The sequence below is a fragment of the Microtus pennsylvanicus genome, chromosome 2 (genome assembly GCF_037038515.1).
Source record: "Microtus pennsylvanicus isolate mMicPen1 chromosome 2, mMicPen1.hap1, whole genome shotgun sequence".
NCBI lineage: Eukaryota > Metazoa > Chordata > Mammalia > Rodentia > Cricetidae > Microtus > Microtus pennsylvanicus.
In genome coordinates, this window is record NC_134580.1 from 18,831,512 (window position 1) to 19,119,869 (window position 288,358).

General features: G+C 39.5%; 1 protein-coding gene and 1 non-coding gene across 2 annotated transcripts; both read right to left on the reverse strand.

Annotated features, from left to right (window-relative positions):
* Positions 1-49,240: 49,240 nt before the first annotated feature.
* Positions 49,241-232,962, reverse strand: Cpne8 (copine 8). Its single transcript, XM_075960372.1, has 20 exons — positions 232,591-232,962; positions 202,025-202,065; positions 201,316-201,362; positions 182,700-182,803; positions 176,403-176,442; positions 158,247-158,323; positions 140,291-140,354; positions 125,451-125,554; positions 122,991-123,095; positions 121,544-121,585; positions 105,661-105,736; positions 97,337-97,390; positions 96,269-96,330; positions 83,334-83,380; positions 77,928-78,109; positions 71,165-71,292; positions 63,900-64,002; positions 62,623-62,680; positions 58,732-58,805; positions 49,241-50,957 (listed from the first exon to the last, which is right to left on the reverse strand). Exons 1-20 carry the CDS (start codon positions 232,686-232,688, stop codon positions 50,769-50,771), a joined length of 1,695 nt encoding a protein of 564 aa, XP_075816487.1. The 5' UTR covers positions 232,689-232,962; the 3' UTR covers positions 49,241-50,768.
* Positions 73,432-73,593, reverse strand: LOC142845337 (U1 spliceosomal RNA). Its single transcript, XR_012909896.1, has one exon. It is a non-coding gene; the product is annotated as a U1 spliceosomal RNA (small nuclear RNA).
* Positions 232,963-288,358: the final 55,396 nt, after the last annotated feature.

Below are 288,358 nucleotides of genomic sequence, written 5' to 3' on the forward strand. Positions count from 1 at the left end.
ACCAGGTATGTTTTTAAATACAGAAGGCCTAGCCTGCTAGAGAGTAGTATATATCTGGATCTATAGAAGGGATATATGCACCCAAGTACTCTAGTTTTCTCTTACAATTCAGGAAACTTGCCTTCCTGTCTTAAATAGGAATTGCCCCCATGATTATCATTTAAAACCCTGGAACATACACATAAAAGGAGAATCACACAGTGTGCATGCAGGCAATGTGTGTAAGGGGGTTTGTCTAACCATATGGCCATGTCTAACATGCACAAATACATGTTTACCTGCCTTCATATAAAATTATCAAACTCAAGTCTCGCAAATGGGTGCGCGATATGATTCGATAGCTTCATTTTATTTTGTTCTCAGTATTTTTTCTAGTCATCTACTCCACCGGGATGGTTGGAGAGGGGCTATCTGTAATGAGTAAGCTAATCAAAGAGAATCAGATTCTTCCCTTTCAGTATAGGTTGTGGAAGCATTCTCACATTATTGGCTGAAGACTGATGCTCAGACCACTTGAGGTGGCTGCTGAGACTCACATTACCAGAGCTGAGGATTAAGTACATCCTGTTTGCCACTTTGTTCATGAGTCCTAACCAATGACTGCCGTCTTGTGAAGAGAGGCAGGGTGGCACAGCATGGAAACAGTCCATTGGGAGCTTTAAATAAAGTGAAACAAACCTGGTTTTCATCTTAATATTCTCTCTGACAGCATTGACAGGCATGAGAAAGCCATTTGAAATGTAGGATCTCCGCCTCCTTGGTAGAGCAGAACGCCTCCTGCAGGATAGATAGATAGATAGATAGATAGATAGATAGATAGATAGATGATAGATAGGTAGATAGATAGATAGGTAGGTAGGTAGATAATAGATAGATAGATAGGTAGATAATAGATAGATAGATAGATAGATGATAGATAGATAGATAGATAGATAGATGATAGATAGGTAGATAGATAGGTAGGTAGGTAGATAATAGATAGATAGATAGATAGATAGGTAGATAATAGATAGATAGATAGATAGATAGATAGATAGATATATAGATAGATGATAGATAGGTAGATAGATAGGTAGGTAGGTAGATAATAGATAGATAGATAGGTAGATAATAGATAGATAGATAGATAGATGATAGATAGATAGATGATAGATAGGTAGATAGATAGGTAGGTAGGTAGATAATAGATAGATAGATAGATAGATAGATAGGTAGATAATAGATAGATAGATAGATAGGTAGATAATAGATAGATAGATAGATAGATAGATAGATAGCCTGTAGTAGAAGGAAAGTTAGCCTGACTTGTTTCTCTACAGAGTCATGATGTCAATATCTTTAAATGTTCTGTCTTATACAGATCATATTACTTAAACAATACTTTCTATGTTCTGTCTGGCCAATAAAATCATAGCTTCCATTATTGTGGTACAGGAGAAATTTGTAGTTATCAGAATCTTGTCTCCTAATTCTCTGTAAACTAAATAACCAAAATATGCCTGATGTCAATAGATCCAAATATAAGCAACAAGAAGCTGCCACTTTCTGTTAGGAAGGATCTTCAGTGTCCTAGGCTGTGGAGAATCTATCTATCTTGGAATCTGACTCCCATGACTCCTTACTCCCATCCTGACTTCTCTGGCTATTTCAAATGAAATGTGCCTACAAGAAGACATAAAGCTCACATCTATAGATGAATGAAAACATGGGATCTTTGACTTTCTGGGTCTGGAGTACCTTACTCACAATGATTGTTTCCAATTCTATCCATTCACCTGTCAATTTCATTTTCTTAACAACTGAATTTAAACACTCATAAAATGAGGAAAAAAAATAGAGTTTAAATTTACTTATTTTGGCTGTGGAAGAAGAAGAAGCCTGTTTCTTGAAAAATCATCTAGCGAGGAGACAGAATCCAACACTCAGGTTGAAAATGTTTGAATTGGCTGTAAAAGCGACTGATGCAGCATAGAAGAGAGGTGTGGAGGTCTTCTTAATTGAGGATGTTAGTGTTGCAAACAGGAAAGAAGGTGAGACACTGGGCATCCTCAGGAAGCTGGTAGGAAAAGAAAAGAAAACGTCTATTGAACAGCGGCAGTTAAGTGGAAACAGCATGGGGTATGTTAGCATGATTCCTGAATTAAGAGAAAATAAAGAAATGGGTGTTCATAATGAATATGGACCAGGTTTGGGTCCTGGCCAGGAAACAGAAGTAAAGAAGTGAGGATAATAAGATACAGTCGGGCTTTACTGGGAGGATCAGAGGAGTGACTGCCAGTAATGCCCACACACCTCACTCAAGCCCCGAAGATGGCACCAGCAAAGTCAGTTTGACTCCAGACCCTGCTGGCCGCTGCCTGAATTCTTTTCAAAGGCCCTCTTGTTGGTTAAGCAAGGTATCTTTTGGAAACACGCTGTCTCAATGGGCTATTAGGTTCTTTTCAGTGGACTCTGAAGTTTCTTGCCTTAGAGCCAAGCTTCCTTCTTCTCTCAGTCTTTTCTCCCATGCCACTGTAATTCCTGTCTTTTTGTGCTATCCCAGTCCTTGATGCTATCCAAAAAGATTACAATTGATAAGCTGCCTAGAATGGAGTAAGGTGTAGTGTAACGTGAAGGAAACAACGTTAACAGTCTTGTTTGGGAGAGGCATAGAGTGCCTTGGGAAAGAAAAGAGGTCTTTTCTGTGGTCACATATATTCAGGCCTTAAGCCTGGGACATTGGTTTCTCAATATAAAATACACACAAAATAAATGTCAACCTTATGTTGACAGGCATTGTAGCACACATTAATTGTACTGGGATTCTTATCTTGTCAAGAGATTTCATTCGGGTCCCACCTGAGGGACTCATTTTCTTTTCCCTGTCCTTTTCAATATGGTCTCATTATGACTTGATGAGCGCGCGCGCGCACACACACACACACACACACACACACACACACTGATCACATTAAAAACAAATAGGTGAAGAAGTTGTTATTTTGGATTCGAATACGAATGACCACCACCCAGGAACATAGATCTGAGTTACTCCAAATTCCACATTCCAATCTGGTTAATAGTTTTACAAAATTTTTATAGCAACAGGACAAAGACAGTTATAAATCAGCATGACTTTCAATTATGGTGATGCTATAACATCAAGTTACAGCAGGACAGGGAAATCTCTGCTTTTGGGCCTTGCATGCAATGCATATAATGGCATTCTTAGCTTTGGGTTGACCAGAGCCAGGAGTCAGTTTATAGATTCTTCAAAGACTCAGCTAACAGTTGTACACCTGGTGGTCCTTAAATAAATATTCAAAGGTACATGAAGACAGCACAAGACGAGCTGTACTCAGGATTTGAACCTACAATAATCCAGCCACCACAGAATCTGAAATTTTGGTAAATTGTGAATTGAGTCCAGCCTTTATAGAAGGTCCAGTGTAAGACCCAGGGTCCTGAGAACTTGAGCTCACAGACACCTCTGTTGGCCAAGCATCGCATTTTGTGTATTAGGAAATGGAATATACTTATAAGCATTATTTCAATTCTGATCTTTCCAGGAAGGCACGTTCCAGGAATCTGATATACATGAAGGCATTTCCTATATCTGATATAGATGTAGGAAAGTGGTATTGATCATGTAATTGCTGCTCAAGTCTATAAGAAGAAACTCCTAGGTCATAGCGCCAACATCTACTAGCTGTCAGGATCTGGGTCTGAGTTATTTTTTAATTCCTTGTATTTGACATGCTATTTACATGTGGTATTTAATGTGAATGTAGTATCTAATATTAAAATAGTCAACATTGTCTAGGCTTTTAAAACAAAATGTGAATATTGTCTAATTTTTCTGTCTAACTGTACCATAGGGCACTATTTTAACTAAGAAACCTCAGTTCTTAAATAAAAAATATGGATTCTGCTATTATTAGAGATTGGTATCTTCTGTGTTATTGAATTAAATTAAATCTAAGTCATTGATATCACTAACAAGAGAAAATGGAGTGAAAATGTTTTCTTAAGATTAAGTTTTATTATTTTTAATTATATGCGCGTGTATGTCTGTGCGGGGAGTTATGTCTGTGTTGAGTGGAGATGCCCTTGAATGCCAGAGCCATGGTCCCCCTAGAGCTAGAGTTTCAGGTAATGAAGATCCACCCAATGAGGTGCTGGGAACTGAAGCCAGGTCCACTGCAAGGGCAGTATGTGGTCTTCAACACTCAGCAATCTTGCCCAACCTCAGTTAAAGTTACGTTAGAGTAGTCAGATATCCACATATGTATTTAGACATTGTAAGTATCTTGATATTCTTACTATTAAGAGGAGCAGTGATCCAACTGGCTGGATAGTTGGCATCCTTTCCTTTCTCTAAGCAGGAAAGTTTGTTTTAGGATGTCAGAATTTGGAGTTAATCTAGAGTAAACTAGAGGTGCCCTGCTTTTGAAGAATTACAAATACGTTTTCATCAGTTTAAAACCTAGATTTTGTAAAATCCAAATAATAATAAAAGATGAGATCTTTTTTAAGGTAGTGAAAGTGCTTGAATCTTTTTAAACAAGAAATTTGGTCCAAATGAGGCAGGGGTTTGGATAAGCAGTAATTAATTAAATAATTGAAGTAAATTAAAGTACATAATTAAAGTAAATAATATCATTCTCATTTCTAATTTCCCTGAAACAAGATTAGAATTACTTAACTATATACCAAAATATTAAATACATCAAGCAATTTAGAAAATATCTAATTATAAGTGGATTCTAGAAACAAAACTCTTGAAATGCTGAAAAGGAATATTGTCCAGAATTTCTGAAATCCATGTGGATTTGTTCTTAAAAATGGTACAAGTTTGATATGAGGACTGTGAATCTAAAAGATCACGTCCTGAAGTTTGTAGCAAGAGCTGGGTTAGAAGTACGTGGTGGAGCCCTTTCACTCTGGGCAGAAGCATGTCTTCATTGTTGTAAGTCTTTCTCCAAGTGATCAAACCACCTGCTTTTCTGGAGAGACAATAACCAACCATGGTATGGTACTTAAAAGTCTCTTGTGATTGGATATCTCTTTTTTTAACAAATATGACTCAAGGTGTTTAATTTCTAGAGGATGTCCAATATTTATTTTATAAGGATATAATGGTTAATTTTCAAAAAGAGTAAATCTTAGATTTAAAGGAGATAATAAAAGTGTATTAGAATAAAATCGTAAAAAAAATCTTTAATTTTGTAAATGATTTTTTTTATATTGCCATCCATTCCCTCAACAAATGCAGGTGATTTATTTAGGATGGGAAACACAGTGAGAAGGATAATGGGTCAAAGTTCACCCGTAGCCTTATACATTTATCCAGTAAAATGAGCTCTGTGCTCGCCATGGACTCCACCAGGAGGGTTCCAAGCAGGAATAATTCTTTCTAACAGAAATCTCCCTCCTGCTGAGGGGGCTTCCACTACCCAGCAGTGGAGGCTTTATCTCTGGGAAAACAAACTTAGCTGGATATAATCTGGTCATGCCTTTTACGTGTCCTATTTTATAAAGGGATAAAGCAAATCACTTTTCTAAGCCAACTTTTCTTTTTGGTAAACACTATTAAAAGCAGATCACCATATAAGAAAACAGTGTTATCTCAGGATATTGAATTGTGACTTTTGAATTTTTAATAACCGCTAACTTTATCCAATTTAATTTTAACTATGTCATCTTTCCTCAAGTCTTAACTGTTAACCATTTTTAAACAATATTCTTTAACCTGATTTGTTCTCAACTATCTTTCTACTTTGGAACAGTATTTTCTTACCATATGAATTTATTTTCCTCATCCCAAAGCATTTCCATTTTCTTCAACCTCATTATTAAAAATACAGGGACTGATCAAGGTGACATGAAGATAAAATAAAAGGGAGGCCTCAGCAGGAGCTGATCATTTTTTAATAGGATCCGAAAAGGGCAAAGGCGTCTGCAGGAGAGACTGTGCACTGAGGTTCGGGGCAAAAGTGAGCTGGGGGTTTTATAGGACAGAAAGGGGAACTTGTGGGTTGGAAGGGTCCGTCTGTACTCCGTTCTCCAGCAATTTCAAAGTCATTGTCAGTAGCAACAAGGGAGGTTTGGACTCTGACCTTGGCAGGAATGACCCCTGCCCCTAGAACCACTGCAGATGTTCATAGCTCATCTACTTTCCTACTGGGAGTTTTTCAGCCCTCCTGAGACTTTTTGGTCTTTAACTCTTCAATGTCTATAACCCTTTCATCCTTTCCCCCTATTTGATGATTCATGCCTATTTCCAGTGTTATCTCTATTAAAGCATTTTTTTCTTAATATAAAAATTATATTTGAAATGAAAATCCAGGAGTCTGTGCCTAGAACATAGAACATGTATCTATAAAAACAAAACAAAACAAAAAAATCTGTCATTAATACAGATGAAATATATCAATAGAGCTATGCTTTCTTAAGAAATGAAAAATGTCTTTTAAAGATTTAAGTAATCATAATAGGCACTTTAAAACTTTCTTGTTGAAAATCACAGGGAGAGAACATTCCCAGCCATTGGGATAGCAAGTCCAGCAAATGTATTCCCTGCATAACAATAAGTATCCATTAAGGAAAAAAACATACCGCAGGAGAAATCAAACCTTGAAACACAATCTATTTCTTCAATCAATAGACATCTCTGATTATCATATATAACAGGAAATGAGGCAGGAATCAGGAGTTGGCTCCAGACAGTCAGATGGTGCCTAGCATAGAAATCTGTACTCTTATCTACTTTTCCTTTCCTTTCTTCTTTTCCAGACGATCACAGGCAATACTGTTTAACTTCATTATGAATGACTAAGTACAAAGCTTTGCCCTAAAGTGCTGTTGAGGACTGGACCTCCATCAGTAAAGGCATCGTTTCCTCCTCTGGCTAGCTCTTGAAACAAAAGATAATGGTTTAGGTAAGCAGGGGTAGCTTGACATCAGGGTTTGACACTGTTTGAATTTGTCAATAATCAGATTGAATCTGTTCAACTGTCTGTCAACTTGGTTTCGATCTTCAATACCTCTCAAACACTACGTATATCTCTAGTTAGAAAATAGAAGCAAAGAAATCCAGACAACTTACAAACCATACTACTTGGAAAAGTGGCTCAGTCAAGCAAACTCCGGAAAAGTGCTTCCTATGGATCGCAGCATGAGCCCATAGATATCAGGTGTGAGAGGCCGTACAGCTTTATATTACCAATACCAGCAGCCTGATGAGTTCCCCTAATCACTGATCGGTCGTGACTCAGGCCAAATTGAGGTTTGGCTTCGACACAGAAATGAATAGTAGGCTTAGCCAGTTTGAAGCAGAGTGAGAGATTCCATTACAGATATTTTAATATAAGCTTAAGCCCAAGGTGAAGGAGACAGAGTGGGGTGGGGTGAGCATTCAAAAGTCAGGCATATACATCTGCGAGGGTGGGAGCTGCTTCAGGAGAGTTTCCTTTGGTAATAGAAATGCTTAATATAGCTTGAATTACCTTTTTTCTCTAAATTTTATGCTAAAACAGGTCATTAATAATGTTTTCCTTTGATATAGAACTTGTTCAGTAAGGATAAAAATGAAAAAAAAATACAAAGTTAGAGGATAGGTAAGGGTAAAGCAGAAAGAATGGCTTAGATTGCTCAGAATTGGTCTTCAATTACAACATAATAGCTAAAATTTTCTCTCCAATTTTCTATTTATTTTTAACAACCTATTTTCACTTAGATGTGGCTTCTGTAGCTTCTTATAGTCATTTTTAGATATTTTTATTCAGTTAAGGCAGGCTGTCTATTTATGGTTAAATTTTATTGTTTAAGTCTTCTAGTTAAGTGTGCAAAATAAACCAATTGAGAGATATGAAATGGAGGTAACTGTAAAGCAAAGTTATTTTTAGTTAGACTTTCCCATTTTCCCTAAATTTTGCAAGTTGAATTAACACATCCAAGAGAAAAGGTCCTGTAGTGTTAAATACTTGTGTATGCTTTTCCCGATATTTTCTCCTTCCTTGAACTAGACATTGAAGAGTGTCCAGGGGAAGAAAAAATGGAATGCTAGCAAGCAAATAAACTGAATATTCAGAAACCTAAGGCTTTAAGGGTCCAGCGAGCAAAGAAGACAGAAACTGAAGTAGGAGACAGGAGCGCTTTCAGAACAAATGAGCAAAGTGGACTAGCGAATCCGAATGGAAAGCACCTGTCTGTGGAGAAGTTTGGAATGTTGAAGGTCCAGAGGCCAATCATCAATCTTGTGGGTAATAGACAAAAACCCTTTCAAATCCACTAAGTCAGAAGATCATTAGCTTCTACCTACACAAAAGCTAAGACTCTTGTAACCGTCTTTCTGATCTTCCCATGGCAGGATTTTTAAACTTCCCTTGATGTATGCCTTTCTTTGTTCTTTAAAGTACATAAAAAATGTCATTAAACTGCTTTCATGTGGGGGTGACCTAAATCTGTGCTCCTGGACCACCACTCACTCAAAATGGCTCAGAATAGATTATCTCTTTTTCCCTTTAATGAGAGTTATAATTTTGTGTCAACAGAAGCAAACAAATGAATGAAACTATATCACGAATACAATTCTAAATAACCAGAATAAATCACCAACCACAAGGGAGCTTTGAGCCCCAGAAAGCACCATCACCCCCTGAAGAGGCAGTGATGGACGGGTGGGACAAGGGTCTGTGCTAACCTGGTTCCCGAATCCAATCACGGCAATTCCTCTGCTAAAATGAGGATTGTTCATGGGGTCTCATATAGACACTAAATGAGTTGATGTAAAACAACAGTAAAACTCAATCCTCACCTCAATGGATGAGTCAGTTATGAGTAACTACACCTAGAACGCAGATTTAAGCTTATCCTGAATTCCCATATTCCAATGTGGTAATAGTATTATAGATATTTTTATAGTAGTGGAATAAAGAATGTCTTAAATGAACACAATTGAAAGGCACATTGTTTGAGCAAAGCATGGTGTCCTGGTTAGTTTTGTTGTTGACTTGATACATCTGGGAAGAAGGAACGTTAATTGGAGAAATGCCCTCATCAGATTGATCTATGGGCATGTCTATGGGGGTAAGATCATTGTGGAGAGTGTCATAATGGGCAGGTAGGTTTGTCTCAGAAAGGCAGCTGACCCTGAGTGGTGGTGGCACACACTTTTAAACCAAGCACTCGAAAGCAGAGTCAGGCAGATCTCTCTGTGTTCCAGGCTAGCCTGGTCTACATAGTAAGTTCCAGGACATCCTGGGCAACACAAGAAAAATCTGTCTCAAATTTCTGTCTTAACATTAAAAAACCAAAAAGGACAACTGACAGTCAGCTGACCCTAAGCCTGGGAGCAAGCTAGAAAGCACTATTTCTCCATGGTTTCTGCTTCAGTTCCTGCCTCCAGGCTCCTGTCCCGGCTTTTCTTAGTAGTAGACTCTAATCTAAAAGATGCAATGAACCCTTTCCTCCTTAACTTGTCTCTATTATGGCTATCCTTAGCAACAGAGAAGCCAACTAATATACACAGATCTCCTTGCTATAGTCTCAGATGCTATCTGATGACTTTCCTAGAGGCTTTGTGGAAGCTAGGAGTGTCTTCAAATTCCCCCAGAGACTCACCTAATAGTCACAAGGACACTGGGTCCTACAGAGTAGTGAGCAATAAATAGCTCTTTAAATGGGGCCAAGAAATTCCCAAATAGCTCTGGACCTGAAACATTCCAACTCTGCAGAATCCCCAAAGTTCCAGTCAGTGGGTCAGCTGAATGTTTAGTATACGCCGCGGTTTCTTTTCAGGATTTTTTGTGCACAATCCTGCCCTGTTCAGCCATAGCCACCATTTGTATCTACATGTAAACATAGCTTAAAGTCTCGTGAGAGAGTGTTCAAGCAAACACGAAAGCATGTTGGTCTATAATGGCCAGGCTGTACATTACATTGGCAGAACTTAATGGCTTTATTGAATTTGTCACCACTTCCCCTTTCCCTGTCATCCAGAATTCTCTCTGTATCGAACTGAACATTCTAGATTCTGCAGTTTAAGAGGGAGTCTGCAGAATGCCTTTCTTTTCTTCTCCTTTTGTAAATAAAATTTTTAAAAAATACAATCTGTTCTCATTTTGCATAGCTATCCCCGTTTCCACTCCCTCCCCTCTTCCTGCTTCCTCCACTCTCTGCCCCATCTCCCCATCACTTCTCAGAAAGGGTAAGGCTTCTATGGGGAGTCAACAAAGTCTGACACTTCACTTTTAGGCAAGACCAAGCCCCACCCCCACCCCCACCCCCATATCTGGGCTGAGCAAGGTATACCTCCAAAAAGAATGTGCTAGATACTAGTTTAGCAGTAGGGATATATGTTGGTCCCACTTCTAGTGGCCTCACAGACTGTCCAAGCCTCACAACTGTCCCCCATATTCAGTGGGCCTAATTTGATCTTATGCAAGTTCACCTGCTATCAGTCCAGAGTCAGTGAGCTCTCACTAACTCAGGCCATATGTTTCTGTACGTATCACCATCAGGATCCTGACGACTTTGCTCCTCCCTCTCTCTTGGGCTGGTCTCAGGTAGCCCAGAGCTTCACTGTAGATCTCTGTATCTGCTTCCATCAGTTGCTTGTTGAAGGTTCTATGATGACAATTAAGGTAGTCGTCAATCTGATTACAGGGGAAGGCCAGTTTAGGCGTCCTCTCCACTGTTGCTTAGAGTCTTAGCTGGGGTCATCCTTGAGTGTTCCTGGCGATTTCCCTAGTGCTATATTTTAATTGCTTTAAAAAATTATTTTTCACTTTACATACCAAACCCAGTTCCCCCTCACTATCATTCTTGTTCCCCTTCTTCCCCACCCAAACCTGCCTACCGCTTTCCCACACCCATCCAGTCCTCCCATGGGAAGTCAACAAAGTTTGGCATACCAAGTTGAGGCAGAACCAAGACCTTCTCCCTGAGTCAAAGCTGAGCAAGGTATCCCACCCTAAGGAATGGGCTCCAAGAAGCCAGTTCATGAACCCGGGATAGGTTCTGGTGATACTGCCAGCTCCCACGCCCCAGCAGATCAAGTCACATAACTGTCACCCATATTCATAGGGCCTGGTTTGGTCCCATGCAAGTTCCCAGCTATCAGTCCATAGTCCATGAGCTCCCTCTAGCTTGGGTCATCTGTCTAGCTGGGTGGTAGTGCCAAATGCTTTTTATTCCAGCACTGAGGACAGAGAAAAGTAGATCTCCGAGTTCAAGGCTAGTCTGGTCTACAAAATGAATCCCAGAACAACCAGGACTGTTATACAAAAAAAACCCCGTCTCAAAACAAAACAACCCAAACAAAGATAATGTAATGCCCCTAGGTCCTTCCTGTAGCTATGTCATATATGTGCATATGCACACATGTGCATCGATAGCCTTTGTTCTGTGTGTAGTACACTCCCTTCTCACTCTGACACTCAACTGCATTTAGCTATCATCACTGTGTCTGAGCAATTTGATCAGAATTTACCTTAAAAGAAGGACAACATGACCCAAACAAAAGGACAAACGACAACAAAACAAAGCCATCCACTCTCTCACAGTTGAGCTCCGATTGCTTAGTTCCGACCCAGTGACTTGCCATGCCTTGTACAAACCACTTTAGCCCAACTCCCGTTGGCCTCTTGGGTCTCACCCAAATTGCTGGTGTGGGAGACAAGTGACGGTTATAAAATTCACCGCGTCAAGACAGTGAACTGCCTTCTAAAATGCTATGACCCCCAAATACATGGTGCAGCAAGCAAGGGCAGCTAATGTCCCTACAGTGCTATAAAAGAACCCCCCCCCATTTCTCTCATTTGAATAGTGTGGCTATTCAAACTCTGAGAATTTCCTTGCTGCATCAGTCCACAGTACTATTCTTTACTACGACAGCCTGGTTAATCCTTCCCCGGCTAATATTCTCTCACCTGCCCCCATGCACACACATCCTGTAGGCATGGCATTCAAGGATCTGGCTGGGAACTTTATCTGTCCCTTCCTTAGCCTGTCTATATTTCCGTGTTAATCGTACTACCCAAGGGAGAGTGGGCAGCTGAAGACCTATGACTGGGCGGCTACGGTAGCTCTCCAGGGAGTCTGAAGGCCTCTGGGCTGTGATGGACCTATTTCCTGTCAGAGTACGAGCTAATAGGTTCCTTTCATCCTCTCTATAGAAGTAAGACACTATGTTTTTTCCTTTGGGGAGCCCTATTCATTGTCAATCTGTAGTACCTAGACAGTATCTGTGAGCATGCACTCCTCTCTCCTGCTTCACTCATCCTTGAAAGGTCCTTGCTATTACTCTTCAGAAGCGAAGGGACTGGAGCACGTAGTTGATGGTGGTTATTATTGTAGTTTTCATCCTCAGCCGGACTTCCTGGGCTGAGAGAACTGTAGATAAGCAGGTTTTCACTTTCTCCAGGGCAGAGAGCTCCCTGTTATCTCACGGCTGGTCTATATTCAATTTCAATTGGTAAGCATCCTTTCCAGGTTAGTCTGGCTCAACAGATGGAGCTGCTTTGACTCCGGAGTGAAGGTAGGTTTGGTCTCCATAAGTTGGGAAGTCTATATTACTAAGAGATACCCCATTCCCAGCACACCTATGCCAAGTTGTCCCTGACACAGCAGGAACCGGTCCATAGAAAGGAAACTTTTGGGGTAACTGTGAACTCCTTCTATGTTTTATGAAGGATCCCATGTCCTCTATCTCATCCAGTTCTGCCTAGGATGCATTTTTTAAAAAAGAAAAAGACTTCATTTAAGTCTGAGTCTTAGACTCTCAAAAATAAAAAAAAGTGTATTTCTTTTTATAATAAAATGAAACTTCATGCCAGCTCTCAGACTGTTAGCTACCTAATAGCACATTGAAACTATTACTGTGTCCCATAATAAGGCCTTTTTGGCTGTAATTCAGGAAAGAATGTCAAGAATGTCTAACACTTCATGTCCCTGTCGTGGGACCCTCAGCTGTGGGAGAAATGTGACACTAGTTACATACTCTATGCTCGGAATCAGGAGTCTTCCTTGCACAAACAAGTCCCTGTCCCATCAACTACTGCAACAGCCACCACCAGCCACATCACTAACCGTGCCTTAGCATAATAATACTGCTCCTGTTCTCTCTCAGACCTTTCTTTTCTTTCAACTCTTCTCCTTCCACTCTGCCCACAGAGCTTTCTTGAGCCTCTCAAGCTCTACAGAGAAGCAGCTTCCTCTTCACCTCACACCTTGTTTGAGAATTTTGTATAAGGAAATCATGCAAGGAGCTCTATGCCACTAAAAGCTATTTCACCCATGCAAAACAGTCCTCTCCTTCACCAGATGGAATGTACTCTGCACACACCAACTACGTACCCATTCTTTTTCTTTATTTCTTTTTCCATGTCTTGCCTGTCCAAATACAATCTAGATAGTGTTGTTTAGCCAGAATCCCTCTATATTTATTAGAAAATCCTAAGGGCTCATTGTGACCTTTGACCTATCCCAGCAGAGTATCTGTGCCATCCTCACATCTGCCATACCCATGAGGAAAGGCACCGGGTCAGATGAGAGTGACAGCCACAATATGGCAGCCACATCAGGCCGTAATGTAGATAACGACATGATTTCTTGTCTATTAGAGGGAACGAGAAATGGCATTATCAAACTGGGAAATATGCAGGGACTCCCCCAAAAGCCTGACCTCTTTCCATCTAAGCTAGCTGAAACCGTAGGCAGTTATACTTGTCTACACTCCCAGAGTCCAGAGGACCAAAACTCTGCATGTACACGCCTTTGCAGATGTTAGATGGAAGCTCAAAAAACATGACCTTCAAGGTCCTTGGTAACTGGGATGAGACCTTCGGAGTCAAAGGACCACAGTGCAGGAAGAATGAAGCTAGAGATGGATGAGGATAAGAAAAAGTAGTGTCTTTCCAGCCTTTCTCAGGACATCTTGTGGCTCCTCTGGTAGCCACCCCATTCAGTCTAAGGGAACCAACCAAGCCTCGGCGAATAAGACTCTTTCTTATTGTGATGTTTCATGGAGAAATTCCCACTACTACGTGTTATATGTCTCTTCCAAGAGCCACATCCAATCTGCAAGTGGGGTTGACTGGGAGTGAAAAAAAGCCCTCTTTACATGATAAGACATCATCTACCCAAGGACATCAAATTTAGGTCAAACCCGAAAAAGGCAAATGCACCTGATTTTATTTCTGGATTTTTGCAGATTAAGAGGGCCTTGTGAGTATACAAGCTTCTGTGTTATCTACCTTAGCAGACAAGTCTTGGACAGCTCTACATGTGACAGGAAACAAAATTCTTTTTCTTTTAGACAGTGGGGATAATTTTTCAGCATTTACCATTTTCTCCAGTTTGAACTTTCAGTCCCTGATCCTCCTCCCTGGTACTGAAAGCAAACCGAATTACACTCACTTACATCCTACATCCTTTTCACCGTGTACGGTAGACTACAGTCATTTCACTTGTTCTTTTCTCATTCTATCTACTTTCCCCATTCTGCTTCCAGGGAGAGATGTCATATTTACATTACAGCCCCATGCACTTAATTTTATTTGAGACCCTAGAAACTATAATGGCACTTTTAACACCAAGTTCTTGGTCACATTATGGTTCAGAGATATCTGGAACCTCACAGACCCCAAATTACCCTACAAGTGTCTCCTGAGGTATAGGTACTGCTATCCCTGGGTAGTCACTAGTCATCTGTCACAATTCCCTCTACGGACTCCAAAAATGTTCCCATATCCTTTAAAACTCAAGGTATTGAACATTTTCAATCTTTCATTGTTAAATTTCGGGTTACTGGACTACTATACCATTGTATAGCTCTTCTATCTTTTCGGAAGATAGCACATAGATCCCAGAGAGGTCCTAGACTTGAGGCTATGGTCACCGTCCATCTCACCTTAGTTACGTTTCTCGTGCTTTGATGAAGTGCTCGGACAAAAACCAACTTAGGAATGAAGCGTTGGTTTTGGTTCACAGTACCAGGGCTCAATGCAGCATGTTAGTCAAATCACTGTCTCACGGGCTCAGGGTAGCTGGGCATGTCACATCCCTTGTCGAAATCGCAGAGAGCAATGGATGCCTATGCTTAGCTCTCTTTCCCTTTTCACACAGTCTAGGATTCCAGCCTAGAGCGTGCTGATACCCATCATTGGCCAATAGCTTAGACGTCTTTCTATCTAGCTCTTATATCTTAAATTGACCCACAATGTTGTGGCCTCCGGGTAAGGTTCTGGCTTGTAGCACAGCTACATGGCTTCTCTTTGACTCCTCCTACTTTTATATCTCTGTTAAAATTTCCCACATGGCTTTGCTGTGCTAAATCATTGGCTGAAACAGCTTTATTCATCAACCAATGGTAATAAAACATATTCATAGTATACAGAGGGGAATCCCACATCATCAAACTCAATTGGAAAAATGTCCACACCAGACTGGCTTCTGGGACTTTCTTAACTGGTTATTGATGTGGGAAGGCACTGCCCATTGTGGGTGATACCGCTGCTGGTATGGTTGTCCTGGGTGCTATTCGAAAAGCAGAATGAGCAAGACATAAAGGAGCAAGCCAGGGAGCATTCCATAGCCCCTGCATCAACCACTTCCTCCAGGGTCCTGGCCTCATTGAGGTCCTGTTCTGACCTCCCTCAGTGATGGTTCATGCCCTGTGCAGGCTTGCAAACCAAAATAAACCCTTTCCTCCCCAACATGCTTTTGGTCATATTGTTTTATTACACCAATAGAAACCCTAACTAAGAAAATAGCTGTGTACCACCACATCTGGTATTCTCAGTGCTGAAGACTGAACTGTGGGCCTTAGTCCTGTTAAGCAAGTGCTCTGCCAACTGAGGCACATCACTGGTACTTGACTCTGTTGGAAAAAAATTGCATTAATATCTGTATTTGAACAGGGATTATGTGTGTCTTCCTCAGACTTTATAATCTCCTAAAATGATGCCAGGGGAGATCTCCTACATACCCTGTATTTTTATAATCTCCTAAATGATGCCAGGGGAGATCTCCTACATACCCTGTATCTTTATAATCTCCTAAATGATGCCAGGGGAGATCTCCTACATACCCTGTATCTTTATAATCTCCTAAAATGGTGCCAGGGGAGATCTCCTACATAGCCTGTATCTTTATAATCTCCTAAATGATGCCAGGGGAGATCTCCTACATACCCTGTATCTTTATAATCTCCTAAAATGGTGCCAGGGGAGATCTCCTACATAGCCTGTATCTTTATAATCTCCTACATGATGCCGGGGAGATCTCCTACATAGCCTGTATCTTTATAATCTCCTAAATGATGCCAGGGGAGATCTCCTACATAGCCTGTATCTTTATAATCTCCTAAATGATGCCAGGGGAGATCTCCTACATACCCTATATCTTTATAATCTCCTAAATGATGCCAGGGGAGATCTCCTACATACCCTGTATCTTTATAATCTCCTAAATGATGCCAGGGGAGATCTCCTACATACCCTGTATCTTTATAATCTCCTAAATGGTGCCAGGGGAGATCTCCTACATACCCTGTATCTTTATAATCTCCTAAATGATGCCAGGGGAGATCTCCTACATACCCTGTATCTTTATAATCTCCTAAATGATGCCAGGGGAGATCTCCTACATACCCTGTATCTTTATAATCTCCTAAATGGTGCCAGGGGAGATCTCCTACATAGCCTGTATCTTTATAATCTCCTAAATGATGCCATGGGAGATCTCCTACATAGCCTGTATCTTTCCAGTCTGTTTCTCCATCTCACTTACTTTAGCCTCCTTTATTTTCCACGCTCATGGGACTTACCTGCTTCAATTGGGTTTTCTTGTCTTGTAATTTATCAGGAAATACTTTCCCAAATCTGACCGTTTGCTAAATTTGCCCTTGAGACTTTTAGATAAACAAATTCTTCAGAACCTATGCAAAGTTGCTGACCAAGGCTTTGCAAAATAACTATTTTCGGATTTTAAAATTATGTGTTACTTCTATATATAATAATAAAAATGTTTAAGAAATTCCTTTTAAAATATTTTACTTCCTGCATGCATTTATTTGAGTGGCTGTGGGGTGGGGTGTGTTTGTCTGTGTACCATAGTGTGCATGTAGAGTTCAGAGGATGACTTGGGTTTGTTGGTTCTCCCCTTCCACCTTGTGGGTTGTAGGCATTGAACTTGGGTCCCTGAACTTACCTGCAGAGCCCTTCTGCCTCCTGGTTAAGAAACCCCAAGGTTGCTGCAGTATAGAATCCAAATCTTCCAAAATACTTTCGGTTGAACACTACTGGTTCTCACACTTTTTAATAGAACTTCATATCATATATCACAAAGACTTCAATTATACTAGTTTATCTAACTTAGTCACACAATGGTAGATGTTTACAAAGCATTTACCAAGACTAAACTTGAAGGTAAGTAAGCAACTATGGGTATGGCATATGTTATCTCCTTTTAGCCACTCTTTCTGGTGTCAAAATCTCAATCAATGTTATAAGTGCAAAGATCAACTTTAGAACCAAACCGAAGCTTCACTGATACTAAGTAGTGCTCTTGGTTCTGGAAGGTACATTGCATGTGACTGGAGGAAAACACTGATGTCCAGTATCACCCATCTATAAACTCTGACCTACAACAGTGACTGGCTTGCAAGATATGCTGGTACAATAGTGGCACAAAGGTTATGGGAGTAACCAAGCACATTTTTACTAGAGTTAGGTCCCATTCCATGATATAGAACCTGTTAGCCATCAGGCACACCCTGGCATAGCTTGTCATGCCCTGCACCTGCCTGCACAGAAGATGGTACCTTGTCCCTTTAAGAAAGAAGCTCTGCCCACTCCTAGTCTCTCTTCCTGCAGAGGTAAGCTCCTCTCTGATCCTTTTATTCTCTCTCTCTCTCTCTCTCTCTCTCTCTCTCTCTCTCTCAAACACACACACACACACACACACACACACACACACACACACATCTCTGGGTCTCTCCCTTACCTTTCCCCTACTCTCCCAATACGGTCTTCCTAAATAAAACGCCATACTCAAGTTCTCTTTGCCTAGAATATTCTGTTACCTGCCATGGTCCCTCACCTGCAGTGGGACCTGCTGGGGTCACTCTTACTGAATCTTGCAGAACCAATATCTGGCCAAGAACCTGAGATTATATAGGTCATGGGTACTAAGGGTAAACCTATAACTATTATTCTGCTAAAGGAACATAGCAACAAAATGACACCTAATGGCATATGCCATACTCATACTTAAGAACACTGATGAACCATCAGAGAAGCTTCTTCTTGCAGTAGATGATAATTAGCATAGAGACCCTCAAATGGATAAGGTGAAGAGAGTGAGAGCCCTGAGTCCTAAATGGAAAGTTTTCATCAAATCTTCAACTCAGAAGTCAGGGATCTATGAAAAAAAAGGAGGCAGAAAGATTGTAGGAACCAGGCTTTTTAAATGACAACAAAGGCTGATAAATTAAGGAACTCTCAGAAACTGATCCAGCATGCATACGACCTGCACTGGTTCAAACTAGCACTGAGAAGAGGAAGAGGACATAAAGTTCTACCCGTAATCAAAGGCTATTTGCAATTGGTACCTACTAGGAAATTGACAACAATGAGTTTTCTTCAATGGAATGACCCTGGATATATAAGCCATACTCCGGGGCAGACTCCATGCTTAGAAGTAGTTGGCCAACACAAACAAACTGTATGGCTTTGGCTAGAAAGTTGTGTGCATGTGCATGTTCGTGTGTGTGTGGGTGTACATGGTTGTTGTTTTGCTTTAAAATATGTTTTCATTTTTATTTGGGGGAATCAGTGTTTTTGGAGAGAGAGAAAACATGATATTGGGTTGAAAGGGAGGTAGGGAGGAGCTGGAGTCAGGAAACTAATTTGATCAAATATATTGTATAAAATTTAATAAATAAATAAATAAAGAATATAACTTTCAAAATCATATATGTGATGATCCTCATATTTATAGGAAGAAGTCAATCTATAATAGATTCTAAAAATTCAGTTAGTGGCTTCAATGACTGAAGGTTGAGTTTTATTTTGACTAAATTTCTTATTCTTTTCATCTTGTGGAGTTCCTTACCAGTTTTCATAAGGAAATTGATATAGTAATAATAGTTTTGTTTTTGTGGAGATGATCCTATTTCACACCACCAGCTGCTTTTGCTTCCCAGGTGGTGTGACGGGAAGCCTGCCAATCTCTAAACAGAAGACTAACAGCCTTTGATAGAAAACTAAGTAACTTTCCACTGGGTATTTTGGAGAAAATAGAATATAACTGGGAACTTCTATTCCCAAAAGCAGCTTTAGAATATAAATGACTGCTACTTCTATTGCAGAAAATTTCACTTACATTTCTTTCTTCGAGTTTAAGTGATAATTTACCCTTCTAACAAAAAGCCCCCAGGCATCTCATTCCTTAAGTCACAGGATGCTAGAGATGCCCCAGGATTCTGATGTCCAGTCCTGATTTCTTCACCATTTCATGGGTTCTTTCTGAGAAATAAGAGTGCCTGGGCCCGCTGCTCATGTTCCTCTACCTACTTCTGGATAATAGATCAACTTATATGTATCTGTTACTTGAACGGAGATTCCCACTAGAACTGTTTTAAAAGCCTCATTCCTCACTAAATGGGAAGTGGGGGAAAGTTCATGGTGGGGAAATGCTCATCTACTCAATACAGAGCTGCATCCACAACCTACAAGGCATGCCCAGTCTTGACATCATGGAGATGATCTCATCTACAAAGCTCATGTTGAAGAACCATGTGATCCAGGTGCAAAAACAAATGCAGAGAGAGAGAGAAGAAGAAGAAGAAGAAGAAGAAGAAGAAGAAGAAGAAGAAGAAGAAGAAGAAGAAGAAGAAGAAGAAGAATGAAAAATGATGATGTAAGTAATTTTTTAATGTTGAGTTGGGTGGCATTCCCAGTTGTGTAGGGGGACTGGCGGGTCACAGGCTGCAAACTAGACATGCCTGGCATTTCTTCCTTCCTCTTACAGAACTACCCACCACCACACACTGTCTAAATGCCTATATTGTCACATATTGGGGCCACCTTTGCTTTTTCTACAGTTTGTCTCAGAGGGATGAAAAGAAACTGTCAGAAAACTTGCAATTCTATGCACATTGAATTAGATTAATAAAAAGTTGATTAATATCACCATGTAATTATTTTTTATTGTTTAGCCTTTGTTATTGTCTTCTAAAACAAGAACCTTGATCTTCACAAAGGTTTGAAGAAGACACTCACTCAAATTTGAAATTTGCGGTTGAGCAATTATATTCAACTTCACACTAGATTTGCATGTGAAGTTGAGTATACCTCACACTGGGTTTTGTGTGAACATGATCAAGTCAGAGCATATTATTGTTTTTCAAATTAAATGAATATTTAGTTAGCGAAGTAACATGCTTTCTTAAGACATGTTTTGCACACCTAGTTTTTGTTTACTCTACTCGTGGCTACGCACTCCTCTCTCCGATATTTGCCCCCTGCCTGCATTTGTACAATTCCACCTCCCCAATATTTCCCACATCAGCATTCCGATCACATATGTTGTAGTACCTTCCTGCCTTTCTCCCTTAAAGCCTCTTTATCCTTATTTATAATCAAATGTATAGTTTCCTATCTCTAAACTGAGATTCATATAAATAAACATATATATTTACTGGAAACAGTGCTCCAAGCTGCCTTCAGAGACTCCTCTTATTCCAGCAAGGAGAAGTTAATGCTGATCAAAATGTTAAGACAGATAAAAAATGATGGATTGTTCAGCAATGTGTCATCCTGTGGAAGACGCAGGAAACATCATGGAAGAGAGAGCAGAGAAAACGGAAGAGCCTAGAGAAGGGAAGTGTGTCACTAAAGGCATCTTCCAGGCATGACATGGACATTTGCACACATGAATTCACAGTAGCTGTGATTACCTGAACAAGATCTGCAGTGCCCATCAGCATTTCGTCATGGAAGGGGGAAGGGTTCACAAGGTTCCCACTCTTTGCTGGCTGCTGCATTTGGATTTGGCTCCTTTTTGATTTTGTACATCCTTGAGGGGCATCTGATGATTTGTTTGAGCTCTCCATTTTTTGGTGTTGGCACTGATAACTAATTTTTCAGTGCAACTGCTGCCCCAGCTAACTTTTATTGCTGTGATAAAAAAAAAAGCATGACCAAAAGAAAATTGGGGAAGAAATGATTCATTTGGCTGATAGGTTACCTTCCCCTGGTGTGTATGATAGTGATGAGACTGTGTCATGGAGACCTTCTGCACTGCAGAGTCTGTCTGAATTTACTAACCTATCCATATGAAGAACATCCTGATCACAGTCCACCCAATGGGAAGAGGAAGCCTATTGCTAACCGAAATTGCTCAAAAATGTTCCCTGTTTCTGACCACTTTCTTAGAGCTCTGCTGAAGTGTGATTTACTTTCTTCCTTTCCTTTCCTTCCCCTTTTGACCAGTAAAATTCACCTTTCAGTATAAAGCCTATTCCTCTGAATAAAGTTTTTGCAAGCCAATTCCTCTTGTCACCTGCTTCTCTGAGAACCCGACTTACACAGTTTTTTGTATAACTTACTATTTACTAGGAGTGGTCCAAAATACCAGAGTCAGATGGTATTTGGGCTCTCTTTTTCTCCCACTTGGCGATCAGAGGGAGACATCCTGTTTCATGAGTTGAAGGTGGCAAATGTTTGGCTTAGGGCTGCAATTTTATTGCTGTAGACTCCTGTGGATAGTAATGTAAAAAGAAATTACAGAGAAAGGGAAAAGAAAATTTATTTGGGAAGCGCAATAGGGGCTTTATACCAGTACAGATTACCAACCTTTTTAGCCAAGACAGAGATATCAAGTGTGACATCACAGGAGTCAGGCATGGACACATCCATGCATTCCAAGCTGCCCATTGTCAATTGGTTTCTGTTGGACCCACTGAACCAGAAGTTCAGGTCATTCTAGTAGCAGTCTGGTATAATATAAAAAATCATTGTTTTTTAGGAATCAAGCCAAAGTAGACTAGAAGGGACAAATAAAATGCCCTAGCAGGTATTTGAGAGTCCTCAATAGTAATCAACATGTTTTCATCAGCACTTGACTCTTCATTAACACTGTGGTATTTGAAGGATGACAAAATGAAAGAAAAGCAGGTAGGTCTTGGTATATGTTTACAATTTAATCACAGTACATTTTTGTCACATTTAGAAGAGCCATTAAAAACAGTGAAGAGAGAATCTACCCAAGGAGTTGGGTTTTGAGCTATATTCTTGGACATCCTATTTGCATAAACAGTAAATCTTTGTCTTTAGGAGAAACAGCCACTGCTATAACTCAATGATCTGTACACCTCACCCATATGTACATAGGAAACACTAAATGGACTTAACTTATTTTTTTATTAAAAAATAAATAACAAGAAGGAAGTTGGGAAAAGGTTGGGGGAAAGGGTTGGGAAAGTGGGAGGAAAGGGATCATATGTGGCAGATCTAATTAAGGTACATTTTGTGTGTGTGTGTGTGTGTGGTTTTCAAAGAATAAAAAGTATTAGTTAGAAAATGGCAAGTTAAGACTCCAAGTGACAAATTAGAGAGTCCTGTACAACAGATAAATCTTCTGCCACTTGGATCAAAGGCCTGGTAGGAAGAGGACTAGAAAGAGGAGGCATGGAGGACAGAGACATCTGGTTGGAGAGACATGGATGGCTGTGGACTTACAACTGGGATGTGATGATGCTCCACTTAACCGCCTCTGCAATAATGTTCTTGTGCGTGACTTAAGGACAAGTTCTATTCATGCTGTTTAGGCTGCCTGAACTATTGATCTCAAGTTACAATTTTGGTCTCAGATTCCCAGATTTTTTGTCCTCAGGTATGTGACATCATACCCAGCTAGCCATGATATTCTCAGTCTAACGTTTCTTTTTCTTGTACCACATAGATCCTGCTTTTTGAAACATTGTGGTTCATGCAGAGAAGTTTGTTTCGCTTTTTCCAGATAATCTATCTCGATAAATGTAATTTAATTTAATCCAATGGCCACAATTTACCTGGTTTTTTTTTTATCTTTTGCCATTACTTTTCCATAGCAACAAGAAGTTTCCATACCTCTTCCTCCCCAATAGTGGCACTCCACAGTGTCGTCTTGTTCTTGATGTGAGCATACTTCACTCTTACCCTCCAGTGTCTGCTCTTCAGCTTCAAGACAGATTTGTTTCCCTGATTGTTGCCAGATTATATAGCTGATGCTTCCCTGCCAACCGAATCTTCTTCCCTTCTTCCCTTTCATATGCTCACCTGCTCTATCTCTGTCTGTGGAACATCACCACAGTTATTTGAGAATGATAGTTTTACTTCACATCTTCTTGTTAGTTATGAGTGATTTCCAAAAAGAGAAGGAGAGAAATCAACTCCAGTTACAGTGTTGAAGCAGGAAGGCCAAGGACCACTATCATCTGTCTATAGCTTTTTGCTCATGGCTTGGCCAATGAACCTTTCCCTTTATCTAGTTGTCTACTGTATTTCCAACTCATAACTCTAAACTATCAACTTTGCTGATTTACTAAGTATCCTACATTATCTATTGAAATTTTTGCAGTTGAACTCATTAAGAACAGGCGTCTCAAACTTGGAGCTAACTTGGCTTCAATTTCTGTTTTATAGTATTTGTTCTTTTAAATTGTTAAATTGTATTCTACTTTTCCTGTTTTATTCTCATGTCATTGTCAGGGGAAAAATGGCAAAAGTAAACCAAGAAGGGAGGAATTTATCTTTCTTTGTCTTCTACTAACACTGTTATCTCCCCTCACCATCTCCTACTCCCCAGAGAAAGGAGAACAACAATGAACAACAGATGAGAAGGCTTAAAAAGCCTTCATTGATTTTAGGAAATTCAGAGTTGAGTTTCATGCTTGTACCCAGCTACTCTTGCTATGCAGAAATTTATTTTTAACATCTGCCTGGTTAAATATGCTGATCAAATCACAGAAATTCTTTCTTTTCCCTGGAATTCTTCTCCTGAACTTTTATCCCATGGTCAATATTTTTATCCTTCTCACTGTCCTCCAGGCTCTGATCTACTGGGAAGTTTGTCCCAACTGCCAAGGCCTTCAGAGCCTATCTGAAACTATTTGTTGTTGACTATGTTTATGTTTCTCTCTTTTTATTTTTAATCTGTGATTTGTTTTATATTCATTTCATTGCTATGCATTCATTGCACACTATGAGAGCCTTCACGAAAACACTATTTCAAGTGTGTGGCATTTGCCTCTGATTTTGAATTGGACTTCCACAACTGCCAAAGTCTGATTCATTCATTTGCAGCTGAACTTTTTTCTAAATTTATTTAACCTTCTCCACAAAAATTTTAAATAAAAAAAAAATCAAAACTCATTTCCTCATGCTTATCCAGCAAGTGTTCTTACCCATTGACCATTGCCCCAGTCTGGAAAGTTTCCTGATTTTTGGAGGTGGGGACTGTGTGGGAGGATAATAGCAGTACTAGTGAATGACCACAGTTCTCATTCATGCTAAGCAGTTGCTCTACTATTGGGCTGTTTTGTGCTTTTAAGTCTTATTTCTATGCCTCAGCAACAGCCATACTTTTCTGCAAACCTCCATTGTGAAAGAATGTCACCTATTTTATTGAGGTAAAAGTCCATATTTACTGTGAAATTTTTATTTATCTGAGAACTAAGGTGTGATGTGGGATTTCCCTCTGTATGCTGTGAATATCACTGATTAATCAAGAAGCTGTTTTGGACCTGTTATAGGGTAGAGCAGAGCTAGGTTGGGAAAACTAAATGGAATGCTGGGAGAAAGAAGGTAGAATCAGAGAGAAGCCATGGAGCCGCTACCAGAGATAGACATGCCAAAACTGCCGGTAAGCCACAACCACATGACAATACACAGAGTAATAAAGATGGGTTAAATAAAGATGTAAGAGTTAGCCAGAAACATGCTTAAGCTAATGACCAAACAGTACTTCAAATAATATGGTTTCTGTGTGGTTATTATGGGGCTGAACAGCCAGGAACAAACAAGTGGTCTCCTACAACAAATTGGGGCTCTAACGTGTGCTAGCTAAATCCACATAAAACCTGAGAGGGCTTGGGAAGGAATTCTAGACACTAAAATACAAAGTTTAGCCACATTATTTTTTTCTGGATGACCTCTGCTTACTGATGGCATGTTGAAGCTCCTTTAAGAGAGGTCTTCCTGATTCAGTGGTAGTATCAAAAGAAATAAAATACGTGTTTTCAAGGTGGCAGCACAAACCACTCTGGCTCTTTCAGGAGGCTGAGCACTTGAATGGTGTTTGTGGGCCCAGGTACTTGTGTACCCACTCGGGGTCAGGAGCAAACTTGCTGAGACCATGGCCATGGCTCAGTACACCCTGCCTGAACAGGCAGCATAATCAGGCCTACTAGACATGTACAGCAGGACAGCATGGTAGTAGATTCCTGCCACCATACACAGAGATATTTACAGGCCACGCATTGTGCTGCATGGCAAATTTACTATGTTAAAGACAAAGCCTTTCTTTTTACTTAAACAAAAAAGGGGAGGTGATATGGGTTTCCCCTCTGTATGCTGTAAATATCATTGGTTAATAAAAAACTGTCTTAGGACTATGATAGGGTAGAGTAGAGCTAGGTGGGGAAAACTAAACTGAATGCTAGAAAAAAGAAGGCTGGAGTCTGAAGAAGCCATGGAGCTTCTTCACCAGAGATAGACACACTGAAACCTTGTCGGTAGGCCATGAGCATCGTGGTAAAATATAAAATAATGGAGATGGGTTAATTCTAGATGTAAGAGCTAGCTAGCAGAATACATAAGTAATTGGTCAAGCAGTGATTTAAATAATATAGCTTCTGTGTGATTATTTCAGGAGTATGGGAAACGAACAAGGAGCTCCTATAATAGGGCAGAGCTTTCACAGAGGCTTATTCAACAGTCTCTGCTGTTGACCTTGAAGTCTATTCCAATCCTTTTGTACATTCTTCTTTTAGTTTCCTTCAAACTTTTCTAAATATACAATTCAAGTCCTCTTGTCATCTGCTTCAAAGCTAGATAGGTATTACTGTGTACATTTTTAATGTATGTGAAAATTACCAGAGTTCTCTACTCTTAGAGGATGAATCAACAATTAGGTGAACTCTATAATTATGTTTCCCATGATTGACACTTTAAACTCCCTGGAGGATGCACGGGATCTTGATCCTCTTCTAGGTACCTAGACAGATTTCATTTAAGAAATGATAGATACACTGAGGAAATTTTCACGTGGTATGCTTTCTGTGAGTGAAGTCATTGAACTATTTAAAATATTTTAGTGGATTAGTTATTTTTAATCCTGAGTAAGCAAAATTTTAAACAAGAGCCAAAAATCCATACTTTCTTTCATAAGTGAAATTTCTTATTTCACAGACTGGTGTAGTCTGGTAGTGATAGTAAAGAAAATATCTTCATGCTCACAGAAGGCATCTGATCCAGTCAGCAGCAGGGAAAAGTACCAAAGCATAACAAGGTCTCCCATTCTCTCACACAACACATGAAGAGATACATAAAACATGTATAGATATGCAGGGCACATATAGAGATAAGCGGGACATATGTAAGATGCAGGACACACGTAGAGAGGTAGGACACATATGGAGATGTAGGGCATATATACAGATGCAGCACACATGTAGATCTATGTAGGACACATGTACAGATGCAGGAGACATGTAGAGGTGCAGGACACAAATGGAGATGCAGGACACATGTACTGATGCAGGAGACATGTAGAGGTGCAAGACACAAATGGAGATGCAGGGCACATGCAGAGATGCAGGAGACATGTAGAGATGGAGGACATGTAGAGATATGTAGGACACATACAGAAAGGCAATACACATGTAGAGATGCAGGAGACATGTAGAGATATGCAGGACACATGTAGAGATATGTAGGACACATGTAGAGATATGCAGGACACATGTAGAGATATGTAGGACACATGTAGAGATATGCAGGACACATACAGAAAGGCAATACACATGTAGAGATACAGGAGACATGTAGAGATGCAGGAGACAGTGAGAGATAGACTCTTGCTTAACATCATTCAGTAAAAATTTTCATTTAACCACACAGTAGCTGAAACAAACAAACAATCAAAATCTTTAAAGTATTCTGGGAAATGATGAGTCCATATGAAACTTGAGAAATCTATTATTAAGAATCAGAGGGAGGAACAAGAAAGATGGCACAATATCAAACAGCTCTTGCTTCTCTTGCAAAGGGTCCAAGTTTGACTTCTGGTATCCATATAGCAGCACAAACCTGGCTGTAACTCTACTTACAGAGGATTCACCATCCTCTTGTGATATCCTCAAGCACTAGGTACATATGTGCCACACACACACACACACAAACACACACACACACACACGAACGCGCATATATATATATGAAGACAGAACACTCGTACACATAAATATTATTCACATGATTTGTGACTGTTTTTCTTAAGGTAATCTAATAGTTTATCCACAGAAATTATGCTAAGTTAAAATTTATAGTCTACTTATCAATATACTTCTTCATATATATATCTACTTATTCATATATATATATCCATCTAAAAATAATTTTAGTCAAATATGTATTCATTTTTAACCACATCATTGCATTTTGCTTTCACTGATCCAATCCATCTCTAAGACTTGAAACATTATCAATAACTGGTAAGGTTTCATCGCTTGAAGATAAGGGCAGTCAGTATAAGCAATGAAACTAGGAGAGATATTATGATGTGACATGTATGGTCAATCAATAGAGCTTTGAGTGGTGTCATGAAAGCCAATGTTTTTCTGCTCCTACATACTGCAATCAGCACTGTGCGCATAAAGGCTGTTAATAATGTCAAATCAGTGCAGTGATCTAAGAGGGAAGTGAAAGAATAGCTCATCAGTACCAGAATGTTTCCTTGATGAGAGTCATCATTCTATAATATTTCCCATTTTTGAGATGTGTGAAGAAATTGATTGATTGCCATTATTACTTGTAAAACTCACATCTCTCGATTTGCAACAAATTTGGAGTAATTGGAGCTAGGGATCATAGCTTCAGTTCTTGATTCCTTTTCCTGAAGTCAGCAAGCAAGAACTGAATGCTGTTTCCTACTACATATCTGTACATATATAGATTGTTTCTAATAAATAATGAGTATATTATTATGTCCAGATACTACAGGTGCCTACTCATAAAGCATCTGTCTGGGTATGAGAGAATGAAGACATGATATTACATGTCTCCAGTGCTAATGACAATCTCCTGCAGCCACTGAAATTGCTAACCAGAAGGCAAATTTGTCTGCTTTGGGAAGGGGGAATGATATAAGTAAATTATAATCTCAAAAATAGAAGAAATAATACAAATAAAATAAAATTATAATAAAAATACAGTATGCAACTGATTTCTCTTTGACCAGTTCCATGTGTGAGCAAACAAACCCAAACACATCAGACAGAGCTGGCTAACCTTGATCAAGCTGTCTACTTTCTGACTATGGACTCTGCCTGTTGCCTCCACACTCATTGAAACTGAGGCTATAGTAAAGCCATCTGAGACCATAGACTTATGTAGAAAGGCAGATTGGGACTTGCTTTTTGGCTTCTACTTTTTTCTTTTTCTTTTTAATTGATTTTTATTGAGCTCTACATTTTTCTCTCTTTCCCTCCCTGCCTCTCCCCTCCCCTTCAGCCCTCTCCCAAGGTCCCCATGCTTACAATTTTACTGAGGAGATCTTGTCTTTTTCTACTTCCCATATAGATCAAATCTATGTATATTTCTCTTAGGGTCCTCATTGTTGTCTAAATTCTCTGGGATTGTTATTTGTGAACTGGTTTTCTTTATTTTACGTTTAAAAACCACTTATGAGTAAGTACATGTGATAATTGTCTTTCTAGGTCTGGGTTACCTCACTCAAAATGATGTTTTCTAGCTCCATCTATTTGCCTGCAAAATTCAAGATGTTATTATTCTTTTCTGCTGTGTAGTACTCCATTGTGTAAATGTACCACATTTTCCTTATCCATTCTTCAGTCGAGAGGCATTTAGGTTGTTTCCGGGTTCTGGCTATGACAAACAATGCTTCTATGAACATAGTTGAGCACATGTCCTTGTAGCATGATTGAACATCCTTGGATATATACCCAAAAGTGGTATTACTGGGTCTTGAGGAAGGTGTTTCCTAATTTTCTAAGAAATTGCCACACTGACATCCAAAGGGGCTGTACCAGCTTACATTTCTGCCAGCAATACAAAAGTGTTCCCTTTACCCCACAACCTCTTCAGCATAAGTTGTCATCAGTATTTTGATCTTGGCAATTCTTACAGGTATAAGATGTAATCTCAGAGTTGTTTTGATTTGCATTTCTCTGATGACTAAGGATGTTGAACATTTCCTTAAGTGTCTTTCATTGACTTCTATTTTGAACTTTAGGTTTATCACCTGGTAAAGTGTTTGTAGCCATCAGAATGCCAGGTTGTATTTGTGTATTTAAATATTTGGCCTTCCAAAACTAATCTTTAAAGCTAATTGCTGTTGCAACAACATTGTAATATTGGACCTTTGAAATGTGCATAGACTCTTGCTGGGGTACAGCCCTGGCATGGTTCAGGTCCTGAGATAGGGAAGGAGCATAGGCATGAAGAAATTAATTGTCTGACTACCACATGGGTTTCTCACAAGTGGGCTGACCCCCAAAAGCTCTAGTCATCTTTGCTTATACATAAAAATCAAGCATGCTTTCCCTGACTAACAAACAGGTTTTCCCTATCTGCCAGCATTAATCTCCAGAAAAGGCAAATATGTCAGATAATGCTTTTTGTCCCCCTGATCTCACTATGCAGTCAACCCTGAATTGCAGAATTCTACCATCATCAAAGACTTCGCTGAAATGGTACAACTAAATCTTACTCATAAAGGTTGGCCATTGTTCAGGTGAAAAACAATGAAATGCAGCGTAGAGCATGGGTATTGCAGACCTGAACCAGAAGAGTATCTGTTATCACCCTCCATCATCAATGCTACATTTCTGTGTTTATCTTCCACCTTTCTTGACTTCTACTGAGACTCTTGATACAGAGACTGACCCTCTTAACAAGGATCTCTCAATGGAGCTGTCGCCTAGAATTCTACTTGACTTCTTCCCAAGCTTCTGCATCGACTGCTTGTGTGTTCATTATGTACCTACTGAACATTACCAACTGATACCCCTCTAAGTGTCCATGATGCTCAGTCACCATCACCGCTCCTCCCCTCATATCAAGGTAAACACAGTGGCACAGAAAAAGTCTCAGCAAAAGTAAGAATCAATCAACACACAAAGCATGACTCTCTTAGATTCATTTTTGTACATAAGATTTATAATCAAAATCCAATATGCTTCCAGTTTGTTTTCCTATTTGTCCTGAGTCATTTCTATTTATCATTGTCCTTATTATCAATTGCTATATGTCTTCTTCAAGAGTTGGCTTCAAATGTCAGCTAAGTAGTTCATTACATGTAGAACATACTTGAATATAGCTCAAGCTAACAGAGCAGCAGCATAGCCACATGCTTGAGGTCCCTATGTGTTTGAATACATAATTTGAATATATACCTTTACTTTGTAGTCTCTATGCTCAAAATGAACCCATTACAACATCTATTTTCTAGGAGCATTTGGAATTTAGTTAATACTTATTTCAAGTAGTTTGTTCTCAGAATTACCTTTCTTCTAAATTTAAGTTATTTTATGTTTATTCTTTCTGAAATATGTTCTGCATCAACTCTTAAATTTCTCCTCTAGAGCTTGGTCGTATAATTATGTTGATTGCATTCCTACTTCTTTCTTTCCAAGTGCACCAGGTAATTGCAGAGGTTCGGCTGAGTCTATGCTAGGCTCAGATTCATTTACTGTGCTAATAAAAGGTTTAACCCTTTGGTGTTGGCAGCTTAGCAGCTCCCTCTGCACATGGTCCTACGTTTACATTTTGTAACTTAAAGAAATTTTCTGTCATATCTACAGATTAAAGTTATAATACAAACAGAAGTATTGCTGGTATTTCTTAAAGATTAAAATATTTAGATGTATTGCTGTCAGAGATACTGTCCTCAATGTATATATAAACAGTTCACATAGGACTTAACACACATTCACATATACACACATCACATCAGTCAAACACAAAATCTCTACTCCACTGCCTCTTCTATCCTTGCTGATTATCCCATAGTTCTGCAATCTACAATATACTAGAATCTCCATTGGCTGCACCTTTACCAAGAGCACCCTGGCCTCCCTTTAGGGGTTCTGATTTTGTGACATGATGCCAAGTCTCAGCCCTTCTCTGTGATATCTTTATTCCTGGGGTTTCCACTGCAGCTGGGGCCTTACCTTCATCAATGGCCTCTCCTAGTTTCTCATGGTGCAAAGCCTCAATTGTTCCCTGTGATCCTTCCATTGTGGAGTCTCCCTGCAACTGTGGTTGTACCTTTACCAGTGGCCTCTCCTGTCCTCTCCTAGGAGCAACCCTCAAAGGCTCTCCATGATCCCTCCAGACCTTCAGAATGAGTACCACATGGGAAACTCTTAGGTATTATTAAGTTCAGCTACCAATATGAATTGTAGCCTTGGCCCCCTCTTGACCACAGCTTCTATGTGTTAACCCTGAGGAAATACTCTTGGATTTTACCTCCATAATTCTGGTCTTTTTTTAGATAATGCTGATTTCTCAAAATTAACCAGTGTCAATTGTCCACTTTTGTTGGACAGCTGATTCTTTGGCTAAGTAGACTCGAGAGATTCTTTTTTCTTGTTTGTGGTAACTCTTTTTTCCCCTGTTTTTATTTTATTAAGAAACAACAAAAAAATCTTTTTTTTCATTTTACATACCAATCCCAGTTCCCACTCTCTCCCTCCTCCCATTTCCTCCTCCTTCTTCCCTACTCCCATCCATTCCTCAGAGAGGGTAAAGCACATTACTTTGGGGAAGGATCAAGGCCCTACCTACTATATCTAGGCTGAGCAAGGCATGCCTCCAAAGATAATGGGTTCTAAAGAGCCAGTACAAGCAGTAGGGATAAATCCTGGTGGCCACTCCCAGTGGCCCCACAGTCTGCCCCAGTCATATAACTGTCACCTACATTCAGAGGGCCTAGTTTGGTCCTGTGCTGGTTCCTTCCCTATCCGGTCAGAGATCCCATTAGCTCAGGTAAGCTATTTCATTGGGTGTCCCCATCATGGTCTTGATGTCTTTGATCACATTCTCACTCCTCCTACTATTTGACTAGACTTTGGGAGCTCTGCCCAGTGCTCTGCTGTGGTTCTCTGCCTCTGCTTACATCAGTTGCTTGAGGAAGGTTCTATCGTGACATTTAAAATAGTCATTAATCTGACTACAGGGCAAGGCCAGTTCAGACACCTTCTCCACTATCGCTTAGGGTCTTAGCTGGGGTCATCCTTGTGGCTTCCTGGGAATTTCTCTAGTGCCAGTTTTCTTGTTAGCCCCATAATGGCTCCCTCAATCAAGATATTTCTTTCCTTGTTCTCTGTCTTGGTCCTTCCCCCATCTTGAATATCCTTACACCACAGACTCTTAATTCAAATTTACCCATGAATTACCCTGATAGAGTCTTTCAGGAGTCCTCCAGCTTCTCTATGAACTTCGTAAGCCAGGGTTTCATTATCTTCATTTCCAATAGCATTCTTATCTTCCAAGCTCTCACAGAACAGCCCATTAAACTCGGAACATTCAAGAGCCTTCCCAGCCCTATCTTCTTCCACAATCCTCCCCCATAACAGCATGTTTAAATCTGTCACAGCAGTATCCCGTGAACCCGATACCAATTTCTATTTTAGTTTGCTTTCCGTTGCTGTGAGAAAAACATCATAACAAAAGGCTACTTGGGGAAGAAAGTGTTTATTGCTAACATGTCTGGATCACAGTCTTTCACTGTGGGAAGCCAATGCAAGTGCACATGGTAGGAATCCAGAAGCAGGAAGTGGAGTAGAAGCCATAAGAGAAAATTGCTTTTAGCTTTGCCCCTCTTGATTTGCTCCTGTATCTTCCTTCCTATACAATCCAGAGCCACCTGCCATCTGGCTCTTATATTTTTTTACCTCCTCTTTTGTAATGTTCCTTGAGCCTCTGTTATGGTGAGGCTGATATAGACACCCAACTTATCGCTGAACACTCAGTCTCTTATTGTTATTTTGACAAATTATGCATCTCTTACCCACGGCCTTCCACTGTAAAAAAAAAAAAGACAAATAAAAAACAAGCTTCTCTGACCAAGATTGGGAACAGCAGAACAGCTCATGTCTATGGATACAAATAAATAGTTAGAACACAATTTGACAAAACTACTTAGCAAAACAACAATAACAGACTATCAGAAAACCTCCCAGGTATGGGCTTGTGATGAGATTACAGTACTAGGCATGGAATTTTCTCTTGTCATGCAAGCTCAAATCCAACCACCAAATAGTTAGTTACCCCATAACAGCCACGCCACTATTGCACCACTACTGATAGGCACATCTTGCCTGGGCACTTAGTATTATAGTATGTAGGGTCCAATGCTGAGTAAGAATACAAATATCTTTTCTCCACCAGCAGCTTATATCCACCTTCCAGTGTTAAAAAAATGTTCCAGCAGGGAGGAACTTTATAAGTTAATGTCTTTTATATTCTTTAGCCAAGAAATAAGACTAATCATCTAATTTTGGTGGGTAAGCATGAGGATGGCAATAGCTTGCGCTTTTTTTTAAAAAAAATTATGGATTTCTGGGGGCTTTCTAACCAGTGACACTTAGGAGGTATCTTGTACTGTAATTCTCATTTAATATCTTACATATTCTTGGAACAACATGATCCACTCATGCAGGGTAATTATGTTTAAACTCTTTTTAAAGATGTTGTATTAGTTACTTTACCCTTGTTGCAATAAAATGCCACAAAGAAAAGCGAGGTATGAAAGAAGTTTATTTTGGTTTATGGTTCTAGATGGAGAGGCCATAGTGAAGGATGACATGGTAGCAGGCTTATAGTGCAGCAGAAAGATGACTGACCGCATTTCCTCAGCACATCAGGAACGGGGAGGGGGGCAGAGAGAGAGGCACACAGAGAGCGACAGAGATCTGAAAGCAGGTTGAGGCTGTCAACTTTCAGAACTCCCTCGAGTGGCATACTTCTTCCAGTAAGACGGCCGCTCCTAAAGGTTTCACAGTCCTCCCAAATAGCTCCATCAGCTGGAGACAAAATGTTTGAATATCTAATTCTATGGGGGGCAGGCATTTTTCATTCAAGCCACTGTAGCTGTATAATAAGTGGGCTTCCATAAGTCTTCTTTTGGCTAACCCACTTACTACATTCTTTCTCTCTTCGGGTACCCCGTCCCAGTCCCTGCTTCACCCTTAACCTTTTGTTAACCTCCCTTTTTTCTTTTCTCGTGTGTTCTACCACCTTTACACTTACTTTCTTTTTTTAAAGTTGTGTTGTGAGTTAATGCTAGGTGAACCAAGAAGATCTAGGTTGGTCATGAATAGCCTTTACCTACTAGGGGCTGGAGCAGGAAAGAATGCACCATATAGTTTTCTTTGCATAACATCATGCCCTAAACAAATAGTGACAATTTTGAGTATTTCCTTTTTAGAAGCCTAGTATCTCTTTTGTTTAATCCGTTAAACACGTTTTTAGAGAAATTGAAATGGACTGGTGTTTGTGTTTTAATTATTTGATAGATATCATCAGGTCTAGGGACTTTATTTTAATGGGAAATGTGGGCCTTTTTTTATGGGAAATGTTTTATTACAGATGTAACCTTACTTGTTTTGGTTGTTCAGAAACCTATGTCTAGATACAATTTGTCTAGAATTGTATTTTATCTAGTATGAACAAAATGGATCATACTAGAAAAAATACAATTCTAGACAAATTCTATAAAGACAGAATAATGAAGACATAGAGCTCTGAGCAAACAAAGCAAAAAGAAGATTATGTCTGTAATAAAACATTTCCCATTAAAAGAAAGGACCACAATTCCCATAAGTATTTGTTGAGCAACTACTATCCCTAATCCAGAGACCTAAGACTCACAGGACGAAACACCTGCTTGTACCTCCTGTAACAAAGCTTTGTGCTCAGCTTTGTTACTTCCTTTTCTTCACTTCCATTGAAGAAGCAATCACCATTTTTTATTCAGCTATCGCATCAAGGTGACATGGGATAGTTTAAGTTAGCCTAAAGTTTTACAAATTTCAATCTCTATAATCAGGACATCATTTGGACAGGTCTTTCCTCCTTGGAACACTGTCAAACCCTGTACTACATTGATGTGGGAGTCCCCTCTGTGTGCTGTGATCACCATTAATAAATAAAGAATCTGCTTTGGACCTATAGCAAGGCAGCACTTAGGTAGATGGGAAAGATGGAACTGATTGCTGAGAGGAAGAAGGCAAAGGCAGAGATGCCATGGAGCCACTGCTGGAGATTGACGTGCTGAAATTTTACTGGTAGGCCATGACCTCGTGGTGATATACAGATTAATAAAAATGGGTTAAATTAATATGTAAGAATTAACCAATAAGACGCTAATGCTAATGGGACAAGCAGTGATTTAATTAATACAGCTTCTGTGTAATTATTTTGGGTCTAAGCTAGCTGGGTAGCTGGGAAGAAGAAGAGCCCTCTCCCAACACTGCATGACACATATAAAACAGAAAAAAAAATTAAACTTTAAATTAAAATGCTGGGAGCAGAAGTCTTTTCACATTGTTGGGTGAGAGCATTGTAATATTCTTTTGCTATCCCCCTCTCCTTCGTGTGTGTTGTCCCGTGCCTTCTGATGAAAAACCAACACCTTATCACTACAGAAGAAATAAAGTCAAACGAACAACTTAAAGGCCAGCTAGTACATAAAGCACAGCTTATTACAACAAGCCAGCCAATCAAGATAGATTCTGAATCCTGAGTGGATTATTAAGCTTTTAAAAACTGTATGAGTGCTTGAATTCCGAGTCAGAAGCAGGCCTTCCACAGCTTTGCGGGTCAACTCATTAAAGTAAAACCTCTTATTTTGCAATACAATGTAGAAATACATTGTTCTCTGGGTACATCTAGCATTGTGCTGCTAGAGACTCTGATGGTGTGTGAGTCAGAAAGATTTTTCCAAGACCAAACACTGTATGAATAGAAGAAGCCTGTCAAAGACAGGGGGACAAAAAGCAAGCCACATCTAAGGAACATAGAAAAGATCGGTTCATCGAAAGAGTAGCATGGCTATGGGAATTAAAAGGGTGACCATGCATCTATATCAAAACTGCATGTTATATGTGAAACCCATAGAAAAATGAAGGTTTCCTAAAATTGTTTGTGGTGGTGCACACCTTTAATCCTAGTACCCAGGAGACAGAGGTAGCTGGATCTCTGTGTGTTTGAGGCTAGCCTGGTCTATATAGATTTTCAGGCCAGATAAACCTATATAGTGAGGCCCTGTTTCAAAATCAAAACAAAAGTCCAGCAGAAGATGGTAACTGTACTATTTTACCAAACTGTTTTGGTTCTCTTTGATATTTTTATACAATGATCTTCAATATTGTTCTGACTTTGTTGAAATGGATGTCTCATCAATATACATAATACAGCATTAAAACTGTGTGTCTGTCTGTCTGTCTGTCTGTCTGTCTGTCTCTCTGTAATTGCATTTAGGAAAGATAGATTGGGAAATAACCTACAGCTATGTCATTACTCATAGGCCATAATAACAGACTTTTTCAGAAGGGCAATAGGGTACTCTTGACAGGTTTAGGGTAAGAGAACGGCATCTTCTGACTGATAAAGGTCACTCGCTGTGGTGGTGAAAGGGTTGTAACAGCCGTTTGAGTCAGGAATACTGGCGGACTCATGCAGGAGAAAAGGAGTTGGAAGATTCAGAAGACATTTAAGACAAAGAATAGTTAGGGTAGATAAGGTGACAGGATGTGGGAAAGAAATAGGTTTAAAAGTGAGTGGATATGGAGATCATATATATAAGTAATACAACAGCGTGTGTGTGTTTGCGTGTGTGTATGTTCTATGTGTTCTATATACAACTAACACTACAGTGTGTATGTGTGTGCACACACGCACATGCATACATGTATGTATTATATGTATGTGTGTGTCTGTGTGTGCCCTTGAGGGCCCCTATAAACACTCTTTGCTTTAAACCCCAGGGTACATGTCCTTAAGTAAATAGTATGAAGTTAGACCTTGAGGCCAAGCAGAGTTCCCCATAGTCTTGTTAATCTCAAGATATCTGGGAAAGAAAAACTGAAGGTATAGGGCAGTTTTCTTAGGTCATTCAAAGTTACTTGCCTATCTGATACATTTACATGTGCTACTTTCTCCAGTTTCTGTCTTGTAATACAAACACCTAAACAGCTACGCTTTATTTAGTAAGGCTTCAGGCAGGCTATAGCTGAGAGATGAGGAAATTCTTTAATATTCATGGAGACACTTACATTCCCCAGGCTGTATGCTTGTTCAGTCAAAGCTTTCTAGTAATTCAATCCATTTATTCAAGGAAGATATGAATCTAAGAATTCAAAACTTTGTCAAAATATTCCTAAAGAAATATATCAGGGAAGATTGACTTTAAGTGAATTACTTTGAGTCAAAAAATACATTGAAAATTTTGACAAAAATTGAAAATCTCACATTCTTTCTTTCCATCATGTTATGCTCACCCTGTAATACAGATTATGTGTGCTGGTCTTGAGGAAACACTTCTCAGAAGACTTCCTCTTCTTAATCAAGTTGATTCTTCAGCTTCAGCTGACCAGCATCCATTGTCTCAGCAAAGCAAAACCACCTTGGAGGTTCTGGTCTCTTGTTAATCCCAGCTAAATCTTCAGCTCCAGCTGACCAGACATTACAGATTTTTCATACAAAGGACATGGTAGAGTATTTGCTTCTCTCTGAAACCTCACAAGCCAGGTCTCCATTGTCGGCACTGCTTTCAATATTCTTATCTCCCAAGCTCCTTCAGACCAGTCCACGGAGCTCTCAACACTCAGTGACTTTTCTAGTCCAAAAGTTCCAAAGTCCTTCCACAGTTTACCCCCAAAACAGTACGGCCAGATCTACCTGTCATAGCAATAACTTGCAATCGTAGTACCAATTTCTGTCTTAGGGTTTCTATTGCTGTGATGAAACACCATGGCAAAAAAAAAAAAAAAAAAAAACCTTGTGGAGGAAAGTGTTTAGTTGGCTTACAATTCCATATCACTGTTCATCACTGAAAAAAGTCAGGGCAGGATCTCAAACTGGGCAGGAACCTGGAGGTAGAAGCTGATGCAGAGGCCATGGAGGAAAGCTGCTCATCGGCTTGCTCCTCATGGCTTGCTCAGTCTGCTTTCTTATAGAACCCAAGACCACTAGCTGAAGGGATGGAAGCATCCACAATTGGCCAAGTCCTCCCCCCATCAATTACTAATTAAGATAATGCCCTACAGCCAGATATTCTGGAAGCATTTTTTTTCAGCTGGGAGTCCATCCTTTCAGATGACTCTAGCTTGTTTCAAGTTGATGTAGAACTAGCCAGCACAGGGAGACAATCACATTTGCAGAGGGGAAAAAAAAAAAGAATGGTAGAACTCTAAATTAAAATCCTGTTTGAGAAGATTTCAAAATTAATGAAAATACTGAGCTGCGCCATCCAAATAAGCATAAATTAAAACAAATACAAGGGAACCCACAACCAGAGACAGCACAGTCCTTGGCCAAAAACCAAATCAAATAAGCATTTGTTTGAGGAGTCTATAGACTTTAGAAACACAGTGTCATGGCCTGAGCATTGCATGTATGACAGTGGGCATGGGAAGCAAAGGAAATGACATCCCTGCCTGGCTGCTCTCCTTGTTTCTGGGACAAAATATGCAACAAAAGCAATTTAGAGCAAGAAGGTTTGTTTCAGCTCACAGTCTGAGTTACCTAACAGCAGGGACGTCACAGCCATGGGAACATGACGCCCTCACAGTCTGAGTTACCTAACAGCAGGGACGTCACAGCCATGGGAACATGACGCCCTCACAGTCTGAGTTACCTAACAGCAGGGACGTCACAGCCATGGGAACATGACGCCCTCACAGTCTGAGTTACCTAACGACAGGGATGTCACAGCCATGGGAACATGACTCCCTCACAGTCTGAGTTACCTAACAGCAGGGACTTCACAGCCATGGGAACATGACTCCCTCACAGTATGAGTTACATAACAGCAGGGACGTCACAGCCATGGGAACATGACGCCCTCACAGTATGAGTTACCTAACAGCAGGGACGTCACAGCCATGGGAACATGACTCCCTCACAGTCTGAGTTACCTAACAGCAGGGACGTCACAGCCATGGGAACATGACTCCCTCACAGTCTGAGTTACCTAACAGCAGGGACGTCACAGCCATGGGAACATGACTCCCTCACAGTCTGAGTTACCTAACAGCAGGGACATCACAGCCATGGGAACATGACGCCCTCACAGTCTGAGTTACCTAACAGCAGGGACATCACAGCCATGGGAACATGACGCCCTCACAGTCTGAGTTACCTAACAGCAGGGACGTCACAGCCATGGGAACATGACTCCCTCACAGTCTGAGTTACCTAACAGCAGGGACATCACAGCCATGGGAACATGACTCCCTCACAGTCTGAGTTACCTAACAGCAGGGACGTCACAGCCATGGGAACATGACTCCCTCACAGTCTGAGTTACCTAACAGCAGGGACATCACAGCCATGGGAACATGACTCCCTCACAGTCTGAGTTACCTAACAGCAGGGACGTCACAGCCATGGGAACATGACTCCCTCACAGTCTGAGTTAAATAACAGCAGGGACGTCACAGCCATGGGAACATGACGCCCTCACAGTCTGAGTTACCTAACGACAGGGACATCACAGCCATGGGAACATGACTCCCTCACAGTCTGAGTTACCTAACAGCAGGGACGTCACAGCCATGGGAACATGATGCCCTCACAGTCTGAGTTACCTAACAGCAGGGACATCACAGCCATGGGAACATGACTCCCTCACAGTCTGAGTTACCTAACAGCAGGGACGTCACAGCCATGGGAACATGACTCCCTCACAGTCTGCGTTACATAACAGCAGGGACGTCACAGCCATGCGAACATGACGCCCTCACAGTCTGAGTTACCTAACGACAGGGACGTCACAGCCATGGGAGCATGAGGTGGCAGCATGGTGATTGCAACCAGGAAGCAGAGAGACATTTTTTTTCAGATTCTTTTCTTTTTTTAATTAATTAATTAATTTAAGATTTCTGCCTCCTCTCAGCCACCGCCTCCCATTTCGCTCCCCCTCCTCCGATCAAGTCCCCCTCCCTCATCAGCTCGAAGAGCAATCAGGGTTCCCTGACCTGTGGGAACTACTGAGAACTCAAGAACAATGGCAATGGGTTTTTGATCCTACTGCACGTACTGGCTTTGGGGGAGCCTAGGCAGTTTGGATGCTCACCTTACTAGACCTGGATGGAGGTGGGCGGTCCTTGGACTTCCCGCAGAGAGACATTAATACTGACGTTCAGATCTCATTCTCCTTTTTATTCCAGGCAGACCTTAGCTCCCGGGACAGTGCCACTCCATTCAGTTGGGTGCTACCTGATCTCTTTAGCTTTTCTAGAAACATCCTCACAAAGACCCTCAGAAGTTGTGTGATACTTAGAAATCTCACCAAGTTGGAACAGGGATAACTGTCAGGATAGAGAGCAAAAATAAAAGCAAATTTAAAACATTTGCACAGAGCAATTATCCTGCAGTATGGGCAGAGCAAAGAATGGTGAGCACATTTACACTCTCGGGACTTGGGAGGGGGAAGCAGGAGGATCATTAGCTATAGGCAGCCAGCCTGGAATACAACAGGCAAACCTGTCTCAAGGTGGGTGGGGAGGGCACAACACTGAAGTGCTTACCTGCAGATTCTTCACAGGAAAGGAGAAAGAGAGAGGAGGGAAGAGGGAAGGACGGAGGGAGGAAAAGAAAAGCCTAGGTAAGCTAAAAGAAAAATTATCCCACATGTAAACACAGAAATTCAGGAAGTAATAAAAAACAATAGAAAAAAATATATATGGGTGAATAATCATTACCATTAATTTCACAAAATGAGAATTGTATCATAAGAAGTTTGATGTATATATAGAATTGAAATCTATCCCAACATAAACACAAGGTCTGTCTGTGATCTTGGCATTTCCTGAGAAATAGTAAATATAGAAAAATATAATGAATCACATATACAATTATAATGTCTACTATGGTAAAGCAACAGACAATGAATAGGTTAATAGACTGACAATCATAGTAATTAAAATACTAATTAATAACGGTGCCAACTAAGAAAAAAAGACGAATGAGGTAATGAATTTCAAAACTGATTGATATTGTAGATAGTACCTTATATATTAGTAATTATGTCAACTTATTTGGACGAAAACATACATTTTATTGTACAAAGAGAAAGATATCTGACTTAGCAAAGAAAATAACACTCTTTGCTAAATTTGAATCTCAGATTTAAAAAAAACATAAGGTTCAATGTTCTTTATTATGCACTGTGTATTTGGAATGGAAACAATCAAATTTGTATTTTGTTTGGCAAACCTTGATGATTTAGGCATATTTTTACTGCTTATAAAGTTGTCAGAACTTCAAGAACATAATTTTGGCAGCAGGCTTTCTGAGTTGCTTCAAAATGGGCAGGTTGAACCGGAGCCCAGCACTAGCTGAGCTGTGTCTGGAGAAACAGAAGTACAAAGCCTCACAAGCTCTGCACCCACAAAGGATGAGGTTGCGCCCTTCCCCAGGTTAAAAATGGTTTTTCAATCTGTGCCTTACCCTGAGAGACTCCATTTTGCATTATGAAAACAGAGAAAGACTCTGCCCCTGGACTGACATATGAACATTGTGGCATCACCTACCCAACATGGACTAATAAATTACTTATTCCTAGGAGTAAAGGAATGTTACCCTATACATTTATTTCGGTTAATTGAAAGTCTAGGGGCTTATTAAGATCCTATCAGGGAAATCATGTCCAAGAACTTATAGGGCATACTAGTCTGATTAAAGGATATAACGCCCACATCTGGACCCTATGAAATACAAAGGTGATGACCCCACCAGGTTGTCTTCTGACCATTTAGTGTAGGTGTTCAGGGATCACCAGGCAGAGAAATTCTGACTATTCCAGGGACTTCAGCTTAACTTGAAATCACTGCTAATGAGGCCTCCTATAATTCACATCTGTCCATCCCTCCTTCTATCTAGATGTACAGTTCATCCATCCAGCCTTTAGTCCACCAGGACCTGCCTGCCATTCATACAGTTGCTTAGACCTAGTCCTGTCTTTCACTTGACCTTATTCCTTCATCTTAACTTTGACCTTACAGCCTGAATCGACAACCTGTAGCCCACAGCCTGAATAGGTTCTCCAGCCTGGCTTGATTTTACATCTCACCCCCACAGAGAACATATTTTATTACTGTAATTTTTCTAGCTCGGTTTCATATGCTTTTTTGAAACTCCTTGCAATCTTAACCCTTTCCATCATTCTATAGCCTACATATATAAATGATAAAGATGAATATAGATATAGAGATTGTCTTAGTTATGGTTTCTATTGATATAATAAACGACTCTGACCAAAAGCAACTTGATGAAGAAAGGTTTATCTCATATTTGTAGACAATAATCCATCATGAATGGAAGTCAGGGAAGGAAGTACCGAAGGAACCTGGAGGCAGAAGTTGATGCAGAAGCTATGTAGGGGAGTGGGTTACTGGTCTATATCTCACGGCCTGATCAGCCTGCTTTCTTATACTTCTCAGTACATGTCCAGGGTGGCAACTCTCACAATGGGCTGAGCCCTCCCAACTTAACCACTAATTAATAAAATGCCCAACAGACCTCCCTCAGGCCAATCTTATGGTGGCAAATTTCTCAATTAAAATTCCCTCTTCTTATACATGTTTATGTTTATGTCAAGTTGACAAAAACAAACCAGCACAGATATGTTTACTGTGTGGTATATAATGTGTGATGTGAGAATTATGTTAGTAACTAGGGTTGGAACAGAAGAGCCTGGGTTTGCCTGGCCATGTCTATTAAGGAAGATTGGAAGATCTGACAGATTGCTGCCAATGAAACACTTACTCAGGCAGATGGACTTTTTGTTAATGAATGCTAGTTGGATGTTGGCTCCCAGTATAAAAACCACCCAGTGAAAACCCAGAGGCTGCCCAGAAGAAACAGCTGAGAATATCTCTTCGGGATTAGGAAAAAGAAGAATTGAATCCTAGCAATTAAGGGCTGGCAGGAAAGAAGTTGCATTTAAAAGAAGTATTTGACCTGAGGGATTAAAAACGTGATAGTTTAGATGTTCCCTGTGTAGTAGCTTTTCCTAAGTTATTAAATACTAATAGTCATGATTATACTACTGCTTCGAGAAAATTGGTCACATGATGATGGATGTTGGTATGATTTAGAGTATTTATTCACCCCCTCTCAGAAGGTTTAATGGGATTCAGTCTTGATAATGGGTGGGTGGAACACTGAGCTAAAATGCCAGTGTAAAGCCTAGAGTCCTCTACCCTAGAGGCAAATCCATAGGCATTAAACACTTCACCATTGTTGCTAAGCAAAAGATGCAAAAATACATTAAAAAAGAATACATTTTGGCACAGTATGATTTGAGAATGACCATAGTTTGAAGAGGTCACAGATCCTTTCTTCTAGATAGAGAAATAAAGAATTTTAGGAAATAGTTGCAAAGAGCTTTTATTCCTGCAAGATCCATGTCTTGTTTACTGGGTCCATTTTTACTATTATCAGTACACACATTCTCTCTCTCTCTCTCTCTCTCTCTCTCTCTCTCTCTCTCTCTCTCCTCTCCTCTCCTCTCCCTCTCTTTTTGCCTCTCCCTCTCCCTCCTCCCTCTCTCTCTCACACACACAGCAGTGAGACATGTATCCACTAATACATCAGGAAGACAGAGATGAAACACAGAGGTGAGGATTTAATATATCTTTTCAATATAAAACATGAATTCATGTTACTTTTCAATTTTAAGAGCAATCTGGGTATTTGCTGAATATAGCCTCCCATTTCACTTATCACAGTTTGTGTGTGTGTGTATTGTTGTTGTTGTGTTCAACATTTTGGTCAAAGAATTTCAGAAGAGAGGTTTTAGAACGCCCAGCATTTTGTTATGGCCTCTGCCAAGTCTGTACTAACTTAGGTTCAAGTGGCCATCAGATTGTGTCAGTGTCCAGAATTCCTGCTCTCTTGCTCTCTACCTGGCTTTTGACCATTTCACTGCAAATTAGTCCCAAAGAATCAGGGCGAAGAGAAAAAACTTGAAAAGTGGGAAATGGGATGCTTTCACTTTCTTGTCATCTTGATCTTTAGTTCACGTTGATCCGTTTTAACAGGACAATTTTATCTACCATTGGCTTGAGCGTCAAGTTCACAAAGGAGAACAGTTGCTGTAAAGAGCACAATCAATACTCTGTCCTTCCCTTTCACCCACCATTAGTCTGCCGTGAAGCCTACAGGGGATGGTGGTTGCTGTTAAAAATAAGGCTGGCATTCTCTCCTTCACTTTTAGAAAATTTACTTACTTTGTAACTAGATATTGTTGTTTTATTTACATTTTTATTTGAGAATTTTATATGTGAGCTCTCTATTTACTTCATTTCCACCCCTCTCTTTCCATGCCTACCACTCCATTACAAATTGATGACCTTTTTTTTAATTATTGTTACATATGTGTACATACATGCATACAACACACCGAAACCATTTAGTTTTGCTCATACTTGAATTTACTACTTACCACTTGGCATTGGCTTTCCCTTTCCCAGTACCCAATGACTGAGTGTCCTTTCTTCATCTCCAGGTTGTGTCTTGTGAGATTTCCCCTATCCATGCTGGCTGCCAACTGGTCCTGCCATTAATCAGGTCTTGCTTGGGAAACTATACTGCTGTGACTTTGTGAGTTCAGTTTCTCTGTCCTGTCTAGAAGACACCGTGTCACAAGCAGGTGCCCTGGTTCACCAGCTCTTATGGTCTTTCCCCTCTCTTTTCTGAAATGTTCTCTTAATGTAGGGCTTGCATTGCAGATGTATTAATTGGGGCTGTGCACCCACTATCACTTACCCTTTATATTTGACTATCTGTAGATCTCTGCCACAGTCTTTCTGATTTAAAAAAGAGCCCTTTCAGTAAGGAATAAAATAATACTTATCTGTGGGTATAAAAATAAGTTTTTAGCATATAGTTAAATGATACTGGCTTAGAAAAATGGCAGTAGCCATTTCTCTTCTAGGGTCTATGATCCTTCCAGCCATGGATAGTTGGCTAGATTGATAGTACTAAATGTGAATTCCCTCACAGTTTGCAGGCCTTCCATCTGATCAGACTTTACGGCTCTTCACTCTCAGTCTGAAGATATTGAATTCTGACTCACTTTATGATAACAATTAGTAACCTAACAGTTCTAGTAACCAGTCTTTGTATTCAGCTTACTTTTAGAATTCGACCACCATCTACAGTGAGGCCACATGTTATGTATGAGAGATGGATAAGTGAATGAATCTCACTTGTTCCTTTCATGCAGTTTGTAAAGGAAACGGGGATATAGACAATAAAAGAAGGAGAAGAAGAGCAGGTGCTGGCAAAGTGATTATACCGTCTGTCTCCAGAGGAAGTTTAAGTGAGAGGATGAGGCTCAATGTGGTGGAACATTGCTTAACTATGTAAAGGTGTGTCACATTTGCTTTTGCTGCAGAATATTACTTTAACTATGTGAAGGTGTGTTACATTTGTTTATGCTGCATTACTTTAATGATGTAAAATGTTACTTTGCCTGCCTTAGGCACCTGATTGGTCTCATATAAAGTTGAATGGCCAATACCTAGGAAGTAGAAGGCTAGGCGGGGCTGGTGGACATAGAGAATAAATGGGAGAAGGAATCTAGGCTTCTCTGTCAGCCATGGAGGAAGCAGTAAAAGTAGGACATACGGAATGAAAAGGAAAGTGACAAGCCCTGAGGCAAAACATAGATGAAGAGAAACAGGTTAAAGCAAGTTATGAGAGCTAGTGATTCTTATAGCTAAGCTTTCTTAGTTAATAATACGTCTCTGTGTCTTTATATGGTAACTGGCTGGTGGGCCAAGAGAAAGCCTGCTACAGCTGGATGGAGGCAAGAAGTCAATGGAAAAATTACCTAATTACAAGGGTTAGATGAAGGGATTGCTAGACAAGTGTGTGGGAGCCTTGAATCTGCTCACAAGGGTTCTGGGTAAGAGTTAATGATCATTTGGGGAAGGGAAGATATATAACCCATCGATCTGACCTGTTTTTTCCCCAGAAGCCTGTTATTTTACAGTTCTTGAGTCTTGAGAAAGCACCTTGTAAATTATCCACAAGATCACTAGGAATGCATGTCCATTGGCCCTCTTTGTGGTGATCACAGTTATGAGGACACAAACACAGGAACTCAAAGACCTTTCCCCATCTGTGACATAGCCTCTGAGTTTAGGCATGAAAGAATGGTGATGATATATAGATGCTTTTGTAAATGAGAAGTCAAGACTTTCCACTTGTATAAATCCCCCAGAGGGTGCTTTTCATAGCTAAGTACTTAAGTTCATCCAGTAACCCCAGCTATCTAAAAAGAATCACTCTTCAGAGAATGCAAAAATCTGTGCTTGAGAGCCCAGCAGAAGAATACTCTGAGAATCTTTGAAATTATCACATCATTTCTAGATCATGGAGATGAAAATCCAGGTCCCTTGACTCTCAGTGCATGTATGGCGTGTTGGCATGCGACACTCTCTTACTGAGCCTTGTAGCAATTTTGTGATCAGCCTATGAACACACCAAACACAATAAGTAATTCTGTGAATTTGGATTTCAAATCATTGTTATAAAATACCAAATTGTCCTCATGAAATGAATGAAAAATTCAAATCACCTAGAGTTGATCATCTTTCAAACTTCCATCTGATGACCAATGTCAAGAGCCTGTGGTTAAAATAGATCCAAGAATGTATATGTTGGCTCTGGACGAAGCAAAAGAAGGTTCTTCTAGGATGGTTGCTGCCACACCCAGAACTCTAAGTGATCTAAAGTTAGCCAAACCCCAAACAAAGTACAGATTTATTTCTTTCCATCACTGACAGTAATAGGGAAGTGATTTTTATCAATTTTAAGTATACTAAAATGTGAATGGTTTTTGAAGATTGGAAAGATGTGCTCAGTGATTTCTACTATAGGTGTCCTGTGAGCGGAATCATCAGACAATGGAAGAGACAGAACCCCAACTAGACATTTCTCATCACCAAATGAAAAATTCAGTGCTAGAAATGGGTGAAAGAGGCCCCATGGAAACCCCAAACAAGCTATGCTATTTTTAAAGCTCTCCACAAAGTGATGGTAAGATCCTATTCCTAAAGACAATACACATCTTATTGAACATGGAGAAGTCAAGGAATCCCCACCCCTACAGACTAGGTTCATGGTATGGTAAGGTATTGTGCATGTTTCCAAAGTAGAAAGGTAAACAACTCAGCTACAAAACCTCCTGTTTATATTGATGACCTATCTATAATATACGCTGATTTAATAGTGGCATAAAAGTTGTGGGAGTAACCAGCCAATATCTGATTGGATTTCGGGCCCACTTCATGAGATGGAAACCATGCCTGACACTACTTGGGTGACCAAAACTCTGAAACTAGATAGTCCATGAATCTGTGGGACAACCAAATACTGCTGTTCTGCTGAAGGAATGAAGCAATAAGATGACTCCTAACGACATTCTGCTGGACTTGTAGATGGCTTTGCTCAGCCATCATCAGAGATACTTCCTCCTGCGATAGATGGGAACAAATACAGAGACACACAACTGGACAAAATGCAGAGAGGAAATGACCTCAGACATTCATTTCTAAATACAATGTGTCCATCAAATCCCTCCTTTCAGGGAAGAGGGAACTATGTGGAAGAGGAGGCAGAATGATTTAAGAGTCAATGGGGATGGTAGACACAAAAGAAACACCTTCTACGTGTAACAGATGGCTGCTCATATAAATCATAGAGACTGTAGAAGCACGCACAGGGCCTGCCCAGATCTAAGCCGGATGGGTGAAGTGGACACAAATCCCTACCTGGTATAACCATATCCACTGGAAATGGCGACATTCGTGAAGTCAGCACAGCTGTTTGGCACAGTTCCAACAAAGCTGTCAACTTGTCTCGCACTTTCAATTTGGTTTCTGCATGTTCGTGTTTGGGGGACTTTTCTACATTATAATTCATTTAATGTCTTTACCCAAGAAAAGTATGTCTAGTATCTTTGGGAAAGTCCCAAATGTAGCAGTTCTCCTGCTTTTAGAGAGATAATTTTATCTGGTCCTATTCAGAAATCTTTCTTATGCCCAAGAGATTGGCAACACCCAACTTTCAGAGGTTGAAAACCAGAAGAACCAGGATGGTTGTTCTGCAATCTCTGAAAGACTGTAGGCTCATGGCAAAACTATCATTTGTCACTGAAAAAGAAAAAAAAAACTTTCCATGATGAAAACAGGTTGAGGAAATTTATGACCACAAAGGAAAGAGGATAATGAAAGAAATACTTTAGTCTGAAGACATCATTAAACTCATGCAGGAGAACAAAAGAACAAATAATTCCAGAATAATTAATCAAAGAATGTCTCAGAACAGAGCACAACTATGAGAAAATAATAGCAGGTAATACACATTTTTCACAAACAGCTCTAGACATTAATGTTCTCAATTCCTCCGGTAAAGAGGCATGGGTTAGCAAATTGGATTAGAACATAAGATCTATCTTTTTGCAAAAAATCAAAGATAGATACTACATTAAGACAAGTGTGTTCACTCAGACAGGATTGTGTTGCCTGTCAGTACAAGGAAAATAACTGGTGTTAGGAACAAGGGGATTATTATTGGTCTTATTTACTTTTTTTTCTTTTGGACTGAAGAATGAAGTTAATTTTTTTAAAAATATGTAGGTTAATAAAAATAAAGTGGCATAAATGTTTAAGATCAGCAAAGAAAATTATGAGACTCCACCCCTGCCACAATATATACAGAACACAGTTATCCTTTTAAAGATTTTAATGTGTACTTAAAAATGGACAATTGATATCACAGTCATGTGACTGTGATTCTGTTATCTGTGAGGATTATGCATTTTTTCCAGTAAAACAGTTTCATGCTTATAAAAGTCACTATTCATCCAGTCGTGACAAGAGAACACATGGTAGGAATAATCCAAGTAGCAAAGAGGGGAAGGCAGAGAGGTTATAAAGCGGTCACACCATTGACACAAAAAGAACAATAAATAAATACACATTTCTGTATATTGAAGGCAATTCACGATCATTTCCAGGAATTCTGTGAGAATTTAAGGCCATTTGTTCTAAAGAAGTTTATACATAACTTCACAAAACTTGTAATTCGTATAAAAACTGTACACTGAAAACTATTTAGAATTGACTGTGAGCAGGCAGGCCAGGGCACAGGGATGGGCTTGTTGAGTTATTCTACAAACAGGCAGGTCAGGGGACAGGAACAAGTTTCTTTCACAAATGTGTCAAGTGCTAAGTCACAGGGTTGTGAATGTGGAACTGAGAACTCACAAGAGACTCCAGCCTGTGCAACCCGTATGGCGAAGTGGAATGGTGAGAACAAGAAACCCCAAGCAAGAGAGCGAGTATCCCTTTGAATTAAAATATCTAGACAGGATACACCTGAATACAAGGTTCAAAACCCCTGCTACATGGTTCCGAGTTACAGTCTTGGTTTTACTTGTTAAATAGCATTATAAATGATGGTAGTTTTTATATAAAGTATATTCTATGGATTTGCCGTTCACTGTGTTTGCCTTTTCGTGGTTTCTACTTTAGCATTGTAAAACACAAGTCTGTTGTAGTCCATGAAAAGTGCATATTCATACAGGGTCACATCTGTTTATAAGTTTAAACTTCCACTATTTGGCCAAAACTGAGGACAGATTTTACTCACTAAATAAATTTTTCTTCCTCTACTCTTCCCTATTCATACCAAGAATGTCCAGACAGTCATTCAAAGAGATATTGCTCTTGTGATTATAGCTATTGCAATTTAGAAGACAAAGGATTCAATATTCAAAACTTATTCTTAAGAACAGTTATAAAAGTATTGAAATTTAAAAAGTAGTAACATGTAAACATTGATACAGAGACTGCTGTCCCATATATCTATATAGCAGTCGAGGACAATATTTGTGTTAAAAATGTAGCTTGTGCTTTTTCCCAATAATACATTGGAAATTTGCTATTCTGTCGAGAACAAAACAAAAATATCTGAAAATTAGAGAAGACATCTCTACTTTGCTTCAAGCATCTTAAACAATTTTTTCCTGTTGCTCATGCAACCACCGTATTTACAGTTTTGGTTTAGGAAGAGAATTGGTTTTGGATCCAAGAAAGCACATTTTCGACTACTGCTGAAACCCAACTGAGAAAATGTCTCCTTCCCTGGTTCATAGCGGAGCACCAGGTGAAAAGCTCAGGCTCAGCAGTTGACCGACGTGTGGTGGACATCAGCATCTGGACACGCGTGATGGACATCGGCATCTGGACGTAGTCATATCTGCGTCTGCAGCACATGTGTAGGCGGGGTGTATGGCGGAGGTGCGGGCGATGGCTTGATTCCTCGGGCTCTCATGTAGGAGAGGAACTGCTCGGGGATCTCCGCTAAGACATCTTTGGCCAGTCTAGCCATGCTTAATATGTGGTTTCCACTTCTGTCCATGTAATCCCTGAATGGTACAAACTAGAACAGAGGAAGAAATTGCTTTACGGTGTCCAGCTGTCCACTTAACAGACACGAAATCGGAACACACAAGTAGGTTTTTAACCTTCCACTTTCATGGATGCTTTTGGATCCAGGACCTCACTATATAGGGTAAGATGGCCTCAAACTCACGATACTCCTGTCTCAAACAGCAAGGGATTCCAGGTGTGCGTTACTGTGCCTGGCTTATGTTCAAACAACTGATTTTAGGAGTGTCCTAGTTAACTTCTTCTGTCAGCTTGACTAACCGAGCATCATGAGGGAGCCTCAAATGAGGGATTGCCCGAATAAGACTGGCCCTTGGACCGTCTTTAAAGGAATGTCTTGACTGACGGTTGACGTGGGAGGACACATTCCACTATTGGCAGTACTGTTCATAGGCTGTATCAGGAAACTAGCTAGATGAATCAGACACTGAGCCAACAAGCAGTATCCTACTGTGTGTTCCATCAGTGACAGAAGTGATCTGAAAGTATAAGCCAAATAAATCCCCTCCTTTCCCAAACTTGCTTGTTGTCTGGGTAGTTTGTCATATCCATAAGGAGAATCATAAGTGCCCAGAGTGTCATGTATACAAATCCTATCTTTATAATGTACTTTTCACTACAGTTGACTCTGAAGTGGTCAGATTATAAAGTGTGTTTAACGAAAGAGATGGAACTCTCTTCCTTGTTGTTCTGTGTTGTCTTTTGTTGCACTACCTAGCTGATACCAAAAACCGGGGCATTTAAACTTTATGGGTCTTGTTTCCTTGTCAAACTGAGTCAGTACATGTTTAATTCAGCTTTGATATAAAAGTTAGCTAATACAGACCCAGGAACAAATCTTACCCCATTCAGCATAGAAAATAGCACACATGATTAGTGAGACCTAAACATATTATTTTTAACTGTTACGAGAGCCTCAAATCATGGCTACTGAATAGGAAAAACACACAGTTCCTCGGGTGGGAGCCTGAACTATAGTATGCAGAGGCAGTGCGCTCCTACGTAGATGTTATATATGAGTTATTTGTGAAAGCAAAAGATCTCAGCGGGAGATGTTAGAATAGTTCTTACTGAAATGTCATAATTATTTTGGCATCTAAACATAGTTGCTTTGCCTTTATCTAGCAATTACACAGCAGCCCTTATCACATCTATACCGTGCACTCTGCCAAGAGACTGTCTGGGTCCATTTTCATTTGGAACGGTTACTTAGGTTACTTAGTAGATAAACACTGTCCTGCTGGGTTTGCCAGTTCAGTTTCTCTGGAAGGGACGAGTCTTGAAATAACTTGGAAATGATTGAAATTATTAGTGCTGTAGATAGTTTGTAAGCACATTAACATTTCGTCTTGAGGGAAAAAAAGATGACAGAAGACATTAATTTAGGATGTAGAATAATTTCTGCACCAGGATTTGAAAGTTTTATTTAATGTTTTTCTTTCAGAGAGACCAAGAACATTTCCCTCTTCATATTCTGTCATAAAATTCTTCTGAAAAAAAATCTACTTTTGATGGAAGCAATTATTCAAAATGAACTTTTAGAAACCATCTGTTTTGGGGACATTTAAAACTACTCAGTTGCCACAGAAAAAATGAGTTAAAAAATATGAAAAACTAAATAGAAGGTGTAATTTTGATGCGATGAAGGTCATCTGTTTTGCTCCATTCTTCCAAACTCTCTTCCTCTATAATTCTAACCTGTATCTGTTTACCATAAAGAAGAGACTAGCTTTCAGAGGTGTGACAGGCAGGAAAAAGAACTGTTCACCCCTGAAGACAGTTAAGCCAGGGTAGGAGAAGGCTCACAGTGTGTCCAGTCTCCAGGTGGGGAGAGCATAGGGAGGGTGTGAACTTTGCAAAGTCACTAGAGGCAAGATGGAATTTGTAAACAAATACATAGAGGTATAAAGAAACAAGTTAAGTTCTGTTTTTCTCTCATTTAATCTAAATTACTAAATTAGTTCTAAGAATTTACTGTGTTTTTTTTTAAACTACTTAAACCTTTTTAGTGAGCACTGTATAGGCTTCTGATTTCTTTATTGCATTCTTTCTGTTTTTAAAATAAAAATACATTTTTGTTAGCATGGGCCTATTTATGAATGCTCTATTTGCTACATAAGCGAAGATCTACATGCAACATAATGTACGCCATGCTTTATTGGCATTGCTTTTCATTTTTACTTTATGGAAAATTAATTTTTTCTCATAGCATGTATCCTGATTCCTGTTTCCGTGTCCCTCTACTCCTCCAAGTTCTTCCCCACCTCTCCTCATATGAACTCACAGAGGCTGAGGCAGCATGCACAAGGGCTTGCAAGGGTCTGCACCAGGTGGTGTCCCAGAGCACAAAGGAGAAGAAAACAGATGCCTCCATCCCTAACCTAGAAGCAACCCTCAACTTATAACCACTTGCGAATGAGATTTTCATTTTCTCCAAGGGAGTCTCACTGGGGAAATAAACGAGTCTTCAGTGAAGGCTGCATGCCTGGCTGTAAATGGACCAATAGAAATCAAGTTCAAAGACATCTTTGGGGGTTCTTTGTCTCATTATGTCAGATCAGGGCATTTTTCTTTTAATTTTATCTTTTAATATTTATTTATTTATCTCATTTTTAGCCCTCCAAGCCCTTAGTCCTTCCCATATATATTATGGTTTCCAGTTTTGTATTTTTATGGGATTCCTGAGTGTGCGAACAAATGGGTCTCTGCATCTATATCTGTTTCTTGTGCATTTTTTGGACTATTTTCCTCTTGTTTGTTTTAGCCTATTCTGATGTGCTTTGTTTTGTTTTAACATAGTATAATCTAGTCTAGTTTTGTATATTTTATCATTATCTGCCAGAAGCCTGTTAACTTTTTAATGAGAGACAGAAAACAGATAGATCTGGCTTACACATTTTTTTTATATTTATTTATTATGTATACAATATTCTGTCTGTATGCCATTACAGATGGTTGTGAGCCACCATGTGGTTGCTGGGAATTGAACTCAGGACTTTTGGAAGAGCAGGCAATGCTCTTAACCTCTGAGCCATCTCTCCAGCCCTGGCTTACACTTTCTTAATTGAAATACATTATAATTAATTTTTGAGAATTTTGTTGTACTCTAGAAGTATCAAATACCCAGAGTCCTTCTCATCTCATGATCCTCTTTATAAATAACGGACAGAACTACCACAAAACAAACCCTATCTGAGAAAGTCATTGTTACCAACAGGGTTTTACTTATCACAGAGATAGGTTGGGAGTAGAAAAAGTTGAGAATTTTCTCTTTGCTAATCCTGAATTATCTAACATAATTTTCTTGAGGGGCATTTAGTCGTCAGTCCTGCCACTGGGTGTCAATGAGGGGGAAAGGCCAACGCCCCCTCGCTGCCATCCCCTCCTGTTGTAACAACTTGACAGTTTTCTGGACAAAATATCCTTTAATCGCTTTTCACAGATCCTCTGACTCTGACATTTGACCCCTCAGATCACCTCTACTTTCTCATTTAATCTTTCATTTTTGGATGCTGCAGCTAGGGATACTCAGCTTTAAAAAATCAACAAAACCAATCCCTACATATAGTGAGGGTATACTATAAATTCAAACTCTTAAATAGTTACATTAGGAAGAAAGTAATATCCACAGTGCACTAATTTAACATATCCACATAACGGACATATCAGATGAATTCAGTTCTGCAGAAAACATGGTATGTGTGGTGTTCCACATCTTCTCTCATCGCTTCCCCCAAACTCCTGTGCAATGGGACATTGTTCATGGTTGCTCTGATGGAAGGTTTGCCTTTTCATGAAAACAAATTTGAACGTGTGTGGGCAAATTGGCTTTTAGTTGCTGTTCATGCAATCGTGTTTGATTGTTCCGACTGTGCAGAACTCCATTAGTGAGTTTTCAAGTCTAAGACTTCAAGGCTATTATTCTCCTTTTAATGGAAAATATAATTTAAATGTAATTTTTAAGGAAATGATAGGCTGGCCTGCAGCCACATGCAGCCAGGGAGAAAGGCACTGCATTAAACACAATGGCCAATCCATAGTACAACAAGCACACACACATTGTAGGTACTGACCTAAGAAAATAAACAACAGAGGAATTCATCCTGCTTACTGCACATGGGCCACATCATACACGAGACAATCAAATCAAAGTACCGCTACTATAAAATAAAGGCATGCAAAATGCCTTCCATCAGATGGTTTCAGGATGGTAATTAACAGCTACCAACACTTAATTAATGGGCCGTTGCTGAACGAACAATGGGAGGTTTTTTGCTAAGGGATTAAATATAGCATCTTGTTTAATTTCATAGGCATCTTATCCGTTTTTGATCTGATCTAAGAAGAAACTGAAGCGTAGAAAGTTTAACTTAGCAAAAACGGATAGTGGCTAGTCATTATTGGGTTAGACTCTGACGTGTCAGATTTTATAGTAATTTGGCTAGATTTTGATAACCTTTAGAATTTTAGATTAAGTAGAGAGATTTACTGTAATGGAAGGCAACTTTTTGGAATCAGAACTTGATTTATAATCAAAATGCTTCTGTGCGACTTACTTAACTCTCCATCTTGGGCCACAGTTCTTTTCTATGTGGTGGCAAGGGAACAGAGTGAAAGAAAGGGGGAGGGACACAAGTCAAGGCTGAGGACTTCTACCTGCATGAGCAAAGTGTGACCTGGGTAAAGGCAACGTAAACTAGATGTAAGCATCATGAACACATATGTGGGAATGATAGATTGAATGTGTATTTGAGTGTATTTAGCAAAAGAGGAAAACTGGAGTCAGGCTGTAGAGATGTTTAAGGGACAAGGACGTCCTGTAAAGAGTTTTCTATGACATTTGAGGGTTGCATCTAGCTTCCGGCTTCTACTTTTCATTAGCTAGGGATTATGGGAAAGAGGAACCAAAATGAGAATTACTTTTAAAAATATTACAATCAAGTGTCTGTCCTAATGTTAGTCAAGGGGCCATAGCCTGCCTAGCACAGAGACCATATGACAGACTCGCATTTCATCCTGCGCACATGCAGAAGCTGCTTAATACTGAGAACCAAAGAAAAACTCAGCCTGCTGCTCCCAACTTCCGACTGAACCTCAGCCACATTCTACAAGCTACAGCTCTGATTTTTCCAACCTGAGAAATTTAGGGATTCTTTAGTAACATATTTAATAACTTGATTAGCTTCAAAATGAAATGGATTGCAAGAAAACCAGAGCCCACAAAGCTTCTATTCTATTATTTTCTAATGTGATTCTGCAGGCTTGCTCAGACCTATTTTCTGAATACTGGAAGATATACAATATTATCCTACTGTCTACAACACTTAAAGCTTCCATTCTTTAAAATGAGCAATCTAAGACTATGTCAGCAGAACGTGGGGAACTTTGATGGCAGGCCCCTACTGTGAGGTTCAAGGTGATAAGGGAGAGGTGGATGTAACTGGGGTGTCAACGGCCAAGTTGCTCACGTATTTCAAGGGTGAATTTAGGAACTTCTCTGTGAAATTAGAAAAATATGTCAGGTCCCCTCCTTGAATGCAGGGATTAAAGACAGGATGTTGTCATCCAGGGGCTATTCATTCTCAAGTACGTGTCAATTTCCTGTATAGTACTTATAAGATTCCTTCATACTTTCATTTGGGGTTTATGTGGCAGAAAACCCAAGTGTTTCCCTGTATCTCTAGGTGTGTTGGAATTCTCTGGGGATCCCAATGCCAAAGTCAAGATAGACTTGGCTCAGAGACTAACAGTTCAAGAAGAAGAAATGACCCTATGTATATTAACTTGTACCTGTATGAATTTAGGTTCATGGGTAACAGAGTTTTCTGCCATCTGTAACAACATCAGAGAAAAGCAGAGGTGAAAGAGATGGACTCTACAAACAATCCCAGAGGCTCAGACAACGTACTGACTTGTTCAAGACTGGAGTGAGAAGACTGTGCCCTCATGAGCATTCTGGGTCCCATCTCAGTATACTTCCCAATGCTGTCAACCCATCGAGAGACGAGATGGCTTTTATCTCCACAAATGTCAGTGTGCATGGCTTTGTGGTGACAGTATAGTGTCATGGTCCTCTCAAAAGAAGGCTTGGTTATTTGAGCAACCTCGATTCCTCAGGGATGGAACAAGCTATGAGATACTCCTGTTGTTTTTATAAAGAAGCATTGTCATAGCAACAGAGCACATTCAGAAAGTCCTTTGCATCTGAATTTCCTTTCAGTAATCTGATTTTCGCAAAGTGTGGGCTGGACATTATGTGGAGCTCTTAGATAAAGTGAAATTACTTGGACCCATAATTATGATGATGAGGTTAAGGCGAATAATTATGTGTCTAATTATGGAAATGAGCACCATGATACATGCAAATAGATGGCATCACCATGTTCTTTTTCTCAGCTACTTTAGCCAAATCATTTACTGTATGTGTTTGTGCTTTCTTCATCATGCTTTGGAGAGAAGCTTGAGTCATTTTATTTATATTTTCAAATAATTCTTATGAAATTGTTTCTCTGTTAAAAGATACTTACATTAATTTTGGAAGAGTAATATATGGTCCTTTTTAATATTATTTTTTTCCGTATTGTAGTGCTGGAGAGCTCACTCAACACTACCACAGAGCTACATTGTGATCCTTTTATGTATGAACTTAGGACATTTTGTCCCCTCCCCCAATGATTATTCTGATCATTTTGCTGGCCTCTACTTAGCTCTACTCTGGGACATATTTTATACAATGTAGGTAGCCTCACTTTACTTACAAGACTGTTTATCTCTCCCAACATAGAAAGTAAGAAAGTTTGTCTAAGTTGCCACATGTTAAAATTTGAATCCAATTCTATAGGATTCCAAATTATATTCTTACAGTACTTACATTAAAAGTAACTACACATGAGACAATTTGGAAATAATATTAATAATAATTTATCATAAATAATAATTTATGCCCCTAAAATGTGCATATCATATCCTTGAGAGGTACTGAGTCCTTTGACTATTCCTACTTGGAAAGGTATGAATCATAGACCTTTTCCTTCTTTTTTGCATCTTAAAAGGTACACATGCTAAGTAAAACATCCATAAATGTGGTTGAATTAACACCCTGCTTTCAGCGACAACTTTTAACTGATTGTTTTCTTCTTATTTCTCCTCAAATAGCAGGTAGCTCCACAAATTTAGTCAAGCTTTTTTTCTCAAACATTTTCTACATGCAAAATTTATGGGTAACATATAATTTATATGCTATGTATCATAATAAAATGTATATATAGATTACTTATTTGTATATTTTCAACACACATGTTTTCATTTTTTCTAACCACAGTCTGGGTAAATTCTAACAATAACAATAATCTTTTTATATAATCTTTTTTGTATTTTTATTAAACTGTATTGTTTTGTATTTATCAGCTGTTTTAGAAAATGCTTAGTTTCCACGAAGACTAAACACTGAACTGATTAAAAAGTCCATTATATTTCTAGCTTCCAGTTTTACTAAAAATCACAATAATAATTTCTCATGGGAGTAAATTAGAAAATGCCAGTTGTTGACACTTGCACTTTATATATCGTGAATCTGAGACAAAGGGAAAAGCAATTCCATGCAGATTCCAATCCCTGTTACTTAGGTTACCCCACATGGAGAAGGGGTCAACTAAATGAACAGAACCCAGCGCTGCTGGTTGCAGTTTAAGCGGCCCCTTTATACATCAGGAGGACATGGGGTCATCACAAAGAAGGAGACAGATAATGTTTATTTAAATCCTTACCTGTACAATGTCCCTTTCAGCATATTTCCCTCTGGAAGAAACTCGTACATCGTCTCCATCCAATTCAACCATTGCTTGAAAAGGAAATACAGTTATTAATTGAATACTATGTGCTGAAATAAAATGGTATGAACTAAAAATCACAATATATGCATGCAGCAATGCACCCGCTGGAGTTATAGGAAGGCAGCTGCAATCTTCCTTTCTTTAATCATTTTCTCCAATCAGCCATGGAGTACAGAATCTACAGCTAAAGGAAGCCAGGAGTATGAATGGTCCTCTTGAAGTCGGGCAGGGCCACGTACTGTGGCACATTCTCTGAGCCATCTTTCCAACCTATGTACCATTCCGTAGGATCTAAATCTTGGTTATATGCTTAGATGACTGGATGGGCATGTGATATTCACCCATCTGTTTTAATGGGCTTTTTTTCTAATTTAAGAAACAGTGGCAATTATCATCTTCAAGTTGAACCTTATTCTTACTGACATTACAAGGTCGATACTGTCCAAGTTTTCCTTTCCAGACCACTGCAAAACAAAGTATTTATCCAGTCCTTAATAAAGTATGATTTTTTGGTGAAGCATGGTAATTGTGTTTGTTGAGAAATAATTTCAGCACTGGCTGCAACAGCTGGTCCTCAGAAATGCTGTCCCGACAGAGCAGCTGGGGATGTGTGGTGCTGCAATTAGAAACATTTCCCAGAGTTTATTAAGTTTTCTGTGAGAATTCCCTAAATAATTAATTGTATGAGGGAACTGGCTTGTGCTAAAAGTGTAATTCGGTTACTGAAAATTCGTTTTGCATACACAGGACCATCAACAGACTCGGAAGAGGCCCCAGAAAGTGTGGCACAGCTCAGCGGGAACACGATCCTCACCTGGCACTGCTTTCTTCAGTCCCTGTAAAGTATTTACCTTAGAAAACATTGTTTCCAAATCTATCTTCCTACATATGTTCATGAGTCAGTGTTTCGACTGGAGCATTGCTGGCAAATACGATTAACAGATTTGCCTGCATATACAATATGTGCCGTAATTTTATGAAATGTAGGTTCTACCGATAATAAGGCCAGTGCTGTATTCCTGAGACGGTAAATGATATGTATGCTCACAAAGGTGAAGTAAATAGCTCCTGTTATCACCTGGGTTGGCTTTTACGACTTTCATATTATTTCAAGATATAACTGTGCATTGCTAGTGATGTGTTCCACTCCCTGCTACGCTCATAGATTGCGGCGGTTCCCCTGCACTCGCTCTAAATCGTGAACAAGGCTCCGGCAGCAACGGAGAAACTGTCATTATTATCCCCCACAACCTGTATTGCCGCATTATCATCAAGGAAGAAAATGAATAATCTTGAATACTAGAGAGGTTCTAGACATCACCTCCCACTCTTCAGCATGCTTAAAGTTTAAAGGTTGCAGACGGCAGGAAGTGGGAGGCAAGCTTTTGAGAGCAACAGAGACAGGTTCATAGTGATGGAGGGATCATCTCCACACTTCGGGTTTTCTCAGTGTCTGATCCCAGGAGCAGAGATTGTGGCCCAGAGGGATACTCCTGTGCTTCTCTGCAGCTATGGGAGACAGGGTGAAGGATCAGCTTACATCCCTTCTCCTCAGCTGCTGCATCAATTCAACTTTTTTTTTTTGAAAGTACTAAAGGAGGACTTTTGACAAAAGAACAGCAATTTGTATGCCAGAGATTTTTCTATCTTATCTCTTTTGCTTCTTAGTCATGGAATTAAGGGGAGAAACAGATTTGATAGGAAAGGAAAGGGGGGGGAACTGTGTTAGAGAAGCATGTATTCTATCCTAGCCAGATTCTCAGTTTTTTTAAAGTCAGGAAACATCTCTGTCTCGTTGAAACTTCTGCAGTGGTAAAAGAGAAACTCCATGTTGCAGGACACTAACTCCATACCAACAGCAGGACCCTAACTCCATATTGACATTTTTTTCATAGACTAATGTCACTCTGATATCTAGGAGTTGGGGAGTCCAGGGGAAAGCCAAGTCCCCTGTCTGTCTACACTCTTCCCTCACACTTCCTTACAGCATCATGGCTGCTCCAGAAAATGTGCTGGGCTGCAGGAGGGGTCTGCCTCTCAGAGCAGGAGGAGCTTGCCTCCAAGTGAATACCATGTCTTACGGCAGTTTATGCTCCAACAAAACCTATCAGGGAAGCCTAGGAAGATGGTGGGAGCCTTCAAGGAATGGTAAATCTGGCCCCATCCAGGGGTTCTCACTCTTCCTAAGGCTGCAACCTTTTAACATGTTGTGGTGACCCCAACCATAAAATTATTTTTTGTTGCTACTTCATAACTGTAATTGTACTTCTGTTATGAATCATAATGTAAACATCTAAATGCAGAAAATCTAATATGCAACCCCAGTGAAAGGGACATTCAACTCCCAAAGGGGCCATGATCTATAGGTGAGAACCACTGGGTTAAAATGCATTTTGGTTTTGTTTTTTTGTTGTTGGCTTGGTTTTTCAAGACAGGGTTTCTTTTTAGTTTTGGAGCCTATCCTGGAACTAGCTCTAATAGACCAAGTTGGCCCTGAACTCACAGAGATCCATCTGCACCTCTCCCCCGCCCCCCACCCCCCGCGCCCCACTGATTGCTGGGATTAAGGGTGGGGCTAAAATGTATCTTGAATGCACTCCTAGTATAAAAAAAAAACTAGTATTTTGGTCTGCTACAAAATCACTGGGGGAAGAAAGGAAATAGAGAAAATAAGTAGCCTTGGATTTGGAGTGAGGCTAGGATCCAACTAGCAGTTTGCTGATCTGCATAGAAGGACGCAGGCAGAAATTTACACCAACAAGAGTCAGGGGCTTTGCACTCCTGTGTTATGAATAGGCTCTTACAGACCAAAAACTGACCAGTGTGACTTCCAGGGGACCTGGCAGACTGTAATGTGTTCCTGAGGGATAAAGAGGAAAAAACAAGTACCAAAGGAGAATGTTTGAGAGCTATTTTAGCTCGCAGCTGGTGGCTTTGGAGAAGCACATTCTGTCATCACTAGCCAAAGCAGGTGATCATGAGTCAAAGCATGAAGATGTCTTAGTCTTTGCAGCTCTAAAGAAGTGGCCCACGGCCACAGCTGAACAGATGCGAGCAGCCAGAGAAAACAGCAGCAGAAGCTGTGGCAGTCTGTAGGAACAGGATGGCCAAGTCTCAGCCTAAATACATGGTCACTGTTAGTAAAAATAACTAACTACCCGTGTCGAAGTTAAAGTTGCCACAGTTCAGTGGCATTCGTGAAAAGAAATCAGCCAGGTGACCAGTAACAAACCATCTTTAAAGAACTTTACTCTGGTCACTAGTAACCTAAAAAGCTGTCCTGTAACTGGCATTTGAGAAGTCTGAGCCTCCGTCAGCTCAGTCCAGGATCATCTACGCAGCCAGCTCAGTCCCAGTTACTGGTCTTAGTTCTTTCACCTGATGGACCTCTTTGTTTCTAAAGCTAATTCTGTTAACTAGCCAGAAGCTGGAATCACATTAAATTAGCATATCGCGCTTCTGTTAATATTTCCGTTCACAACTTAATGATTCATTAATATAGCAGTGTTCTTTAAAGGCTGTCGACACTCTTCCCCCACACAGCGAGCTCCCCTGGAGTGTTCTTTGCCTTAGGAATCAAATCCCAATTTAGCACTCCGTCAGGCTCACATACTGTTTCAAGATACAAAGTCTAACAACAGGCAAAGGTGCATGTTCGATAAATGTAGGAGTAAATTAGAGGGAGGGCGTCTTAGCCAATGACTGTGAACTGTATTTATGCTTATGATGACATTATACATATACAAGCTCAATCCCATTCTTTTGCCCAGTTAGGCTGACAGAAATGTAACAGGACCATAAGACCACTGAACTCTTGCTACTTACCGTCAAATTCTGCAGGTCCAACACCTACTATAATTATTGACATTGGAAGCTTCGAGGCCTTTAGGAAGAATAACACAATGAGATCTCAATAAAGACATTTCATTCTTAAGAAAAATGAAAGCACATATAAACATTGTACAGACTTTCAATCTGGCTATTTTTTGCAGACAGTCCTAGAAATTTTGATAATTTAATAATTTTTTTAGAACTTAAAGACAAAAAGAAAATGATTTCTTGATGTTCTCTGACATTTTCACAGATGCTCACTAAGATAACTTTTAATAACATGTTCAAAATTGTCGTCATCACAGTGAATTATTATCAGGAATTATTCTCACAGCGAATTAGCAAGTACAAGCCAATGGCTATTCAGATAAGTTTAACCTTTCTCATTCGTGCACTAAATATCTGTGAACTGCTGAGATTGAATATTTAATGTTGCAACATGGCTTTCATCACATGAAGTACTGAAGTCATATTCTATAAGTTACCAAATGGGGCTAGGGAGATGACCCAAGCGGGTAAAGGCTCTTAGGATCAAGCTCTTTCTTAGTGCACTGTCTTCCTTTTAGTTAGTCGTGAATTATTAAGTCGGCATGTTAATTGCAAATAGCATAACTAGAAAGGGGACAGAAATTCAAGGGTCTAAGTAGAAACAAAATACATAAAGACATTGGGTTGTTCCAAAAAGAAGATTAATCTATGAATCACTTGACTATTCCCTACTTGCATTTGTTTTTTTTTCTCATACTAAATAACTAACAATATGTTTCTGTTACTAAAATTGTGAGGCTTGACAAACAACTCATCCATTCAACGCATTCTTAATTAAATATGCCAAACTTAGGCATAGAAAAGTTTGGTAAAACAAGTATAATTTAGCAAATCACCACCTGATAAACATAGATTTTAGAGTAAATTCTCAAAAGAAGATAATTAAATCATGAACAAAGAAGACATATACCTGGGACTGTGATGCCTAGTATGGCTTTAAGTCAACTGCAGAAGCAGAGACTGGCTAGATTGTTCTCATGGAACTGCAATGTCAGGGCATGATAGGTCCTAGTCATCAGAGTGTACAGGAATACAAATCAGTCGATTGTTTGAGAACCAAGCAAACCTTGTCTACATGAAAGGAATCCCCACCTCCCCAGTCCTTATGCAGCTAACGTGTGAAGACTGCCGGATAAACTAAGAATGAGATCAACTGTAATGGTATGGTTTTGTTCTCAACCAAAGAGGCACTGTGGTGTCACTGAGACCCTGGTCCTACTTACATTAACGATGGATTCTTTAGTTTGAGCCATATCTGAGATCACACCGTCTGTCACAATCAGGAGCACAAAATACTGGGAGCCATCTTTTACGGAAGATGCATACCTGGAAAACAACAGGAAGGAAAGGATAGCAGAAACAGGAGGAGCTTCAGATGAGGGCTGCAGAGTGTTAAGTTTCAAATCTGGGACAAATGCCTGAGGTGACTATTTAACACATTAAAGCAGACCTGGCTGCCACGTTCTCCCAGCATTCCAAAGTTCCTACCTGTTACAGGGTATGGCTGGGGTATCCCTGGTTCAGGATACCTTGAACCCTCTGGCCAGGGTCTGGGCTCCTCTTCCCCCAGAGACTCTTCCCTATATAATCCAGACATTTTGGTTGCCCTTCCCCTTTTGTACCGTTGACTTCCTGACTTCTGCCCCTGGTTCCACTCTCCATTCCCCTCCCTCTTTCCAACATGGCCCAGCTCAGTGTGGTCATGTCTACTGTGGACTCTCCCAGATGTCCTTGCCTCTGACTATGCTTTCAAACATATCTGCAACAGCCATATCCTTTCCTTTTTCTTCTTTCCTTCAGAGTAGCCATGAGGCATGGCCAACGAGCCTTCTAATATTGAGAAAATATTTACACATATGTCAGAAGCCTCCTTAAGTACATGTTCCAGGCAGATTAACTGCACTGCTAGTGCCTGCCAGGACACAGAAATGCTTAGCTTTCTTAGAAGTGTTTTCACTAACAAAATTTGCCAGGATGGAGATTTCTTTCATAAAGAGGAAAGACTGGATATAGATTTTGAAAAGACCTATTCTGGCTGTGATGTATTATGTACAAGCTATTCAAAAATTGTTGAAGTCAGGCTGGAGAGATGGCTCAGCGGTTAAGAGCATTGCCTGCTCTTCCAAAGGTCCTGAGTTCAATTCCCAGCAACCACATGGTGGCTCACAACCATCTGTAAAGAGGTCTGGCGCCCTCTTCTGGCCTTCAGGCATACAGACAGAATATTGTATACATAATAAATAAATAAATATTAAAAAAAATTGTTGAAGTCATCAGAACTCAGTTTTCTTATCTTGAAAATTGAGACAGGAATATTTATGCCTTTGAACATTAAATGAATAAATTATATGTATAATTATATGTGTGGGACTCAATATAAAATGGGGCTCTGTAAATTAAATAGTGACTAAATGATTCTTAATTTTGAACTGGACAAAATCAATGTTGCGTATCACTGGGAACATACTAAACACCACTGGCATGTATCCAAAGAAACAATCATTTTATTATAGTTCCTGAGATTTTACCTCAATAAAAAAAGTCAAATAGATGGTATACCCACAGTTCTAAGTGTGTGTAGGAGGGTGAATGAGCATTTGTGTATATGTGCATGTGCGTGTGTGTATGTAAATATGTGTGTGCACATGTTTATACATATGTGTGTAAGTGTGCATCCTGGCACAAATGTGCTGGGTGCTTCATAGGCCTAGAGCTGGCCACATAGGCGAGTTCATGTCCAGTGACAAGTGAGTCTCACACACCTCTTAGGACACAGGACAGGAAACAAGAAGGCCTTGTTATCTCGAAAACTATCAACCAGACCACATGGGGGAAAAATGATCTAAAAGTATTAAATTGGCAGGCTAAAGAAAGTGATCCAACTTGAAAGATCCTAACTGATCCTGCTTGAATATGTTGGGTAGACTTAGAAATCACATGAATAAAAATATTTGCAACTTTCTGGGGTACAAAATAAAGTATCATGTACTCGTGCTGTTGATAAGATGGCTGTTGACATGGCTTATTCACTGACACTTGCAGAGACACTTGGATTAGTCCCACAATGACCACAGAATAAGTGACCCTGAACATCCAGGAATCCATATGAATGTGACAGCAATACAATCATTGGGGAACAACCCCAAGCAGGGAAACCCATTATCCTTTTCATTTTCGAAAGAAGCAATCTTACAATTTCCAGCTGTTCAATTTTTAATATCTGAACAATCATTTTTCAAAAAAGAAAAAGCATGTATTACTGACTATAATTCAATGTGAAGTTTTATATTTTGCGTGATTAATGTAAGACTGGAAATAGCAAGAGGAACACATCTACAAGTGCACTGGTATCTCCTTTGTGCTAGTTTAAACTGGTCAAAGCTTCTAAAAATGGAAAATTCCTGGCACATTACAGAAGTCGGGTTTTATAATGCAAGCCTCCACCTTCAGTGCCTTAGCAGGCTCAATCCCACTCCTAAGAGGAGAGGCTGTGCTCACAGGATGTAGAGGTGGGAGGAAGCCGACAACAACAAATCTACATTCCTCTGTAGTTCTTATTCATCTTAAAATTCATGGAAACCTAGCTTATTCATCTTAAAATTCATAGAAACCTATTGGTTTATAATCTTAGACATTTTTAATAGTGCTTTATTGTTAACTCTATAAAAGTACGTTTGTAGGGTTTCATATACTTAAAATTATTATAAATTCCATTTTGTATAATAGCTGACCAAACTATTCTAGTGCTGAATTACTATCTGCACATAAAACTAGGGATCTGAAACTATTCCATTCCTGTAGCTGTCACTCTATAAACGATCATTTATTTGGAGAGGAAATCTAACTTCAGACAAAACCAATCTCATGCTACTATTTCTTTTAGTTTAGCTTCTTCGTAAAAGTAGAAATAATACTTATGATCAAAAGTATTAATACGTTACAGGAGGGATGAAGTAGGATGTACCGGGCAGGCCACACTCCAAGTTCCTTTCAGAAAGTGACAATGAGACACAGGCTTGTAGATTAAATTATATTACAGAAGTTTCTGTCTTAATGGAACCTTCACTGAAGTGCATAATTAAAACTTTTATTAAAAGCCTTATCACTACCTATTCTGGAATATAGCCAATCTATAATTTATATGTTACTATTACCATGATAAATGTGAGAGAAACGTTAGCTTTCTAAAGACCTCAGAATTCACATCTATTTGCCTGGAGTTTCTATAACGGTTCCAAACACATTTTTCATAAAAGTTCAGAAATGGTTTTCTCAGATTTGTGAAGTATTCTTCTAGCTATTCATTGGCTAACAGGAACACAGAAGGCATGAGCAGGAGCTAAGAAACCAATCCAGGCATGTGTCATTTAAATAGGTTATCATTTATACAAGTGGATTGTGCATATTAATATTGAGGAAAAGGACACACATATTTAAATACTTCATCACTAACAAAAAAAATTTATGTAACAAAGCTGCCACCTCAAACTGCTTTTAACTACATAATGCGGTGAACAAGAGCCCCTGCCGAGGTGTGGAGCAATGTTTTGCTGCCTTCAGTGTTTGCTTTTTTTGTTGTACTTTTTCAATTACTTATTTATTTTATGTGTATGGATGATTTGTCTACATGTGTATCTGTACACTGAGAAGGCTAGCACAGGACATCAGATACCCTGGGACTGGAGTTAGAGATGGTTGTGAGCTGCCATGTGCATTCTAGGAATCAAACCCATGTCCTCTGGAAGAGCAGCCAGTGCTCTAACCCCTGAGCAATCTCTCCAGCCTTCTGCATGTTTTAAGCTCTGTAGTAGAGCTTAAAGACAAAGGTTCAAGGTACAGCAACACAATGACCTTGAGTTTCGTTGTCGTGGTTTGACTTTTAGTCTATATAAATGATCACTTTATACGTGCATGCTGCATCCACCAGAAAAGTAGGAATAATGGCAGTGCTGGCACCCCATGAACTACTGTGAAGGACAAAAATCAATTCATGCTGCAGCACAGAGATTACTGCCAGAGATGCCACAGCCTCACAAATGATTGCTGTTATGATTTCGCTGACTGATCACACAGATGGAAGAGATCAAACAATGTGCTCTTCTTAGTATTTTGAAATTAATTATAGCAACTCCAAAATAAAAATGTCAGTTTCTAAGCAATTAAAACTAATCTTAACTGGCTATCTAGATCCTGGAATGTCCTCAGTGCTAAACAAACAAACAAACAAACAAACAAAAGGAGAAATGCCAGGTTGAAAATGGAGCAGGGTTAAACTAGTATTCACTATAAGTAAGTGCTGAGAAGGAAATGACAGGCAGACTCGAAGCAACACCAGCAGTTCTCTGTGATGGAAGCAGAGCTAGATTAGTGGGGTGGTAGCTAGACATTGGAGATCCTGAGGCCAGGCTATGTTGCTTGTATTTATTTATACATAAGGCACCAACTGATACTGAGAAGCGTTTTTTATAGTGTTTGAAATAGTCCTTGGATCATAATGAGCAAATACCACTGGGAATTCAAGAAATTGGAAACAAGGTGTGTGAAGTCTCCTAAATAAGTACAGAACCATATATGTTACAAGTCTGATACTTTGTGTTTTATCTATTTCATATTTTTGCCGTCCCATTATTATTATCTCACAGTCAAGTTAATACTGAGAAATCAGTGAAAAATGAGGGTGTGCACAAAATTGCTATTCCTAAAGAGATTCCAAAATGCCAGTAGGTATATACTAAACAGGCTATATTTCACTCATGTAGAAAACACCCTTGAAGAACAAAACAAGCAAACAGAAAAATACGGATATGTACTTGCTATGACTTAGGTACAAATGGGTTTCAATGGTAACATTTGATATAAGCATATCAGAATTCAGCTAGTAGACACTTTTACTTTGTTTTGTTTTTGAGATATGGGGTTATGTATCTCAGGTGACCTCAAACTTGCTATGCAGCTGAGGATGACCTTAACCTTTGAACCTATTGCTTCACCTCTTGGGTGCTAAGATTACATGCACGTACCCCATGTTGAGTTTATGGGGAGCTGGGGATGTACCCAGGACTGGTGTATACTAGACAAGCCCTCCAGCAGCTGAGTCCACCTTAGCCCAAGCTAGCTCTTGTCCACTTGTTGAGTGTTTATTTCCTATATGGGAGGCTGGTGCTGTCTACTACCGAAACACATTCATGAGAGATGACATAGCCAAGAAACTATATAAACAGAGTGTGTGCACATGTTAATTGTGCTGCTACTTTAGGTAAAGAAACAAATAGAATATTGTCTTCCAGCAGATGAAGTTTTCAGATGAAGATTTTAGATGAGCCAGAAATTGTCTATCTTAATAAAATATTAGCAGTAAAATTAAATATAATTTTAAGATAAAGAAAATGGCAAAGAGCATTAATTTCAGAGATTTTTGTTCAAAGGTCGTCAGATAGAACATTTTCATTTCCTGGGAAGAAAAGATAAGTAATACAAATCCAGCTTTGGCTGTTTTCTCCCATTTTAAGTATAATAAGAAATAGTTATTAGATCGTGGCTTTTTTCAAAGGATCTGAAAGCTTTAGTAAAGAGTGACTTCTATATCTGAGTTTCAGAGAGAGATGAGTGACACATAGGAATAGCTGTAGGGATGTAGCTTGTTGTTTAATCATCCTTGGCTTCCATTCATTGATTTCTTTTGGTTTTGTGTGTATGTGTCATGTGTGAAGGTGTGCTCACCTGTGGAAGTTAATTGGAGGCCAGAGATTGAGGTGAGGGGTCATCTTCAAGCCTTTTCCACATTTATTTTTAAGGCAGGATCTCTCACTGAGCCTAGAGTTCACTGGTTTGGTTAGGATAGTGGCCAATGAACTCCAGGCATATGCTTGTCCTTCCACCCCACCCCAGTGCTGGGGCTGCAGACATGAGTCACAAAGCCTGGCTTCTAGAGATGAGAACTCAAGCCTACATATGCGTATAGCAAGCGTTTTACATCTCCCCAGTCCAAAACTGTGGCTTAAACAGAAATAAAAAAGCATATAGAAGAATTCTATATAAATTTAACTTTTTTTTTTCCAAGACAACAAACACAGAACTGATTCATAAGTATTGATTAGCATATTTAAAACAATGGGCATGAATCCATATAAAATGGGTTTTGCCATTTTTTATGTTTCTTTTATTAAAAAGTGATGTGTATGGTAGTGTTAGGGAATCGATTAAAATTATTTTGCACTAATATGGTTTTGATACTATTTTTTAGGGAATTGATTAAAATTATTTTGCATTAATATGGTATTAATACTATTTTTCTTGACAGCCATCAATAACCTAGAATGGTTTAAAATGAAATATATTTCCTATAGGAAACGTATTAAGCCAATATGATTTTCAAGTTATGAATAATGACCAAATAGTTGATTGTGAAATGAATGACAGGGGAACAGAAAAGAATAGCCCACCATAGAGAAGAAGAGAGGACAGAAGGCAAAATTAAGTGTCATTTCATCAAAAAATCAATGTTTGCTGTTATGAACAAATAATGTTGAGATTCAGAATTCATACATTAGCATAAATTACAGAAGGAAGTATTTGAGAAATCCAGAACCAAGAGTCACTATTGAGGAGTGGCCTCTTAGATTTTTGTGACCCTGAGGTCAGCCCTGAATGCTGAGACACTGTCACATCCCAGGAAATGCAAAGTAGAACACATTGGACTTCTGGTCACATCCAGAGAGAAGATAGCAAACCCCGAGAATGTTCTGAGAACTGAGGTCTTACACTGATGTTTTATACTGGATGCAAACTAATTTCAATTTCTAGCCGTACATTCAAAAGGATTGGACCTTCTTAGCTAATTTCAAAATATGACAGAGTTTTATAGGATTTTCCACTGACATTAAGCCAGATTTTTCTTTCAGGGATTTGCAAAGTGATATCTAATCCACTTGTTATGTATAAATGAGTTTCTGTTTTAACATCTTCTCTGGAACATGTTGTCTGAACCATAAGCAAACTCTCCTCTCTGTACCGTGTACTATATACCAGCAGACTTCTGGGAATTAACAAAATTAGCTTTTATATTAACCTCAGAGAGGTTGAAAGAATGTGCCCTATATATCACAGAAAGAAAGCACTTGTCTTAATGGGATTGTCTCATTAGTCTTATGCCACCTCAGGACATGACATTGATATGAATGACTCAGACATTTTAAGATTGCCATCACTTTTGTTTGCTCTCACATATTCTTTTCACAGAAAAGGCTTTCTTTGGTTGGAAAAGACAGGCCTAACATCACCTGGCTTCTTCATTTGAATCTGATGCAAAGTCCCAGTGTTCATTAGTTGGTGGGGACCACCCTGTACCTACCTACTTCCTAACCTTCTCAGATGCAGTGAGAAGAAAACTCCTTGACCGTGGAATTATGGTGCAGTGATGGGCAGTTTTAAGCATGATCCAGTAGATTAGCCTGTAGCAGCACAAGCCTCTTGCCTGCTCCCTCCTTACCTTGCTACGTGGTTTATCACAGGAGCAAAGTTGGTTGGCCCATACAGCTGCACAGATTTCAGACTTCTATAATAAGCTTCCATGACCCCTTCGATGCCATCACAATAAGGATTCTGAGGGTTGCCGTTCTTGTAGAAAATTATGGGCAAAGAAAGTAAAAAGAAAAATTGGTCTCCATGAAAATCAGTGAAGGAGAAATTAATAACACACTGACATGCTTAAAGATAATTTAAACTTAAAGTTTTATAGTAGCACCCGCCCAATGCTGATGAATTAACTGGTCCACAAGAGATATTATACAGATCATAATATGAAGATAGTACATTTGAAAAATGTAAAATAATCTGAGAAGCACAGCAGGTATTTTCAAATCAGAGATAACTCCAAATAGATTTCTGCACACATAGAGATTTTATTTAAAATCCATAAAGGAGAAACCTGACTCTGAATGGTTAGATATTTAGTGGTTTTTAACTCCATATCCTTAACATATTCTACATTTTCCCAGTTTAGTATCAGTAGCAAGCATGTATTACGACCTGCAAAAAGTAAAAGTTTTCAATTCAGTTTTACTCGAAAACTGGAAAAAAGCAAAATGCCTCCTATGTTTAACACTTTTTAAGTCATGGATGTCTGACTCTGCCTGGAGAAAAGGTCATAGGGAATATAATTTGAAGTGAGAAACATTGAAACAAGAAAAGGGGAGAAAAAAATCAGAGGATATCCATGTAATCAAGTGAATGGAGCTGGCTAATAACAAACGCTTGTTTTGGGAACAGTGCCCACACGGACATCACACCCTTCCTTTCTCACACTGCCCATGTCCTGGTACTGTTGAGGTTAACCCTCCAGGTCTAGATTTTAAAAGTTATTCAAGTGAGACAATGCTAGCTGTTGGTTTCTTATCTGTCTGATTGTCCCTAATGCTTTACCACTTTCTATCTTCACATCAAACAGTAATCTCCATTGTCTCCTACATGTGGGGAAATCCAGGGTACCTAAGGCGGGCTGTTCTGGATGTAGCAGGCTAGCTCATCAGGTTGTGACAGGTTAAGGTGCTGATGTGAGTTGCAGTCACCGGGAAGCCTGACAGGAGCTAGAGTAAGAAGCCAACGGGTGTGCCACAGCTGTGTTTCTAACTTCCCGGAGTGAGGAGTCAGAGAGCAGGATAAAACTGCAGCAGCTTCATGTGAGACCTTCAGCCATTTCTCACCATTGTGTCTCCTGTACCCTATCTGTTAAGACTGGGCTACAAAGAGCCGCCTTCACCAACTAAGGACAATTAGGCTCTGTCTCTGGAAGTGGGGCATGCAAAGATTGTAGACATATTTAAAGAAATAATAACCACAACTATATTTAAGCAGCAATAATTCCAGCGAGCATATTTATCCCCCAAATAATCACAATAACTGATCATTTACGGCTGAGGTTTGGTGAAGTCTAGGTAGCAAGTTTTGTTCAGGCATGTAATTGTGAGTAGCTAAAATGCTCAGTAAAGTGTTGTTAGAGCTAACACATAAAGAAATGGAAACACTGAGTTGTTAGCTCATCCAAGGTCACACAACGCAGAGACAGGAACTGCGACTCTAGGAATTCTGACTTCAGAACTGGGTCCTTTCATCCTTCCCTGTCACCACTTAGGACACAGCTGATGCTTTGCAAAGCTGGGGATCTTAGGAACTAAGCAAGAGGGATCAACACCTTCAATCTTGTTCATAATAAACAAGGGATTTATACTGAACTCTTCCCTTTCAGTTTTATATTTTCTTCAGATATTTTCATTAACTAACACTCATACAATGCTTTTAAACTGTGATGGTTTGAATGAAAATCTCACCCATGTAGACTCAGATTTGAATTCTTGGTCCACAGTTAGTGCTGTCTGGGTAGGCTTAGGAGGTGTGGCCTTGCTGATGGAAGTATGTCACTGGAGTAGGGTTTGACATTTAAAAGCCTTGTTTTTCCCCAGTTTTCTATCTCACTGACTTCCTGCTTACAGTTTAAAATGTGAGCTGCCTACTGTCATGCTTCCTCATCATGACAGTGATGAGCCCCTATCTCTCCAGTACTGCAAGCCCCCAGAGAGCCTTTCATTCTCTCAGGTGCCTTGGTCCTGGTGCCTTAGCATAGAAACAGAAGAGTAACTAATACAAAACCAAAAACAAACAAAACAAACCAGCAGAAAATGCCACCTGGAAAACAAACGCTCTCTAATAGGGGGATTCTGGTGTTGACTCTTTAGATTTTTGTGTATGTCTCTTATAAGGGAGAGAACAAACACAGTTGGACACTACCACCAATTATGCAGTTGAGTTTCTCATGTTTGTAGAAACCACAGCGGTTAGCACACATCCAGAGTGCAATGGATAAGCCTCACCCTGGGAAAAAGTACCTTTGTGATCATGGTATTCCCCCTGCCAGGTAATTATAGGTATTTAGCTTGATGTGTCTATAGATACCAGAAGAGTTTAGAAAGAATAGGGTCATTGGTGGGGGCTAATCTTAAGGAAGTAAGGATGAAACACAAGAGGTTTCATTGGGGAAGGAGAATAATGGAAGGAAGATGAATACACGTGGAGGGACGGAGGAGAGTAGGACCAAAGAGACGGGAGGAAGAAAAACTTACATTAATGATGTTTGAAAAAGTCATATGAAAACCTACTATTTTATAAGGTTCCATATATATGCAGAGACAGGGTCTTGAGATGAACCTGGAGATCATCATTTTTGCTAGCCTGGCTTGCTGTAATGTCTCAGGAAACCTCCTGTCTCCACTCACAGAATGCTGGGGTTGTGGCAGTACCACCATGTCCAGATTTCTACTGATGTTTTTACGTGCAAGCTAGGGATTTGAACTTAGGTCTTCACATGGGACCTAGGGATGTGAACTCAGGCCTTCACGTGGGACCTAAGGATTTGAACTCAGGTCTTCATGTAGGACCTAGAGATTTGAACTCAGGTCTTCACATGGGACCTAGGGATTTGAACTCAGGTTTTCATGCTTTCACAGCAAACACCTTTCTAACTCTGCCATCATTCCAGTGCAGAGCTGACCTATTTCATCTTCTTTTAAATAAGATTTTATGATAGTCTTTTCCCTTAAAAGGTGCAAGCTAATTAAAACTCAAGTTCATTAATGATTTTAGACATAGAAAAAAATATAACAACCTTAGGGAACAGTCACAAAGTAGGATAGTCATAAACTACTTTTATGATGAGCATTTGAACATTTTCACTGGGGGCTGTATTTCTATGGAGCTCCTTCCCCGCCTCCTCTGGAAGTGAAATTATGAGGTCACTGTCTTCCCTCTTGGCAGTGGAAAGACAGGCACTGTCTGCTCTGCTTATCGCCATGGACTGCTGAAAGCCTGGTCTCTCAATTAGTCCTCCTGCCGTAAGAAGTGGCACTAAGATTTCCTCACAGCCAGGGATGATAAGAATGCTTTTTAATGTGAAGTCTTATCTCTTTAAGAATATCTTGTCTATATTAGATCAGATTATTTAAAATATTTTATATTACCAAAATTAGACGTTTCTTTTAATGACAAAGTTGTATTAGGTTATCAAAAAGGTTTTTAAAAGTAATTCCTTCAACTAATTATGCAGGAAAGCAAATTTTGTCTTTTAACACCAATTAGAATGTCACTGTATGTATGCCAGCATTATCTCAGAGTAGTATTTATATTAGTCAGGAAAACAAAGTACTCTGAAAACAGAATATAATCGCTAGGCAATACTAAATTTGGTTTATTACCATCAGAATCAATCTAATCCTGTTTCCTTAACAGCACAGGAATATTTTCCACAGATTTCACAGGCTCTGACAGCTTTCTTAGCAGTTCTGAATTGGGTTTCAAGAAGATCTTACAGGTTAAGTAATAAATAGTTCATTCTTATCAGTAGGCAGTTTTATGAATTTGACTACAAGAGTGAATGAGAATAGAGAAAAAGCAGAAAAGGAGATGGGCAAAATTTATGTATAGTGAGAACTATGCAGAAAGAAATTACTAACCTCATTGGTTAACCACAATAATTCCTTCTGGGGACTTGAAAATAGATCCAAACCCTCCTGAGGTTTGCACAAGTGGTTTTCATGGCTTTTTAAGTTTGGAAGGTTTTAATTCTCTGAGAGGCATGAAATTCCCAACAGATACTCTCTTTTATCTGACTTAGGAGTACAATGTGTGGGCTATTTTGTGGAAAGAAACAATAATCTCCTGCCCACAGCATCATTTCCTAAGATTGTGTGTATGATGGAATGGACAAACAAGAATAAATAAAGAAACAGCAATGCCCAAATTCTCATCAAAATATGTGAAAAAAGATTAAAACTGTTCATATAAAAGTTTCTCTGTGATATATATATGTGCATGTGCACATACATACATGGACTGTGCATTTAGGCATATGTGAGTTTACATGTGTGCATATATGTGCATGTACACACGTTTCTACACATGTACCCACGTATATGTGTACATGTATGTATACTCATGTGTATATATGTGTATTTAACATCCATGTATGTGTGTGCACACACAAGCTCATGTGAGTATGTATGTGTTTTGAGAAAGCACATACTTAGAGAGATTTATGGGCTGCTCTTATGAGCTATAGTTTAATAATGGTTAAGAGCAGAGGTATTGAGAAAATGGAAGATTGGGGTTTAGTTCTGTCTTTGGACTGAATTGTCACACAGCACCGGGAGATATTCTCATGACACCTAGTATACGCAGTACAGTGAATGTGTCTGTCGTGTTGTATCTACCATACATGGATTTTTTTTGGACATTATATAAGATGATGAGCATAAATGATCAGTTTTGATTCTAGTAATGCAAATGTTCTGTCTGACACTCAGACTTGGTCTGTCTTCCTACCCAAGGAAACTGGAGCTATGGAAAAGCAGCCCTAAGGATGAGACAGCACCACCGTCTTTGGCATAATGGCTTCCATCATCAGTTGGAAGATGATGCCTCATTGGTTGAGAAGACATGATCTTTTGGTTCAGTGCTGCACAATAGCATACTTGGGTGGTGTCATTTCTAGTCCATAGAAATGAATTTTCAAGGCTCTGGAGATTAGAAAGTCTATGATCAAAGGGCAGGATAGATGCTTGCTCCCGGTTGGAGGACTGCTGGCTTCTCATATGGGGGAAGGTGAAAGGACAAGAAAGTAAATTCTGCATGAATTCTCCTCTAAAAAGGTTTTATTCCCATGTCTTCTTCCTGACCCAATCACCTCGTGTGTGTGTGTGTGTGTGTGTGTGTGTGTGTGTGTGTGTGTGTGTGTGCATGTGTATGTGCTGGGTGCAAAGTCCAGAGGTTGGCAGCAGGGGTTTGTCAGTCACTTTCCACCTTAGTTTTTGAACAAGTTCCCTCCTCCCTCGAAGCTGGAGTGCACCAATCCAGCTAGACCTGGCAGCAGATCTTGGGAGGCCTCACCTCTTTGCTTTCCCAGCACTGAAGTCATGGACATACACCCTTATACCCAGCCTTTTATGTGGATGGTAGAGACCTGAAATCTGATCCTCATGCTTGTACAGAATACATGTGACCCACTGAGTCATGACATATGCATCTTAGTCACCTCTTAGTTTACTTTTTAGTTCTGTTATTGCTGGCGACACCAGAACTTTAGACGAGATACATCCAGATAACAGCTGTCTCTCTATGAAAAAACTACATTTTTAAAGATCTTATTTAGGTGCAATTTTTATATCCATCCCTAACATGTCATGAATGATTTGATAATCATGTAATGATTTGATTACATGAAATAAATGTAAAGATGGGAGAGCCAAGAAGTCATGAATGAGGGGGAAGAGAAATGAGTAACAACACACAAAAGGAGACGGGATGTTTTCATGGTAAATTACTAATTTCTTTTAGTTTAATAAATCATTCTTTTTATCAGGCGAAATGAAGGATGGTCAGTTAAAGATAGTCAAATATTCCTTGATAGTCTTTCCACCGAGAAGTCAAAATTCATTTTTCTACCTTGAAACCTGTGCTGGTCCTAGTAACTCACATAGTAAAAAATGATGTCACAGTTCAGAAGTTCTAAGCCTGCGATCTAATGGATCTGGAATTTCTGTCTCAGACTTCAGAACGTCTAAGAAAAGTGACTCCGGGTGGAGACTCTAAAGACCATGAGTCTACCAGACCAGGACAGAGTCAATTAGAACCTGTGTCTAAGAGGACACTTCAGCGACTCCAGCCATCTCGTCCTGGGCATTAGATAATGAACAGAGGCAGGGAAGCTACCATAGTGTGCATACTACGCAAAACACATGATACAGACCTGAGAAACTGAACCAGTGTCCAGAGGGAGGCTCTGAAATACTGCCTTAGTAAAATTATTCTCCAACCATTAAAAATGTCCTAGCTGAAGCCTGATATTTAAAACAAACAAATGCACTTATCCAGTTATATTTGTGGCCTCCTTTATGACCCATTAGGATTACGAGTATGACACATCTATCTGCATTATTTTACATCTCCTAACTTTAGGGATATATATTATACAAAGGCCGATACCCAGAATAGACCTACTGTGTATAAATGGGGGTTCTTTAGGCAGATTTACTGAAAGGCTGTCTTTTTGATATGAAGTTCATTCTCCTAAGTGAACTATTATGAAGCTGAGATGAGTGCCTGGTCACCAAGAACCTCTACCAAAACCAGTACAGTAGAAACAGAAACCCAACACTGAAATACCTGACATGTTACTTCTTTGTCAACAAATCAAATGGTATCATTACCAGAGCAAACTCATGAGATATCCTTCCATCTGGAGGCAGCTTCGCACCAAAACCAAGAGCTGGGAACATCTTATCACTGTCATAATCTTGAACAATTTCTCCCACAGCCTTCAGGGCCATGCCATAGGCATTCAGTTGGTAAGGGTTCATGTAGTGGAGAGAAGTAGGCTGGGCAGGATTTCCTGATGACAGAAAATGGGTCAAAACATAAACAGTCGGGCCACAGGTAGCAATACTGTAGGCTTTCTTTACTTCAGTTTCAAATACTTAAGATTATCATTCTCTGCCTATCCCTACCCAGGATCTTTGTTTAGACCTAGATCGCCAGTCTCCACCAATGGTTCTTTTCCTTCTGCACGTCTCAAGCTGTCACCGTGTCCTGAATTCACTCTCTCCCTTTAGTTATGTCTCACACACAGCAAACACCACTTCTTATTTCTTTAGACTCTTCTTGTCTTTCTTTTCCCTGCCCTTGTGTTTCTTTTGTTCTGTTTTATAAAACGGGCAACAAAAAAATCAACTCTCAACTTCTTGAGTCTGTGACCATGTCTTAATCTCCTTTGTGCCTTTGATAATGCCAACAGAGATTGAAGTGGTAGTTGGTGGGTGACATTGAACTTAATTAGTAGCAGTAATGGTTAAAATACCAAGGAATCTACCACAGATTGAACAGCGGACATCGTATCTCAAAAGCCTTAACAATGAGTTCATTCTGAAACATTTTGACTTTTGGCTACAATGCTTCTCAAAATATTCACATACAAGTTTTTTAAAAAAATATTTATTTATTTACTTATTATGTATACAACATTCTGTTTGTGTGTATGCCTGCAGGCCAGAAGAGGGCACCAGACCTCATTACAGATGGTTGTGAGCCACCATGTGGTTGCTGGGAATTGAACTCAGGACCTTTGGAATAGTTGTCTTCTGTTTTGATAGGTGTCATTTGAAACATGAAATGTAATTTTGCTAGCATTCACTTTATTTTCTTTACATTGCTAATGCCCTTGGTGTCACATTTAAGAATCAGATGCCACAACCACAGCCATCAAAGCCTTTTCTGATTTTTTGTTCTGAACTCTTTACAGCTTAACATTTTGAAGCATTTCTGTATTAGTGGAGTTTTGTACATGACCTGAGATAAAAGTCTTAATTTCATCCTTGTGCATGTGGCTAAGTACTTGATCCAGCACTCTTTCTAAAAAGGCTATTTTTTCCCCATAAAATAAAGTTTGGTATCTTTCTTTTTCATTTGTTTTGGCTTTTCTTGATCCTTTGCAACAACACATAAATTTTAAGTGAATTTCTCCTTTTCTAAAATAAATCTACCAGATTTTGACATTGTATCAACTCTGTCAATCACTTGGAGGGAGATGGTTATTTTAACAATGTTTGCTCTTATAATCCAAAACAAAACTTTTAAATTTTATTATGTAATTTTTTAAACATTCTTATAAGAACATAGTCTTTAGTTTGTAAAACACAGTCTTCAGCTTATATGTTTTGTATTAAACGCAATCCTAACTTTTTCATTTTTAAAAAATTACTGTAGGTACAATTGTTGTTAATTAATTTCTGGCTGCAAGGTAGAGGACAAGACGGTTACGCGAGGAAAAGACACAGACACGCGGCGGTCCCACGTGGGTGCACTTTAATGGGGGAGGGGCAACAGGCAGGTGAAGGTGTGCCGATACACTAGGAAAACGGAAGAGGGAAGAGAGCTAACTCGTAAAGACCTTCGCTTTTAACGGGGAATGCAAAGGCTTCTGGGAAATGTCCATATCCAGGAGAACGCTGGGAACTGTAGTTCGGCAAAAGAACAACAACAATAATCTTCTTTTTTCTTTGTGAATATTTTTCCTTGCAAAGGTAGAGAAAAGAATTGAGGCCTTGATCTTCTTTCCTGCAGCCTTGCTCAACTTGTGATTAGTTGTAAGGCATTTTAGTAGATTTCTCAGAATTTTGCATATTACAGGATGTATTCAAAAGTAGTTTTATTTCACTTTTATTTACAGTATCAATATTTAATTCTTTTATCTACCTTGCATGGCAACAACACCTGGTGCAATGTTGACTGGAAATAATCAGAGCATTCTTGTCTTGTTTTCCATCTCAGGAGAAACCAACCTGCTTCTCATTCCTAAACACGCTGTTGAGTAGGGCTTATAAGTTTCCCTCTACAAGGCCTTGAAAGCATCCACCACAAGCACATGCAGAACTTTGTGAAATGGTTTCTCAGCGTCATGTGGGATATTATTCATTTTCAAAATCTTAATATTCAAAAATCAAGTAATGTAATGTAGTCCTATGAATACCAGATGTTAGAAAATGAATGAGCAGATGATAAACCATTATATGCTGTTGGTCTGGGTTATTTTACCCAGTATTTTTATATACACATGTACATGAAAGCTGATTTTTAAGTTTCTCATTGTGATGTCTTGGCCTTACCTTTGAATCAAACTATTAACGGCCTCACAGAAAGAACCTTTACTCTTTGGTTTTTAGAACAGTTTGTCCTAAAGTCTGGCAATTAAAATATTTGGTAGATTTCTTGAATGAAGCCACCTAGAACTAAGAACTAAGGTAGTTTTCTCATTGCTAATTCAGTTTCTTGTTACACACTGTCCAGATTGTCAAAATCTTAGATGAGTTTCAGTCATTATGTCTTTCTATTGAATAGACAGTTGATTCTCTTAGTAAACCTAAAACTCATCAATAGAACAATGAAAAGTTATTTCAACCAGTTGGACTTAGGCTGAGTTACTTATTACGGGTCATATTTCATAGACATGAAACAAGAATTACCATCTCAAGACATAATACAAATGAAAACATTTTAACGCCCAGAAAAAAAGTGAACGGGTAGAATTTGGCCTCATTAAGCATAGTTCTAGCTCTTCAAGGCATAAGCCAATATGTCTCATTAGTAAAATGTTTTCTAGAACTAGGTTTGTGCAGCTGTGTAAGAAGCAGGTCAAATTTAACGGCTTTTTGGATGGTGATTTGGGAAATGTGGACCAGTGTAAGAAATGTAAAGAGAACACACAAGAGCTGTAGACACAATGGGTAATTGGGAAGGGAAGATCAGCAGGGGCTCCTCAACGTGCACTAGGGCATTGTGCTGGCTTGTTTTTATGTCATCTTGACCTAAGTTAGAGTCATCTGAAAACAGGGAATACAACTACATCTTGACCCAAGTTAGAGTCATCTGAAAAGAAGGAATACAACTGCAAAAATGCCTCCATGAGATCCGGCTGTAGGCAAGCCTGTAGGGCATTTTCTTAATTAGTGATTGATGTGGGGTCCTTAGGCCCTTGTGTGTGGTGCCATCCCTGGATTGGTTATTCTGGATTCTGTACGAATGTAGGCTGAGCAACCCACAAAGAGCAAACCTATATGTAAACAAACATTTCTCTCTCAGGCCTATTACTAACTAGCTCTTACGTTTAAATTAACCCATTTCTATTAATCAATGTAGGGCCACGTGGCCATGACTTTTACTGGTCTACTGGCATTTTGTTTCTTGGGCAGCTGGCTTGTGTCTCCCTCAACTCCTTCATGTCTTTCTTCCTATATTTAGTTTGGTTTTCCTGCCTAGCTATATTCTGCCTTGCTATTGGCCAAAGTAGCCTTTATTATTAACCAATGTGAGCAACACATATTCACAGCATCTAGAAGGGTTATCCCACAGCACAAGCCAGAAAGCAGCACTCCCCCATGGCCTCTGCACCAGTTCCTGTCTCTAGGTTCCTGCCTTGTTTGTGTGCTGGTCCTGACATCCTCCAAGTATGAACAGTGATGTGGAAGATTAAGTCAAATAAGCCCTTTACTCCCAAGTTTGCTTTGGTTATGGTGTTTCGTCACAGCAGCAGTAACCCTACAATAGGCATCATCCTCATAAATACAGTGGAGACTGACGAAACTGTCAATCAAAAGTGTACCCAACACTCCTAGGCTGGGAGGTCCTTCTGTCTATGTGTTGCTTTTATTGATTAATGAATAAAAAATTGTTTTGGCCTGTGATAGGGCAAAAGAACACAGCTAGGTAGAGAAAACTAAAGTGAACACTGGGAGAGAGGAGGCAGGGTCAGAGAGATGCCATGGAGCTGCCAGAGAAAGTCATGGCAAAACATTGTCGGTAAGCTACTGCCACGTGGTGATACACAGATTAATGGAGATGGGTTAAATTAAGATGTAAGAATTAGTCAATAAGAAGCTGGAGCTAAGAGTCCAGGTAGTGTTTTAATTAATATGGTTTCTGTGTGATTATTTCAGGCCTAAGCTAGCTGGGCGGCCAAGAACAAACAAGCAGCTCCTTGCAACACACTCCAAACCTTCCAACACATCTCAGCAACTCCAGATCCCACTCAGCAGCCTCAGTTTTGTTGTTATTGTACAACATGGGTGCTGTGGCTTGCTGCTGCTGCTGCTGCTGCTGCTGTTGCTGCTGCTGCTGCTGCTGCTGCTACTCCAACTGTTCGATATCAGCTGGGAATATCACACAGTACCAAAAGTTCAGGAGGAAGACGAAATGAAAAATTCCAAACATAGCTTCTAATGAAGCTGTACTGCCTTCTTGCCTCATAAAGTTGAATCTTTCTAAGGAAACTGTTGTCACTTGGGTATTACATGGGAAAAACTCATGGCAACTTTTGTCAAAAGCAAATAATAAAGGCTTGCAACATGACTTGGTGGTTAGCAGGGCTTGGTGCCTAAGCCCGGAAACCACAGAACGATAGAACTGGCCCCCGAAATTTGTCAACACAAGCTGTGACATATGCCCCCTCATACTCATGCATGCACACCAGAAACACACACAGACACACACACACACACACACACACACACACACACACACACACAGATAGTAACAAATGAAATAAAAACTGAAAGAGATACAGTGAGGTCATGTTCTTAGGATATAATGCAACCAGTTCAAACGGTCATTCCGTTCCAAATAAACTTGGCTCAAAATAAAATAAAATTTCCATTATTTTTCTTTCCTAAAATATTTTATACGAATCACTAATGTCTGTACCAAAATGTCACATAGCAATCCTACTTAATGAACTAGCTGCCAAGACGTTAGTAAGTGAGTAAAATTATGGCTGAACCCCACTTTCAAATTAAGTACACAAGGAGGTACTGGCGGAATGGGATCTCTAATTAGACATGCTTCAGAAATGGCTTAACTACATCTCAAATCAGTATTCCTTGGGAAGAAATCGTAAAATGGTTCAAAATATAGTTAGTCTGTTGTATATTTTTGTTATATTTCTTCTCCATTTTGCATCTCTAAACTGTCTCATAGTGTTAAAGACAAAATTTTGGGATTTTCGATGAAAATAAAAATTTGTCACTTACTCGGCAGCAGTTCTTACTGAGGACAGGAGTAGCACTCACCGTTTGATGCTGTAAAGTCAATAGCCACGGTGAAGTTGATCTGCGTTCTAGAACAAAAGCAAATAAAAATCGCCAAGTAAGCAGCAGCACCCAGGAGGTCATCGTCCATTCTTGTTACATTTTTAGTGTAAAGGATTTTCCTAAGTGTTGAATTTGAACAAATACAGCATATGCTAGACAGCATTAAATAGGCAGATTTACCAGGTATGTGTGTTAAAAAAATATCTTTGTTATCATAATACTGTAAAAGAAAAGTCATTTGAACAAGCTTGGGTTGCTTTTTGAGCGCAGTAAACATGCGCGTGGCCGAGCAAAGAGTCTAAACAAACAGCCATGAGGTTTACATCCAGCACTTATAGCTAATTGCTGCTTTTGAAACCATCAGTAAAACTGTCCCACACCTCTACAGCATCAGTCCTTAAACTAACTTTCAAAAGTCCTGAAGATAGGACCTTACTCTATGTTTCTGAAAACTGAAATAGCTCAAGAGACAGTCTATAAGTTGGCATGGTAACCTCCACCTACTTACCAGTTTTTGGTAAATATAGTGGTAAGAAATGTGTATAATTTTAATTTTCAACTCTTAGACAATACATTACTTGGTTAGTTTGTTTCTCTTTTAAATAAATTAGCTATTTTCTTTTCCTCCCTCCCTCTCTCTTTTTCTAGCTCTTCCTTCAGTTCTTTTGTTCTATTACAAACTAAATGAGTGGCATTTCACTTTTTGCTACATTCATGACTATTTATATTGATAATAACATTCCTTTCTTTCCAAAGACAAAAGTCATAGTAAGCGGCAGTGCCATTGTGTCAATGACAGTGCAGGCCTATCTGTGAATCTCTCTTTCTTGTGTTACCTAAATAGCACTTCATTGATGTGGGAAGTCCTTCTGTATATGTGTTGCTTTTATTGGTCAATGAATAAAGAAGCTGTTTTGACCTTTGATAGGGTAGAGTAGAGCTAGGTGGGGAAGTCTAAACTGAATGCTGGGAGGAAGAAGGCAGAGTCAGGGAGACATCTGAAGGAAAGACACAAACCACCAGCCGAAACCTTGCTGGTAGGGCACAAGCCTCATGATAAAATATAAAATAATAGAAATGGGTTAATTTAAAAGATAAACGAGAGCTAGAAATATGCATAAGGTAATAGGCCAAGCAGTGTTGTAATTAATATAGTTTCTGTGTGATTATTTCAGTTCTGGGCAGCTGGGAACAAACAAGCAGCCTTCCTACAACACTTCATTAAAGGAAAATGAGAATTTCCTTAAAGAGCACACTTAGCATATTTTAAACACTTAAATTATTTCTTGTAAAAAAAATACCCTCGACAAAGTGAACTATTCAAAGTCTGGATGATGATGATGATAATAATGATGTCTACCTTGTCCATCCGGGCCTGGATAGGACTTAGACATGAACGGTTTCTGACTCTAGAACTAAATCATCAAGCCCCATCATACTTCACTAACAAGCATTCCTTTCCCTTTTCAGATCCAGCCTCAAAAATCCTGCATGTGATTCTGAGACTGACTCAAATGCACACCCCTCCCCAGAGAATGATCAACTTCACGTATTTATATTTAACAAAGTCAATGGAGATCCCTTTTTATAGCCACTCAGTAACGTTTTACTTAGAGCAGAAATCAGGTTTAGAGGCTAAGAATCCAGGCTCACAGGGAGCTTCATTCTAATCAGCATGAATCGAAATGAGCACAGCTTTGAGAGAGGTAACACAGTGAGCCTTTGGGGAGAACATTCTAGATAACTAACTCCCTTTGAGGTGCTAAAAGGAACGACTGCCCACAGCCCACTGGTATGTCATGGTAACCGACAGTAATACAGGGTGACAAGTGACACAGAAAAAACAGGGCTGAGTCTGCAAGAGCTGGATTTGAGGCTCAGCAGCTCACTTGTGTCCTTGGCCAAATTTCAATATTCTTAGAGGGCGGTCTCACAGTAACAGCAAATAGCAGAGAGAAAGGGAAGTGCTCTATACATAAAACATACTCCATGTAAATAACTTACACATTAAATATACATATAAATATACGTACTATGATACATAGTTACATAGGTTATATCCATTCATCTAACAATATTTTGATAAGAACACAATCTTTTCTTAAAAATATATTTTACATTTAAGGAAACTGAGCTCAAAAAACTCAGTCGTTTTCTATACCACCAACAAATGCCAGCATTAGAATGTAAATTAACATCTTTCCCAAAACAGATGTCCTTAATAATAGATACTAAGACATTATTACCATAGGCTTGATATAAATTTGCCTTCCACTGAGTATGCTATCAGTACTAATCTCAGAAGCACCTGTATGTCTGTTATTCCAGTGGAACTGGTTAGGCATAAAAGTAACCCAAAGCCTTGAAAACACAGCATTTTAGGATATTTTTAATACTAAATTAGAATTCCACATTTTGGCACAATCTTCCTTAGATTGTAGGAACAGATCCCTCTCCCTTTCCCCCCTTCTCTCTCTGTGAGTGTGGTATAAGTGTGAGTGTGTGTGTATGTATCCACACACTCTTATTTGGTGTGGTTGACATTGGCTGGGTTCATTCATTGCCCTCCACTTTATTTTCTCAGATAAATTCTCTCAGTGACCTTCCAGCTTACCATTGTAGCTAAGTCAGAAGGCAGAAGCCCCCAGGCATCCACCTGCTTGTCTCATTCCCCCAGTGCTGGAGCCGCAGGAGTATGCTGCCATACCTTTATACCTGGCAGAGGATGTGAACTCAAGTTCTCATGCCTCTGCAGCAAACACTTTTCCTATGAGCCATCTCACCAGCCCTCCAGCTCTCTCTGTGCACTGGAACCTTGCTGTGCTTCTGCATTCATGAGTAACTTCATTCTATGGTTGTTTCTCATTCTTTCATCATGATAAAACCCAACACATCACAAAAAAAGTTTCTTAAATCATGATTCTCAGAACAAAACCTGCAATATTTGCAGCAACCGAGGTCCTCCCAAGGCAGTGGTATCTATCAAAGCAAAGATAAAAGCTGTGACCACTAGCTACAGAGCTATACGGCACAGGAGAACAAAAAAATAGAAAAAAAGAATATTTAGAACTAAAATAACATACCCAAACACAGAGCAGTTTATTTTAAAAAGTTAATAAATTGCTAAAATAATTTTAAAAAACTAAAAAGAAAAAAAGCAAGGAGATTAAAAGGGAGAAAGCGAAAGGAAAAGACATTGAGAGAGGGAGAGATAGTGATAGACAAATAGGGAGAGATGGAGAGAGCAGGACAGAGGGGGACAGAGAGGGACACACGGGGGAAGGGGTTAATACCTTACAGACCAATCATTTAACCCAAAGATTATTTCAAAGGCCCAGGATCCTCTAAGACAGAGTAGGAAGGCCTGATGCACTTAGCACTGAATGGTAACTAATAACCATGGAGTAACAGAGACAGTCAAGGACTACAGACGAATCCTTGAGGTATATTGATTGGCTGACTGATGGGAAGATGTGACTAACTCCTGCTTTCCCTGGACCCCCTCCCGTTGTTTGCTCTGCCTCGGTGTGTTCAGATCGGAAAGGAAACATTATGCCTTACTCCACAGGCACCTGTTGGGAAGGATGCCTGCCATATCTGAAAAACAGAGCAAAGCAAAACAAAACAACAACAGCAGCAAAAACTAAAGTTCAGCAATCATCTTTCAATTGCCAAGAGCTGTGCAAAGTAATGGAAAGTTCTGGAATACCAGCTTTGAACTCAACATGTTTAGCATTCCAATGTTGGTTTACTGAGGTCAACAGCAAGAACAGTCCAGCATTTTTATCACTGAGTTCATTCTTCTGAGTGCTGTGTGCATCTATGCATAACATGATGTATGTTTAGTATGCCCACAGTCACATTCTACATGTTTATGAAATATTAGTGAAACAATTTCCTAAAGAAAGACGGTGGAAATGAGGCTGTTAAGAAGATTGCTTGAAGGCTTTGATGAATTGTTTCTTTTTCTATCAAGTAAGTAAGCCGATCATCGTCAGTAACTGCATTATTTATCTCCATTATTTATCAGTGTTTGGAGCTTAGAGCTAGTGACAAAGAATCAAACATGAACTCACATGAGACGACTCCTGATGGAATATCCACATAAGGATCAGGTACGAATTCTTGAAATATTGCACTTAGAAGTTTTGTTTAAGAAACAGACAAGAGAAAGTGGGATTTCAAGAGCCATGGTCAATGGTGTTGTTCTTGAATACCCAGCGAGGTCTCCTGACAAAGGGTGCCCATGAGTATCAACATCAAACATGCTGAGCTCTGTGAAGCCGTGCACTTAACAGGTGTCCCCATCTTGTATCACCACCTTCCTAAAGTTGTGAACGTCAGGAAAATCCCCCAGCACAATGGGCATCATCGGGAGCTCTGCACGCGTCCCCGCCTCTCATGTTTGCGGCAGTTACCGTGAACTAGCTATCATGAGTGAACACGGGCATGTGCAGGCCTGTTTGCACTTATTCCCCGACTCAAGTCCCATCCACTTGCACAAACTACACACTACGAACCCTCAAGGTGGAGCCCCCCCATCCCTGTTTAAGTTAATTTTGATAAACGCCAATTGTCATTCTGTAGCTTTTGGGATCCAGACCCGCCCACCTCCAGAGCACGCTCCAGGCATGGAGTCATCAGGACCAGGCTTCTGCCTGCTTTACTAATATGCAGTCTGGTTTACACTTCAGTTTGGTCACCTGCTCTGACCCCCTGAGTTATTGTCTTAAGCACTGTTACCCAGACTTGTCCTCCATGATCCTGTTTCAGTATGAGCTAAACCTTGAAGCCTTTTCTACCTCAACTTTTGCTTTAAAAAGTAACCAACTATTAACTGACAAACAGAAAACTCCCTGACTCAATCAATGAGGCTTCTTTAAAGCTTCCAGCTTCCTTTAGAGGCTGGAATGATGTAGAGTGGCTAGGAGCACACACTACTCTTCCAGAGGACCCAGATTCAGGTCCCAGCACCCATATGGCAGCTTACAATTGTAACTCCAGTTCCAGGGATTCCAATGCCCTCTTCTGTCTTCTGAGGGCACCAGGAATTATAAGTGACACACAGATAAACGTGCAGGCAAAACACCCACACACTTAAAATAAAATTGAGACCTCCTGCTTCCCAAATACTGGCCCTGATTGCCCAGAGGAAAGCAGGTTTTTATACAAATGCAGACTCCAATAAACCTTGGGAAGGCTGCATTACTTCAGGATATGCTCCTTGTAGGAGCACAGTATCTTCATTGTACCCACGCGTGAAAGGGTTTTAAGTATTTCATTCTTTAGTAACCCTGTCACAGATGTTCAGCATCTGGATCTAAGACATTTCTATGAACACCAGAGTGTACCACACTGATCAAATTAGTGGTTTTACCCGAGATTTAGAGGTTGCCCCTCAGAATTTGACCTCCCACCCGAGATTTCCTTTCCTTCATGTCAGCTACTAGGTCTGAACCTGCTCAACCCAAGACAGCACCACAAATGGTCTGCAGCACACTTGGGTGCTGCCTCCCTCAAATGGAAAAAGGAATAGCCCCTGAGGGATGACGTCATTCTCTGTCCACAAAGATGCAGTTTCATAAATCAACAGCTCTTCTGCTTCTTCTGGATTTTGCGGATTGAGCTCTTTTTATTAAAATTTGTTTTAAATAAAATATAATTGCATTAATGTCCCCTTTCCCTGGTCCCTTCCAACCTCTCCCATTCTCCTTCCCGCTGCCTCTCAAATCGATAGCCTCTTTTCAATTTTTGTTATTACATGTATGTGTGCATACATATCTAAACACAATTTGTTAACTCCCTTGAGTGTGCCTTGTGAGTCTATGATTTCAGGGCTGGCAACTAAAAACTTAGCAGGGTCATCCCTGGGAGAGGTTATTTTCCCTTCCCTCAGCAGTCATTAGATACTTGTAGTGCTTTTTCTAGGGGCGGAGACCCCCTGAGATGTCTCCCTCCAGTGTTATTCAGGTCTTGTTTAAGGAGCCATATTGTTAGGATGCCATGACCATAGCTTCCCTGTTGTTGGTAGGAGAGAGCAGGTGACCTGGTTCCTTGGCTCTTCCAGTCTATCTAGTCCCTTTTTGATGATGTCCTACAGGAGCTATAACGGTCAGGGCTATGCTGCAGAGTTCAGGGTTTTAAACACAACACAAAGGCTACAAAGTATAATGTCACAAGACATTGAAAATGTCTCGCCTTCTTTTTAAATGATAGTTTTAAAAAGTATCCCTTAAGTAATATCAAAACAAACAAAAATGAACCCCTGGTTCGAAACTCAAGCACTGCTGGAAAAAAAAATATTCTATTTGAAATGAAATGAGTGATGGAGAAAAAAATTTCCTAATATAAAAACATTGAGTTGTCCATCATAGAGCAGAACCTGAATCCCAGAATCACAGCAAGCTCGGGGGTTGTGAACACAAATCCTTGCCCTAACTACCAACTCTCCACGACATGACTTTGTAATACACTAAATAGGTACCCGTCTTTTAGAAGCGGTGGTTCTCAACCTGTGTGCCTCGACCCGTTTGTGGGTCAAATATCAAATATCCTGCATGCTACAAGCCACAACATTACACAGTAATTGCTCAGCCATCTTTTCGTGAGTGACATATCAGAACCAAAGGATCTGGTAAAGGTTAAACCAAAAGGCAAGGCTTTTTGGTGTTATTGCTTTGTGAATAAGTGGCTGTCCTTTGCTGTAGATCGTTCGCTGTAGCTAACTCCCTTTCTGCTACATATTTGGGAACTAATTCCCTAGTTCAGAACAGTTTCCCAGTGCCAGGTCTTGTTCTTCTCTCCTAGGGAAGCGCCGAGACCGGCCTTTCTGTAATTATTTTTATCAGCAGGCATTTGGTCAGAGTTTAGGGTCCAGGCAAAGATCTCCAAGGACATAGAATTACTGCCTGCCCAAGCTGCTGCTCTGGTTTTACCCCACAACCGAATTGCTGATAACAGCATAGTCTGGAACTGATAATTTAGAGGCCTGAGTCTCTTCTTCGCTTAGAGAAGTAAGTATAACTCCAGACCTAGGCCCGTAAAAACTGCAGCGACTAGTTTATATGTTATTTGATTAAGGACTATCAGCTTCTCCCTGATTGTTTACTTAGGTTGCCTAGTTACCTGGTATCCTCTATGCATACTGGAAGAAAAGAAGTGGTGTGCTGATTTAAACAATGTGTACCCTCTTCATAATTTTACCAGAAACAAACCTTTTAGCCCTTTACTCACCACCTAAAAATGTAGCGTAGCGTACTAGCATTCCCCTCTAGATTTTCCTGATGATTTAATCACCTTCTTAACCAGCTTTCCCCATTAAATGTGACGTATACTAGCCACTCCCATGGATCTCTCTCTCTCTCTCTCTCTCTCTCTCTCTCTCTGTGTGTGTGTGTGTGTGTGTGTTTGTGTGTGTGTGTGAGAACCTTTATCTGTTTTTCTATGGGGCAAAAGAATTCCAACTCTGGAACTTACTAGGGCTGGAGAATTTCTGGTTTTAAGAGTGTATATGACTGGGAACATTTGTAATGGGTAGAACTAGGGATATGTAGAAGAAAAAGCAAGAGAGAGCAAGGGAGAATTGTGAGAAATGAGAAAGACGAGAGGAACAAGAATAAAGAAACATGGATGGATGCTTCCTGTTGCGAGTAGATTTTTACCCCTCAGATCTTTACCTTTAGAATTCTGGCCCCCCTTTAGCTATCTGTGGTGTCTTTAACTGAACCCTGTAAGGGAGTCTTAAAGGCTAAATATTCTAGACTCCCATTACCTATATATCAGATTATTATTATTATTATTATTATTACATTACTATTCATAACAGTAGCAAAATTACAGTTACAAAGCAGCAATGAAATCATTTTCTGGTAGGGGTCACCACAACATGAGGACCTGTATTAAGGGGCTGAATCCTTAGGAAGGTTGAGAAGCACTGCTTTAAAGGTCACGGAATACTGAGTGTCCGTGTGTAATAAATGGATCTTCAAGCTGAAGAAGGCACTCCTGAGAAGCAAGCCTGGGCTTTTCCAGGCTCATGTTAATCCTTGCCTCTCATGAGACCCAGTTCTCTTTATTCTGCCTTAAGATTTGTTTTTTTCTTTAATCCTCTCCACGCTCGCTTGCTAGCGTTCAGGGTCAAGCAATGAATGACAACCGCTGCTTCAGCAGGGAATGAACCGCTGGAGAGAGCTTCAAAAGACATCCTGCGACCTTCCAAAGCACAGTCTGCATGGTGGGGTCAACAGGAGCAGGGATGAATTTCCCACCCGCTTCTGCCTCCTGCCCGTGATTAGCCCTTTTTTATCTCTCAGTTTTCAGGCCCCAACCTCTCATTGCTTCCCAGAGTGGAAGCTTTTTCCAGATAGAAGCAGGCTTTCCATAGCTGTTCTTTCAAATGGATGATTATAACCCCTACCGAAGCTCACATACTTCAGAGAGAATTCCCCTTTAGAGAGATGATTGACCCCCGGTTAGCAGCAGAAAGCTTACAGTGCTTTGAGAGCCCTCTGCCGCATCCCCCTACCTTCCTTCCCTCTTCAGTTCTTCTGGCTGTTTATACTCTCACCACGCACCATGACTGAGAAACTAACCAACACAAACACGATTAGCATCCTTTCTTATGATAACACATCTCCACCATTTCCCGAGTAAGAAACAGAAGGTGCTGAACATGCTATCTGCAGAAAGACAAGCCAAGGGTGGAGGACAATGCCAACCATAAGGCTAGACACCCCTTGACTTCCAAGCCCATGTCATTTCTACTTTGTTAACCTTAAATATTTTACTTTTATTGTTTCAAATTGGCATGCAGAGAAATGGGTTTCCATATGGGATTTTCATTCATATATCACTTTGTTTGATCCTCTCCCAACTTTTCCCTCTAAATACACAAATTTAGAATCAAGCATTAACAAAAACAAGTTTAGAGATGTCTTTTAATATGCATAAAGGTCTCTTTCCTAACTGTTGCTTTAGATGAGCTAGGAAAGCATTCCCTGTTAGTATAGAAAGAAGGCAGTTTTTATTAGATTTATCTCCATTTGGTGATGCAGGGTTTAGCTTTCTGCTGCTTTGGTGAGAACAAAGCACTTGGATGCCCCTACAAGGAACCCTAATAAAAAAAAGTCCTAGGCATGCATATTCAAACAAGAAATGAGATTAGAAAAACTTAGAGTATCGCCTGCTCTGGCAAAGCATGCTCCCCGAGGCAACTTTCTAAGTAATGCTATATATTTTATAAAACTAGGGAAACGTTATTTTGCATTTTTGAAAAAACTTTAAGTATTTTTAAAGAAAACTATCATGGGACTGATTTGTAAATTCTCTTATACTCAACTAGCCTTTCAGACAAGCAAAGTCAAAGTGTTCGCTCTGGTCTTTAAAAGGAGCTGATTAAGCTGGGCAGTGGTGGCATACGCCTTTAAATCTAGCACTCAGGAGGCTCAGGCAGGTGGATCTCTGTGAGTTCAAGGCCAGCCTGGTCTATAGAGCGAGTTCTAGGATAGTCAGGGCTATATAGAGAAATCCTGTCTTGAAAACAAAAGAACAACAAAACAAGAAAGAAACTGATTAATACGTGGGTAGCCCTTTCTCTCCCTCTCTCTTCTCCCATAAAGACTTTGATTTCTTGCAACTGGGACAAATAACACTTTGTCTATAATCTTTACAAGGCTTAGGATCAGAATCAAGATATGGGCAGGGTGAACAGTGCTGTCTGAAAGCAACGGTTACCTCCGAGTGGAACTTAGTTAAGGAGGAACCTCACTGACTTTGTTCATTTAAATTTCTCTTTTCTCTCCATGTCTTTGAGAGCTGAAATTGCCACCACTAAAATTATGGAAAGCAAATGCAATAAAGTATTTTGGTATTTTAAACCCATCGAAAGTTCAGGAAACAGTGGCTAGTGTTACTGAGGGTTAGAACTACACACAATTCAATCCCACAGTTACTTTGAAGCAGGCATCATTATTTTTATTCCTGCTTATTGGAATAAGAAACAGGTTGTGGTGGGAAGAGGTAGGCCTGCTGTTTGAAACATGCAGTCAAGTTGAGACTCATGGTCACAATTACACACTACTGGAATCCCTAGCAACCCCCTCTTAACTCTGCTGAATTATTCGAATTCTGTCCAAGAATTTCTCCACATAGTATCTTTCCAATGTCACTCCATGCCCCTCCTTTTTTCAGGACAGAAAGAAAATCAGCAGTTCCTGCCTCGATCTCAGTATTCCATCCTCCACATCGAATTAGAATAAAAGTCCAGCAGCAATAATTTCTGGTAGAGGCAGAAAAATTTTTATACTTTAATACCTTTTTTTTTTTTTTGGTTTTTTGAAATAGGGTTTCTCTGTAGCTTTGGTGCCTGTCCTGGAACCAGCTCTTGAAGACCAGGCTGGCCTTGAACTCACAGAGATCCACCTGTCTCTGCTTTCTGAGTGTTGGGATCAAAGGTATGCTCCTCCACCCCCTGGCTTTAATTTAATCAGTTTTATTATCTTTTAGAATAAAATCCATACTTCAATATCAAGGATGCATAAAGCAAACTTTCTGGGAGTTTTAATGCGAACAACAGTAATACACAGTCTGAAATGCATTTTACTCCAAAGAACTAGAGAAATACCAAACGAGAGCACTTCCCTCTTCTGTCACTCACAGGTGATATTGGTAAGGAACTTAGTCTCTGACATTTAGCTTTCTGTGCCCCGGATGCATTATAAAGTGTATTTCCTGAAGAATTAGTAGCCAGCCAGTACACAGTCAGGTGTTATATTGCTTTGAGGCAATGTAGATGTTTTACATTTTAAAAGGCATGCTTAGATTTTCTTAGTCATTTTTACTATCCCACAAACTTTGCATTCAACCCAGCTATGTCTTTTTATCTTCTCCTTCTTTATTTCTTTAGTTATTTTCAGTTAATGAATTATTTTTTTTGATTTATTACTTTATTACTTTATTACTTTATTTATTTATTAAAGATTTCTGTCTCTTCCCCGCCGCCGCCTCCCATTTCCCTCCCCCTCCCCCAATTAAGTCTCCCCCCAGCCCGAAAAGCAATCAGGGTTCCCTGTCCTGTGGGAAGTCCAAGGAACCCCCACCTCCATCCAGGTCTAGTAAGTTGAGCATCCAACCTGCCTAGGCTCCCACAAAGCCAGTGCGTGCAGTAGGATCAGAAACCATGGTGTTCTAAGACAAGAGGGTAAAGGCAGATACAGGAGTTTGTAACTTGGCCAGTGGTCATCTCACTGTATTGAGAATCTGATCCCAGCATTGGATGTTTTTCTATTGTTCTTAATGTCACCCAGTGAACAAAGGCCAGGCCATGTGGATTAACTATAGGGGAACCTCTTCTGACATGTGCTGAAGAGGGTTCAGACCAGGGCGGAAGGTCTGGGAAGGGAAACAATGTGTTGTTGTGAAGTCTCTGCTCCAAGCTACCCTCTTAGACTGTCTTCAGTGAAAATCCCCAGCCCTTCAATGGACCTAGAAGAAGAGTGGGAGGAAGGAGCCTACAAACCTTCTTTTTTCAAGTCTTCTCAACAAAGGCTTCTGCGAAGACACAGAACCAACTAAAATGGCAGTTGATAGGTGCTGGGAAAGGAGAAGAACTCATTTTTGAGGGCATGACTACTAGTCGGTTGGTTGCCCATGTTCCAGTGAATGACCCCACATACATACAGCACTAATTGTACTTCTGGGGGGATTAAATTTCCTTTAATAAAGAAGAGGGCATGATGTAGGAAGATGACATGTTGTGAGGGGGATTCAGGGAGGCTTGGGGGAAGTAGGAGGACTGGAATTAGATATGAGCATATGTCATTGTATACATGCATGGAATTCTAAAAGAATACATTTTAAAAATAAAAATAAGTTGAAAAGGACAGTGACCTATTTAATTAGCAAATTTTTCAAAAAGGGACACTATTCTGTTTGGCAAACATTCATACACAGATGTTAGCAATGGGAGCCAGTACATCTCTTTAGCAATATAATCAATTCAAAATGAATGGTAAGAACATATTCCAGGTGATCTTGTAGCATCTCCTCTATGCGGTGAAATAAAGACATTCTTGTTGCAGTGTAGGAAAAACTGTAAAACGTGCTTTTCTATAGTAGCCTTATTCTTATTTTTTTTTCAAATGGATTTATTTGAAGTAAGTATCTGTCCTTGGTAGTTTTATGTCAACTTGACAAAAGCTAGAGTCATTTAAGAGGAGAAAACCTCAAACGCCTCCATAATACCAGGCTCTAGGCAGGTTTGTTGTGTATCTTCTTAGTGATTGATGAGGGAGGGCCCAGTCCATTGTGGGTGGTGCCATTGCTGGGCATGTGGCCCTGGGCTCTATAAGAAAGCAGCCTGAGCAAGTCATGAAGAGCAAACCAATAAGCAGGAGCCCTCCAGGGCCTCTGCATCAGCTCCTGCCTCCAAGTTAAAGCTCCTACCTGACTTCCTTCGGAAACTCTTTCCCCTACAAACTGCTCTTGGTCATAGCATTCTGTGATAGCAATAGAAGCCCTAACTGAGAAAAAAAATGCAAAGGCTTGTGTTTCTGTGAAGGTCTGAAATAAAAATGCATCAATGTAGTCAAAAGCAGAGCCCAGGATAATGGCTTAGCAGGTAAATGAGCCTGCTGCTAAGCCTAAGGCCTTGAATTTTATCCCTGGATTTTCCAGTGGGAAAGGACAGTACAAATTCTTACAAGCTGTCCCCTGAGTTTCCCCGCGCAGGTTCTGTGGCATATGTGCACCGCCTTAGCACACATGCTAGCATTAAATAAATTACATATGCATTCATATTATATATACATATGTGTGTATGTATCATACACATACAGGCGGTTATCAACTTGCTCCTGTGGTCATGATGACGATATATACAGAAAGAAATGCTGTGTGGGTTTTAGAAAATGACTTACCCTCCTTTAATATAGTCCAGGAAGGAGACTTCTGTTTCCACCAAGAAAGACAGTAAAGTTACCTAGAGAGGGATAGGGAGAGGGGAAAATAAAGGGGGAGGAAGGGAGGGAGGGAGAGAAAGAGAGGGAGGAAGAGAGAGAATCTGAATTACTTGTCAGAATTGACTGCAATCCCAGCGTGGACATGAACAGTTTTCTACTAAAGAGAATCTATTATTCCCTAACATTTTAAGATAACAAAAGACATTATTATTTATTAAAGCCTGCCAGGACGCACATTTGAGGTTATCAGAAGGAAAGGGATGAAAGGCAGCCTTCACTATCTGACTCTCCTCGGTGACTGTGAAGAACAGCGTGGAAGTCACCTGCAGGGACACTGCGCTGTTTCCCCCTGTGGATTAGATTAGGAAAGACAGAAGAGCTGGAGAGCAGTAACAGCCACATGTGGATTCGCCAAGGTGAGCTGTGCAAGAAATGGCCATTTCTGCCACTGGACTCCACTAAGGTCATCTAGTATTTGAACCACTACATCATGATTGGTGCAAAACTTTAAAAAAATGAAGAAAACTTAAGGCTTTGTTTCTTCTGAGTAAAGTTAATTTTAGGAAAAATTACTTAGTTTTTTTTTTAATCTGAAAGTAGCACGCTCTTGATTTTCTCCATCTTTTGATTGCCCTTGCCCTGTGACCTAGGTCTGACCTCCTCTTAGCATCCCCAGGACTGATATTTGAGATTCCATCAGTGAGAGTACTGACCTCCTAGGTCAGGCTTAGGAATCACTGAGGAATGCAGTCCTGAGCTTGGCCTTGGCTGGATTCACTGCTCTGAATTCCACTGAATAGACAGGTCAGCACAGCCCCTCAGCCTCCCACGGCAGAAACCAGCAGAGCCCAGGCGAGGCCTCTGACTCTATTCTCCAGAACCACAGTCCTAGGAAGACAGTGCTTCCAGCCCATGCCTTTGTTGTGAGTTGCTAAGTGACGTAAATCTCATTCTGAGATTATCTCAGTACCATGCAAACTGTTAAGTCTGTTATGTCTTTCACCAATATTGTTAAAAACGACTTACAGTTCCTGAATTGATATATTTCTTCTTTTTTCCTTTCTTTTTGGGGTTCACCACCTTGAAAAGCAAATCAAACAATTAAAACGTCAGCTTCCCCCAGATTAAAAACACACGTGTTCCAGCTTGCTACGTTCACTTCCAGCACAATCTCAGGACAGCACCTTTATGGTAACTCTTGGGTAATCAGTTAGCCAAGTTCCTGTTAAAATCTCCAAACAAGTCCCTTGTTCCTGTAGCTTTCATTCACTTTGTTTAGATTACCTGGGATCGTGCATATACTTCATGAAGATCTGTTTTGTGTATATGTTTGTGTTTATGCACATATGTGGGAGGAGTGATTGTGTGAGTATGTGTTTGTGTGTGTGAGTGTGTGTGTGGCCGTCTGCCACACGCATGGAGGTGCTGTGGGCAAAGCTTCCCCTTCAAGCTGAAACTCCAGCATGTCTGATCAGAACGTCACTGAGGGTGGAGAGGTGGTATGACAAAGCCAGAGAGTGCAGAGGTTCCTCATCTTGTGTTCTTGCTGAGGCCTTTTCAGGTTGAACTGGAATTCAAACTCCTTGATGGAAAATCCCGAGGAAAATTACCCCATTGTATTCTAAGACCCAAGGCCAAGATGCCCCAGCTAACTTGACTTCTGGGAAAGTGCTTGCTTCTTTGAAGATCCCTGTTGCTGCTGAGTAAGACAGCAGGCATTTGTAGGCAAGATGTAGTTCTTGTCTTAAAATATCCTTTCCTCTGGATACTTGTGGCTACCCCTGGTCGCTGAATACGTAAGTGTAGTCCCAACTGGCTGGAATAAGAACTTTCAATTGGCTATACCCTGTGTCTGAGAAGTCGTCTCTGGTGCGCGCCACAAAACGGTTGAGGATGCTGCAAATCCAGAACCCAGTTGTCTTGAGCCGTCTTTAATCCTCTCAATAGATGTTTGCTGGCCTTCACTGAACCTGACAGCTTTGTGGACATTGGGTGAATCAGTGTGGTTTGTATAAACAATGGTATGTATAAACAAGGCACTACTTATCCTTTGAGATCTTAACGTCTCAGACCCCCACCTTCCAGCAACCACAAAACAAAGCATCCCGCCAACAGTGTCTAAGGCTTACCATAAAGATGTTTTCCACTTGCCTGTGTCCCATGCCTCTGATGCTTCCACCAAGATATTTTCCTTTTACTTTGCACTCACACTTAATTTTTAATAATAGCATATTGTTTTGGGAAACTGAATTTACTACTATTCACTGAGCCAACCTGCAACACTGGTTTTTTTTTTTTTTTTTTTGCATATTGTAGGAGATGCAACTCCAAGCAATCAATAAAAAAACCCTTTATTTACAGAATCTTATACAAACATTATTTAACATTAATATCAGGTCTACTAACGTATTCTTTTTCAAGTCTTCATTTACGACTTTCTCTGTTATTATAAAATCTTCATGAAACATCATCCACTTTAGAACATAGAACCTGGGGAAAGCTGAATCTATGTTCCCAGGGCCATAGTCACTTAGATCTGGCTCCAGAATTTTGAGGTGAGAAAACGGCCTCTGCAATGAGAGTGCTCTAAGAGACAGGAAGAGGGCATGGGATGCTGTGAAGCTGGAATTACAGGCAGTTGAGGGTGCAGAGAATGAAACTCAGTTCCTTTGGAGTAGCAGCAAGTGCTCTGGATCACTGAGCCTTCTCGCCAGTGTCAGACATGTCGTCTGGATTAAACAAGGACCTCAAGATCAACTTATCTAAATAATAATAAATTCCTTGAAAAGAATGATAAACTGCAACCCGGCGGTGGTAGCAGATACTTGAAAAAAGATGAGACAGGAGGATTGTGAAATTGAGGCCAGTCTGGGTTACAAAAGAGGAGAGATACCACTGTCCCCCCTAAAAAGGAAGAAAGGGAGGGAGTAAAAAAGGATAGAAAAAAGAAGGAAGGAAAAGATTATAGGTTGCTAAAGAAAATACCTAACTTACCCTTTATTAAAACTTAACAGCAAAAATAACCTAATGAGACATACCAACACAGCTACTGTTTATAATGTTATAATCACACATACAGGCCCGACACAGTAGCTGGTAGGGAAAGTCTTGGGAATATACTATGGAGGGCAATAGGTAGGGCTGAAAACTAGCAAAGCCACAGAAAAGAAGCAACGAAAGAAAAGAAGCCATTCCCCATTTGGCTTCATACAATAAAGAGATCATGCTCAGGCCAGGTTGCAGAAAAAGATCCGAAACCTTCCCCCACCTGGGATTCATCCTAGAAACACATCATATGTGAGAAAAGCCTCAATGTACAAACAGGGGTAGCTGGAGCTGAGAAAAAATAAATGTTCTATAAAGGATCACACTCTTGGCAGCAACACTTTTGGGCTTTTCTCTCACCTCACTAGTTCAGTCTAACAATATGTTTACTAAAAACCTCTGTTAAGTTTCAAATGAAAAGGTATATAAATATAATTGCAACAAGCAATAATATTCAAAATCTCATCTGTATGATTATAAAATGTCCTCACACATACTGAGTAAAGTCCTTCATTGTGACTGCTTCTGAGCCACCCACGGTCCCATCAACAACCCCTTACCAATTCTCAGTAAGTACAATAACTCTTTGGTCCTGCTATTGAACCCTGATGAAATTAAACTTTGGTTTGTCATTAGAACCAGATAAAGAGGGAATAGACATTGCTCACTCTCCCCTCCCATGGGGAGATAACTCCAAAAGCAGAGAGAAAATTCATTTGTTAATGCTATTATGTCTCATTGTATTAAGAACAAAAAAATATCAAAAGATGTAAAGATGGAAGTTGTTTAAGTAAAGAAGAATTTATGTATGAAGATTAAGATGAATGGATATTTACAAAGTGTGAAAAATGAAAAGCTTTTGCAAGTTATTAAGGTCTGTAAAGGATGAGACATAAAGATAATACATGGGACTTTAAGGTTTTCAAAACCGGACTCGCTGAACATAGCGGACAATGAGGACTACTGAGAACTCAAGAACATTGGCAATGGGTTTTTGATCCTACTGCACATACTGGCTTTGTGGGAGCCTAGGCAGTTTGGATGCTCACCTTACTAGACCTGGATGGAGGTGGGTGGTCCTTGGACTTCCCACAGGGCAGGGAACCCTGATTGCTCTTTGGGCTGACGAGGGAGGGGGACTTGATTGGGGGAGGGGGAGGGAAATGGGAGGCAGTGGCGGGGAGGAGGCAGAAATCTTTAATAAATAAAAAAATAAAAAAGATCTATGATCAACAATTATAAAAACTGGTGAAAATATATGTCAAATCAAAGATAATTTAGAAATATTTGGCTGTTCAAATATTATACAGTAGTGAAAAGTACAGGACTGGTGTACTGTCTGGGTTACAATAACCATACTTGAAGGCTATTCTAATGTGGTGAGAGGGACTAAATGAGAAAGTATTTTTCCTCTGTCCTCAAAGGTCATTGAGGTCCCAGAGGGACTGTAGGCCATCTCTAGAAACATCTACAACTGCGGAGAGTTGACTGTTCGATTGTTCAGAGGGGCCTTGGAGCCCCACTCAATGAATGCTAACCCGGTGCTCAATCTACAAAAAGAATGCTAAACACACAGGAGAAGTTTCTTCAGAGCTTCCAGGGAAAGCCACAGCCAGGCCAATCTAAGCCTTTGATTTATCCTTGCATAGACAGACAACTATTAAGAGAGAGATTGGAGGCATCAGAGACTCCTCATGAGTCCATGTGACTTTTGCGGGCTGGACCCTCAATGGACTTAGCAGTTTAAAAACAACAAAAAAAAATTGTGGTTATCTACATAGTCTTAAACATCCAACAGGAGAGTATAGCAAAGATTAAAATGTTCAATGTGTTTCTCTGGCAATTCAAAGAATGACAGTTCTCAGACATTATTCATATCCGCATGAAATGTTATCTGTACAACTATTTCTCATTAATGATTCTATCACACACACACACACACACACACACACACACACACACACCAGATATAAAACAGGATGTTGGCTTACATCAGTAACTACAGTATCTATGCATACCTGAGAAAAACAAGCCTGCCTATATTCTTAAGCACAGAGGCCAAATCTAAAAGCTGTATTCTGCAACTATAGAACAGTACCACTTTCTGGAAGAGCACTCCTCACAGTTATTATGTGTCAACCTATGCCGCAATTACATGTTCCCTGATTAAAGAAGTTGGCTAGATACCCTGAAATCAAACTCACATATTTAGGAAATAATTCAGGACACCCAAGTTGTATCCTTGGAACATTTCTGGACAATTCTATAAAAATTCTATTTCTCTTTCATTTTAACTGAGTTCTCTTACAAAGTCTCCAAATGTTTGCTCCTTGTACAAAAGTCTGATATAACAGAAATGTAATTACAGTTGTCCTATCTACAGAGCTCTGATATATGGTCCAAACAGCTGTCTAAATATATTTCACCATACTACACAAAACTCATGTTAATCATGATATTAAACTCTTAATGTTCTCCATGAGGCTGTAATAGAGGAGGTCCAACTGGCAATTCTGAATTTATGGTGATCAGTGAAAAATATTTCAAACTCTTCCACTAAACCAACGCCGTGATTTATAATGGACAGTGGTGACGACGATCAACCATTTTTGCCTATAACATCTATGACAAAGATACTTTTATTGCCTGTTCTCCAATAAGGGCAAACTGCCCCAACTATTTTCTTAACTACACTCTTAGTGGGATTTAGAGTAGTCCCATAAGTCTGAACTTTATGCATTACAGATGCTACCTCACTCGAATAAGACAGTCCATGGATGTATACTGTTGTCACATGGTTGTATTATGCTCTGCTTCTTTGCCGTCTGTTAAGTTCTGCCACGGCCCCTTAGATGGACCCTCCTCTGAGGCAGTTTAACTGCTGTGCTTTCCACATCTCCCCTTTGGAAGTTTGAAGCACTTAAGAGAGATCTGTGTCCCAAGTTCCTAAAAGAAGTTTGGGTGACCCCAGAAACAGTGGCTAATGAGTCTTCCATCTCATCCCTCTTCTTGCCACGCCGGACATTGTTTTTCAGGATTCAGAACTACAACAGATGGACTGAAGGCCTCTTTGTATCTTAACCACTCTGTCTTACAAGCTTTCTGGAAAGCTTAAAGAAACCTCAGATCAGCTTAATATCAGTAACAACTTGATTCTTTGGCTACTGCAATGCTCCAACGTTAACGAGGCCTAGACAGCCTGACTACTGCTGAGGATGAGCCTTGTGCCCTCCTCCAGGAACAATGCTGCTCCCACACCAACTAATCCTATCTGGTTCAAGATTGGTCTCAAAGATGCAGAGACCAGACAAAAATTCAGTGACAACCTTCTCCTATGAATGGCCTTTGGTTCTCTCCCATTTTGGCTCTTCCCCTTGAACACTCGATTCTCATTATCCTCATACTTACTGCTTTACCGTCTTTTACATGTTTTAATTACTGGAGCCACCTCCTTTAAAATAACCAGACTCCTGCTATACCTGAACAGGAAAATTCCACATAAACGTCCTAGTGACTCACAACTCTATGACAGCTCTATTACTCCCTGATGCATCTGCAAGATGACCTTTTGGATGCAGTGGAGGAGCTCTGGCTGCAAGGAACCCTCAACTTTCAGACACAGCTCTTTACATTGGTCCTCTATTCCTTTTCTTCCTTCCCTTCAGTGCTCTAGATCCCTTGTTGTTTCTGCTAGCTTGCATTGGTGTAGCACTTCCGGGAGTGGGAGTTTTCACTGTTCACCTGAATGACTTGACTTGAAAGGAAAGCTTTCTCCTGGCAGCATTCTGTTACCTCACCTGTACTACAGTCCTTGGCTTCAAATACTGCCACCCTTCCTTTTCCTGTTAGAGTGCTGCCTCCTCTCTAAGGCAAGGTGAAATATTCTCTTCGCTGGTCACAAACCCCACCGTGATCATTCTCTGCGCTCTGCTCTTCCCTGTCCTCTTAATCTCCACACAGGAGAGTTGAGTGCCCATCTTAAACAGAACTGACCAGCTCTTGGAGGAGGCTGGTTCTACTCACTCATCCACAGCTGGGCCTGACTGACCACTAAGGCTCAGCATTCCCTGATGGCCTCACCCCTGGTGGGGAATATTATTTTTAAGATGTGTCATGTTTAGTTCATGTTGCATTTGTTTAATTCTGTGAAGCTGTGTTTCTGTGCCTGTCTAAAACACTTGATTGGTCTAATAAAGAACTGAATGGCCAATAGTGAGGCAGGAGAGAGAAATAAATGGGGATGGCAGGCAGAGAGTATAAATAGGAGAAATGAGGAAGAGGAGAAGCAATGACAGAACAGGAGGAGAAGGATATCAGGAGCTACCACCCAGCCACCAAGTCATCCAGCCACCCAGCCACCCACGGAGTAAAAGGGAGAGTAAGATATCTAGAAGTAAGAAAAGGAAAAAGCCCAGAGGTAAAAGGTAGTCGGGATAATTTAAGTTAAGAAAAACTGGCTAGACACAAGTCAAGCTAAGGCCAGGCATTCATAACTAAGAATAAGCCTATATGTGTGATTTATTTGAGAGCTGGGTGGTGGCCTCCTCCATCAAAAAGTGAAAAGAATAAATAGCAAAGACAACCAGCAACACATCCCTTCAATGGTATGGATCCATATTCCTCTCATGCTACAGCCTTACACAATGTCCCTCCCCTTCCCAGGTCCTATATCCATACAGACCTCCCAACACAACCAAGCCTTTTAACATCGCCTACTATTTTCACAATCCTAAGTGGTGAGCTATTGCTCTCCTCCAACTTAACAACTCTATTAGCCTCCTTTCCAGTCTGGCCCTGCTCACCCCTGCCAAATACCCCCAGCCCCTTGAGACACAATACGAATCTTTCACTTGTCCTATCCATGGACACTCACCCCCTCTCACCAGCTCCTCTCTGTCTCCCCCACTTCTACTCTTCTTGCTCTGCCTTCACCTTCCTGGGTAATCTCTGCTTCACTCTGTAACCAAACTTTCCATCCCAGTTTTCTAACTTCTTAGACGTGTCTGTAGAAGGGCATGATGGCATTAACATAATTCGCTGCAGCTGATCCAGTTAAGGTTCTCCTACTGTGATTTGAAGTCAACCCAACCTATGCCCCTTAGATCCTGGGGACATCAATGGGTTATGAAATACCACACAGTAAACTTTGAACATATCTACTCACAACTAACATTATACAGATTATGAAGATTGGATTTATATACTCTGGAGAACACACACACACACACACACACACACACACACACACACACACCAAACATTAAGGAAAAAGAGGCCAGACATTACAAATTTGAAAGAGAGTAAAACTGAGAGGAATCAGAGAGAGGACTCAGAAAGTGGAAAATTATGTTAATTATATCTTAACTTCAGAAAAGGAAAAGAAAAATGTTTCCAAGGATGGAGAGGTGACTTGGTGGTTAAGAGCCTTACTGCTCTTCCAGAGGATCCAGGTTCTGGTTTAAGCACTCACACCAGACAGCTCACAACAACCTGCAATCCCAATTCCTGGGCATCGACAACCTTTTCTGACCTCTCTTCAGGTACATGCACACACAAACTCACAGACATATGCTTAAATATGAATTCAAAATAAGTAAAATGAAATGAAAGAAAAGCTTCTTAGGCAAATCTTAGAAGTTCAAGATAAATAGACCATGTGACTTAAGAGCGAGAATAAAACAGAACCAATTGTCTGCAGGACTCCAGGGCTTTGGGAATTCACCTAACCGGAGCAATGAGGGGATGCAGAAAGGACAGACACAGACAGTCATAAAGAAAGGTGGGAGTGAGAGGGGGTGTGCTTGCTCTAATGGAGGACACCAACCTCAGCAGCAACCCAGAAACCTCAGCAGGTTTATTTTACATATCAGAATCGAGGAGACAGGTTTAGCTAATCTCAGTAGGAGCTCTCTGTTGTGGAGCTGTCTCAGGCTGCAGTTATGTTGGAGAAGGAAGCCACAGTTGAAAGTTTCTGCTTACACTGTCAACATTTGTACTGGGACAAGAGGAAGGCTTTGCCACCACTCAACAGTACACAGTCACTCACGGCTTAATGTGTTCTCCACAAATACCTTCATTTAACAGGTCATCTAAACCAACCAATTAATTAAAGAAACAAGTAAAATAATATTAATTAAAGAAACAAATAAATTCAATGAATTTAAAGATTATAAATGTATGTGCGCATATACTCTCTCATACACACACACATGTATGTTCTCATTTAATCGTCGGCAATTATCTTTAGAAAACAGTGCAAAGCAAAAACTGCTTACCACAGGAGGTCAGTAGTAAAGGCTTCTTACCTCATAGACGTTGAATTGTGACTGTCCTCTGGAAAGTTCCCGATAGCTTGTTGTAAATTCTCCAATGAAATCATGGCTGAAAGTGAGAGGAGAAAGAAGTATGTGGCACCAGGCTTGTTCAATTCTCATTCATACATCAAAACATTTTACATAAGAACTGTTTATTGAGTTTGAAAACTGTCTAATATCTCTATGAATACAACTTTATAATTTAGACAATCTCTTGAGAGACTGATATATAATTTCATTGTCCCTTAATCTAAAATTTAAAGTCAATAGTATTTCATTAATATTCAATTATTCAACTTACACACCGAAATTAGTACTTGAAACAGGAATAATAGTTTTAATGATTTTCACCTCGAAAATAAATGATAATCCTGTGTTATCCAAATGATTAACTATTTCACTAAATTTAAACCATACTGCTGAGAAATTCATTACTGACAAAGGGTCCTCAGACAATTGTAATTCACCAAAAGGAGAACATGTCCATTAGAGAAACCAGAGAGTACGGTTAGTTTGACAGAATTTGGAAACACTTGAAGACGGCCCTCTGAGCATGCCTGAGGAGGAGCATCTTGATTGTGCAGGTTGTGGTGGGAAGACTCACCCACTGTGGGTGGAACAATTCCCTAGGTGTGTTGTGGAGTGAAAGCAGAGAGAAGGAGCTGTGCAGCAGCCTGCCTGCACTGCTCAACACCTCTGGCTGATGAGGTCATAGGACTAGCTGCTTCAATCCCCTGTCACCACGATTCCCTAGCCATGATAGCCTGTCCCTTAAACTGTGAGTGAGATTCAGTCCTTCTCCCTTATGTGGCTTTTCACAGTAACTGGAAAGGAATCTAAGACAGGAGCTAAAGGATTATAATAAACAAAAGTAGTTTTTGTTTTGTGTGACAGTACTTGCAAGCTGTTCATTGTCATAAATGAATGTCCCCATAAGCCCTATGGGAATTTACTGTTTAGCTGTGAACCTCTTAAAAAGCCATGGCCTTTCCCGGTGACCAGTAATAAGTAATGAACAACTGTATTTAACCAACCAAAATTTTTTTTATATTATTTTTATTGAACTGTATGTTTTTCTCTGCTCTCCTTTCTTCCTCCCCCATGATCCCCACGCTCCCAATTTACTCAGGAGATCTTGTCTTTTTCTGCTTCCCATGTAGATTAGATGTTTCTTTTAGGGTCCTCTTTGTTGTCTAGGTTCTCTGGGATTGTGTATAACCATTTTGAAAATCAGTACGGCGATTTCTCAGAAAATTAGAAAACAACCTACCCCAAGACCCAACAATACCTTTGGGTATATATCCAAATGAGTCTCAATCTTACAAGGACATGGGCTCAACTATGTTCATAGCACCATTGTTTGTCACAGCCAGATCCTGGAAACAACCTAAATGCCCCTCGACCAATGAATAGATAAAGAAGATGTGGTACATTTACACAATGGCAAAAATAATGCCATCTTGAAATCTGCAGGCAGATGGATGGATCTAGGAAACATCATATTGAGTGAGATAACTCAGACCGAGAAAGACAAATATAATATGTATTCACTCATAAGCGACTTTTAGACATAAAGCAAAAAAAAAACAAAACAGTCTGTATTTCACAATCCCAGAGAACTTAGACAAAAATTCTTTTCTGAAGGTAAGATTTTGAAGGAAAAAAAGCTAACTAAAATCAATTACATAAAATTTTATCACAAGAGAATGTTTTCTTTTTTATTTTATTTAAATAATTTTTTTTCATTTATTTTACCTACCAATCACAGTTTCTCCTCCCTCCTCTCCTTCTAGTACCCCCCCACACACACATGTCACATCTACCCCCCCTCTTTTACTCCTCTTTCTCCTTCTCCATCTAGAAAGGGGCCTCCCATGAACTTGAACAAACATGGCACACCAAGTTGAGGCAGGATCCGAGCTCCTCTTCTTGTGTAAGACTGGGCAAGGAAAACAGGTTTCCAAAAGGCAGCTAAGTGCTGGGGACAGGTTGTGATCTCACTGCTAAGAACCTTACAAATCATTTGAGGTGTAACTCATTTTGATATCCAGCATCCCACTTCTGCTTACATGAAAGATCCTGCACTTACAAACCATTGTTTTATGTGGGGTCTCCTTTTTAGAGCAGCCTAATCTTGACTGCAGATTTGGATTTACACACATACAGATATCAGAGGAGAGTGCTGGAGCTAGTCGTATGTTATGATGAAATCCCTAGAATCCAGTCTCTCAACTCACACTGGCCTGGGTCTGAAAAAGCATGGGATAAAACCGGACTTGCTGAACATAGCAGACAATGAGGACTACTGAGAACTCAAGAACAATGGCAATGGGTTTTTGATCCTACTGCACGTACTGGCTTTGGGGGAGCCTAGGCAGTTTGGATGCTCACCTTACTAGATCTGGATGGAGGTGGGTGGTCCTTGGACTTCCCACAGGGCAGGGAACCCTGATTGCTCTTCGAGCTGATGAGGGAAGGGGACTTGATCGGGGGAGGGGGAGGGAAATGGGAGGCGGTGGCGAGGAGGAGGCAGAAATCTTTAATAAATAAATAAATTTAAAAAAAAATAAAAAGTACACAACAGGACTTTGGTACTGGTACTTTGGTTTTTCTACATTTCCTATGATATTTGGATAAACGAAACGATTCTTTTAACCATGGGAAATACAACTTCATACCCACAATGTCTTTTTTAAAAACCTTGCAATTCTCTTGAGTCCTAGTGATTCTATTTAGAACCCAGCCTCTTCCCCGTGCACCTTTCAGGTATCTGAAATAGTAACCATGGAGATGAAAGCGTGGAAGCACCTCAAAAGCTGTGATGCTGCTAAGTGTGAGCCAGCCTGTAACACTGAGCTCCCACTAAACATCGGTGGGAAAAGGGAATAGAGACCTGACATGCACTGCGTGGGTCTATCTGCATTTGGCCAAGGTTTTCGATTAAGTATTCAGATCCTTATTGTCAGCACGCTATTTCTGCCACTTGACACTTATCACACATCTGACATAGAGAAGCAACGATTACTAGTCTCAAGCAAATGGAATTCGGTAATCCAGACTCAAATTCAGGAGCAGCTACCTACAAAAAAGCCATTCTGATAGAGTGGAACATCTGTACCCAATCACACTAATTACCTAACAGCACACACTGATACAACTATACAGAACTCACGGTAGAACTCAGTTGCTAAGAAGGGGTCTTTAATACTTGGGTGTTTTGAGCCACATATATTTGTTACTTTTTACAAAACTGAGAAATGTGTGATAGGTGACAAACTGTTTGTTCTCAGTGATAGCAATGTACCTTTGAAGCTGCTGAACTGGGTGACCTTTTCTGAATGATGCGCGCACATTCTAAAACAAAGAGGAAAATTTTCTTCTTTGCGTTACTTACTACAGAAGGTAGAGCAGACTCAGAATGACCAATCTGATGTGTACTCACTCATAAGTGGATAATAGATGTAAAGCAAAGGCTAACCAGACTACAATCCAAAGCTCCAGAGAAGCTGGGTAACAAGGAGGACCCTAAGAGAGACACATGGATTGCCCCGGGAAGGGGAATTAGATGAAATCTCGTGGGTAAACTGGGGGAATGAATTGATAAAGGGAAGGGGATGCAAGATGAGAACAAGAGTGAATGTGATGGTGGAGGGGAGAGAAGGACAGAGTGGGAGAGCAATGAAAGAGAGCTCTTGATAGAGAAAGCCACACTGGGGTTAGGGAAAAACCTGGTACTAGGGAAATTCCTAAGAATCCACATAATGACCCCAGTTATCCAACAATAGTGACCCAGTATTGCTATCTTAGCAATAGTGGAGAGGAGCCTGAACTGACCTTACCCCGGCACCAGATTGGCGAATATCCCAACTATCATCATAGAACCTTCATCCAGCAAATGATGGAGCTAGATGAAGAGATCCACAACCAAGCACCAGGACAAGCTCTGGGAATCCAATCCAAGAGTGGGAGGAGGAAATACATGAGCAATGGAGGTCAAGATCATGAGAGAGAAATCTGCAGGGAGAGCTGAACCAAGCTCATGGAAACTCAGAAATTCTAAACCAACAGCTGTGTAGCCTCCATGGGACTGAACGAGGCCCTTTGTATGTGCGAGACAGTGGTGAAGCTTGGACTATCAATATTTAGAACAAACTAATCACTACATCACTAGCAATGCCACTGAAGAAACTAGTTTTGAGTGGTGTGCTGAATGTAGTCTATGTAACACAATCTTATCTCTGTTCCATTGCCAGTGGAGAGAGGCACCCTGCAAATGTAATTTATGTTTACACTTGGCCATGAATACACACATCACCTCCCCACATGAGTTTTAGGATATATCTGCCTTGACATCACTTATCGACTTAGCTATTGTTTCCTCCAAGGGCCTTTCCTGTTTCACACCCTCACACTTAGCTCTCTGGAACAAAAGGAAAGCTCAAGGCACCCAGGGTCACTGTGTTGTTACATTTCCCAGCACATAGTATGCACATTTGTTTATCTGTTTCCCCTCTGAGCTTGTATTAGCCTAGAAAACAAGAAGATTCAAAAATCTCACCTCAGTATTCCATAGTCTACATCAATCCCTGGCACACAGTGGGTACCGTGAATGATATACAGCGTATTCAGATTCCATCTCTGTCTGTGCCTGGCACCCAGTAGGTACCGTGAATGGTACAGCGTATTCAGATTCCATCTCTGTCAGTGCCTAGCACACAGTAGGTACCGTGAATGGTATACAGCGTATTCAGATTCCATCTCTGTCAGTGCCTGGCACACAGTAGGTACCAGGAATAGCACAGTGTTCAAATCAGCTGTTCTATGATATAACATTGCCTAGATTATTGGCATTATTTTCCCTCACACTGATTATATGCAGTTTAGCACAACAGCACAGGTGTGAATCATGTCAATTTTCAAAGCCCTAAGATCTAAACACAAATCTGACTGTTGTTGACCACACGTTATGTGCCTACTATATCACACTGAAGTGCTTTTTTTTTTTTTTTGGCTGACAGTTCGGATGTTTTCCATGCTTAGTTTCCCAATTGTCTCTTAAGAATTTTGTACAGATACAGCTGTAACAGATACATTTTGTAACAGCTGACAGATACATCCCAAAACACCCCTTCATTTTTCTACCATACTGTGGTCCTGAGTTATTGTCAACTTTAGGATTCTTATATGTGGTGTGTGTGTGTTTACCTAAATGTTGGAAGGAATAACTATTTCTTATTTCAAAATTAAATTCAGATAATTAATTTGATTCTTTTCCTCAAAGATGTTATATTTTTAAAGACCCTAATGCAAAGTAGCTCAGAACAACTATTCATGCAGCCAGTGAAAAAAGTTCCTACATAACCTTAATAACCGATATAATTTTCTATATCAATATAACTTATAGAGATATATTAAGCTTATGAATTTGAAATACTATATAATGCAGCATAATATTTTGAAGTTATATATGCAAATGAACCCTTGATGAATTCCAGGATGCTTAATTTGGGAGTCTTTCTCTTTGGTATATGCCACAATATGATGGCTTCAAATGTGTGTTGGAAGAAATTTATTCTAAATGAAGACTTTCATGTGAACTTAATATAAAAAATAACATTTCTACATGTTGAACTCAGCACAAAACTGTTGTCACTTGCTGCAGTTTGAATATAAAAGGTCCCCCACAGGCTCATGCTTGCTTTTCCATACTGGTCACCCTAATTTTGGGTGCTGTGGAACTTTTAGCTATGGCCTGTTGACAGAGGTAAGTCACAATCCAGTTCCCAATTGCAAAAGCCTTGTGAGCTGGTCCTCTAGGATGTGAAGAATTGCATTCCCACATCCTCTTCTCAGAAGGGAGCAGTTTCTCCATGCTGTCCCTGACAACTGGATGGAAATTACCCAAAACTCTGAGCCAAAATAAATGCATCCTTTTTTGTTTCTGTCTGGTATTTTGGTCACTAATTTGTCTTTCCTGAAGGAAGACAGCGTCTGTCTTTAGTTCCTCTTCTTCATTTATATTTCCCATGTTTCTCTGTCTTCTTTAATTTCTACCAGTGTCAGCAAGCATTGTGGAGTCTTTGAAAATAACAAGGTCTTGAAAAGCGAGCCTCCACGGCAATGGCGGATGTTTCCCACTCATGGTCAGGGAGGCAGATGCACAACTGCGTACATTCCTCCTCCTGTGCAAACCCTTATTTACTGCATGGCAGGAGCCTTTGTTCTCAGGTGAATGGAATCAAACAGCCAGTTCCACGATGGCAAGTCACATGCACATTGGACTCTTGGCTGGCAATGACTGCAGCAAAGAGCTGTCTTAGGAAGTTCGGAGAATAACCTCCCCCATCTTGCTCCCCATTTTGCTGATTTTGTTTTTCCTATAGTCACACCTCACCGACTTTACCATTCCTTTGAGCATTTGAGAATGTTTTTAAATGAGATAACCCCCACTTTCACTGAATTTAGATAGCACCAACAGCTGATACATTTTGGGTAGGTTTAGAGGGGGTGGCCTTGATGGAGAAAGTTTGTTACTGGAGGCAGGTTTGACATTTCAAAGCCTCATGGCATCTCCAGTGTAGTCTTTGCTGTGTGCCTTAGGTTCCAGATGCAAGCTCTCAGCTGGTTGCTCCAGCTGCCATGCCTTTGCTCTACCATCACCAACGCTCACCATCTAGAATCCTAGGTCACATGAACTCTATTCTTTTTTGGTTTTTTGTTTTGTGTTTTGTTTTTTCAAGACAGGGTTTCTCTGTAGCTCTACAGGCTGTCCTGGAACTAGCTCTTGTAGACCAGGCTGACCTCAAACTCACAGAGAGCCACCTACCTTTGCCTCCCGAGTGCTGGGATTAAAGGCGTGCGCCACCACCACCAGGCTACATGAACTCTATTCTATAAGTTGACTTCGTCATGGTGTTTTATCGCAGCAATAGAAACACTGACATTTTAAAAGGTTCAGTCTAAGATCTAATGTTTTTTGTTTGTAACTCTCTGAAGTTCTAGTAGAGAATGTCTAGACCCCCAAAGGAGTCCCAATATGACTCTTGAGAGCTCCCAGGCGATCTGCTGCTCTGTGTTGTAGTCTGCTGAGTAAGCATTATTATTATTCTTGGGCATGCCAGAGATCAAATCCAAATCTGTACACTCACCAAGCACTCTGCCACAGATTCCCATCTTTACCCACAATGCAGCTCCTTTATTATTAGCATATTCTAACAGAAGTAGAATTTCTTTATGGGTTATATTTTATCTGATAACGATAATTATAAATAATTAATACATAATTACTATATATCCATATAGTATGTGCATGTATCTACTACATATATGCACATATAGTATTGTATATTATATTAAATATGCACATATATTGTATAGCTGCATATAAATACTGTATATGTGTATATTAAGGACATAAGCCACCCTGGGCAAACATTATGTAATCCTTGTACACCTTTTGTCTTTGTTCCTCTGTGGATTACAGTTGTGCTTCTCAGTATCCATGGGAACTGGAAGAATGTTACCATTCTCATACACTAGTTCAGCGGCTGTAGGCTAATTTTATTAATCTTGTCAATATCTGCCCTTCTAGCCATTTCTAATACAGATATAAATTATAAAGTTGTATTTTATACATATGTAGCATAACAAATATTTAAGTTATGTAATGTAATATGTAGCTGTGTTTTGGAGTTTATATATACCTGTGTGTAACATTTAAGTAATCATAACTGATAATTTTATTAATTTACTTCTTATGCTTATTGAATATTTTGTTCATAAACTTGATTTTCACTTTAGTGTGTCCACTCAAAGTTTTGGATATAATATTTTTCTAAGATGAAAACAATAATCCTTAACATAGTTTATAATGACATGTAAATGACACATTCATACCTAAGGATAAGTTATAATTGGTTTTGTCACACTTAGGTGAAAATTATATTCCTATATAGTCACAACTAATTTTTAAAGAGAAATGCATAGAAATGTTCATGTATTTATGCTTTATTATTCAAACTTCATGTATACCAGATATAATTAAAGCAATACATACAAATTTAACTTTTAAAAATATAATCACGTTTAAGTCTTTGCCAGCAGCCTTTATCTTAAACCATTTAATCAAACAAACACATCACACATTGAAACATCCTGTCTCAATACTATAATTTACGATCAAAAAATCTTTGATAAATAGATTTTACCCAGTCTATCATGTTCCTCATTGCTATTGACAAAATATTTAAAAGAACAACAAAAGGAATTCATTTTGGACTCCCCAATTAAATGGTTAATTTACTAAGTTGAGGAAGACGTGCCTGCGGAGGGCTCCAAGATGGTGGGCGCATGCTCCTCAGCTCACATCACAGAGGAGCAGGAAGTAGGGAGAAGAGGGTGCTGTCAATCATCAGGCTTTCTCCTTTCTCCCATTTTATGCAGACTAAGGACATAGTCCATGGATTCTGTCAACCATGTCCTCATTGAAACCCCTGAAATACCCTCACATTCCTATGGAGCTAGCATCCAATCAAGGTGACAGTGACACAGACCTAGCAATACCCCCCATTAGAATGCAGAATAGAGAAGTTTTGTTGTAATTCCATTCCACCTGGGAATCTTGTTACTAATCTAGTACTGCATGGATTAGAAAATTACTGAGCTAATATCAGAACCTAAAATCTCGACCAATTTCAAGGACATTAAAATATTCATACTGTTTATTTCACCTACTTTTCGCTATAATTGGAAAGTAATTGAATTTTAGATTTAAGTTTAAGCATTCATACATAGAAAGGTAAATGTGTGTGATTCAATACAGACAGAAAAGTTGAAAATATCAGCCAGTGGTAATTACTGTTGTTAAAAAGGGCAAAACAAAATGCTACGAGTAGCTTTAGTATAAAATGATAGTTTTGATGTTAACCAAAGGACTAAAATCACAATAGAAACCAAAAGCAAACGAATCCAGCCATGGAGCCCCTGCTCACATTTTTTTTCCTGTTGGTCATTAGAGTACAGCTACAGAAATTCAACTCTAGGATAGAAGTTACTTTCTTAAATAGTCACAAGTAATATATTTGTTCAAGAATAAACAAATATTGTTTTATCATGAAAGGATAAATATGATTCAATATTTAATCATTTTCACCTTAGCTCTGCATTGTGCATTTTACACAGCAGAATATTTTTGAGCTACTGTAGATTACAGATTCATACATCTCTTTTTATTTTGTGTGACCAAATTTGTGCAACTTCATAAAGTGATATGTAATAATCTATATGAATGTGATATTATATTTCTAGTGTCATTTTCTGTCAAAATTCACTACCAGTATGCCATTAAAAAATAATATTCCTTGAATTGATTTTTGTTTTTATAGTGATTGAACACAGAATCAAGTAGTCCAAAACTTCTCAAACAAATGTTTATATTTTTGTAAGAAAACTAACAGGAAAGGTTGAAAATGTAGCAAGAATAGCATACATTGTGGTCAATCCCTACTCCAAAGCTATACAACACAGCATTCCCAGACTAAAGCAAAAAAAAAGAAACTGGACCATTTATACGATGAATATGAAAAAAAATTCAAAATATAATAAACAAATATGCAGGAAATTTGCAATGCTGTTAAAATATCAAATCAATGAATTCTAGTCATAGAAGAATAATCCCAGACCAGTGTCATAGATCAGATCCTAAATGGGATCATAAAGAAAACTTTCTTGTAGTAAGGAAAACACACCTGTACAGACACAAGAAGCACAATGAATCCAAAGTTAAAACAGAAAATTAATTCCAAGTATCACATTACAGTGAAAACCCTCAATATTCATAACAAAAAGAATAATAATGTTTGCTGCAAGAGAAAGAAAAACACAAGTCACATGAAAAGGAAAACCTATCAGAGTATTAGCTGGCTTCTTGATCAAAACTTTAAAAGTCCAAAGAAACTTGGGCTTAGTAGTGCAAGTTCTAGAAAACCATAGATTCTGATTAAAACTTTGAAAGCCCAAAGTAACTGGAACAATGACTACAAGTTCTATATGACCATAGATGTGAACCCAGACTTCTGTACCCAGCTAAACTACTTGCCATAGTAGAAGGAAAAATAAAATCTCTCTATGAGATAAAGAACCTGAAAGAATTCACGTCCACTGAGCCAGTCTTGCGGAAACTACTGGGAGCAATAAATAGAATGAGAGAGGAATGGGCACAGCCAAGAGAGGAGAGAAGAAAGAAAATGAAACTGTAAATTCTGAACACAAAGTAGGAATAAGAACACAACAAAAGAAGTCAAAGGACAAGGACAGTGACACAATTAGCACATGTCTTTCCATGATGACATTAAATATTAGCGGCCTCAGCCCATCCATCAAAAGACACGGGTCACTTAAATGGTTTAAAAAAGTGAAAGCCATGATTTTATTGACTACAGGAAACTTATCTTACTGACAAGGACCCATAGAGAAAAGTATCCAAAGAAAGAAGACCAGGTAAGAAGCAGGTGCACTATCTTATGATCTGACCTTAAACCTAAATTAATCAGAAGAGATAAAGGACACTGTGTTCCAATCAAGACAACAGTTGACCGAGAAGATATTGCAATTGGAGACAGATGATTAAAATCTCAACTACAGTGTTTTATAAAAAGCATACTTCCAGACTTCAAGACACAGATGAAAACAACTCAGTCATAGTAGGCGACTTGAATTCCACCCTTTCTCCAACAGACAGATCATTAGGACAAAAAATAAACAGAGAAGCCTCCAGATAAATGACATCGTGTATCCAATGCATCTACCTACAGGTATCTACAGAACATTCCACCCAAGCACCAAAGAATGTACACTCTGCTCCAAAGCCCACAAGAGAGTCTTTAGAACAGACTTCATACCGAGTACTAAACAAATCTCAACAAGGACAGAAGAACTGAACTAACTCTATGTATCCAATCTGACCACAACGAAACAAAGATGCACATCGGCAGCAGAAGAATCTCTAGAAATGACATAAATTCACGGGGATTAAACAACATGGTCCAGAATAATGAATGGTCGGAGAAGATATTAAGAGAAAAATGTTCACAAAATTCCCGAATGAGGAAGCAACAGCCAAATTAATCACAGTGGAAGCTTCCCCAGAGATAAAATTCCAATGTGCTAAAGATAATTGCAATAGTGTCACTCACTGAAGTGGAGGGGAGAATGGGGAGATTCACAAACATCCACGAGGGTTGAGTGCGCATCAGGAAGGTCTCGGCTGATTCAGATGTTCCTTTCAGGTGTGAAACCGACACAACCACTGGATGCAAGAACACAGAGACCCCTTACCTTAAAGTCCTGCATGAACAGTAAGAAGAAACAGTACCCTAAACCTAGTGAACTTGCAGATAGCATGGAAGACCCAGCAGAAAGAATTCACTAAGTGTGCGAATAAGCGGAGGATTGTGTGACTCTAGATACCCAAGGAAAGTTTGCCTGCGGTTAATGACATTTCAACAGGGGCTGGACAGAAAATCTATGCATGACCTGAGCAACACTTTCTTGGTAGGGAAGCCACTAGGAAAGATCTGTCAGCAAGGCACGGCAGACCAGCGCACTGTGCAGATGAAGACCGAGGAATTTGCTGATACCTTAGCAGAACAGCAGTGTGAAATGTTTATGCAATTTTCTGAAAAAAAACATTAAAATGTAAGGACTCCAAAGGTAGACAGAAAGACTGAAAAACAAATTAAATATAATTAGAAGATTTTACATAAAGATTAAATTCTTCAGTTAAGTTACTATACCAGGTCAACTGTTTAACATGTAAGTACTCAATGACAATTTATTCCAAAATTAATTGAACAGATTTTGCATTGACTCATTTAAATAAGTAAAGATGTTCCAGAGTTAAAAATTGATTAAGAATCTAATGCACGCATAATTAAAGCAACCCATTTTGAGTATGATAATTACAAATTAAAAGGTCAGGAAACAGAAAGTCACATGCTACATTTAAAAGAAAAAAATAGACCTAAGTAGACAGCATAAAAAAGTAGATATGCCTCAGTAACATTCAGTTTATGAAATTTGGTTTATTGACGTTGAAAAAAAATACCTCAAAGCTTGTGGCCTGCATACACAGATAGTAGGATTAACTGCAAGCGAATAACAGACTAATTTTAGGGGAAGATTAGAGACAGTGAATGAGGAAATTGAAAATAAAAGAGGAAAACATGAAAGATGTATAAAATGTTCTCCTAAGTGAGGTTGCACATCTTATGTTAAGCACAAGTAAGGTTCTTAAACCCTGAGCTTAAGATGACGCAATCGCAGAACAGCAACCTTCCACAGGCTTAGCAAAACCCACTAAAGGAAACAGACCAGCAGACCTACCATTGTGTAGCCTTTCACAGATAAAGTTTGTACTTATAATAAATGCCATTATTTGATAGAATGCAGTGGTCACCATGACACTTAACACTCCCTGTGTAACAGTTGGAAGCTGGGATGGGATGATTGGCAGATCACTGGCTCTGTCTTTCATCAAATCATCATGCTGCAGTAGCAACTGCCTCCTTAGTCACCTCCGGCAATCAGTCACATATTACAGCTGTGTGGATTTTATGCAGAACGATCCTATTAATGGGCCCCAATTTTGAAGCAAACTAAATTCAGCTGAAGTGACTTCTAGGGAAGTGGGGCTTTGCAAGGACGTCCCCACTACCGGTTTTATGACCCAGACAAGCCTGTTCCTTAGCATTTTTTTAAATTTATTTATTAAAGATTTCTGTCTCTTCCCTGCCACCGCTTCCCATTTCCCTCCCCCTCCCCCAATCAAGTCCTCCTCCCTCATCAGCCCAAAGAGCAATCAGGGTTCCCAGCCCTGTTTGTGGGAGCCTAGGCAGTTTGGATGTTCCTTAGCATTTTAACTTTCGCTTTTCAAAATGAAGTTTAAATACTCTGCCACATCCCTGAAAGAGATAACAGGCAGGAGACTAAACGAAGCACTACACGGAGCTGTTTTGACTTGTTGAAAATCAAGTACCTAAGCTGATTCCTCATAATGAGGTGGCATAATACCATTGCACTCTCAGGACACTGTCACTGTGTTTAAATAAAAAACAAACAAAAACAGGTAACTACATTTCTCCTACTCCAGACTGGTTCTGGACAGTAAATTCAATGTGAACTCCTTAGCAATATTCTTTCATATACTTCCTACCCACAAGGCTTTTCTCACAGAAGGAAATCCCAGGTCCCTGGTCTACTTGAAGTTCCCATTCTGGGGACATTATTATGACATAGTCACCTGTAGTTCCCTTATGAGTAATTGTGGGCAATCAATTGACCAAGGGTCTTCACTGAAAGCTTTTAATTGAAGTATCCCCTCTAGACTACATGCACTAGTCTTGAATGGTTAAATGTCCACACGAAGTAATATACAGAGTTCTCAGGTTATTCATTTGTCCTGGGGATTAGACTCAGGGTTTTAGAGTTAGCCTATTGCTCAATTTTTAGGCAATTTATTTACTTTTATTTCTTATTTTGAGACAGGATCTCATTAATTGCCTGAGGGCTTTGAAGTAACTATGGCCCAGACAGGCCTCGAACTTGGCATCTTTCTGTTTCCACCTTCTGAATAGTTAGAATTACAGAAATGGAAACCATGCCCAAGTGGTATAATGTTTCATATAATTCACGTCCTATAGATGATGTCACAGTCAAAACAATGCTACACAATGAGGCAGCCCCAGCACGTGGTTCTCTAAGGATCTTGAAACACAATGAGTCTGAACTGGGCTGCTCTCTAAGCATAAGAAACATGTCAGATTTTAAAGAATGTGTTAAGAGTGCACTTTCTACTTTAATCATTTAACCATTGCTAAAGTAACTCTGTTACTAAAAGGTAACATTTCATGTACTTAATATTAAATCATTATTACATTGAAGCTGCTGATTTATGTTTACTTCCTAGTGTTGCCAAAAGAAAATTGAAAATTATCCATGTGGTTTGGTGTGGTGGTTTGAATAGGTATGGCCACCATAGACTCATGTGTTTAAAACACTTGGTCCATAGGAAGTGGTACTATTAGGAGGTATGGCCTTTTTGGAGGAAGTGTGTCACTGCAGAGGGGGACTTTATGGTCTTATGTGCTCAAGCTACACCCAGTGTGGCACACAGTCTCCTCTGCTGTCTGCTAATCAAACTGTAGAACACCCAGCTACCTCTCCAGTACTGTCTGCATGCAAACCACCATGTCCTGTCATGACCATAAAGGACTAAACCTCTGAAGCTGAAAAGCTAGTCCCAATTAAATGTTTTCCTTTATAGACCATGCTTCATAACAATGGAAACCCAAACAAAGACACTTGAATTATTTTCTTGGAACCATGCTAGTCTAAACTGTTCGAAATAAAAGATGGTCCACTGGACTGAGCATGGTGATACAAACTTTTAATCTTCATACTCAAGAGGCAGAGGCAAAGAGAATTTCTCAGAGCGTGAGGCCAGTCTGATCTAAATAGCAAGTTCCAGGTCAACCAGAACTATGTAGTAGCTCAAGAACAAAGAAAAACAAAATAAAACAAAAACAACTCATAATGTTTTTGTTAAAAGAAACATCAACATTTCTGGGCATTACAAAAAATACAAAATGAGAGGGGTACAGAATTTCAGACATTAAAGATAGCAGAAAGGAAACACAACAGAGTCCTTTTGATCATTAATTACAGTGTTGTAAAGCATGTATGTCATATTTGGAAGCTGTTGGATAAATAAACACACTTGTAGTACAACTGTTATTATCCCACACAAAACACAGGCTATCAACTGGCATAATGACCTGTATGATGATTATTATTTAATCATAAAATTAACATCTGAGTTTCATTATCTGTATTATTTTGTTATAACATGTTTTCAAATCTCATTAGTTATTTAATTGAGAGTATTAGTGAGAATTTAATAAATAATTTACTTTAGCCTTTTTATAAGTCATTCATAAATTGAATATTCAGATAAAATTTAAGCAGCTACTTCTGGGTACATGTATGATATAAAAATATGCATTAACATTTTATTTCAAAACGCTGATCTGTATTTTAAATGAAGGTAAAGACACTTTGTCCTAGAATTAAAAGGAACTCTTAAAAGATTGCAATATCTTTCACCAATCTGTTCACATAATTTATTCCCAAGGAATATTTAACTTTCTCTCTAAAGATCTTTTCTTCTTCTAACCTCATCGTTTGTATTTTCAGTCTTCTGGGATTCAAACCTTTTCTTTGATTCTAAATCTGATCTCTCAAAAATCAATAATCACTAGAGAGGTATTTCAACAGTGCTCGTCATGTGTAAGGCTCAGGCTTTATTGCCACCATCATAAAAAAATAGTGTGGGTTTTTTAAAAATATTTTTTAGATTGTGTGTGTGTGTTTGCGTTCCCTTGAGTGGCATGTCAAACACTTTATAGGATCCTTCACAAAACCTCTAAGCTGGAACAATGGAGATCTCTATTCTGGAGCTGTGAAAACAGATGCCTGTGTGTTGAACACATTATCAAAGCATCAAGGCCAATCATGAAATCCTTATTGTAAATGAAGAAACACTGCATTGTAGTCTCAAAATTGAAGAAAATATATTGCTTTTAAAATCACACGTAAACCCATCAGTAATGTCCTTTTTTTTCCTTATTAATTTATTTATTTATTAAGGATTTCTGCCTCCTCCCCGCCACCGCCTCCATTTCCCTCCCCCTCCCCCGATCAAGTCATCCTCCCTCATCGAAAACCATGCGCCTAAAGAAAACATCAGTGTCATCTGCACACAGTCTGCTTGGGCTGCATTAAAGTCTCAGAAACAGGATTGACATACATGAAGCCTTACCTCCCATCTCGGTCCCAGTCATAGACTTCTACTTTGATTGTTCTGCCAGGAGGAAAATACACATAAGAAAGTGGTTTAAATAAAATAATATGATCCAATAATATAATATTCAAACAATATGATCTGAATCTATGAAATAAAATTTAGCCAGTTTTTCTTAGAGAATATAGGCTTACAAGTTTCACAAATTAAATTGAAGTTGATTTAGTTAATTTCATTACTGCCATTAAATTTACATCTTAAAGTTAGTTTCAAAAATCTCTGTTAATTCTCCAATGCACGGAGAAAGCAAGGTGGACAACATAACTTCTCAGTGGAAGATAGGCCCACTTCTTCCCTCTTGGAGACCACTGCCACAGCACATATTTCTCAAATCCACACGGATTAGAGTCACCTGGAGACCTTATCACAATGAAGCTTACTACACGGCTTTCCCAGAGCTTTTGGTTCAACAGGTCTGAGGTGAGTCTGGAAACCTTAACTTTTAACAAGGTGACCTGGTAGCACCGACAATACTCATCAGAAAACGTAAGAAATGCTTTCTTAGGGTAAGAATGAACCAGTTCAATAAAGTTAGCCTCACCTACCAATGATGATATCAAATGTTTAAAAGTAAACAAGATAATTCGCTACCAGTTCTCAGCATGGTATTTGTTAATAGAATCAAGCACCCTTGAATGACACACTCAACACTGAGACATTGGAAGCAGGCATTCATGGCCGGGTTGAGCTACATGGCAAGACCCTGTCTCAACATTACATAAAAGACAATCTTTTATTTTTTTACTAACATACAAGTAGTAAGACTAGTAAAACAACAGAAAGACTGAACTTTTATTTATTTATATACTTTTAGTTTTGATTCTATAGAGATTTTTACATAATAGTTTCCAAAATTTTTCAATATTATAAACCTTCAAGTATGCTGGAAGGATTAGGGTGCTGGGTGGACCTTGCTAAAATGCCTTCTTTGTGGATGTAGGGCCTGTATGAGCCCATGAGCCCAGTTATACCCAAGTGACAGCAATCTAGCCAATGTCCTGTCCATGGCAAGCACCTATGTGCCACACTCTAGCAGCATGGGCCACTGAGGTGATGGGCAGCCTGGGGCAATGAGAATTTAGGAACCACATTTAAATAGTAAGTTACAAATTCACTAACTTTTGATCTATTTTTAGCACTTAACACATGTTTATCTTGGGAAAAACAGTCCAATTAATTAAGCTTTAATTAGTAAAAATTTTATCTATTCCCCAAATCATTATGGAATCAGGCCATGTTGCTTCAATTTTTTTTAAAAAAATAACTCCATGCATTTGTAGAAAAAAAATGGTTTTTTTTTGAGGGTAAAGAAACCACTTTCAGAAAAATACGATGTGGTTTATATTCCAGTTCCACAGACCGTGAACAGTTTGCATCCTCGGTTTGAACGTCTCGGCTGTCTTACCTGTCGTAATCCCCATTGCACAAGGCTCTAACTGAGATCTTGAAGGCTTGCCACACAGGATTTAGGGTGTTTTTGACAACTTCTGTCTTGTGACAAATAGTAAAACTGTGAAAAGAGTTTTCAATTATGAAGATATACATAAATATACATAAAATTACAATATATTACATAAAAATATACAAAAATAGACATAAAATTACACACACACACATATATATATAAATCAGTAATTCACTTACGATGCGTTATTTTATTAGCCATGCCTATCCGTGGGCAGAGTTAGTGTTGTAAGTCCCTGGCTGCTACTGCTGCCTGACTTCATATACAAACATAGATTTATAAACTTGTGAGATCTGCTCTTTAGAATACAAAAAAATAAGATGTGGCAATATTTACCCCAAATAATTTTCTGTAAAGCCAATAAATCCTAATGCTATTTTATAAAAACCAAAGGTACTCAACTAAGGTCATTGGCTTTTTGACAAATTTGCTTAAGGTAAGGTCAAAATTTGTGTTACGATCCTGGAGTCACCAGGTGTGGAATGAAACAGTTTCACATTAGGAATCTTTCCTCCTAAGAAAATGACTTCTTCTTTTCAAGGAGATCTTCATAAACCAGGAATCATTCTTGTTTGTATTAATCGTTCTTATGTCCAGCACACGGTATGAAGCTGTAGACATACAACGCTCACTAGTAGGCTTTCCGCTGCTGGAGTAATGACTGAACATCCTCACTGGACTCGGATGCGACCTCCCTAGTAGTCAGGAGCCTTGTTGTGTAAATATCAGGCTGTGTGTACGTGTTTATTACTGACAAAGTCACACAAAAACATTCTAAATAAGTAACCTGTCAGGATGTTTTATATGAAGCTCTTAACCAAACATACTACTTGCAAAGGAAAATTGTTACTTAGTTATGAACATAGAATGTGTTAAAATCAATAGGAAATCAAGAAAATAGGAATTTATAATTATAAACTAGAAAGAGTTTTAATTATTGTTTCCAGTACAGATTGTCTGAACCTATTATCTGAAAGGCAAATTTAGAAGTAGCTTCATATTTAAATAATGTAAAAACAAAGAACAGGTCTTGCACTTAAAAATATGTGTAAGTGAGCAGTATTAAAATTATTTTTCAGTCAAGTATCATAAAAGCTATCTATAAATGTTTTAATATATCCATTAATTCATATTTTGACACAGTTGGTAAACTAGTTTTCAATAAATCGGAAAATATGTCTGATTTATCAATTCTAAGTATTAATTTTTTAATGATTTGGAAATTTGAAACAGTTTTGCTTTAGAAAAAACTATATTTGATTTGATTTAAAATATCATTTGTATAAGCAGAATCTATTTTCACAACAAAAGCATCATTAAATGTGTGATAAGCTGAAATCATACAAGTATACAACTTAGAAAAATCAGTAAGAGACCTCGAGAAACAGGCAGTTCAATCGGAAGCAGACAGAACGTAGAACTGAAGAAATCCTGTCCTCTGCTAACTGTGTCCACAGACACAGTGTGGACAGCGCTGACATCTTCCACAGTCTCAGAAGCACCCCAATAGCAGCTAAGCGTCGAGCTCCATTTCCTCCACTTTCAGTTTCTAAGCAACATTTTCTCTTTAGATACTATTTCACTATGCATTTTCCAGACAAACAAATAATGCATAAAACAATATTAACAATAGATAAGAGTTAAGCTCTGATGTGTAGGAGAGTTTGACATGGGTTTGTATGGTAATTCCTTCCTTCCTTCCCCAGTGAGGAAGATCAGGAAACTGTATCTAAGTACATGTTACCAGAGTCATTAAGTATCAGACATGAGTTACTTCTTGGCAACAAACTCTCAGTCATATTTTTAGCTCCTAAACTTTCTCATAAATGTGCACAGTATCCAAAGCCACAGAGAAACCCTGTCTCGAAAAACCAAAAAAAAAAAAAAAGAATAAATGTGCACAGTATGATATGAACCACAGGAATGAATAATCAGAAGGTAGAGTCATACACAGCGAACTCAGCACATACTCAACTAGTCATGACCGGCAAACACTCCACAACACTGAACAACTTCCCTGAGCTTTCCACCTCAAGGATTCTTGGAAAATCACGGTAGGCCATCATAATACATGTCCCCCCACTCTCTTCCACAACAAATGGTTGCCACTCAATTCTATAGAAAATATATTTATCAGTTCAGGTTTTTACAAAATGCCATTATTCTACATTGTTAAAAGAGAGAAAATTTTTATAGAAAAGCGAAGAGAAATCATAAACTAATTTATATGTTAGACATAACATATATGTGCTTATGAGATTGGTTTGAAATAAAAAGCACATCCATCTTTAGAAGATCATATATTTTATTCCATTTACTAACTTGAAGATATCTGAAAAAAAATAACAGCACACACATTAGCATTACCCTAGCACTGGGTGGAGCAGAATACAAACCCACCTTCCATCCTCATTACTTCGATAAAATACAAGAAAAGGATCCGACTTCCCAAAAAAATCCTTCTTGTCCAATTTGTTCGCACAAAACTGCATCAAGACAGCATCCTGAAAACAAAATTAATAACACAGCTCAAAATCTGGGGCAGGAATAGCTACAGATCACAAACAAGATTTGACAAGAAAAACACATTTGTTATTTTGATGCCGCAGGCCAAGTGTTGGGAACTGTAGACAAAAAGCCATTACTTACTGCAGGATTATGAGGGTTTAAAATATCCTGGAAATTTTCATTCAAATGCCAGACGTCTAGTATTCAGAAGCTGAACCTGCTCCTATCCTCCAATTGACAATAAGTGAGACAACTTCAAGGTTTTAATGTCATACAAGAGTCAGTGTCTTTGGTTACATACATTATTGCAACCACTGATCACTTGGGATATGTTTAATGATCATCTATTACATGGGATGTTTTTAGTAAGCCCTTATTACAATCTAGTTGGGAGAAATGGGTTATTATAAAGCAGCAAAGCACAATATCTGAAAACTAAAATCATTTCTTTGGTGTTTGGGTTCAAGAGAAATAAAGCATCTTTCTTTGTGTGTGCAACATAATTGACATCTGTAACTATTCCAGACTAATCATTATAATCGATTGGTTTACCCAGGCACGTATACTCTAAGTAATTTCAAAGGACTATCTGGCTCTCATACTAAGGAAGTTAAACACTATTAAATTGAGCAGACTGAGTATTTTTAGTGGTAGAAAATGTATAGTTATTTAAACTTCAAATCAATACTCTGAGAATTTATAGTGTGTGTGTTTGTGTGTGTGTGTGAAATTCATTCACGAGCCCCAAATCTACACGACTCCTGTCCTTCCTCTTCTAACCTCTTTTTGTCCCTCCTCTCCTCTCAAATTCATGATCTCTTCCTCAGTTACTGTTACAAGTAAATACGCATGTGTGTATGTATAAGTACATATGCCCCTGTGCGTATATAACTTACTGAAACTTTTAGCACTATTAATATGCACACATGTCCAGGGCTGACCAATTGAGAATAGAGAAGTATGTGGGAGCTCATCCCAAGGGGAAAATGATTCTCCGTCTCTCGGCAGTCATTGGGAGCCTCTAGTTCTCATCTAGCAAGGGACTACGTGGAATTTCCACCACCCATACTGGCAAGTCAACAGATTTTATCAGTATACCAGATCTGTTCATGTCACCATACCATTGGAATTCCATGTTAGCATTTTCTCTGTCACATCTAAGAGACACTATGTAGTAGCAGGTGACCAAAATCTCTCCCTCCTACAATATTTCCATCCACTCTTCTCCAATTCTTCTTGAGCTTCATTAAGTGTAGGGGTTGTGTTTCTGATGTATCATTTGGTGTTGAGTACCACACAGTCTCTTATTCTCTGCATTTGATTAGTTATGTATCTCTTTAACAGTCTCTGCTGCAAAACGAAGCGTCTTTGATGAGACTTAAGAGTTACAGTTATCCAGAAGCATAAGGGTAAGTATTTAGAATATAACTAGAAATCATATTACTTTAAAAAAATGGTAGAAGTAGGTTGTTTAGGTCCTATGACCTCTCCAGTCATGAAAAATTGGAAAGGGTTCAGTATTGCAATTCCGTCATATTAAGATAGCCCGAAGTGCAATTAGACAGCTCTTGGTTAACCCCAAGATAAAGTGACAATATTGCAATATTGTGGAAATGTTGCTTGTTTAGTTATTGCTGCGGTTCCTGGGTTTACAGCTGCGTAGGATGATTGTTTTTCTACTTTGGCGGCTGAATACTATGGGATGGGAGCTAACTTTTGAGAGACTTATAGGACAGTTCCAACTCAAATCCTCCAAGACCTGTGTCCAAAGTTAGTAGGATATTTTACCTTCCTGTCCTGGGAGGCAAGTAAGGACAATGATAATGTCCTATATTGCTTTGGGAGATTCTTCTACTTCTCTAACAAACAGCTCAAGAGGAGGTTTTATGCGCCTGGCACTAGGGGTCTTGTCACAGTGCAAGGATCTTGGGGAAAGTACCACTCCATATGGCATAAATAAGCCAAACATACATACAAATGCATATGAATAAATACATATGCAAGCTTGTATAATAATGTGATTCCCTATGACATTTTTCATACTTAGTAAACTTGTAAAATAAAGATTCCCTATGGTTTTTTCATACGTACATAAACTTGTAAAATAATGATTCCCTATGGCTTTTTCAAACACTCTTGGTGTTATTTCCTTCCTTCCTCCCTCAAGCCCTGAATTAAGCTTCCTTCCCATTTGCTAGTAAAAATCCTCATTTTTTTTTTTACAGTATCCTGCTAATAAGCCTGTCTCCTACTATCCTCTTTCCTAGAGCTACATTTCCCCTCCCCTCTCCTTTATCCCGTGCTCCCTTTCTATTTTCCTGGCTTCTTCAGATACTTTAGGTTATATAAGCAAGCACAGCTGAAGATCTGGAGCAAGGATCTACAAATGAGACAGAGAAGCTGACCTTTATCTTTCAGGATCTGGGTTATACAACTCAGTATTTTTCAATTGTGCCCATTCACCTGAAAATCCACGACTGATTATTTACAGATGAATATAGTTCAATTATGCATATGTATCACATTTTCATTATACATTTGTGGGTTGAATGACATTGGGCTTTTTCTATTTCCTTGCTATTGTGGATGAAGCATAATGAACATTGCTGTACAAGTATCTGTGGAGTAGGGTGCGTAGTACTTAATGAACATTCTGCTTTTAGTTTTTAAGAATGCACTATGTTGATTTCCAGCCCATGTTGGGTGGTGTCATCCCTGGTCTGGTATGTATTTGGGATAGTTGTAGTTACGTGCACTCATGCTTGGGTCTTCAATTTTGTTTCATTGGTCTACATGTACTCTTCTGTGCCAAGGTCATTTGTTTTATTACTATAAGTAATATGACCTGAAATTTGGTATGGCAATGGCAATTCCTCCAGCATTGTTCTTTTGGCTCAGGATTGCTTTGGATTTTATGATATTTTTTCTACTTATGTGAAAAATGTCATGGGGATTTTGATTGGGATTGCATTGAATCTATACGCTGCTTTTGGTAGGATGTTCTTTTTCACAAAATTAATTCTACCAATCCATAAGCAAGAGGGAGGTCTTTCTATCTTCTAGTATCTTCCTGAATCTCTTTCTTCAGATATTTAAGGCTTTTATTACAAAGCTCTGTTACCTCATTGGTTAGGATAAATCCTAGGTATCTCTTTGTTGAAGCTGTTGTGAATGGGAGTGTTCCTGTGATCTCAGGGAGCCGGTTATCAGCATAAGGAAAAGATACTGAGTTTGTATCCTGTTACTTTGCTGAAAGTACTATACATAGTATCTGATGTAAATTTGGAGTTCTTATATGTACTATCATCTAAAAATAGGGATAATCTGATTTCTTTTTCTATTTGTAGCTGTTTAATTCCCTTCTCTTGTCATATTGCTCTAGCCAGGGGTTTAAGCATTATATAAAAAGTGAGTGAGTATTGTGTACATTCCTTACTTCAGTGGTGTTACTTCCAAGTTTTCTCTATTTTGTGATGATGTTAGTTAGGTGTTTGTCTCATACAGCCTTACCATGTTGAGTATGTTCCTCCCAGTCCTGTTCAAGGAACATTTACTGTGAAGACATGTTGTATTTTGCTAAAGACCTTTTCTAAATCTATTGATGTGATCATGTGATTTTTTTGTCTTTAAGTTCATTTATATGATTTATTACATTTTTGGATTTATATATGTTGAATTTTCCTGATATCTCTGCAATAAAGCTGACTTGATCATGGTGGATGATCTTTTTCAGTGTTTCTCAACCTGTGGGGCAGGATCCTTTAGGGGTCACATATCAAATATTCTGCATTTCAGATATTTATATTATGATTCATAACAGAAGCAAAATTTCAGTTATGAAGTAGAAACAAAATAATTTTACGGTTGGAGTCACCAAAACATGAGGAACTGTATTAAAAGTTCACAGCATTAGGAAGACTGAGAAGCACTGTTAAATGTTTGCCTGTATTTGGTTTTCAAGTATTTTATCGAAAAGTTTTGCATCTAAGGTCATTGCAGCTATAGGCCTCTAGTTTTCTTTTTTTCTTATGTCTTTACCTGGTCTTTTTATTAGAGTAATACTTCACAGAAGGAGTTTGGAAATGCTCCCTCTCTCTTCCTTCCTTTCTCTTTCCTTCCTTCCTTTTCTCCCTCCCTCCCTCCCTCCCTCCCTCCCTCCCTCCCTCCCTCCCTCCCTTCCTTCCTTCCTCCCTTTGTCTCTTTTTTGCTTCTTTCCTTCCTTTTTGTTTTTTTTGAAAAGTGATTTAGTGAGTATTATTTGTAGTACTTTGAGATTCTAGTAGAAAACTGTTGTTGATCCATCTGGGCTAGGCCTTTTAAGTCAAAAGGATTTTGTGTCCTTTAATTTCCTCTGCTATGGGACTGTTTGGGTTGTTGATCTAAGAAGATCTGGGGTGGATGAATCTAGAAAATTTTTCATTTTGTTTAGAGTTTCTATGCTACCAGAGCATAGATTTTTGCTTTATAATATTCTGAAATTCTTTGGTGCCTATCCCTGTCTGTTGCTAATTCTTTTAATTTAGGCCTTCTCTTTCTTTTAATTAGTTGGGTCAAGGTTCTGTCAACCTTGTTGATTTTTTCCAAAGAACCAGCTCTGGACTGATTAGTAGAATGTGTATTTGTTGGTGTTTGGGTAGGATATTCTGTAGTTTTCTGTTAGGTACATTTGATGAGTGAGGCCACTTAATTCCAGCATCTCTCTTTATTTTGTGTCTAGATGGCTGGTCTGGGATATCAAAGTCATTTACTGTTATTGAGTTGGGATTAATATGTGTCTTGTAGTCTATTGGTATGCTTTTTATGAAATTGAATGTGCCTAATTTTAGTTCATGTATGTTTGGGATTGTAATATTTTCTTGATTAACTGGGACCTTGATCACAGTGAAGTGCCTGTTTTAATCTCTTCTGATTAATTTTTGTTTGAAAACTATTATGCCTGTTATTAAGATGGTAACGCTTGTTTTTGGGGCTCATTTACTTGAAGTACTTCTTCACTTCTTTTTCTACTATGGTTGTTTTATGTCCTTGAAGGTAAGGTGAGCATCTTGGAGGTAATAAAATGATAGATTTTTTTAGAACCTGGATTATAAATTACTTCAGGTTCTTCTAGCTGCTAAAGTTTCCATTGAGAAGTCTGAGAAGTCATCTGTTACCACATTCTAGGTGGAATCAATGTTGTGGGGTCCTTATTCTGATAATTTTTACAATGTATGTGACTTGTATCTTTACTGTTTTTTCTGTATATCTGACATTTTAACTATAATATTACATGGGGAGTTTCTTGTCTGGTACTCTTTGATTTGTATTCTGGCTGTTTCTTACATCTTTCCTGAATCGGAGGAAGTTTGATTCTATGATTCTACTGAAGAGCTGGTCTAGTCCATTGTCCCATGGTATTTCCTTTATGTATTCATGCAATTCATAGATCTTTCCATGGTATCCCAAAATTCTTGAATATTCTTTTTAGTACTTTTGCATGTTCTTTGCTTGAGTGGTCCAATTCCTCTGTTCCATAGTCAAGTCTTGACTTAAAAGGGGGGGGGTGTTCTATTTCTAACAACAGTGTTTCACTAGACTATAGCCAAGTGAACTGAGTAGGTTGGAAAATCTGTTGAAAGATGATGGGAGAGCAGAGCCATTGAATCAAATTTCACACTTTTATGTTGGACAGAGGTCCGATGCTACAAATATGACTAATTTTGCTAATTCTATTGGAGTGTTGATGGTGGATATGATGCCACTGAAGAAATTACTTCTTTAGTATTGTTAGAAGATACAACTAAATCAAAGGATTTACATAAAGTGGTAAAAACATGTTAAAGCAACTTATATTTCCATTGTCAATATATCTGATGCTGCTCCCATGTTAGCAGATAAAAGAGAGTGGCTTGTAAAATTGACAGAATATGATGCAATTGCTGTACAATACTCAAGCTTAATTGAGCATCATTGCATAGTACAACAAAAACATTCAGGCAGAAAAGTCTTAAAAATGTACAGAAACATGTAAGTCATCATCAACACTGAATTTCATAAAAACCAATGGATTAAACTCTCACCAATTCCAGAAATTCCTTACAAGTGTTGATGCTGACAATGATAACATCATATATTTGGGGGTTGTAAGATGCCTAGGTGGGGACCAAATATAGAAAATACTTAAGATTATAACAAATTAACAAATCATTTGAGGTTTGAGAACCAAAATTTATTTTGTTGCCAGAACTTGAGAATGAAAATTAATTTACCATGGCGTGCATTTTTAGTAGAGTAACCACTTATTTAAACGAATTAAACATGAGTCTTTTGCCATCTTTTTGACATTTTTTTGTTTGCTTGCTTTTGTTTTTTGTCTTTTTGAGACAAGGTTTCTCTGTAGCTTTGGTGCCTGAGTCTTTTAAAGGTAAAAAAAAAAAAAAAAAACTTTTTGAAGAAAATTTTCACAAGATAACAGTGTATAGATGAGAAAGAAATTATGACAAGTTCAAATTAAGGCAAACATTTTTAGGCATTTCATTATGTTGACTAAACACAGTCCCATGAACAACAGAAAAGATACTACTTGGATTGATTCCCTTAGCTTCCCGACGTCTAGGCTATGGCCTTTCCTTTGTACTAGCTGCCAATATCCAGGAACACTTTCTACAGGGTGCCCAATGGTCAAACTTGGTGGGGACACAGGTAGGTAATATTCATTCTTCTTCCTGTCATTCATTACTATTTCTCCAGGCTTACCCTCAGTTGCATAACAGTCTGTCATCAGGTGTCCCTCCTCACACACTACCTCCATTCCCCAAGAATTCCACCTCTTGGTGTAGATACAACTTAGCTCTTTCCTGCTGACCCTCTCAGCTTTCTTTTCTATTACATTTCCGTTCTGCTCTATCAATCATCAATACTCAGAAACACATTCTACCAAGGACTCAAAGAAGCCAAACTGGGCTGGGACTTAGGTAGGCGATTCTCACTGTCCTTCAGTTTCTACATTACGCTATAACCAGACTTACTCTTAGCTCTACATCATCCTGATTTCTGCAGCCCCAACACCATTCCCTGGAGACTCCAGCTCTTACTGGAGATCTAGAATCTCCCTGGCCCTTTCATTCCTGTCTCAGCGAATTTATTTTTTGTCCTATTGTCCCCTGCATTCAGGAGTCCCTCCTCTCCCTCCTCCTACCACACCTCTACTCCCTGGGGAATTGACCACTTGGTACATGGACCCATTACCTCCAGCTTATTCCCATAGCCCAACTCATCTTTTCCTTCTAGCCCATCTCCATTCTATTATGCCATCTAAAGACCTGTGGAAGTACTCTCCATAGAGATGCCATAGCCATCTCACTAGCCTGGTATCCAGAAAGGGCATCAAATACCCACCCAATAAGACAAGAACAGCTATCAATGGCTAGAAACACCTCAGCACTAAAAACTACAGAAGCCTAGACTCCAGCCCAAAAACATATACATGGACAGGCAAGACAATAGGCCTCACAAGAACCCAGATACCTACACAATACATTCTGAGAAATGCAATATCGGTGAGGCACAAGACAAGGACTTCAAAGTAGCAATTAAGATAGATCCAAAGACCTCAGCAAGTATATGAACTAACCCCTTAGTGAGGACCATGAAAACACAAAGAAATAGCTGAAGGAAATACTGAATGCAATTCAAGACATGATGATTGAATTTAGCAAAGAAAAATAATCACTAAAAAACCTCAAACTGAAATTAAACCTGAAATAAAAAATTTATAAAGTCATACAAATACCCCAGAAGTAGGCTTTGCCAACTACAAGACACAGAAGTGATAATCTCAGGTGTTAAAGACAGGATAGAATAAATGGAAGCCTCAGTCAAAAGAGTGTGAAATCTAAAAATATCCAGGCACAAACAATCTAGTAAATCCAGGGCATTAAATAAAGACCAAGTCTAAAAATAATAAGAGTAATGAGAAGAAACCCAGGTCAAAGACATTTTCAACAAAAATCACAGGATATAAATTTCCCAATTCATATAAGGAGGTGACTATCGTGGTATAAAGAGCAGACAGAACATCAAATAGACAGTACTAGAAAAAAATTCCTCATGACACATAATAATAAAAACACTAATCATATAGAACAAAGAAAAGATATTAAAAATTGCAAGGGGAAAAGGCCAAGTAGTATATAAAGGCAAGTCAACTAAGATAACAGTTGATATCGCAATGAAGACTCTGAAATCCAGAAGGATCTAGATGGATATTGTACAATCTCTGAGAGACAAAAATGTCAGCCCCGACTAGTTAATCTAACAAAACTATCAATCAGAATAGACTGAGAAAAATAAACATTGCAAAATAAAACCAGAGCAATGTTTATCTACCAATACAGCTCTACTGAAGGTACTAGAAACAAAACTTCTTTGTGAAGATGTTAAATGCACCCAATATGATACAAGAAATAAATAATGTCAGAACAATAAAACAAAAAAGGAGGAAACTCCATGAAAACAAAATAACAGGAATCAATAAACACTTCTCATTTAAACACCAAATATTAATGATTTCAAATACTCAATAAAAAGCTACAAACTAACAGATTGAATTAAAAATCAGAATCTAGTTTTCTGTTACATCCAAAGAAGATAGCTTATCATCATGGGTAGATATCACCTCAAGGTAAAAGGTTGGGAAAGGTATTCCAAGCTAACTAACCCAAGAAACAAGCAGGTGTAACTTTTTTAATATTTAATAAAGTAGACTTAAAACCAAAACAAGTCAAAATAGATAGGGAAGGACACCACATTCTCATCAAATGAAAACCAACAAAGAGGATATTGCATTCCTAAACATGTCTGTTCCAAACACAGGGCACCCAGTTCATAAAAGGAAGACTACTATAATTAAAACCACATATGAGCCCATACAAAATGGTAGTAGGTTACTTAAGACCCTACTCTTGATTACATTCAGGTCACCTAGACAGAAAATAGAGAAATGCTGGAAGAACATGATGTAATAAATCAAATAGACTTAGCAGATAATTATAGACCACTTCACTAAAACACAATAGAATTTACCTTCTTTTTAGCACCTCATGGAACTTTCTCCAAAACGGACCACATACTAAGAAATAAAGTGAGTCTCAAGAGATGCAAGGAAATAAAAATAATGTCCTGTATCCCATCTGACCACCACACGTTTTATCTGGATATCAACAGCAGAAACAACAAGACAACTCACAAATTCAGGGAAACTGAATACCTCACTACTGGATGAAAAATGGGTCAAAGTAAAGATCAAGTGGAAAATTTAAAACATTTTAGAATTGAAAACACAACATATCCAAACCTAAGGGACATGGTTAAGGCAGTTCAAAGAGGAGTGTTCATAGCAACTAAGTGTCTATGTCAAAAAAAAATTGGGGAGATCTCATAATAGTAATTTAGCAGTGCACCTGAAAGCTCTAGAATAACAAGAAGAAATAACACCCCAAAGAAGTAGATGACAACTTAGGGGCTAAAATCAATTAAATATAAACAAAACAAGCAAACAAACCAACAACAAAAACATAAGAAATCAATAAAGAGTTGGTTCTTTGAGAAAATCAAGAAAATTGTCAAACCATTAGTTAAATTAACTAAAAAACACAAAGATTTAAGTTAGTAAAATTAGAGACGACAAGCAAGACATTACTTTACAGTAGACACTGAAGAAATCCAGAGAATCATGAGGATATTTTTAAAACTCTTTGTTCCACCTAATTAAAAAACCTAATAGAAACAGATGAATTTCTTGATATATACAACCTGCCTTAGTCAATCAAGATCAAATAAACAATTTAAACACACCCATAACTGCTTATGAAATAGAATCAGTTATTGATAGTTTCACAACGAAATCCCAGGGTCAGATGGATTGAGTGCAAAATTCTTCCAGACCACCTAAGAAGATTTCACATATAAATAGAAAAATTCTCAATACATATTGGCAAATCAAATCTAGGAACACATCAAAAAGACTATTTACAAAAAAAAAAAGATTATTTACCAGAGTGAAGTTGGCTAAATCCCAGAGATGCAGGGATGATTCAACATATGCAAATCATTATACATAGCTGCCAATTAAACAGACTTGAAAACGAAAACAAAACAGACAACAAATGTACAGGGCAAAAAAAGACTTTTGAAAAAAAATCCAAGTCCCCTTCATAATAAAAGTCCTGAAAAGATGAGGGATACAAGCAACATACCACAACCTAATAAAGACAACTCATAGCAAGTCCACAGCCAACATCGACATAAAGCAATTCTTCTGAATTGAATAGAAGCAATTTGCCAAATCAGGAATAAGATAAGGATGTCCACTCTCTTCATGCATATTCAACATAGTCTTAGCTAGAGTATAAAGACAACTGAAGGAGATTGAAGGGATGCAAACAGGAAAGGAAGAAGTCAAAGTATCTTTAATTGAAGATGATTTCATAGTATACATAAGTGACCCTAAAACTACACCAGGAAACTTCTATGGCTGGTAAAAACTTTCAGCAAAGAAATAGTGCCTTCCACAATTGTCTCAAAAAACCCCAGTATTTTCAGATAATTCTAAACGAGCAAGTAAATGACAAACATGCATATACATCTTTGTGTATATCAACAACAACAACAAAATTTATGATCTTAAAAAAATTTGAAGGAGTCATCAGAATCTGAAAAGATACTCATGCTCAAGGATCAGTAAGATTAATATTGTGAAAACGTGAAAAAGGCCATCCTAGCAAAAGCAAATACTGGTTCAATGCAGTCTCCATTGAAATTCTAACAAAATTCTTCACAGAAATCGAAAGGATGATTTAAAGCTTCATACGGAAACACACACATTAAATAAATATGTATCCCAGGACAGCTAACACAATTCTGATTGATAAAAGTATTCTTGGAAGTATAGTAATTAAAAACAACATGCTGTTGGCATAAAAATAGATATGTTCATCAATGGAACTGAACGAAGATCCAGGCATAAATTCACAATCTTATAAATACCTGATTTTTTAAAATAAAGAATCTGTCAAAACTGAATGACTGAATGTAGAAGAAAGTCAAAAGATCCTTACTTATCACCCTACACAAAATTCAACTCCAAATGGATCAAAGATTTCAAAATAAGGATATATTGAATCTGATAGAAAAGAACATGGGAAGTAGCCTTGAACTCATTAGCATGGAAGATTTTCTGAACAGGGCAATTTAATGGGACTTCATGAAGCTAAAAAACCTTCTGTATGGCAAACAACACTATCATTCAAGCAAATTAGCAGGCTAGAAAATGGAAAAAGATCTTTACAAATTTTGTATCTGCTAGAGGCTTACTATCTAAAATACAAAAAGAACCAAGAATGCCAAGAAAACATATGAGCAGATTAAATATGGGGTGCAGAACTCAGCAGAGAGTTCTCAAAAGATGAAACACAGATGACTGAGCAGCATTTTAAATGTTAATCATTTCTCAGTTATCATGGAAACACAAAATAAAATTACTTTGAGATGTCATATTATCTTTTTCAGAATGGCCTGGATAACACAAACAAATGGCAGCTCTTGCTGGCTAGGATGTGGGGAAGAGTGGCACTTATATTCACTGTTCCTGGGCATGCAAACTTGTATAGCCACATAGGAATCAGTGTGGCAGTTACTCAGTAATCTGGAAAATGATCTGCCTCAAGACCCAGCTATACTATCACTGGACAAATACACAAAAGATTTTATATCCAACTCAGAGATACTTGCTCATAAATGTTCATTGTTGCTTTTTGCATAATTCCAGTTCAGAAACTCAAACAGTCTACACGTGCACCAACTGATACGTGGGCAATGACTACATGTTATATTTATACAATGGAATGTTATTTAGCTATTAAAAATAAAATTATAAAATCTGTAGGCACATGGGTGGAGCCAGAAAATGTCATCCTGAGTGAAGTAAGACAGACTCAAAAAGAAAAATACTATCATGTTTTTTCTCTTCTGCAGATGTTAGCTTCTAAATCTTCAATATGTGTGCTACAATTCATATGACCATGAGGTTAGGTACATATTAGGGGACAATGAGGGAAGAGATCTCCTATGGAGGGAGAAATAAAATACATCATTATTAAGAGACAGGCAAGAAACTGGAATGGGAGAATTTAGAAGAGGATTGAAGAGAGGAATAAGGGAGAAGAGAATATGGGAAGAAACATCTAAGAGCAAAACCGACTTAAGGGGTCATAGAAATCTGCTTCTGAAGAAATTTCTTAACATATATACATATGTGTGTGTTCACATATATATTCACATGAGCGTGAAAGAAGCATAAATGAAATCACCAAATAATGGGAAAGAGAATGCCTAAACTCAACATCTTATGCCACCAAATAAAATATCCACTGCCAGGAATGAATTACATCTCATTGAGTTGCTGGCCAATGGGGACCATGGAAACTCCCAAACATCACAGACTATTGCCAAGGCTGTTGGTTGCTCTCCAGAACCGATGATAATGCCCTATTACCAAATATAAAATTTGAACATGGAGAAATTGAGCTGGCATCTGATTGGAGGCTTCACCCCTACTGACTAGCATTCATGATACTAAAATACACAATGCTGTGGGATTAGCCAAGCACTCTCTGACTGGATTTAAGGCTCATTCATATAAAACCATCCCTAATACTGCCAGGGTAAACAAGAACCTGAGACAGGTTGGGCCATAACCCTAGGGGAAAACAAATACTATTGTTCTACTACAGGAACATAGGAACAAAATGACTCTCAGTGATATTCTGCTATACCCATAATTCGGTGCCTTGCTCAGCCATCATCAGAGCTACTCTCTCCTGCAGCAGATGGGAACTAACGCAGAGAGAGACCCACAAGTGGACAATGTTCAATTCGTACTCTCTTGTAAAGGAAAAATTAGACTTCTTCAGTGTAGTCCCTACTGGGTATACTAACTATACTAAAACCAGGCATTATGCCCAGCAGCGGATGGTCAACAAAAAATAAAACCAGTGGTAATTTTGTAGAATTTTTGTTTTTATCTCTTTGTTTGGGACAATTTTTGTCCTTATAGTCATTGCTTGTACATTTGGTTTCCAATGTTTTGGTTTTGTGGGTTTAGGTGTGTGTGTGTGTGTGTGTGTGTGTGTGTGTGTGTGTGCGCGCGCGCGCGTGCGTGCGCTGTATGCACATGTATTTGAGTTCCTTGTTTTATTTGTTTATTTTTGTTTTTTAAAGAGAAAGAGAAAGAGAGAAAGGGCATGGAGTTTCTATTTACATTAACCAAGAAATGGAAATGCCCTGAATGACCATCAGTTATGAATGGACAATAGGAATGCAGTATACTTATAAAATGAATTATTATTATTATTCCTTTTGGTTTTTTTGAGACAGGGTTTCTCTGTAGATTTGGAGCCTGTCCTGGAACTAGCTCTCGTAGACCAGACTGGCCTCAAACTCACAGAGGTCCGCCTGCTTATGCTTCCCAAGTGCTGGGATTAAAGGAATGTGCCACCACTGCCCAGCTAAAACATGAAATATTATTCAGCTGCTAGGAAAAATGAAACTATTATATCTGTAGGCAAATTGAGTGGAACTTAAAATATTCATTCTGAGTGAGGTAACAGACACCCAAAAAAGACAAATGTCATGTACTTTCTCTCATCTGAGGATGCTAACATTGACTCTTCAGATATATGTGCTTTATTTGCAATACCCATCTCGGTCAGGAAATTACCAAGAGACCATGAGGAGGACCTTTCAAGGGATGCGAGCTAGAATATGTTGTGAAGAGCTGTAACAGTGAATATTGGGACAGGAAGAGTTAATGGGGTGGAGCTAGTGGAGGGAATATGGAAGAGGACATCCAACCGTGAAGATCTTTCATAACAGTTATACTTCAACATTCTTAAAATGTACAACATACACCTGTATAAAAAGACTTCAAATGAAATTGTCACACTAGACACAGTAGGATCTATTATTATAACCATAGATTACTGCATGGCTCAAACCTCATTTCTGAAGGAAATTCCTTTCTGAAGGAAATGGAGACTAGCGCAGAGACTGTAACTGGTCAAGGTGCAGAGAATGAGCGATTACAGAGTTCTCAGCCCGCCATGAAGCATCTGTGCCATGCTCTTCCCCCCGCCCCAGGCTCAGGTATCAGTGTGGAAGATAGGACAAACATTCTAAGAGCCAGACGTGGTAGAAGACTACAAGGAAGCCGCTTTCCGGACACAGCAGGCCAGTTTCCGTGTGAACTCACAGTAGTGTGACAGCATGCACAGGACTTAGTCAAGCTCAAGGCAAATAAAATCTCAGCTGAGAGATGGGGAATTGGCACAAACTCTCAACCCTTTGCTGAGGAATTAGAGCAACGATAGCTGTGGGGACAGTGACAGCCATTGTGTTACGATGTGACTACTGGAATGTCCAGCATTTACTGGAATATTATTATCACTCTGTTATGTACTCCAGAGGATGGCCACATCACTGAAAGTATAAAGACAGCACAAACTGGACTGGATGCTTTATGGGTTTGACTTTTGTTTTCTATTTTTAAAGTGGACATAGCACTGGATGTGTAAAGAAGAGGATGTGGATCAGGAAAACTTGAGAAATGGAGTGAATATGATATTGTCCATACAATATCAAAAAACAGTAAAATGTTTTAAATACAAATAATTTTAAAGAAGAAAATATTTACTTACCCTGCAGCAATTTAGCTCCTCTGCCGTTAATATAATTGTGCCACACTTCCTGCCTGGGATTCCTCTACAACAATAAGGTCACAAATTAGCCCATTTAGATTTAAACGAATATATGTTTATTTCATATAATCACATAAAGAGCCTATTACTATTACTGAGGTCTTCCCCTGCAGAGTGCATTCCTAGCTTCACCATTTAGCTTGTCCTCAGATCCACATTCATTCCCAAATTAAGGGAATCTCTTAACATCATGAACAATATGTCAGGCTTCTGTCTGAGAATCTTCAGGTCCCTCTTGTTGTCTAACATACAAATAACAACATAATGTAATACAGCAAAGCTTTTTCTCACAAACATCAGAAGACCCAATTTCCAGCATCTCTCCCCACATTCATCAAACAGTGATTCACTTGTCCTTGTCTCCTTTGCCTGCTCATTCCCAGGTCAATATGTCGCAGCTGGTCTGTTACGACTCTTGCTTCAAGCTGCCTAGACCCTTCAGCAAAGTTCCATTTACTGGAATATCATTATCACTCTGTTATGTACTATTAAAGACTGAACCATAAGAATTAGCATATAATTATTCCAAAATTCTTTTAAGAAACAATTTTTATGCTTTTTCTTCCAAACTGTTAAGTTCTATAAAAGCAATATCGACATAAAGTTTTGTCAACCCATAGTTTACATGTACCCAGTGCTCAATACACACAACCGAGGATAAAGTACATAAAGTCAATTTAGCAAAACAAAATCTCTATCGAACTGTCTCTCTATAGTTCTTTATTTTATTTATGCTCGTATACTTTTAAAGGACACCGATAATATAGGTATACTATGTTAGGAATACATGGGATGTATTCACAGTTCCTGTTATGGTTTGGAGAAATGTTCCTCCAAAGTCCAGTGGCTATAGGTTTGATCCACACACTACTGGGAGGTGCTTTTAGAGCTGGGAGGTGGAAAGAGCAAAGGTCATTAAGAGTTCAAAAAGAATAGTGGCACCAGCATCTCTTGAGTCTCTCCTAGCTGGAGAGATACAGGTTGGAGGTGAAGGCTGCCTTGATACGACAATTCCACCTCCACTGTCTCTTGTTGCCAGAAGCCCAGAACCAAGATCTTAGATTGGAATCTCCAGAGCTGCATGCCAAAAGAAACCTTGTCTTTTTATAAAGTAATTGCATCTGCTATTTTGACATGCAGCTGATCTACACAGTTCTCCGCCTGCAAGGAAAGAGAGCGGAATCCTTGCCAATCCTCCAGAAGGCATCGCAGGGCTCTAATGGTGTGTTCTATGTCAAACCATACAGCCGAGATCCTTCTGTGCATCCTAAGAATGGCACAGGTAGACTCAGCCAAAGCATGGTTTATGTATGCCCTGGACAGTACAAGTCATTTCTCATAATCATGGTATATGTGCAACCAATTGGAGTCGTATTATCTTTATGGGGAAAATGCAAGGAAATGGGCAGTTAAAATCTCAGGATTTGTGAAAATATCAAAATAGGTTATATTCACTCTGAATCTGTGCCTTCTTCCTATTGGCCAAAGGGGGGGGGGGACGACTTAAGGAGTAGACCTCTCCAGCTTCTTCCAACAAAGGTATCTCAGTGCACAAGACTTAGAAGGATATCAGTCTCTCACTTGCGGGCCATGTCTTCTCACCAGCAGTGTTTCTAGTTACTGAAAACCTTGGTGGCTCTCCTGCTATGTCATAGGCACAGGCTCCTGCCCAGATCCTCCCTGGATGAGCCACGTTTATAGTTTGGCTCCAGCTGAGATAACTGAGTGACCTGGCAGTCACAGGCTGTAGTCCAGGAGCCTTTGGCGTGGTGGGAAGTGAAGAAGATACACAACGAAAGGATATTTTAACATTATGGTGAAATGTGCTCATGAGAATCACAGCCCTGTGACTGGACACCAGGAGTCAGTGGTGGCTTTGAAATGTATTTTGTGATATTTGTATCACATGCTGAAGATTATTGAGAGGTGCGTGGCCATACCTTCGGTCTTCTTGCTCACACTTGCCTGATATTGAGCATTTACTTAGTATTGCCTATTCGAGCAGAATGAGTTTCTCATCTCAACAAATCTGTTTAAAACAGTCTATTGCTTTTGTTTTCTTGTTTTTAAACGTGTTATTCAAAATTCCCCCATTCTTCATGTACTCCTAGAGTTAAGGGTTACTTTCAGACAACTAACTTAAAATAGTAACACCCACTTCCCGCTAGCAAAATATGCTTTAGTTTCCTCATGCTTTTAAAATGAATTCCCACCAACACAAATCGTTCAAATAGCATTCACTGCTGATTAGCTCTGTAGATCAAACTCTCAGTGGGGTTGGGTAGGCACTCGGCCTACAGTTCCTCATAGCAGAAGCACCATGTCAGGCTAGCAGGCTGCACATTACCCTCAAGCCTGGCATGGCTGACCTCCATGACTGTGTATCTGTGATTTCATCTTCTGCCTTCATCACCTGCTCTCAAGGGTCCATGTGATGGCACTCAATGTAGTCAGTTCATACCTTGCACTCAGCAATGTATTGTGATTTTGACTTCCTATGCAGATGCCCCGCCCCCTTACCACATGTAAAGCAGCATCACTATGGATGTGATACCATACCAAAAAAGTCACAGGAGACAAGTTCCTCCATTCATACGATACATGTACTACACTCATGGTAATAACACATATGTGTGCTACATGCATAGTATATGCATACTATACAGTTACAGCACCCATGGTACAGCCATACTACAACTGTTCTCCATATGCAGTATACACAAAGCTCTGGATATACAAAGGTCACAAGACAAAATACTCCATCCTATACTGCACACTCTGTGACTCCATAACTTTATTCACATGCATTTTAGTATTGTTATTTATTGGTTTTTATTGAGCTCTACATCTTCTCTGCTCCCCTCCCCGCTTCTCCCCTCCTCTTTATCTCTCTCCTAAGGTCCCCAAGCTCCCAATATGCTTGGGAGATCTTGTCTTTTTCTACTTCTGATGTAGATTAGATCTGTGTACATCTCTCTTAGCGTCCTCATTATTATTGTTATTTAAGCAGCTCATTTTAAACCAACTGACAGTTACCTTTAGCAAGCTACCTAATCACTTTGAAACTCAGAGTCTTCACTTGACAGCTCAAAGTACTTGTGTAATTTTAAATATCGTATGTCTACTAATAATGGTGCAGAATAGGCTGTACATCTCAGTGGTAAGTGCTTGCCTCTCATGTGCAAGGGCCTGAGTTCAAACCCCACTCAGTACCATCAAACAATAAAAGCCAAACCAAATCAAAGCACAGGCCAAATGCCCAATACATTATAGTTTTATTATAGAATTAGTATTTATTATTATTTTACCTTTTTTATTATGTATTATTTTAAATTGCCTGTTAATTCCAAATGTGGAATTGACATAGAAAATGTTAAGTCCAGATAATGTAAGATCGCAGTGGGAAACTCACTCTTCTTTTTAACTTAGGGCATGGCACTGAATTATCTACGGCCTCACCTCATCTGGTGAATATTTCCATTGTGAGGAAGATAGATAGACTCAACGGACACACGTATAATGAAGTATCTTTCTGCAACAGAATGCCATGTACAGTGAATATGTGTAATGGATTTGTAAAGTAGTTGCTACATACTGAAGTCTGCACTGTGCTAGAGTGGTTAGAGTGTGAGAAGCAATGCTAAGTACTAAGGCCTAGTAGGAGAGAAAGCTTGTTACAGAGTTATTCTCGCCGAGGCTAAGAATGAGTGAGAAGTGAAAAAGATATGCAGTGAAGGAGTATTGATGACAGAAGGGTCAAACATGCTCATGATAGTCAGAGCCCTATGGTCAGACACCAGGAGTCAGTGGTGGCTCTGAGACCTAAAGATCCCACAAGGGCTGTGAACTGATTAGAACTTCAGTGATTACAAGCCTTTAGTTATTTCAAGCCTGGAGCCAAATTACCTCCAGCTCTCATAGGGTCCCTTTATAGCACTCCATTCCTTACCCACCTCAGAGTCTGACCTAACATCCTGATTATCAGATCAGATAAATCCTTTGGAAATGGACCCACCAACCCTAAGGCTAAGGGTGTGTAATCAGATAACATTTGGGGTCTCTAACAGGTCTCCCTGCCTAGCTCTAACCTGCCTAGCTGATGCTCCTAACAATGTACTTTAAAAGGGCCTTGATATTTTTCAATTTTTTTTATTTTGAAACATTCTTATTTTACATACCAATCCCAATTCCCTCTCCTTCCCATCCTCCCACTTTTCTGCCTTCCCTCGGCCCTATCTCCCATTCACTCCTCAAAGAGGATGAGGCCTCCCATGGGGAGTCAACAAGTCCATCACGTCACAGGAGCAAGGTATCCTTCCAAAAGGCCAGTTCATGCCATAGGGATAAATACTGGTTCCACTGCTAGTGGCCCCATGGACTGCCCAAGCCACACAACTGTCACCCATATTCAACAGGCCTGGTTCAGTCCTATGCAGGTTCCCCCACTGTCAGTTCAGAGTTAATGAGCTCCTACTAGCTCAGGTCAGCTGTTTCCATGGGTTTCCCCGTCATGGTCTTGACCCCTTTGCTCACATTATCGCTTCTCCGTCTTTACATACAACTGGACTTGAGGAGCTTGGCCCAGTGTTTAGTTAGCTGTGGGTCTCTGCATCTGCTCCCATCAGTTGCTGGATGAAGGTTCTATGACGACAGGGTAGTCACCAATCTGATTACAGGGGAAGGGCAATTCAAGCACCCTCTCCACCATTGCCTAGCTTCTTAGCTAGGGTCATCCCTGTGGATTCCTGGGAATATCCCTAGTACCAGGTTTCTCGTTAACCCCTTAATGGTCCCTTCTATCAAGATTATCTCTTTCCTTGTTCTCCTTCTCTCTCCTTCCCACAACTAGGCCTTCCAGATCTCTCATGCCCCCCTCCTTTCCTTTCCTTCCACCCTTCCCTTTCCCCATACACTCCCAGTTTACTCAGGAGATCTTGTCTCTTTCCCTTTCCTAGGGAGATTCATGTATGTCTCTCTTAGGGATTTTACAGCTTTGCTCTGTTACTATAAAAACTGAACGAAACTGTTACCATGTTGGAACATGGAGTGTGGGGTACTGGGGTGACATGAATCTGTATTCCTGGACCACAATTATCCATACATGACTCCAGAATAAACTGGCTTATTCTTTTTGAGGTAAAGGTGTGATCTGATGTAGGTAAAACCTGCTTGGATTTGCCCCAGGAATACAAGATGGCCAGACTACATGCTGTAAGAACAGAGACGGTAACTAGATGGGACTCATGGTACCCCATGGAAGATGGAGCCAGGCATAAAGACAAACGAAGAGTGAGATTCTAAGTAGACTGAAGGTAAAAAGGTGGGGCAGAGTGAGTCACAGGCTTGGTAAACCTCACGCTGTCATTTTGACCTTCTGCTGAGGCCCTGGAAGAAGTTGTGACATTCTAGACAGCTACCTCAGCCCTTTCCAGTCATGTGGCTCTGATTTCCTAGCTGTCAGATTACCAGGACAGTAAAAACAAGAAGCCCATAGGAGTAAAACTTGCCAGGCTGGAGAGATGGTTCAGCAGTCAGAACACTTTCAGCGCGAGCGTGAGAACCTGTTTCAAATGTCAGCACCCATGTAAAAAGCAGAGTTTGGCCTCTTGGCCCTGCTATGGAGATGGGAGGACTGCTGGGGTCCCACCGAACTCAAATTTCAGTAAGAGACCCTTTCTCAAGCGAATAAGGCAAAGATAGGATAAAACACTGGACTTCCCTGGTCTCCAAATATGCACACACACATCTGTACCTGCAGACATTTGCACACACATCACACACACACACACACACACACACACACACACACACACACACACACACATGCATGACCACTTATACGGGCACACATGCACACATAGCAATAGTCTATTGTTAAATAAATCTTCCTCCAGGAACCCCAGGTATGGAGAAGGGACTGAGAGGCCCTAGCATCAGCTAGAAAACTGGCCTGCTTCATAGTAAAGGTGTCCCACAGTTCTAAGAGCTTATTACTGATCACCCAACAAGGCATATTTTCTGGCTCTTGTCTCCTGTCTTCTAGAAAATTATAGCACTGCTACAAGCAAAATGGAAGGGCTACCCAGCTTGGAAAGACTGTAATAAATCCGATTTCTATTTCATTTCTATTTCCTATTTTCTTTTAGATTACACGGAAGCTAAATGGCATTCAACTTGACACCAGTGTGCCTAAAGAGACATGAAAATTACTGGTAAAACCAGATTGCCTCATTGAGCTCAGGGGTGAATGTACAGAGCTTTACAAAGGACACTGTGAGAAACTGCTGCTGCTGCTGCTGCTGCTGTACTCAGTGCACCTGCACTTAAAGACAGAACATAGAGGATACAAAATATGTACTGTCCACTGTGAGTAGTGTCTTATGAGATATGCCAGGCGAACCAACAGCACAAGCTTCCCCTGGCCCAGAGACCTCTGACATCCTTCTAAACAAACACAAACGCACATCCACTTAAAAGTCTCACAGATGAAAACACTCGAACGAAAAGAAACTTACTTATTGTGTATTGGAGTATTTTCTCCAAGAGTAATTATAGGATAAAGTACATCACTTCCCAAAATAAAAGAGCTTCCCAAATGCAACTTTTTAAAACTAGTGATGGATTTAATTTGTGATATATTTATTCTCCTCTGCAATATGCTATGTACTAACAAAGTTTCATTTCCAAAATTAAGGTAAATTGGTTAACAAAGTGAACAATTTGTACTCTTAAAATATCTCATATGCCAGACAACTGAAAGTAAAAACTTTGTTTAAAATTTGAACTATTGTCTTCACCAAAAAGTTCATCTGTCACCCTGAATATTTAATATTGGAACAAAATGGGATCTTGTTTTATAGGCATGGTGTCATTGTTAACACTGAAAAAAAGAAGGCAGCCATTGGAGTAGTAACGAATGGTAATTCTTTTTATGCTTAATAAATATTTATAATCTATAATCAATAGTATATATTTATAACCAACATTTATAACATAATCTATATTGATGGCAGGCTGAGAACTAGTCTAAACACCTTGTAGATTACAATGAATCCCAGAGTATCTCTGACCCCTAAAGGGCAGAGGAGTAACATAAAAATCTATAATAGTTAAGTGTGTCTCAACATTTTGAATCTTACTTACCATAAAAAGATAGCTTTTTCTAGAACATTAACTTTTTCTACTAATCTTGGATTCCTTTCTTTTAGAGTGGCCAGTTGTAATGAAATTTATCTAGATAAAGAGTTGACCTGAATAATGGTGTGCATTTGCTGAATCAAGGCTGTGGCTGAAGCTGGTGTAGATCGGTTTCCACAGCATTCCAGCCTTCAGGACCCCCAGCTTTGCCCCCACATCAGCAGGCAGCAACCAGGAGCGATCTCTACACTCCTTTGCCACTTGCCCTTTCTTCTATACTGAGCTCTCCAGACCAGGGGCTGGACAGCCCTTACAAAGGGTTCTATTACTAATTGTGTAAATCCTGTCCATGATCCTGATTATGTATTCTGTCTCACACAATCTTGTCTTGTACTTTTGACAATTGATCTATTATGAAAATCTTGCTGTGTATGCTTTGAGACAGATTGGCACTGACCTCTCAAAGCCAAATTGGTTTATTAATTCCTTTGATTACCAGAATGTTTTTTGTTTGTTTGTTTTTTAAGACAGGGTTTCTCTGTAGCTTTGGAGTCTGTCCTGGACCTAGCTCTTTTAGACAAGGCTGGCCTCATACTCACAGAGATCTGCCTGTCTCTGCCTCCTGAGTGCTGGATTAAGGGTGTGTGCCACCACCTCCCAGCTTCAGAATGGCGATTCTTAAACACCTCATATGTCAAAAGTATTTAAGATGTTATTTATGTGGCTTTGATGAGCTAGATTACCTATCTATTTATAGAAATATTAAGCTACTATTACTGAACTTACTCTCTGCCTTTATATTATAGTGATTCCATTTATAGCAAGGGTTTTATAATCTAAAACCTTCATCCCAACTCCTAAGAAACAAATGTAAGGCTCTTACATGCAGAACAAACAGAAGAGGTGTGTTTCACCAGAACAGAGTTTTCCCAGCATACTTTAGGTCCTGAGTTTGATTCCCAGCACCAGAGAATGTAAAATAAAATAAAATGCTTAGCAAGAAATGCATAGAAATCGATTACTCCACATTATTTACTTTCATAAACATATATTGAATTATTATTCTTCATAAGAATATACAGAAAACCTGTATAGTAACAGGGGTGTGATGTTTCTCTTTTTAAGGTTTTTGGCAATTGTTATTTGGGGATGGAATGGGAAAGATCTTGGCCTCCAGCTTGTGCTAAAAGAATGTTCTTGGTTTGCCCCAGCAAGCTACATGTGTCCCGCATCATGAAAGAAAGAAGAACCATAACCATTTACCCAGGATTTGAGCTTTTGCGCTTAAGAAAAACAACAGAGAATTTAGAAACAAACAAACAAGTAATCGAAGACGTTTACAAGGCAGGGAATGGACTTTAATATGAGGCTCAGAAAAAAATTGATGCCGCCAAGTATAACTGCAAGCTTATTTTTAAAACCACAACTGGATCCTTTTGCCCAAAGGGCTGAAAGCCTACATGAGAAGGGACTTTATTTAGAAATGCCAGTTGCCTGCACAGTTATCTGTGTTTGGAATCCTGCCTCAGACTGACTCAGTCTGAATTAAGATCTGATTGCACGGCTTCTGTGATTACAGAGCGCTTGATAGACACTGCTTTCAAAGCAGAGATCAGGAATTTGGGCATAGTGAAGGTTTTCCACTCACTGGGGTGTATTCTCAGAGACTGACTTCCCTTGACTGTACCTAGTTCTAGAATGACAGACACTGTGCCCCCGTGAAGACTGAATACACAGGGACCACGAAACAAACACACAAAAACTAACACCATATCTATGTCTCTTCCTGCAAGGACAATATGAGCCTTGGAGTGTCCACAAAGCTTGTGAGGGATGAGGTTGAGATCAGGCATTGCCCACTAGAAGTTACTCAATACTGTATTAAATGGTGGATTTTCAGGTTTCGAAATGCCTTGCCCTAGGACGCTCCCTCCGTTTCATAAGCAGTTCGACTCCATTTTAGGCAGGAAGATGACTATAGCCCCTACTTGAACCCACAAGCTACAAATAACTTATCTGGGAGAATGGAAAAGGAGCCACCCTGTTAGCTTATTTAGGTGAATTGAGACTATGACGGCCATGGGCATGTTAAAATCAAGTCAGAGAAAACCGAAAGCAAGAATTTACAAAACACACAGACCCAGGAATGGTACAACTCTCCTGCATGGACCTCATAAAATATACATGCCTAACTCTGTGACAATCCGGCTCTACACCAAACCGTCATCTGATACCTGGTGTTGGCACCAAACACTGGCAAACAGAAGAGTCCCTGCCAGTCCTCAAAGCTTCAGCTCCACTCAGGCCTGTGCTATTGATGCAGCTTATTGGACCTTTTCCCTTGTCTGGATTTGAACCTACTGCTTCCTGTTCTCAGACCCCAGTTCAGCCTTCCCCTTTAGAGATTTGCTGTCTGGTGTCACCTCAGCAGCTCCAGCTACAGCTCCTCTAGACACTGGGCTGCTTCCTTCTTACCCATAAGGCTCTGTCTCAGCCCAGCTCTGACGCCTTTGGGACTCGACAGCTGCCCTCTTTCATTTGTTTTCATTCCCCAAAACGCATCTATGCGTGTAGGGACATAGACATGTTTACGGTGTGTCCTGAGCTAGGATCCATTATTAACATTACAGTTAATATTAGCCATTAAGAGTGGAATAAAATAACCTACATTTGCCTCAGCCGGGATACTGGAGTAGGTGGAATTAGCTGACAAATTGTTTCCCTTGAAACCACCGAACTTTGTGAATTTGTTGTTGTATACATTTTGACACTGTGAAGAGCCACAGATTTCAGCTGTTTCAGGGACAGAAGCCTCACCAAAGAAGGACAAAAACAAAACATTAAAGCAAGGAAGCCTACAGTACCAGAATGAGACAGCGATGAGGGGGACACTGGGCGCTCTTGAGGCGCCACATTGAAGCTCGAAAGCGATGATTCTTCAAAGAAGAACCGCGTCCTTGTCTGATTCATTCCCAAATTGGAAGGATTTTTTTTTGCACATGTTTTGTCTTCCATAATTATTCTGTGGTGTCTCCACATACCACAGGGCAGCCCAGTTCACCTTAAGGAAAGATGGGGCAAAGGGCCATGCTTGAAGCAGGGAGGGGAGACATATGGGAAGGGGAGGCTCATTCTTGAGAGTTGGAGTCCTTGATTTCCTAATGAAATCTTTTATGTTACCAGCACAAAATGGGCTTTGTAACTTCCTTCAAAGCTGTTAATAAACACAGTGTGTTGATGGCAACACCAAGTGTTATGGCTAAGCATGTGAGCTCAGAAGCCAAAGGCATCCATTTACATTTTGATTCTCTGAAATCCCCCTCTTGGCTGTTTCCTGACGTACAAGAATAACGACAATTGTTACCTGGCCCACAGGGTGTTGGCAGGTAAAGGTAACAGCAGACACTATAAGAACACCCTCCACTCTTACAAACATTCCCTTCTTCAGGTACTTTTATATGTAGCTCAGATTTGACTGTAGGAATCACTGCTGGAGAGGAGAAACTTCTGCCTCTCCCTTCTCCTCAGACTCCTAAAACAGACGGCAAATAATTACACTGTCCCCCTAGGCATTCTACACTAGAAAAACAAGAAGGCAGAAGATCGGATGCTAGGGGCAGATTTCACACAGTTCTGACAAATGAACTCAAGCATATTTCCTGGTGTCACGTCCAAATTCTGGCAGTTAGATAAAAGCCAGCCTTCCTCAGAAGCCTGTGAAGCCTGTTTTCCTCTACCAAAGGGGCCATTTCCTCCTCACTGGGGGAAGGAACAAATGGCTGTAGGTGCTGATTATTAGAAACCAAAGCACACACTGGCCTCTGGGCTCCCTCAGTATCAGAGTTCCTGTTGCACATTTAAGAATCCAAGCTGGCATCCTGGTTCTTCTCAGACCATGCTCCTTACCCTAAACTCTTTCCAGACCATGGGTTTCCCTACTCCCAGCTTCTCATGGTCCTTAGAACCCTGCTGTTTCGGTTGTGCACACCCTTGGTCTCCTTTTCTCACACTCTCTTCGTCTTTCTCTCTTGTTCCCTTCCTCTCTCCTCTCATGACCTGGTCCAGACTGCTGGCCATGTTCAGTCTACTTTCTCTACCCGTTCTGGAATCTTCTAGATGCCTATGACTGTTCTCCATAATGTCTGTAATAAAAACCTTCCCTTCAACCATACCTTGATGCAATCATATTGTCAGTGTATATACTTGACATTTGTCTTGTTCACATAAAATTGTGTCACTGACGCAGAAGAGGGGACTTGGAGTCTTTCTCTCAGGGACATTTCGCTTCTGAACATACTTAAGAAGTAACAGGTTTTCTTGGTTTTTTTTTTGTGTGTGTGTGTCCCCTATTACAGGTCAGAATGGTTAATTAATGTTCCAAGGTTGTCCCATAAATATCTTTCCTCACTATTGAACAGTAAGTGGTGACACATGCCTTTAATCCCAGAACTCAGGAGGCAGAGGCAGGTGGATCTCTGAGTCTGAGGCCAGCCTGGTCTACAGAGAGAGTTCCAAGACAGACAGGGCTACACAGAGAAACCATGTCTCAAAAAATAACAGCAAAAACAAATGAACAAAAAGCTTTCCTAGCCAGCTAGTTTCCTCACCACAGCACTAAGTTGATTACACTCTTAAATGGAATTTAAAATCTTCAAGTTATGTCCTACACAAGAGGGAAAGGCTGAGCCAAGAAGCTGTGGGTGTCTACGTGAAGGAAACTTAAGTATCTATGAAATGTTTTTCTGCTTAGTTTACCAAACACTGGAGAGGGAGCATTTTTTAAGACAGTCATGATATTTAAGTCACTTGATACCTGGGATATTTATTCAGTGCACAAAGACATGTAGTAATTAACTCATAATTTGTCTCCCAAAGTAATAGATCATGTCTTATTTGATACCTTCAATCGTGACATTGGCAGGAAAATTTCAGAAGCAAGAAGGTTAGGCTAGCACAGAAAGCCCCAACTGCCTCCACAGCTTGTGGAGTAGTATGGCAAGCCCAAAGGGACACCTTCCTCTTATCTGAATTCCCTGCATTTACACTGGCCCTATCCAGCTATTTACAGAAATTTGAAGGCCATTTTCAAAATCATCTTCAACTCCCATTATCCATCTACCATTGTGATATCAACCTCGGGAGCACAAGATTAAATATCCCTCTTTATTTCCCTGGTTTGAACTATGCTTTTGCTGACAACCTGCAATCAGTTTCCAAACCAAAGTGAATGAATCTCTTTGAGGGGAAAAAAAAAACCTCCTGAATTCTTTTCCACATTCATGATAATTCATCATAATAAAAATGGCCTACAAACACCAGTCTAAGCCGTCCTAATTCCACTCATATAAGCAGGGAATTGTAGCTGTTCATTTGATGGGTGACTGGGGAACTTAGCAAGATCAGGAATAACTAGGCCTTTTCAGCTTTCACACTCAAGTCTAGCATTTTCCTGACCATAATCACTTTCCAATAAAGACTTTTGTTTCAGGAAAGGCATGTATTAAGCCCATATTTTATCTGACAGAGAAATAAGAACTCTCACCACTTTATTATTTGCTCAGTATAGTGAATATTACTTCATTTTTCTCATATGAGAATGTCTATAGGAGTTACATGCAAGTCTCATCTGGATGAAGGAAATGTCATATCTCCACAGAATAACAGACTAACCATTCTGAGCTTTGCCTCTATTGGTGACATTCAAAGATATTTTTTTGATGAACATAAATAAATTTTGGGCAAATTTTCATGACTTGCCATGTCTTTCTACACCTTCCCATCCAGAAATGTTCATCTCCATGACACTAACTGTGGCTGCTAGAATTTCTGAATAGCACAGAGTGAAATGCCGCTGTGAATATCCTACTGTGGACACCTTCCCTTTTGGAAATAAACACTTGTATTTCTGGAGCTCTTCCCAGAGTTGATACACAAAAACAAGCAGAAAAACTGCTTCAACTAAGTACTAAACTCCCATCATACATAAAGTTCACAAGCTAGTGGCAGACACACAAGGGATTAGTATTAGAATTTACTACCCTTGGTCTTTACAGAACATGCAGTTTTTTGGATACTGTTCCCCCACCCCACAGAAAGAGACAAGTTTTCTGTTTACCTTGTGTTGCTCAAATATCTGATGTCCCTATGAAATGCATTAATTTTTGAAATATTGAATAACATTGTCTTAGTTCTTTCTGTTGCCATGATAAAGTATACCAACCAAAGCAACTGAAGGGAAGAAGCGTCTCTTTGGCTCCCAGAGAGGATGACAGCCTACCATTTCACAGAAGTCAATGTGACAGGAAGTGGAAGCCATAGCACATCCACTGAACAATAAATTAATGCACGTCTGTGAGTATTTCTCAGCTTCTTCCTATGCTTATGCAGCCCAAGATCCAAAGCACAAGGCGTGGGGCTGTCCAGAGTATACAGGTTCTTCCACATCAACTACCATGAAGAAGATAAACTTCTCAGTTATTCCTCGAAGCCCTTCTCCCAGGTGACCTCAGACTGTATCACCCGTGAATGTTACTGATATGTATTTGCATTCACGGGCTGTTTACACACACCAAGGTTTTTAACTGACACTGAACTTTAGATTGGTTTCTTTGCATTTGTGTAAGACCATGCATGCATCTGACCCTACAGAAATTTAGGACACTTAGCAGTAACCACATCTTTACATAAAAAACACATAATAAAAAGTGGAATTCATCTCAGTAATCCAACTTGGTATTCAGGTACAAACCCAAATGGACAAAATAATTGTAATATTTATACTTAGATAACAATTTACATAATAAAATCAAACTTGATTTTTGATTGTTCGTTCCCTAAGTTTGCTGAATCTTAACACACAGAAAGGGCCACAACCAAGGAAGAGGGAAGAGTGAAGAGGGAGGAAAGCAGAGGGAGGAGATTAAGGAATTGGTTTAAGAGGTTTCTCCTAGAAGTTGCTGCATACTTTAAACATCAGTATTAACAGTTGCCACTATTTCAATGTTTATTAAATCCCAAGTTCTTCAAGACAAATTTATTATATAAAGCATTGCTATTTCTTACAACCCTGTTAAAAGTGTATTATTAGGGTGCTTCTAAAGAGGAACTGGAGCTGAGGAATTTAAAGCAAATTTTGCTTCAATTTCAAATCTGGGAAATGGAGAAACCAGTTTCTGATTACTTCCAAAGCTTAGGCAAACCCCCTCCATTACCACAGCTGCATATTTCCCTTTGGTCCAATTAATTGTTCATGCCACTGGTGTAACTCACAGTTGTACAGATATAATATGTCACAGTTGAGATCTTGTCTGCTGAAAGTCTACTAATTTAAAAGACTTAGTTTCTATGAACACTATTTAGAACATGGGACCTACCTAGTGTCTTTAGGCTATTGTTGTGTGCCTGACTCAAAGGGACAAACTGAGAAAACATATTGCTTGAGGAACATAATCGTCATTTCCCTCCAGATGATAACCGCAGTCATTCTTAAACTGGAGCTGACTCTCTCCTGAGTTCACCACTTAAAGATAGATGAGGGAAGGCTCTGAGAACATGACAAAGAAAGTTGGGTCTGATCTCACAGCATGAGAAAACAGAGGGCCCAGTGAGAGCAAGGCTAAATAATGATGAGACCTCTCAAAAGAGGGGCCAGAAGCCACAGGAAGCTAGTCAAAGTCCCAAACAAAGTTAAACAGCAAAACACCAAAAAAATGTTTGGTACTAAAGGTTTGGTAAATATATTGTATCCAACAAAATGGACTTAAAACTGCAAAAAACGCTGAAATGCTAATACAATTAAAGAAACAGTTTTAGATACGACTCCAAGTCACTTCGTGTTCGTTCTCTGTTCTTAGAGACTATTTTAGAAAGCATTTTTTATAAGAAAACAAAAACCTAAATCTTTAAAGACAGCCATCACTGAAGCCCAGGAATAGACTAGTTAAGTTTAAATTCAAATTATGATTGTTTAACAAGACATGGGGGCTACATACAAGAAACATTTTTTTTTTTTGCCTTTATGTCAAACCTGGCTTAGTTGTCAAAGGCTTGATTAATGAATAATTTAGGATGCTACTTTGTCTTCTCTAAATCACCAAAGTTTACAATTTTACTCTTCATTTAAAAGCCTGTGTTTGATGAGGTGTGATAACTCAGCTGCATAGGAAGCTGGGAAAGAGGCCTCTGAACATCTCATCAGAATATGAACCAGGCCATTTAAAGGAAAGAGAACAAGGGGGCGCTGTGAGTAACTTGGAATGTAAAGGGGAAACTAATTCGAAAAAAAGTCTGTGACCTAAATGAATGAGTAAATAAATGTCAAATCATTTGAATAATGTTATTTAAGATAAATAACATATGTAACACAGGAAGAGTTTTAAAATTCAAGATGAATCAATTTTGTTTATTGTGGGTGTATTTCCCACCTCGGGAGGCGCCTGCATTTCAGAAGTGTGTGCTCAGCAGGACGGGAAGATTGCCAGAGCTCTTAACAGTATTGTCAAGGTACTGCCTACAAGCAGGAGAATGTGCAGCTCTCATCTCTATCCCTAGCCTTCGGAAACAGCCTGAAAATTGTCTGTTTTTGAGTGACTGCCTGGTCAGCTCAGCTGGTGAGAGGTGGTCCAAGAGAGAGGGGACTTTGGGGAACAGAGACACACACATCTTCACTTCTCGGGAGTCTCTGGGTACCACAGTCGTGCAAAACCAGCTCAACTCAGTAACTACTAAATTCTCCTAAGGTTAGTTCAGCCTTCCAATCATTACCCTAGGTACTGTTACCTCTTGGCTTGGGTTCACATTTGTTTGCCTCTTCCAATGAAAATTTTGTGTTAGCTGAATCAAGGGTACAGTCTTAAGCTATACTATAGCCATCACACACACCCCAGTGAAAATAATAATTTCGACTTTTAAAAGATGTTTAAAATTAATAAAAGAATTCTTTTGCTAGAGGGAAAAATAGAGCAGTTATAATTTTTCAATAAAGCCACCAATTTAAAAATATGATTGCCAGTTGTCCCTTCCATTTCTCTGATTTGAAATGAAAATTTCATGCTCTACTGTGTATGCTCTCTCTTGAAAAATATTAAAGGTACCATGAAGATAGTAGAATATGTAATGTGAAGTTTTTTTCTTAGAAAAAACTAAAGTTAGATTCATGCTATACCAGGAATCCTTATGAACACTAGTCACTTGACTAAAAAATGTCACGAGAATTAAAAGCACTTAATTTACTTAGAAAATTACTTTACCACTTGTTTTTTGAAGATATTTTTGGTGGTTTGGTTTTGTTTGTTCTTTGTTTGTTTTGTTTTGTTTTTATTTTTGAGGCAGGATCTTACATTACAACCCAGGCTATTCTGGAACACTCTTACAATGTACCCAGGCTAGCTATTCTGGAACATTCTCACAATGTACCCAGGCTAGTCTTAATCTTTCGGCAATCCGCTTCCTTTAGTCTCCACAGCTGGCTTTATTACTTAGTAAACTGAGCATAAATACATGTTACTAATCAACATTTAAGTTTTATAACTAGATGGAAATAAGTTACTTTTAACAAGAATATTTAAAAGGGAATAGATACAATGAAGACCTCAAACGGATATTTGGTAATAATTTTATAAGAGATTCGGAGAATCAAGGTAAATAAAAGAAGTCAAAATGAATTGTTTGTGAGCTGTTTTGTATACTGCTGATACACACATGAAATTAAATGTTATATAGAATATGAGAGACATAACATGGCAATCTCACTTCCATGAGGCTAAAGAGAAACAGGTCGCTTTGACATATTTATTTTGTGATGTGGTGAAGACAGGGCTTCAAATTTTCCTAAAGTTTGGACATTGTGCTTAGTTCTCGTTGTTGATTGGGATTTCCTGGAGCTCCTGATTTTTATAAATAAATAAATAAATCAAAGTCATCAGAATCCCACACTGCTTCTTCCACCAACTCATCTGTTAAAAACGATTAGGGAATTCTGTGCTTTGCTCTCTGGGGATGCCATGGCTGCTGCCGTCTCAAATCAGAGTAGCTGCTGGCACATGTCCTGCTGATCTTCCCTCCTGGAAGGAGGGGACCACTGTGAACAACCACACACCAGCCACACACACTGCTGCTTCAGCTACAGGCAGTCTCAGAGGGTACCGGATGCAGGAGGCAGTACAGTGTTTGGTAGGCTGTCACTTCTGCTGAGGTGGGACTTCTGGGTGGTGCAGCTCACTGCTAATCTGTAAGGAACCACGGACCCATGTTTCTATACACTCAGTGAACTCATTGGTTCCCCACACTGCCTGTGGATGCAATCACTTCTTTGGTTCGTCAATGATGCTTTATTGTAGTGAACATAGTTGCATGCATCTCTGCCCAGGGAAAGCAATGTCGCAATTAACTATTAAAATTTCAATCATCAAAAGCACAATTATTGAACAAAGGATTTGAAAGTAGAGCTACACATATGTTCTGACTTAAAGAAGTGAATTTATTTTCCATAAAGTATTAAATCTAACAGCATGAACAAAAAGAATACAGTACATTTCCTTCCAAATCTGATCAATTTAATTTTTGAACATTTTTTTGTAGAGCATATGACAGCTGGAATACATTCTTTATTAAAATGCCAAAATTAGTTACTGGAAGAGAAAATTCCAGTAAAAATTTTAAAACTCATTTTTCTTCTATAACCATATATTCATGAGTTCCAAATAGCTAACATAGAAACGCCAGAGTTGACATGTCACTGTCTGAATTAAAAAGTACTTACACTATTGGCTTTTCCAGACGACTTCCCTGTGAACCAACAATCTCCCCCAATGTACAAAACACTTGGCCCAGAAAGTCCTAAAATAGATAAAAGGATTAAAGCTCATAAGTTCCCAGATTATTGTGCAACAGATACCTCGCGCATCACGTTCGCATTTTTTGTTACCGAAATACAGAATTCTCAATTCCAAAAATAAGCCCAATATGAATGGATTTTACCATGCTGTTTTTCTCCAAGTCCACATGTAATTTCACACTTTAGTCACAGAACCGCTTTGTTATTTGAGCTTCCAGGTACTGCCGTGTTACTAGACCATAAGACTAGGGCTCTGCTACCGTCTGGATCCATGCCCTGCGAAAGCAGACTGGCAATAGGAAGAAGCCCGGTGCTTCAGAGTAGCCCGGATGCTTCAGACATCTCGGCTATCCTTAAAGCTCTGCAGAGAGGAGCTCTGGCCATTGAATAAGCAAGGGGAAGTCCCGAGGATCAAGGGCAGATGTTAAATATGATGCTTCATTTTTCCGAAGAGTCGATAAATCTATTTGTCAAATGTGCAAGGTGTGCCACTGAGTTCACCAGAGTTTCAGAAAAATGACTTCGCAAATTAAAATTCATGTCTGGGAGCTACTACCGGGCCCGCTTTATAGAGAAGAGAACTGAGGCTTAAATAAAGCAGCTTGCTCGGAGCCATAATGAAAATCCAGGAGATGAATCTGAGGCTCACTAGGTCCAGCCCGCTTGCCTCTACTTCTAGCCAGCGAGAGAAGCTCCACTCAGATACACATAAAGCCAACAAGCCGAGAAATAAAATCCCTCATTACTTGGTGCAGGGAAAACGATGTGGATAGTGAGTGTCCTAAGTCCAAACGGGTGAAAAAGGCCCAAGTAGACTAGTAAGTGAACCTTGAGAGGACAGTGGGATCGGTCCTAGGGAAAACTATCAGTAAGCCAGCGGTGAGCTAAGAACGCAGCTCAAGTAAAGAGAAGAAATGTACGTGAAGAACCATGATGTTGAGCATCTCTTGGCTCAACAACTGGAGGCAGCCAGACAGCTTTGGTCAGTGCAGGGACACAGAGTAGAGCGTCCAGACAGCACGGATCTACTCCCAGCTGGCAGCCTGGGCTCATGACAGGAAAGAATTTGCGTTCAGGACTTTACAGTTGCTAATATTAAGCAAAGCGCTAAGACTCAATCCAAGGTTGCAATGAGTGGTGGGAAACGGATTTGGTAAACTGCTCCTGTGTAGGGTAGAGCTTGAGGCAGGGGGAGCAGCCCAGAGACTGCCCAGAAGTTCACTCTAAACCTAGAACTTGGTGACTTAACAGAGGATGTACTGTCTTTAAAATGCAGGGCTTTTTCAATTGGTTTCTAGGGATGCAAAACAACTTAAAACCTTATTGTAATTATTAAAAATTAAATCTATACTTAAATTGCATTCCACTAGTATATATATATATATATATGTATATATGTATATATATACATATATATATATATATATATATATATATATATATATATATATATATATATTTAAAATTTGGGAGACGAATAATCCTAAAGCTACCTAGAGCTGAATCCTTGGTCTTCCAAATGCTTGGCATTTGGGAAATTATTGTTCTGCTGAGTAGCTGAAAAAAAAAACGCTGCAGAGAAATGTTTACTAACAATATTTATGTCCACAAGCTGCTGCAAAAATATGTTAGGTGGATTTGGTCAATGGAGTAATGGAGTTCTTAGGCTCATTCAACGCTGTATGCTATTGCACAAAAGAACAAAATAAAGATGGGTACCACCCTACACACCTACCAGCAAACACGGGAGCATCAATATTGCTTCACAGAGAGAAGCTTCAAATAGTTAAATAAGGAAAACGTGTGTTACAACATGAACCTACGGGCATCCTCCCAGTTTTCCTATCCTGCCCCATCTTCCCAGCATCTCTGGGTTTGCCCTGCATTTCTGGGCATGGACAGTCAGTGTCAAGCAACGCATTCACTACCTACAGCACAAAAGTCAGCACATGGTATTTACCAGGCAGTCACGAGGTGGGAAACTTTTATTCAATGTGTGTTTTAGCTGGCTTAATGGCTCACATCTGCTCTGCATTTTACACTCATGTGTAAATAATTAGTGTCTTTCAGTGGGTATTTTTAGGTAGTTTTGGCTGTATGTAGAGATGGAAATAAAAACAAACTGCACCATAAATTGTGTCTCGCTGCTTCTTATGCTGGTGCTGTGACCCAGTTGTGGAATCATTATAATTAGGTTGTGATGGTATTTCCAAGAATAAACTCCCTTCTTTAACTCTAAGCCCTTGCAGAACAAATTCAGCCTTGAGAATCTCGGGCAGCTGAGAAATACTTCAATGTGTGATATAATAACAGCTACTGCTTTCTCCTCAAAATGGCCATGAAAACATTCAATGTTTGTTAAATTCATTCTTTATAGTTTAAATAAGAGTCGCATAATGTATGAAAAACATTTTGTTCATATTTAAGAATCATTGCAACTTGAAGTGTATCCGACTATTACACTCAATATGGCTGGTGCCAAAGCTAAAAGAGCAATGAAAAGAGGAGAGGGGAGCAGGAGGGATTGAATAACAATGAGAATAAAAAGCAGCAAATAGCCAGTGGGCATGCTCAGATCACTCATTCTCACAGCAGATTTGAGATTTGTTACAACTAAAGACACCACATCTCTGCAGTCAGGATTCTGCTGATTATACACAGGCATATTAGTGTCTCTCTTCTTTCCTAGGTCTACACACAGCGTAACATTCTTAATTCTTTAGATCTATTATTTTAGCTATTTCTGAAGAATAAATATTTACTAATCTGTTTGCCTGAATTTTATTCTATACCGTAGCTTCATAATTTTCTACATTCTCTGTATGCATTATGTTTCTGCTCCGAGCTTTAGAAATTCTACAAATAGAAGGAAGCTCTGCACACAGGGAGATGGCTTAGAGGGCACTTGCTGCCAGTAAACTCCTGAGATCCATAGGTAGGAAACAACTCTTCTCAGCCATCCTCCAACCTCAACACAAACACTATGCCACATGCACATGTGTGCGTGTATGCACACACACACACACTAAATAAATAAATAAGTTTTTAAATGCTAAAGAGAAACTCACTTTGCAGTAAAATAACTGTACAAATGCTAAAGGTTCCTATATGTAATTTATTCGAATCTCTCCTTCTCTCTCCCTGTAGACTGTGGGACTGTTTGCACACTGTGTGAAAATGTATTGCTGCAATTGATGTAATAAAAAGCTGAACAGTCAATAGCTAGGCAGGAGATATAGGAGGGACGAGAGAGAGAGAGAGAGAGAGAGAGAGAGAGAGAGAGAGAGAGAGAGAGAGAGAGAGAGAGCAGGAGGAGGAAGGAAGAGGAGATGAATCTAAGCACCCATCAGACGCCAAAAAGACTTGGAAGGATTCAGACATACAGAACGAAAGAAAGGTAAAAGGGCACGAGGCAAGATATAAGAACATAGAAAATGGGTTAAGTTTAAGAACTAGTGGGGCAGCCTACTTAGACTGAGCTTGCATAACTAATAAGATGTCTCAGCATTATTTGTGAGCTGACGACCAACAACAAAGCTGGTCTCTCTCTCTCTCTCTCTCTCTCTCTCTCTCTCTCTCTCTCTCTCTAACACACACACACACACACACACACACACACACACACACACACACACACACAGAGTCTATAGTGGATAACATACTACCATTGAATACACTCATGAATGTCTTGGTTGTCTGCACCATGCCCAAGCTCAACCACATACCAGTATCCCTATACCTCAGCAGTCTAATCTACACAGTGGACATAATAATTCTGACTTCATGGATTCCTGGGAGGATTATTGAAGAAAGTATCTGTAGACAATATTTGAAAATTATAGAATAGTTTTCTGAAACATAACCCTCTTATCCCCTGGAATTAAACATTATTATACACTCATAATGTATTACTTGCTATGAAAGTCCAACACTGGAATACTATAACTATCTAAGTTAAATAGCTTCACCTCCAGCTCCATTCTGAAGACAAGGAAGGTCACAGTAAGTGCTATGATGTAATGTAGATATGTCTTACATACCAAATTATCCTACACAGTGTACATATAGACACACATGTAAGACAGGACATTTTGAACACAGTGGTACAGCAAACCTCGAACTATTACCTGAAATCAAAGTTTCTGAGTTTCACTCTACTGACATATCACAAACTTAATAATAATCAATTTTATAAACATATCACAGGATGATCTTTTTCTCTCAACAGTTCTACTAAAGATAATTTTGAAATAGTTTTCCTACTTTAGCAATGGCTGATGCCTGTCTGAATACATAATTTCCATGACTAGTAGGAAATTTATGTTAAAAGACATTCAATTGTTATGTTCGTAATTCACTTTAATTCAACAAAATAAAAGGGAGCAGTCAAGGTTAAGTTCATGACTTAACCATTATATTTCATCACACAATCTGCTTTTATCCATTTTTAACTCATTTAGCTAGTTTTTAAAGCATCTATACAAATAGTCAAAAAGACATTAAAAACAAATGATAGAAATGCCTCACATTCTTAGTATTTTAACATAATGTGGTAATATTGAGAAAACACAAACTCCTGTCCATAAAGATCATATCACTGTCATTACCTGCTAACGTCTATTGCTGGAATAACTTACTAATATTTCAGACTTCTTTTCTATTTATTTAACTTCTAGAAATCACATCAATCATTATGAAGAATGAAGTGTTAGTTATGTCATACACTGCCTTCAGTATGGCAACCATTTTAATCGCCAAAAAAGTATTACATCATTTCAGTAGTGGTTCTTAATTTTTAAACGATTATTGGCACAGTCATATCATTTGGGAGACCCGAAAACTCAACACTAAACAAAAGGAGTCAATATTTATGTAGAAGTAATTGGTCACAGATTTTTTTTTAGTTTGTCACAGTTTAACAATAGAGAAAAACAGCATTTCTTCCCTTCAAACCCAGGGTTTTTACATTTAGTAGAAAAACATTAATGAACGACAAAAGTTAATCTTCTTTACAATGCACTAATAAAATCTTCTAAACTAACTTGTAAGGAGACGTTTGGAAAATTTTTCAACTACGTCTATTTTCCTTTAGGACTACTGATGATTTTCAACATATTTCTGTCATTCTAAAACTGCAAATTAAGGTAACTAATTAAGCCACTGAATGAAAACCAAGGTTTCAACAAATTGGCATCCACTGATTAAAGCCAATTTATTTTAAAAATGATCACACACATATAATATACATTTAAAAAAATACAATTCACAAATAGAAGAAGCTTCATGTGTAACATAGCATCTCCAGGAAACACATTATCTCCAGTGGAACACTAGTTCTTAAAGCTGTTTAAGATGCAACATGCAAATACCTGGCATGCAAAGAAGTAGAAGACTAAGAACTCTATGCAATACTAGTAAGTGTTACATCTGAAATACTTTAGTGTTACTAAGTAATAACATTAATTATGTAATGTTATCAGTTGTACCTCTATTGATACTAAGTCCTGATTAAGAGCCAATTTTCCACATAAGCCATCCCATTTCATGCAAATTAAAGAGTAATTATGTAACAGTCATCCAGATGAGACCAGGTAGGAAGTAATTCTATGTATGATTCAAGACCCTAAGGCAGATTCTGGATTTTACTAGCAGGGGGATAGGAAACCTGACCCACATATCAACTGTAAATACTTTGTGTTTATAAGGCTAGATATCATCATTTGACATGGATCCAAAAGCTTTTCATCCTCCAGACATCAGAGGATAACAGGGGGGACAGTTAGACAAGGACTCTTAAAAGTTAACATAAAGTATCTGAGGGCTACTTTCATCTGTGGTTATAAGGTAAGAAATTAAAATGAAGTTGGGAGTCACACTGGTTTAGGAAAGGGGAAGTCCGTATATTTGCTCTCAATTCTCAAAGAAGGTCTCCTTCTCACCCCAAGCAGATTGAGACCATTAGAAAAAGCTACAACTAATCAAAATGCAGAGGACAACTGGCCATGGAGTGCCCACCCCAATTGTTATTGCCACAACTCCTACACCTAAGGCTCAGGGACACTGTAGGAGAGGAGAGAGAAAGGTTGCAAGAGCCAAAAGAACAGGAAGCCTGCCGTGATAGTGTGTCTTCTAAATATGACAGTGAAGCTATATCTATGAAATCTCAATAGTACAGCTACCTATACAATAGCAAACCTGAAAAGGAACAACATGGGATGACATGCCAACTTGAATTTGGGAAATCTGACCATGTCTTACCCATGTAGATGAAGAACTACAGGCAACTCTCAATTGCTGACAGAAAGAGAGTTAGTCATCCTCAGAACAAACCGTCTTAGTGGTTATCCAATACTAAGGGGTAAAGTGCTAAAAATACATGCATACATACAAGGCTAAACAGACTCTATATATTCATTCACATATATGTATGTGCATATGCGTGCATTCATATGCACACACACACATGCATGTTCATGTGTAACAATAGTAGTTTTAAAAAAGGCTATGAATTTAAGAGGGAGTAAAGACAGGAACATGGGAGGGGTTGGAGGGAAGAGAAGAGAAAGAAATGATTTAATAAACACATTTTTAGTATATGAAAGGTTGGGGGACTAGAAGAAATTAAAGGGGCAGAAAAGATGCAAACACTGTGTGCTCTTGGATAAAGTCCTCAAATAGTGACCCATGGATGTGAGGGAGAAAAAACATGTAACTATTTGAGCCAGAAAAGCCCCAAGAGCAGCATTGTTCCTAAGACAACAATGTATGGGGGACAACAGTGTATATGGGACAACAATGCATATGGTTACTCAAGGAAAAGGAAGCAGGGATGGGGAAGAGAGGTTTAGAGTAGAACAAACAAGGAAGTGGACTTATCACCAGCCTGAGTGCAGGATAAAGCATTGCCTGGGCTGGAGCCAGCAGTGGCATGTAGTAACAGGCTTAGAAAATGATGAGTCTGGTTATGTTTTCCCAACAGGATCTCTGAAGCTGTCGGTTTTCTCAAGAACCTGTCATCTTATTTTCTCCACTTATTTTCTCTTTAAAGTATGCAAAGTCCTAAGTCTTTTGATTGGTGCTTTCCAGACCCCTGCCTGTAGTCTTTGAACATCACCTAGCCAATGTCTGCATTTGAAAGTTTACTGGGATGGAGGAGGAACATCTCAACTCAAAATCTCTTTCCCTAGTGTCCCTAAATCTTCATCCCTGGCCTCAGTCACTTTGTAGTTGATTTCACTGTCTACCCAGGTACTCTCACCAGTACTCAAGAGAGCCATGAAATGTCTCGCATTTTGCATCTGACAGAGAAGTCATCTGTAATCAAACAGCCATAATACATTCCAGATGGGACGGCTTTTATCACTTCAGTGGCTTTAATTGTCAAATGTGAGTCATGCAGTCAAATTACAACAGATTCATAACTGTTATCCTTTATTGCAATCTTGCTTCTCTGACCTCATTCTTCACTTCAGCAGGCACACATCATTAAAATGCATAAATCAAATCACATCACCCTCCAGCAGCATACAACAACAAATCTCGAAACCTTTAGAAAGCATGGCCTATAAAACTGCAGCGTCCTGTATTTCTGTGCCCCTTTCACACGGAATCTTCAGGCTCTCATCAACCTTTACAGATAGCCACAGCAGTGCACTCCAAGCCTTCCTGCCTCAACGACTTTGTATTGCTGATGGTTTTTGAACTAGAATGTCTTACTAAAATTTTCAGTAGCTCCTCTCCCCTCTCAGTAAGTATATAGTTTTAGTACAGCCTAACAAAAGAACCAGGTTCCATTTGTGACCCTGCTCCTATGAGAAAGGATATTTCATGGCCCAAGCATTTAATTTTCAAATAAAATTATAAAATAAAATTAACTTGCAGGAACGAGTTTATATGCATAATAGTTAGGGAATGCAATAAAGACCAAAGATGCTTGCAATGATGGATGGCCAAAGGAAACCAGTGAACTGTCACTACATTTGAAACAAGAATTTCAGTGGCATCTTCTAAAGTCCAGCAGGAGACCAAATCATTGTGGCTTGCCTTGTGACCATGCTTTGCCACTCACTGTGTAGTTTTAATGCCAAATAGTAGGGAACACCAACAGGAATCCTAGACACACCTGTAGTGGTGTATCATTTGTGTTTTAATAAATAAAGTTTGCCTGAAGATCAGGACAAAACAGTCACACTAGTCAGCCACACAAACCAGACAGTGGTTGTACACACCTTTAATCCCAGCAGCCACAATAGTTAGCCATAGAGGCCAGGCGGTGGTGGTGCATGCCTTTAATCCCAGCACTAGAGAGAAATACAAAACGGGAGGAGACAGGTCTCTCTCAGTCTCAATCTGAGGATTCATGGAGGCAGGACACCCATTTCGAGTTTGAGGTAGTGGTAAGAACCAGTGGATCTAAAGGTTGAACCCCCATATTTGTCCCTAGAGTTTTATTATTCATGCTACATTTGGCACACAATATTTAGGATATAAATTAATGAAGAAGCCTTTACCTGTGGCTTTACAGCCATCTGCAGAGACTGGAGCTACACAGAGTCACTGCCCTACCAACTAGGTTTTTCTTTTTTCTGCCCTGGTGGGCTCTCCCCAAGCTCCCTTCTTGGGTTGCTACCAAACTAGATAGCTCGCTTGAAATCCAGTCATGCTTCTACTGTTCTACACAGCAGCAAGCAGCCTCACATCCTTGTCAACATTGGCAGCAGATTTGGTAAGGCAGTGGAGAACTCTTAAAGGCAGGAATTAGTTTAAAGAGAGAGTTTTTTCACATGCTTAAAAATGGAAAACAACATAACAATGGGGTTTTGATTGCTGTATGATAATATGCTAGGCAGTTTGAAAATGGAATGATTAAATGAGAGGATCTCTAATTTAGGTGGGATTCGGGTAGTGTCAATTGTAAACATTATCAACTTTATCACTTCTGATATATCACTAAAAAAGTTTATTAATCTGAGTGCTAAATACAGGCCTTAGAAAAACTAAATAAAACATATCATGGAGATATTTAAATTCAGACACAGAAATTTAATGGAGAACCAATTTAAACATTGCATTATATGTGTAGAGAGGAACAGCCTAGGGTTTTCAAACAACCAACCTTAATATACCCAGTAACCATACGGAAATTCCCAAATGATAGAGTAAGAGCTGAATGGCCTTCTGTACCAGTGTTAGATTTAAGGAGATTCAAGGAAGCAATAGTCTCATATGGCATGCATTTAGCTTTTGTGAAGCAAATGTTAAATTCATGGTCAGTTAGTAGTAGAATTAACCCTAACGACTAGATAAAGTTGATTAAAGCTCTTTTAGAGCCTGGTCCACTATTACAATGGAGTACCTGGTTCAGAGAAGAGGCTAAGATTATTGAAAAATAAATGCAGTAAAGCTAGAGGTTTGGATATCTACCAAGATCAAAATCCTGGAGAAGAAAATTATGCTATGGTAGAAAGACAATCTGTATATGATAACCACATGCTGGATTTATGCCACACAACAGCTTTGAATGCTTGAGACAGAATTGGAGAAATGGGAAAGAAAATTGAGTCATTTACTAAAGTTATACAGGACCAAAAGAAAGCCTTTACAGGTTTATTACAAAAATTGACTTCATCAGTAAATAAAACGACACCAATTCAGAAGCTAGACAAATAATAATTGAATGTATGGCTTTTGAAAACACCAATTCTCCATGTAAAAGGACCATTAGGCCATTAAAGGCAAGGCCATCACTTTTGGAGGAATGAATTTCGATACAATTAATATTGAACCTCATGAACATGTTGATGCATGGGTAAGAGAGGTGGTTTCCAGAGGTTTGAGGAAAAAATGAAATGTCAAGTATTATAACTGTGGCAAACAATGTCACCTTAAAAGGAATTGTAGAAAAGGCATTCACAGAAACAATGTTTTTTTCTAAGAATAATCCATTAAGAATGCCCCTCCCTTCTGGATTATGCAGAAAGTGTGGCAAAGGCAGGCATTGGACTAGTGAATATAAGTCACTGAGCAATATTCAAGGTAATCCTTGTTGTCAGGAAACTCTGTGAGGGATCTCTTGTAGGCCCCTATGCGAATCCTGGTTCAGTCAAGTCATATCCTGCCATCATAGAGAAAACTCCTTCCCAAAGCAATTAAAGAACCTAATACCTATTGTGAGAAACCATACTCCTCTGCATAATAGAACAGACAGAGAAGAGAGAGCAAAAACTTCAAGAGAAACCATAAAGCAAGTATTGTGGCAAACTTCTATAAAAGGAATAAAGATCAAATTAAAATTATGAATAAATGACATTGTCATTAAAGGTCTGTAGACACAGGTGCAGATGTAACAATAACTTTATCAGAATGCTGGCATCCAAATTGGCCTCCTCACAATGTAAATGTTCAGTTTTAAGGGATCAGAACTTTACCTTAGATAAAATGAAGTATGAGATGAGTCAAATGTATAGGACTAGAAGGAAAGAGAGGGATATTAAACTGTATGTGGCTGAAATAGCAATGAATTAGTGGGGATGTGATTTGTTACAACAATGGAATACTCAGACTAACATTCCCTCAGTCTTAGAAACAAACCATAAATTAACATATGTTTCTGGAAAAAAATACTACAAGATATAAAATATAGTCACTGACCATTTGGGTTGTACAAGAACAGGGCACAACAACTGCTGATCTTTCAAAGTCACCAATAGCCCTACCTTTAAAATGGTAAATAACTAAACCTATATGAGTTAAGCAATGCCTTTTGTTTCCAAAGAAGAAGAAAAGCTATAGATACTACAAAAATTAAAAATATTTGATCTGAATAAGTCACCTCTTAATTAGAAGAGATGATAGTTCATTAAACAGCATGATGTTCAATCTAAACTAACTTATAAAACTAACAAATGCTTTTCATTTTATCAGATATAACTTGCCAAAAGAGAATTCCCCAAAATTAGGGTAAAGGAAGGGTTTTGCTTCTGCATTTTCAGGAGAATACAGGCATCCAGTTAAGGAATCTGAAGACCATTGGACAAATAAGATACCTGAAGGAAAAGGACAAATTATCCAGAAAAGCTATCTCAAGAAAAAGAGTTATTGGTCTATTGGTTATCATATATACAACATGATAAAATTTCATAAATCTTCCCAAATGTTTGTTTTTGCTGCTCTCTACAGACATATAAATAGCCTTTTTTTGTAGGTCAGTTTAATTAAAAATCAAAGATAAATTTGAAGTTGGAGTGTGGCTCTTTCATTCTCTAAACCCACACATGCTTATTAAAGTGAAATCCAAAATCTCTGTCTCATGTCAAAAGAGCCTGATATGCAACAAAATAAAAACAAATATTTAAGGACCATTTTATTGCCATTAATCTCATAATCCTTTGTTTTCATATTGACTCTTTAACAACTTTTCTTAAGGTATAAGATTTATATATATGCATATTAAACTTTTTGTCATGATATTAATGGTTATATTAAGTACTAATTCTAGAAGAAGGTTTCATCTACCTTTCTGTACATGATTTTGGATTTCAGTCTCTATCAGTTTCCTCAATGAATCATGAGCATGCCTAACAGTGACCTTTGAAATCTCCATAAGGAGAATGGAGCCCAGCAACAACAATTCCTCCAGGACTATGATAACACCACTATGCTGAAAAACACCACCTAAAGATTGCCTTGAGAATACAACTGCTCAGAACAATTTTGAGGTGGCTTGCTGAAATAATCCAGGCTAACAGACTACTCTAGCTAGGACTTGAGACAAACCCTGCACATTCCCATTACACAGAGATTAGACAATAAGTGATACAGCTACTACTCTCAGGACTTCACAGTTAAGCGAAAGTTTGCTATTCAGGATTCCCTAAAAGATGCTGTCACCCCCAGGGAGCAGGAAGTCAATTTAAAAACATGATGCTCACATTCCCAAGTGGTAGGGTGGTTAGTGTTTGGTCTTTCATTCGGTTATGGATATCTGTCATTGTTTAGGATTGTTTACAAGTCATTATTGATAATGATTAAGGAAAAAGAGAAACAAGGGAAATTTGATTCAAGGTCCTTGTTTTGAAAAGAAAAATGAGGATAAATATATGATAAGAAAAATCGTAGATTATTGAATCTACTTTTTAAAAGTAACTACTAGTTTTAAATGTTTTAAACATTGGATTGGACACTTGTATATTGTATACCAATTTTGTGTATTGATACAAACTTAAGATTAATTTTGTTAGAACATACTGTACATACATTTCTACTCTTGTTCAAAGTATTGTATCTATACAACTCACTTAACAATAAAATGTAAATTTCTAGTCCTTGAAAATTATCAATACCAACTGTTTAATAAGGAAATGCAGGTTAGTGGTTAACCACCTGTTGTAATCAGACTTGCAGTCACAGTAGGTATGTTTTCAAGGTCAAACAAAGATAAACTTCAGATAGGTCATCTTCAAATACTTCAGAGATAAACAGAATATGGCACTTACTATGTTTTCATAATATAGGGGTTTTTTTTTAATGACAATGAGACATGTCTGCTCCTGTAAGCATTAATGTACTTCAGAGAAGATAATGGACTCAAAGAAACTTCACATGGAATTCGCTTTCTTTGTGGCAAAAGTAAAGCAGTGGGTGAGAAAATGCCTTTGCCTCGGCTGCTGGGAGTATATTGCTCTAATTAGATAATCAGAGCACAAAAGAGAGTGATTGGCAAACATTGTCAAGACAAGGTGGGACAAGCCTTCAGAATATCCTGCTTTACAGAAAAGTCTGTCAGATGTGATAAACCTTTAGGCTGAATATTGCAGAGGAACTTTGAGTGACTGTCCAGAAATACCAGCCAACTGTCCAGCCAGTCTCTGAGTGAGTTGAAGACTAGATAGCTATAGTTTCCTTATCTACCAGACACAGAAAACAAGTTATGAAGAAAGTAAATTATGTACAAGACATTGAACTCAAAGGATAGATAATGGAGTGTTTTCTCTGAACTTGTCAAACAAATGGACTAGACATTGTTGATGTACTTATTGCCAAGATATATTATAAATAGTTATTGTACTTATTGTATTTAATTTTTCTTATATTAGTTATACCATTTTTATTTTGGACAAAAAGGGAAATATAGTAGTATATTGTTTATGTTTTAATAAACAATGTTTGCCTGAAAACCAGTGAAAAGCAGCCACACTAGTTAGCCTTAGAGACTGGGCAGTGATGGTGCATGCCTTTAATTCCAGCACTAGAGAGAAAAATAAAATGGGAGTAGACAGGTCTCTCTCAGTCTCAATCTGAGGATTCATGGAGGTAGGATCACCCATTTTTGGTCTGAGGAAAATGTAAGAGCCAATGGCTGCCTGCTTTGCTTTTCTGATCTTCAGGTTGAACCTCAATATCTTCCTCTGGATTTTTATTATTTGTGCTACACACACCAACTATGAGCTTATTCTTAACCCTTCTGTGAATTTCTGAGCTGATTGAATTAAATTATCCAAATGAAAGTATGGAATGTAGTTCTGCAAACAATATTAAGATGACTGGGCTCACAAGTGCCTTAGAGAATGTTATATTTTATTCTCACTACCTAACATCTGTGGAAGAAAATACTTTAGCAAAGTATTAATCCAGAGAACCATAATGAGAATCAATCACATGATAAAATGAGACCTGGATTTCATCATCCTTCACATAGAACCAGTTATTTCCCCTTTGGAAGCTTTCCAACTGCCAGATAGACTTATTAAAATTCTGTTGGAGTTTCTTGTAATAATATTCCAAATCAAGGCAACAGGTCTACTTTCTATCTCTATTTCCCTGATATTATTATGACTTTTTATTTGTTTGTTTATTGGTTGGTTAGAATCTGACTGTGTGTCCCTGGCTAGTCTGGAACTTGCTATGTAGAACTATCTGGCCTTAAGGTCAGATAGATCTACCCACTTCTACTTCCTGAGGGCTAGAATTAAAGGTATGTGCCACCACATTCTGCTATAACAGATATATAACCCAGGATCCTTAACTATCAGATGCCAGACAAAAATCATCCTAAAAAGGAGGTTCTTTGGAAATTATCAATAATTAAAATTTAAAAACAAAAGTTTTTAAAATCTGTTTCCAAGAAATGATTTGTTACCAAATCTCTTTTGCAAAAACAAATAAGTGAGTCCACTCTACATGGGGATTGTGCACTTAGATGTGCTTTCTAAAAACTCTGATTTGTATTTCACTCTGCACAGCTGGCAGGTAGACAACTCTGCTATTAAGGGATCATCTCTCTGGGGATAGACCTAGCTTGCTGATTGGTTCCTCTTATTTTCAAGATGTGTCATAAATTGCTTGGGATTGGCGGCCCTATGTGCGTTTTACCTAAAATCTGTACTTCAAAGTTTTCAAATAAGAAAGAGTTTTTGTTATTATTAATTTCTAAGAAACCCAAGGCATCATCTTAGCAATTATTATAATAATTCAAACCCACTTATCTTTCTGCTTTGGACATGCCTTACCCACTCAGCAGCTCAGGTATTTATTGACTCATTTGTGTTGTCTACTGAATACACAGTTTTAAATTTTTAAATGAACTTATTCTGTGTGTGTGCACACGCATGCACATGCATTTGCATTTGTTTTAGTGTGACGTGTAAACATGTGTATGTGCTTGGGTGTGCATATGTGAAGGTCATGGGTGGAGATCCGAGGAAACTCTGTGGGAGTTGATTCTTTCCTTAAAGATGTGGGTACTACGCAGCAAACTCAAGGTATCAGGCTAACAGCAAGCACCTTTACTTACTGAACCATCTGCTGGCTCCAGAATATATTTTGAATATATTATATAGTAATGAAGATTATTTAGATAATATGAACTGCGTGGAATATAAGAAGCTCTACAGTATTTAAGGAGAAAGGTAAAGAGAACCAGCAAGAAAGGCAATAAGACAGAAAGAATTCCTTTGGCATGACCAAGACTGAACAGTTGCCAAATGTGTATTAGTTGGAAAGATTTCAACAGTACACTAAAACTGTAAGAGAAATAAGAAGGAGTTAGGTTCACAGAGAATAGAGCCATCACCAGAAAGATAATGAACTATAGGCATTTAATTTTAGATTTCAGGAGAATATCTACTGGAAAATATTTAACAAGCAATTGAATACTGAGTTTTTTTGTGAGTTCAAAATCAGACACTCCAAAATCTCATAAGTCATAGAAATGTGAGTGCTATCCTGAAGAAACTTTTACACAGTGAGCTGAGATAATAATTAAAAAACAAGAAACAAAAACATTGATATTAAGACCTGGGAGGCAGAAGAGAAACTTTAGATTTTGATGAGTCTAGAGGGGAAGGTTCCCTTCCCATGCAGTTTAGGGGAAATAAGTATTTTCTTGTGGATAAGGGTGAGTACTGCACAGAAGAATAAGGATGCAAATGATGACAACTGGGAAGTGATCACTATCTTGATCACATCAGAGTAGTTTTAGAATTAAAAACTAGAATCAAGTTAGTTGTTAAGTGCAAAGTAAAGAAAGAAATCAGGATGGAATCCAGGATGGCCAGTAAAGATGAATGATGAGAAACAGAGGGTAGAAGATGATCTATGTGGGTAAAGAAGTATCAAATTAAAATAAAAATTTTAGAAAAATATCACTTTAATGACATATCTGTCTGTATGTATGTATGCATGTATGTATTTGTGTGGAGGTATGCGTATGTGAGTGCAGGCGCCACAGAGAGCAAGGGACCTTGATCCCAAGGAGCTGGAGTTACAATGGGCTGTGAGCCACCCAATGTGAGAGCTGGGAACAGAAATAAGTCCCTTTGCAAGAGTAGTATACACTCTTAAGTGCCAAGTCATTTTTTCAATCCCACAAAGCATTTTGGGATGAATGAAGCATGAAATCATTTTGTAAGGAGGTAGAAAAACATTTTTTTCTGCAAAATAAACATTTGAAAAAATATATTTAATCACACATTTCAGAAGGCATATATTTTATATTATACCATAATGTCTAATATTCCTGTTTATTGAAGGAAGATATATTCACTCATGTCCGAGATACATATACTCCATATATTTTCTTCTTTGAATGCAAGGCATCTACCATGATAAGGACTATATTTAGCACCTTCATACAAATCCTCCAAACATTCATCTCCATGGTCATGTCTCTAACTGCTCAGGTATTACATACTTCTCTGAAGAGTAGTGTGTACTAAAACAAACTGACAATCAAAAAATGCAGAAATTATTTTCCAGGTAAATGGTAACTCAATCTATGCCTAATAAAAGGATGGGAGGACTCTTTCCTATGTAATATGATAATGGGTAAACACAGACATATGGTCATTGGAGAACGGAAGCTTAGAAAAGTAAAGAATAAAAAGATCATGTGTTCTCAGAGGGACAGGGAAGAAGAGAGAAAACAGTGCTTGTCCCCCCCCCCCCCACCCACCCACTCTCCAGTTCCCAGCATCTGACCAGAAAGCCAAGCTTTGACTCATATCTTTGGGATGATCCTGGTCCATGTGAATGAGTAGATTCTACTCCTTCTTTCTAACAAAACAACCATGCCTAGAAGCTATGATTCTTTTGTTGGTTCTTTCAAGAATATTTAGAAAATTTACAATAGCAAGCTATGCAAACACATACATTCTCGATGCCCAGTCACAATGCTATGAACTCATCAAAGAAAGCAACACATTCACAATGTCCAGTCATGATGCGGTGAGCCTATCATAGACTGAAAACATTCACAATGCCCAGGCACGATGCTATGAGCCTATAATAGAGAACAGCACATTCTCAATACAAAGGCACAACACTATGAACTCAGTATAAAAAGCAGCACATCCTCAATGCCCCATCCCAGTGCTACACACCCATCATGAAAAGCTCGTAGCATGGCCACTACAATGCTGGGAAGGAAACAGCATATTACAGAACGTTTTTAACTTATAGAAAAGTCACCACATTTTCACATTTCTTCACATGATTTCACTCTGTTCTTGATTACACAATTAAATTTTATACCTCCTTATGTGAACTAAAGAAAGTGATGTTTTAACTATCCAAATCCATCTCCTAGATTGTGATTAGCTCCTAACTGTCTCTCTCCTTTGAATCACACACCCCTCTCTCTACGCTACAGTGAATATCATATGCCCAACTACTCTTATTTATAGCACTCACAGAGAATGCATCTAGCTGCCCTCCCACTATGGGCTGCTAATCCTACAGGGGTAGATTCAGATTTCACTTGGAGCCCCACTGACCTCTTTTCATAGGTTTGCTGTACCCTAACAGCCATTAGCATTTCACGGTTTGGTATCCACCCCTGTCCCTCTCTCCAGGTGTGTGGGTGTAGTGTGATCAATCACTAACTTCCTGGCTGCTCAGCCTGCTTCAGGCTCCTGCTGCCAGCTCTTGCAGTTCCCTATAGAACTGTAAGTCAAAACAAACCCCTTTCTACTCTACCTCGCTGTTTGTCAAGACATTTTATCTACCACAGCAGCAGAAACAGAGCCAATGGACCTTGCTCCATGGTTTAATCTAATTTTAGTCTTTCATGTCAAAAATAAGCAGAGAAATTAGTATTTGCCTAAGGACCTCACTCTCATCTTCTCAGTTTCGGTCTGGAGAATGGAGACTGGGGAAACAGGCACATCTTGACCTGAGGATGAGAATGCCTTACACTCTTAAGAAACCAGCATGAAAAGAAATTCTGGTGAACAGCTAGGGGAGCAGGACATGGCTCTGCCTGGAACCCATGTACTTCCCAATGTCTCCGAAGTGGAGTCAACAAGGACAACCTGGTTCACTGTGGCAGTGTGCCCAACCTGATATACAATAGACCCACTTCTTAAATAGACAGAATAGAAACACTGACCCATTGTATCTATTGAAGGTATTTTCTTTCAAAAAGTTCCTTCTAAATAGTTTTCCAGGATTCCTTAAAAATATTACTTTTTATGAAAATCTTATCACATCAACAGTCTGGGCATATAATTTTTAAATTATCAAATGGGTGTAAATATAGTAACAAATAACCATAAAACATATATAATAATAAAAATATGAACTTACATGTTTGGATAAATTGGGACTCTTTGAATCAACATCATATCTGAAAAATTAAAGTGTAAAATTCAAATTATTTCTACAAAATACAGCTAAAATAATGTTTCCTAGAACACACAAACATAAAAATTAATTTGAACCAAACCAATGGGACCTTAAAAGCAACATATTTTTAATTTCAAAATAATCCAATGATATAATTGAGACTTTTGGGTCACTTGAATCCTACATAACCAAAAGTCTATAAAGCCCATTGTTGAGAAGTTACAAATTTATCTTTTCTTTGAATCAGTGGTATTTCAGTATCTCTCAAGTGACTTCAAAATCTCTTTAAAATGGAGGATTCTTCTCTGGATATCAAATGTAAGCAGGTCTTGTTAACAGGCTATGCATGTTATACACATTATATTTCTTATCTGACAGCTTAGATGCTACCGTTAAAGGGTGAAAACTCACTGGAGCAAGAGAATCTACTTTTCCCCATCACAGGACTTAGTGAAACTGTGTTTTATATAAACAGAAATGAATTTTGTAAACAGGAATTTACATGGAAATATGATAAGCTTTGGCTTTAACCAGTCACTACTGGACATGGGTGATCTCCTACAGAGAATCCAGAATGATTCCATGGACTAGAGTTTATGGACATGGCCAGAATAACCTCAGTGTTCCAGACTCGTTAATAAGATAATATTGCCCTGACACTAGTTCTTGTCTACACCAAACCCTTTCACGTTCATGCATAACTTCTTACCAAAAATCAAGGCCACCTTTTAAGATTCAAGTTTACTCTCAAGTTTACCCAGTAGAATCTTTGTGAAAAACAAAACATTTTCATTAATGATAGGAAAAAGGAAGAAAAGGAAGAGTCCATTGAGTGTACCAGTGTGCCTGTGGGCCCAGTGTACCCATTATTATCACTATACCCACATATCTCGTGTATCCAGTGTAACTATTAATCCCAGAATGCCAATGAGAGTCATGAACTTTCAGAAATACAGGGCATTTCTGGGCACACTGGGTACACTGGGCAGAATGCTTATACTAGGCAGAATGAGCATACAATGCAGCATTTTCCTTTTCCCTTTTTTCTTTCTTCCCATCATTGATCGTGATGCTTTCTTCTGGGAAGAAAGATAGGTGAGAAAGACAAACTGACAATCTCTCACTTGAGTGAATCCTAAAAGTTACATTTCTAACAAAGAGGAGCAGATGTTAGCTTCAGTTATTTCTATATTTGTAGAATTGCAGCTATCATCCAAAGTAAAATCTTATTCTAAGTATCCCATAATGCACAGCTCAAGAGCTTCCAATGGAGACAAATCAGTACACAGCCCAATGACCAATCTAGTAACTAGTGACCAATCTAGAATTCCTAAAGGCACAGACCATTCCCTCCTGGGAAGGATTAAAGGAGAGAAGGGGAGTTTCCTTTTACTGTCCAAGATCATGGGGTGGAGTTGGCAAAGACAAATTTTGCCTAGCCAGAGATGGCATGCCCACCCATAAGGCACCAGTAAAGGAGAACATCAAGAAAAGTGTTAGGAAGGTGCTTTCTGTGAGCTGAGACTGCTTCATTCTGGGTCACTCACTAGGAGAAGAACAAGAGGGTTTCAGGGTTCCTAGGCTGCTGCTTGGGGAAACTCTAGATTTTGGGGGAAGGTTAAAGCCCACATCTCTAACTACCAATACTCTCTCCATTCCTGGGCTTCTTTCTGCCTTGGAAATCCTGAAACAAATGAGAAGAAAGAAAGTAAAGGCTTTGTGGGAGCCTAGCCAGTTTGGATGTTCACCTTCCTAGACATGGACGGAGGGGGGAGGACCTTGGACTTTCCACAGGGCAGGGAACCCTGACTGCTCTTTGGACTGGAGAGGTAGGGGGAGAGGAGTGGGGGGAGGGGGAGAAGGGTGGGAGGAGGGGGAGGGAAATGGGAGGCTGGGAGGAGGGGGAAACTTTTTTTCTTTTCTCAATTAAAAAAAAAGAATGCTTAAAAGTAAAGAGCTCTGACAAATAAATAAGATGGTTCTACTAAACAAAGGTGGTTGAAAGGCCATGAAATTAGAACTTTACATTGTCCTTACCCAGTGGAGAAGATCAGAATGGACACATTGGAACAATAAGAACAAATAAAATGATTGATTTGCCTCACAAAAATATTGAAGTCCTTCAACGCAAGGGAGTGTTAATGTTACACATTTCATGATTACTGTCATCTAACTAGTCAAGAAATACTTTATGGGCCAGTCAAACTATACTCATAAATCTCTTTTGGGGTTTCAGGATTCATGGAAATGAAAGAACAGAACGGATCCTATCCCCTCTCTCCTACGCCCTGGCACATCCCCCACAGTGACTGGGCACTTCCATGCCTTACTCAGAATCACTGTGGTACAGGCAGCCTTTTCTACCAACAATAGTTTTCAACTTGAAATAATAAAAATTAACAAAAATGTTTTATACATATTGTAGATACAAGGGGATTTTATGATGTAAAACTGATAAATAATAAGTACATATAAAAAGTCAATCACAATCAGAACAGCAAAAGGCACATAATCAGAATGGTAACAGTATGGACCAGTGGCATCAGGAATACAGGCAGGCTCTCTCTCTTTCTCTCTCTCTCTCTCTCTCTCTCTCTCTCTCTCTCTCTCTCTCTCCATCTGTCTGCCTGTTTGAATGTCTGTCTGTCTGTCTGTCTAGCTACCTATCATTTATCTTACTCTATCTTTATCCATCTTTCCTTCCCTTCTACATTTTTTCTACAAACTGAAAAATTGAACCATGTTCCATAACATCCCGTTGGTGAGAAAATACACTTTCTTTTGTGGTGCTGGGCACTGAATCCAGGAACTCCACCACACCAAGCAAGAGTTCCTCCATAGAGTCCAGGAGAACAGATGCTCAGAGCTGTGCTTTAGTTGTTTTTTATCTGATTCTGTGCAGTCAGATGTGTTGGTGAATCCTCATTCTGAACTTGCAGTCACCTAGGAGACACACCTCCACATGTGCTTCTGAGAGTGTCTACTCAGACTTAACCCAGGAGGTAAGAAGATCCTTCCTGAATGTGAGGGGCCTGATTCCGTGGCATGGGGGCCTGAACTATAGTCAAGAGTAAAAGGGAAACTACAGATGAGAACTTCCTGTCTTGGCTTCTGGCCAGCATCAGAGACCAAACTGCTTGCACTAACTTGCCATCCATATGAAGACAGATAGCATTTCTCTGAATTATGAGCCAAAAAAAAAAAAATCCCTTCTCCCTTAATTGCTTTCTAAGATATTTTGTCATAGCAATAAGAATACATCAGCAGAAATCAACTAAACCCAAAACAATTCAGAAAGCCATTTGCAGTTATTAGCTGGTTACTTAATACCAGTGTGCTATGGATGGATGATGGCTGGCCACTTTACACCAGTGTGCTATGGGGAGGAAGATGGCTGCCCACTTCACACCGGTGTGCTATGGGGAAGATGGTGGCTGGCCACTTGACACTGGTGTGCTATGGGGGCAGGGGGGGTATGATCCTTGCAATCATTTGCTGGCCAGCATACACTGTTGTGCTAAGAAAGGGTATCCTCAAACAGCTCTTGGTGTCAGAGCATTGAATGGAGTCTTCTCAGCTGTCTGGGTAATGGGAGTTAGGGACCACACTTGATTTGTCCTAGGATACTTTATTTCGGTCCATTCATTATTTTCTACATTTTCTAAAATGATCATACTTTTTTTATTTACAAGAAATCCACTTAGATGAGAATTTTTAAGTCAGTCATATGTGTTACACACATATATATGTAACTAATGAAGTCTTCCCTGTTGGATTTATTTGAGAAAAGTCACAGCATAAAAACAGCCTACTATCAAATTGAAAGTATTATATGAGACATTTTAGTAAAATGAACCAACAGAATTAAATGCCATTAGAAAGGCACAGGAACTGAGAGAATGTGTGTATTGCTTTCTTTGAGATTTATAGTTAACCCTCTCTAGCTCTCCTTGTTTTAGTTATTCAAATATATAAAGTTGAGATGTTACTTGAAGATAGTTTGCTTTCTTTTTTGAAAAAATAAATAAATAAACAAAAAATATGACATTTTAATGAAGTGCTACTAATTAGTATTACAGAGCATCTTTGTGGTTCAAGGATTATTTGGTTTCTGTACTACCTGTAATGTCTAGGAAGTTGAAGTAACAGTGTATGGCCAGCCTGCCTTAGTTCCTTCCTATTTCCTGTCCATGCTGCCGTAACTGCTTTCTCAGACAGTCACAGCAATGGGTACTGGGTAAGGGCATGAACCCAAAATGCCAGTAAAGGGGATAAGGTGTGACGGTAGAGGAGAAACCGTGTAATCGGTCACCTGCAAGGGTAATGGGTGCCTGTCAGCAGACAGCAACCAGAAACACAGAGAAATGATTCAAACAGCCAGAGCTACAAAAAAACAAGAGTTCAGAGAAAGAACAAAGACGGTGGCATCCCCAGGGTAGTTTCAACAAGTCAGAACACAGAATGGGTGCTCTTGTGTGCTTCCTTTCATACTGAAATTTGACTCTAATACTTTCTGTTCAAAAATGCAAATTAGAGTAATAATAAATAGCCACTCCATTGCAATCAGGGATACTGCTCCAGGTTACCTATAGCAGAATATTCAGTGGAAATGAACATCAATAAATGGTAAAATACATTTTATTCTTACAATAAAAAAAATCATGTAACCCTAAAAATAAATGAAATATACAGCTATTCTGTGGCATAGAAAAAAGTATGTGACTACTTAGACAGAAGAAAATATCTGAAAAATTTGCTTCCATTCCCACATACATATCAATGTTTAGCTGATCTCTGATGATTGACACAGCTTTTTAAATTGGAATAATAGAATCCTTGCTTTTCAAATTGTTACATCATTTTACATTTATAATAAATACTTACTATTTTTAAGTGAAAGAGAGTAATGTAGATGGATGTGGAAAGGAGAAAGAAAAGGGAAACAGCAAAGAATCAGGAAAGGGTGACTGGTTTCAGAATAAAGGCAAGGTGGAAAAGTTAAGGAGGCACCATGAGAGAAGAAGAAGCATTTCAAAACCAGTTGCAGTAAGCTCTGGGCAAGTGGGGCAGTGAGCCATGCTCATAGGATCTTCACTGGGTGCTAACAATACTGCAGCCTCCGCGGTCAAGGGAGAAGTCACTGTTTCTCTCCACTTTCTCTCTCACCACCCTCATTTGATTATTTGGAGAGAAGTTTTGTGGAAATAAAAACCTAACGTGAACATCATAAATTTTTTTGCTAAATCTGATGAATATCTGATACCCTTTAAAGAAAGCATTACAGATTCTTTACATATTTTTCATATATTCTGAAATATATATATATACATGTATATATATATATATATTACATAGATTTCAGAATAAAATAAATACAATTGCTAACAGCAGAGAATTTATTTTATATTAGGAGGGAAATTAGTACTCTTCCAAATAAGGTGCCATTTTTTGTTATGGAAAAGTATCCTTAAGTTCCAATAGGTTTGCACGATTGTTTCAATGACTTAAAAGGCATTAACCTCTTAAAATATTTATGATATTCACAAGCATTCATTATTTTGATATATAAAGCAAACACTATATTATATTACACAGAGTAAAAAACTGACTCCATGCTTTCTGTGAACAGAAAGTTGAACTTGGTAATAGTATTTTAATATGCTTGATTCAATATCAATATAGAAAAATATGTAAAATACACAAAAATGCTAGTTCTATCTCCTTGGGCCCAGCACCCACATGGCAGCTCACGATTGTCTGTGCCTCCAGTTTCAGGGTACCCGACACCCTCATCAGGCAAAACACCAATCCACAAAAATTATTTAAAAAAATGTCATATATATCTATGAAGCATCAAGAGCTCGAGGGAAGTCATCATGAGGCAGACACATACAGTGCTAGGCTAGCAGGCCATGAGGAGAAGTGAGCCGTCTGTCACTCGCCATCAAGCTGGACATGTTCTCTTAAAGTACTCTAGCTTGAAGGAGCCCACTGGAGTATAGGTAAGCTTGAGAGAAAGCCCACCTGAACTCCCCAACATGACTAAGCTGTCCACTAACCTGTTCAAATCATATTTCAAAAACAGTATTAAAAAGGAAACGTGATATTCAGTACTGTGCTTCAGTCTCTGGCCAAACAGAGTAAAGCTGCCTTCCAATGGAACAGCCAGGTACTCAGGGCAATCGACTCAGTCCAGACTGTGCTACTCAGGTAGTGTCTAAAAATCACATGTAGAATGTCATGTGGAGGAGAACTTACAAGTCAAAACGAAGATTCTCTCTTTCTTCAAAGAAATAGTCCAGAATAAATTTTCTTACAAAATCAGGATTCAAAGTATTATCAATCACTTCAGTTCTTCCAAACTATAGATAAGAAACAGAAAGGTCACAGAGGTTAAAACCAAAGTATAGTACTCAGTGTCAATGTTCCTTTAAAAAACGAGCGATAAATACCCAGTTGATTTGATCAACTAAGCCCCAAAGAGAAGCGCCTAAAGATCAAGGCACCCTGGGATGAAATCAGGATGAGTTTGAGTTCATTCCAAACTCAGCTATCCTGCATCGGACAAGTTGCAATACATCACCCTCCCTTCTGCTAACTGGAAAACCAAACTCCTCTCTAATCTAAAGAATCCATAGCTGGGCAATAGTGGTTCATGTATTTAAACCCAGCACTTGGGAGGCAGAGGCAGGTGAATCTCTGTGAGTTCGAGCCCAACCTTGTCTACAAAAGCTAGTTCCCTGGATGGCTGGGACTGTTACACAGAAAAATCCTGTCTCCAAAAAAAAAAAAAAAAAAAAAAAAAAAAAAGAATCTATGTATACATAAACTTACTTTTTAAAGTGAAAAATTTTCAGAAAGTCAGACAGATAAAATGTATTTTTAAATAGAGGAGCCAAATATTCATAGTTCTCATCCTTGACTTTTACAGGAAAGAGCCCTCTCACACAGCAAGACCTATTAGTCATGTTTCAGAAAGAAGTTTCTTGTAATCTATTCAACACTTACAGCACAAACATTGCTTAATCCCATTCAGATCTACCAATCTTGTACACTTCTAAAAATTGGGTAATACTTCAGCTTAGAAAAATATTTTTCTTCATCTTGAAGGAGTGGAAATCAGGGAACAAAAGTGCACTCTGGGCCTGTTTCCTTTAAGTCTGAAGGCAAGCCGTTAGGCGGTGATCCTGAAGAAGGCACAAATGCACCCATCCCAATCGCTTTTCCCCTCAGCTAATACCTTCACCTCCAGCTGTCATTATAATGAGGGGATTTTAACCTTAGCTGTGAATCTATTATGCAATCAGGCAGGCAGGCTGTCTTGCTAGAGAACTTACTTTTATTAACGTTCCAGGAAGTATTATCATTTTAATAGGAAAATGAAGAATCACGCTCATCCATTCAATGTGAATGCCAGGGGCATTCTTAAACTTTGTGTTCGAATGATTATATAAAAATACTTACGAGAAAGTATTTATTTGGGTCCTGGCCAACTAATCTCTCCCTCACAGAGAAACAATTTGCCTCTGGACAATATTTTATATCATGGCCCGTATCACACGGACAAACTGTAATCCACCCATGACTGCTCATATATGAAGTGTGCCCCTCCAGAAGGCTCATGTGGCTAACGGTCGTTCTCCAGCTTGTGAGATAATTTTGAAAGGTTTTAGAAAATTCAGGAGCTGAATCTAGTGGACGACTAATGTCACAGGAAACAGGACCTTGGGGACATTTTATTCCATTGCCTTACTGTCTTCATGGGTCCCTTTGATCTGCTTGCTGGCTGCCCTGATGCGAAATACTTGCACTGCCTGTCTCATGACCACAATGAACAGTAAGCCAAAGAAACGAATTCCTCTCTAAGTTGCTCATGTAAGGAATTTTGATCACAAGAGATGATGTCAAAGAATGGGCCTCTTGCTGTGACGAAGCCTGACACAGGGTACTTAGGCCTTAAGAACCAGTTTGTGGGGGGAACATGGAAGAGTGGACATGCATACTAGAGAAGGTTTTGAGTATTGTAAACAAAGCTTAGTGGGTGGTTCTGGTGGAAACTCAGAAGACCAGAATACTGATAGACATTTGGATAGCAAAACTTCTTGTGAGAAATACACTGGAAATTGGACCTGAGGTCATTCCTGTTATATTCTAAAAAATGATTTATCTACATTTGATCCATGCCATAAATGAGACTGAATTCCAAAATGATGGACTAATTAATTGGGTGGCTAAAATGCCAAGACACCATGCATTTGTGCCATAGGATGGCTTCTGATGGCTGTTTGAAGCCAGATTTATAGCAAGAGTCAAGAGAGGAAAAAAGGAGAGCAAAATGACTTGGAAAAGCCCTCTTATCAGCAAAGGAGTGAGCTGGAAACTAAGATGATGCAGAGTATGCTTGCTAAGAAGCGGAGCATCATTCAAAAGAAGCCACGTAACCAAGTATTGTAGAACATGCCTTAAATTCCAGCACCCAGAGGCAGAGACCCACGCTTCTGCGTGAGTCCCATGCCAGCCAGAACTACATAGTGAGACCCTGTTTCAAAACACCAGAACAAAATAACCCAAACAAAGAAGAAAGCCATTCACTTCGTGTAAGCCCAATAGAAGAGATGTTTAGAGTGAGTCTCAGGAAAAGGCCAGGAGCTGCCCACTGTAACTTCCATGATACACAGTTGTAAATTCATTGAAACGTGTTTTTTTTTTTAAAAAAAAAGAGAGTCTCCAGGTACACGGTTCATACAAGGCCATCTATAGAGGCTCCTCCTTTGTTCAGACAGCCATGCACTCAGAAGCAGCTATAGCCATAACCCAGAAGAATGTGGACTGATATGGGAAGTCCTTCTGTATATGTGTTGAATTTATTGGTTAATGAATAAAGCTGCTTTTGGCCAATGGCTTAACAGAGTAAACCCAGATGGAAAATCCAAACAGAGATGTAGAGAGAAAGAGAGTAGATGGAGTCAGGAAGAAGCCATGGAACCACCGCAGGAGATAGATGCTGGCCAAAACCTTACTGGTAGGCCACAACCATGTGGTGATACATAGATTTATAGAAATGGGTTAAGTTAAGACATAAGAACTAGCTAGCAATACGCTTAAGCTATTGGCCAAGCAGTGTTTTAAATAATATAGCTTCTGTGTAATTATTTTAGGTCTAGGCAGTCTGGAAGGAATGAGCAGCCTCTGGCTACATTGGACCCTCACAACTCCCCACTGATGGAGACAGAATAGTTTCCTAACCAAGTGGAACGTCTTGAGCTAGTTACGACACTGAAAGAGAACTCCACCATTTTCCATGCTCCCCATTGCCCACCCCTCGTTTAAACTTCAGCCCAAATCTGTACCAATAAGAAAACTAGAAGACTAGAGTGAAATTTCTGAGCAGAGGTTCCATTGAACTGGCAGCCCACAGTCCATCAACTCCGGAGCCACCAACACCCTTACAGGTCTCATTCTTGTGGGCAACAGTGGAGCTGAGTCCACCCTACTCACTCTACTGAAGATTATCATGCAGATCTTAAAATTCTGGTTTTAGCTAATCATCTATAAATCTGTGGCAATACTTGTTCTGACACAGGGCCCTGAAAATTGCTTTGGGGGATGTCAGCCATAGACTTTATGTTTCTAAACTCAGTGCTGGTTTGGGCCCTTACCTCACTAGGCCTCTCAGCCTATCTGGAGAAGCTGATCACTTCATCCTCCCTGAAGCTTGCTTTTCTAGATTTTTGCCTCCATACTTGACTGCATTTTTTTGGTACTTACATCCTCAGGCATTCAGTTCCTCTTTACAAAGCATCCTTCTAGGTTCTCACCTCCCCTTAGGCACTCTTCTTCGAGATGATGCCATTTGTCCTTGTTGTATTCAAATGTGTCCTCTCTAAAATTCAAGTGTTGTTATGTGATGCTATAGGTTCATGAAGTCTCCTCTCCTGAAATGAGGATTAAGGCCTGCCCACTCCCATCTCTTGCAGTGTTAAAATACACCAGGAAGGCCCTCATTAAAAGATACTTTGGTCTTAGATTTCCCAGCCTCTAGAGAAAAAATAAATTTCGGTACTTTATAAATTATGCTATCTCTGGTACTATATTATACAATACAAAACAGACTGACTGTACATTGGTTTTACAACCCACCTATTTAATGGCAACTTAATATAAGTGACCAGCCCAGAGTCACCTTAGTGCAGATAGCTGTTCTCTTGAGTCACACATCTGACAGACTTACAGGTCCTTCAAAATTTCCATCCAGTAATAAACATCAATCCATGCCCACTCTAATCTTAGCCCTTTGGCCTACCTCCTGCCAATAAGCAATTGTACACTTCACTATGGTCCAACCATAAAGGGAAGTGCTCTATAAGAGCGACTTCCTTTTAAACCCCTCAGTTCCTCTTTTATCACTACTTGCTAAATTACCAATTTTAACCTCAAAGCATATGCCAACAGGTGCAGGGAACCATGGGGTTGGCCTGGCATAGCTGCCTTGTGTCATGGGTTTTTCAGGTCCATGACTCCTGGGTCACAATGTGCCTTCCAGCGCTGAAGAGACTGAGGCACCCACCTCAGGCCGTAAAGTGTTCTGGATGTTTTGTGTTTCTCTCTATGATCTCTTAGTAGTCAAGGAACTATGGAAACTTGACAGGACAGTTGGTCTCCGAAATTAGTCTTGTGTACCTTGCATGACTTTCAAACTTCACTTGTATCCTGGAAACTACAATTGTATTGATCCTTGCAATGGCCATTATATTCTGTTTAAAGGTATAAAAACTCTGATTGCTCTCAATAAAATTGGCACAGCTTCGGTTGTGTTGTGGCCACTCCAAGTGGCCTGATTTAATTCCTTGTGGCCACATCAAATTGCCTTGGCCTGGTAAGTAAGCATGGATGCTCACACACACAATGTTCTACTTGTCTCCATATTTCCCATTACCAATTTAAATTCAGTTTTATGTCTTATCATAGACTGTGTCGAGGATTTTGAACTTCTATCTCTATCTCTACTTCTATATTCACTGCAAATTATCCCCTATCCAACAATGAAAGCTGTCCTTAAATAATATATAAATATTTTGCCATTTCAGCAAAAAGACCTGATGGCTTCACAGAGAACATTGGATAAACTTTTTGCTCTATAGGATTTAACATCTCTCAGTGGTAATGGCTTTATTCTTAGATTTCTTTTATTTAATTTTTTGTCTATCTGGCCCTGGACACCTCACTCTATGATTTTTTTCAGTTCTGTTTATTTTCCTGAAATTTTTATTTTTCTTTCATTCAATAAAATTTGAATATGTATATTGACCTCACCTTCATTATCCATTCATCTACTGTTTGATATCTGGACTGGTTTCATTTCCTGGCATTAATGAACATTGTTGGACAAGTATCTGTATATGAGGATACAGAAATCTAAGTATGTTACCAGGAGTGGTATAGATGGTTCAGCAGACATATTTTTACATTCTTGAGAATGTTGATTTCCAAAAATGCCACATTGGTTTATACTCCTAAAAAATAAAAATAAGGGTCCATTTCCCCAAATTCTTGCCGGAATTATAGTTTGGTTTCTGATAATAGCTATTTTGACTGGTATGAGACGCAGTTTCAGGGTAGTTTTCATTTTAATTTCACCATGTAGTTGAGGATGTTGAAAGCTTTGAAGACATTCACTTGTCATTTGTATTTTTCCTTTCAAGAGCTCACTGTTTAGTATCATGGAGCATTTAATGACTAGATTGCTTGGTTTTTTGATGTTCAGTATTTTTAGCTCTTTGTCTATTCTACATGTTAACCCCCAGTCAGATGGACATTTGGCAAGGATTTTTTTCTTTCATAATGAAAGCTATCTCTTCACTAGATAACAATTTCTTTTGATATATAAAAGCTTTATATTTTCATGAAGTTTCATTTGTTTAATTGTCTTTTTCAGAAAGTCATTTTCTTTTTTCTTTTTATACTTTATAGTTTTTATAATTAATTTATTCTTACTGTTTTTATTGTACAATATACTTGTCTCTATTTCCCACCCTACCTCCCCTCACCCCATCTACCCTCTTCCATGACCCCACACTCCCAATTTACTCAAGAGATCTTGTCTTTTTCTTCTTCCTGTTTAGATCTATGTATGTCTCTCTTAGGATTCTTTTTGTTGTCTAGGTTCTCTAGGGTTGAGGACTATACGCTGGATTTTCTTTGCTTTATGTCTAAAAGCCAGTTACGAGTAAGTACATATTATATTTGTCTTTCTGGTTACCTCACGCAATATGTTTTTTTTTTCTAGATCCATCCATTTGCCTGCAAATTTCAAGATGTCACTATTATTTTTGCTGTTGAGTAGTTCTCCATCATGTAAATGTACCACATTTTCATTATTCATTCTTCTGTTGAGGGGCATCTAGGTTGTTTCCAGGTTTTGGCTATTACAAATCATGTTGCTATGAACATAGCTGAGTATATGTCCTTGTGGTATGAATTGGTATATACTCAAAAGTGATATTTCTGAGTCTTGAGATAGATTGTTTCCTAATTTCCTAATAAATAGCCATACTAATTTCCAAAGAAACTGTACAAGTTTGCACTCCCACCAGCAATAGAGAAGGATTCCCCTTACTCCACATCCTTTCCAGCATAAGTTGTCATCAATGTTTTTGATCTTGGCCATTCTGACAGGAGTAACATGGAATCTCAGAGTTGTTTTGATTTGTATTTCTCTGGTGGCTAAGAATGTTGAGCATTTCCTTAGGTATCTTTCAACCATTTGAGATTTGTCTGTTGATAGTTTTGTTTAGGGTTGTACCCCCTTTTCTATTGGATTATTTGTTCTTTTGATGTCAAGTTTATTGAGTTCTTTATATATCTTGGAGATCAGTCCTCTGTCTAATGTGGGGTCAGTGAAGATCTTTTCCCATTCTGTAGGCTGGCATTTTGTCTTGTTGACTGTGTACTTTGCTTTACAGAAGCTTCTCAGTTTCAGAAGGTTCCATTTATCAATTGGTTCTCTCAGTGTCTGTGCTACTGGTGTTATATTTAGGAAGGGGTCTCCTGTGTGAATGCATTCAAGTGTACTTCCCACTTTCTCTTCTATGAGGTTCAGTATGTATAAGCTAGAGGCTGCTTGTTCATTTCCCGGATACCCAAACCCGAAATAGTCACACAGAAACCATATTAATTACAATACTGCTTGGCCTATTAGTTCAGCCTTCTTATTAGCTAACTTTTACATCTTGAATTAACCCATTTCCATAATTTTGTGTTTTACCATGAGGCTTGTGGTTTGCCTACTGGTAAGGTTCTGAAGAGTCTGCCTCTTTTTTACAGCTACATGATGTCTATTTGACTCTGCCTACTCTCTCGCTGTATCTTTTCCAGCCTGGCTATATTCTGCCCTGTCATAGGCCAAAGCAGCTTCTTTATTCATTAACTAAAAAAGAACACATATACAGAAGGACCTCCCACACCAAGTGTGATTGGTTTTACGTTGAGGTCTTTGATGAATTTGGACTTGAGTTTTATGCATGGTGATAGATATGAATCTATTTGCATTCTTCTACATGTTGATATCCAGTTATGCCAGTATCACATGTTGAATGCTTTCTTTTTTCCATTTTGCCATTTATATTTTTAGCTTCTTTGTCAAAAATCAGGAATTTATAGGTGTGTGAATTGATATCTGGGATTTTGATACAGTTTTATTGGTCCTCCTGTCTGTTTTGACACCAACACCATGTTTTTTTTCATTACTGTAGTTCTATAGTAGAGTTTGAAGTCAGGGATGGTAATGCCTTCAGAAGTTCTTTTTTGTACAGGATTGCTTTGGCTATCCTGGGTCTTTGTTTTACTATATGAAGTTGAGTATTGTTCTTTTGAGATCTGTGAAGAATTGTGTGGGGATTTTGATGGGCATTGCACTGAATCTGTAGATTGCTTTTGGTAAGATTGCCATTTTTACTATGTTAATTCTACCTACCCCATAAATCCTACCAAATCAAGAGCATCTTCCCATCTTCTCATGTCTCCTTCAATTTCTTTCTTTGGTATTTTAAAGTTTTCATAGTAGAGTTATTTAACTTCCTTGGTTGTACTTACTCATCTATACATGAATATGTACATGCATACATACACTGTAAATGGCATTGTTCTCTAATTTCTTTTTTCATGTATTACTCATGGGTACAAAAGATGGGTATTGATTTGTGCACATTAATTTTGCATCTTACTACTTTGTGTACTGTTCATTAGCTCTAGTCTTATGGTAAAGCCCCTATGGTCTTTTATGTATAGAACCATATCTTATGTAAATAAGGATACTTTGACAGCTTTTTCTTAATTGCATTATTTTAATTCTATTTTCATTTCATATTTTTCTACCTAAGACTTCCAGCACTATATTTAATAGGTATAAGTACCTTAGATTTGCTCGTGATATTATTGTGAATGTTTTAAATTTTTCATTGTTTAATATCGTGATAGTTGTGGATTTATAACCTTTTCTAACTCTCACATCTCCAATGCTTTTTATCATCAAGAGATGGTAGATTTTTACCAAAAGTTGTTATTTCATCTATTGAGATGATCTTTGGTTTCTAACTGAGTCCACTTATGCAATGAGTTACATTTATTGCTCTACTTATGACAAACGGGAAAATCAGTTTTCTTCAGTGCAATGGCACTGGGTACATGCAGAAAAGGCCCCATGCCTAGGAGTCAGTAGCTGGCCATCACAAAAGAGAATTCATGGAAGTTTTGGTGCTTTCTGTTTTGCTCTGACACTTTTTGTCTTATAAATTTTTGTTTATTTGGGCTTTGTTATACATGTTTTTTTCTTTTCGTTTTTTGCTTTCGGAGAGAGAAAATGAGATTGAGTGGATAGGGAGATGAGGGAGTAGAGGAAAAAAATTTATTCTGAACATCAGCTATTTTGTATCATTGAAGGATATATACACCTGTTCATAATAATCTATAGAACACTAAAAAATGCTTACAAGTGGCATTATATGGACTCAACATATTATATTTGAAAATATATATGAATATACAATGCATATATGCATGTAGTTATAACTTATAAAAAAGAGTCAATGAGTTTAAAAAAGATTGGAAAGGGATATATGGGAGGGTTTAAAGGGAGGAGAGGGAAGAGTTGAATGTTGTAATTAAGATACAATTTTAAAAAATAGAATGCATATGCCTGCTTAAAATAATTTGAAGCAGAATAAATATATACAAGTATATCTTGTTCAGCCTATTCCCATAATAATACAGTATTAAATTTTCACTATCTAGTCATTGGGAAACTATTCTTTTATTTACCAACTGCAAATTCTTTCAGTTATTTAAACGAAATAAATTTTTTTATTGGAATAAAACATCATTCTTCTAAAACTATGCAAAAAGTCAAGTTTCAAAATAATAAGTTTTGAAAGTTTTCCTTTAATTATTATGTTTATCAAATAAAGACCTACTTTTTTAGAAATGGTGGAAAGAACATACTCTTTCTTGACTTCTAAATCAACTAATCATTAAAGTGATTCAGAGGAGAAGCACTGGAATAATATTCAGTAGCTCCTTTTTTGGACATCAGTTAGATCTGCTCTGTTCTGATAGAAATGTTGCCAAGGTGCAGCCCGGATCAGAAGAATAACTGTAGAATGTAAAGAATTTATCAAAACTAGTACACATTCTGTGATAGGAATCTTTTATTCTTAGTGAGCTGCAGAGAACAAGAGAAATAACAAACCCTTTAGGGCAGACAGACAGACAGACAGACAGCTAGAACAGACTAGTCAGACACATTTAATCAGAAAACTCCATGTAAAACTGCAAACCTTCAGGCAGTGTAAAAGGATAGAAGATGTTGATTTCACATAAACACACACATGCATATGCACACATGCACACACACGCACATGTGCAAGCACACACACACGTGGGTATTTGTGCTCTCTTTCTCTCTCTGCTTACACCCTTACACTTTTGCTCTAGAAAGTCAAACTGGCCTCATCAGAGACTGCATGGTCCTCTTCCTCTGAAGGAAAGAGATAAAGTGGGGTCCTGTTGATCATTACCAAATGCATTTTCTACAAATCAATACTCTGAAGTTCATTTACTTCTGAAATGACAAATGGAAGATCTGAGCCTGTATTCAGAATTTACATTATCATTGATCAGTGGGGTATGGCTGCAGAAATGCAAAATGAAAAGCCATGTGACTTCCATGTAATAACATTGCTAAAATTAATATTTTACGTATGGGACAGTCTTTGGGTTACTAAGGACCTTTTGTTTTTCAGAATTAAAGCATTAGCCATCAAAAAATTTCAACCTTAATCATATCACTTTAACTTTCATACGTAAAATACAGAGAAGACTAAACTCCATCAATTTCCAGGTTCCATTATTTTAAAAGTTTGCCTAGAACACTGTATTTCAGGTAATCATATTCTAAATAATAATAATATTTCCTAAAGTTGCTTCTCAGCAGTCATTTCTAGCTATCAATACTATGCTTAGTGTTATAATTTAGCACCTAGAGGAAAACAATTGACTTAATTCACATGGAGGTTCGTACAGGAGAATACAAGCTATATTTATTATTTAACAGTTAAATCTTAATTTATATGTTGTACATGTTTTTCAATGAATTGTGAACCCTGAGGTTACATGACTGGAATCTTCAACCAACAGAATAAAATAAACCTAACATTTTCAATAAAATGCAGTGTATGGGGATATAAAATGTACAGAAATGAGCTCCTAATTTAAAATGTATTATTGTAAAGAGGTTATTCTCTAAATTAAATTGATGATGAATTTGAAAAACATGTAATAAGGAGAGGCACAGCAAAATGATGGCTAAGACCCCGCAGTATCCATCCCCTACAAATGCACAAGTTGAAATAGCTGTTCATTGTTCACATACCACACTCGCTTCCCAAGAGCTAATGACACCAGCTGAGAAACTACAGTGAATCGCTTACAGTGGAAGGAAAAGATTCAGAAAACATGGAAGAGGTAAGAAGGAAAGAGTTGGACAGTATCTCCCCTTCCACAATTTCAAATAGTGAAAAGCAAGATACCTCTGAGTTGGAGAAGGGAGAGTGACTTAAATGCAGTCCATAAAGTTAAAATCCAGCAGCAGGCTCACCACTCTGACATCAACAGCTATGTAGAGGCCCATCGCCTTTCTCCTTCTGCCAATGATCATAGATTGAGTAAGGGAACCTCATTATCTAATAACTGGTTTCCTTGACCCTATCCTCACCTTCAATCCTACACAGCAAGAATATAGTGATATTTTATTTGTATTTCAATAAATAAAGCTTGCCTGAAGATCAGAATGTAAAGATAGCCATGCTAGTCAGCCATACAGGTCAGGCAGTGGTGGCATATACCTTTAGTCCCAGCTAGTTAGCCATAGAGGTCAAGCCGTGGTGGTACATGCCTTTAATCCTAGCACTAGAGAGGAATATAAAATGATACGAGGCAGGATTTCAAAGGCTTATTCTCAGTCTGAGGTTTGGTGAAGAAGGTTTGGTGGATCAGCCCTTTAGTCTGAGCACTAGTAGAAGTGAAAACTCTCTAGTGCCTTGGCTGCTTTGCTTTTTGGAACTTCAGCTTGAACCCCAATATCTGTCTCTGAGTTTTTAAATATTAGTGCTATACAAGGAGAGTAGCAATAATTCACTGTTGGGATCACCACAGTGAGAACCAATACCTGGCTCTATATCCAGGACAGAGCTGGCAGATGGAGCCTCCACACCTGCCATTTGTGGCATCTTCTTCCATGAGAAGCTTGTGTGCTGGTAGGTCAGACTCAAGTTTCTGCTCACATCATTGCCAACTTTAGAGTCGGTGTGTGGAACACTCCCCTGTCTAATCTGATGCTGTGTCATTCAGATGTGACCCACTTTTAAATCAGTCTTGAGGGCAAAGGACTGTCTCCATCACCCTTTCCCAACCTCAGGTCATGACAGTTATCCTCAAGAGTGTTAACAGCAGAGTTCTGGATTTGCCACAGCAGGCTGATACTTAAAAGTGCTAGTGAGATACACTCACATTTTGTCCTATATTGCTTCCAGTTACAGCTTGGGCTATGGTACACTGCTGAGACAATAGATATTTGTGACAATGGAATTAGGGTATGTTTAAATTTGGTGTCTCCTCTGGTGGACAAGAGCCAGGCTTCTTTGCATGAACTCAAACTTGAATTACTCACTGGAGGGCAGGGTAAATGCATAGGCTTTTGCCTAAAAATCCAGGATGGGCTGAAGAAAGCTAACACTGAGTAACCCCAGTCACAAGCCAGTGTCCACAGTTGGGACTTTTGGAAGAGGACCACCATCAATAGGAGATGGCACTCCAGTCCATCAGACCTCTCTTCTACTCACACTTTGTGGCTCCAATGATCTTGGGTCATAAATCTATGTCCCATCCAGTAACAGGATGGATCTTGGTCAAATCTGATGCTGTGTAGTACTTAGTCGGCTGGACTGTAGGCTGTGGCAGAGTTTGGTGATTTTTGTGGTAGTATGTGTGGCATAGAACTCTGCAGCTGATCTCACCACTATGTGGATATTTAAAGTTACTACCACAGGTTGGAAATTTTATAAGGCTTGAGGGCCTACCCTGGACCCAAGGAGAAGCTCATACGGTCCAACTATTCATTTTAGGTTCTACCTTAGCAACCCAATACCTAGTCAGCAACAACCAACCACAGGTCTGGGGCAAATCTGAACTTTGGCCACTCTCTAGTGCTAAACCAACCATCACAGAGACTATCAGCAAAGATAGACTTTAAGACACAACTTAGGAGTCTCAGAAAAAATAAGCAGAGAGTAAAGTACTTGCATTCCTAGAAAAATAGGCATAGATAACACCAGATTACAAAGACCAGAAACAGTCCCTAAATCTTGAACATACAAAAAATGTACCCCACTACAATATTAAGGAACTTTTTGGGAATCATGTCACCCAATAGTTAAAACAAGGTGAAATAAACAATGGAACAATATCTGTATGGGCAAAATCTTAAAGAGTTTAATCAACCATTTTAAGGAAATTCAACATGGTTCAAGAGAAAACAAAGAAATGACTCAATGCACCAATACAGAAACTTAAGAGATGGAGGAAATTTAAGAAAAATAGCTACCAAATTACTGAATTGAAAGATAGAAGGAGTGAAAGTAAACTGATAGAAGATACTGCTAACACAGATTCACCAGAGAGAAAGCTAGTGCACTGAAAGGCAGGCTATTTGAAAACACACAGAGGGATAAAGAGAAAAGAGGAGAAAGAATCAGCTAAAGTATGGGAACGTGGTGACAGCATTGGAATGCAGATATTCAGGTAACTGGGGGCTCCAGAGGGATGGGACACTGGGAGAGAGAAGGAAGATTTGTTAAAGAGATGTTAACAGGTTACAGAATGTCAACGGTCATCAAGAGATCTCTCTGTCTCTACCTACCAAGTGTTGGGATTAAAGGTGTGTTCCACCACACCCAACTACTCTCTTTTTTCTTTTAAGGACTTTGTCCTTTTTCCCCCAAGCCTACATATATTTTTAAACACACAGTAAACTGTTTAGAGGTTTCTTCATCTTTGAATCTATCTTTACTATATATCTCTGTTTTTCTGACCACATGAGTCTTTAATTTGCTAAGCAATATGGCCAGGATTAAAGCTGTGTGTTTGATGGCTGAATTCAGCCCATTACTTAGCTTTTCTCTGAGAGTCTAGCCTCATGGCAGAGGTACTGGCCAGAGCCATGTTTATTGCCACAACTCTATGATGTTTCAAGGTCCCTGCCACCACCAAAAAGCATGAGGTCAGCTTTTCATCAACACCATTTAAGTGTTTCATGGCAGGACCTCTTAAAAGAGCGGCAAGGTTTTGCAGCTAAAGAGGAATTAGGAAGCCTCTCTTAAATGAGAGCACTTGCCTATAGCAAGCAGAGCCCACCTGAGGAAGTGCTGTTATCAAGAAGCCGTGCTTAACTCTATTCTTTTCTATCTAGAATAACTTCCCAAGCTATCTTAGGCTTTTAAGTGGATTTGTTCAGCCCCACGCTGGCACACCATTCTGTTGACTGAGGTTTCTGTCATGCCCGGTTCGTTAAGTCCCAAAGAAATCTCATAGAGGTCTACATTAATTATAAACTGACTGACCTAGTATCTCAGGCTTCTCATTAACTCTCATAACTTATATTAGCCCATAAATCTTGTCTGTGTTAGCCACGTGGCTTGGTACCTTTTTTGGTGAGGCAGTCACATCTTGTTTGCTCTGTGTCTGGCTTCCTTTCTGTCTGGGTGAAAACTGCAGACTGAAACGTTCCTCTTCCCAGAATTCTTGTTGTCTCACCTATACTTCCTGCCTGGCTACTGGCCAATCAGCATTTATTTAAAATACAAGTGACAGGGTACAGACCATTGTCCCACAGCAACATAGGCCCCTCAGTGTCAGCACTTTAACTTCACAACTTCCAAAATAGAGAGAGACTAATATTTTCCTCATAATTTATATAAGCTTTGGTGTTCTTTTGTAGAAAAACAAGCAAGCTAAGGCAAGAGTGCCTTCTAGTCTTCAGCCATGGTTTCTAACACTCCAGGATAGCTCTGGGTCCTGTTTCTCAATATCTTCTCAATTTCTTTTTGGTTTGCACATTGCCATTGAATGTGGTTTCCTGTAACCATTGTTTCCTATTCTCCCAAAAGTAAACAGCAGAATAACAGAATGTACTATTATATCTCAGCATTTTATTTTAATAATAATTTACTATTCCTATATAGTAAGCCTTAGTTTCGTATATGGTTTTGGGCTTGTGTCTTTTTTTTATTTAGAATAAAGTTTTAAAAACATCACAATCTCCACCCAATGACATGAAATTTCTTAACCTTTATAAAATCAGAATGCAATAGCTAGAAGTGGATACGAATTGTGCACACAAGAGTAGTTTAATAGCAACAGTTCCCGGCAGCCAGGGTTCAAAGTGCCACTCTAGATTAATAAACGAGTATCACTGGTCAAGTTTCTTATCCATTTGGCCTTCTGTTTCCTATTACAATGATTATAATAGCCCATAGCTCTTCAGTTTGTTGTAAAAATCAAATTAGCAAAAGAGTGGGAATGACTTTAAAAAAATCATGATCCATTGTTATGGTAAAAGAGCTTGCAAATTACATAAAAATATTTGACTTCACTGATTAGGCAATAAAAAAAAGCATGAGACTGTTTTTAACCAAGGGAAACTTTGAATTTAATATCCAACAAGAACAAAGAACACTCTGGTACAATTCTGAGCATTTTAGACCATTATTCCTCAAATTCCTCTTATCTAATGAATTTTCTGACTATGACATCATTATTGACTTGCATTGGCTAAGTGTCTGGTTCTGCACTCACCATGTTTTTTTTTTTTTTAACTGGCTACTAATGCACAGAACTCTTCAGCCCCACGGAGCCGGGCACCTATGTTCTTTTAAGAGTTCTATGCTGCATTGAGCAGGACATGGAAAGGGGGAACTGAGCAAATGACAGGAGATCACATGGCTTTTGAGGAGGATCAAATGCCTAACCAAATAAAAGAATGGGAGACAGTAGGGCTAGACTTGAGAGGACGTTGCAACAAGGAAAACAAAAGACAATCTGTGAAGTTGGAGAGATGGCTTACTGGGTAAAAGAACTTGTTGTGCAAGCATGAGGATCGCAGTGCAAGTCCTAGAAAATGCAGGAAAAAACAAGTGTGCCCACATGCCTGTAACCCCAGAACTGCGGAGCGAAGTGGTAGGTCCCAGAGGTTCACTAGCCTAGGCAAAATAGCCAGCTTCTGGCTCAGTCAGGACAATAAAAAATATACCTGATGTCCTCTTGTGGTCTTCACATATGCCTGCACACACACACACACACACACACACACACACACACACACACACACAATATTAATTTAAAAGGTAGTGAAGCAGTTAGTCTTTGCTCTGCTTTACTTTGTTTTTGAAAGAGAATTCACACTTATGGATGATCAATTAAATGATGAGGTTCCAGGAAACAAATTAGAACAATTGAAAAAAATGTTATTAGCCATATTTATGCAAACTATGCAGCAGGCATGGGAAAATGGTAATAACTTGACATTTAGATATGAGTAATTTTGAGGTAAATATGAAAGACCCATATGAGCCTATGAGGGCCATCTCATTCAAGCCACCACAAGGTCACTGGAAGTATGATGTTGAACTGTAATCATCTCCTAACCTTCTTTCCTTCCTGGAAGTGAGGTGCATAGCTCTGAATTACTACTCATTTTTGCCAGTGGATACTGCTTCAGCCAAGGAAGTAATGTTAACCCTGTGTGGCCTTAATTCTCTCTAACTAACTATCAAACTGAACTTGTGTATTGCTACAATGGTTATCTCAAGCATGCATTTCTCACAGGAATGGGATGTTGGTTGAAGTGGAATGATGACACCCAGGAGTGGAGTGGTCTTGGCTGCTGTTGTATGTTAATAATCTAGGCAAGCCTGCAGAAGGGTCTGGTGGAATGAGTTTTATAAAGCCTGAAATTCTATAAGCAGAGCCGTCATGGTTGGCGCAGAGTTGAGTGTGGCTAGGAGCACGCACAGTAACATTCTGCTGGTGAAGTTTCAGACGGAAAGCAGAATGCCACTGGGAAATGGACCAAAGACCTTCCCTCTTATACCGTGCCAACTAACCAATTTGAGGCTTTTTGTCCATGTTATAAGACACCGTGGTGCTTTGAACTTGAAGATAATAGATTCGTTTGTCTCGCAAAGACAATTTCCAGACAACAAAGCATGTGGTCCTCGGCGTGGGTATCACTAGATGCTTTTAGTCAAATTTAAGGAAGGAATCTGGATCAAAGTAAAGAAAGCAGCAAGACTGAGAAATTCTGCAGCAGGGCAAGAAAAAGAGGCACGGGCACAGTTAGGTAAGTAAGACCAGCAGAAGCAAGAAAGAACTGAATTCCCTGCACACACACGGAGAGGAGTCACGCTGTGAGTCTCTGCCCCCACCAACCACAGCTCCAGAGGGCTGAGCTGAAGATTTGGTTTACATTTACATCAGAAGAGAGAGCTCTTGGCTGCTTCACTCACAGGAGCTACTAAAGAGTCATTTCCTGGAGTTTAGCCATCCTTGAAGAGTTCATGGCACAGTTTGAGCAGGACCGGGTAGCTTAAGCTGTAAGGAAACTTTAGGGTCCTCTATAAGATCCTGCTTTTACAGGTAGACAGAATATAAGACCTGAAAGAGGGCCAGAAATGTTCCCATGCAGATGTCCAAGGTATACCAGGCCAACGGTTCAGAACCCCAGCAAGCAGCCCCTGATGGATGAATGCCTGGAGCTGACGTCTCCGTGGAGATTTTAGAAAGCACAAACGCAGTGCTGCTTGGGAATACTGCAAACAAAGGTAGTTCAAGGGGCCAGTCAGAACAACTGCAACCAAGAAGACCATAGAGTGTAGGGATGCGCAAGCCTTAAGTACACATCGGGTGCCAGGGTGGCACAGGTGCCACAGTGGGGTATTATGGATTCTTCCCTGCTGAGTGTCCTTAGCTCTCATTCCTTTCTGTGGCCTGACTTCTCCCCATGTCCATGCCTGGTATGTGTGTTAACTTTGCAGGGCTCACACTTCATTGTGCCTGTGTCGCAGGCTTCCAAACAGCACTGAAATAATTAAGATATTGTGACTCTTATGTGTGGAGGAAGTGTGTTGTGCATTTCAAGACAGCCATGAAATTTGGGGGGTGGGGAGTCAGGGACTGAATACTATAAGTTTAATATTACCCAAAAGCCCAAACATTGAAGAGTTCATTTCTAAAGTGTTACTTTTGGGATGATACGCAGCCTGAAGACAGATCCTGAAGTCTCTAGGGGTTTGACCTTCAACAACCCCAGCCCCTCCCCACTCCTCTTAGCTTCCTGTCGTTGGGGAAACTTGACTTCCTACTAGGTGTTGCTGCAACCAAAGCAAGAGAGCTAACCAAGCATGGACTAAACTTCTAGAACCACAACCCAAAAGAAACTGTTCTTTCTTTATAAGTAAGTTGTGTTGGGTAGTTATTGTAACAATAAAGCTTACTAAAATATGTATGCAAAAACCCACTGTTCAGCATCACTCTGACAATCCATCTTTAGCAATAGTTATACCATTTGAGTTATTTATTCCCCACTTGAGTATAAACTACATCGATCTATTCTTACCTGGCTGCCTGACTATTGAGAAAATTGATAAGGTAACTAATGAAAATCAGTCTGTGGCAACAAGTAAGAAAATTTCAAATTGCCCTAGGGAAGTCTAGTCCTATAACATGACGCCTTTTAAATGATCTGCTGCCTTTCAAAAAATTAAAAAAAGAAGAAAAGCACAGACCAGGAGGAAAGTGAAAGGCCCCACCTCTGCTCCTCTTCTCTTTAAATGCAGAGATGATTTAAAAATGAGATCATTAAAATGTCTCCTCCTCTGTGCTTTTGCTCATTGAACAATGCGTATTTGTGGAAAGAAATTGAGTTTCTGTTTTATTTACCAAACAATAAGTTACTTACTGACAAAAAAAAAGGAAGGTGATATTTGACAGTAAGCACACTACTTAAGATCCTTTTGGGTGGCATTTTATGAAAACTCAACCCCTAATTTCTAAAAGTAAGATTAATCCACAAACATAATGTCAAATCAACTGGACATTTCTGGAATACTTCATGAGAATCTGAGGAGTGAAAATCCAGTAAAATCAAACAATAAGAAATGAAGGTCTTTAGGTTGAGAAAGACTTAAAGGCACTGAACACTGGGAAGCTTCTCTAAGATAAAGATGCTGTATCTTCTGCACAGTGACTTTGAAAGCTTTGGTTCTCTTACCTCTCTCCATTCTTTATTTCCAACTGCTTGTATATATAAGACACAAACTACAAAAGATGAAAAAACACACACTTATGTAAATGTCTGGCACAAATGTACATGATTTCTATTTTAACTCTCCAAAGCTATATCAAAACCACATGCTTAATTCCCTATCTTGCATGGAAATCACAAAAAAAAAATCATTCATTGCTTAAAGTTATTTCAAAGAATCAGAAAACAAATTATGTCAATCTTCAAATTTTATTATGAATTTTAGCATACAGAGAATATTGCCTTTGTTTGATAATGCCTTAAGATTACGCTATAAATGTAGGTAAATTTTAAAATCTACTTCAATAAATTCTAATATCAAGGCTTAAACAGGTGTGGAAACCTTTGTTTTAAGATACTTAAATGGTCCAGAGCAATTTCAGAAGTGACAACCTGAGGCAAACACACTCTGCATTCATATCTACAACCCATCATCACTGTTCATAAGCATGTAAGTATTCAACTATTTGATAAAGTATAAAACAATGAAGACTAAAGGCTTTACATAAATAATTGTAGCTTAAGAAGAATGTTATCACTTGTCAAATGAGGCAGAAGGATTTTTTGTACACAAATGCCAAAGGCTTTTCTCATTTCAAAAACAAACATATAATAGAAATAGTAAGTTACACATACTTTTTGTAAGATTAAGTAAAATAAATAATATTTCACTTACTTGGATCAGACTTAGAAAATGTGTCTCTATCAAGAAGATTTCTGTTAAATAAAACAGAGAACATTAGTTAATTACAAAACCAAACAGATTTACATAAGCTCACAAAACATAAATATGTAAACATATACATAGAGTTAAATGTAAATTTTCTAAAGTCTTGCTTCTCTAATTCAGATTGGTTCTCAATGGTTGAGAGATGAGGTGACTCTTGTCCTTGTCCTCCATTGCCATTATTGACGTGACTCTCCATGTTGTGGAATCGGAATATCTATGCAGATGGCACTACTCAGTGCTTGGACACTCCCCAAACTGAAATGTGGGTCAGTTACTAAGACACACTTAGGGATTCAGAGTTTGTGACCATATAGATGCATATAACAGCATGCAGTAGGAACCCCCTTGTACTGGCACTTCTCAGCCTTGAAGAGATGTTGCAAACAACCTTTTAGTCTGGGAATTTCTGATGAACACATAGCCTTGTTTAAGCATTCTTTCTAGAAGGAATAAATATCAGGCAACTAGATAAACATAACACAATTACTGATTTCATTTTTTGCATGTGTTTGCATACCAATAACAGAATAATGTGAAACCAGAAAATGAACATTGGAGTATCTCATTATCTTCAACAACAATAGTACAATCACATACATTATTCTCTAAAAGTAATACTGGATTACCATTTAAAAATTAAGTACAGGTGAAAACTTGTACAACCACTTTGGAAATCAGTATGGCTGTTTCTCAGAAAATTGGGAATCAATTTATCTCAAGATCCAGCAATACCACTCTTGGGTATATATTAAAAAGATGCTCAATTATAGTACAAAGATATTTGTTCAACGATGTTCATAGTAACATTATTTATAATAGCCAGAACCTGGAAACAACAAAGATGCCCCTTAACCAGAGAATTGATTTTTTAAAAAAATGTAACATATTTACACATTAAAGTACTACTCAGTTGTAAAAAACAATGACATCTTGAATTTTGCATGCAAATGGATGGAACTAGAAAACACCATCCTGAGTGAGGTAATCAGAATTAAAAAGATGAATATAGTAGGTACTCACTCACTAGTGGATATCTATAAACAAAGGATATTGGGCCTATAGTTCATGATGCTAGAGAAGCTAAGTAACAAGGTGAACCCAAAGAAAAACATATAGATCCACCTGAAAAGTTGAAATAGACAAGATCACCTAACAAAACTGAGGACTTAGAGGTTGGGATAGAAGGAATGGTGGAAGGGGAAGAGGAGAGAAGAAGGGGAGGGATGAGGAGAACTTGAGAGAACAGGATAGTTGAGATGGAGGAAGAACAGAGATGAGATCAAGGAAAGAGATATTTTGATTGAGGGAGCAATTATGGGGCTAGCAAGAAACCTGGCACTAGAGAAATTCTCAGGAATCCATAAGAATGAACCCAGCTAAGACTCTAAACAATAGAGGAGAGGGTGCCCAAACTGGCTTTGCCCTGTAGTCAGACTGATGAATATCTTAAATGTCACCGTAGAAACTTCATCCAGCAACTGATGGAAACAGAGGCAGAGACCAGCATTGGAGCAATGGACTGAGCTTCCAAAGTCCAGTTGAAAAGTGGGAGGAATGAGAATATGAGCAAAAAGGTCAAGACCATAATGGGTACACCCACTGAAACAGTCTACCTGAGCTAATGGGAACTCTCAACACCAGCTGGACTGGAATGGCATAGGACCAAACTAGTCCCTCTGAATGTGGGTGACAGTTGCATGGCTGGGGCAGACTGAGGAGCCACTGGCAGTGGCACCTGTGTTTATCCCTACTGCTTGTACTGGCTTTTGGGGAACCTATTCTCTTTGGATGGATACCTTGCTCAGCCTAGATATTGTCAGGAGGGCCTTGGACCTTCCCCAAAGCAATGTGCCTTACTCTCTCTGAAGAATGGATGGGGGTGGAGGGTGGCATAAGTGGAGGAAATGGGAGGAAAGGAGGGAGTGGGAACTTGGATTGGTATATACAATGAAAAAAGATAGTTTGTTTTCTTTTTAAGAAAATAAATAAAAACAAAAATACAATAAAAAATAAGTACAGGAGCTGGGAAGATGACTGATGCTTACTACACAAACCTGAGGACCTGAGGTCAGGGCCCCATCACACATATCAAAAGCAGGAAGTACATCATGTGCCCAGCCCAGAGAAAACAGGTGAGAGGGTCCCTGAAGCTCAAGGACCAGGTAGTTTTCCTGAATCAGCAAATTCCTGGTCCTGTGAGAGACCTTGTCTACATAAGTAAGATGAATAACAATGGAGGAAGTGTTGATCTGTGGCTTACACACACACACACACACGTACATACACATACACAGAGAGAGAGGGGGGAGGGAGGGGGAGAGAGGAAGTGCACCTATACAAACAATACAAACACCAAAACACAAGAGTTGAGTTCAGTCTTTTCTGATTAATAAGGTAAGCGAGTGCTAGGAAAGTTACATGTCAAACTGTTCTCAATCTGATGATTTTAAGATGTAGCCATTTCTTAAAACTAAGATAACAAAGGTGATAATCTGAAAGTCCCAAAGCTCAAAGTTTTACTTCACATCCAGTTTCCATTTCTTTGAAATCATTACTATTTCTGTTTAATGCTTCAAATGAAAACTCTGTGTTCAAGCTGCTTCATGCCTTCACTGGGCTGCTGCTCTTGGACACTGTGTGTACTGTCATCGGTATCTAAGCAATCCTTTTGTTCACACTAGTCTGACATATTCCCTCTTATTTCAGTTCTCCAAAGCTACCACTTCCACGGACATCATCACTGAGGAAATAAAGAGTCAACTGAACTGTACTGTACAATAGACAGCCTGAAGCCACATCTTGAAGTATTCCTAGAAACAAAAGAGCAGACATATTTGGACTTGAATCTATTCAGATTTGAAAAGCTCTATGTTACACAGAAATCAAATGAAAACAATCCTTCCTGTCCCTCATGCAGACTCCCAGACTCCGGCAGTGGTTGGCAAACTGTAAATCAAAACATTTCCATTCGAGGAGGTTCTATGATATTACATTTGCAAAGGTAGTTTTCCACTTGGTAATAATTCTCCGGCCCTTCCACTGGCTCCAACTTCTGCTCATTAAGATTCTAAAATAACGTTAATTAAGCTGTTTCTTTCAGAGTTCATGAAAACAGAGGGTACAAAACACGAGGGTGATTAGGACTCAAAAGTATGCTAGATATGTATCTTGAGGACTGTAATGCTCAGTGCCTTGCTCATGTAAGACTAACTACAATCTTAAATTAAAAACATAAAATAAATTTTCATCAGCAAGATTAATGTGGTCATTCACTGACTATTGGAAGACACTGTGTCTTCCAGCCATTCAAATTCTAAAACACAATGTTAAGGTAAAAAAAAAATACATCAAGTAGCACAACAACAACCAGCATGGCATAGTTACCCTAAGAGTACATTAGTGACGGGCAGGAGTCCCTTGGTGGTCACTAAGTGCTCGCTGATTAGACTGAAGACATGTTTAACAGGTAGGAGATCATGCCTGGTACTAGAAACGTGCCTAATCCCCAGGGTTAGTGAAGCCATGGATCTTGGAGGAGAACATATAACCTCTACCTTACAAAACCAGCAAAATTTCTGACTACATCCTAAACATTTATCTTTACTTCCGCAGTAAGTGTAGTCGTCACTTCTCATGAAGAAAACTTCTCTTTGCAACAGATGAAAATAAAAATCACAACCAATCACAATTTCAGAGTTGTGGAGCCCAAATGATACATCAAAAACACAATTCTGGCAAAGGAGTTGTTACGTAGGAAGAGTAGAAAGATTATAAAAGCAAACGAAAGAGGAAGCTTTGCTGTGAGACTGTGTCTCTTAGGAATATCAGAGGCTACACCCATAAAGTCTCACCAACATGACCACCTAAATGTGAGCTGAACAAGGATGACACCAACAGACAGCCTGTGATAGACAAGGGGGAAGGTCCAGGAGGCCTACACTCTAGACAAAAACTATAGGTAACTAAGGAGTTCCTAGAACCGGAGAAATCGTCCTCCTCATGCTGCGGAACAATCTTTGTACACTGTAAATATGTATTACTCTCATTGGTTAATAAAGAACTGGAGGTCCTATAGCTGGGCAGGAAGAGATTAGGCAAGCAAGCCAGAGTAGGAGGATGCTGGGAAGAAGAAGGGGGAGTCTCTGGAGTCACCAGCCAGATTCAGAGGAAGCAGGATATGTACAAAATGGCATAATAAGCCATGAGCCACATGGCAGCCAGTAAAGACATAGAAACGTTTAATTCAAAACGTAAGAGCTAGTTAGTAATAAGCTTAAGCTATCATCCAAGCATTTATAATTAATAATAAATCTTTGTGTAATTATTTGGGAGTTGATGGTTAAGACAAAAAACTCTACCTACATCCCCAGGGAAGAGCACAACAATTGGTTATCCAATACCAAATGGTCGGCCCTGAAAAAATACATACAAGTAACATTATACAGATGAAACAGGTTGTATTTATGTGCTTATGGAAGTGTGCATGGGGGAGTCTAATAATGAAAGAAAACAAAGGCTTGGTACACATGTGAAGGTCTGGCGGGAGGAAAGAAAAAAAGAAAATGAAGTAATTATATTACAATCTAAAAATATTTTACAAAAGAACACAACAAACTAAAGTTCTCACATGATGAAGAATAAAACTACAGAACTTCATCAATGTGATCTTGACAATTAGGATTTAATTTCTTAGTTTTTTTCTAAAAATAAGTTCTTCCTTACTGTGGTCACATGAACAGAACACAACAGAGACTATTTGACCATGAGTTCCTGGAAGACTGTTATGCTCACACATTTTGAAAGGTTAGAAAAGTCAAATCCCTTTATTTATGTATAGAGAGCAAGAGATCAACAATTGTCACACTACACCAGTCCCAAACCTACTCAAGATACGTTCAAAATATTTTACTTTACAAATATTTTATTAAAAAGAAAGTCTACTTGTGTTAATACGACTAGAAAAGATCAAATTGAGTGAGGTAACCCAGGCCCAGAAAGACAAATACTGCATTTTCTTTCTAATTGAAGGTTCCTGACTCCAAAACTTCAGATGTGAGTACATACACTGGAGTGGTTGCAGAGACCAGGAAAGTAAATTGGGACCATTGACTGGATGGTCAGCAGGGGGAATAACAGGGTACAAAGGATTTCACTGGGGAAATGGAAAATGGGGGTCTCTAATTAGGGAGGGAGTGAAGATAAATACAGAAGAAGGACAAAGAAGCAGTTAGGATGACTGAAATAGTCATAAGGAATCATACTATTAACTATCCACATAAAAGAAAGCCTATAATACACAGAAGTCTCTGTATAAATAGACATATATACTTTAAATGAAATTATCTCATCTGAGTTGATAATACATCCTTTTAGAACCAAAGACTATCTATTAAAAAAAAAGTAGTCATGAGAATTTCTGGTCAGGATTGTTGAAGACTCCCAAACATTACAGATTATTGCTATTGCCCTTGGTCTCATCCTCAGAGGTAGACGGTAAGTCTCTATTAGTAAAAATACTGTGGGCTTCAGAAACAGGGCCTGGAGACCACTAATCTGTAACTGACTTGAAGGCCTCCTCATTAGAAGGTTTAATGGTGCCAGAAGGCACCATGCAAATTCCCATGCAAGGGAAGCAACCAGCAGTAATATCTGTCTGTGATGCCTATGAACTACAGCAATGACCAGAATAGAAAGAACAATAACCCAAAGGGTACAGCTGAGACACACATACCTTGGTGGTAACTAACAGCACTCTAGTTAGATTTAAGACCTGATCAACAAGAGGGAAATCATGCCTGGTACTGTAAACCTAGCCAGCTACCTAGAGCTAGTGAAGTCGTGGAGCTTGGAGAGGAATCTACAACCACCCGTTTATTAAAATAGCATCATCTCTAACTGCATCTGAATATTTGTCCTTCTATTTACATATAAATATAGACCTCACCTCTTTTCTAAAAGTTTCTACACAACAGACCAAGATCTTTATAGAAAAGCAGAACCAATTCTAAGCAGAGCTGTGGAGTCTAGCTAGTCCCAATGGTGGCTATGGCTACAAAAAAAAAAAAAAAAAAAAAAAAAACCAAAAAAAAAACCTCTTGCACCCAAGGTTCAGGGAACACTGAAGAAAAGAGACTGGAGGACTGTAAGAGGCAGAGAAACAGGAAGTCGCCTGTGAGGCTGTGTCTCCTAGTAATATCAGAGGCTACAACACGCAAAAGTCTCATCAACATCACTGCCAAAACATTAGCTGAATAAGAACAACAGCAATAGGCATGTCACATTGAAAGTGCGGAGACCCAGGAGGCATCAACCCTACATAAAGAACTGCAGACAGCTAAGAAGCAACAATGGTTTTCCCTACCAAGGCATATGAGCACACCAATTGATTATTCAATACCAAATAGTCACCTCTAAAAAAAGACAAACCAGTAACATTAGAAAGACTGAGCAAGTTGTATTTATCACATGTATAACTTATTATATACAATATATAAAAATATTTTGCATATGCATACATATATATGCATGTAACAATTAATGAAACAAAGGCCATGGATTTGAAAGAGAGCATGGAGGAATAGAGAGGAAGATTTGGAGGGAGGAAAAGAAATGGGAGAAAATGAAATTATTTTAATCCAAAAATAAAAGAAGTTATTTTTTAAAAGTCAGTTTAAAGATAAGCAAACTCAGCAGAGGCCCAGAAAAAGTAAGTTAATAAACAAGACACAATTCCAATAATAAATGGCCTTGTGGTGTTAACTTTTCCAACTCCAGCCCCTTTTCTTTATAGAATAAAACATTGTCTGGAGAATTTCAGAAGAAATGACTTATTTTCTTAGAAATGCCAGGAATGTGCAACTTCAGCCAAAGAGTATGAAACAAAATAAGTTCCCACCAGTAGGGTACTTTGAAATGCCCTGTTTACAGGATGAAGGATCAGAGCAAGAGACTAAAGACTGTATTTGCCACACAGAGGCACCTTGGTTCCTATGCAAGGCACTTCTTGAACACACACATGCACACACACATACCCACAAATGCACACGCACCCGGCACACACACACATATCTATATATACTCACACACGCATATACACAGATATACACCCATATTCACAGACATACACACATGCACATAACAAACACACATATAAATACATGCACATATACAAACACATACATACATGTATGTATAAAGTACACCATGAACACACAGGCACACACACACGAATGCACACGTGTGTGCAGGCACATGCACCCTTCTGGGTTTGAGATGGGAAAGCTACTCCCTCCCATGGGTTGTCATTAGCTTGATCTAGAATAACAAAAACTCATGCCAATAGTTTTATGATGCTGAACTGCAGCATCAGGCTAAAACTCCTGAATGTTCTGTCTCCATTTTGGAAAAACTTAGATACAGCCAAAACAAGGAAGAGGGTAAATTCTTAAAAAGTTGTCTAGAAAACAGTGCACTGTAGAAATATTGTCTGAAGGACTATAATATCACTCAGTGGTAGAGAATTTTCCTAACATGTGGAAGACTCTGGGTTTCACCCCAGCCCTACAAATATTATAACTACATGATACAGTCAAGTAATATCCACGCACACATTGATATTACATGAAGGACACTGATGCTCTGTCTTTATATATGTACACTTGTGTGTGTGTGTGTGTGTGTGTGTGTGAGCCTTAAAAAATACATAGTGCAAATTACACATGATAGTGACCAAGTTATTCTAAAGATCTCTCTTAAATTTCAATTAAAATGCTGGTCTCTAAACTTGACAGAGGATGACTAACTAGCACAGCTAAACCTAGGGTCAGTCAAAACGTTACAGCTTGTATGAGGATGAACTTGGTTCACAGAGGAGGTGCGCTTTACATATTTATAACAAAACAGTAGATAATCAGGAAGTCACCAACACCTCCCTAACATGGGCAGAGTTCACTGTGGGGCCCCCTAACTATCCAGTCCTCATAAAGAGGGGCACATAATGCTATAATGAAAAACAACATTCAACCACCTAAGAGCATTACCCTGCCTGCTCTGACTTTATGCTCAAAACGACTTTGTGACTGTAACACAGCTTCCAGAGTTGTTAGCCAGGAAGACAGGCTGAACGGCAATGTGAACAGCGACTTCCATGGCTCCTGCATTTCTTGCTCTTCACTGCCATCCTGAGACCCTGACAGTTGAGGTTGTTTTCCTCTAAGTGAAAAAGAGCAATTTTCTTTGAACTTTGCTGCAATTCTGCAAGCAGTTTCCAAGCAAATAAGGAACATCAATCAGCTTCTGTTTGTGCACTGGCAGGGACGCAGGAAATATGACAGACATATTCTAAATTGCATGAATCTTGAGTGCTACTGAAGAAAAATGTGTAAGACCACTAACGAGCCATAGCCATCGTCATGTAAAGTAACAGTATAATAGAGGGTAAGCAAAACAGCCACATTAATTCAGCTGTTAGTTAAAAATCCAACTATCCTCAGCTCTGATTTCAGCTATTTTAAGAAATGTACTTGAAGAAAAAATGAAGAAATATATATATATATATATATATATATATATATATACACATATATATACACACATAAGTAAAATAACACAGATATATCTCATAATAAGAGTTTTTGTAGGGCCACAGAGATGGCTTAGCAGGCAAAAGTTTTTGACATACAAGCCTGGCAACCTGAGTTTTAAGCCCAGAACCCTCCTAAACATGAAAGGAGGGAACAGACTCCACATGCATATCCACACTTACACACACACACATCCTGCACATATACAGCAATAAAAAGTTAAAAGAATATACTTTCATTGCACACTGTCTTCCTTAATTACCATAAGGAAACAAATATCATTATCTAGCCTATTACAGATGCAACTTGAAAACCAAATCTACTATACATTTCTATGAATTTCAAAGTTAAAGAGTTTCAAAGTCATAGCACGTTGAGTTCTTGTAAGTTCTGGAAGTGCTAATTTAATAACGCATGTGATATGCTTTAGAGAATACATCACTGAACACATGGGGTGGACTGTAAAATGGATTATTATTAAGTGTATTTGGGAGAGCTCTCTCCAACAATACAAGCCTCCACTACTATAGGGGTGGGTCTCTTAACTTTCAATAGAAATGGCTAAAAAAAAATAGAACAGGGACACACACACACAGAGACACACACACACACAATTTCCCTTAGGGACAATGGCAAAAGAAAAGCTAGGTAATGTTTCATATTATAAACATTCCACATCTGACTGAATCTCTGTTTCACAGGGCCTCACCCCAAACCTGTCATGTTTCTACCAAAGAAGATGTCATGTCTTAACTAATGTTGGAAATTGTTGAGTCTTGCCATTCCATGTGGGTTCTGGAGCACTGGCGGTCTGCCGGGCTGCTACCAGATACTGCTCAGACAGCTCCAGGAACAACACAAGCTTTCACAAACCAGGGCCGACAAACACTGGACCACACAAGTGCATTATTGTTTAATCTGAGGCATTGACTGCCCTCGGGTTGATGGTGGTTAGGTGCTTTACCACAGACAGCCAAGCAGAGCCAGGTGGCACTTGAGGTCACAGAGGTTCACTGGGACAGGCCTAGTTGGGCCTTTACGTTTGTCATTACAGTATGCCACGGACTTTTTTATAAAGGAGAGGGAAAAAACTTACTTTTGAAAGTGATCTGATTGTAACATTTGATTCACTTATTCTTTCATTGGTTGGAAAACATTTCTGGATATTTTAAATGCATATTTAAAGACAATCTATTTTTCCCCCAAACTACAACTGTTATAGCAGAAGGGGACAGATTGTGTACAGGCAAAGGGATAGGTTTAAAAAGGAAAATAGTAAATATGCAAATAAAAATAAATATTCTGAGGTTGAAATTATAAAAATAGACGAAGTCCTCTTGAATCTAAGCCATGAGGAAATTCTGAAAAGCAGGCTCCCTAGGTAGCCCTCACCAAGACTGCCTGGCTTTCAGCACAGGTAAACTAGGCTCTTGAGGGAACTTCACAACTGTAAACCTCACACACCTCACAGCAATCATTGGGACCCACAGAAACAACCGTATCTTTTCAGTTGATGCTGAATTGGGGTTATTCCAATAATATTTATGTAATAGTATCCTTGAGAGGAAAAGGCCAGTGATATATAGTGGGAGATTTGCTTCAGACATCCAAAGATACTTAAGAAAAGAATTAAGAATGAAAATATTAAAAATATTTTAATATTTCTTCTGAAGCACTCTACTATAAATGCCACTTTTGGAAATTACTAATCAATCTATATGTCACAAAGAAATTTACATATCAAAATTCTGGTAAACGAGATAATAAGGAAAGGTCTGAAGAAGCAAAGGCATGAAGCAAAGTTAATTCAGAGGCAACTTTTCAGGAGAAATGGTGGAAGGCAAAACGTCTGATTCCAGGCACAGAAGAGAAACATAACCAATTTTAAAGGTGATGGTAAGAAATAAAGATAACAATAATAATATTAATACAGCAATTTGAAAGGAGACCATATATGTTCTAGTCTGGTTTCTATTGCTGGGCTAAAACCATGACTGAAAGCAATTGTGGAAAAAACACTTGAGTTCAACTTACAGGTCACGATTAGGGGGAACCAAGGCAGGAAGCTGGAGGAAGAACCTGAAGCAGAGGATGTGGAAGAACTAGTGCAGCTTAACAGTGTGCTTCTCATGGCTTGCTCAGTAAGCACTTTATACAACTCTGGACCACCTATCCAGGGATGGTACCACCCACAGGGGCTGGGCCGTCTCACACCAATCATTAATCAAGAAAATGCCCCAATCTGATGGAGGCAATTCCTCAACTGAGAGTCTGTTTGTGTCAAACTGACAAAATGTCACCAACGAATGGGTCTTCTTAAAACCTGAAATCCCAGGGTTATAATCATCAACTAGGAGTCCACTTTCCTTCTGAAATTACATAGCTCCTGTAGTGAGGAGACTGCTTCTTTGTTCCTGGCTGCTTAGCCCCGAAATAATCACACAGAAACTGTGTTAATTAAATCACTGCTTGGCCCATTAGCTATAACTTCTTATTGGCTAACACTTATATCTTAATTTAACCCATCTCCATTAATCTGTGTGTCACCACGAGGTCACAAGGTTGTGCCCTACTGGCAAAGTTTCATCGCATCCATCTCCTGCAGTGGCTCCATGGCTTCTCTCTGACTCTGGCTTCTCTCTCTCTGCATTCAACTTGAGTTTTCCCTGCCTACCTAAGTTCTGCCCTACCAACAGGCCCAAAACAGCTTCTTTATTAGCTAGTAGTATTCAAAGCATACGGCATACAGATGGAGCTTCCATATTCCCATCTCAATGAAAGAGCTATCCTAAAGATGCCTGGTTCTAGTTCCTCGGAACGGGGAATGTAGCCTTATCTGAGAGGAGGGGGGCAGTCTTTACAGATCTAAGTCATGAATTTCATTGAGGAAATTATTCTGGATGCTTGGGTGGGACAGATATCCTTCTAAGAGGAAGGAACAGGAAATATAGACCCTAACAGAGAGTTCAAAAGGCCCCGTGACCTCTATGTAGACAGATTCGCAATTTCTGTTCTTGAAGATTAGATTAGCCAAAAGTTAAGTTTGGTAAGATGGCTTGCTGAGATATTTCAAGCTCAAAGAACAGACTCAGAAAGAGAATCAGGAAGAGAGTGACTCTCCCCACAGAACTACAACCCAGCCACATTGATTAGAGATTCTTGGGATCCAGAACTGCCAAAAAATGAAAGCCTGTTCCTGAAATACACAAATGTGTGAAAAATCTCATATAACTAACAGAAAAATTTCCCAGCCTCTGCTCCTTCCCTCAGCCCTGGAGCATCCACCACCCTGGCCGCACCTCAGCTACTTTCCACACATCGTGTCTCTTCATTGGATTTGTAGCCTCTCACCTCACAAATGCAGTCACCTGTGGTGCCTACACCATAGAATGGTTTGTGAGTCAGGTAAGGGGCTGGAGACTGAAACACACACACACACACACACAGAGAGAGAGAGAGAGAGAGAGAGAGAGAGAGAGAGAGAGAGAGAGAGAGAGAGAAGGAGGGAGATCATCCTTGAAACAAGAATGCCCATTTTATTGTGTTCCAGGGCGGCTTATATAGGCTTCTCCTTGACTAATGGCCATGCCCTAGGTCTCAGGATTTTTCAGCTGCAAGCCCACCAGAAACCACTCCCCTGCCATCAGGAACTCATGAGGGTCTCAAGCCCAGAGCATCTGAAAGCACAGGAACTCACAGGCAAGGGGTTGCAGAAAATTCAGGGTATGAGGGTCTGCAGTCCCCAACAGTCACCAAGATCCCTCCAGGAAGAACCCGTTGCCTACACAAATCCACAGTGTTTCCCCTAGTGCTCATCACCCACCACCTTGTGTCTTCACATCTCTGGCCAGCTAGCTCAGTGTTTCTCAAGCTGTGGGTCACTACTCCTTCAGGGACTGAAAGATTCTTTCACAGGGGTCACATATCCTGCATACCAGGTATTTCCATTATGATTCATAACAGTTACATTAGAGGACAAAGCTGCAATGAGAATAATTTTATGATTGGGGTCGCTACAATGTGAAGAACTATAATGAAGGGTTACAGCATTAGGAAGGTTGAAAACCATGGCTCTGGTTCCAAACCGTGCCAATCTCATGCTCTAGGTTCACACTGTCCCACAGCACTCTGTTTTTCTGGAACTTTCTCTCCTACCTGCTGCTGTTCTCAACGCTGCCCACTCCCTCCTATGTGGCCAGCACAAAACAGGAACCCAAAGCACAAATACCACCCCTACTCTGTTGCCAAGCCTGGCGCTGTGCTCACCGCTTACATAAGCCATTTCCTTAACACTCAACAAGATCCTAACAAGTAGCAACTATTAGCAAGACTCATTCTCCAGACAAAATTATGAAATTCAGAGATGTTCTTCTATAAAGCATCCAGAGTCACAAAAATAAAAGATACACATAAAAATTACAGATTTGGGGTAAATTTTTGTAACTGATTTCTAATTTTTATTTTCATACTTAATATCAATATGTTATATTGACAGTCTGTGTCAATGAAAACAAAATGAAATGAACTGTAAGCAATTTATTGAGCATAAAAATTCTAGGAAGAAGGGTATAAAATCACAATGAATACTAGAAAGATAAAAATTAAATTGTTCTGCAGAAGATTTAATTTGGCACATAAGAAGTAAGCAAGAGAATAAAGTAATAAAACTTTTTAAATCAACAAAATAATTTAATAAAATTATAATTATGACAAATATGTAAAGGTTAATACATTTTCTAGGTTTCTACTGTTTATTATTTTATAAAATTCAGGATCTAGAAATTACATGCTGAGGTACACAAGGGCCAGGCAGCCTTTTGACTATACCTCACTGCCAATGAGACAGCATTCTTTAGCAAGCAGGATCCCGGACAGTCATATAGCTTGCCCCGTGGCTTTAATCCACGTGCAGCTTTCTGTCATTTCCAAGCACTCCAAACAACACTGTCAGGCAACTATGACAGAACATAGTCTATTGGCATGATTTATTCGAGTATCAGCCTAGGGAATTCAGTAAACAGTTATACCCATGACTTACGGCATCTCTCAACCTAGAGCAACACCTTACAAGGCATGACCATGTGACTCACTACAGTGTATGACTAATAGCCCTTCCCCAGGAGCAGATAAAACAATGTCTACCCCTCCTTCTGAAGTCCCAAGTACAATGCCAGCTGTGGTTTCACCAAAGCTCACCTGGGGACCCAATGAGCTTACTAGTTTTACCTATAGACCAATGGGTGGGGGATAATAGGCAACCATGTGGGTGATATAGCAGTCTTCAAATTCTGATAAACTATTGATCTCCCTCTGCCAAAGCACTGACTACTATTATCATAGTCCCAAGTTCAAAACTTAAAAGATTTCCTTTGGATGTCTTCTAAGTATGGACATAAAGATGCTTCTCATTATGCTGGAGACATCTCTGTCAAGCACACACACACGCATACACACACACACACACACACACACACACACACACATGCACACACATTTTCAGCACTCTGGATTCTCAAGCTCTTACTGTGACTCAAAAACATAAGACTACTGCTTTTCCCACAACATGAATGTCAAACACAAATTCAAACACAAATTACAAGCAATAGTAATGCTAACATCCCTAAACTTTCATCTCTTTTTATAAAAAGAATTCATAGGCACTTCAGGAAGGCATAACTTGGATCCCATGGCAGGTCAAATGGACTCCTGATAAGTACTCCTGTCAAACAATAGTGTGTTGTTCTCACCTACTGCCTATTTCTAAGTGGGAAGCTCCAAAAGTAAGATTTTCCTTTAAGTTCCTAAACTTTAGCTTCTGTCCTTGGTCTAGATCTGTCCCAACAGATTTCAAGCCAGCTTGATGAATACCATTCATGAATCAGCTGCAGACAACAAACTGTTCCATAACCAAAGAACCCTAAATGTGTTGAAAGCCAGTGAAAACCAGTCAGCCATTGCGACTGGGTCTCTCCAGTTGGGTCAACCAACCAACCAGATGCTTCTGATGAACACCCCGCACCCCAATGCTTAAATTCCCTCCTGGACTTTGAACACTTTTCCAGCATTCCTGGGCCCTAACAATGACATCTGAGAAGCAATTACAGAGGAGAATACATCACCCCGTATCCTAAGCAAACTAGTTTCCCTCTGCAAGAACTATTATATGGCTTTAAAAATATAAACAGGTACCCAGCACAGAGTCAAAGATTTGACTCAGGATACAACTCAAGAGGTGGGGGGAATGATGGTTAGCAATACATTTGAAGCTTAAACTTACTATGCTTGTAATACCAAAAAATTGTCTCTGACTCATAAGGCCCTAACTTGAACAGGCTGTACCCTAGAAGCGCATTTCCTCTTCTTGCTAGATAGTAACTAGATAGATTGACTTGCTAGATAGATAGGCTAACTGTCATTTCTGACTTTGTAATCAAGATGACAAGGACAACTGTAAGACATACATGTTAGAATAAAAACCCTGCCTACACATAGACAGAATACATGTAATCACAAGGTTTTTGCCTTTATAGGCCTTGGACTGATACGGCTAAGTCCTGCATCTTGGAAGTGCTCTCAGATGCAGTCTTGGCCCCACATTGGACACCAGGATCTAATTTAAAAACCTCTTTTTATTAAAATTTATTTATGGTCATGATGACTCTCTGAGGGAGCCCAGACCCATAACAACTGGAAGGTCTACATCTAGCAAGAATGATGCTTTCTGTAAGACTCATAGAAGGAGACCTCTCCCTCCCCCAGTATCTTCCCACCTACAACCTTTGGTTCTTCCCAGATTCCCCAAGGTCATAATCAATTAAGGCAGTATACAACTGTTTGGGGAAGGATGACTCAGAGGAGGGTCCCATGACCTCCCTGTCCTATCAGTCCAAAAGCAAAGGTCAAGAGTTAACGAACCTAGCTGTATTGATCTTTGGCAAGTAGACCCAGCTGGACTCCAGAAGAGGATGGCCTCTGGCAAGCCTGTAGTCCTATATAAGAGTCTGTCTGTCCTATTCCCTTTGGAAGTACAGTTAGGTGCCACATAATACATCCCATCCCCTATGGGATATGTTTGCAACAATTGTCCTCCGACATTTTCACAGAGCTGAAAAATCTATCTTGTAGTGACACCACTGTCCTCCTAACATGGCAAGGACACAAGTTACCCAACTCTTTGTGGCGATGTGATGGTGCAGTCAGTTGTACAAAGGTGTCCAATATTTGAAAATAAAGAATTCTGTTACTGGTTTGGATACCCACTAAACCTCTTGCCCTAAGTTGTAGAGTCGACTTGTATTAAAACAGTGTGCTGCAATCAGGGTGTCAGCAGACCCACGAGTGCCATGTCTGTGGCCTCTCTAAACTGCAACGCTTTCTCTTGAACTTGAAATAATTTCATGTCGTCTTGTTCATCATCACCCTGGGAGCAATAGGCTACATCATACACATACATACACCATATTGTCCAGGCTAGTTCATCTAAGCTAATGTGAGCAAATTCTATATGTGATGTTTGCACAATGGTGAATTTTCCTGAGGATGTATTCTCAGAACATCTCCATGTTTCCTATTAATTATCTACATGTACCCTTTTTGGCCACCACTGTATTCAGATATCATTCATGGAGCATGTGGGCATCTGGTTATACATCACAAGCCCTGTCAGCACACTCAAAGTAGTATAGAATAATCAAATTTAAAATATACATAGGAACATAGTGATGTTAATAAGAAAAATATATATGCTTATAAAAACAGAAAGAATGATCTACATGAATGAAATATATAATAGTATCCCAAAGAAAACATAGGCTAAAAGACTTTTTTAGAACACCATCTCACTATGCAGCTCTGGAACTCACTCTGTAGACTACACTAACCTCAAACTCATAGAGCTGTGCCTGCTTCTAAGCTAAAAAAAAAATTATCAAGGATTTTATAAAAAAAATACCATTTTATAAAAGAAGAAATATCAAACATCTCCATGTATATATTAAAGTTCATCATGAGGAATGCTCACTGAGATTCATATGAGATGTACACTGTTTTTTCTGTAAAATGGGCAAAGATTAACTACTCTTGAATAAACAGCATACTAAAGACTTATTTTGTTGTCACAGAAAACAAAGACTGAGACAATGGGGATGTTCTATCGGGAACTCACCAAGGCCAGCTGGCCTGGGTCTGAAAAAGCATGGGATAAATTTGGACTAGCTGAACATAGCGGACAATGAGGAAGAATGGGAACTCAAGAACAGTCGCAGTGGGTTTTTGATCCTACTGCACGTACTGGCTTTGGGGGAGCCTAGGCAGTTTGGATGCTCACCTTACTAAACCTGGATAGAGGTGGGCGGTCCTTGGACTTCCCACAGGTCAGGGAACCCTGATTGCTCTTAAGCAGATGAGGGAGGGTGACTTGATCGGGGGAGGGGGAGGGAAATGGGAGGCGGTGGCGGGGAGGAGGCAGAAATCCTTAATAAATATAATAAATTAAAAAAAAGAAAAAAAGGAAAAAAACAGAAAAAAAAAGAAAAGAAAACGAAGAATGCTGTGATGAAACAAACAGGGGTGCTTATGGACTCCAGACTCCGGCACTCAGCTGACCATGGCTGAAGCAAGGGCAGAAATGACCCCACAACCAGCGGTAGTAGCTTGTGCCTGCAAGGCCAGCACCGGGGAGGCTAAAAGAGTAAGTGCTCTAGAGACCAGACTCAAGGTGAAGGCTGCCTCCCCCACACAAAGACCAGCAATGCTGCCTGGAGCTCAGTTACCAGCTCCAGTCTTAAGCTACATCTCCACTCTAGCTGTGCTTTGCACTTGGTAGGAAGCAGCTGCCTGGAGTCCTTCATCACCTTGGCACCTAAGACTATCTGCCACACTTCCCACCCTCCTAATTTCCATCATGGGTTCGCTCTTAGTTGGTAGCATGCCTACCTCTGAATGGGTGGGAAAGCCATTTAGATTAAGCTAAAGCATTGCTATCAAGGGGGAAGGTTACATTTATTCTTCCTTTCAATCTGTACCTATTGAACATTTGTTAAATATCAACCGGTGTCTCGGCACCATGTAAGAGTGGGATGCAGAAATGGAGAAGCCCTATTTCAAGGAGTTTGCTTTACAGAGAAAGGGAGAGATGCAATCTCCAAAGATGGAGGAATAACTCAGGTAGTATTAAGAACAGAGGACAGGGCTACAACAGTAGAGTTCAACGTATGTAGGTCCCTGAGCTCTGTCCTCAGCACCACAGGAAGGAAGGCAGGAGGTGTAGAAGAGAAACAGAGGAAGGAGGGGAGAGTGAAAATATTCAAATATTCAAAAATATTCAAATCGAGTATGGGAAAGTACCTTCAGAGGTGGTTCAGAGCAAGGCTTTCTAAGAAGAAGCCATTTGCACTGCGAACTGAGGAAAAGGAGGCCAATACAGAGAGGCCTGGCTATCCAATGTTGTCGGCAGAGATCAGGAGAGCATAACAAGCACAAACACCCTGAGCCACAGCAGAAAGGGAGAGTTACAGCAAATAAAGTGGTGAGGGAGAGCGCTCACTCTTGTGGCCATGGTAACACAATTTCATGGTGAAATCTTGTTAGCGTTAGGGGAAAAAATAATGTCCTGGAGAGAGGGGCTTGTGTATTTTAAGGGGAAAATGCAATCTAGTGAGACGAAACTGATGCTGTTACAAAACAAGATGGAGATGGACCCGAGTGTGTCTCCCAGAGTCGAAATGAGATGCCAGTTCTACAAAAAAAACGGCAGATGTTAGTCTTCACTGCCTTTACAATGTGAGCCACTGCCCTACCACAGCTGGATTGACATGAATATGAGTTATGTGTTGTCAAAGGAGCCTTCAAAGCCTTTCATTGGCAATACATCACAGTTTAAAAAAATGTGCATTCCTTTGGATATTCCAACCTATACCTAAAATGGAAATACAGTCTAGAATGCAAAACAGAGAAATGTTTTAAAAAATAGCCCACATTGGCATCCTTCTCCATTATATAACTATATATTATGTACAATGCCTATTACAACATAATCATAACTGTTGCTTGTAATTAAGAACACTTGGTGGAAACTAAATAATCATCAAGCGACTGATTAAAGAGATAAGATCCTAATCAAATTAATGAACGATTTAAGTGGAATTTTAGCATCAAAGAAACAGCCTAGTACTCTCATGATGTCATAGACTTGGGAAGCACCAACCAGCGTGGGCATTTCCTGGCTGTTCACCCTAAATCCTCTGTGCTTCACCCATCCTCTGATAGAAAACAAGAGCCATGTGTTAGAAAACATAGGATGATGCGTGCAAATGCTCCACACAGAATATTCTGGAGAATAAACATAAAGTATCTAGACCATCGCCCAGCACACACTAGAATAGAAAAGCACTGGGGAGAGGCAGCCACCATGATAAACAGTTCCCATGCTCAACACACTCACTGCCCTCCAAATTCCTGCGTGCCTGTGTGAAGTTTTAAAAGGCCAAGAAGCTTCATGGAAACATGGTAAGACAGTTCATGGGTTCTCTGTGAGAAGTCATGATTGACTCCCAGCTAGACTATGAGAGAAACCTAAATGGAACATGTGCCACCCCCACACCCCAAATTGGAGCTCATTCTGGAAACCCAGGCTCCAAGACAAGTTCCGACTGGACCCACACAACCACAGCCTGGAACTGTGCAGTGTGAGCACAGGGCTAAAACCTATGAATATATGGGGGGGGGGGATCTGACTAAAGAAGCTGCTGACTTGAAAATGACCCCCAAGGGGCACACGGAACCACAGGATCTGGTAAATGAAGAGCCACACACCACTCAACAATAGCTGGAGTCACTGTGGGAGCAGGCAACAAGGCCATGGGTCAGGCTCCATACACCAGGGCATGTCAATGTGCTCCCCAAGGTCAACCTTTCTGGAAGTGGGGAAGTGGGTTTGCTTGGACCACAGGTGAGGAATTTCAAGGCAAAGGACAACAAACCTGCTAAGAGGAGTGGAATAAATACAACAGCAAAAGAGAACTTCATTTTATCTAAGTCATCAGAACATGCAATGGAATGAAAACACGTTGTGTGTGTGTGTGTGTGTGTGTGTGTGTGTGTGCATGTGTGTGTGTTCCATTCTTTTCAACACAATTTGGCTTGAGTTTTCTATGTATTTTTCTAATGGTTACGTAGAACTTTTCTATAACATGGCCGATCTTTGATTTTTCACCGTCTTCATTTTGTGAGTCACCGTTCTCCTGCCTCGGTTGAATGGTAACACAAATGAGTTCTGTGCTGAGTAGCAGGTGCTCTCAAAACATTTTGTTGATATAACATCACACAGTTCGAGCAGCAACTATAAGAGAAGAACTTTCTACCCCACTTACATACAAAAGCAGAAAGCAGAACCCAGTTGAATACATGAGCTGTAATCAGAGCCATGACCGTCCAGCTCTGAACTCTTTCTCTGCTCTCACATGTTCCCCTTATTATGTTAGACCATGTAGATTTCATATCATTTTTCTCAATCTCTATTTCTGCCCACTCTAAATACAGTCACCATGTTTGAACTTGCCAGCAGTTGAATGGCGATGAGCTGTTGTGTATTTTACGTAGTTTGTTAAATTAGTCGTCTGTGAGATCACTGCTCCCCTTGGAGTCAATGTACAAAGCATGTCTGTTCCAGGAGGCAAATTCTGATGACTGTGGCTGGTCCACAAACCATCACACACAAAAAAACTGAAGGCAAACACTACTTGCCCGAGCATCACTTCAGCAGTGGCTGCCTCCCAGGCACTCCAAGTACATGACCATACTTCCCAACTTTTAATTTCTTTGTCCATTAGCTGTTGGGAAATCCACTGCAATTTTAACCGCTGCAAGCTCAATATCTTCACATTGCAAAACAGAACCTGTACAGGAGGGTCATTTGCTTAGATTTTTAAGTTTCCTCAGTCACCAAACATCCTTTACCAATAAAAATCAAGCCTATTTTTGGAAAAAAAAACACAAGCCTATAACAGAAATGCCTCATTAGCAGGTTATTGTTTTCCCTTCATCTTTTTTAGTTTAGTTTTTGAGATTATAACATAATTGCATGATTTCCCCCTTCCCTTTCTTCGCTCAAAGCCTTCCCATCAAGTCCTCCTTGCTCTCTTTCAAATTCCCAGTTCCCCACAGGCTTTAAACTATTTTCAGAAATCTGTTTAAATCAATGAATAATTCAAATTGTACTTCACGGCAATCTGAGCTTTGCAGACTCTCCAAGAGAGTTTAAACAGAAGATGGAATCAAAGTCTGAGTGTTAGCACACGGGACCAGGCAACATAGAAACTACAGATGACTTCCTAAGATGACGTCATCGAGGGTGACCAGGGTGAAAATGCACCTCTGAATCATAAGGACTCGCAGGTAAACTCAGTCCCAGCACCTACAAACCCATCGTGAAATTAGTTCTACAAACCCTAAAATGTAAATGGATAACCTCATCAAAGGCCTTCACCCAGCCCCATTTCCTTCATCGTGCCTTTTTATAACTGACTTTTAAAAAACTCAGCTGAGACTGTATTTGTTTCTGCCCTCTGTCTTCCACTCACAGGTCCCCATAATATGGCATGCACTCCTTTCCTCAATAACCTTGTGTAAGAAGCTCATGAAGCACTTTCTATGCAAGATATTAGACTATCAGATAGGCGTGGTACGGTGGTAGATAAGATTCAGTTGGGGTTCAATGAGAACTTATAATTTCATGGTTATCTGATAGTCTTTCAACTGTTTCTTCCACCGCTAAGTCCACTGGAAGCCCAAGAAAGGATGTAGTGTAAGAGACTATATATAAATGCCCGTGTTCTTGCTTCTAGCTTGTTTGTATTTGATTAAGGGGAGAGATCTGTAAGCAGTCCAGTGAAATGTGGAACACGTACAACAAACACACTATAAATTGGAGAACTAAGGGTTGAATCAAATCTATTAGAAATTCTTCACCGAGACAGAAATGTGTCAACTGTCAACACACTCCAACAGGAGGGATGCGAAGAGGGACTTCTCCCAGTTTGCTCCTGATTGAGCTCACCTGAAGTGGTTTGGAACTAGGGAGGCTTTGGGTAAGAGCAGTGTGGAGGAGGGAAATGGGAGACACAAAGATAAAGAGATGAAGTTCAACAGTTAGGGCAAGACCCCAACACTTGAGACATGAAAGAGGCAGGAGAACCAGGATTTCAAGGCCATGCCAGGCTACATAGTGAATTAATGAACAACCAATGCTACATGAAAAAAACCAAAACAAAACCCAAACTAATACTCAAAATATTCAAATATCCTTACCACACTGGCAATTGAGGAGTTGTATACAAAAGTTAAATCGCCTTAAGTATCTACCCTTTTCTACCCTACACCTAGAAGGAGATTCCACACAGCTCACATGAGTCAATGATGGGCAGACAATATTTTGATGAGGAGTGCTTTATTAAGCTTATCTCTTGCTCTGTATTTGAACCTGAACCTCTGAACCTCATGAAGACCCCAAAGATAGATCTGGAGTGTGAGTGGGGAGCTCACTGGAATCTTTATGTATTCCCTCACCAATGCAGCCACGCTTAACATATCATTTTTCTCTGCTTTGCAGGATTACTTGTTTCTTTAAACTGGCATGTTGAGGGGGCAGCTGAGCCTGGCTTGTTAGGATTGTCAGAGCCAGTTGTGTGGCCTAAAATCGCTAGTCACACTTGCAGGTCAGACGGGCCTGGAGCTAATTGGTATCATAGTCAGCCATAGGAAGCTATGGAAGTAAAGCAGCAGGAGCTGGGGGCTTACTTCTCAAATGACAGAAATTTTACTAATGTACTGAGGATATATATAAAAAAAACACAGAAAGGACTTAGTCCCCTGTGAAGATGTAAACTAACATTTTTTAGTGGGCACATACACAGTCTGAAAAATCTCTGAGGAAATGCCGCTGACAATTCCGTTGAAAACAGCAGGTTTAGACCATTTTCCCCAAGTGAGGAATAAATGATACGAGCATACAATAATTGCATGGTGAAATCACAGCAGTCCCTCTGCACTGGGAGCTGCTGGGCATGTCCTCATGCATGAAACCCATGTAGCGCCCTCATTGAAAGAAAGAAATGCTAAGTTTTGGGTTTTCCTAACTTTCTACCATTCATTAGAGCTGCGCCTTTGCAAAGACTTTATACAATTAAGCATGGCAGAATTAGGGCTAAATACAATCAATGGAGCAGTTAGTCACATCCTTCAGAAGTACTTCAGATGTATCTTAGACAACTCAGCAAAGCATCCTAGGTAGACAAATGGAAGAAACGGCATAGTCTATAGACAGTGGTTTCGCAATAAGTCTGCTTGTTTTAACACACATATATAAGTCCATCATATATAAGTATCTGCTCTTTTCTCATTTCTAGGACTGTTTCCTTCTATCGCTCTACTCTTGAGGCTTTATCTTGCTGTGACTTTTGGCTTTTCAAAAACTTTTGTTCTCACTTTTGTGGCACAAAATTAAAATGGATTGAACAAGTACGTTGAGGCAGTAAGAAAGCGTGTTAACCAATTGCTCCCTCGAGAGATTGGCCATACTCCTTTGAAACACCACGAGTCTCTCACTTCATGGGTTCAACAAGTAAATTAATAGAAATATTTTTCTTCAATACAAAGTCCATCTTGAGTCAACTATTAAGACATGCTGATTTGTTTTCCTGGTTAGATATGTTACATAGAATATCACATATTCAAGCTCATTGGTGGGTGGGTGTGTGTGTGTGTGTGTGCGCGCGTGTGCGTGTGCGTGTGTGTGTGTGTGTGTGTGTGTGTAGAAGCCAGAGATCCACATCAGGAATATATGTTAGTCATTTCCCACCTTGCGGTCTGAGATGGAGACGCCCACTGAACCTGAAGCTTGTTTAGTCAGCAGACTGCGGGCCAGGGGCCTTGAGGAACTCTCTCTCCTTCACCTTTCCCAATAGACACTCCACTGTGCTTAACATCTGACCAAAGGAGTTGTCTGACCAGCCACACTGCAAGTTACACTGATTGCCTATTTCTGTTCAACATTCATTCCTAACTAAAGAAACAAATTATCTGTCAGTATACAGAAATAGTGTCCACTTCTAAAACTCACTGAGCTGTTATTAGAGACAATGTAACCAAAATTATATGTTTCTTGTCCCTTCACATAAAAAAATTTGCAGAACGTTATAATAACTGGGTAAAAAAATTATTCTTTCATTAAGTTATACTGGTGAGAAACGTTTAGTTTCATATTTTTATTATTTATATTAACACTTCAACCTGTCCGTCAAGCAGCAAATATCTACCGTAATGAAAATGTTTACACACAAAGAACAAAGTCACATTTTATAGTAATCAATGGTAAAACACGTGCTTTTAAAACTGATTATATAGAAATACATATAAAAATCCAAATATTAAATCATAAAAAATAAAAGGAGGTAATATGAGAACTCAAAGAAAGGTGCAATTAATTATCACCCTCTGTGAGCCTATCTAAATGTCATGGACAACTATATGTAATGAGAGTCTTTATTGCCAGCCACAGGGCAAGGATTTTGGGCACTCAGAAAGCTGGAGTCTCTAAATCCAAATGAGACAGGAAGGGGATGGCTGAGTGGAATGAGGAAGTATCCTGGTCATCATTCAACAGACGAAACTAGTCATCCTGCAGGCTCGGCCATCCACATGTTGCCCTACCATGCCCAGTGTTGAAAGCAGATTACAGTAACAAAAGGATGCTCCAGACCCTGGAGTCTCAGTGCATTGTAAGCTAGTTTAAAAATAATACGCTAAAACTGCTTGTAACAAACTTATAAAAGACAGCGTGTCAAGGATGCTAAGGCAGAGCAGTAGCAGTGAGCAACACCAGATAGCATTGATTCACTTCATTTCCAAAGTCAACTGTTTTCCACAAAGCCTGCCGGTGCCCTCTGAATCCTCCCTGACACAGCCCAGGGAGCCAGCACTCAGTAACGAGTGAGCAGAGTTAGCACACAAGATTGAATCCATTTGCCATCTCCCCTGGAAGCTCTATTTACCAGAAATATTACAAGCATATTCAGAAGTAAACTGCGGGAAAAGTACAGCTTTTTATTAATATAGAACATTGTTCATTTCTGGGATGAACAAAACCAGCTAGATTCCCGTTGAGAGGAAAATCTAGATCAGCCACAGCAAAATTTCACATTGTTTTGGGAGAGGATTGAGTAAAATAAGGACTTGGAAATGGCAAGGGCTTGGTTCTAGAAATAACCTACCATAAGCTCCTTCTAAAAGAGTCTCACACAGGAATAGTAAGAAAGCGTAACAGGTAAAAGCACTTGGCACACAAGCTATACATGCTGAGTTCAAATCCCGGAACCCATAGTGGAAAGAGAAACCCTACATTCACAAGGTGTCCTCGATTTCCACACATGTGCCATGGAATACTCATGCCCACCACACCCCCAAAACAACAACAACAACAACAATAATAATAATAATAATTTAAAATCTCAGACACTAAAATTAGGTCACACCATCTAGACAGCAATGTGTGTTATATCAACAAGTTATGTTGAGCAGGGAGAAATAACAGCTTATAAACATATATTAGCACTGTACTTTACCAATTATTTTTTTCTTCGTTGTTATTGAAAATCAATCCAGGTCTGGCCTGCTGTTTCATGTCTATAATCCCAGCATTCAGAGCTGAGGCAGGAGGATCAATAGTTTTAAGCCAACCTCGACTAGAGTGTCACATGGGGAGATACTTTCTAAAATAAAAGTAGAAACAAAAAAGACCTTCAAGATATATAGCTTCATCAAATAATATCATATCTCGTTGTTTCCATATGTGTTAGATTAAACAATAAACCTTGAGGAAACAATAAACCTCACAAGTGGCATGCCCACAACAAAATGTTGTAAATGAAGCATAGAAATTGAACCTACTTAGCTCAAGACTAACCTTGACTTGAAAACCAATCATCGACTGAGTAATGTACTTCAAACGTCTCTCAAAGATTTTAAATTTTCTACATGAATTTTCTAATTTAAAAGACAAACTCACAAAGATTTAAATTGATTATGTCTCCATTTCCCAAAGCCTATACTGTCTGTGGGTAGAAATTCTAGCAGAAAAATCAATTGCAATCAACCTGTTAGAAACTCTGCTTCATCATAGTCATTTGCTCATTAAGCCTACAGGTTTTAGGATACATAACCCAGTATCATAACCATGTGTGTAACCAGCATCATAACTGTGTATATAACCAAAATTATAACCATATATATAATGAGCACCATAACAATATACATAACTATCATAGCTGAATACATAACCAGTATCATAACCGTGCAAATAACCAGCATCATAACCTTGTATATAACCAGCATCATAACCATGTATGTAACCAGAATCATATCCGTGTATATAACCAGCATCATAACGATGTATGTAACTGCATCATAGCCATATGAATAACCAGCACCATAACCTTGTACATAACCAGCATCATAACTGTGTATATAACCAACATCATTACTGAGTATATAACCAGCATCATAACCTTGTACATAACCAGCATCATAACCATGTACATAAGCAGTACCATAGCTGTGTATGTAAGCAGCAGCATAGCCAAATACGTAACCAGCACATGTGAACCTCTGGACATAGAGAGTCCAGCATCACAATCCCAGAGATTGCGTCTCAGTAGACCTGCTTTGGAGCCCAGGAATCTGTAACAGAAACCCTCTCCACTTCACAAACACCAGATGACTTCATTTAGCATTGCACATTTACTGACCACTCAGAATCCACCATCATGAAAGAGTCCCAGTGGTCCTTACATTGTACCCAAGAATTACAATAGACCTGCTTAATAGAGGTGCGTGCCATCTGTTTGAGGAGTGAAGAGAACTCCAGTTTAAGAAAGGGGCTAAGAAAGATGACATTTGACCTAAATCTTAAAAGCAGATAAAAAGAAAAAAAAAAAAAACCTCTAATCAAGACGGGGGAGTGACGAAGGTAAGGGAGGCTCCAGACGGAGAGCAACATGGCACACCCACATGCCTTGGACCAGGATGATAGCCCTGTGTGATTTGGAACTGCATCTCTGGGTCAAACTTTGCTGCCATATTTATTTGCCAGGGGTCTGGATAGAGAGTAGGCACGTGTTTCTCACACTGCATCCAGACAGTTCATGGGAGAAGCTGTGCCAGACAAGACAAGGAAGCATCTTTAGGTCTGACTTTTCAAATTCTTACCAGGACGTGCACACTCAAAACATTTCAGCTTCCTTCCTCCTTCCAGGAGTAATGGAATGGATCAACACTTGAGAACTAGCATGGGAAGACCAGAAGCATCCCATGCTCTGACTGCTAACTACCCCCTCAGTCCGGGAAAATGACAAAAATCACCAAAATAGTGAAACGGAGGCTCCTGAGAAAGGGATTAACTACTGAAAATTATTTCTTTCCATGAACTTCAGCATCAGCTCACAGTGACGTGTTTTCAGAATAAAATTGCAAGCTTAACTAAAGTTGCACCATTTCAGCTACAGGGAAGCTCAGTTCATCGGGGAACTTAAGTTTTTAAAACTCTACAAGTGACTTTCAAGAAACATGAACGCACAAATAATAAGGTAATGAGCAAAAGAGAAGCCTGGAGATTGTGATTCTGCATTTAGGTGCCTATATCCAGAGTGTGGTTTTCCTCACTAACAAGGCAAGTTCACAGCCCCTGAAAATGAGGCTGACATCTCTCCCAGATTAGCCACGCCCATCTTCCTGTCATGTATGCTGAGTTCTCTGCTCCACAATGTCCTATCCCTGCACATGCAGAAGCCTTGTTGCTAGGCTTTATCCTACGTAAGTATCTTCTGTGATGTTTATCTGCCAGTCACGTTTTAAGTTTCCAGAGATGACAGCTTATCTGTCTTACCCACAGAGCACAGTTTAATTCCTGGATATATAAAAGACACTCAGATACTTGATCAGTAAAAGGAGATATATTTAGCTTTGGGCTTCATTTGTTATCTTGCCCTCCTTCCCAAAGTGACAAAGAATCTTTTGATTATGGGGGGGGGGGGGAGCGGAAGAAGAAGGTTATCAAAAAGAGGTTCCATTGTAAGCTGCTTTTGCAGCAGTAGCCACCTGAGCTCCCTCAGACAATGTGGCATGGGAAATCCTTGCCCTGCTCACCCACAGCAAGGCTGAGGGGCCCTCAATTGTATGCACCTTTTTGCTAAGCATCCAGGGAAAGCTGTGCTCTGGGAACAGTTAGCTCTGTTTTCATTACCTGGCTTACTAAAGTTCAAACAGAGAGGAGATATAGAACCCTGTGAACGGAACTCCAAGTGCCATTCTCTGCATCTGCTACCTAGTCTGGTGTCAACTTGACACAGCTAGAGTTATCTAAAAGGAGGGAGCCTCAATTGAGGAAATGCCTCCCCAAGAACCGACTGTAGGCAAGCTATAGGACATTTTCTTAATTACTGAATCCTAGGGAGGGCCCAGCCCATTAGAGATGGCGCCATCCCTAGGCTGGTGGTCCTATGATCTGTAAGAAGGCAGGCTGAGCAAGCCATAGGGAGCAAGACAGTAAGCAGCACCTCTCCATGGCCTCTGTGTCAGCTCCTGCCTCCAGGTTCCAAATAAACACTTTCCACCCCAAGTTGTTTTGGTCATGGTGTTTTTATCATAGCTAAGACACTGTATCACAATAATAGCTCACAGTTTTTATTTCATAACTCAGAATGCCATGTCTTGGATAAGTACATTCCCCATATCCTTCCATAAAACCCTTATAATGCTCTAAAGAAAATGTCACAATTAGCTTCATTATCAGATATGAACAAGCTTAGACAAACTAAATAAGAACCAATTCTTAGGTAATAAAATTAAGTTCCAAGGCCAGAATTTGCACCCAGGACTCTGATGTTGAAGCTCAAACCATATCATCCCCCACGGTGGCATGACAAGGCTCTGAACACCACACAAGTGAAATTAACCTGCCTTAAACCCCTATCTTACCAAGTACACTTGCCCAAAAGTGGTTTCTATGTTGAATTTAGCAAGAAATAAACAATCAACTGGTTCTAGACAACTCAAATAATAGAGCAGGCCTGAAACTAGCAGAAATATTTGGCATTAAGTACTTGATTCTCCTTCAGAATATTTGTTTCTTATTCGAAACTTTTTTAAAAAAATGCTAAAGCATAATCCCTTGGAGAAGGTTTCCTGGACCTGGAGCAAAGCTCAAACAAACTGGTGTGAGCCAATGAACTTCAGGACCCCTAGCCACCAGTACTATTCCACATGACCCTGAGGAATCACAATCGGCTTGCAATGTTCTTGTCTGTTTAGAGCCCTCCCAAGCCTGCAGGAGGCTGAACAGATGATGGATATGAAAATGCTGATATGGGAGAACTCCTGACCACCCACCGCGTTCCTGTGTTAGGGAGCAGTAACCTCCTTCTAAATCCCAAAGCCAGCTTCAGAGGAGAACCGAAGCTCCTAGGAATTGCAAGCTCCTAGGAATTGCAGCTGTTAACTGGAAGGAGCCAGTGGGGCACTAAAGGGGGTGACTGTAATAAGCCAAGGGTATGTGTCAGCTGTCCTGAACACCATTATCACTTTCACAGCCTGAGGTCAGTCAGCTTCAAGACTAATCAAATCGTCATTTGTAGTCCTCAGGGCTATCCCTTACCCAAAGAATGTGGCTACAGGGCTGGGGTGGACTGGGTGCTGAAATGTGAATTTCCAAGATACTTTAGCTTTGGAGCAGTGGTTCTCAACCTGTGGGTCATTTGCTACCCCTTTGGGAGGTCGACCAACCCTTTCACAGGGGTCACCTAAGGCCATCGGAAAACACAGATATTTAGACTATGATTTATAACAGTAGCAAAAATTGCAATTACAAAGTAGCAACAAAAATAATCTCTGTCTGGGGATTCATCACAACATGAGAGACTGTATTAAAAGGTCACAGGGTTAGGAAGGTTGAGAACCACCGTTTATTAGACTTAAAATTTAAGACAAGCTTTCCTACAGAAAGGCTGAGAACATTTGAAGGCATTTGCAAGCACAGGGTATATGTGGAGTTTTCCTCCGAGAAAAGCCCTTAAACGAGGAATGGGCACCTGGGTGTACGCAATCACTCTAGAATTCTTAATATAGCCGACCACCTAATTCTCCAAAACTGGGGCAGCGCAGCTACTCTGCTTGACTTAGGGAGGATCTGTCCCATTGAGCATCAGGAAAGGAGCTCTGAAACCGGCAGTCCTTGAGTTGAAAGTTGCTGCAAGCATTTATGTTTATCTAGTGGCCGGCAGAAAATCAGTCCTGACTTCTCAATTCTTAGGTAAGCCCCTGCCAGGAAGAACGAACCTGGAACGGACACAGGCTTCAGGCAAAGGTCCCGAAGGATGTAGGGTGAGGAAGTTGGATGGTTCCAGGAAGTGGGTGGAGAAGAGAAAGCTGAGGAACGGGAATTGATCCCACCGGGCGGCGGGAGTCCCAGGCCAGTGTACGTAGCTGTCACGCGCGCTTTTGGCAGTACTGACCCTTCGGTTCCCGTCATACTGAACACCTGGCCCTGATTTCATTTTTTTGTAATTTTTTTTTCTTAAAGGTTGTAAAGTGGGAGGCGGCTGGGGTTCCGAAGCTGAGTCACAGCTTCTGCCAACTTTCACTGCATCTCCCAGAAAGAAAACAAACAAACAAAAAAGACTCAGTCCCAAAGCCCACCACTCTAGTCCCCAAATCTGTGTCACTTGACCTGGGGAGGGGGGGCGAGGGGTTAGCGGCAGTCTCACAACTGGAGTGTCCCCACTCATCAAGCAACTTCTCACCAGCGACAAGCCTCGTGGTACGGGGAGCGCTAGCCAAGTGCCACCAAGCCCCAATGAAAGGAAGAGAAACGAGCCGCGTCCTCACCTGCAGGACACCGACACCTCCACGCGTGTGGCAGGGATGGCGGCACTCAGCTGGTTCAAGTCCCCGATGCCCGCGGCGCTGGTGTAGCGGCTGTCCATCTCGAGCGGAGGCGCGGAGCACTTGTCCCGAGTCCACTTCCAAGCTGCGGCGGGCTGAGCGCTGCTCGGAGCCAAGCTCCCCACCGACGGGAAGGGGTGTGGGTGGAGGCAGAGGAAGGAGGCGGAGGCTGTGCGGAAAGAGGAGGGAGGAGGCGGACCTGGTGGCGAATCCGGGGACCGAGCCAGTCCTGGCAAAGCCGCTGCGGTCTTGCAAGTGGCGCTCCAGGCAGCTGCAGCCCCAGGGCAGCCACGGGGAGGGGCTGGGTCTGCCGCCCCTCCGGATCAGGATCTGGGCATGGAGCGCAGAGACAGTGGGTGACCCTGAGGGGTACCGTCTAGCAGGAGCGTCCCGGAGCCGGCGGTGTAGACTCCGCACCCTCGTACCCTCCGGGGCCGTGGCTGACTCCACTCTTGCCAGTCACTCCATTTCCTCTAGGGAGGAAGTCAGAATTGTGGGCTAGAAACCACCCCACGGAACAGCCTCCTGTGACCTAGGCACATGCGCCACCCCACCCCCACCCCCACTGATGGGTTCCCTACTTTGGGCTACTGGACTGATGGGGTCCTGGGAAGAAGGATGGCCTCCAGCCTTTGACAGCGAGTAAAGAGGGGCGCGCCAATATATGGGGCAAACTGGGGCGGAGTGGACACTGTTGGGACAAGCGCTGCGGTTTAAGGGAGCAGGCTTTACTGCGTCCTCCGTCCCCTGTAACTTGAGGGTTGGGTCCCTATAAGCGAGGGTCCCCTTAAGGGACTTCAGAGCCTTGCTATGTCCTTCCCTTTTCAAACCGATGGGATTTCTGCTCTGAAGCCCGGGGTTGGAGGTGGGGTGGGAGATCTTAACCTTGTAATCTATCTCCTTCTCCCCTGGTCTGGTCCTCAAGACCTGCAAGGTGCGCAGCTCAGGCAGCAGGGCGTTTGGCAAGTAGATTCTAGGCGGCAGGACTGGGGATGGGCAGGACGCGGAAGCCGCAGCAGCTGGCCTGACAACCCCACTTTGCTGCACACACCTGACCCCAGGCGTCACTGCGGGTTCTCTGGTGGTGGCCACCAGGAGGCGACGGGGAACAGAACGCCTAGCCTGGGGAAAGAGGTGGCTGGTGCTAGCGGGCGTTACCAGCCTTCTGGGCTCACCTGGAGAAGCAGGGGCTTAAAACAGGCCTCCCCTGTGGGGTGATAACCCACTTGGAGCCACGTGCCTAAAGAATTCCTGTTGTTGCAAGAGGCAGGATGTGGGTACTTCCCGCTCCTCCCTGCCCCAAGCGCTTGCCACGCTTTAGTCTTGTTTTCTTTCCCTGGTGGTCCCACCTTCCCCTCATCACCCCCTTAAACCCAGAAGTTTTGGTTTTCTCTCTGTTTCTCCTATCATAAATTAAAGTGCACTTTATGACTAAAACGTTCCCTCAAATTCTTTTATTGCTGCCCGAAATTGATTTGGTGAAGGAGGGCTAGATGTTTTTTTAAACTGACCAGAATTTTATTTTGCAGGTGCCTGCTGAAGAAATAAAAAAGTAAGAACTTTAGTACTCCAACCCTCTTCCTAATTTGCCACCTTGTGGGGTGCATATGTGTGTATATTTTAATGCACTTATTTATATGTACAATAACAAGCAGGTAGTTATGATGGATTTTGAACAGTGTCTACCTGTGAAATCGTATCAAAATAATAAGCCGTTCCCTCAATCCCCCCCCCCAAATTTCTGTGTGTCTTTTGTAATCAACCTCTCCCTCCTCGCAACATTCAGAACATCACTCTATTTTAAATTTAAAACCACAAAATATGGCATGGCCCAGTTTTAATCTGATTCCTTTTGCGCTGTAAAAGTTCTTTCCAATTCCATCCACGACCCTGGGTGCATCCGTGAAGGGTAAAGGTCTGCTTCTGAAAGCATGCCACAAATCGGTAAGCCACCCCCCTTGACTGACAACGTGCTTATTCCTGCATTTGTTCTATTACCAATAAAACTGCTAGGAACACTGATCTATAAGTCTTTTGTGGATGTAAGTTTTCATTACTTTCGACAAGAAGAAATGGGAATAGTTGGACAAAAATAGAATAGTATACTTAATTTCTTAAGAAATTACTGAATTGTTTTACAAAACACTTTTACTATGTCTTACCCCTAAAGCAGTATGTGAGCTCCAGGTGTTCCTCAGCCTTGTCAACACTTGGGTTAGTCTTTTACAATTTAGACAGTATCCTTGTGGTTAAAGGGCTAATGACTATGTTTCCGGGAAGTTATTCATCTGTAGAAATACTTGGGTGAGGTTTCCCTTTATACTGGAGTGTTAGTTTTATTATTTCAGAGGTTTTTTTTGAAGATTATATATCGAGCATGTAAGATTTTTAACATATATGATGGTAAAAGAAACAATGTGCTTCTTTCAGTTTGAAAAGTCTACATTTTCAGTTGGTCGACCCACAGAGACAGTGGGCCTGATCTAATGGGAGCTCACCAAATCCAGCTGGACCCGGACTGAACGAGCATGTGATCAAACCGGACTCTCTGAATGTGGCTGCCGATAAGGGCAGACTGAGAAGCCATGGATAATGGTACTAGGTAGGACCCGTTTCTACTGCATGTACTGGCTTTTTTTGGGACCCTAGTCTATTTGGATGGACACCTTCCTAGGCCTGGATCGAGGGGGGAAGGGCCTTGGACTTCCCACAGGGCAGGGTACCCTACCCTCTCTTAAGGAGGGAGGAGGAAGGAGGAGGGGAAGTGGGAGAACTGGAGGGGAATGGGAGGAGGGGAGGAAGTGTAAATTTTTGAATGGAAAAATAAAAAAAGAAAAAAATCTATATTTTCATTTTCTTGTCTATCAAAGAGAGTTTTCCATTTTATCTTTAACAGTTTTTTATAATTTATTTTATTTTATTAAAAAATGAAGACAAACTATCTTTTTTCATTTTACATACCAATCCCAGTTCCCACTCCCTCCCTTCCTCCCCTCCACCCACCCCCCACCATCCACTCCTCAGAAAGGGTTAAATCACATTGCTTTGGGGAAGCTCCAAGGCCCTCCGTACTGTATCTAGGCTGAGCAAGGTATCCATCCAAAGAGAATAGGATCCCAAACAACCAGTACAAGCAGTAGGGATAAATCCTGATGCCACTGCCAGTGGCCAGCGGTCTGCCCCAGCCACACATCTGTTCCCCACATTCAGAGGGCCTCGTTTGGTCCTACACAAGTGTTAAAACTCGCTCAGGTAAGCAGTGTGTGACCTTGTGCCGTGCTAAAAGCAAAGATAAATTATTCATCATAGTGGTCCTTTGACAAACACTGCTAGCCGGGTGTCCCTTTGGTACTGGACACCGTTAGATCTGAAAGAGGAAATGCCGATGTTAGCAGATGAGGACCACTTGGGGAATTACATGAACCGAATAACTCAGTTCCCATCATTTCTCTGATTTTACTGCCTCACAAAAGTAAAGGGGCTTCAGTTTTGTAATAAAAGTGCCACTAGTTTTAGGAGGATTTGTTTGTAAGATAGAATAACAAAAGGCCAATGGGGAAAAGACACAGTAAGGAAAGGAAAAGAAAGGGAAAAAACCCAAAAGCAACAAGAGACCAGGGCTGTGCTCCCAGAAACTGACTCTTCCTTAAGGAGCATCCCTTAGCATCTAACTGAGTTCCCTTGCCTTACCTGGCAGGTAGTACTTGACTCAGACAGAAAATGGAAGACAAGATTGTTCAGGCTGCAGTTCCATCCATTGAACATATGTCTGGGGCCCCAGCAGCTATACAGCTCTAAAAGAAGTCAGAATTGCCAGCATTGCTATACACTTGACTTGAAAATGTCCTTAGAAAACCTAAGCACCAGGGATGGAGTTATCATTCAACACAGGGGGACAGCTGTTTAATCTGTAACTTGACCCGCTTCAAGAGGGCACGTCTTAACACCTAGTGAAGTCACCAGAGCAAGCAAAATTGACTGTTTAATGATGGATATAATGAAATATGTTTTCTGCTCAGGCGTGGCCTTGAATCCCAGTTCTCAGGAGGGAGAGGCAGGTGGATCTACCCTTGTCTACATAGCCAGGGTTGCATGGCAAGAGTCAAGAAAGAAGAAAGAAAGAAAGAAAGAAAGAAAGAAAGAAAGAAAGAAAGAAAGAAAGAAAGAAAGAAAGAACGGAAGGAAGGAAGGAAGGAAGGAAGGAAGGAAGGAAGGAAGGAAGGAAGGATGGAAAGAAGGAAGGAAGGAAGGAAAGATAGACAAAAAAAAGGAAAAGGTTTCTGAACACATGGCTTCTCTGTGGACCTAATGGCCATTTGAATCTGAGCAACACCAAGTGGGTCCAGTCGACAGGAATTCAGGGATCTAGGGTTCGGATACAGCCTGGAAACCAATGCTTACACTGTGAAGTCGCCTTTGTGACCAAAAGTCACGGGGATGTTCATCTCATATTTCACTGGCTTGCCAATGGCTAACAGCACTGTTCAAAATCAACTATGGAATATTGCAAACAATAGCATAACTGATAGTCATCATGAATAAATATCTAGGAGCATTCAATCCAGTATCTATTTTAATTCTTGGAGGGAGGTATTACGTATGGATATGAAGGTAAAGTTGTCAGATAAAATTTTCTCTCTGTTTGGTAAATGAATTTTCTATTCTAAGAGGCACTTGGAAGGTAGGATTCTCCCTTTTCAGAATTTCAAATGCACCATGTATATAAAAGAACACATTGCAGATGGCATCATGAAGACCAGCTCCCTCTGGCCACAGGATACTTAAGGAAATACCGCCCAGGATACTCAAGTTACCCAACTGGCCTTAGTCACTGCTCCATGGTGGGTCTTCTAGACTTCTAGCCATCTCTTCCAGTGTGACAAGTCATTCCCAAACTGGTCACAGAAAGAGCAGTCATCCCCCTGCCACCTGCTTTGTGTCAGATTCTTGGCTAAGGCTTGGCCAGGCTGCTTTTCTGCTCCATGTGACCAATGGGGCCATATTCTTGGCTGGGCACTGGTGGCTGGAGGCTAGCTACACTAGAAACCTCATGCCTGATGGCTCAGGTCCATCCTCCAAGAAGCTGTGCTTTCTCCTCTGGTGCTTCCCCTCAACACAGATGCTGGCTTTCCTCTTGTCAAAGTAGAAGCTGCCAGCCTATCCCTGAGGTGCTGAAGCAGTGCCGCAGTCCAAGCTAGTGTGTTGGGGTCCAGTCTCGATGGGTTCGTAGTTCCAGGGTAGGAATGTGGGGATCAGAAATGTTAGGCAGAAAAAACAGAGACAGGAAATAGGGACACAGGACAGAGTTGAGAGGGCAACCCAGGGAATACTGAATCCACAAACCGAATCCAAAAGAGGAGGAAGAAGGCAAGACTTCTTTATCAAGATACAAACAAAGAACAACCAAATTAATTACCATCTTAATACCCAAAACACCAAGTGACCACACCCTAGATGCTGTTAGCCACACCTTAAGCCAAACCTTCTGCCAATAATCTCGAAGGAGCAGGAATAGGCTTGAACTCTCTGACCTATAGTCAAGGGGGATTGATTCACTTCTCTGGGTTCCCACACTAGTGTCAGGAGGGGCTGACTGACAGGGCTGAGAAATATTAATCTGGCAAGGAACTGAGACCGGGCATCTAGATGTGGAATTGCTTAAAATAGTTCAGTGAAGTTCAAGAAAGGCTAAAATGAAGCACTGATATTTTAGATGTCTTTGAAGGAATGGACAAGCAGGAAATCTCTTGGTTTACATTTTAACAAGTGTTCACTGTACTGAGTTTGGCTCTCTCTTCAGCAATGGCTCTGCTCCCTACATCAAGAACAGAGGAGAAAAAATACGGAAAGCCTGAAGAAGAGCTTCTTTGCTTTCAGGTTAAGGTCACATGATCTTAACAGTTCATGTGACCCTTGACTTTTGCTAATTCCCACAGTATAGACTGTGAAAGAGCAGGAAAAGAAGAGCTGCTCATTGTATAAGACAGCAGCCCCGAGCAGCGTGAGTGGTGCCTGAGGAAAGTCCTCGTTTGTTGGAAAGTCCAGGATTCTCTGTGAAAGCCCATTGTTCTCCTTGTAAACTAGGGACAAGTCATGTAACTCAAGGAGAACTGAGAAGAAGACTAGTGCCTGGGTATGAATGTCACTTGTGGTCCCAATCCTGTGGAGATAAACTCAGAAGTATCTGGAAGCTCAAGGTCAGCCTAGGTTGACATAGTAAATTCAGTCCATGCTGAGCTATGTGAGACTCTGTCTCAGAAAGGAAAGAGGGGATACACAGATGACAATGATACTCTGGCTTTATGTTCTGGTCTGACTTTTCCCGTGTGCTGCAAACAGCCGTGGCTTGAGTGGCGCTGTGCCCAGAGAGCCCCATGCGCTATAATTCAGCCTTAAGTCTTCCTCTGAGCTTGTCTAGTGTTCTGTGCTTCACTCCTGGAAGCTTCACACTGTAAGGTACATTCCCTTAGCCAAACTCATATTCAGCCTCCAGGGCTCCTCTCCAAAGTCACTCCATCAACAAAGTGTCCACAATGTGTCTTCATTTGATTCATTTCCTTAATAATGAAACGAGCAGAGGGACCCACCTGACTGCTAGGGAAATGGCAGAGAGAAAATGTTCAGCTTCTTTTGCCCAATGAATAAAGTGATCATTTATATTAAAACACTGATTTTTTAATATGATTAGTCAATGATAACTAGCTAATTTTGAGAAATTTTCTAGAATATCGTCTACATTTTTTACAATCTTCATATCTTTCAGAAAGGTCCACCATAAGAATTTTACAAGGACATGTTTCCGTGGTTACTAAACACAGAACAAAATTTTTTTTTTAATGTGTTCAGCCTCTGGATGTACCAAACATTTCTTCTAAGGAGCCTCTCACTGAATCTTCTAAATCAGATAATTTTGTTGTTCAAAGCTGCCAAAAGAAAATCTCTTGCCAGAATGAATGAGATTGGGCAGGCCCAAAGACTCAGGCTTGGCAAAGAATCCAAGAGTGCATTTATAAAAGGTTATAGGCGGTGAACAATTTGCTCCTACAGAATCTGTCCTAAGGGTTAAATGTAGGTTCAGTTATACAATTATTGTGTAGCAATTTGCTTAATCCTGAATTCTCCCATTCCCCTTTGAGACACAAGAGCACAGGGTCTATCTGTCTGACTCCATGTGAGTGGAGTCAGGGCGTGTGTGTTCCAGGACTGCTAAGAGCGTCTAAAGTCTCTTTATGTTGCATTCAAATGAAAGCCGAGCATTCAAGAGGCTGCCTGGCAGGTGTCAGAGGATACTAGAAGAATAGGATTGTAGAGGTTGGGGTCAGTAGCTCAGAAATAGCAACAGAAGTTAAGAACTTATGGAAGCATTGTGGGAGAACAATAAATGAAAAATAAATACAAGGGCAAACTCTAATGAGTTGTGAAAAAGAATATAACAACAACAAAAAGGTCCCAACAAAGAAACAGGAAGAAGGATTTGGACCAATGGGAGGATAAAACAATGAAATAGGCCATCACAGAAAAAGAGTAAACAGGTTGGTTCATACGGGAAAGTCACTATAGTCAATGTTGCTGAGGTCATGGCCCTGCCTTCACTTTGGAACCACTATATATCCCAGTTAGGTTTCTATTTCTGTGATAAACACCATGACCAAAAGCAAGTTGGGAAGGAAAGGGTTTATTTGGCTTACACATTCCTCCATAAAGGGAATTCAGGGGCAGGAACCTGGAGGCAGGATCTGAAGCAGATGCCGTGGGCATGCTGCTTACTGGCTTCCTCCCATGACTTGCCCAGACTGCTTTCTTGCACCACCCAGGATCCCCTGTGCAAGGGTGGCATCACCCCAGAGTGGACTGGACCCTCCCATATCCCTCACTGTTTAAGAAATGCCCTAGAGTCGTGTCTATAGGCCAATCTGATGGAGGCATTTTTTCAGGTGAGGCTCCCCTTCCCAGAAGACTCTTGCTTCATTCTTCCTTTTTACAGGTTGCCAGCTCTCATCCCGTGCCTGTCACTCTGACCGTCTGCTGAAATGAACTCAGAGCCCACTGCCAGCCTCCCCTTTACCACCTAGAGTGCCAATCCTATCTGCTTCAGAAGCCTTCAAGGTCTCAAGTAAGCTACATGCATTCTTGGGAGCGCTTCATGTCTGAGGGACTGACGCCAGCTTTTCAAGCCTGATTTAGTTCTCTGCTTCATCAGGTCGGACAGGCATTCATTACCTGCCCTCCCCAGAGGCTACTATGGTTTCTTGCCTGCTTGGACAATTAAGGTGTGCAACAATGTGGAAGACCAAGTGTTTCATTGGAAACTAGGAAAAAGAGAGACAGAAAACAATGAAAATTCGGCATTTAATAATACTAATATAATTAACATTCTCTGTGTAACCCAGTCTTTTGTTACACTTGGAAATCACTCTGTTAACTAAAGAAAATAAAACATTAAATGCAACAGGCTCTTTTGTCAGCTGTGCAAGTTCTTTAGGCAAAATGGAGATTCACAAAACTGCTTTTCATAAAGTTGGTAACAGCTGTCAAATTTCTATAATTTGCCATAGGAGATGGAGTATTTTCTATTGGAAATTTAATAATTAGATCATTGTACTTCCCAAGCGAGGCTCTCAGTGTTCTGTAGAGTTCATAGAAATATATACATCTATTAGATGTTGAAGGTAGTCACCAAGGGTGGTAACTGCCTAGAAGAAAGAACTTGAATTGTAGTAAAATGTGGGTTTGTTTTCATTTTCACAAAAGAAGGATAACTATCTTTATTAAGCTAATCAATAAACATTTTCTACTGTGGTGATATTTTGTTTGTGATCTAACAAGTAAAGCTTGCCTGAAGATCAGAGTGTAGAGCTAAGCCACTAGAGGCCAGTCCAGGAAATAGTGCAAGCCTTGATGAGTGTATTTACTAGTGATTTGTTAATTGTCAGTTTTAAGCTTTATTGCATCATGATCATAAAAGATACATGAAATCATTTTAAATGTTCTGAATCTATTAATTTATCAACGTATTTTGTTTCCCAGGATGTGGTCTACCAGGGGCTGCTAAGTAGATTGTATATTCTTTGGTGCTTGTGTGGGATATTCTACATATATCTCTTAGGTCCCTTTGATATCATTCAATTCTGATGTTTCTCTGGTTATTTTTTTTTGTTCATATCAGCTGTCTATTGGAGAAAGTATGGTATTTAAATCATACTGCTGAGTTAATCAGCTTTTTAGTTCCAATGATATGCTCTTTATGAAAATGAGTGTCAAAATTTGATGCATGTCTGTCGAGTCTTATGGTGTCTTTTCATTAATCATTGCTTTAGTTTAAATGAAGTGTCTTTCTTCATTTCTTCTTTTTAGCTTTGATTTGAAATTAATTTTGTCTACAGTTAGGATAGTGACCCCTGTCTGCTTCCTGGTCCCATTTGCTTGGAATATTAGTTCCACTCTCTCACTTTTAGGTGGTACTTACCTTTAAATCTAGACTTCTAATTCTTTGACCTCATCTTCAAGTTCTGAAATTCTTTCCTCTAGTTGACCATTTTATTTGTTGGGTTTTCCCTGTGAAGTTTCTAATTGGGTTGTTGAGTTTTTTTTTTAATTCAGTATTTATCTCAGCTTGAGTTGTCTTAGAATTTTTAATCTCCTTACTTAATTTAGTTTTCAAATTCTGGATTTTCTCCATCATTTTATTCAGGTGTGTGCTTGAGTTTTCTTGGCAATACTGAGGCATGCATTGCTATTTTCTCGAAGTTCATTGTGTACTGTTTGTTCCCAACTTCTTTACACATCTTGAATGCTTTGACGAATTTTCAGATTCTTCTTCTAAATCTTCGGACCCGGGATCCATATAAATAATTCTCATTGAGGAGCATCTCACCAAGATTGGGGATTTCAGAGGGAGATACACCATCTTGGACTTTCCTGTATATTTTATTTTATGAGATCTGTGCCTGTGGACTTCTTTCGTTGGCTACATGTCTGATGTGATGCGCTAAGTTGCCTTGGGCTAGGCCAACGTAATCTTTTTAGCAAGGCTTGAGGGTTGGGGATGGCATGAGTAGGTGAGGTTCCGGGAACTCCCCAGGCTGGATACCAGTACAGTGAAATGTCCCCGATAACATGTGGACATTGGATATGGTATACATAGGCTATGTACACCAGGATGAATCAGCCAGTACACAGGATGTGTAACCACAGATATCTCTGAGGACTGAGATGGGTTGAGATGGGCTAAGGTTCAGGAAACTTTCCAGACTACATCTAGGCATAGGCTACATAAGTCTGGCTGTGCCTTTCTGTCAGTTGAATCTGGTGGGGGTGGACTAGGGTCAGGATGGCAAACCAGGCTGGGCTGGCACACAGGGGTGGGACCAAGCTTGGGGACAAGAAACAGTGCTGGTAAGACTGGAAAGACTATAAGTACAAGGAGGATGCTCAACTCTGGCTGTGTCTGGGAACAGGAGGATGGCATAGGTGAATAGGGATATGATAATTCCCTGGCCTGGCACTGGACACGGGATGTCAGATCTATGCAAGGTCTGGGTTTGGTTGTGAAATGATTGGCTGAAGTGAAGGAGGGGAGGGAGAGAATAGGGATCCTACCTGGGTCTGCCTCAATTATGGTGGCTTCAGGGTCCTTGGTAGGAGGTAGAGCTGGGGTGGAGCACAAGTCCCAGGGAAAGGGGGGTGCATTGGACGAGGGGAAGCTGTTTGAGGCAACAGCACGGAAGTAGCGTAATGGGGACAGAGGAGGGGGAGCACAGAGAGGCTACCTCAAGCTGGTTCACAAGTTGTGGCTATGGGATCCTTGCTTGGAATATGGACTAAAATTGATGGGGAGCCTGAAAGTGAGCTACACCTTAATTTTTAAAAATAATCAGTTCTAGGAGTCCAGCCTCCACAATACTGCTTTTTATTTCATTTAATAGATGTGTATATGCCAGAGGTCTCTTGGGTTCTATTTCTACCCTTTCACGTCCCCAGTGTGTGGTATCAAACATCTTCCCTTATGAGATCAAGTGAAATCAGCAAAGCCATTGCCATAGTCCTCGATCTATCTGCCTTTTATTAAACGGCATTTGAAGCCTAAAGTTTTCAGGCAGCAATCTTAATGTCGAATTCAATGGAAGTATTAATATCTCTAGAGAAAGCAATCCTCTGTATCCTCAGATACAAACCACAACAATCCAGGGGTGTATGTTAGAAGCCAGTCCTTTGGTGAGAAGAGAAAATCACCGCTCAACATACTCAAACATTATTAGGCATCTAACAGAACATTTCACAACTATGTCTTCCAGCAGCCACTGTACCAGAGTCTTCTACATTTCTTAGAAAAAAAGGGAGGGGGAGGAAGAAAGCAAGCTTGACTCCCAAAGTACTTAGAGTATGTTATAATTTCAAAAAAAATTCTTGTAAATTTGCCATAGAACCTAAAACAAGCATCTTCTAAATATCAACTTATTTGTTAACTGTTAGAAGTATCTTCTCAGCAGTAACCACAACTTCTAATCCACAGGAGTTGTGTTTGAAGGTGTCCCTGCCTTGACTACCAATGAGTACACCTTCAACACGGGCATGGTACACTGTAGTTAAGTTCTCGGAGTTTACTTTACAGGGGGTTGTAGATCAGGTATTTACATTATATAGTATGACCCATGTCAATAGTAAAATCATACGTGTAAAGTAACAAAGCAATAATTTTGTGGTGGGGAGGTCACCACATGAGGAACTGTTGCAACAGTAGGAAGGCTGAGAACCACTGCCTTACAGCAAGAGAAAGGGCGCAGTAGAATCCCGAGACAAAGAGGATGGAGATATTGGAAATGCGTTACTACTTCTAATAACCATAGCAAGTCTTGGACCTGAGCTCTTACTACTGTGAATGACCCAAAAAAAAAAAAAACAAAGCACCCTGGGGGACCGAACCCAGAAGACCATAACCACACATTGAACACTGACTAAGTTTATCTTAAATTGGCACGATGAGATTTCTCACCACTAGGTGAAAGGGAAATTTGAGATGGACACTAAGTTAAGCTACAGCAAAGAATGCAGTTTATTTCTGAAATGTGGTTTTTGTTGGAGAAGAAATTTGTCTCTTCTCCATATTAACAATTTAGCTAATATATCTTCTTAACCGACGTAAGTTTCTCCAGCAACCAGGCATAGTGGTGCAGACGTGTATTCTCAATATCCTAGAAGCTGAAGCAGGAGGCTTTTGAGGTTTAGGACAGCCTACTGTGGACATTGAGATCTTGCCACGAATCAATCAATGTCATCCAGCCAAATTCAAGCATATAGTCAGTTGTGAGTATGAACTGCCAATCCTGAGCAATTACAATTTCCCCTAGATGAAAGGGAAACATTTATCCAAGGGCTTATTTATCCACAAGGCTCTGAATATCTGAAAAAACAGAGATGAGAATTTTTATGCACTTTCTTATGGACTCTTAGCACCTAGAATAGACACTCCACACTGATGACGAACGGATGAACTAGGGAAGACACACACTAGCAGAATGCTCCTTGGTTAAGATCAGTGATAATGAATCAGTGTGCTCATCACACCATCCTAAGCAGCGCCTTTACTCACTGGAAAGCATGCCTTGAAGAATCAGGACCATGTTAAAAAATAAACCAAAAGTCAGAGGGCTCCTTCTTTCCAGCTCCAAAACCACTTGTTTTCACATCTGAAATTCACATCAGAAAATGGAAATGAAAATTACAATCTTGGGATTTGGGATTGCTAGCCCAATGACACATAAACGGCGCAGCCAGGGACCCGGCACTCCATGTCTTCCCGACAGGATGGCATGGGGCTCGAGCTTCCCACTGTGATTTCTGCATTAAGCAGCACAGCATCACTGCCCAGTGTCACACAGAAAGCACATACTTGCTCTCGATTGGACAGGATTTGCAGGTTGGAGGCTTGAAAGATTTTACTTACTTACATAGTTCCTATTGAAGGGAGCCATCTTAGGGTTGGCAAGAGACTTGGACCTAGAGGGGCTCCCAGGTGCCCAGGGCGATGTCCCCAGTTAGTTCCTGGGTCAGCTGAGGATAGGGAACCTGAAATGACCCTATCCTATAGCCATACTGATGAATATCTTGCATATCACCATAGAACCTTCATCTGGCGATGGATGGAGATAGAGACAGAGACCCACACTGGAGCACCAGACTGAGCTCACAATGTCCCAATGAGGAGCAGAAGGAGGGAGAACATGAGCAAAGAAGTCAGGACCACAAGGGGTGCACCCACCCACGGAGACAGTGGGGCTGATCTATTGGGAGCTCACCAAGGCCAGCTGGACTGTGACTGAAAAAGCATGGGATAAAACCGTACTCTCTGAATATGGCGGACAATGAGGGCTGCTGAGAAGCCAAGGACAATGGCACTGGGTCTTGATCCTACTTCATGTTCTGGCTTTGTGGGAGCCTAGCCAGTTTGGATGTTCACCTTCCTAGACCAGGATGGAGGGGGGAGGACTTTGGACTTTCCACAGGGCAGGGAACCCTGACTGCTCTTCAGACTGGAGAGGGAAGGGGAGAGGAGTAGGGGGAGGGGGAGGGGAGGGGGGAGGCAAATGGGAGGCTGGGAGGAGGCGGAATTTTTTTTCAATAAAAAAAATAATAATAATAAAAAGAAAATAACAGAAGTCATTCTATTTTGAAAGGTAGGAGACATTAACAGAAAGGGTTTCTATGGAAAATAGAAACATACTTCATACTATCGTCCATATTATAACTCCTGTTCCAGAGAACCCCACCCATGAGACTCAAGGAACCTTCCCAAGCACGTAGATATGGAGGAAAACCACCTTTAAAATTCCAAAGTGTCATTTTCATGGGAGCTCATGTTTCCATGGCAACAAACTAATCAGAAGTTGGAGAGCAGCTGTGTAAACTCTGCAGCAGGAGCTGAACATGACAAGGCATCATCACAAATAAGAGACTAGGAGCGCAGGTTTCTCACCTTCGCACACAAAGGTTTCGTCGCGCAAAGACTTGAAGCAGCCTACGGTCCTCCAGAAGGAGGAGGCACAGAACACTGAAGAATATGCGAAGTTGGTCTTCAAAGCAGTTCATTGTTCTAGGTTTCAATGGTATAATTGAGCTCCACTACCACAGGACGTAAATATCAATCACTCCTCCACAACCGCCTTCTCCACTTCCATTGGAAGTCATTAATTAACACATCCTGGAAATCTTTCTTTTATGACTCAGAGTCGAAGGAGAGTCCTAAAAACTATTATTTGCTGAAAGTGCCAGGAAAACCCAACAGCTGTCTTGGCTAGGAGATTAGTAATCTACCCATTTATGGAAAGCCCTAAACAAGTGACACTGTTAAAGCTTGGATTATAATTTTTTTATCAAAAAGTCTGTCTATAATAGAAGCAAAAGTATTACTTCTGTATTCGCGAAATTGTCACTTAAAAATGTATTTCAAAGGTACCACAGCATAAATGCTTCTGTGGGAGTGTCTACAGGAAACCCAAAGAAACATTTCCTTTATAACCAGCTCTTCTGGGAGACGGAAACAGAAATCCAGAATTAAGACTCCCTTGCTTGTATTTAGCAGGCACTGGGCAAACGCAGCTGTGAGATCTTCTTGGCACAAGTTCCTTGCCCAGCTCTTCTTTGGCTTGAGCCTTTTCCTTCGTTGCATTGTCTGTGATGCCCTGCTAAAATCTACCCCTTCTCTCCTCTCAAATTCCATTTCTCCTTGTCATTTCAATTTTTTTTTATTTTGTTTTTGTTTTTCAAGACAGGGTTTCTCTGTAGCTTTGAAGCCTGTCCTGGAACTAGCTTTTGTAGACCAGGCTGGCCTTTAACTCACAGAGATCCGCCTGCCTCTGCCTCCCAAGTGCTGGGATTAAAGGCGTGCACCACTACTGCCCAGCCTCCTTGTCATTTCTAATACCCAACAAAGACCAAGATATAGGCACATCACAGACACATAAACCTTTCACACCTCCATGATAACTACTGTGCATTCTGTGTTTTGTTTATTTGATAAGTGTTTTGGTGCGGGAGAATTATCTGTATCCTGTCAATCATGTTTTAAATTAACGCTGATTGGCCAGGCAAGAAGTATAGGTGGGCCAACCAGATGGGAAGTAGAGGAGGGTTGATGAGAACAGGAGAATTCTGGGAAGGAGGAAGCCTGTTCCTCCCAGTCCTGCCCAGACCACCAAAGAAGCAGGATGTGACCTGAAAAAAGGTACCAAGCCATGTGGCTAACATAGATAAGAATAATGGGTTAATATAAGTGATAAGAGCTAATAAGAAGCTTGAGCTATGTGCCAATCAGTTTATAATCTTATGGAGACCTCTGTGTGATTTTCTTTAGGACTTGCCAGCTGTGGGAACTGGACAGGATGGGAAACCCCCAAAAAGCAAGCCCTCATGTCACAGTGTGTTTCTTTCCCTTTTTGTTCTTGCTTGTTTAATATAGATGGCTGTTTTGCCTACATTTATATCTGTACCTGTGCCCATAGAGGCTGGGAAAGAGCATTGGATCCCCTAGAATGACAGTTTGAGATTGTGAGCTACCATCTGGGTGCTGGGAATTGAACCCCGGTCCTCTGGAAGACCGTCCAGTGCTCTTACTGCTGAGCCTACTCTCGAGCCCCTAAAACCTTTATCATTTGGGTGATTTGCAAGGTACTTAAATTGTTACTGTGGAGCTTTGTGGCCTGCCGTTCCTGTGAGTTCCTTACATATCGAATGTTCTTAAGTCTAAAGATACCATCTGTCTCTTAACAATGTGGCTCTGTCCCCATCTTCATTCCACTATGTAGCATTTGAGCCATATTTGAATGTCAGTAAAATCAAACTGCCACTTTTAATAAACTGAAACTCAGCAGGTTAGACTCCTGTGAAACATACGGCTGTCTGCAGTTTTTAATCTATTCTTTATGATATAGATAGACTTATATCACTTACATTTTACGGTTCAGGACTAAGTGTGTCCTGAAGTAGTCAAGGAAACTTAGAATATTTGGTATGCTCTAAAACACTGTCTAAATTCAATTGGCAGTTGTATGATTTTTATAATCCTGCATGGCACCGCTACATTTTAAAATGTCCAAACAAGTTTCTAGCATAATGTCACTATAAAAATTACCATTATTTGACTATTTGCCAAATTATTTAGTTAAATGCGGTGCAATAATACTAAACGCTATCATAAGCTGCTGGGGTGGGTATTACCAGCTATACTAAAACGTGGGATGGCATCCTAGGGCACAAAACCTATAAGATACAGGTGATGCTCAATCTTGCTTGTCAATTTGACATTCCCAATGAAGAATGAACTTAGATTGAGGGTTTTCTCCCAGCAGCTTGGCCTGTGGGCATCTTTGTGGAGCATTTCCTTTTGCAAATTGAAGTGGGAGGGCCCAGACATTGGGTGCTACCTTCAGACAGAGGGCCCTGGATTGTGTAAGAAAGTTAGCTAGGCAAAAGCCTGTAAGCAGATTTTCTCATGGTTTCTGGCTCTCTGCTCCTGCTTGATTACCTTCAATACAGGGCTGCAATCACAAAATCTCTTTTCTTCCTAAATTGCTTTTTGTTATGGTACTTATCATAACAATAGAAAAGCAAACTAGAACAGTGTGGAACCACACATCAAACAAAGCCCAGATTTCCTACGCTTACTTTGTCAAAGGAATAGTTCATATTTCCTTGCTCTGCACTTACCTGAAGAGATCTTTATAAACCACAAATATACTGTGAATTATTCCCATTGTAGCACATAGAGCCTTAAATTTCTCTTGTTCTATACCCTAGCCTATCATAAACACTCTTTTAACAAAAGAATGTTGTTTCCACTCCACCTCTGAGGTTTTCTCTCTCATTGCAGTTGCTTTTCCAGTAATAACCCACGTCTTACCTAGCTAGTTTCCATCTATAAGTCTTCCTGGAAATGCCCTTGCTATTGAAAGCTGACGAGATATACAAGAATGGTAACTATTTAGGGAAAGGGAGTACGCTGAATCACCCAGTTCACAACAGAACTGTTACCATCTGAATGGAAGAAGGAAGTGATGAAGAAACACTAAAAACCATGTCCCAAAAGAAACTTCTGGAAGTTAATATGCCCATGAAACATTACTGATTTTGTTTATTTCCCTTTTGACATAGGCTCTTGCATAAACCAAGCTCATCTGGAACTTGCTAGCTAGCCAAGGAGGACCTTGAACTTCCTATCCTTCTGCCTTAACTTTATAATTGTGTAAATAATTGTCGGCCCTACCGTGCCCAGCTCAGTGAATTTTTAGGAAAGATACGTTTGTCAAAGTGTAAAGTTATTGTTGAAACAGAAAACAAAATTCAACAAGGACTTCATAACAATACCCGTGGTACTTATTATAACTAAATATCACATAATTGAACTCTAAAATAAAATAAAGGAATAAGAAAGGAATTCTCTGAGAATAAGATTTGCCAGTTTTGTAAAATATAGTATTGTATAGGTTATCAATCAATCCACACTCAACTGTCAGAGTAGTGTGTTTATTCATTTGTTGAGTTAAGAACCAAAATGAGCCTTACGCTTCATGTTCTCTGTCCTTTTTTCTTGTGACTTTTAGTTGCTATAAGAAGAACAAAGTTTGTCCTGTTAAATGTCCTATAATCTATTCTGTTAAATGTGCCCCTGCTGTCCCTTGTGTTTCTTGGAAGTTAGTGCTTTGATATAGTGACTTGATTAGAGTCATTCGTGACAAACGAGCTTTGGTACTTGGCCTTACAGACATGGTTGGGGAGTTATGACACATTAAAACCATTGATTTTAATTGCTCAGATGCATTTAATTAATTGTTTCAAAATGATAATGCTTCCTTTTTTTTAGAATCAAAAATGTGTCCATGCAAGGAAATTGTCTTTTATCCAAATTATGTTACCCTGGGGTATGGTTTACTGACACAATAAGAGCTATGCTAGATTCTTTCTTTGATTTATTAATTTTTCAAGTGATAAGTTTATTTGCAATCCCCAAAGTTAGCAAGTGATTTTTCTTTTAGTGTCGAGTGCTTCTTATACTCTAAGTGTAGAGAGTTAAACACAGCCTTGTATCAGGCTACTGCAGGTGCAATCTTCTCCAACCCCCTTTCTCCCCAGTTCAGCTGATGGATCTAAAGTGCCTGGCTCGCCATTTCTCACATACAGTAGCATCATTTAACAGCTTATTTGCTTTTCATATGAAAAGATATTCAAATTTCCACATTTGCCGGTACCATAATGAGAATTTAGCATGATAGAAATTATCTAATACTGATGACAGAAAACCATTAAATTTATTGAAAACTATCAAGGAAGTCCCGAATAAACAGATGCGTTTTACTTTTATCTATAAGTAAAAATAAAAACTTTAAATGACTCTAAATTCAATGAAATTGTGTATAATGCCAGCAGGAGTTAGAGTTTAAATTTAAAAGAAGAAATGTGTGCATGCGCAAACACAAATCTTTGGAAGAATTCATGTTATTATCACATGCAAGTAATAGGGCCCAGCAATGCAACTGAATTATAAGGCATTCTGGTAATAGCACTATTTGTAGAGCATATGTATAAAAGATGTCTATAATACTATCAGATACTGTCAGAAGGAAACAATGAAATTCCTAAATTCCATTGTACAGGAAAATCATACAGGGAGAAGACATTACTAGAGGCCCTATGCTGATAAAACAGTCATAAAAACAAAAGTTGTGGGGGACTGGGTGGAGGGGGGAGGCTGTAGCCAGGATGTAAAGTAAATAAATAAATAGATTTAATTTTAAAAACCATTATGTAAGGCTTAGTAGTGCATGTCTTTAATACCAGCATTCAGCAGGCGGGGCAGTTGGATCTGAGTTTGATGCCAGCGTGGTCTATGGAGCAAGTTTCAGGAAACCCAAGGCTACACAGACAAACTCTATCTTGGAAAACCAAAACAAAACCCAAAAGTTGTCTGTCAAAAGATACCACAATCAAAATTAAATAAAGACCAACGGTTAATATAATAGAAAGGAAATAACTACTGTGTGTACTTTGAAAAATGTCATAAATACACAAAGAGATGTAAGAGAAGCACAGATGGTGCTTAAGGCTGTAAATGACATCGTAACTGACCAGAGGCTAGCAAACAGAAATTACTGCTTTATACAAAACATGGAATTAAAGTAAACAGACTGATAGAAGCTCAGATGTGGGGAACAGGCTTTGAGGCACACTGATAATGGGCAAGCAATTCATACAAGCCTTAGAGGAACAGCTGAACAGAACTGAGCAGTGACAAAGTCATTTCTCCACGAATTCACTTGGAGGACCCTGATGACTTCACCCAATAGAAACCCTTTTACAAGCCAACAAGGCCACATGACCAGGATGTGCACCACCACCACAGGTACAAAAACAAGAAGCAAACTGAGTGCTTATTAGTATCGGAGCCGTTCTGTTGTGACTGCACCCATAGTTGGGCAATTTCTACAAGTTTAAAGAAAATAGTAAGCTAATGAACGTTGTTAAAGGAAAAATCTCCCCACGGGGAAAACATACACACATGGTGCTTCGTTTCTATGATTTACTAGAGTGTATATATGCAATTATGCAAAAACAAAATTAGTAAACAACTCTAAAGGGATATGAGCTCAACTATAAACAGTACATTTTCTGAGAAAAATATTTTGATCATTCTCTATACTTTTTTTGAAGTGGTTTTTGTTCATTTTTTACATTCAGAACTCAGAATAAAAACTCCTGTCTGTGTGATAAAAATGATCAGAGATGATTTCAGTTATTTTACACCAGTGGTTTGCTCATGATAGGCAGAGATGATAGGATGTATCATACTACTTACAGTTAATCAATCAAAACGATTCTGATGTGCGAGATTAACTATTCGGTGAAAAATTTGAAATAACATGCGTTTGCCCAGGAGTTCTGTTCCCACACTAGTCTCTGCTTTCTTGAGAGTCACTGAGAAGACTTGACTTCACACACAAGGACACACACAGGTAGTTCAGGCAGCTAGGAGATTAGTGTTGTCCTGCCCAGAAATGAATAGCAAGTTGGAAATAAGAATTCCTTGGGTAAATTAATTCCTTCCAGCCTTTGTTTCATGGAACATGTGCAGGAGAGACAAGAAAAAGGGAAAGTGGAAAAGCAATTGTTTCTTTTTTTAATTTGGGATTTTATTTTGAAAATTTTCAAATGTATAAAATCATACAAAGACTAGCATAATAAAACTCTCCATACCTATTGTCAGGAATATTTCTTAACGCAAGCTCTCTACTGATGCAAAAATCCCAATCAAGCCAAATTAAAGGATATCCAGGTTTAATGGGATTCCTGCACTCTCGGGTGCCCCCCCCAACTAGGAAGCTGCCAACACAGCCAAGGTTTGGCAGGTTGTCTTGACACTACTTCGGGGAGGAGCTAAGGCTTAGCTGGCACTCTAGGGAAGGGTCAATGTTTGGCATATTGCCTTGACACTCCTCCAGGGAGGGGTCAAAATTTGGCAGGCACAAGGGCGGGGCCTCCAAAGATGGAGGCCCGAGACTGGTACTTACATCCATCACTTACCTTACATCATCCCCTGGGCAGAGCCAGGCTGGCATCATCTTTATCCAGCTCCTTCCCGAGCTCTCCCAGGATTATTTTCCCCATCAATGACTATGTTGTTACATACCTACAAAAGATAGAATCTGTGTTTAAAATCAGACCCAGAGAACTAACAACCTCACAAGATATTAGCCAGCTTCCTACAAGTATGAAATATCCGGTCAGTATCCTGATTTCTCTAATTTTCTTCCATTTTGTTGAGCTTTAAGACAAAGTTTCAGTTCACACATTACAACTTGTGAGCATATTTATTGAAATGATTTAAACAGAACCTCTCCGTCTCTGTCACAGCCACTCCAGGTTCCCCATACTCCCACGCCCCCACACTTCAAATCCCCTGTGTAACCTGGAGATTGATTTGTAGAAACAATGGCATTTTTCTCAGGACTTTCATCACAGTGTGGATTTTACTTACTTACATCAATCTGCATGCCCGTTGGTCCTTTGCATTTTTTAATGTTGAGGAAGGCAAAGCTTAATCAGGTAGAGTCAATCATTTAGAAATCGATGACACAGATGATTGGCTGCTACCACCGAGAACCACATCATTTGGGATTGTTGCTCTTGTGATTTTAGGGGCCATTAATGTTGAGTGACCAGATTCTTGAAAATGGCCTTTTCGAACTGAATTTTAAAATTATTCTACCTAGTAAGACAACATTGCCTGACTTCTGGCTCTACTAACAGACCATCTTCTATCATTTCTTCTGCTCCAAACAGTGGGTTTTGTTCTCTTTCTAAAGTCAATCTGGAGCAGTCTTGGAGATGATGCTTCTAGCACATGAGTACTTTCCAAAGAGTTTGCAAAGATCACCTGCGAGGTAACAGAAGTCTTTAGTTCCCATCTTCCACCTCATGTCTAAAATAGTGTATGAACTGGCATAAAATTTAACTAATCAATAATTTATTTTTAGTTATTTAATATTAACAATCTATCTCATAGGTTGGTGAGATGACTTAGTAGGTAAAGTGCTCACTGTGCAAGTTTCCGGACCGGGGTTTGTCTTCTTAGCACCCATGTGAGTGCCCCAGCTGCGTGTCTACAGCCTGTCATTCTAGCTCTTAGACAGCAGAGAGAAGGGACCCCTGATCAAGCTGACAACCGATGCTAGTCAACCGATGAGCTCTGGCTTAAATCAAGATACTCTGCCTCAAAAACAATACAGTGGAGAGTCGTGGAGAAAGACAAACACTCAACTTCGACATTCAGCCTCCACATGCACATATACCCAGGCACACATGTAAGCCTGTAATCAAGTAAATACATCTATGCATTTCAAACATGCATACACTCCTCTTACACAAGCTCAAAGGGAAGGGAAGGAGAAGAAAAGTTTTTTAGAGAAGTATCGCAAATGAAGGCTATAAGATGGATAAATATTCATTCTGGACAGATGACAGGGAGTGTTTCCTAGTAGTTGGCCATGTGGATAGTGAGGTCCCTCAAGCTGGAGAAAAGCCGTCATGTAGACGAGGAAGTGCAGGGAAATATTGAGGAAGATAGCATTAGAAAGAAAGAAGATGATTATTATATCTGTATGAATAGAAAAGCAAAACTTTGCCCACTTTTACACAGCTGCATTTTCAGTCTATGAATGGTTTAGGCTTTTGTTCAGAGTTAATAAGTATGAATACATATTATCCTGAGTATCAGCTATTATATACCACTTCATCAAATTGAGTTCTTTAAATATTATTACGAATTTTCACACAATGCAAGTGTCTCTCAAAAGACTGCTTGTCCCAAATCAAAAGCTGCAGCTATTTTATAACTAGAATTTAAAAGCTTTGAAAAATTGCTGCCAGTAAATGGTATTACATTCCTGTATTGTATGCTATTTTAATATATAAAATTTCCTCTACTTTCTAGTACATATATCTGTCTAATCTAAGTAGTTGGTGCAATCATCCAGGGCTATTTCTGACTGTGAGTAAAATACCCTTAATCAGCCAGCATAATAAAAGAAAAACAATGGAATCAAAAGACTCAAGAAGCCCTGTAATATTTTTTAAATTTTAATCGGGATATAATTATAAAACTTTTCCTTTCTATTTCCACCCTTCATCTCCTCCCAGGTACCCTCTCTCCAGCCCTCCCCATGTCTTCCCATTTTCAGACTGACAACCTCTTTTGATTATTATTGTTTTACTCATAAGCGTATGTGTATGAACAAATGTATAAATGCAACCTGCTGAGTGTCCCTGTTGTTTGTGTGTGTGTGTGTGTGTGTGTGTGTGTGTGTTGAATCACTTAAGAAAGCAGTTGGGGCTATCAACCAGGGCTATTTCTGACTGTGAGCAAATGGGACAGAGAGATCAGCCCTGCAAGACTTCTTAAAGCAGGGCTTGATTCAGGAGTGCAAATCGTTCTCTTTCTCCCATTACTGACTATACAATCATAGGGTAGTCATTTTTAGTCTCATAGGAATGTCGCTACAACTCTGAAAAAGAAAATACTTGTCTTTCGTTGTGACCCTGGTAAACACTAGTTCCTATAGTTCATCAATCTCCCTGGAGCCTGGAAGAATCAGGGTCTACTCACAGCAGGAGGCAAAGCTTTGATTGCTTAGTTCCACCCCCACCTCTCCTTCACACCATCTGCAAATATTTAAGCTCCTCCAGAGAAGAATGTGTGCATCAAAACACTGCCTGTGTAGAGGTGTTTCCCTAAAGAAAAATAACAGTACTATTATCAAAACTGGGTGTGTGGTGATGGTGGTGGTGGTTGTGGGGAAACTGTTGGATAGTAGGAACTACAGAGTTTAGTATTTGAATATCATTTTATGTATACTACAGATTAATACTCTACCTGTGCTGGTGTTCTTTTACCCTGAAGCCTTGTTCAAGTTGAAAGGGTTCACTCTGACTCACAGTTTTAAATGCCTCTGTACATGGCCATTGGTTCATAGGAACTGAAATGAGGCCTTCAGAAAGCAAAGAGAAAGATCAGAAGGGACTGGGGTTGGTTTCCTAGTAGCCCATTGAGTTATGAATGCAAAAAACGACGACAACAACAACAAAATAAAATGGTTGATGACTTGAATGATGTTAGCAACCTCCAATTCAATCACCTCCCTACAGCCATACCAGCTGGGGACCAAACCTTTAGCACATGAGCCTTTGGGATTTTATAGATTCAAACCATGATACATTTAGGATTCCTTGATTCAAATCATTCCCTGTTTCCTCATGTGATAGAAGCACATGCAAACTTTAGTGTTAAGTCCGATGACTAAATGGAATTCACATCATAGAATGGTGTTCTTAATCTAGAGATCTATTCGCCTTTCCTGATTATAAAGCCTACCAAATTCACCTAGCCATGTATTTCCTTTTTTCTCCCTGGGTGTTGATAATTCCATCCCCAGAAGTTTTATTTACCACTGCTCCAAGTATTAAAGTTTAAGTTAAGAAAGAATTTAAATATACCACCTGCCTGTATTTCCCACAAATTCTGTATTTCTCTTCATCTCAGTCATTTTTGTTTAGATATAGCAATTAACATGCCTCCATTTCTTTGTGCAGTTTTGTTTCTCAATGTAAGTTAATTCCTGTAAGTAGATAAATTTTATCACCCTGCGTTAGTCAGTATTTCTGTTGCTGTGAATAGATGACATGGCCATGAGAGCTCTCATAAGGAAACATTTAATTGGGGCTGGCTTACGGTTTAGAGGTTTAGTCTAACATCATCATGGTGGAAAGCATACAGGCAGATATGGTGATGGAGAAGTAGCTGACAGTTCTACATCTGGACCAGCAGGCACCAGGAAGAGAATGAGCCACCTTGCCTGGCTCGAGCTTCTGAAACTACAAAGCCTACAGTCTGTGATACACTTCCTCCAAGGCCACACCTACTCCAACACTTGCAATAATGCCACTACATATGGGCCTATGAGGGCTAGTTCTTTCAAACCACCACAGTTCCTAATCCTACTATAATATCTTCTCCCTCCCCACATTTCCCTGTAATCCACATAAAGCCTTCTGGGGAGCACACTATGATTGGTTGACTGAGAAAGAGAAGGCTAGGGTCTGGTTTACAGAGGGTTCTGCAAGCTATGTATGCCCTATCCAGAAATGAACCAACTGCATTTCAGTTCCTTTCTCTGGGACAGCCATGAAGGACACTGAAGGAGGAAAATCTTCAGAGTGGGCAGAGCTTCAGACAGTACACTTGGTTGTGCATTTTTCTGGGAAGGAAACATGGACAGGTGTGCAACTATATACTGATTCACGGGCTGTAGCTAATGATTTGACTGGAAGGAGTATGATTAGAAAATTAGTGAGAAAGGCATTTGAACAAAGGACATGAAAATATTTATATCCCATGAAAATACCCATTAAAAGGTGACTTCAAGAGTGGAAGGGGTTAATAATCAAATAGGTTATTACTTGGACTGTCAGTTTCTTTCCCCAGCCATTCCTTCCATTGGCCAATTGGCTATGAATAATGTGGTCACCATGGCAGAGATGGAGATCATGCATGGGCTTACCAATATGAACTTCCACTTACTGAGGCTGCCCTATCTACTGCTGTTTTTGAGTGCCAAATTGGTCGGCAGCAGAGATGAACACTAAACTCTCACTATGGCACTATTCCCTGGGGTGGTAGCAGGTCACTATACTGAAGAGCTTCCTTCCTGGAAAGAGCAATACTCTGTCCTTACTAAAAGAGATACTAATCTGGTTATGAATTTGCTTTTCCTACATATAACTCTTCTGCAAAAACCATCATCCCTGGGCCAACAATTCTGTCATTTCTTAGCCACCATAATGATATTACATGAAACACTGCTTCTGTCCAGGGAACCCTCTTCAATATTAAGGAAGTGTGGCAGTAGGCGCATGCTTAGAGAACTCATTAGCTTTCCATATCCTCCACCATCTTGAAGCAGAAGATCTTGATAGAATGATAGACTAATTTAAAAATACAAGCCCTATAATCCATTCCAAGAGCTCCCAATGGCCTGTAGACCTACCATTAATACCCATGCCGTGAAGGTCCCATAGCCTCCCAATAGCACCACATTGGTCCAGTTTTTACCACATGGACTTTGAGGAGAATACTTAAATGCCAAGCTATAGGATTCCTCCTCAGGCTTTCTCTAGCCTTCCCTTGAAAATGATTCTAAATTCTCTCTTAAAATGATCCCAAAGACGCTTCCATACCATCAGGCATTGCCACATCAGTGGTCCCTGAACTTCTGCAGCAGCAGATCCAGGCTTGATCATTAGAGGTAAAATAATTATTTAGAATAAACCCACTTTCTACTCTGTTGTCTGACAATATGAAATTTAATAATGCATAAAATGACTTAGAGTACTTGATAAATCTTTTGGAACAGCTCATTGACTTCTCATGATTCATTAACTAATCTGAAACTCAAGTTTTTAACATGCCAGGCAGAGATATACAGTACCAACCCTTGTATCAACAACAATGAAGTACAGACTTGTGATTCTCATTTATACACTTCTAAATGACCTTCGCTTATTGTAAAAAGTATTTGCTACTGGACAGAAGCAATATTGCTGTTGTACACCATGAATCCCAGTAAAGCAGACAATAAGTTTTTGGATTTTAATGTTGGCTCAGACATTGTCGACGGGAAACACAATAGTTTCAGTGTCCAGTCCTGTAAAGTCAAATTGCTTCTCCACCTATAATTAATAAAAACATAGTTAGATGATGCTGGAGTAAATGGGGTTCCAGTCAGAAAGTGTGTGCATCTGCTTCTGGGAAGTGGATTATCCAGTAAACGTTGGGTGATGCGCAGGAAGTATTGTAGAAAGGACTCAAGAGCTCAGGGGCTCACCTTGATGAGTGCTTCAACTAAAACTCTCCTTGCTTCCTGCTTTGCTTTATTTCCAGGGTCTGAACAAGCATGGACACCTTCTGGGTTCTCAAGGACTCATTTTTTTTCAGGGGCCAATGTCCTTGGCCCTTAAATGTCAGCATGTTTCCTTATTCATCATTTAGTTATCAGATAAATGGCTATTTCGATCATTAAAGCTGAAAGGCTGTGTTCCAGCTGTGTCATCTAAAATGTGTCCTCAAACAGACCTGGTGACTCATTTATTCATAATACTGTCTCATGGCTTAGAATCTGCACATCAGACATATTTGCACAAGGCCTCAATGTGGAAATACACACCATGCGGCTGTAGTTATGTTTGGGAAGTTTTTCTAGACAGTGCTATAGAACTTCTATTTTTTTTTCTCAAACAAAAAAAGGCTATGTTGGAGGTCCTGATACTCAGTTCTGAGAGCAGTGGAAAACAACCATCAGCACAGAATGGCACGTTGGTTAAATGAGGCAGTGTGACTAGACATCACTTCTCTGGAAGATTTGGTGGCCTCTCCAACATCCTTGAAATAAAGTTGTTCTTTCTGAAGGAAGTAGGAGCAGATTTTGTTATTCAAGGGGAGGATCACTACAGAGAAAGTAACAGAAAATTCCAAGTACTCAAGAACATTTAGAATTTAATCCCTATCTGATCAAGTATTCTCATATGGAAAGAAAATTTAGAAAATAATCGTCAATACAGAATACTTTCCTTGGCTAAGAGGAGAGGCTAATTATCTCTAGAGACTGATACAGTCTTTGAGTAGTGTTAAAATCGGGATTATCATGTCCTTATGTGTGGAAGAGTGAGGCTGAACGGCACTGCAGATTGAGTTAGCACCCTGCCCTCATGTAGTTATTATACCTTTGAAAAGTTGCTTGATCTCTTGAGTCAATTTCAATACTTTCAAGTGGAGCCAATCATACTTGACCAGCAGTCATTAGAAGATTTAATGAGAAAGCTGAAGGGTCTGTCAGAGTACTTGACATATCACACACACTCCAAACATAGAGATGTCTTCTCTCCAGTCCCCTCTGCTCCCTGAAACAGATATCAACATACAGTGAGCAACACTCTAAGGAAAGACATTATGTAAACATAAATTGTGTAAATTGTTCTATTGCCTCTTTTGTCTGTAAAAAAAACATGAATATGATTATGATCATCATATTTTATAGTCCCCTCACTACATTAGTCTGATTTATTAAATTATGTAAATAGTTTATTAGTTCTTTCTTGCCTATAGTAGTTTGGTCCCATATGAGTAATTTGATAAGACCATGATATTTTGTGTGTTCTCATAACCTCTAACACAAAGCACTTCTGTCTATGTCAAAATATTATATCCTGTCTATTTTGTGAATACAATGAGCACAATACTGTATTAACAATAACAAGCACACCCAACCTACCCAATCTTCCCAGTTAAGATTTAAAAGATATATACTTTATTTGAAATAGTTTGAGACTCACGAAAGTTGCCAAAATGGTATAGTCTTCATTTACTCTTTATCTCATAGAAAACCACTTATATAACCACAATACACTGTCCATTACTGGGAATTTAACTGGTGTTACTAACTTGTACAATACAACATTGGTAAAGTGCTGTGGTGTGGTACTAGTGAAAATAGACACCACTCATCCCTCTCAAGAGTACATTTTTCTTGAACCCAAATAGATTACACCAACCGTGTTTTACTGGGTACCGATAATGAGTTTCTCCCAAACTTAGGTTGCACAAAAGGGTATGAAAGCATCTTTGAATTGCATTTTGTATACACTTGGACAGAGTGTCAGGGTCTTATGTGAGACACTTGGGACACTCCACTAAGTAAATATGCATTTAAGCCTTTGATTCATAGTTTTCTTCTTTTAAGGGTTAAGTCTGTATCTTATTTGGTAATATAAGTTATCATAGAATAAATGTTTGTTTTAGTCATTACTTTATATGCACATTATTAATTTAATTTAATTTTCTCTGTGTTTAGCATAGTATGGTTTTAACTTTTCCCTCTTTATTATGTGTTTTTTATCTCTAATAAGACAATATTTTGACATATCTGTGTAAAGTATATTTTGATTGTATTCACACGCATACTGTTGTATTCCTTCTTACTTCAGAATGCCAGCATCCTTTTTTGGTATTTGTTTGTTTGTTTGTTTGGGATTTATTTTTTTGAGACAGGGTTTCTCTATAGCTTTGGACCCCGTCCTGGAACTAGCCCTTGCCGACCTGTCTGGCCTTGAACTCACAAAGATCTTCCTGCCTCTGCCTCCGGAGTACTGGGATTAAAGGTCTGCACCACCACTGCCAGGCCCAGAATGCCTTCTTCACCAGTCCTCTTACTTTCTGGTTTGGGCTTTGGTTTGGGGCCAATGAGTTTAATTAGGTTTGTTTAATCTTGTTCACATATGTTTGGGTTGTTGGTTATTTTCTTGAGCTTAGAGAACTTACAAAGTGACTACGCTAGTGAAGAAAATGACTGCTTCTCCCACTCCAACTAGCATGAACTACCCACAGCTCCCCAGGAGGGGCTCATGAGCGCCTCCTTCATTTGTGATAGAATATTTATAGGCACCATTTTGTACATACCTTGCATCACTTTGAAAATTATGAACTTGTATTAATTAAGAAGCTTCTTTGCTCAAGACTGAAAACAGCACTCATCTACTGGGAGAATCATGAGTGTGTAGAAAGCTGCTGGATTTCATGCTCACTTGGCAAAACATTGGTATTAGAGTTATCTCTGCCTCATCCCTGGTCTGTAAGCTCCTCAGCCATAGGAATTATTATTTATTAATAAATCAAAATATTTTTGAAAAATCTTAAGGAGTCCACACATATATAATAATGTTTATATTCAAACTCCATTCCTGTCCCCTTTAAATCCTCTAATATTTCCTCTACTCAGCTCCATGTCCTCTTACTTTCAGAGAGGTGGTCTTTTGGTCAAGTTTAAATTATCAACCACATATTCCCTCTTGTAGAGGGGACTTTAATCCATTCAGAAGGTGGTTGGTTGTCCTGAAGAGTCACACCATTATTACAACAGTGAGCATATATTTCCTGATAGGTCAGTACTGTAGCTAACAGTATACATATCTGTGTAGACAATTCATGAATTTTCTCCACCAGAAGCCTACATAAAACACTTTTCTGAGCATGGGGGCTAGCCATCAGGAAAAGAGCTTCCAGCTCAGTTCCAGCTTGATTTCTCTGCCTCCTGTAAAAAAGCTGTTTGATATCTTCAGGAATAAAGTCTTTTCATTTTTCTGCTAAACAATGGTTTTAAGTACTATATCACTACTTTAAAAAATAGTTGCATACTAGCTGGGCGTAGTGACATATACCTTTAATCTGAGCATTTGGGAGGCAGAGGCAGGCAGATCTCATGAGGTCAAAACCAGCCTGGTCTACATAGTAAGTTCTAGGATAGCCGGAGCTATATAGTGAGATCCTGTCTCAAAACAAACAAAAAAATAATTTTATATTTTATAAAATAACTGATAATAAAGAAGCTATATTGGACTTTTAGAAATTTGCTGAGGAATTGATAATTTTCCATTTTTTAATTTTATAATAATGGGTGATAGGATCTTGTTCATCGTGAAGATGAGTTTTAATTGTCTACAGGATACAATCTAGAATTTCCTGGGAAGGGAGTCTCAATCAGCGATTGTCAAGATCGGGTCATCCTGTGTGCATGTCGGTGGGGGTGCTATCTTGATTAGTGAGAAGACTTGCTCAGTAGGGGTGTTGTCATTCCCTAAGCAGTTGATCTTGGATTGTCTAAGGGTAGAGAAAGTGAGCTTAGTACTAGAATGAATGCATTTATTCCTCTGTTTTCTGACCATGGATATAATATAATATATGGATGAGGAACCATATCCTTCAAAAGTCCCATTTCTGTGACTTTCTCATCATGATGGACTCAAAACTGGAGCTGTGAGCTAAAACAAACCATATCTTTTACCAGAGTATTTCATCATAGAACCCAGAAGAAAAATTAATAGAACTAAGATTCTCATATAGAACTTTTGACTTTTCACATCCAGTTACCAACATTAACTACAAGATGTTAGAACATAAATTTAGTAGTGACTTTTTTTTTGAAGATATGACCAAATTCCTGACACTGACAATTTACAGAACAAAAGACATGTTTTGGCTATTAGTTTTACTATTCATGGTCTTTGGTTTTGCTGGCTTTGAGAACGGGAAAAGCAAAACATCACTAAAGCAGAAGTAGGTAGAGGTGGAGGGAGACTATTTTATTCATGGTGGGAAAGAAAAAGAAACACAGAGAGGAACAAAGACAGGGAGTGGGCGTACTTTTCAAGGCATGTCACAAGAGCCTACTTCCTCCAGGTAGTCCCTACCTTTCTAAAATTTCCAGACCCTTCCACTGCAGGAGACTAAGCATTGAACATAGAATGAAGGAGATACTTCAGATAAAAACTATAACAGTAATATAGTGGTAACTAAAGCAGATAAATAGGACGGAGTAGGTCAATATTCACTTGGATAAACTGACCCACATAAGAAGCTGAAAGAAACCACATATCATTGGGGAAATGTGGATTTTATTCAGTAATATGATGCTGAGGGAAATCTGGTATTCTACTAAACATGATAACTCAAAATCACTGTTCTATTTCTTTTCTTCCATTTCCTACCTCTTTTCTCAAATGATAACTTTATTAATCTCACACCACTCAAAACCCTCTGCATTAAAATATTTCCCTGAATCTTTCCAATGAAGTTATCTAAGCTCTCACTTGGTGCCATGAAGCACCAACACAAGGTTAATTCCGCTTCATGTTGCCCAGGGTGTGCTTGTGGGACTCTGTCTAGCTCTGATAAGGAATGTGGAGGGGACTTGTTTCACATGAATAGAGACAATGCATTTTGTTTGCCACTGTGGGAGATGCACAATGACAGAAAGAAATGGCTCATTCTGTTGAAATGGACAGACAAGAGTGGCCTCACTTGCTTGTTCTTTAGAAATATCTCACCAGCCAACCAAGGCTGAGTAGCCTACTCATCTGTCTCTCCTGTCACCATTTTGCTCTAATGGTATACTTATCAGTTCCCTTTTATGGTTTTCTTTCCCCTAAGTCTGTAACTTCTCTCTGTACAGCTCTAACTCTTACACAGTACTCAGGGTATGTATTTCTCTATTCCTGCAGCAGCCAGACTGCCTTCAGCTAATCATATCACTGCCTTCTCCACTCGAGAAGCCCTATTTTTGCCTCATTGCTAATTATGCCTAAGAACAGAAAAATGAATTACCTTAGCTCTGCAGCAAGAGACTGCTTATGTTATTCATCCAAACTTAAAGAGGAAGCAAAATTATACTTGAGTTTAGGCTAAAACAAAAACCAAGGCTGTGTGAAGAAAAACACTTCATTTATAGCTCAATCTTATTCTATGAGTATCTGGCTGACAATATTTAAATCAAAGAATTTAAATATTAATGCAATTTTGTATTTCTATTTCAATAATATTTTTCTCTGCAAAATTCTGATTAAATCATCTTCAGTCTTTAATAGCTTAAAATTCACGCTCCAAATTTGCAATCAAGAAAGTCTATTCAGAGAGTAGCAAGAGTTCAGGAATGGGCACTAATTCCATTTGATTATATTTACAATTGATATTAACATTTTTCTATGAGTTTCTGTCATATTAATAAGTCCATCCAATGTGCGTTATAGTCTGTATAACCACAGACATTGGGTACCTAGTAGGGGACTGAGGGTGGCAGTGAGAATCTTCCAAGGAAGGGGAAATAGAATATATTGTTATGGAGAGACAGGGGTAGAATGGAGTGAAAAAATCAAATAGAGGGTGGGTATGGAAGAGAAGGGTAAGGGAAGGAATATGGGGAAAGACAAATAATACTAAGGGCCATTTGAAGAACTATATGGAAACTTATTGTAGAAATTTCCTAAAATATATACTCATATATGAAAGAAATCTAAATGGAGTTACCAATTTATGGGAGGAGATTATGCCTTCAACTAGACATCTTATGCCCTGATGTGAATCATTGATTTTCAGGAATAGATTGCATTTTGTTGACTCATTAGCCAAAGAGGTCATATGGAACTCTCAAACATCTCAGATATTGCCAAGTTTATTGATTGTTCTTCATAAATTGATAGCAATTCCCTGTTGCTGAATACAACACTTACATATTTCATTGAACATGGAGAAGTCAAGCTCATGCCTACCTAGAGGCTTCATTCATACTGTCTAGTAAAATGGTGCTAGAAGGTATTCTGCATGCTACCAGGGGAGGAAGGTAATCCTTAGCCCAGGCACAAACTCTACAATGTGCAATGATGACCTGCCTGAGAGACATGATGATGCAATAGTGGTTGAAATGTTGATGGAATGACCAACCACTCTCTGACATTAATGTCTACTTTACAAGATGGAAGTCATGCCTGACACTATGAGGGTGTCCAGGAATGTTGACAGAGGTTTTTGTTCCACCCAGTTCTGTAGCCATTTGGTCCCAAACACACAGAAGCTTACATTAATTATAAAATGGTTGGCCTATTAGCTCAGGCTTCTCATTAACTCTTATATCTTACATTAACCCATAATTCTTGTCTGTGTTAGCCACATGGTTTGGTACCTTTTTTCAGTGAGGGATTCTCATCTTGCTTCCTCTACATCTGGGTAACAACTGCAGACTGAGCCTTTCCTTTTCCCAGAATTCTCCTATTCTGGTTGCCCCACCAATATTTTCTGCCTGGTGGCCCTGACTAAATTTCCTGCCTGGTTACCGGCCAATCAGTGTTTTATTAAACCAATAGAAGTGACAAATATTTACAGGGTACAAGACCATTTTCCCACAGCACAAGAACCCGAGACTGGATAGGCCATGTGCCTTGGGGAAAACCAAATATATATTTGCTAAAGGAACATAGTGATAAAATGACTCCTAGTGACAGTCTGCTCTCTTCTTAGATCAGTGCCTTGCTCAACCACCATTGGAGAAGCTTCCTCCTGCAGCAGATGGGAGATACCATAGACACCCACAACTGGACAATGTGCAGGCAGTAAGAGATTTGGGAGTACTCAGTCCTAAATAGAATATCTCCATCAAACCATTCCCCTCATGGTTCAGGATCTATGCAGAAGAGGAGGCAGAAAGACTGCAAAGGCAGAGGGGATGGATAACTCCAAGGAAAGAGAGTCTTCCACACACATATAAACTCACAGAGACTGTGGCAGACTGCACAGGACCTGCAGGGTTCAAGCCAGCTGGGTCTGAGCACTGAGAATGGGAAGGAGACACTGGCTCTTATCCCTAAATATAGGCAGATGATTCCACTCCTCAGATTAGGCTCCATAGCCAGGAGCAGCTGACCAACATAAAAGGAATTTAATCACAGTTTTGTAGACATTTTTTGTCTTATTGATCATTTGCTTGTATTTTCTGCATTCTGTTATTATTGTTTGACTGGTTTGTTTTCTTGGATTTTGTTAGGTTTTGTTTTTAAAGAGGGTTGTGTCAAGTTGGATTTTGGTGGATGGAAAGTTAGGGAGGATCTGGATGGAGTTGGAAGAAGAGAAAAGCATGATATGAATATACTGCATGAAATTTTTTGTGATTAAAATTTTCAAAGCAAAAACCATAGTTCATCATCTTTGTAATTTTTGGAAACAACAAAGACCTGAATATTGTTTCTGCTTTCTAAATTCATTTATTTTCTTGAAATAAATTCAAATTTCAAAATGGTTACCAGAAAGTCAATTCTAGTGAGCCATTTGTCTTTCTCATAAAAATTTGTTTGGGAATATTTGGAGTTGAAAGATTAGTTTGGCCACAGGGAAACATTACACATTACGAGCTGAAAATTCTGCATTGGTCATTCTAAAGAACACACAGAATTTAGTAATTTTCCTCTTATAACAATACAATATTAAAGCAATTTAACCCTACGCAAGAGGGAGCTGAACTTTTTGCTCTATCGAGGATCACGATTAATTAGCTCACTTGATGCATCATTGGCCTTCCTTCTCTGCCCTCTAATACTGCTTTGGAACACATTTCTTGGCTCTCAGACCACTCAACTTCCTCTCCCCTAAGGTTGTTCTTAGGAGATTCTGCTGTGGAAAGTCTCAGTGAGTACACTATGGGGTCAAATGTACCTTCGGTATTCATTTAATTTGAATTAAGGAACTTGAAAGGAGTGACATTTCCTAAAATCCAATGACAAGTTCTTGGCTTCTTCTATGCTCCCAGAGTCTTCCACAGCTATGGTGCTTGGGAAGTTCAGAGAATGAGCCTACATCTCTTCTGGATACTTTTGGACTTTATGTTGATGGTACATTGCCATTTTAAGGCATCTGTGATACTCAGTGACTGCATGAAGGGAAGTGACTTGTGTCTGTGCAAGTCTCCACCCACATGTGAACAAGGACACGCTTATGCATACATACCAGAAGGACAGACAAAAAGTGAGTGAAAGCCTGCAGCAATTTTACTGAACTATAATACTTCTCCCACTTGTGGGGTGTGTTTTAAATCTTGCCTTGGTTCCCTATGATCCTTGCTCATGTTCATCATCACAGTAAGTATGTAAGTGAAAGACTTAACTCATTCACATCAAAGTCATTTGTAGTAGTACCGTCTCGTTTTCATGAAAGCATCGAACACAATACTCACCTTTTGAAAAAGCTATTTTCTAAGCCACCCTAGATTCCCCTATCTCTTTGCCACACTTACTCATTTTCCCACCTCTGTTAGCTTCTGTTTTTCTTACTGTGGAAAAAATATCTGACGAAAGCGGCTTACAGGGGATTTAATTTGGCTTGTCATGCCAACATATACAGTCTACCATGGCAGGATATTCGTGACCATGGGGACAAAAGGAAATTGGTCTCTTTGTGTTCACTGAAGCGTTAGTCTAAACAGCATTAATCAATGAAAACCAGGAACCAGATATCAGGGTAAAACCCGGAAGATGAGAGAAGCAGAAGCAACTGCCGGTTGCTTCCTACCTGTCTGATTCCTCAGTCTGAAAGGGCCAAGATCTTGTCTCTGTCCCACCTTATCACATCCTCTTTCCTCCTCGGAGTTCTGGGATTAAAGACATGAGCCACCACCGCCCAGCTTCTGTGGTTAATTAGTGGCTAGCTCTGTCCTCTGATCTCTAGGCAAGATTTATTTGTCATATCACAAACAAAGTATCACACACCAATCCACAACCAGGAAGCAGAGAGACGAAAGTCCTCAGTTAACTTTCGTATTTTGTTTGGAACCACAGCACACACGATGGCACCATCCATGTTTATGGACCTTGTAACCTCAATTAACCCAGTTTACATAATCCCTCACAGATGCATGCAAAGATTTATACTTATGATGATTCCAAATCTCATCAAATTGACAATCTAGATTAACCAGCACAACTCCGCCCCTTATTAAACTGAAATCAAATACACCACTTTAAAACCATAATTTAACCATTCCGTGTCCCCCACAGGCTCATTGTCCTCTCATAATACAAAGTCCATCCAACTTCATAAGTTCTGATTGTCTTTAACAATATCAAAACTATTTAAAAGCAAAGGCCCAAGTCTCAACAAATCTCAAGGCAATCTCTTAATTGAGAGCTTCTACAAAAAACAAACAAACAAAAAAATCAAATTACATAATTCCAATATGCAACGGCAAAGAGTAAACATTCCCATTCCAAAAGAGATAAACAGGGGCATAATGAAGAATGAGCTGACCAAGATAAGACCCAAATGCAGCAGGACAGACACTGAATCCTGCATTTCAGCATCTTAGGCGTGTGACAGCGTCATCTCCACCTGCCCTCCAGCTCTACCGTCTGCAGTGCATAGCACCTCTGTTGGGAGGCTGACTTTCTTTCTTGCCTGCAGTGATCCTCAGCAGACATTTGCTGCGGTTTGACTACAACATGACTCTTACAGGAGCATGTGTCTGGGCATTTGGCTCTTAGCTATCAGTGTAGTTTAAGAAGGTTATGGGCTCTTCAGGAAGTAGAGCGTGACTGTAGAAAGTATGTCACTAAGGACAAACTTTGAGGTTTTGAATCCATCCTCATTTCCTGTTCTGTGTCCTGAATACATATGGAACGTAATCAGTCATGTTCTCCTGCATCTGCTGCATGCCTTCTGCACAACGATGGACTCTATTCCTCTGGAACTGTATGCCAAAACAAACCCCTTTCTCTTCTTAGTTGCTTTTGGTTAGGGTGCTATATTATAGTAAGAGAATGTTATGTCCCATGGTCCTGGCATCTCCAACATAACGGGTTCTCCTCTGCAAATTAACCTTCACTTTGACAGTTTCATGCAATAGCCTTTGGGTCCTCTAGCCAGAACACTGACTCTAGAACATACTGCCTTACTTCACTGTCTCTCTGAAGCCCGAGTACAGGACTGTATGACTCACATAATCCTACATTCTTTACTCAGGCAAAACTGATACTATGTGGATAATGCTGCCAAGTTCTGCTGCCATTTGAGGATGAAGCCTGTTCCGCAGACACCACAGTTGCGTTATCCTTCGTGTGTTGACTCTGAGTGGTTGTTTTGAGCAAGGAACCCCATTCAGTGGCCTTCCTAGTTTGGAATGGCCCCTTTAAAATGAATGACTACCTTTGTATGACAAGACAGAGCATAATGAGAAGCATAATGGGTACCTTTCCTGTTGTCCCATGCTTGTCTTTAATGGTGCCAACTTCTTCAACAATTAAAGAGGTTTTGCATACATGTGAGTCTACATCTATACTACGGCTGAGGGCATAGGCGGTGATGACGTGATTGTGTCTGTCAAGTTCTTAACACTTCCCTTTCACCATCGTCTACTAGAAAGCACTGAAGACTAAAACCATGATGCAGTTGATGCTGAAAATCCCTTCACGGTTGGTTTTTCTTTTGTACATAATTAACATCTCAAGACAGGGTTTCTTCTGACACATGTGCCATTCTCTCAGGAACAAAATGGACGGAGAGAATGGGAAGGCAAGTGAGAAGACTGAACACAGCAGTGTGCATTTTAAATAATTTACATTAATCTCCCCAGAATTGTGAGCTAGACCAAAAATAGCGCCATTTATAAGATAAAAGTTAAAAAAGGTTGAAAATTATAAGCCTTAATTTATACAAATAAATTATGAGATTCTTTTTATTTAGATACCACAAAGCTGTATGGCTGTCTTATTGATTTCTTCCAATTTTTTGTTTGTCTCTTCCTTCATTTCTTTAAGAAAAATTCTTATTTCCTTTTTAAGGGCCTCTATCACCTTCATAAAGTTATTTTTAAGGTTGTTTTCCTCTGTTTCTTCTGTGTTGGGATGTTCAGGTCTTGCTGCTGCAGAACCACTAATTTCTGATGGTGCCATATTGCTCTGTAAGTTGTTGAACATATTCTTCCACTGGCCTCCACCCATCTCTTCCTCCAATCAGTAGAGGCAGTGTCTGAGCATCAGGGGCTGTTGATGCCAGGGTGAATGGTTGGGTTTGGGGGTAGGGTGGGACTTGTAGATTATAGGGACAGATGGGATGGTGGTGGAGCAGCCTGCCCACAGGAGCCTTGCCTGCTGACCAGCTAGTGGGGCTGTGATGGTTGGGAGAGGGGCACAGAGTGTGCTCCAGGACTTACCACCTAGAGACTGCGTTGTCCATCTGGGAGACCAGTCACTCACCTCTTGGTCTAATCCATGCAGGGGATGTCTGTCTCTGGCTGCTGCTGAGGCTACGGGGGTACACAATTGTCTTAATTGGCATTAGTTTCATCCCCACGTCAGGATCTTTCATTTTTTTCTTTATCTGGAAAAGTACAGTGAGTGTGCTGCCTTTATCAATTCACTTGAGAAAAATCTTGCTTGCTCACAAATAAGGAAAACCAATCCATAATCTATATGTAAAATGTATTTTGGGACACGGCCTACATCTTGCTCCTTAAACAGCTGTGTCTGAAAGTCAGCATAGGCAATACTATTCTGGCATAAGCTGTGTTTAAATTTACACTTTCTGGGCACTAGAAACAATGATTGCACTTCTCAATATATTGAAAAATATAGTCACATATTTTCTGTACATGTTTAGGAACAATACTATGAAGAGGATCTTGCTTTATTGGTCCTTGATGAATATTGTTAGTTCATAATAAATTATTTTGTATAATTATGTGGAAGTAGCAAATCAAATTATTCTTATAGTTTTTTATTTAGTGGAAGCTACATGGAGAATTTATCTTAGTTCTAAGTGATATTAATAATTTATAAAAGTTGGAGATTGATTTAAGTGCTCTTTAATTACTTAATTATTATTAAAATATTACATTTCTTGATGATGCTGCCATGTAATGAGGTCTGTTTCTCCTAAAAAGAAACATTTTTATATCGCCCTTTAAAAATACCTATAATTTTGAAACATCTCCTGGGGCCATGTTACAGGGTAAGATGTTCTCTCATTTGGGAGAATGAAAAAAATTATTAATAATTTCCTATATATATACATATATAATACATTTTGATTGCTCTCTCTAAACTCTCTTGAAGCCCCCATGCTTGCCAATCCTGTTCCCTTCTTCCCTACAAAAGGATGATTATTTGATGCCTTTTTCCTTGGACATCAAAAACAGTACATTTCTGAAAATTCTATCATTTCTTGGTGTAATATATCATCTTGGAGAACTGTGGTAATGGAGTAGACCAGAGGCCTCAGGTGGTGTCTCCTTCACTGCTTGTCAAAAGACCCCTCAATGCTTGTCACATAGGAGCCTAAGACACCCATCCAAAATTCAGAGGGTTTTTTATTTCCTGCTCAGACGACCTCAAGTCACAAACGATGAGTGTTGTTAAATATCTCTAGATCGCATTTATTGAATCTCAGTAATCCTGGGTCAAACATAAATGTACAATGGAAACAATCTGGATTCTAATAACAGCTTCATTAGGATATTCTAAACAGCTAGAGGCTCTTGAAATAAAAGATAATTGCATTTCTGTAATTATTTTACATTGTGTGAGACAACAGGCCACTTCGGCTACAAGTGTATGCATATTGGTGTCACAGCCACGATGGAGCAACTCCTAAAGGATGGGAAGCTGGAGTGCTCAGGGCCTGAAGAGATCATTGTGAGGAGGACTGCTGTGGGTCACTGCCAAATTCCAGGCCAATATGCAAACTCTTTGGAGACTCCATGTTGTTATTCCCAGCCCGTGAACCCCAAAAGACCACCAGGGAGACCAACTCACCAAAATGCAAAAGCATGGTTTATTATGTACATAATAAAAGCTGGCAGGAACCTCACCAAAAGCAACTGGTACAGCAGTGACAAGAGGAAGTATCCTGTCCTTCTAGAAAGCATTATTTAAAGGCAAAAACCCAGAAAAGTTACCTTAACAGGGTATGTGCTAGCAGGTGGTCCTATCTATAACAGCTGGAATGTTAGGAATTTTCTTTGGATGATCTGTTCCTGGGTGGTGCCTGAGTAGTCTCAGTTTGTGGTCTTTATTGGAAACAGGTATTGCCTCAGGGTAAACTACTGAGACTAAGGCCTCTACTGAGTTTGTCCTGGCTGGGTCTTATGCGTGTATTCTTCATCTTGTAAATAAACAGAAAGGGGTGGAAAATACCCCCATAAATAGATTGCATAATGCTTTATTAACCTTGAATTTTCCTAATGTTAATGAGAAAGGAATAGCAGCAGCAGAGAGGCATTGGATAATGGAAAAAACTTTTAAATTGAATCAACCAGAATATTCCAAGGATGTGTTCACCTTATAATGGAAACCAGGAGATGTGCTATATTGGGGAAAGGGTCTTGCTCATTTCCATAGGATAAGAAAAATTATAGATACCATCAAAACTAATAAACATTTGCTTTAAAAAGAAGAAACTTCCTGAAAAAGATAAATGACAGCTCATCCACAACAGTGACAACCATACAGGTGGTAAGGAAAGTCATATACGGTTGGGGCAGGGTTCTGCTCTTATCTTTACAGGAAAATACACATCATCAAAAATTCAAGAGACCCTGAATGTTTGAATGCTGACAGAGGAAAAATTAACTGTCAACTAAGCATCATCTAGAAAAAGAAATATGGGTTATGAGGCCAGGTACTGGATACACATACATTTAAACATATATATTAATATATAGAGTTGGTTTCGGAGTTGAACAATGGCTCTGTGCCTCTCTAAATCTAAGTGTGTTGTTAAAAGGAATATTAAGATTTTCTGTCTCATATTGGGAGCCATCTGGTATGGGACAGAGGAAGACTTTAGAAAAAAATTTTACTTTCTCCTTGTCTATTTTGTCTTTATCATATTTTTCATTGAATGTATGTTTATATAAATGATTTTTAAGTTTTCCACGATGAACAATAGATTTTCCTACACATCCTTTTCCTGCAGTAAGTAATCTTTGAAGTTTCCAGGAAGAAGATGGGCCTCACAGCAACAACTCCGCCTGCTTAAGATGACATCGTGATGCGGGTAGCACTACTATAAGACCAGACTTTTGGGTACCAGCTGCTAAAATGGTGTACCTTCTCATGACATTCTGGTCAGAACTCCAACTGAGAACTTTGAAAAACACCCTTGGAAATTGCTTACAACTACACTAGACAGTAATTTTGAAACTTAACTATCACTTTACTTTTGTAAGGATCCTATTAAGAGAACATCATCCCCATGATAGCAGGAAGCAGTTCTAGAGGATGATGCCCTCTATCCCAAAAAAGTTTGTCCTTAGTGTATAGGAGTTGTTGATTATTACTTGTACTAGAGAGAGTGTTGGGGTGGAAACTATGTTTGTTAAAAAAAAAAGTAGGGGTAATAATAGTGGGTAATAGAGTGAATACTTGTGAGTTATTATTTATGGATAATTTACATTGGTATAGTTTTGTATATTGATACAAGCTCAAATTATATATGTTATTTTTGTTTAAATTATTTCTACACCTATATAAAGGTGTTCTGTCAGGTTGTATATGTGCATGTTTCTACCTCTCTTTAGGTTATTTTGTATATTGATACTACTTTTGGAACATATTTTCATATCATGTTATATATTACTCCTACTTCTGATCAAGATACATATACATTGTTTACATTTTGAAGTCATTGTCCTCATCTGTTGTACATTTGTTTACAGATTATTTAATATTCTGGCATGAAGTTTTAGTCTTTAAGTTATACAGGTATTAAATATTATAGGTCAATAGTTGTTCATGTTTGTTATATACACAGTCAGATCAATTAGGTTCTTTAGATATATAGAGATTGTATTCTGTCTAGATAGAACATCTCCAACCACTTCAAAGATTTGTAGAGCATGACATTTAAATAACTTAGGGTTCTGTTGACATGAGACATGATTGCTCCTGACAGCATCAATATATTCCCGAGAGAATGTTGAGCACTAAAGGCACTCCACTTGGAGTTTGTTTTCTTCTTGGCACCATTGGTCTTTGGGCAAGGCACTGCCCATACCTCAACCATTGACAAAATACACGGCATCCAGAAATGAATAAACATGACACAAGGAAAGAGACTGTCAAATCTTCCCAAGACAGGGTAAGACGGTTCTGAAAATTTTCCTGCCTCTGAAAATGGTCAGTTATGCTAGGCCTTAGCCAAAGTTGGTTGCGTCAATGTTGCAAATGAGACTTTGGGTAATTGCTCAGGTAGCTAATTGTCTCCATCATATATTACTTGCTTTGGAAGATGCTTGATTGTACTTCCTGCCTGCTCAAATAATATTATCACCCTTCTCAAGCCGTCAATGGTGTTGAAGATTAGATAGTCATAGCCAAGCCATTTCCTATACAAGACTTAGACTCCTTAGAATAGAATGTTTATTAAAATATTTAGCATACATTCCTTGCTTAATATTGTTTATGCTGGTTGTAATTCTAATTTATACTTAATATCTGTTTCTAGTGTATATTGTTTTGTATTGGGTTTGTAACTCTCTTATTTAAAGAAAAAGGGGAGGTGCTGTGGGAGCACATTCTGCTCCTTCAGTCAATATCCTTTAAGATACCAGCCCACTTGGGTGTTTTCTCTTATACTATAAAGCAGCTGTAAAGTGTGTGCTTGCTCTCTTGCTTTCGGCTCTCACTTCTGGCTGCTAGACTCTTCCTTTTCCCTGTTCATGCAGATGACTGTGGTCTCGGACATGGACAGTGGTCTGTAAGTTTTCCTTTAAATAACTGACCCTTTATTATTCATAATTCTGAACTAGTGTGGGATTATTTTGTGACTTCTGCCATCAACACACAGAGAATCCAAGTTTGCAAACTTGTTTATGAATAAAGGCTCTTCGCTTTTGCATATAGGACTTGTTTTCCTAGTTGGTTTTCGGGGGGGGGGGGTCTTACAGCTTAGATAAAGCACTGCAGTTCAGTTCCCTAAGGGGAAGCAGGGGGCAACTGTGGGTGGTTTAAGGCCTCAGTAGGTGGGAGACCACTGTGGGCCATTGGCAGGGCAGCAGGTCCCATAAGGAGCCATGGCAGGTGAGAGACAGAGACGGATAGGCACACCATGCAGAGTGAGTATTTATTTAGGAAATGGAAAAGAGATAGAGGGAGGGGAAAATGGAGAGGGAGAGATAGAGACAGAGAGAGAGGAGAGGGGAGAGGAGTCCCTACCTCTTCCAAAGAGAGTAGGGCAGAGAGAAAAGGTGGTGCTTGACTCTTAAAGGGACAGGACAAACCATTACAGGGCACTCCGTGATCTGGGCATAACAGGGTTATAATGAGCAAAGCATGTGATAAACCTCTGTGTGGCTCTGTATGAGGGGACTAAAGTGTGTTCCCAAAAGACCATAGTATATTTTGTGCCAGAACAAAGCTCTCTGCTGCTCCACAGGCACTCCAAAACTTTAGATTGTGGATTTTTGCATTCTCATGTATGTATAACTTGTGTTTTCTGCCTTTATTTTGGTCTTTTAAACTCAGAGAGCACATTTTTAATACAAATTTTAGAAATCTCCAAAGTTTTACCACTAGTTAGTAACCTTGCTCACTCCTTTCTTTACTAGAAGGGAAAAATAATAAAGAAGGAGCATCCATGTATTCCTGCTACCAAATTTACAATTCACTTTCTGTTTCACATACATAAACATGTTCTTTCTTTCTCTTTATTTTCTTAATATGAATAACTACATTAGATTTTTACAGAACTTAGAAAAAAGAAAGCCAAAAAAAGAAGGGAAGGCAGCTCAGGTTCCCTGTCACTGTCTTGCCAACCATGCGATCATTCTAAGATAGTATTTCTTTCTCTGAAATCTAGATGATGTTAATTAGAGGTATAAATTTGATAGGAGCATACTGACAGTCAAATGAAATTGGGTTGCAAAAATTGCTTTGTGAGTTATAAAATCAAGTAAATAATTACTGTAATAATTATGATATTAAACTGCTCATTTTGTTTGTAGTTTGATGGAAGAGATTTTGTAAGCGGACTATGGGAGGGTGGTGATAGAACACAAAAGATCAGATTGGGAGTCGGGAACAGATAAGGGAGAGTACTGAAAAAGACTACTGGAAAGGGGAGGAGCATTTCAGGGCCAGGTAAAAACCTGGCATAAGGGAATCTCCCAGGAATCTACAAGGATGACCCCAGTTAAGACTCCTAGCAATAACAAATACATAACCCAAACAGACCATTTTTCTTGATCAGGCAAGACTTCAAGTGGAGGGAGTGGGAAACCAACCCAGCCATATAAAATTCAACCTACAGTGTGTCTTGCCTTTAGGATGTGCTGGGATTTGTGCCAAGGCCAATTGTCATCAGAGAAGCTTCATCCAGCAAATGAGGGAAACAGATACAGAGTCACAGTTATACGCAGAGTTGAAGACTTTTGTAGAAGAGGGGAAAAAAGGACTGTAGGAGCCCGAGGGGTCTAAGATGCCAAGAAAACCTGTAGAATCAACTAACAAGCCCCATAGGGGCTCAGAGAGAGCCTACATGGAATTGACCTAGGCCTTGTGCATAAACGTTACAGTTGTGCAGCTTGATCCTCCCGTGAGACTCCTAACAGTGGGAATAGGGGCTGTCTCTGACTCTTTAACTAGTTTTTAGTACCCCACTCCTCATACAGGATCACCTTGCCCAACCTTGATACATGGGGAGGTGCTTTGTCTTGCTGCATCTTGATATGCCAGGATTTGTTGATATCCATGAGAGATCTGCCCTTTCTTCAAGAAAAATGGAGGAAGATTAGATTGGGGAGTGGGAACAGAGTGGTGGGGAAGAGACTGGGAGGAAGGGTGAGAGGGGAATGTAAAATAAAATAAGAAGAACTAATAATAGTAATTAATAATAATTAAAACTACTTACTAGATTCTCAGAGGGAAAACTATATTTCATAAGAGAAAAAAATTGCTCAGTGATTCTCAAATGACCTGTCAATTATTTTTTAATTAGAAAACAATTTGGTATTATGAGCCCATGTCACTCCATTGTACTGGTAAATAGCTTAGGTTGCTCCATGTGATAAGCTGTTGGAAACATGGCAGGGGGTTTCAAACTGAGTTCTCTAGGCGCTCCTTCCTTGCATATAGAAATGGTGTCTACTAGGTGTGCTGTGTACTAAGTAAGCTCTTAAAGAGGGAGGCCCATGTCTTAGCTTATGTCAGCTTGTGTCTAAGCACACACATGCTTCTAAGGTCTTGTGAAAACACCTTAGGATGCTCAGGTCCCGGACGGAATACAGTAGAAACAGGTACAAGAGAGGGAAGTTTTAAGTGTGAGACTTTATCCTGCCGATCAGAAGAGCGTATAAGCTTGATGAACGTTTAGTTAAGTTTAGTCTGAGAAACAAAGGAACTGGAATAAAGTCCTCCCGGCAATCTTCCAGTCTTTATAATCTTCACATCTCATTTGCTTCTTCTCAGCATTTCCCTTCTTTGTGTCACATCTGTCAGAGCACACACTGTCCCTGTATTTATGCTTCCTGTGCCATGAAGCCTGGTGGAGTTCCCAGCCTTTCATCTGGAAATTTAATCTGTGTTTATTGTATCCCTGGAGCTTTAAAAATATTGCAAGTTGTTATTTTTGAAATATGATCCATTGTGGATTTTTTTTCAAAGAGGCAACACTCAAGGAATATTCAATTTTACTGTTCAGGATTTTAATAAAGGAAAGTTTTCCTTTCAAGTCAACACTTTTTAAACCCGTAATTATATTGTGTTCTGGTTTTAGATCCATTTTTTTCATTTACAGAAGTAATATTTGACTTTGCAGGAAAACTATCATAATAGTTCCACATGCCAGGAAATCAATTCCACAGCAACCGTTTTCTAATCAAGGTATTTTCAGCATAGGAAAAAAAAAAGGAATTTTAAGCAAATGGGAACAACACACAGGCGTGCACAAAGCAACGGTTTAGAGAATGCCAATATTCTGAAGGCTTCTATTTTTAAGGTCCTTTTTGAACATAGTTTGTTTCATAAAAGTGAAGGCTTGTGTCTAAACACACACTCAAAGCTTGAAGTATGAGCCCTGATGGTATGGGTCATGGAGGCACAGTGTCGAAAAATACGCACAAAAGCTCTACATTCTCATCACCTAAGCCTCAAACACAGGCCTTCCTTAGACCCTTTGTATTGGGACTTCTCTCAGTTACCTAGCATCATGAAAATGGACAGTAAAGGCACGTGAAAATAAAATAAAAACAGAATCTATTGGAGTGGGATTCCATCATCTCATCATGATTTTCACCTGCTTTATTGTTTTTCTCTCTTAGTTTAAATGGAGAAGGCAAACCAGAGCTCTCCGTACATCTGTTCAATGGTGTCCTTCGTAAGGCCGGCTGCAGCCTCACCATACACACAGCACAAGCACAAAGACTGTTCTCTTCCCGACTCCAGTCTTCGGGTCTCAGGCCTTGCATCTGTAGTATGGAAATGGATTCCTTCACGTGTTAAGAGATTTTATCAGCGTATCCTCAGATACGCTGTGAAGATATTCCTGTGAAGGAATGAAACGAAAATAACAAAAGAATGCTGTTACCATGAATGTCTAAGCAATGGGGCTTTTATGGCTTATTCGTCCCCTCTTGCCCCGTGTAATAATAAAGAGGAGGTTTCGTTGCTTTGGTTTTGCAGTGGTTACTTTAGCGGGGGATGATAAGAAGGACACAGTTAATACTGGGTGTAATGAGATGTGCAGGTTTACGAAGCAAATAGCAAGTTCTATACCTCAATTTATAGTGATATACGCAATAATGCTCACTTGGTGCTATGGATTTGTTTTTAACTTTAGAAAACTTCAGAATAAATGTGTATAGAAAATTCAATATCTAGAGAAAATACAATTTAACTGGGCAATGGGTTTGCTAGAATACGATCATGGGTGGAGAGGTAGAAGATAGTTGGAAGAAAGGAAATTTCATTTAGTAAGCTGAAGCAGCAATGCAATTTGTCAAGATTTATAGACGTCAAATGAGATGATGTGCCAAGGTGCTCTGTCACATTTTTGCACTGTATAAACAGAAGTGGTTAACACTAGAGGTATTCAGTTCAATCAGACATCAGCAAGATGGCAGAAGATATCCCAGAGCCAGTTTTCTCAGAAGCAACAATTTAACACACACACACACACACACACACACACACATATATATATTTCCATATATATGGACTGTAATATTTTGATGAGTGGTTCAGAATCTAACAGTCTTCCCACTTCAAACCAAGAACACATGCTCTAAAATAGACACGAAGAATGATTTCCATTTTCTCCCCCACACACATACTTGAGATGTGCATACTCAGGACCCAGAGAGACCAGCTCAGTTCACAATATCTCTCTGGAGGCAAAGAGAGAGTAAACCATGTGTTCTGGGTGAGGGAAAAAACCACAATCGAACAGCAAGAGGGGGATTTTGATATATCCTTTTAATAATGAAGAGGACAGTTTGACAGATGGGTAAACATACGGGATTTGAGCAGCATTATAAAACAAGTGGCCCTACCAGACCTACACAGAACATTTCTCCAAACAACAGCAGAGCCCAGGTTCTTCATGGAGGCATGGGAAATCCTCACCAGGGCAGAAATCTTGCCAGGAAAAAAATACAACCATTAACAAGTGAAAAAGATTGAAATCCTGTAACATCTTAGAATAGAATTTTCTCCTGGATTTCTTCTTGGACCTATGTGCTATTTTAAAATGTGTTTAATATTCATGCATTTTGAATTTCCCTATTTCTTACTGATTTCTGATTTCACTCTATTGAATTGAGGTAAGAAATTTAATACGATCTTTTAAATTTTATTAACAAAAATTTCAACTTTTAAAATTGTTTTCATTGAGCTATATATTTTTCTTCATTTCTCTTCCTTTCTCTCCCCTCCCCTTTCCCAAGGTCCCCATGATCCCAACTTACTCAGGAGATCTTGTTTTTTCTACTTCACATGTAGATTAGATCCATGTATGTCTCTCTTAGGGTCCTCTTTGTTGTCTAGGTTCTCTGGGATTATGAATTACAGACTGGTTTTTCTTTGCTTTATGTCTAAAAGCCACTTATGAGTGAGTACATATGATAATTGTCTTTCTGGGTCTGGGTTACCTCACTCAATGTAATGTTTCATCCATTTGCCTGCAAATTTCAATATGTCATTTTTTCCCACTGGGTAGTACTCCATTGTGTAAATGTACCACATTTTCCTCATCCATTCTTCGATCAAGGGTCATTTAGATTGTTTCCAGGTTCTGGCTATGACAAACAATGCTACTAGGAACATAGTTGAGCAAAGTCCTTGTGGTATGATTCAGCGTCCTCTGGGTATATACCCAAAAGTGGTATTGTTAGATCTTGAGGTAGGTTGTTTCCTAATTTTCTGAGAAATCACCATACTGATATCCAAAGGTGCTGTACCACTTTGCACTCCCACCAGCAATGGAGGAGTGTTCCCTTTACCTGACAACCTCTCCAGCATAAGTTGTCATCAGTGTTTTTGACCTTGGCCATTCTTAGAGTTATAAAATGGAATCTCAGAGTTGTTTTGATTTGCATCAGAAATAACAATTTTATTACTTTGTTTTTGTGACTTAAAGTGGTTTATTCCTCCAGTTGTGATAGACTATGGATGAAGAATACATTTAAATGAAGAATGTTTGCTTTGTTTTGTAATTACGACCTGAAGTAATTGAGGTTCTCAGATTTTTATACAGTACAGGGAGAAAGGGACATTAGCTCCATTCTTTTCAGCATAATGTATATGTTTAGTACCAACATATCATTTATATGAATTATTTTAAAGCCAATATTAGAATGTCAGAATGAAACATTTCACTTTTGCTCAGGTATAATTGGTATTAAGTGTATCCATATAAGCTAAACCAAACATACAAATACATTGTTTTCAAATATAAGAATTTAAATGACATTAAAATGCAGGAGAGCAGTCTACATTTGTTAGAGGGATAAAATTAGAAGAACAACTGTAAATAACTACTATACTGATATAAACATCTACTTTCCTCTTACTCAAGACCCAGAACAACAACTGCAGTTACCTCCAAAGGACTCTTGTGTCCATATCATGACTCTAAGGATCTGATATAAAATTAGATTGCTTTAGGTTGATCTTCATTAATGTCATCGAATTCCTGCCTTTCTTCAAATAGCTGAAATCTTACTCGCCTCAAATTCATGGCAATCAATTCTCCCTAAAAACAACTAAAAGAAGGGAAGCATAAGCATTATTTTACAAATGAAAATATAGCCATCAAGTGGAGCAAATCTTTTATAATATAGGGATAAAATGATTCTACATTTTCTGTAGTTAGTCTTTAAAAATAAAAGGATGGTTTTGAAGTAGGAATAATTCTCAATGATCATGTAATTTAAATTTTTTATCAACAGAATAAATCTATGTAAAGTTAGAGGGAATGAAGCAAGTGAAAAACAAATGATCATAATTAAATACTGTTCACACTCCCTGGGAAAACTCCTAAAATTAAGGAGCTAGGGAAAAACACTGAGAGACTTATGGAATTCATCAATAATTGTATTTATGCCTGATAGTGACTGTTAATGTCATAAACAGTATTCTTGGGGAGAAGATTGGGGATAGAGCTTGGTGTCATGAATACAGTCTAGTACAGGAAAATACACCCCAGCTCTACAAAACCTAGCCGTCCTATACATTGAAAACACTTTTACTAAAGAAAAAAATGACATAGACATTTCCACCAATCTTGAGGGGGGTGTTTGATAAAGATGTCCCATTTAGGGCTGAGTACTGTAAGGTCTCCTACTCTCTCTACATTGTCCAGTTGTGGGCCTCTGTCTTTCTTATCATCTACTGCAAGAAGACGCTTCTCCAGTGAGGACCGAGAGAAGCACTGATCTATGGGTATGACAATATGCCACTAAGGGTCATTTTATACTTATGTTCCCTTAATAAAATAATAGCAGTAGTTTTCCCCCTGAGCCCACAAGGAATCTAGTCTAAAGTTCTTGGCTAAAGTAGCAGTGTCAGGTGTGAGTTCCATCTTATGGAATGGGCCTAAAATTCAGTCAAAAAGAGGTTGGTTACTCCCATATTTTTTTCTGGCACTATTGCACCAGTATATTGTGCAGATGGATTGCTGTTATAGGCTACAGGAATAGAGGTCAAATCAATATCCCAACTGGGAGATATTGATGATTACTTTTATTCTCTAATAGCATGAAGAATCCTAGCATCATGGATCCTAGCTAGGAAAGGGAAAGCTGCTGGTTGGGCACCAGTTCAACTTCTCTGTGTTTGATGAAATGAGTAAGATGGGCCTTACCATCAAGTTAGAGAGAGTAGCCAATAGCCTTAGCAATAGCCTGAGATATTTGGGGAGTCCAGAAGCCTCCATCAGCAAACAATTCAACAAATTATAACCCCTTCCTGTCACTGAAGGTTTAACATAGTGATATAAGATGTCTAGTTAGAGCATCAGATGTGTTGTTTTCTCCTCAATTATATGATAACTATATTTAGATTCCATATAGAAAAAAGCATTGATCAATTATTCAATCGTTATATCGATTATTCACTGGTGAAATACATGCAAACATCAAAACTTTCAATACAAAACAAATTAAGTGTAAAAATCCTAGACCTACTTGGCTTCATGCCAGAGATACAGATGTGGTTCAACATATGCAAATCTGTAAATGCAACACATCTATCAAATAAATGGTTTAAAAGAAATCACATGATTATTACAACAGGTGCAGAAAAGTCTCTGACAAAATCCAGCACCCCTTCATGATGAAATCCCCAAGGAGAATAATAATGGGATGAATACATGTCAGCAAAATAAAGGCTACACATAAAGAAACCTATAGGCAATATCATGATAAGTAGAGAAAAACGGGAGCTTTCCTGCTAAGATCAAAAGCAAAACAAGCGTGTCATCTACCCACTCTATTCCTGTTTGCTACAGTGCTTGAAGTCTCAGGTAGCAGACAAGGAACCGAAAGAAATACAAATATAAAAGAAATGACCCAAAGTATCTCTACTTGCAGAAGATGTGACTCCATATATATATATATATATATATATATATATATATATATATATATATATATCACTATAAAGGTTGCTCCAGGCAACTGTTGGATGTGATTAGCATTTTCATAAAATTACTAACAAAAAATTCTGTAGCCTTCCTCTGTATTAAGAACAAAGAGTAAGCCTACCTAATGAGACGACAGACCTCTACAGAGAAAACTGCAAACACTGAAGAAGGAAATTTAGGAAGACACTGGAGGATGGAAAGACTGCCTGTGCTCGTAGATCCGGAGGGTTTCTACTGTGAAAACAGCTGTCCTCCCGAAGCTAATCTACAGATGCAATGCCACCGCCATAAAACTACCAACAGCATTCTTCACAGAAGCATAAACATCAATTGAAGATCCTTACAGACAAACTGTCTCTAGGCACCCAGCATGGTCACCCTAAGAAACAAGGTGAGAAAGTTAGGTCCACTTATTTCACCCTAGAAACTCATTCCAGACCTCTGACCTAAGTGGCTTCAGGCACTACCTAGGAGCCTCACTTCCCCTGCTTAGTTCCCACCCACACAACCCTGGGAATTCTCACTGGATACTAAATTAAAAAAATTGACTCTGCCATCTTAGGCTCCAAGATCCCTTGTCTTCATCCCGTAAGGCCTTTCCTTAGACTGCCTAGTTGTTCCTCTTCACCAGACCTTGGGGCTCTCTCTAAACACCCACGTGGTTCTAGTAAGAGACCAGCTCCCCTCTGCTGCATCCCCTCAGTGCTTCTGAACCATGATGCCTCCCATACCACTCTATTAAAAACTCATATCAAAAGATTCAACCATCTCCCAACTCTATTGGTCCCACTGAAAAAATCAGAAGCAATATTAAAAATCAAAACCCAACAATTCCCAAAGCACTAGAAATATGCCCTGTCTCCATAAACCACCAATCCCATGGCAAGTGTTACCAATGAGAAAATTTTAGATGAAACCCAAGACTTAAAGTGAAAAGAACAATTATAAATATTTTTAGAGTGTTCAGAGAATACAAAGAGCTCACAAATAAACATCTGAATAAATATAAAGAGGACATGAATAAACTGATTTGAGCGCAGGAAAACAAAAAACTGGAAAATGTCCATCCTGCCAATAGCAATTTCCAGACTCAGTCTAAACCCAATAAAAAGCCCTCTGCCATTTTACACAGAAATAAAAAAAAAAATCTCAAAATTCATTTAAACACAGAAAAGGCCTTCAAGAGCTAAAGCAATTCTGAGTAAAAGAACAGTGCTGGAAGCGTGATCATACCCAATTTCAAGTAATAATGCAGAGACATAGTAATAAAAATGGCATGATACTGCCACCAAAACAGACACCTAGATCAATAGAATAAAGGACAGACGTAAGCCTGAATTGCTACAGTCAACCGATTTTTCACAGAGACACAAAAATATCCATTAGAGAAAATAAAGCTCCCTCAGGAAATAGTGCTTGAGGAAGTGGATGGTCACATGTAAAAGAATAAAACCTGACCCTTATCTCTCTCCATGCACACAAATTAACTCACATTGGGTCAAAGATCTCAATGTGAAACCTGGAATTCCAAAAGTGCTGGAACAGAAAGTTGGGAGTGTGTCGCAATATACAGTATGCATAGGTAAGGACTTCATAAATTGGATCCTATTTGTTCAGGAAACAAGACTGACAATTGATAAATGGGACTTTGTGAAACTAAAAGGCTTCTGAACAGCAAAGGAAGCAATCATTCAAGTGAATAAGCAGTCCACAGAATTGGAGAAAACCTTTATAAGCGACACATCTGACAGGGAGTTAATATCTGGGCTGCATGAAGAGCTTAAAAGCACAAAACGTAAAACCATCAACAACCAATTCAAGAAATGGGCTATAGACATGTAAAAATAATCTCAACTTTAAAAGTTTTCAACATAATTAGCCACCAGAGAAATGCATATTTAAAATAATCTCACCGGAATCAAAATGGTTATTGAGAAATCAAATGACAACAAATGATAAAGAGAAACCCTTACTTCCTGTTGGTACAACTGCAAACTGGTAGAGCCACTTCCGAAATCACTGTGGAGACTCCTCAAAAATGATAATACAGTCACACTGTGACTCAGCTGTTCATATATGGGCATATATCCGAAGGACTTTATACCCTATCACCAACATCTTCCTCGTCTCTCTTTATTGCAGCTTTGTTCATAAAGCAAGAAATGGAATTAGCCTAGGGGTCCATCATCTGATGAATAGATTGTGAAAAAGTGGTGTACATACACAGTCGAATTTTATTCAGCTCTAAAGAAAAATTAAAATATGAAACTTTCAGATAAATGGATGGACCTAGAAAACATTATACTGAGTGAGATAACTTCAGGACAGAAGAAACAATCACCAGTGTAGTTTTCTTTCACATGTGGGCACTAGCTTCAATTTTTTTTAACTTCTTATTGAATCTTTTGATGTTTCACATCATGCACCCCAATTCTGTTCACCTCCCGATCCCCCCATCCTCCTCTCTCATCCCTGCTGCATTCTCCCACAAAAGGAAACAAAACAAACCATAGCTTCATATTCCTAATTTTGTATATTCAACTTAGAGTTTCTGAACAAGTAAGGGAGAGATGCCTTCAGTGAGGGTGGATAGTACACTGTAGGTGGTATAAAAGAAGAGATAGTGAACACAGCCTAAAAAAGTTTAAGTAGGGATAAGGTAGGAGAAATGGGGGTTATAATGTTGAAGGGGAATGGTCCACCACAATGAAAAGGCAAATGGAAACCTATACTCTTGTAACCAAACTAAATGTTGGAAAAGAAGCACCATTAATGACTGGTCAAAGCTTTTCAAAAGAGTCCTTCCTTGATTCTATAATTTATTACACAAAAATCCCAGTAATAGGAATGTGATAACTCCTTACGAGTTCTTGATCAGACCTTGTTTTTGTTCTTTGCTTCCCACAAGAACTATATGATATGGCCATATTGTTGGAGGCACTAGAATCCTTGGCTACATGACGCAGAGAAATCAAGTTGGAACTGGGCTGGAAGTCTCCTTCTACCCAACTAGCTTTCACAGTTCCAAAGATATTATGTAGATTCTTATCAGGGAGATGGAGGTAGCATCAATGAGCATAGCCAGCTATAAATCCTACAAATAATGATACCAACATAGAGACAAAATGTGCCCATGTATGCGATAATAACACAGCAGTTATGGGGGCAACCAACAACTGCTGGGATCTGACCCTCATCATAGGAGATATTCTATACTTGCTACCGTAAACTCATTCAAAAATCCATGAACTAGAGTTTCATAGTGTTAATGGTGTTTGTGAGCCCCGAGGAAAACCATAGATTCAATCAGATCATAATTAAAACAATTATTAATTATCTGCTAGTGGGATGACAGCCTTAAAGACAAATTTCAAGCCTGTTGAAAGTAGAGGTACGGGGAAGGAATTTTTTAGAGGTAAAAACCACAGAAATACCTTCAATAGCTATGCAAACAAGCAAAAACTGGTCTGTTCTTCCAAGGTAAGTGGTCATATGTCCTTTGCAACCCTGAAATCTCAGCAACTACAGATAACTACATTGGATCTACATAAGAAGAAGATTATCAACAGCCAGGCAAAGATGAAGGAGGGATTCAGAGAACCCTATATCTCACTGCTAAATTAGTTCCCATGGACAGATTCTGGGAAAGGGAAAGTCCGTGTCTTCAGTTTGTATGTACAGGCAACCCCACCAGGCTTCTATGGGTAGTAACAAGTCAGTGACCACACAGATGGCTGCCTTTACCACAAGGGTCATGTTGAAAATCTAGGGAAGGGGCAGTAAGAAGGATGTGGAACTGGTAGGGGTGGGAAAAAGAAAAGATAGTGTGGGGTAGAGAAACAAGGATGCATTATAAGTATTAATAAAATTGCCAAGGATTCGTCTTAATTTTACAATCCATATGTAAGCAGAAAGGATCACAAATAGCTGGAGAAAACCATCGCAAAAATGAATTATGCTGGAGATACCCCGAAACCTAAGGCCAAGTCAGTATTTTTAGCCAGAGGAATAAAAATGACACATGAATGGTACAAAAGAGACATGTGGATAAATAGAAAAGAACCAAGGACACAATTATGAACCTACATAGCTACAGCCACCTGCAGACACAAATGCCAAAGAAAACATGAATGAATGAATGAATGAATGAATGAATGAATGAATGAAGTTTATGCCCTGGCAATGCTGAAGCATGCATGGGCAGCCTGTATATGGTTTTTCTATTGAACTTGTCCATATTGAGTTTCATGGTCTAAGTTGATGAGGTCAACTGACGAGGTCTCTTCCTTGAGAGGGCACCAGATCTCACTACAGATGGTTGTGAGCCACCATGTAGTTGCTGGGAATTGAACTCAGGACCTTTAGAAGAGCCAGCAGTGAGTGCTCCTAACAACTCAGCCATCTCTTCAGCACTACCAAAGAAAAGAAACATAAGAGAGAAGGCAGATTCTTCAATAGATGGTTCTGGGGAATGCTAGAAATCCAGTGCTGAATTAAATTATCTCTCTTGTCTGTCACTAAAATCAACTCTAAATGGATCAAATAACTTAATGTAGGATGTGAAATGCTGGACTTGATGGAAGGAAAAGTATGAGAATCACTTAAGTGCACAGACGCAGGGAAGGACTTTCAGAATGGGGCTCTGGTTGCTCAGAAAATAAGGCCAACAATTGAAAA

Excerpts from the sequence above, each read along its gene's own strand:
- Cpne8 (XM_075960372.1), bottom strand. The coding sequence starts at position 232,688 with ATGGACAGCCGCTACACCAGCGCCGCGGGCATCGGGGACTTGAACCAG. Across the intron at positions 201,363-202,024 it reads ATTTTCTAAGTCTGATCCAA|TTTGTGTCTTATATATACAA; the intron begins GTAAGTGAAATA and ends CATCTTTTGTAG. Across the intron at positions 123,096-125,450 it reads CGAAGTAATGAGGATGGAAG|TTTTACTATTTGTCACAAGA; the intron begins GTGGGTTTGTAT and ends CTCTTTTCACAG.